Source organism: Ceratotherium simum, chromosome 10, assembly GCF_057802395.1.
Source record: "Ceratotherium simum simum isolate JZ-2026a chromosome 10, ASM5780239v1, whole genome shotgun sequence".
Taxonomy (NCBI): Eukaryota; Metazoa; Chordata; class Mammalia; order Perissodactyla; family Rhinocerotidae; genus Ceratotherium; species Ceratotherium simum.
The window spans coordinates 63,137,443-63,387,356 of record NC_141909.1 but is presented as its reverse complement, the minus strand read 5'-3'; the positions used below and the strand labels follow the sequence as shown (position 1 = coordinate 63,387,356).

The 249,914-nt window shown below is 41.5% G+C and overlaps 5 protein-coding genes and 1 pseudogene across 21 annotated transcripts; 4 read left to right on the top strand and 2 right to left on the bottom strand.

The window, feature by feature from the left end:
• The first annotated feature begins 11,535 nt into the window (after positions 1 to 11,535).
• On the top strand, positions 11,536 to 29,959 carry CKAP2 (cytoskeleton associated protein 2). Of its 4 annotated transcripts, none has more exons than XM_087436119.1 (9): positions 11,536 to 11,690; positions 12,642 to 12,726; positions 17,411 to 17,483; positions 17,590 to 18,458; positions 19,492 to 19,696; positions 21,213 to 21,383; positions 23,358 to 23,427; positions 27,568 to 27,823; positions 28,322 to 29,959. In XM_087436119.1, exons 1-9 carry the CDS (start codon positions 11,621 to 11,623, stop codon positions 28,575 to 28,577), a joined length of 2,055 nt encoding a protein of 684 aa, XP_087292245.1. In that variant the 5' UTR covers positions 11,536 to 11,620; the 3' UTR covers positions 28,578 to 29,959. The 4 variants fall into 4 exon arrangements, with proteins under 4 accessions (XP_087292245.1, XP_004433746.1, XP_087292247.1 ...); XM_004433689.3 differs by having other exon boundaries at positions 17,405 to 17,483; XM_087436121.1 differs by having other exon boundaries at positions 11,548 to 11,690; positions 12,626 to 12,731; positions 17,405 to 17,483.
• A 6,737-nt stretch (positions 29,960 to 36,696) lies between these two features.
• NEK3 (NIMA related kinase 3) lies at positions 36,697 to 58,379 on the top strand. Of its 3 annotated transcripts, XM_087436118.1 has the most exons (16): positions 36,698 to 36,841; positions 39,033 to 39,206; positions 40,763 to 40,856; positions 40,944 to 41,041; positions 42,246 to 42,329; positions 43,143 to 43,210; positions 43,304 to 43,390; positions 45,484 to 45,538; positions 49,017 to 49,217; positions 49,615 to 49,687; positions 52,191 to 52,237; positions 53,870 to 53,972; positions 55,015 to 55,158; positions 55,419 to 55,553; positions 57,235 to 57,361; positions 57,799 to 58,379. In XM_087436118.1, the coding sequence occupies exons 2-16, from the start codon at positions 39,090 to 39,092 to the stop codon at positions 57,872 to 57,874; spliced, it is 1,509 nt and encodes a 502-aa protein (XP_087292244.1). In that variant the 5' UTR covers positions 36,698 to 36,841; positions 39,033 to 39,089; the 3' UTR covers positions 57,875 to 58,379. The 3 variants fall into 3 exon arrangements, with proteins under 3 accessions (XP_087292243.1, XP_087292244.1, XP_087292242.1); XM_087436117.1 differs by having other exon boundaries at positions 36,697 to 36,841; positions 40,763 to 41,041; XM_087436116.1 differs by lacking the exon at positions 43,304 to 43,390 and having other exon boundaries at positions 36,722 to 36,841.
• Positions 58,380 to 61,917: 3,538 nt separating this feature from the next.
• NEK5 (NIMA related kinase 5) lies at positions 61,918 to 132,450 on the top strand. The gene is given in 25 exon segments (XM_087436111.1): positions 61,918 to 62,088; positions 63,611 to 63,749; positions 68,670 to 68,766; positions 77,047 to 77,144; positions 79,084 to 79,167; positions 79,256 to 79,326; positions 80,408 to 80,494; positions 82,820 to 82,874; positions 84,583 to 84,783; positions 84,861 to 84,942; positions 87,029 to 87,162; positions 90,078 to 90,262; positions 93,288 to 93,354; positions 94,459 to 94,575; positions 95,557 to 95,643; positions 97,140 to 97,232; positions 99,570 to 99,650; positions 99,874 to 99,942; positions 101,962 to 102,088; positions 106,847 to 106,972; positions 108,292 to 108,429; positions 121,275 to 121,386; positions 131,269 to 131,384; positions 131,387 to 131,428; positions 131,431 to 132,450. Coding segments are annotated over 24 exon segments (2,523 nt in total). The 5' UTR covers positions 61,918 to 62,088; positions 63,611 to 63,632; the 3' UTR covers positions 131,568 to 132,450.
• Positions 73,576 to 73,952, bottom strand: LOC147916136 (large ribosomal subunit protein P1-like; annotated as a pseudogene).
• ALG11 (ALG11 alpha-1,2-mannosyltransferase) lies at positions 114,132 to 148,209 on the bottom strand. 6 transcript variants are annotated; one of them, XR_015553438.1, is made up of 5 exons: positions 147,952 to 148,209; positions 143,863 to 144,093; positions 139,122 to 140,053; positions 136,885 to 138,407; positions 136,165 to 136,283 (listed from the first exon to the last, which is right to left on the bottom strand). XR_015553438.1 is itself a non-coding variant. In XM_087436115.1 (4 exons), exons 1-4 carry the CDS (start codon positions 147,993 to 147,995, stop codon positions 114,337 to 114,339), a joined length of 1,212 nt encoding a protein of 403 aa, XP_087292241.1. In that variant the 5' UTR covers positions 147,996 to 148,208; the 3' UTR covers positions 114,132 to 114,336. The 6 variants fall into 6 exon arrangements, 5 of the variants coding, with proteins under 5 accessions (XP_087292241.1, XP_004433745.1, XP_087292240.1 ...); XM_087436115.1 differs by lacking the exons at positions 136,165 to 136,283; positions 136,885 to 138,407 and adding an exon at positions 114,132 to 114,341 and having other exon boundaries at positions 147,952 to 148,208; XM_004433688.3 differs by lacking the exon at positions 136,885 to 138,407 and having other exon boundaries at positions 132,725 to 136,283; positions 147,952 to 148,202.
• An 84-nt stretch (positions 148,210 to 148,293) lies between these two features.
• On the top strand, positions 148,294 to 246,763 carry ATP7B (ATPase copper transporting beta). 7 transcript variants are annotated; one of them, XM_087436107.1, is made up of 22 exons: positions 148,295 to 148,578; positions 148,908 to 149,013; positions 202,099 to 203,329; positions 209,980 to 210,237; positions 211,784 to 211,947; positions 213,556 to 213,717; positions 215,806 to 215,882; positions 217,675 to 217,849; positions 219,652 to 219,885; positions 220,839 to 220,930; positions 228,786 to 228,913; positions 229,028 to 229,182; positions 229,663 to 229,797; positions 232,841 to 232,957; positions 235,104 to 235,286; positions 236,637 to 236,805; positions 238,042 to 238,185; positions 239,397 to 239,539; positions 241,067 to 241,270; positions 241,371 to 241,488; positions 242,765 to 242,867; positions 244,347 to 246,763. In XM_087436107.1, exons 2-22 carry the CDS (start codon positions 148,960 to 148,962, stop codon positions 244,618 to 244,620), a joined length of 4,320 nt encoding a protein of 1,439 aa, XP_087292233.1. In that variant the 5' UTR covers positions 148,295 to 148,578; positions 148,908 to 148,959; the 3' UTR covers positions 244,621 to 246,763. The 7 variants fall into 7 exon arrangements, with proteins under 7 accessions (XP_087292235.1, XP_087292233.1, XP_087292231.1 ...); XM_087436105.1 differs by having other exon boundaries at positions 232,841 to 233,035; XM_087436106.1 differs by lacking the exon at positions 148,295 to 148,578 and adding an exon at positions 148,592 to 148,668 and having other exon boundaries at positions 232,841 to 233,035.
• Positions 246,764 to 249,914: the final 3,151 nt, after the last annotated feature.

The following is a 249,914-nucleotide window of genomic DNA, read 5'->3' as shown; positions in this document are numbered from 1 at the left end:
AGGGTGAGGAGATGAGGCACAATGAGGGAAGCAGGTGCAAAATTTAAGGGGTGCCAAAAAACTCAGTGATCAAGATAAATAATATTTTAAAGTAATATGCTTAAAAAATCAAAATGAATTCAAAAATCCATGATGAACAAAATACCCATTTTAAATAAAGGCAGGATCCAACAGGCCGGGATTAGGGCAAGGAGAGCGAGGCCAGGCCAGGCAAGTGAGCCCACTTGCCTCACCCGAGTCCCAATCTTTCGAGTCCCAAAGCTGCCTGCCCACGTGGGCACAGGGGTGGAAGGCAGGCTCCCTCCCTGCTCCTGGGGCTCCACGTCTCCCCAATCGTGGTGTCAGGGGTCTGTAGCGCAGGCTTTATGAGGAAGACAACACTTTTTCCAATGAACGGAAGTAATCTTTTCTCCACTGAATTAAATTGCCACCTTTGTCATGTTCTAAGATCCTGTGTGTTCTTGTCTATTTCTGATCCTTCTCTTCTGTATTCCGTATTTTTCACTTTATACCATGGCCATAGCCCATATCACCAAAATTGTTTGACTAATATGCCATCATTGCACATCACAATTTACTGTCATTTCCTGATTTTTGAATTAGATTATAATTTTTTAGTCTTTTTTTCTATTAAAAGTAACATCTTGTGACCTAAGTGTCCTGGTCCCCTGTGGAACAGTGCAGATTTTTCCTGGGCTTTGCGATGATCAAAATGCTGGGCAGTGGGGTCATAAAAACAAGGTATGTGCCTTTCTGCCCCCGAGGGCATAGAGTCTGTAGTAAACAAATAAGAAGCCTGACATATGACAGCTGCTGGGATAGACAGGTGTATGAGGGTTTTCTGTTTCAGGTTGGAGCAAGGAGAAATGCCATGTGTCTCATCTATGCCACGGAGTATGCCAGAGCAGCTGCCTGGTGATCCATCCGGGCACGAGAACAGGGCGTCCGTATCAGTCAGAGTTCTCCAGAGAAACAGAACCAACAGGAGAGAGAGAGAGATCTATTATACAGAATTGCTTGTGCAGTTATGGAGGCTGGCAAGTCCAAAATCTGCAGGGTGGGCAGGCTGGAGACCCAGGAGAACTAAGGCTGCAGTTCAAGTCCAAAGGCCCTCAGGGCCATCAATCTGGAGAACTAAGAAGAGCAGAGGTTCTAGTTTGAGTCTGAAAGCCATCTGCTGCAGGATTCTTCTTAGCTGGGGTGGGAAGGGAGGGTCCACCTTTTGTTTTATTCAGGCCGTCAACTGATTAGATGAGGCCCACCCACATTATGGAAGGCAATCTACTTTACTCAGCGTCCACCAATTTAAATGTTAATCTCACCCAAAAACACCCTCACAGAAACACCCAGTATAATGTTTGACCAAGTATCTGGGCACCCTGTGGCCCCGCCAAGTTGACATATAAAATTAACCATCGCAGCATCTAACAAAGCAGAAAGACCTTGAAATCCAATGGACAGGGCTGTCAGGATTCCCATGGGTCATTCCTCAGATCCCTGACTTGGGAGAAATGTCCACAGATGAGAGCCAGGGAGAAGGAAAGCTGAGAGGCCAGCAGGGACAAGAAAAAGACCCTCTCTTCCTCAGGATGCCGTGATCAAGATTAAGTCTGTCCACCATGGTCAGATCCCTAAAGAGAAGAGAGATAATAAAAGTATCATGGCCCGTGGGTCAGTCCTCAGATCCCTGACTTGGGAGAAATGTCCACAGATGAAAGCCAGGGAGAAGGAAAGCTGAGAGGCCAGCAGGGACAAGAAAAAGACCCTCTCTTCCTCAGGATGCCGTGATCAAGATTAAGTCTGTCCACCATGGTCAGATCCCTAAAGAGAAGAGAGATAATAAAAGTATCATGGGGCCGGCCCCATGGCTTAGCGGTTAAGTGCGTGCGCTCCGATGCAGGCGGCCCGGGTTCGGATCCCGGGCGCGCACAGACGCACTGCTTCTCCGGCCATGCTGAGGCCTTGTCCCACATACAGCAACTAGAAGAATGTGCAACTATGACATACAACTATCGCCTGGGGCTTTAGGGGAAAAATAAATAAATAAAAAAAAATTAAAAAAAAAAAAAAAGTATCATGGGTGGGCTCTGTTATCTGAGCTTCCCACCACATATGGGGAAAATGGTACAGGATTCCCCATTTCCTGTGAAGGAACTCCTATGGGAGAGAAAGCCCTAAAATGCAATCCTATGACCAAAGCTATATATATGACCTATATATACCCATATAACCTATATATATATAAAAACTTATATAAAGCTATAGATATAGATATAGATATAAACCTTTCGAGCTAAGTATCTTATATATCACAGCTCATAAATTTTGAGACCAAAACCATAGCAGAGGTATGAAGAAATAAGCTAGAGATACTAGAAGTAAAGCTTAATTTTTGAGTATTGTTTTTTTGTAGGCATTTTATTCTCCTTCTAAAATATAATTTTTTTTTTTTTAAAGATTTTATTTATTTTATTTTTACCCCCCAAAGCCCCAGTGGATAGTCGTATGTCGTAGCTGCACATCCTTCTAGTTGCTGCATGCGGGACTCGGCCTCAGGATGAACGGAGAAGTGGTGCCTCGATGCGCACCCGGGATCCGAACCCGGGCCACCAGCATCGCAGCGCGAGCACTTAACCACCAAGCCACAGGGCCGGCCCTAAAATATAATTTTTAAAATTATGATATTCTTTTGTAAGAATAGTAAAATGTTTAAAACAAGTGGTACATATATTGCTATTATTGCTACTTAAAATTATTCCACAATATGACTTTTTTTTTTTTTTGGTGAGGACAATTGGCCCTGAGCTAACGTCTGTTGCCGATCTTCCTCTTTTTGCTGAGGAAGATTAGCCCTGAGCTAACATCTATGCTAATCTTCCTCTATTTTGTACGTGGCACAGTGCCACAGCATGGCCTGATGAGCAGTGCACACGTCTGTGCCAGGGGTTCGAACCTGCGAACCCCGGGCTGCAGAAGCGGAGCACACAAACTTAACCACTACACCACCAGGCCGGCCCCCCACATTATGACTTTTTAAAAGTATATACTGGGAATTTTTTCTTGTTATTATAAGACTGTATAGATCATCATGGTTTGTATATTATCTGGAACTCCAGTTCTCAACTGAGATCATGATGTGTTTTTGCCTCCAGGAAACACTGCCATTTTCATTCAAAAAGAAAGGAGTCTCAACATCACTAATCGTCAGGGAAGTGCAAATCAAAACCACAATGAGATATCAGCTCACACCTGTGATAATGGCTATTATCAAAATGACAAGAAATAACAAGTCTTTGTGAGGATGTAGAGAAAAGGGAACCCTGGTACACTGCTGGTGGGAATGTAAACTGGTGCAGCCACTATGGAAAACAGTATGGAGATTCCTCAAAAAATTAAAAATAGAACTACCATAAGATCCAGCAATTCCAGTTTTGTGTATTTATCTGAAGAAAATGAAAACACTAATTTGAAAAGATATATGCACCCCTATGCTCATTGCAGCATTATTTACAATAGTCAAGATATGGTAACAACCTAAGTGTCCATCAATAGATGAATGGATAAAGAGATGTGGTGTATATATATACATGGAATATTATTCAACCATAAAAAAAATGAAATCTTTCCATTTGCAAAAACATGAATGGAACTTGAGGGCATTATACTAAGTGAAATAAGTCAAAAAAAAGACAAATACTGTATGATCTCACTCATATGTGGAATTTAAAAAAAACAAGCTCATAGATACAGAGAACAGATTGGTGGTCGCCAGAGGAGTGGGAATGCGGGGGGAGGGTGAAGTGGGTGAAGGGGGTCAAAAGGTACAAACTTCCAGTTATAAAATAAGTCACAGGGATATAATGTACAGCACGGGGACTATAGTTGATAAAACTGTATTGTATATTTGAAAGTTGCTAGGAGAGTACATCTTAAAAGTCCTCATCACAAGAAAAAAAAAATTTTGTAACTATGTATGGTAACGGATGTTAACAGTCATTTTGGTGATTGTTTTGCAATATATACAAATATTGAATCTTAAGTTGACACCTGTAACTAATATAATGTTATATGTCAATTATACCTCATTTTTTTTAAATGTTAAAAAAAACACACAAAAAGAGGATCCAGTGCTTTGCTTTGTGCTTCCTTTTTGTTGACTTGTGTGCTACTGCTTGATGAACATGCTTTTCACTGCACCAGAAGTAAGGTCCATTTCTTAAAAGGCAAAAAAAATAAGTAATAATAGTACTGATATTGTATTTGAGTGGGTCAAAAACAAGTAGCATATTTCAAACTTGATTTTGAAAAGATACTTTCAATACTTGCAGGATAATGAATCTCTTCAAATCTTTACTCAGAAACAGCCTGAAGAGCACACTTATCAATGATTTCAGCATGGGAATACCAAGGCCTTTGCATGACGCAGTCTCCGCGTCTTATTTATAAAATTCCTTTGTCTTTTGTGGGTCTTTGAAAGAAATCCATCTGTGTGGAAATAAACCAAATCTAAGAGATCTTCCTTATTGAAATGGCAGTAGACTTTTCCTCTGTAACCTTCCAGTTTTCTAAAAGAAAAGATGAAACAAGTGAACATTAAAAATTGCTCATCTTGGTAGCTACAAAGTGAGACTAATTACACAAAGTACCCTCAGATAAAAGTTTTATTCAAAGAGTTTAGGGGATTAAAAATAATAACAACAATTTTCTCAAAATCACCATCTTCTTTAGTTCCAGTTGAGACGACATAACCCAGAGTAAAACAAATTTTTACTCTGATTTTGCTAACATTTTTCTCTCCTTTTCTCAGGTTCATGCCTGCTTCTCAAACTGGCAAAAATTAAGACCCTTCATTCAAGTTTAGCAACCTGGAGCTCCTTTTGTTTTTTTATTTGTAAAACTAAACTTTTGTCATTAAAAAAAAGGTAACATAAAGCGTTAGTATATGCACCTTATCTAGTTCAGTTAATTTCTTGATGCCTTTCCCAGTGATAAATTCTATAATCTGAGTTTCAGGAAGGTGAGTTTTTTTGTTTTTTTGTTTTTTTTGTGAGAAAGATCAGCCCTGAGCTAACATCCATGCTAATCCTCCTCTTTTTGCTGAGGAAGACCGGCTCTGAGCTAACATCTATTGCCAATCCTCCTCCTTTTCTTTCCCCAAAGCCCCAGTAGATAGTTGTATGTCATAGTTGCACATTCTTCTAGTTGCTGTATGTGGGACGTGGCCTCAGCATGGCTGGACAAGCGGTGCGTCGGTGCACACCTGGGATCCGAACCCAGGCTGCTAGTAGCAGAGCACGCGCACTTAACCACTAAACCACAGGGCCAGCCCAGAAAGGTGAGTTTTGACTCAATATAACAATATGCTTTATCATACTTGGAAATTCCAAGATGGGAAGGGGCTGCCTCTGAAAGTCCTCGATTCCTTTTCTAGGGTTATGTTGTCTCAACCTAAGTGTATTCAGCTGTGAAGGAACTAAAGCAAGATAGTGACTTTGACTCCTTCTCCCAGGCTGTGTGCAAGCACAGCCCACATAGTCACTTATGGAGACCCTGTAAGTGACACAAACTCAGACTGAGCGTCTGTGCTTCTCACAAAAGATGTCTCGCAAAGCCCTGTGCAAATGAATATGAAAACTTGATTGAAGTGGGTGTTTGGAGAATATGAACATTCAAATTAACCCCAGAAAAGAATTTTTAAAACCTAAAATTGAGAATGTTATCAAAGAGTTACCAAAAAAAAAAAAAAAAGCCACTTCCATACCAAACAATTTCACAGGCAAATTCTTTTAAACATTGACAGAACAAATAATTATATTACCACTTAAACTTTTCCAGAGCACAAAGAAAGAATGTTTCCAAATTCTTTTTATGAAGCCCGAAAAACACTGATTCCAAAACCCAACAAAAATACTATTAGAGAGTATATAGAAAAGGGTCACTCATTAATATGAAGGCAAAAGCTTATATAAAATATTAGCAAAAGCAAATAAACAGGATATTAAAAGAATAGTATAGCACAATCTAAGTGCAGTTTATCCAAGGAGTGCACATACAACTCAATATTAGGAAATCTATCATCCAAATTTAACCAATGAATGGATCAAAGAAGAAAAAAATAAATAATTAAATAGTAAAAGACATTTGGCAGAATTCAACATCTATCCCTAATTAAAAAAAAAATCTTAGGAATAAACAAATACTTTCTTAACACATTGAGAATCTCGTCCAGGGGGCCGGCCCCGTGGCTTAGTGGTTGAGTACGCGCGCTCCACTACTGGCGGCCCGGGTTCAGATCCCGGGCGCACCGACGCACCACTTGTCCGGCCATGCTGAGGCTGTGTCCCACATACAGCAACTAGAAGGATGTGCAACTATGACATACAACTATCTACTGGGGCTTTGGGGGAAAAAAAAAAGGAGGAGGACTGGCAACAGATGTTAGCTCAGAGCTGGTCTTCCACAGCAAAAAGAGGAGGATTGGCATGGATGTTAGCTCAGGGCTGATCTTCCTCACAAAAAAAAAAGAATCTTGTCCAAAAACTCAGTTGGGCACAATTCCCTTTCTTCCTTCTTTCCTTCCTTTCCTCTTTCCTTCCTTCCTTCCCTCCTCTCTTTTGGGTTCTTTTATTTATTTAGGGATAATTTACATACAATAAAACATACCAGCTTTTAAATATGCAATTTGATGAGGTTTCTCTACAGTCATATAAACACAGTCATTATATATAGAACATTTTCATCACCCCAAAAAGTTTCCTCAGCCCCTTTGCACTTAATTCCTCTCCCTACTTCCTGGTCTCCAAGAACCACTGATCTGCTTTCTATCACTATTGTATTGCCTTTTCTAGAATTTAATGCAAAAGAAACCATAAGGTATGTAGTCCTTTGTATCTGGCTTCTTAATTGTAAAGCCATGTTTTTGAGACTCATCCATCGTGAGATAATAGAAAATATATATTGGTCTCTACCGTCGGTTCCAGGCACAGAACTCCTAAAACACTTGTAAATTCCTAAGTGATAAGAGCACTGGGAGCCTCTTTTGTTCTGTTGAGGTGACTCTGGTTGGGCTCCTAGATGGCTCCTGGGTGGGGGCTGGTCACCAAAAAGACCAAGCCATGAATAGAAGTTTGGAATTTTCAGCTCCCCTCCCCCACTTCTCTAGAGAGTGGAGAGGGGCTGGAAATAGAGTTAATAATGGATCATGCCTACATGAGGAAGCCTCCATAAAATCCCAATAGCAGGGCGTTCAGAGAGCTTCCATGACAAACATATCTGCACCAGGAGGGTGATGCAGCCCAACTCCACAAGAACAGAAGCTCCTGCACTCGGGACCTTCCCAGACCTCGCCCTATGGATCTCTTCACCTGGTTCTTCATCTCTATCCTTGATAATACCCTTTAATAAACTGGTAAACGTAAGTAAGTGTTTCTCTGAGTTCTGTGAGCGGCTCTAGTGAATTAATTGAACCCAAGGAGGGGGTCTTTGGAACCTCCAAACTACAGCTGGTCAGACAGAAGCACAGGTGATAACCTGGGCTTGCCACTGGCATCTGAAGTGGGTGTGGTAGGATGACAGTCTTGTGGGACTGAGCCCTTAACCTGTGGGATCTGACACTATCTCCAAATAGATAGATGATTTTAGAATTGAGTTAAATTATAGGACATCCAGCTAGTGTCACAGAGAATTGCTTGCTGTGGGGAAAAAACCTCCACACACTTGTGAAGTGTCAGAAGTGAAGTGTTCTATGTAAAAGCAAAGGAGACACACAGGAAGGAAGCACAGTAGGAAAGAACTGGGTTTTTCCCTACTTTAGGAAGGAAAAAACTGAGGTTTTCTGTTTTATCCATGTTGTTGCATTTATCAGTAGTTTGTTCCTTTTTATTGCTGAGGAGTGGTCAGTTGTCTGGCTATGTCACAATTTGTTTATCCATTCATCAGCTGGTGGAGATTTAGGTTATTTTCTGCTTAGGGCTATGATGAGTAAAGCTGCTCTAAACATTCGCGTGCGTATGTTTTCATTTCTCTTGGTTAAGTACCCAGGAGAGTAATTGCTGGATCATATGGTAAGTGCATATTTAATTTTATAAGAAACTACCAAACCGTTTTCTTTAAGTAGCTATATCATTTTGTATTACTACCAGCAGTGTATGAGAGTCCCCGTTCCTCAGTGTGGAGTGGCAGTTCATTGTGAATTTAATTGCATTTTCCTGATGACTGATGATGTTAGGCATCTTTCCATGTGCTTATTTTTAGTTCCTATATCTTCTTCGGTGAAGTGAAATTTTTTTGCACATTTAAAAAATTGAATTGTAAGAGTTCTTTTATATTCTGGATGAAAGTCCTTCATGAAATATGTTTTGCAAATATTTTCTCCTACTCTGTAGCTTGCCTTGTAGTTTTCTAAAGTGCCTTTTGAAGAGCAAAAGGTTTAATGTTGATGAAATCCAGTGTTTTCTTTTACAGCTCGTGTTGTCTCCTACTTAAGAAATCTTTGCCTAACACAAAGTCTCCTATTTAAGAAATCTTTGCCTAACACAAAGTCTCCTATTTAAGAAATCTTTGCCTAACACTGAGATTTTCTCCTTTATTGTCTTCTAGAAGTCTTATAGTTTGGGTTCTTACATTTAGATTCTTTACATTCAGAAGCTAGGAGGTTTTGGCAAAAACATTCTGTGGAAAAGAGCATAACATTGCTGAGAGAAATTAAAGAAACCCTAACTAAATGGAGAGATATATTATGCTTATGGATTGGAAGACCTTATATAGTTCTATGTTCCATTTTGGGCTTTATTTTTTTGTGTTTTTTGAGTTTTGTTTTGTACAAGGGGTGAGGTGAGGCTTATGGTTAATATTTCATATGTGGATATCCAGTCATCTCAGCACAATTTGTTGGAAAGATTATCCTTGTCCTCCATTAAGTTGTCTTGGAAACTGTAGAAAATCAACTGGCCAGAGAGGCTTGAGTATATTTCTGGAATCTCTATTGTATTCCATTGATTTCTTTGTCTTTCTTTACACCAATACCACGCTATCTTGATTATTGTGCCTTTATAATACATCTTGAAATCAGGCAGTGCTAGTCCTCCAACTTTGTTCTGTTTCAAAATTGTTTTGCCTCTCTAGATCCTTGGCATTTTCATTTAAATTTTAGAATCCAATTGTCAATTTCTATAGAAAAGCCTTCTAGGATTTTGATTGGGATGGGACTGAATAGATCAACTTGGAGAGAATGGACATCTTAACAATATAGAATCTTCTGATCCATAAGCATATTATATCTCTTCATTTGGTTAAGGTTTCTTTAATTTCTCTCAGCAATATTTCATACTTTTCCACAGAATGTTTTTGCCAAAACCTCCTAGCTTCTGAATCCAATGGTCTCCTTCAGTTCCAATCCTACTAGACGTCTTCAGCGCCCAAGACTGGACCATTCCCTCTTTCTTGAGGCTTCCTCCTCCCTGGACTTTGTGTCCTCACCCTGTCTTTGCCTTCCTTCTATTCCTTAGATCGTCCCACTCTGTTCTCTCATAGGCCCTTCCCTGTTCCAGGTGACCACAGGAGAAACAACTGAAGCAGATCATCGATACGCCAGGTGGCTGCAATTTCATGGTCAGCTGTGTTAGCAAAGACAGCTGGAAGGAAGTATTCTCTTTGAATTTTCTAGAAAACAGTATGCCTTCCCTCCAACAATTGTGGGACGATGATATAAAAAAAGTATCTTAAAAAGATACCAGTCTTCAAGTGGGTGAGTCTGGAGATTAGGGGAGAATTGCCACGTTGGAAAACCTAGCAGTTTTGCAGGTTTTCCTGCTCACCACCTCAGTCTATTGAGATCTCCATGGTTTTCTTTGAGTCACTTTCTTTTTTTCACCATGCCCACTTATAAAAAAAATACTGAAATTCACATAACGTAAAATTAAGCATTTTAAAGTGAACAACTCCGTGGCATTAATATATTCACAATGTTGTACAACCACCACCTCAACCTAGTTCCAAAACATTTCCATCACTGCAAAGTAAAACCCCTAACCTGTTAAATGGTCTCTCCCCCTTCCCCCTACCCCCAGCCCCTGGCAACCACCAATCTGTCTTATGTCTCTATGGATTTATCTATTCTGGATATTTCATATAAATGGAATCATACCATATGTGTGACTTTTTGTGGCTGGCTTCTTTCACATAGCATAATGCTTTGGAGGTTCTTGAGTCACTTTTTAACTGTTCTATTTTGTTTAACTGTTCTCTGTCACTTAATGGGGATCCCTGGTTACCCAATCTGTCTGTTGAAACTTTAGTAAATAATTAACAATATTAACAGTACTATGTAAACAGCAGTGATGTCTTAGGGATGGTGATGGGTGCTGTTTGGCTGTTGGTTCTCCCAGAGTTGACCTTAAGTACAGGCAAAGATACACTAAGAATGGGACATTTCATTAAGAAAAAAAACTACAGAATATCTCAAACTAACTTCCTTATTAGCAAGATGCCACCATAAGATGTCCGAAGAAAAAAGCAGAGAAAGATGGGGAAAACTGACCACAGTTGACAGCCAGCTGTGAGGCCCTCTGACCTGGGCAGGGGAGACAGAAATTACATCCTCCCGTCTCTATCTCCATCCTTAACACCTGGCTGAAACAGTCCAGCCCAGCCTTACTCAGTGATCAGGCAAGACAGAGAAACGCTGGGAACCCACTGCTTAAAAACAGAAAGTCACTGCCCAGAACTCTCTCTAGCTTTCCCCCACCGCCACCCCCCAAAACCTTCTAGCTCTGAGCTGTTTCGTTTGTCTTGTGGATTGGGTGTTTGCTAGGGTTTTATGAAGGTGCTATTTTTAGATGAGGACTGAAAGATTATGGCAGCACACAAACTCACAAACACAAAATGTCTGCAACGAATGCTATTTTATCTTCACAAGAGGATTATAAGGGAACGGTCTAGCCTCATTTTATCCCTTTCTTTTCCTCTCCTCTTTTTTGCATCTGATAATTGTGTAGTACAAAGGAAAATAGACCCTCATTTCAGTTCCCATTTGCAAGCTGTGCAAATGTGGACAAATACCTTCTGAACCTGTCACCTCATCTGTGAAACAGGAGATGATAAAGTCCCACTTCAGAGCTGTGATGCGGCAGTGAAGTAATATTTGTGCAAGGGAAATACACATGCTCCCGGTACAGTAGTCAGCGATTATAGCTTCCTCCTCTTCAGTGACCACGCCCATTTTTAACAAGCGCAGCCAAACAACACTTTTCTCGTCCGCCTTCCTCAATGCACTGTGAGCGTCTAAAGACTAGTCTTATCTGCTCCATAGCAGGGACTCTGCAGGCCGACTCCTCCCTTGCATGCCCAGGACGAAGAGCGGTGTTTAAGTTTGAAAACCTAAGGACTCAGTCCAAAGGGCACTAACCGAATCCGGCAGACACAAGACCCGCCCGGGCAACCGCAGCCCAGGCTCCGCCCCCCTGCGCCCATTGGCCCATTCAATTCACGCTGGGCAAATGGGCGGAGGCGGCGGCCGCGCCGCCTAAAGGGCGCCCCGGGCTGTGAGCCGGGTGTGCGGCGGCCTCAGCTGGAGGGAGTCGGGGCGGCCGAGACGCAGACGCCTGCTGTGCGCCGAGCGGCGATGAGCACCCCAGCCGTGCCCTGCGATCTGCAGCTGCCCCCGAGTCAGAGGGCCCAGTCCGCGTTCAGAGGTGAGGCCGCGGTGGCGGGAGCGCGCGAGGCGGCGGGCGGGTGGTTGGCCTGAGGGCGGGGGGCGGGCGTGGGGGAGATGGCTGGGGCTCAGCGGTCAGGGGCTTGGGTCCGCAGACCAGCCTCAGCCCTCACCAGTTGTGCGAGCAGCCTGAACGGGTCTCTCGGCCTTTCGCAGCCACATTTTTGGCATTTGTGAAATGGAGAGTGGTGCTGGGTCGGTGGTGTTAGCGTGCGGGTTGAGCGCCAACGTGCGGTCGCTACTGGCGGGCGTAGCCCACTGGCGGCGGAGACGGGCCTACACTGGAGGAATCGGTTTAGGGAGGAGGCGTGTGCGGGACTCAGGCTGGGACCCGCGTTCGGGGTACGGCGCTCGCGGGGGCGGGGCCGCATCTGCGGCGAGAGCCCACTGCGCCTGCGCGAGGCGCTCCCCCCTCCTGAGACGCGAGTGAATTTCTGGAGGGATGGGATTGCCTCGTCGGATGCTTCAAATTTAACGTCTTCGCCTTTGACTTTACGGAAATCCAGGATTGGCTGGTCTTCAGAAGTAATGTTGTTATTTCTCTGTCCTACACATGGGAAAACAGAAGAAAGAAATTCTCACCCAACCCAATTCTCGTAAATTAGACAGAACTTGTAGTCTAGTGTCTCATCTCTACAGTTTAGTTTCTTAAAGCTTGGCTTTCAGTAACCGTATGTTGAAAATGATGTTCTCCAGATTTTTCACTTCCACACAGTAGAGAATGTGATTCTTGTGAGGACCCTTTATGGTAACAATCTCTTAAAAATGGGATTATTTCTCAAAGGCAATACTGAATTGGGAAATTTTCTGTTATATACAAGATGTGTGATCTCACGTAGAACATTTTTCGAAGTAAAATCTTCATTTAGTCAATATTAATTTGATACTATTGTTGTAATTAACGTTGACTTGTAGCTCTTTTGTTATTTAGAACAAAGAAGACAAAAACTCAAGGAGCATCTGTTAAAAAGAAAAACTTTTTTTGCATCCAAACAGGAAAATCGGATATTATTCAGGTAAGGTCAAATTTTTTCATTTCAGATCTGTAAAATTATATCAGAGCTGCCTAATAGAAATGTAATATGAGCCACACATGTAATTTAAAATTTTCCAGTAGCCACATCGAAAATGTTTTTTTGAAAGATGAAATGAATTTTAATGAAATTTTATTTAGTCCAGTATATCCCATGTTATCATTTCAACATGTAATACTTAAAAATTACTACTGAGATATTTTACATTTTTGGGTGGGTACTGAGTTTTCAAAATCTGGTGTATATTTTATACTTTTGGAAAATCTCAATTTAGACTAGCCACATTTCAAGTGCTTTATAGCCACATGTGGCTGGTGGCTGCCTTATTGGATGGCACAGCATTAGATCATTGTTTCTTGTGTAAATTAATTCACACTCTAAGAGGAAACAATTTTAAAGCATGGTGTGAGTATATACCAACAATTGGCTTATAGTTTATACGGTGCTACAAAACATCAGTCTTTCTATAATTTAGCAAGGTTTTTACTCAGTTGGGAGGAGGGGGCTTGTTTTTTGGGAGGTAGCCCTCCCAAATGTTTGGAGACCATTTGTTTTAGTCTCAACCCTCCATAGGAATATTTTTGTATTATTTTGTTAAAGTTTAAAAAATAGTACCTGGTTGTGGCTGAAACAAAAACCCATGAATGTACATAAAGCAGAAAATCAAAGGGTCCCCTCACTCTCTAGAGATAACTGCTAGTAACATCCTTCCAGGTGCTTCTTGTGCAGTCGAAGAGCGTGGGCTTCAGAGTGATAGGGACCTGAGCTGGAATCTGTAAGTCTGCTGCTACAACTATGTAACCTCAGGGGAGTTACTTGGCCTCTTTGAGTCTGTTTACTTATATTGAAATGGGATAGTAATACATGTTTCTTGGGGATTAAATGAGATAGTGAATGCATTGTGCCATGCCTGGTACATAGCAGGAGCCCAATAAGTGGTAGCTGTCATTTCCTGATCTCTCAAGTGGCTTTACACACAGTGGACGGTTTCTTGAAATACTTTATTCTCCCGGTTTCCCTGATTTCCTCCAAAGATCATTGCCATCCTCATGGGTTAAAAAAAAATCTTGTTTTAATTTGCATTTCTTTATGTTAGGTACTTTACTTATTGATATATTTTGTCTTTATGAGTGCTTCCTACCCTTCCTCATGGTAGAAAGTGTCAGATTTTACTTATATTTAGGAGATAGAGCTGACAGGACTTGGTGATGGGTTAGATATGGGATGTAAAAAAAAGAAGAGTTAAAGATGATCCTGAATATTCCAGATTAAAGGAGGCTAAAGAGATGTGACAACTAAATTCAATACCTGACCCCTTACACTGTATCCTAAAGTAGAAGGGGGAAGTGCTGTAAAAGACATTTTTAGGTCAGTTTTCTGAATAGAATGTGGACAATAGATTAAGATGGTGTATCAAGGTAAATTTATGAATTTGATAACTGTGCTGTGGTTATGTAAGAGAAAATCTCTATTTTTAGGAAATAAACACTGAAGTATTTAGGGGTAAAGGGCCATCATGTATATAACTTAACTTGAAAGGTTCAGGTAAAAAATTGTATATGCTCTACACACATGTTTAGAAAGAGTGCACATAATGCAGATGGGATAAAATGTTAACAAGAGGCAAATCTGGGGAAAGAGTATATGGATATTCTCTGAAATATTTATAATTTTGTAACTTTATATGTTAATTTTTAACTTTACATTAATAAGTTGCTTTACTTTGGAGTAAAGATTTTCTTTCACAGATGGCATATTTCTTTAAGACAAAAGGATGATCCTAGACTTTTGATTTGAATAACTGAGTGGATAGTGACACTGTGTATTGAAATGGGGAAGACTGAGAGAGGAGTAGGGGAATCAAGAGTTCTGTTTTGACCATGTTAAGTTTGAGGTACCAGTAAGACATCCAAATTGGAGATGCCAAATAGTTATGTATCTGAAGTTCGGGGGTGAGATTTAGACTGGAGGTATAAACTTGGGAATTGCCGATGTGTAGGTGATAATTATTTAAAACCTTAGGGTGTAATGAGATTACTAGAGAGTAAGCAGAGAATATTAATTTAAATAAGACAGTGACTCTTAACTACATATTTAAATAAGGAATCTAACTGGGTCATGAGGTTTGTAATACTCTTATACACAATGAGAAGAAAAAAATTTTTTTTAACTCTTTTCTGGCTTTACCAAGAAACCTCACAAGTACGGTATTTAATCCTTTTGAAAAACAGATGTCGGTTTAAATATTATTGCTTGAGCAACAAATTATTAAATAGACAACCAATCAGAGTTGCAGCTTCTCAAAATTAAACAGTAGTAGTTTACAATCGCTAGTGTATTTATTTATTTATTTATTTTTGGTGAGGAAGATTAGCCCTGAGCTAACATCTGTTGCCAATCCTCCTCTTTCTGCTGAGGAAGATTGACCCTGGGCAAACATCCATGCCCATCTTCCTCTGCTTTCTATGTGGGACGCCTGCCGCAGCATGGCTTGATAGCGGTGCATAGGTCTGCGCCTGGGATCCGAACTCACAAACCCCAGCCCAGGAAGCGAAGTGCCCGAACTTAACCACTATGCCACCGGGCCAGCCCCCTCTAGTGTATTTTAAGACTCCTTGTTCAGATAACCCTTGAGGGCAATTTTATCTTAACAAGACAGAATAGGATTATATATTTTCCTATAAGTCTTCACACTGAACAGGTGAATAAGTGGATTCTTCTTATCATCCTGAGATTTTTAGCTAGCGGTTAGAAAGGCCAGCAATTTCAAGACTAAGCACTAGAATTCTGTTAACACTGACAGAAAAAGAGGAGTCCCTGAGAAGTATAAAACTAAAAAGGCAGAAGAAAAGTTTAAAATTTGTATGCGGCTTTGAGCCGCAAGGTTAGGAAGAGAGAGAGACTTAAAAGAAGTGGACCACTGAGGTAGGAGGAAAAGTAGAAGAGTTGGTGATCCAATAGCAAAATGAAGAAAGTGTTTAAAGACAGAATGACTACCTGTATCAAGTGCTGTTGAAAGGTTCAGTAAGATGAAGACGAAATTGACCATGAGTTGTAGAAATGTGGAAGTGAATGGCGTTAGGAGTTTTAGTAGGGTGGTAGGGGCAAATTCTTGCTAGGCATAGGCTGAGGAGAGAATGGAATGTGACCACGTGGAGACTGTGTGTATAGATATCTCCTTTTGAGGAGTTTTTCTATAAAGAAAAGAAAAATGAGGCAGTAGCTGCAAGGGAATGTGAGGTTTAAAGCTTTTTAAGATGAGGTGTAATACATAGTGTTTGTATGCTGATGGGAATGACCTAGTAGAGAAACAAGTTAATGGTGGAAAAGAATGAGCAGATAATCACAGGGAAAAAGTCCCTGAGAAGGGAAGAGGGAGAGCACAAATGGTGAGTTTGACCCTAGATCAGCATGGTGTCAGTTTATCCATTAGACTAGGGGGAAGGCAAAATATATGGATACAGAGGCAGATAGGTTGGTAGTCTTTGGTGGAGGAAAGATAGGCTAATTCTTGTTAAGATTACTTCTGATTTTCTCAGTGAGATAACATCCTAGTCTACAGTAAGCCCAGAAGTAATAGAAGCTGAGATCAATAGGGAGCCTGATTAGTTGAGGTACCACATTGCGGGCAACCTGGCAGGTTGTGAGCATCATCTCCTCCCACGCAACAGCAGACAGGCCAGGGAATAACGAGACAAGTTTTCGCCGTCAGGTAGTGGATGCAGGAGCTTAAACTGGGGAGACACTGCTATACTCTGGGCGACTGGCAATGCCTGGGAGGAATAGGAAGCACCTACACTCAGAAGATAGCTTGTTAAGTGTCATGTTTTGACCTTCTCTGCCATCATTCAAAATGTGTAGTACAACCTGTGTCAAAGTTCTGCCCTTTCTCCAAGCAGACTGAGCAAATAGATGTTAAAGGCACCGTAACCAAAATTATCAACTACAGAGATATCAAATTTTGTTGACTCTAAAATGTCCGTTTTTTCACATTTTAACATCTTTGAACTTGGGATCTGTCTTAGAATCAATGGCATGTCTAATTGACCCTGTTGTTTCCTTTCTTCATGGAATGCAGAATCATCATAATCACTTGCCAAGAGATTCTCTCGGCCTGTACTAACCAGTCTATGTCTTTGAAAAAGAGTTTAGGTCAAATTCTTGAGGAAGCATTTGCTTTGGATATATATTCTAAATGCAATGCCATCTAGAAACTAAAGTCCATCTTCTTGATAAATTAAGCTGTGAGTGTACATATGGAAAATTTTGGATTTTTTTTTGGAAGATCTACTTTTAAATTTTTTTCAATGTAAATCTGTTACTAAGTACTTAAAACTAACCAAAGAAAGTGTCTTAATAAAAATTTATGAAGACTTTTTTGAATGACTAGAGAAGAATGGTTTGGAATGAGATTATCAAGTGTTTATATATCCTGTGGGGGGAGAGTGTTAAGACCTTTAAGAAAATATCTTGCAATTCCTCAGCCATCTTGTTTACATTATTAAATCACCCTATAATAGAGAAAAGTTTTGCTTAGGACAAATAAATCTCAGCACAGTTCTTGCCTCAATTTAAAATTACACAGTCAGGTAATTGTTAATAGCCTTCTCTCAAAAAAGAAACTTCCTTGGTACAGGGTTAATTTTTTTTTTTTTTTAAGTTATAGAGACCAGAAAGTGATGACATCTGAGGGCCAGGTCCGAGAAGGGACAACAGCTCTGAAACTTAAAACAAAAATGGTAAGACATGGGCATAGCCCTCATAAACTGTCCCTTTCCCTTTCCTAAACTCTTTCTGAAAGAAATCAGTTCTGAAATACTGATTTGTCTTCAATAATTCTTGTAGGCTGATAAAGAAAATGTCAGTGGACCCACAGGGAACAAAAATAATATAACAATGGAAAAAAATTGTACTCCTTTAAAACCTTCTAATGAATTAACCAATTCAACTATAGCAACTGATTCACATAATTTTGAGAGTAATAATCAAACTCTGCAGTTGTTACCAGTTAAAGATGATACCCAAAGTCAACATATGACATTAAGCCAAGCATTTCACTTCAAAAACAATAGTAAAAAGAAACAAATGACTACAGAAAAACCAAAGCAAGATGCTAACATGCCCAAGAAACATGTGCTTGGATCTTATCGTGGCCAAATTGTTCAGTCTAAGATTAATTCATTTAGAAAACCTCTACAAGCCAAAGATGTGAGTTCTGCAACAACAAAGGAACTTACAGCTACTGTCTCTAGAGCTGCTAAGCCTCAGCCTGTCAGCACCAGCAGTGTCCCAGTGGACAGTGATAAAGCCTCAAATCTGACGACTACCACTAAGTTTGTGAACACTACATCCCAGAACAGACAACTTGTGCGACCTCCTGTTAGAAGTCGCCATGATAATACCCAGAACACCATGAGACAGGGCATCAGTAGAACCTCTGCCAATGTTACCTTTCAGAAAGGGCCTCATGAGAAAGAATTATTAAAACCAAATACAGTTGTATCCAGTGTCAAAACCAGTTCTTCTCAGGATGTAAAAAGAAGTAAGACACTGCCAAGAAGCATGACTTCTGAAATTGTGGTCAGGCCTGCTTCATCTTCCAATATGAAACCGATAGAAAAGTCAAAAACCACTGACCAGCGCAGACATACTATAGCAAAAGCAGCTGTTGATAGTAGATCGACTCAGCCCAAAGAAACCGCAGAAGAGAGAAGGTAAGTAGATGTAATTTTATTTGCTTAATTTTCAATAGAGTACCATTTGTGAATTTGGCTTATAATTTTCTTGAATGTATTATTCGAATTTTGTGTGTGTGGATTTTCTTCTGTCATATGCAGACAGATTTAAGCAAATTTATAATTTGGAACACGATGATCTAAGTTACTGTGCTTGAGTGCGTTTTATTAGGTTGTTTTATATAATCTAAATTAAAATGCTTAATAAAAATGGGAAATATTGGAGCCAGCCCGGTGGCGCAAGCGGTTAAGTGTGCGCGCTCCGCTGCGGTGGCCCAGGGTTCGCCAGTTCGGATCCCAGGCGTGCACCGATGCACCGCTTGTCAAGCCATGCTGTGGTGGCGTCCCATGTAAAGTGGAGGAACATGGGCACGGATGTTGGCCCGGGGCCAGTCTTCTTTGGCAAAAAAAGAGGAGGATTGGCAGGTGTTAGCACAAGGCTGATCTCCTTACCAAAAAAAAAAAAGGAAATATTTTATAACCTCTCTATTTAAAATTGCATTCTTGGGGTCTTTGAGCATATAATTAACATTGATATGTTCAATATTTCTTTTTCTTTAATTAACTGTGAACTGCGTATGTGCCACTGGCATGGAGCTACTTAAAGACCTGAAATTTTTTTGTTTTTTTTTGTGAGGAAGATCAGCCCTGAGCTAACATCCATGCTAATCCTCCTCTTTTTGCTGAGGAAGACCAGTTCTGAGCTAACATCTATTGCCAATCCTCCTCCTTTTTTTTTTTCCCCCAAAGCCCCAGTAGATAGTTGTATGTCATAGTTGCACATCCTTCTAGTTGCTGTATGTGGGGGACGGCCTCAGCATGGCTGGAGAAGCGGTGCGTCGGTGCGCGCCCGGGATCCGACCGAACCTGGGCCACCAGTAGTGGAGCGCGTACACTTAACTGCTAAGCCACAGGGCCCGCCCAAGACCTGAAATTTTTTAACTTTTCCTCTATTTGACAGAATTCTATAATCAGTATCACAGTAATGTTTATATCCTGCTTCTAACTATAGAGCTCGTCTGAATGAGTGGAAAGCTAGTAAAGGAAAAGTGCTGAAAAGGCCTCCCAGCTCAGTAGTTACCCAGCCTGAGCCCAGAGAACAAAGTGAAAGACCAGTTGGGTCCTTTTGGACTACCATGGCAGAAGAAGATGAGCAACGGTTATTTACTGAGAAAGTAAACAAGACGTTTTCTGAATGCCTAAACCTGATTAATGAGGTAGAGTCTTTATCTTATATTTATGTACTAGTTTATAGTTTGCAAATTACCTTCATAAACATTATCTCATTAAATTATGTTGTCAGTTGTTTTTGACCAAGTGATGTGTCAGTGGTGTTATGTAGACTTAATGTTAATTGTGAGATTGTTTCTCTTGAGCCTTTTATGGACTGCATTTTCATTGTTCATGTAAATATATCAAAGGGATCATTAGATTTTTTACTTGAGTTATAAATATTGTATTCCTCTAAAGTTAATATATACAGTGGGCTAGGGGTGGAAATTCACTGATATTTCTGTTTCTTACATTCATTCAACATATTTACAAATTATTTTTTCCACTCATTACATATTTTACTAAAGACTAGCAACACAGATTAGTGAGTCATTGTTATCACAGATTACATTCAAGTTAACTAAAATATTTGCAAACAGAATCCCATTAATCTAAACCAACATCATTATGGTCTTGAACTTATTGTAGAGTTCTACTGTTTGGACCAAAATCCTATGGAGTATAATAATCAACTCCAGAATGTTTCCTTTATTTTCTGACTACTCTTTAATTTTCCTTTGGTCACCCACTAGTGTCTAAGATCCATAGCAAGACTGAATTATATAGACTATGATTTCAAACCTTACTCTAGTCTTCATGAGCATCTTTAAATTTTTGTGATTCTGATGACCAGTGAAAACTACAATCAGAGAAACTCTGGTTCTATTCTTATATCCTGCTCAACTGGAGTTTTTGTTGATGCTAGGGAATTTTCCTGCCCTACTGTTTAACTATATATATTTCTTACTTACATAAACCCTTCCAGATTCATTTTACCCTTAATATCAAATAATATCAAAACCTGACAAAGGCAATTTTTAAAAACCATTATTACCAATAATATCAAAACCTGAAAAAGACAATTTTTTTTTTTTAATTTTTATTTATTTATTTTTCCCCCAAAGCCCCAGTAGATAGTTGTATGTCATAGCTGCACATCCTTCTAGTTGCTGTATGTGGGACGTGGCCTCAGCATGGCCAGAGAAGCAGTGCATTGGTGCGTGCCTGGGATCCGAACCCAGGCTGCCAGTAGCGGAGCGCGCGCACTGAACCGCTAAGCCATGGGGCCGGCCCTGACAAAGACAATTTTTAAAAACCCCTGCAAGCTATTCTCACCCATTAAACATTTGGTAGATGCAAAAAGTCTAAATAAAGTATTAACAAACGGAATCCCACAATATATGAGGATAAACAACAAGACCAAGTAGAGTGTTAGTCATTTTTTGCTAATATTTTTCTGAGCTGGTATTTGATTTTTTTCTGCCTTATACTCATGATTGATGTGCTTCTTGCTAACCATTCAGAATAAGTTTGGAGTAAGAAGGATATTAGTGAATATTTTTATGAATAATTTTCTATCAACTTTTTCTCTATCATTGATCTTGATTATAGTAAGCTTACTTAATTGTTCGTAGTTTGTAGGCTAAAAGATATCACTCACTTGGTTTCTTGCTATTTTAGGGATGCCCAAGAGAGGAAATATTGGTCACACTGAATGACCTGATTAAAAATATTCCAGATGCCAAAAAACTTGTTAAATATTGGATATGCCTTGCACGTATTGAACCGCTCACAAGTCCTATTGAAAATATTATCGCAATCTATGAGGAGGCCATTCTGGCAGGAGCTCAGGTGAGATTAAAACTTACTGATCTCTATTATTACAGTGTAAGTGATTCAGCATAACTTGATAAAACTGTGGTTATATATGTAATAGTAATGAATGTTTAAAGGCCACAAGGATTGCATATGATAAAAGCTGCTTCTCAACCTCCTAAAACTTGCTCATGTACTAGGAATAATCAAACCTTAGAAAATGGATATAAGCTGAAATGTACTTTTAATGCAACCTGTCGTGAGAAATATTTTAGCACACCACATCATGTAGCACATTTCCTAGTTGAAAAATCTACTGGGAAACTGAATTTTTTGTGTGAGGAAGATCAGCCCTGAGCTAACATCCGTGCCAGTCTTCCTCTTTTTGCTGAGGAAGACTGGCCCTGGGCTAACATCCGTGCCCATCTTCCTCCACTTTATATGGGACTCCGCCGCAGCATGGCCTGACAAGCGGTGCATCGGTGTGCGCCCAGGATCTGAACCCGGGCCGCCAGCAGCGGAGCACGCGCGCTTAACCGCTACGCCACGGGGCTGGCCCAAGGGAAACTGAATTTTTAACGTTAAAATTTATTGAATATAAGCAAACGAAATCATATTAACTTTTAAATGTTAGCAAGCTCTGACGGCTTTGTGAGACAACTCTCCTTCACTTTAGGAGTGGATCTTAATGTACTCATATTTATATGCCCTATGTTTGGTCCTGCCCACATATAGAAAATGGCAATGAACCAGTTTCTTGGACATTGTTACCACCATGGGGTTTAATACCGTGCCTCTCACCTCTTCCTAGTCTGTTGCTACGAAAAGCCCTGGGTGTAAATAAATTGTATCTTGATGTTTTTTTGGTTTGGTTGGTTTTTATGGGCAAATGTTCCTAAAATGTGTTTCCTTTTGACCAAGTTTCTCAAAAATGCACTCTTGGAGATTCTTTATGAAGTGAGTTTTAAAAAAATTCTTCTTTTTAGCCTTTCCATAAGAATTGTCTGTTTACTTTATCCTCAGCAAAGCCAACAAATGCTATTTGGCCTTTCACCTGAATCAAAAAATCAAATATTCAGCAGATATTATCTCAGTGGCTATTATGTGTAAAACACTTTGCTGAGGAGTAATTGTGTTTGACAGAAGCACTCCTGGAAGGGAGTTTTAGGTCCCTACTGCGTTGAACCAGAGGAGAGGTTACTCAGGGAGGCTTGTGGCAGCGTAGCTAGGATGCGTAACTGGACCCAGGGCTCACACAGAAAGCAGTAGTGCAAAGAGAAAGATGTGACACCGGAGCGGAAATTGGAAAACAGATCAAAATTAGCCAAGAAAATGGAAGGCAGGATGTGTAAGTAGTCCAGGACTAAGTTCTAGAACTAAGACTATGAGCCAGGGCTTCTCCTTTATATAATATCTTGAATATGATACATTAGTAGGCATGGTAGTTTAAAGGAACATAGTAAGTGCGTCTGATCTGGAATATAATGGACACTTAGTGAACTGGTGAGTTTTTGAATGAGTGAAATATGTTAAGCTGATCAAGCTTGAGCTATTCAGAGATGCATTTAATAGCATGTGAAACCAAAGTACAACCATGGACTTAAATGTAAGAGAAAAGGAGTAAACTTAATATGAATTTAAAGTAAACTTAATATGATTAGCTCTTGAATAGATATTAATAATGTTAATTTGCTACTTGTTCATTAATTTTGTTCGTATCAAGCAAGCAGTAATAGTTACCAAAGGCTTAAGAAAAATTACAGGGAAAAAATTTAAACTGAGAAAGTCTATCCCTTAAGTTCAATTTTATTCTATAGATTAGAAGACAGCCATTTTTTCCATTTGAGTGGCAGAATAAGTGTTCTAAGAAACATGGTCTAAGAACCATTGCCTTGTCTTAAAATATGGAATTTAATCACTGGTTTTAATATTTTCAACTTGAACAACCTACTTAATGTCTGAGAATATAAAACTTATATGGGTCTGCTTTCTTCATTTAAAAAAATTAAGCCTATGGAAGAGATGCGACATGCAATTGCAGATATTCTAACAATGAAGAGTCAAGAAAAAGTTAAATTTGGTAAGTGAATTGTGATTTTATTAAATTTCTTTGCTGAATTATTTTTCTTTTATCTTTTTTGACTTTTTAAATACGTAGGTTATTTCTTTCCTCATACATCTGTTGATGTACCTCTGAGATTCGGTGGCTTTGTGTACTATAAAGAATTTTTAATTTGGAGGTCTGGTTCAAACCCAAATTTGTCATTGAGTGTCTGTGAAAGTTACCTTACCTCTCTAGGCCTTAATTTCCTGTCTTAAAAGTAAAGCAGTTTGACTACATAATCTCTAAAGACTTGCTACCTATTAAATTCTATCATCTGTTCTGTGCTCTAGCGAAGCTTATTCAGGAATTCTCTTTGCTAGGGATAGTAGATAAAAATGAGATAAGAGATTCGTTAACTATCAGGTATATAAAATGTAAACACTTTCTAGATTCAGATATAGGTTGTGCCAATTACTGTGACCTTTTGCAAGAAATTTAACCTCTTCCTTATCTGTAAAATGGGATAATGTTAAGATCTTCCTCAAGATCGTTGGGACCATTGAATGAAATAATGTATATTACTGTCACATCTGTGGCACATAGTAAGTTCGTTAACTTTAGCCATTATTAATTAGCTTAGATGAAAGGAGAAATCACTACTTATAAGTGTAAGCTAAATTGTTTCCTTGTCTAGAGTTATTTGCAATTTTTTACTATAACTCTATATATCACCCAATCACAAATATTTGAGCACCTGTTATATACCATCTATACTTGTATCTGCTTATTTTCTTTTGATTAGTTTTAAGAAGAGTCAAACAGTGTGAATTTTTTAAGGCTCATGATATATGCTGCCAAACTGCTTTCCAGAATAGTTAGAAGTATCCTTATTTTATTTAAGTACACGACATGAATTTAAAATATAGAGATCTAGGTCAAGGGCTAAACATTAAATAAAATCAAAGATCACACTGAAATTCTAAATGTGTTAAGTTTTGGTTACATGTTACCAATAAAAACTGTTCAGTGGGGTTAAAATGCTAACGGCTTATCTGTGTGCAAGGGGGTCGTGCTTCTATTGGCAGTATGTTTAGTTCAACAGAGAATATTTCAGTTTATGGTTGCTGTTAATATGCCCCAGGGGCACATAGAGAAGATCTATATGATCTGATCTTACTGGTTGTATTTAATGAAGGAGCTTGAGAAGGAATAGTCAAGGAGACAGGAGGAAGAACCAGGAAAGACTAGTATGCCACAAACAAAAGGAGGAGAAAGGTTTAAGAATAACCCCACCTGGGAAAATGGGTGAAGGGCATCCAAAGGTACAAACTTCCAGTTATAAAATAAATAAGTCATGGGGACATAAAGTACAGCATGGTGACTAGTTAGTAATACTGTATTGCATATTTGAAAGTTGCTGAGAGAGTAAATCGTAAAAGTCCTCATCACAAGAAAAAATTTTTTTTTCCTAACTGTGTGGGGACAGATGTTAACTAGGCTTATTGTGGTGATCATTTCTCAGTATATACAAATATCCAGTGATTATGTTGTACACCTGAAACTAATTAATGTTATGTCAATTATACCTAAATTTTTAAAAATTAAAAAAAAAAACCCCAATCCTGTGTCTTAGTGCTGAAGACAGCAAACTGGAAATAAGAATTTCGTAAAAAGAACCTTCTTCCTCATAATTCTCACTGGCTCTAGAGAGAGAGATCTAGAGATATGTGAAAAGAGAAAACCAATACAGTTATGTGCCAGATAACAACCGTTTTGGTCAGTGACAGAGCACATATATGATGGTGGTCCCACATGGTCTAGGTGTGTAGTGGGCTCTACCATCTGGGTTTGTGTAAGTACACTCTGTGATGTTCGCACAACGATGAAATCGCCTCACGATGCATTTCCCTGTCATTAAGAATGTATGACTGTATTTAAATCTGATTCAGTTATTCTATCTTATTTTTCCTTAGTAGAATAATATTAGTTAGTGGAATCTTTTCTAGCAGGTAGAATATTTGTCTTTAGATGGAAAAAGACATGCTATCTATAAACTCTTGGCCTTCTGAAATGTGTAATTATAAGTTCTAGACATAAAATCAATTTTATAAATTAAAATTATTTGTAAACAGCAAGAAAACATCATTGGGAAATATAAGACAAATAATAAGAGACAAGCATCACTTGGGTGTCTCTCAGATACCTCAATCCCACATATCCAAACTTGAGTACATCATTTGTCCCTAAACCTTATCCTTCTTTTGGTTCCTTATCTCAATGACTGACACTGTTGTGTTCTCCACACCAGAAATTTTGGGGTTCTATTTCACTTCCTCTCCCTTTCCCACCTCCCCGTCTGTGTTCCCCAGCCAATCAAATTCAGTTTAACTTCCTAAGCATCTCTTAAAATCCACCTGCTTCTCCCCATCCTTACTCTCATTACTATAGTCAGGATCACCCACAGCTCTTACCTAGACTACAGCAGTAGCCTCCTAACTGAGTTTCCTGCTTCTCTGCTCCCGCTTCAATCCGTCCTCAACACTGCAGCCCAAATGCCCCGTCACTCACCTGCTTAAATTCCTGACTCCAGCCTCTTCTTGTCACTCTCCCTCTCCTCCACATCCCTGAATTTCTTTCTTTACTTTTATTTCTTAGAAGGGGCTATATGATCTCTCTTGCCCCTGGGTCTCTCCAAGCCAGTCTTATATTTTTAACCTAATTCCTACTTATCCTTTAGACATCAATCCAAATGTCACTTCCTTGGGGTAGCTTTCGCTGGTGTCCACCTTTCTTCCTCACCCAGCTAGATCAGATGCACCTGCTTTGTGCTCCCTGTTTTTTCTCTGTGCAATACTTGATGCACTTGTTTGTCTTGTCTTAAACGACCAACTCGATGGACAAGCACTGTGTCTGATCTTCCTCACCATTATATCCCCAGTACTAATGCCATGCCGGGCATATATTAGGCACTTGAATATTTGTTGAATTAATGAATCGATATTCCCTCTCTCCCCACTTCAACTTGCCCTTACTAAAAGAACCACGTTCACATTTATCATGTAACTGAAACATCATTAAGTAAAAATCTAATAATTTCCTAATAATCAAATCTAGAGGTCTTTTCAGCTCAGTGGATTTACCAGGATGTCTCAAATATTTCACATCTAACATGTTTTATTTCAAACTCTTTGTCTTCCTTCACTGCTTCCCCATACCACCATCTCTTCCTCTCTCCCCCCACCAAAAAAGGAAAAAAATAACCTCCTCTGTTATTAAAGACTCCTCAGCAAGAAATTTTAGAAGGGATACCCCTAATACACATGCACACTCATTCAGACATACACATGCATCATTTATTTATGAAGTCCTAACTCAGAAATAACTCTTAAATATCGGGCCCTTCCTTACCGCCTGCCTCTGCCACCTTGCTGAGACTATTAAAACAGTTGTGTCTTCTTACCATCACAGATCATTACTTGTCATTCCCTGCCGTTCTAAACCATCCTTTATGGTAACCAAACCTAATTGTATCTCTGTCTCTCCAGTGAATTTTTTTTTTACCAAACTTCTTGCATATAAAGTTCATCGTAGTCCAGCCCCTTCTACCTGTCTGAACTCATCTCCTCCTCTCTGCATTTCCACTTCACTCCTTACCCTATATTCTAAACACACTAGCCCTTTAATGTTGTTTTACTAGGTCATTTTGTTTTAAGCTTCACACCAAGATTGTCTTCCTTGGTCTTGTCAAGTGCTTATTTTTCAAGACCCAGCATAACTGTACTTGTGAAGCCTTCCCTAGCCATCTCCCTGTCCCACAAGCAAAGTTAGTTATTCCTTTTTATGGGTTCCCATAACCCTTTGTTCTTACCTCAATTATAGCATTTTTCTCATTTTATAATTAATTATTTTCAAGCATGTCTGTTCTGTGGAATATAAACTTCTTAAAGGACAGGGATGATGTCATTCTTATATTTGTATCTGTAATCCCTGACACATAGGAGATAGTAAATATTTGTTAAATACTTGTCAGCAGTTGCTGAGGAAAAGTAGTGGCTAGGAGATGGCAGTTATGTTCTTTTATTTTGAAAATCTGGCCAACTATGAATAACTTGAATGTCTTCTAATTTTGTCCTTTAAATTTGACCAAAAACTTAATCTGTAAATGTTTTTCTATAGGAGAAAATATTGAAGAGGCTTGTGCAACCAAGGAACAAATCCAAGAAGTCAACATTGATGATATAGATGTTAATCTAGAGTCAGGAAAACTGGAAATGGAAAATAGACATCATAGAAATGTGGTGTTTCAAGATTGTGAAAAAAAGCAAGGTGACAAAACAAAAGATCCAACCAATGATGTTAAAACCCCCAATACAGAAACGAGGGCGAGTTGCTTAATTAAATATAATGTGTCTGCTACGCCATACTTGCAAAGGTAAACTTTTAAAATGTAATGTGTTGTGATTTGTTTTTGTGCTTAGGGATAATAAACATGGTATTGTAAAATCTTTAAGATAACTTGCAATTAGAACTATCATTTGTTAATAGAAAGGTTTCAAACAAATCAAATGTCATTGGGACATTTCACCTTTTAAATACTGTGTTTGCTCTACTTTTCCCTAAATATTGCCATTTTGGGGGAAAAAACTTTTATATCAATAATTTTAGTTTAATTTCTGTGTATTATTGGTAACAGTAGTTTTTGGAATTGAGCAATTAGCCAATTCTACAAATATTCAAGAATCTACTGTGTACAAATTGTAGCAACAAATAGAGAAAAAGAGTAAGTTCTTGACTTCCAAGGAGCTTGCATTCTCTAAGACAAGCAATCATGTGGTTGTAACATACAAGTTATAGTGTGATAAATAGCATAAAAGTCCAAAGTAAAAATGTTCACATTTTTAAACTCTGGGAATAATTTTCTTTTTTTTAGTATAAAAAAGAAGATACAGTTTGATGAAACAAATTCCATGTTTAAAGAGCTGAAGTTTCTAACACCAGTTAGACGTTCTCGACGTCTTCAAGAGAAGACTTCTAAATTGCCAGATATGTTAAAGGACCATTATCCGTGTGTGTCTTCATTGGAACAGTTAACAGAATTGGGACGTGAAACTGATGCTTTTGTATGTCGCCCTAACGCAGCACTGTGCCAGATGTACTCGGAGTCTGAAATAACAGAAGAGAAATAAAGCTACAATAAGGAATGGGGTTTTTGTTATTCCTGCGGTATTTTGTTTGTTTCTTGTGGCTTTGTGTGTCTCTTAGGTCAGGAGCTGGCCAAGTACCTAAGTATTCATGGCAGTGGGCTCTTACTAACATTCACGTTATAGCACGTGTTGCCTTCTGTGAGTCAGAAGGCTAATCCTGCCTTGTCCATCTCAACAAACTGAGTTTTTCTCTAAGATACGTAAATTTTGTCAACTAGTTTACCATGTTTCTTAAATATAAACAAGTTTCATCGTAATATTAGCTTATTTACTTTACTTTTAGTAGTCCTAAATTACAGAAAAATTATGTCATTAAATATAAGTACAATAATGCTGCATCATCAGAAAATGAGGGGTTCTAGATAAAATTTATATTTTTGCATGGCCATGTTTTTAAAATTTATAATATACATCCCTGGCTTTAAACAGAATACTGACTTGTTTGCCCTTCCTTGATTCTGGCTCAGTATGAAAGTCAACAATTGGAATGCATAGAGTAACTCCCTTTAAATATTGAGAGAGAGAATTTAGCTTGCTTTTTCACCTAATTCTTATTACCCAGACTGCTGTGGTCTGTTGTGTCCCTTGGACTGCCTGTGGTTCTTCTCTGTCACTTTCCATCTATGCTGGTGAGTCTGCATCTGTGGTTTCTTGGCCTCTTTCTTTTTGATTGTAGCTAGGTCACTAAGGAGGATAGTTTAACTAAATACCCCATTTCTAAGAGAAGATACTTTATGGTAAGAAAAAAAACGTGCCAAACTTAGTGGATATTCGAAACTTTAAATCTGAGTTCCTTTCTTTAGTTCCTTTTGTAACTTGACTAATCTAAAATGTTAAAATTTTAACTTCCATTGCTTCATTTGATATAGTTTATAGACTATTAGAATGGAGTTATAGAAAGAATATATAATTAATAAATGTCATTCTAGTTTAAGTAGTATTTCTAAAATAACTAACACTTAAAACTTCTTTCTTCCTTATAATATAAAAACTTACTGTTAAATCATGTCCCCTGAAACATGATAGTTATATACAGTAAACATTTCTCTTCTCCCCAGACATAAATACCACCAATAAAATTGTTGTATAAGTCTCTGAACTAATACTTAAATGGCATACATCCTCTATCAGCTCTACAGTTGCAAATAAGTAATTGGTCATTGTAAAGAATTTTAGATAGTTTTAAAACTGTGTAATATGAGTATCGTTGAAAGTCACATACTTAATCTTGTGTATATTCATTCATTCCATTTGTATAATAGCACCAATCTTTGTTCTATTTGTCTTCTCATGTTCTAGAGAATAGGATTTTTCTTTTTTAAGCTGTGTGCTTAATATGTATACAATAAATTAAAATATCTGCATTACGATGTTTCACTGACATTTATTTCAACAAATATGAATGCAATTTAAGCACAGTGGATAAATTTGAACTTTGCCTTTGAAATGCATTATAGTGCGATTTGACTTGAGGTTTTCAACACTTAATAAATGTATGATTAATGGTGTATTTCCTTTTGAAACATTATCAATCTACATATCTAAAAATTTACCTTAATTTTTACCTTAATTCTTTAGTTTGTTTTTTTCATACTTTATATGAGTGGTGCACAATATGCCATTTTTGAAATAAACTTCAGGTTGGCCTATACTCGCAGCTTTATAATAGCAGTACCATATGGTTCATTCAACCACATGGCATAGCTTGAAATACCTCAGTGAAAAAGAACTTGAGATAAACTGTGCTATGTTTAGACAAGTTTCAAAGAGTGTTTTTCTTTTTCCTCCTCCCTTAGCTGAGGGAAAATCTCTCTCTCTCTAAATAGTCCAAGATCTAACATTTACAGACATAGGTCTAACTCCTCTTCAAATGCTTAAGAACAGTTACCATGTGTCTGACCTAGGTTTGATGCAAGCTAAATAGTTCCAAGGATGTGATGTATGGTGCATGAGCTTTGAAGTCCAACAGACCTACATTCAAAATCTCAGCTCCTACCTTCACTTAAAAGTTATGTGACCAAGGAGAAGTTATTAGTTGAGCCTCGTCTTTTTGAAGGGTAAAGTGGAAATAATCCCCTCTAGTCATTTTGTCCCCTGTTATCTGCCTGTCCCCCTGACTGATTGGCCAGAATGGGCACCTGACCCAAGCTGGACTGTCAGAGTCCTTTCCATAGGCATTTGGAATCAGGATTGAGAGTCTTTTCTATGTAAGTTAGATCTGAAATATGTAAATATGAGGTGCTGGGTGACCATTTGAAGGTTGGGGAGCAAAGGTCACCAGTCAACAGAACAATGAGGTAACTACCCAGGGAAAAGCAGAGAGAGACTTCCGCCCCAGGTTTTCTATAGGCTATCAGTTGTGTATCCAAATTTATTCTTCTTAAATCTGGATACAGATAAAGCAAAATTCCTCCACTCCAATCCCACTACCCTTTTTAAATGTATTATTAGTATGGTAACCTTCCTAATTCTTTTCTGTATATTTAACATATATACACAGACGTAAATACATGCATATAAACGTGTGTGGGTATGTGGATTTTGTTTTGCTTGTTTGGATATAAATGGCACCATGCTTCATGTTTGGTTCTGCAACTTGCTTTTTTTTTAATTTACTGAGTCATAAGGAACTTTCATTGACATAGATCAATGTCACGTTAATTAAGACTACATGGGAGTTTAGTAAATGATAAATTATACGTTTCAAAATAGTAGAGAAAAGAATAGCTGTGAGTCAGCTCTCCATTTTGAGAACAAGAAATTTCAATCTCTACACTACTTGCAAACATAAATTCCAGGTAGAATAAATGGTTAAATTTAAATATATTAGAAGGAAACGTAAAATTTTTTCCTTAGAACAGGGAGGGCTTTCTTCAGCAAGATACTTTTTATAAAGGCATCTTTAACTCGGAAGAGTGTGGTGGAGGCAGACTGCAGGAGCTCTTAGTAGCAGCAGGACTGGTTCAACCTCTGTGGGTACAAGCGCAACACCAGTTAGCACATCTGAGAACTTCGAAATTCTGTAAGAAAATGGATGGTGAAGCTAGAATTCTAAATTCTATACCCAAGTTATTCAAGTTTGAGGGCGAAATAACATTTTCAAACATGCAAGGCTTCAGGTTATTGCTCATGAACTTATCTGAAAATATTTGTAAAGTATTCCAATGAAATAGAAAGTAAATCTAAGACTTAAAAGAATTGTTAGGGACACCGAATCAAAATAAAGTGAAGTCTACATAATTGTAGATTACAAAACATTAATTACATGAAATGAAAACAACGATTTCAACAGGAGAGGTGTTGAAGACAAAGTAGAGAATTAGCTTTAATTCTAGCTAATTTAATTAGCTAACAAGCACATCATGTTTGGGAGCAGGTTACAAAAATTCATGTTTATTCTTGGTCTATTAAGTACTAGGGGTTTAAATATCAAAGATATAAAATGTAAGAGTAAGACCCAGCAATTCCATTCCTAGGTATCCAGGAGAAATGAAAATATACCCCCAGAAAGATTGTACACAAAGACATTCATAATAGTCTGTTCATGTTAGCCAAAAACTGGAAACAACCTAAAAGTCCATCAACTAGTGAATGAAAAAACATTGTTATGCTTTATCCACACAGTGGAAATCAAGCAAAAAGAAACGGAAGTTAAGAAAAAGGAGCAAACTGATAAACACAACACTACAGATGAATCTCAAAAACACATCAAGTAAAAGAAGCCAGACAAAAAATTACATACATATAATTCCATTTATGTGAAACTCTGGAAAAGATAAAATTGTATTGACAAAACAGATCAGTGGTTACCTGGGGCCAGGGGTTGGGAGAAGGGACTGACTGCGAAAGGACATGACGGAACTTTTTGGGTAATGGAAATGTTCTATATCTTAATTGTGGCTACACAGCTATACATTTGCCAAAACTCACTGAGGTGTACACTTAAAATGGGTGAATTTTATTATGTGTAAATTATACTTCAAAACAGTATATACCCTTACCTTTAAAAACATAAGGATACCCACTAAAAAAATAAAAATATAATATGTAACTCCAACCACTGTGGGGATGTGGGGGGTGGGATGGGGTTTTCAGCTCCGAGGAGTTAACCACAGAAGCGTGAGGAGCCCCAGCTGTTCAGCCCCCAGCTGTTTGAGTCTTCCCAGCCCAAGTGCCAGACGTGAATGAGCGAGCTCTCAGATGACTGCAGCTCCCGGCCTCTAGGCTGCCCCAGCTGATGCAAAGTGGAGCAGATTCTCAGGACCAACTTATTCTCTTCCTTTTCATCAACGTTTCAGAGGCAGAGCAGTTTCATGCCTGCTTGAAACTGCCCTTATAGCATCCCTCATTTCTATATACATGGCTTCTAGTGAAACTATATTAAGACCTAACTCACTTGATACATAAGGGAAGGGGGAGCTCATAAAATTAAGACAATCTTTTTTTCTCTATCAACAAGACCTGGAATTTGAAACTATTATCTTATTAGGAACTCAGGAAAATTAACTTTGAGATTCAAAGATCATTGGGCATCACATCAGTTTAATATTTTAAAAATATTTGTTGTATCTACATGGCTTATCAGGACAGAAACCTGGCTCTCTAATCTGTTCCTACCTGCTCATCGTACACCATCTACTGCAAAGCTGAGAGGTGATGCCTGCAATTCCCTGCCATGTTATTATCACATAAAGACAGTTACTTTTCCACTTTGGTCTTTTAAGGCTCAGAGCATCCAGTTAGATTGGTGGTTCTCAACCAGGGGCAATTTTGCAATAACCCCCCACCCTTGGACCTTTTCAGTGTCTGGAGAGTGTTTTAGTTGTCATGACTGAGGGCGGGGGATACTGCTGGCATCTAGTGGGTAGAGGCCAGAGATACTGCTGAACAACCTACAAAGCACAGGACAACCTCGCCCCCCTCCCTTAACAAAGAATTATCCAGCCTAAACCGTCAACAGTGCTGAGGTTGAGAAACCCTAACCTAGATTACCATCTCCTCTCTCCGTGTTAATGCCATCCAAAGGCTTCTCAGTCACTCCCTCACCACTCACTCCAGTGAACTTGGTCTCCTACTTCAGCAACTGATTCCTAGGCCCCAGCGTAGACTTGGGCATTGCTAAGACCTGCTCCACTCCTGAAATCTTGACTTTGTGGTCCCGTTCTCTTCACAACTGCTCTCTGCCAACTTCCTTTCTCCCTTGCTCCCTCTGTTCTTGTTCTGTGACTTCATTCAGACCTCTAGTTCGTCAAATGCTCCCTTTCCCCCATGGTGACCTTCTAGACCAGCACTAGAAATAGAAATATATTGCAAGCTACATATGTAATTTAAAACATTCTAGTAGCTATGGTTTAAAAAAGTAAAAAGAAACAGTTACAATTAATTTTCATAATATATTTAACCCAATATAGTCAAAATATCAGTTCAGCAATATACAAAATTAGTAAGTTAATAATTTATTGTTAATTAAGTTAATAAATTAATCGACATACAAAATTATTAATGGAATATTTTACTTTTTTTTGTACAAAGTCTAAAATCCTGTGCGTATTTTATACAGCACATTTTTATTTGCACTAGCCACTTTTCAAGTGCTCAATAACCACACATTTCTAGTGGCTACATATGGGATAGCACCAGTCTAGGCTTCACTTCCTTCACAGGGATATTCAGCCTAGATGACAAGGTGTGTCACTTCAGCCGTCCTTACGTCAGCACCCTTTACTCACTCACCCCCGTGTACTTCTGCTTTGCTTACCTGCATAATCTCAATTCTAGATTAATCCAAACTTCTCACTACGAGAGACAATTACATAACTGGATTGGCATCACCTCTGAGCAGCTCGATAGCCTTTGTCCCCATTAGCTTCCTCTCGTATTCTAACAACAATAATCAAAACTTCACTACTCAGAATTTTACTGTATATAAGTAATAAACAAATATAGAAATCTTGATTAAAAAATAAACTTTCCTCTTCAAGATTTTTGTCCCAACACCCATACTCTACAGATGATTTAATTTTCTATTTTGTAGAGAAAATTGAGGCTCTCAAGATTCCCTCTCCTTCTCTAATATTGTCTACATCCATACACATCCTTATTTCCTCCTCTGGTCTCGGAGGCAAATCTGTCTGTTGCTAATCTAGCCAAGGCTAATCCTTTTACTGGGCACTAAAAGCCATCCCTTCAGTCTCAACTCGATCTTCCTGGTCCCCCTCTCTCTCTAGTACCTTCAGCCTTTCTTTCCTTCCATTGGTTTCTTATCCCTCATGGTATAACTATATCTACAATTTCACCATTAATAAAACACTCTCATCATCTTGTGCTTCCCTCTACCCATCCTTATCACCCTCTCTCCTTGCCTTCTTGGCTAAGATTCTTGAAAGTATCCTACACTTCTTGATTCTTCTGACCATCCCACCTCAACTACAGCAATCTGGTTTCTCACTCATCACATCATTGAAACTACTCTCTTCAAGATTGCCCATGACCTCCTGCTGCTAAATCCAACTGCCCTCATCAGACTTTGTAACTTGGTGAGCTTTGGACACTGTTTACCATTGCCACATCTCTAACATTATTGCAGTGTGGTGGTAAGAGTCAGACTCTGGAGCCATACTGCCTGGGTTCAAATTCTAGTTCTACCACTTATTAGCTGTGGGACCTGAGGCAAATAACTTAACCTCTCTGCGCCTCAGAGATAATAATTGTATTTACTTTAAGGGTTGTTTTGAAAATTAAATTAGTTAATAGCTAACACTTATCTAGTCCTATCTTAAGCACTTTACATCTATTAACTCACTTAAAACAGTGCCTAGCCCCTAGTAACTTGTATATGTTATCTATAATAATAGTATTTTATTATTTCCAATCACTACCCAGTTCAGAAGCTCCCCTGGCTGGGATCCACAGCTTGGCAACAGCTGTAGAGAAAAGGGGCCAGATCTGTTCTCACTATACCCTCTTCCCCATCCTCACCTGTCTATGCTTGCTGATTGTTATGGGTTGAATTGTGTCACCCCCAAAAAGATATGTTGGAAACTTAACGCCCAGTACCTCAGAATGTGACCTTATTAGGAAATAGGGTTTATTGTTGCAGTTGTGATTAATCAAGATGATGATCATTAATTAAGATGATCGGTTTAGGGTTGGCCTAATCCAATATGACAGGGAAAATGATGTGAAGAGACACAGGCAAAAGACGGCATTACACAGGGAAAAGACGGCATTCCACAGGGAAAAGACGGCATTCCACAAGCCAAAGAGAGAGGCGTGAACAGGTCCCTCCCTCCATCCTCAGAAAGAACCAATCCTGCTGACACCTTTATTTTGGACTCCTAGCCTCCAGAACTATGAGACAATAAATTCCTGTCGTTTAAGCCACCCAGTTTGTGGTACTTTGTTATGGCAGCCCTAGCAAGCTAATACAATGATGGAACAAGGGAAGGAGTCTCTTTCATGACTGTCCCTATTGGGGGGGAAAGAAAAGAGTCGGACACGTTTATCACCTTCTCCCGATGCTGTCATGAATATAAGGTGGCTGAGGTCTGCGCCTGGTGCTCAATCTGCGGGAGCAGTACTTCATGGAAACTGAAGCTGGAGCAGCATTCTGAGTATAGGCGTGTGAGGTAGTTCTGTTTTGTTTTTGTTTTTTAGATTGAAACCAGTCTTTTTTATTGCGAACAAAGAAAGCAAGCAGTGCAGATGTTGCAAATACTGACTATTTGGAACGTTATACTCCAGAGACCCTACTCTTATCACCCACAGGATAATCTAAAATAATCTTCATATCTTAAAGTTAGCTGGTTAGCACCTTAATTCTATCTGCAATCCTAATTCTCCTTTGCCACGTAACCTAACATATGCACAAATTCCAGGGAGTAGGATACGGACAAATCTGAGGGGCTATTGTTCTGCCCGCCACACTTGCCCAGTCACACAGCTAGTAAGCTGAGCGCTGTGCCTGTGAAATTAATCTACATGCGCTGTTCGCTTAAGCTGGAGGCAGAACTCATGTTACTGGGGGACACTTTCCCTCAATGTTATTGGCATTGTTCTAGAGCAACGTGGAACAACAGTTTTAAAACGCGCCCTTCGTAGGCCCGACTACTCCGAGAGCAGCGCCTCCCGCCAGACCCGGGAAGCTTTCTTCGCCGGCAACCAGAGAGACGACCAGCCGAGTCCGCCCCGCGGAAACGCGCCAGTCTCGGGGGCGGAGGAGCGGACTCCGGTCGCTGGGGACGCGGGTGAGCGGTCCCGCCAGGGGCAGGCGGCCACATGAGGCAGGAGCGCAGCGGGTGGTCGCAGCGAGGGCCGGGGGGCGGGCGGCGCCGACGCGGGGTGGGGGCGGGCGGGAGCCGCGCTCCGGGCGCTCGAGGACTCGCCCCAGCTCCGCCCCGGGCCTGCCTGGGCCGCTCGCCGCGCGCCCGCAGCCCCCTCCTCCCCCCGCGGCCCCCCGCAGCCCCGGGGCTCCGGGCGCGGCGCAGGTGCGGCGCCGGTGGGCGACTGGTCTCCATGGGGCGGTCACGGCGCGCACCTTCTAAACCTAGCCTGCATCTCACTGGTGATCCCGCTTCTGGACTTTTGCAAATCATTTTATCAGTTTTTGGTTGGTATAGGCATGAGAAGGGACACTTCTGCCACATTCAGAGCATGTACAGGTCTTTTAATGATCTTATGCGTGTAATATTGAGTAACGAGCAAATGTGGACAGAAAGGACCAAATGTGGTTTTCAGCTAAGAAAAGTCAGTGGTTACTCGAGCTTATCAGTTACTGTCCATTACATAGAATAAAGACCCTGAAGAAAAAAAGAATAAAGTGTGAGAAAACCTGGCCTCCTTATTAAATCGTGTAATGCCACGGATCAGTTAGAATAGTGGCAAAGAACTTTTTTCTTTCAGGTCCCTAAATATACTGAAAAACCTAACTGCACTTGAATTGTTTTTGAAGGCAATGCGTCTAATTTGGTTATATGGAGAAATTTTTTCTAGAATTGCCTGGTAATTCTATGGTAAACAGGAATACCAAGGAAGTTTTACAGGTCTCTATACTACAGGTTTTGTTTTGTGATTTTTGCTTTACCTGCCATGCTCTCGGTGCCTCATAATTCTTTGTGGTGTGATTTGTAAAAAATAAAACACTACAAGTAAGCTTTCTAAAAATCAAGTAAATTCATTCCAGTGTTTTTTTCTGTAATGAAAAAAATTGCATCACCTTTCTAAGGTTTTGATAATACATGATAATAGCTCCTGTTTATTCAGGGCCTCTTATGTACCAGGCAAAGTGTTAGGAACTTTATATTCATTCTCTCTCATTATTAAGCAGTCCAACTAGCTGCTTCATCCTGGAAGTATAAAAGCGGAGATTGAAGTTCAAAGACTGTGTAACATTTCTTCTTAGTCCCAGGCACCTCCGACTCATCATGTCCCAAAAGGAACTTGTCTCCTTTCTCCATGCCTTTCCCGACATTCCCGCTGCCAGAAAAATCAAAGAAACAAAAAACCACGCACACAGCCATTGTGCCTTTTCTTTCTCTCAAGGAATGGTATTACCATTCACCCAGTTTATGCCAGAAACCTGAGAGATTACCGTGCCCTCTTCTCCCTACTTGTCCCCTGTAAACCTGTCACCAAAAATCTTGGCAATTTTTTCCACGTATCTCCTTCCCATTTTCTTCATCCCCATTGCTACCACCCTATTCCATTCCATCATCATTTCCCTGCCTTTCCTGTTGATTCCATCATCATTTCCCTGCCTTTTCTATTGATTCCATCATCATTTCCCTGCCTTTTCTATTGGAGCCTCTGCTCTCACCCTGCTACCCGCTCCCTTGTCCGATCCATTCACTGTGCAGCCAGACTGCATGGTTTTTCTAATATGCAAATATAATCATATTGCTCTTTTGGTTAAAACCCTTCAGAGACAGCCCATTAATTACCCCAAGGATAAAATACAGCAACCTAAACTTGACTGAAAAAGGTTCAGATAGGGCCCTGTCTGCCTTACTAGCCTGCTACAGTCCTCTTGCAATTCCTTAAACTGAACACAATCATTTTGCTCTTAAATACGCGATTCCCTCTGCCTTGATCTCTCCCTCCTCTTTGCCTAGCCAACTTCCATTCATCCTTCAGGCTTCAGCTTAAATATTCCTAAATTTTCCTAACTTTCCCGGGTATTTCTGCTGTATGCCACTGCAGCTCTTTCTGTAAGCCTCGCTGCCCTACATTTGTTGGAGTCTGTGGTCCCGTTTGCATTGGGGCGTCCATGATGGAGGGACCGTGAGAAATTTGTTCAAGATTATAACCCCATGCGGGTGCTCAGTGCTCGGTGTCTAAGGCAATTGCTGGTGTCCTACCATGGTGATTAGAGCTACTTGGAATTAATTCTACCTTTTGAAAATAGATTTAATTCTCAAATGTTTCTGTTTTTGAATACAGTTTGGGAGAGCCGGTGGTGACCGCGTGAGTGGAGCCGGGCTGTGTGGGTGCCCCAGCATGGATGGCTACGAAGTCCTGAGAGTGATCGGGGAGGGCTCCTTCGGCAGAGCCCTTTTGGTTCAGCAGGAAAGCAGTAATCGGATGTTCGCCGTGAAGGAAATAAGGCTTCCCAAGGTCACTGCTAAAGCAGTTAACTCATGTTGAAAGTGTACATGCAATTTATATAGGAAAACAAGTTCCTGAAGTTTAATATGGAATTGCTCCTTCATGCAAAAGATGTAATGGGTTTATTCAGTAGCTTTACAAGGTGTTGATATATTTTATATGGTTTTTAGGATATTGTACTTAACAGGGGTCAGCCCGGTGGCGCAAGCGGTTAAGTGGGCACGCTGCGCTGCGGCAGCCCGGGGTTCGCCGGTTCGGATCCCGGGCGTGCACCGACACACTGCTTGTCAGGCCATGCTGTGGCAGCGTCCCATGTAAAGTGGTGGAAGATGGGCACGGATGTTAGCCCAGGGCCAGTCTTTCTCAGCAAAAAAAGAGGAGGATTGGCAGATGTTAGCACAGGGCTGATCTCCTCACACACACAAAAAGAGGATATTGTACTTAACAAAAAGAGAGAAAAGTAGTGAAAGTTTAGGTGGTGATTGCTGTTTATTTGATCTCAAAGTGAATAATTTGTGATGGTTTCCAATTTTGTACACTTAAGGGTATAGAGAATCTTTGCCAAAAGCAACTCAGGTGTGATATTAATGAAAAAAGAACATAATATAATGAAGAGCAAAGACCTAAAATGCTAACCTTTGGTATCAGGGAACCTATTCTGTGGATCAGTTTACAGGTTGAATTTCCTGTAAGATGAGGAAGGTGCTGACTTATCACTATTTATCATTGTCTATCATAGTTGTCCCCATATAAAAGAATCCATGCCTTGGAGGCTGCTTAATACTGTTTTGATCAATTTTTAAAAATACATTTTAATAAAATTCTCAGAGTGCTAAGTATTTTTTTCCCCACTGCATTTTTGACCTTGTGTAGTGATTCTCAAGTGGGCATCAGAATCACCTGGAGAGCTTGCTAAAACAGATTGCTGAGCCTCACCCCTGAGATTCTGGTTGAGTAGGTCTGGGCGGGCCTGGGAATTTGCATTTCTAGCAAGTTCCCAGTTGGTGCTGATGCTGCTGGTCTGAGAACCCTTGTGTTGGTACATAATCAATAGCAGTTGCTTAATTGTAAGATAAGTCATTCGAGATTTCATCCTCATAGCGTAAGTTAGGGGATGAACAGTTTGGAAACTTACTTTATAAATCGTCTTTGTCCATCCTTGCTATAGTAATACACCAGTCTGTTATTTCTCATCTGGGCCAGTGGACTGATAAAGTGATGCAGACAGTAAAAACATGAATTCCCTCATTTTTCTTTAAGGATACACTGTTGTTAATTGCATACTGGCTCTCTAAGTCAGGTTATGCTTAGGCGGATGTTTAGACTAGTTTACATTCTATACTTGTAATGGTATAAGGGATCAGCCTAGGCATGCAAAATATAGCCACAGTTGAAAAATCACCACATTTTCTCTTGGAGTTTGATAAACTTATGTTGGGTCAAAGTGCAGGGCTACAAAACTTCATCTGGCATTGAAGTATCCTACAAACCATACTATAATGTTGTAAAGCTATCTATTTTAAAACAAAATATTACATGTACGCTTATTTTAAATCTTTTTCTAGTCTTTCTCTGAGACACAGAATTCTAGGAAGGAGGCTGTTCTGTTAGCCAAAATGAAACACCCCAATATTGTTGCCTTCAAAGAATCATTTGAAGGTAAATACGAATTCCCCCAAATTCGTGCATTTCTGAATTTGATTTATGGCCACTACAGCTTTCCTAAAAGTCTTATATTTGCTTTAGCTGAAGGACACCTGTATATTGTGATGGAATATTGTGATGGAGGAGACCTAATGCAAAAGATTAAACATCAGAAAGGAAGGTTGTTTCCTGAAGATATGGTAAGAGACTGACTTATGTAGTTTCCTTAAGGGTTTAAAAGTAACTTTTCTCATAAAATTTGTGTAAGTTAAAATAAAAGCATTGGTATCTGTGATTATTTGACACACTGGTTAGAAATGACTTATTTCTATATCCAGGCTACTGCTTAATGTTGTCGGGATGTGGCTGCCTAAGATGTTTTTAGGAAGTAAAATAGATATAAGTTTATAAAATATCAAGGACTAAAACTTCCACGTTTAGAAGAATTTCAAAATTATATTACTCATCGTGTTTTATACTAGTTTAAATTTTTGATTTTGTTGTATTGAAATTTTAGAAGACAGGTGGATTTATTTTGTATTTCTGTATCATCAGAAGAATGAGGCCTGCATTTCTGTTTCTTGGGAAGACCTATTCTCAATCTTTTTCCCCCTAAAGTTTAGCATATTCCCTTAAATCTAGAACTTCCTGCCTTTTTAATGGAAAATTGCATACTAAATATTATTGGAATGAATTGACTAAGGAAAATATTTAAATAAACTGCTTTAATGGGGTTTAGTTTGATTTAGAGTATAACATGTTACGAAAGTGTGTTGGTATAAATATATTTCATTTAGAAGCTGTTATTAAAAATATGGGTTCTGTAGAAGGAGATCAACCTTGGCTTCAAATGAATGAATCTCCATAGCAAAAAGAAAAAAAAAATCAGTTTGACATTTAATTCTAGGCCCCTCTTGGCACCTGGAAATTCTAGGTACTATTGACTTGGGATTTATAAGCAGAAAATGCTGACCTCAAAGGATTGTTGACAATATAATGAAATCTTTTAATGTTAACGTGAATATTCTTAAAAAGTAAATGAAAATCTGATGTAATTATTACACTATAAAAAGTTATAGCATATTCATTTCTAAGTGGTGAACTACCTTTATATGTGTGTTTAAGAAGTATTCTTATTTGGTTGAATACAAGAAAAATGTAGTGGGAGTTTTATTAAAATGAATTGCTATTTGGATCATACATAAGATGATGAAACGGATTCACAGCTTTTCTGAATTTCTCTAGGCAACTCTGAATCTTAGTTGACCTATGTAGTTTTTAGGATTTCTGTACTTACATTATGTAAAACTCAGGTCAACTAAGGTCCAGAGATGATTTTTTGGAATTTTGGGTTAAATGAACCAGTTATTGCTTTCTGCAGATTTGCATGCTTTTTTCTTACAGATACTTAATTGGTTTACACAAATGTGCCTTGGGGTAAATCACATTCACAAAAAACGTGTGTTACACAGAGATATCAAATCCAAGGTAAGTGAAATACATTTTTGGGCGTTAAAAAAAACCAAAACGGGGCCCGCCCGGTGATGTAGCAGTTAAGTGTGCGCACTCCAGTGCAGCAGCCCGGGGATTGGAGCCCCGGGCGCGCACGGACAAACCGCTTGTCAAACCATGCTGTGGTGGCGTCCCACACAAAGTTGAGGAAGATGGGCACGGATGTTAGCCCAGGGCCAATCTTCCTCTGCAAAAAGAGGAGGATTGGCAGATGTTAGCTCAGGGCTGACCTCCCCCCACTCCCCCGCCAAAAAAAAAAAACCAAAACGATTTCATTTAGTCTTTTTTCTGTGTTATCCTATTTCCTCTTGGGATATTTTTATTTGATTTATAAATATTTGTCAACCTAATATTTATACTAGCCAAATAAGGTACTACCGGAGAAAAAGTCAATAAATCTCTTTAGTAGTATATATTAATATGTTCCAAGCTCTCTTAGTGACTGCTTACTAAGTCCACATGTTCTCAGATCAAAAATGGTTGAGACTTGGGCCTGCCACTTGGAGTTACCCTGAGACAGGTTCCCAGCTGGTTGGTCAGGCTCTGCTGATGTAATGTGAAGTTTGCTTGTTAGATTTCTAAGGAGTCATCCTGAATTCCCAAGCAGGGGAATGGGTAGCTCTCTAGAGGGTATCTTGTCTTTTTGTGTTCCACTCCGGGACTCGCCTGTCAGCATTTCTACCGTTAATCTCCATCATCAGCAGGCTTTGAAAGACAGCTTCTCTGGAGCCCTCTGCCTCATGTTTGAATGATGGAAGACGTAATCTGAGCTCTTCTTTTTTAATGCAGAATATCTTCCTCACCCAAAATGGAAAAGTGAAACTGGGAGATTTTGGATCTGCCCGTCTTCTCTCCAAGTATGTATGTCTGTTCTATGGTAGTGACAGTAATCAAAACATCCATTCTTCAGGAATGCTCTCTAATCATTCTTTGCATTTTTATGGTTTTAGTCCCATGGCGTTTGCTTGTACATATGTGGGAACACCTTATTATGTGCCCCCAGAAATTTGGGAAAATAGGCCTTATAACAATAAAAGGTAAGTAATGGACTTATTTGGTGCAAGGGTGACTGTTTGGTGACAGGCATTGTAGCCTATCAAGCGAAGTTTGGTTTTTAAAAAACTGTATCTGAAAGCAGTGTAGAATCTAACTTCTCAGGCTTCTAGATGAAAGTCAAAGTTTTCCAGCTGTTTTAATCAGAGCTGAGAGGGGCTAAAAGTAAATGCTGAAAGAAAGGCTAGTCATTTCTAGGGACAATATGAATGGTATCACTGGTTCTCAAACTTTGTTGCTCCCACTTTTAAAAATCCCAAAGTGCAGGTTGCAAGCATACCAATTAAATCAGAATGTCTGTGGGTGGGAAGCAGGCATCAGTAATTTTCCAGGATAGCCAAGTGGTTCTATGTGCAGCAAACTTTGGGAACCACTGGATCATGTCATTAACATTTACAGGACTTGATAAATAAGCACTTGACTGATAGGTTAATTGATTACAAGAAGATAATATGAAGACCTTATGTTTTAAAACATAATTTTTTTCTGAATATAAGTCATATGTGCTTTTTGATGGAGTGGGTGGGCAGGGGGAGGATTGGAAATATAGAGATGTACAAGAAAGGAAATGGCCATCACCCACTTTTTCACAACTATTAATAGCATTTTGGTGGTTTTTTCTATCCATTCATTTTTTCCCCCTAAACCTAGTTTATATACTCTATATACAACTTGGTATCCTGCTTTTTTCACTTTATGTTATATCGTGTTCATTTCACCCTATACTTAAACTCTTCATAAATATTGTTAACGGTTGCATAATATGGCTCTATTGGCTCTTCCAGAATTTACTTAACATTTCTCTGTCGTTGGCCTTATGATGTATTTCCATTTTTCAGTATCATAAACAGTGCTGTGATTATTATACCTCTGATGTCATTGTTTTGCATCATATTCTTGCCATGAATTCTTAGAAGTGGAAACACCTAAAGGCTCTTGTTACCTTCTGCCAAGGGTATGATAATCCATACTAAATAGGTTCTTTTAAGAGTAAAATTGACTGAATTGGGGACAAAACAGTTGTAAAGGGACTTACTGGGACAATTGGGGAGATTTCAGTTTGGACAAAATACTCGATAGTATTACTGAATTAGGGTTAAATTTCTTGGATGTGATAATGGTATTGTGTTCATGAGGGAGAGTGTCCTTGCTCTTAGGAGATACGTGCTGGCGTGTTTAGGGGTAAAGTGTGTGATGTCTGCAACCTTTTTTTCAAGAGATGCAGATATACGTGGAAGAGGGAAACAGCACACAAACGTGGCAAATGTTAACAATCGGGGACCCTAGGAAGAAGCATGTGGGCGTTTACAACTTTTTTGTAGGTTTCAAACTTTAAAAAATTAAAAGTTGGGGGAAACGGTTGATAAAAACCATTAATTATTAGTTAAAAAGAAAAGAATATCGTCTAAGTCTGGAGGATGACAACTAGGTGGTGAGAATGTTGGAGATGCTTAACATGAAGAACGATGGGCGTATGGGACAAACTATAGAACTCTTTTCTGATTTTTGAAGGACAATTTTTTGGAAGAATGAGTAGTCTTGTTCTCTTTGTTTTTGGAGGTAGAGCTAACACGGGGTGAAGAGAGTTCCCAGAAGACACATTTTGGCTTGTGATAAGGAAGAATGCTATCCCTTAGAGCCATCCAACAGGGGCACACACTGTGCCTGAGGTGGAGAGCTGTCCCTCAGGAGATGTGATCAAAGGTCTGGTATTGCGCAGAGAGGGTCTGGGTGAAAGTTGCGCTGAATGACTTCTAAAGTCCTTCTTCCAACTATGATTATCTGAGTCCACTAAGATTCCCTCTTGCACCAAATACTACCGAAGTGATACCTGAACCACCCTGATTTGGAGGAGTGAGGGTTGGGGAGCAGAGAGTTTTATTGTGAGCATTACTATTAGTAAGTATCTAAGTGTTAGACCAAAATTGCTGTATATTTTATTTTAATAACTAGGAATTACTTGTAATATCTAATTAAAAGTACAGTAATTTTTCATTTTTTTTGTATTAGAAAATACATATATTTTCATATGATTGCTCAACCCACTTGTCATTACCTTGCTTCTTTATGCTTCTAGTGACATCTGGTCCTTGGGATGCATTCTGTATGAACTCTGTACCCTTAAGCATCCAGTAAGTATGGCATGCAAAATAGAAAAAGAGCCTCTTGTCATATCTGATTAAGTCTTAAGTAATGTGCCAAATTCCATTTGGCATTTTGCTTCCCTAGGATGAATTCTTTATGAAAGTTTTCGTTTGTGTCCATTGCTGTCATCTGTGCCTTGAGCCACTTTGTAGCATATACTAACAGGAAATTTCCATTATTTAGTTCTTGTAGTTCTATATTTAGCTTGCCTGCCTGCCTGCCTTTCTTCCTTCCTTCCTTCTTTTCCTCCCTTCCTTTCTCTCCCTCCGTTTTTTTTTGCTATTCTTAATTTTTTTTATTTTGATAGAATACATATAACCTGAAATTTACCATTTTAACCATTTTTAAGTGTACAATTCAGTGGCATTAATTACTTTACAATATTGTGCAATCATCTCTAATATCTATTTGCAAAACTTTTCCATCACCCCAAACTGAAACTCTATACCCATTATTCAGTAACTTCCCCTCCTCCTCTCCCCACATCTCCTGGTAACCCCTGATCCACTTTCTGTCTCTATGAATTTACGTATTCTAGATATTTCATATAGGTGGAATTAATTATACAATATTTTTCTTTTGTGTCTGGCTTATTTCATGTATCTTAATATTTTCAAAGTTTGTCCATGTTGTAGCATGTGTCAGAATTTCATTCCTTTTTATGAGTGAATAGTATTCCATTGTATGTTTGTACCATGTTTTGTTTATGCATTCATCTGTTGATGGACATTTGGGTTTCCACCTTTTGGCTGTTATGAATAATGCTGCCCTGAATGTGGGTGTACAAGTTTCTGTTAGAATCCCTGTTTTCCATTTTTTTGAATATGTATGTAGGAATGGAATTGCTGGGTCATATGCTAATTGTATGTTTAGCTTTTTAAGGAACTGCCAAACTGTTTTCCAGAGTAGCTGCACCATTTTTAAATATATCTTTTTGCAGTTAGATTTCACTTATCATGTGAATTTCTTCTGTAACTGAAATATCGTGAGAAAATAGACTTTGTCCTATTATATTATGTATTTTTTCAGGGTATTTTAAGAAATAATTTAACAAAAAAGAGATTAAATAACTTGCCCTGCCTGCTCAGCAGTTGTTTTTTACACAGAACTAACAATCATAACACTGATCCCTATTAGGTCTTAGCTTTGCATAGAAATAAATTCTGTTCTTTGGGCACGAGTTGAAACTTGGCCTTAGCAAGCATTTTTACAGATGTGCTTGAGAGCATGTGGCGCTCACGAGAGTGATGCTTGAGAAAAATCCTTCACCACCGCTTGATGAAGGTAACTCAAACTGAAGGCGTGCACTGTTAATGACAGGTCTTCCTTAAAAATAGTGGCCTGTAACGCCAGCTGCATAATTAGAACAACTTGGGAAACTTTAAAAAATGCTGATGCCTAGGAACACTCCAGACAACACTTGAATTAAAATCTCTGAGGGGGTCCTGGGCATTAGTGTTTTTAAAACAGATAATTCTAATGTGCAGCCCAGGTGGAGAACCACTATTGTATACAAATAAAATTATCTTTAAAATTCTAATATCTTGGGCCGGCCCCATGGCTTAGCAGTTAAGTGCGTGCACTCCGCTGCTGGCGGCCCGGGTTCGGATCCCAGGCGCGCACTGACGCACCGCTTCTCTGGCCATGCTGAGGCCGTGTCCCACATACAGCAACTAGAAGGATGTGCAGCTATGACATACAACTATCTACTGGGGCTTTGGGGGAAAAATAAATTAATTAATTAAAATAAATAAATAAATAAAATTCTAATATCTTATTAATGTCCCTGATTTTTCTTTTTCATCAACTTACATATACATGTTGTATTTTTTCTAGTAAAAAACTTTTCTGGTAAGAAAAATTTCTAGTAAGAAAATTTTTTTTTTGTTTTGCGGGGAAGATTAGCCCTGAGCTAACATCCGATGCCAATCCTCCTCTTTTGTCTGAGGAAGATTGGCCGTGGGCTAACATCCGTGCCCATCTTCCTCTACTTTATATAGGACACCACCACAGCATGGCTTGACAAACGGTGTGTCGGTGTGCGCCCGGGATCTGAACCTGCGAAACCCGGGCCGCCGAAGCGGAGAGCACACACTTAACTACTGCGCCACTGGGCCGGCCCCAGAAAAATTTTTCTAGTAAGAAAAATATTTTTTCCTAGAGTAAGTATTAAGGAGTATAGTGTCCTAAATATTTGGCACACAATCTGTTGTCTCTTGTTTGCTTTAAGGAGAACCTTTAGGAAATGCAGAAACTTGGTATAATGGGTAAAAAGCCTGAGACAAAGCAGATTCAATCTTATTTTTTGTTACCTGAATTTTTCCTTTGTTATATATTGGTTTTTCCTTTTTCATAGCTTCACTTGTATATTTTATTAATAGGGTAATGCTCTTCCAAGGCTGAATGCCAACATGTTCTAAATACATATTACCAGGGCTGACATCTACTGTTAATGCCAGTGTGTTTATTATGCAGTGAAAACTTTTTAAATGTTATTCTGGTGTGTCATTTTGTATCCCACTCTGTTATTGTCAAATTTTAATGACTACCTTGATGACGTGAAAGGTAAAAAGGATTTTGCAGTGGAAGTTTAAAACTGGAAATGTCTAAAGTGCGCATTACCCGGGAGCAGGATTTCTGAGGAGGAGTGAAACAAAGGAGTGTTACATTTATTATAAGCCTGTTAGTATCATTTGACTGTTTAAAAAGCCATATGTATGTATTACTTTGATTTTTTTATTTTATTTTATTTATTTATTTTTCCCCCAAAGCCCCAGTACATAGTTGTATGTCATAGTTTGCACATCCTTCTAGTTGCTGTATGTAGGACGCAGCCTCAGCATGGCCGGAGAAGCAGTGCATTGGTGCGCGCCCAGGATCCGAACCCGGGTCGCCAGCAGTGGAGCGCGTGCACTTAACCGCTAAGCCACGGGGCCGGCCCTGATTTTTTAAATATATTAAAAATGTATCTGCCAAAACACTGACTATGACTTATAAAATACCTAAAGCAGGCATTGATGTGAGACTGTCTAGATGGTGAAGTTTTTCACTATTTATGTTTACCTTTCTCCTGAACCACCTTCAGATTTTAGGATAGTATCTGAAGGACACCACTAGGAAGAAAAATGACCAGGTAGCAGATCCATTTATAAAATTAAAATCATTCATATTGGGCCGGCCCCGTGGCTTGGCGGTTAAGTGCGTGCTCTCCGCTGCCGGCGGCCCGGGTTCGGATCCCGGGTGCGCACCGAGGCACCGCTCCTCCGGCCATGCTGAGGCCGCGTCCCACATGCAGCGGCTAGAAGGATGTGCAGTTATGACAGACAACTATGTACTGGGGCTTTGGGGGAAAAATAAATAAATAAAATCTTTAAAATCATTCATATCAATTCAATTCAGCTGGTATCTTCTTCTTTTCATTTTCTTTCCTCGTATCTGCTCTTACAGTTCAATTTTACTTTTTAGTTTCAGGCAAATAGTTGGAAAAGTCTTATCCTCAAAATATGTCAGGGGTCCATGAGCCCCCTGCCATCTCGTTATTCCTATGAGCTTCAGCATCTCATCAAGCAGATGTTTAAGAGGAATCCCTCACATCGTCCTTCAGCTACCACCCTTCTCTCTAGAGGCACTGTGTCCAGGCTCATCCAGAAGTGCTTACCCCCGGAGGTATGACACCTGCTGGGCTGACTGTGAACAGTTTTCCAGTGTGTGATAAAACGGTTATCTTTTAAACACAATTACATGCTTGTAAAAATTCAAATAATGCAGAACTATATACAAAAAATAAAAAGTTAGAACTTTCTCTCTCTCTTCTTCTCTCTTCCACGATGCTATTCCCCAAGTCTGATCACAGGTGTAGTTTGCCTATCCTTCCAGATCTTTTTCTAGACATACATAAAAATGTCTATTTGTCTATCTGTCTAAATTACATGTGTTTTTTAAATGGCATTTTTACCTTTCAACTTTAAATACTGTGGAGAAGAATATGGATAATTACATGACATGGCAGTGTCTAAAGAAAAATGTATTTCACATCTTTAAATTCTCTACTTAAAATTTTTAGATCATCACAGAATATGGTGAGCAGATATTAGAAGAAACCAAAGAATCTAAGCATAGTACACCAAGAAAAAGGGGTAAGAATTTTGGAAAGCTTATTTTTTGTTGTGTTCTTTTAAAACGTAATTTAAATTTAAATTAAAAAACAGAGAAAAATACAATTTCAAGTTATTAGAGATGATTTTCGGAGATATTCCTCAAATCATAATTTTCTTTTTGTTACTTCAGGCATGATTCTGTACTGAATCTTATCACATTTAGTTTGCCAGGGATCAAAAAAAGCCTACTTTGGAGATTTTAGTGATGTAAAGATTGTTCTTGGTTTCATTATTAGTTTGTGATGGGTCAGGTACAAGGCTCCTGTGGCCTGGCCTAGGAATCTAACCATGAAATTATAACGTTCATCTTATAGGAAATTGTATCCCCAAGTTTCTGGAGAACCGCCTTGTAAAAAAATTTTTAAAAATAGAGCCTTTTTGAAAGTTTGGAACTGTCCACATGATAGCTGCACAAAATTTCCATACATCTATAGTCTGTCCTGAGCAAATTCCAGATGTAATTTATTGTCTCTCTCTCTCTTTTTTTTTTTTTTGCGAGGAAGATCGGCCCTGAGCTAACATCTGCCAGTCCTCCTCTTTTTGCTGAGGAAGACTGGCCCTGGGCTAACATCCGTGCCCATCTTCCTCCACTTTATATGGGATGCCGCCACAGCATGGCCTGACAAGTGGTGCATCGGTGCGCACCTGGGATCCCAACCGGCGAACCCCAGGCCACCTCAGCAGAGCGTGCGCACTTAACCGATTGCGCCACGGGGCCGGCCCCTATTGTCTCTTTTGAGGTTGTCAGCTCTTCATTTTTTCAAAGCTATTTTTGTTCCTTTTTATCTGTCGTCAATGACAGATCTTCCATCTGAAGAGATCCAACAAAGATAGTAGATGTGAACAAAATAAGAGGGAAGAGTTAAGAAGTATAGATCATCCACTGTTGGGACATGTTGCTAAACCTCCACAGTTTGGTGCTCATTATCCTAGTATTATATTCTACAAAAGAAGCATTTCGAGGGGGCTGGCCCCGTGGCTTAGCAGTTAAGTGTACGTGTTCTGCTACTGGCGGCCCAGGTTTGGAACCCCGGCGCGCACTGACGCACTGCTTGTCTGGCGGTGCTGAGGCGGCGTCCCACATACAGCAACTGGAAGGATGTGCAATTATGACATACAACTATCTACTGGGGCTTTGGGGAGAAAAACGGAAAAAAAAAAAAAGGAGGAGGATTGGCAATAGATGTTAGCTCAGGGCAGGTCTTTTTTTTTTTTTTTTAATAATTTTTATTTATTTATTTTTCCCCCCAAAGCCTCAGTAGATATTTGTATGTCATAGTCACACATCCTTCTAGTTGCTGTACGTGGGACGTGGCCTCAGCATGGCCGGAGATGTGGTTCGTCGGTGCGCGCCCGGGATCCGAACCCGGGCCGCCAGCAGCGGAGCGCGCGCACTTAACCGCTAAGCCAGGGGGCCGGCCCAGGGCCGGTCTTCCTCAGCAAAAAGAGGGGGATTGGCATGGATGTTAGCTCAGGGCTGATCTTCCTCGCACACACACACAAAAAGAAACATTTTGAAAACAGTCCTGTTTTCTTAAAGTTAAATTTTAAATGTTATTTTTGTAAGAATGTAAACGCTTCTAGTGATGTAAACCTTTCAGTCTTATTATTCAGCCTTTTCTTTATTACGTAAGAGATAGCCAGTTCCCCTTGTTTCAGCAGTTTGTTTTAGTGTTAATTTTACTTTAGATACTGTTTTCTAGCTTTTGTTCATATCCCAGGGTAGTCGGAAATTAGTTTTAAAATGCTGGGCGCCAACAACACAAACAGACTAAGAAAAGTTTCAAGATAGTTTGGAAAAGTGGAGTTCTGCAATTTCTAAAAAGAGAGGAATAAAGCAGCGGAGAAGTGCCACCATATTGGGACCATGTGTTTGGTGGCATCTCCATCTAGTCTGTGGACAGTGAGATCAGAACAGTGAAAGCTATGTGAGGGCAGGGACCACATCTGATTTGCTCACCGTTGTATCCTTAGTGCCTGTCGTCATAGATACTCAATAGCAATTTTTTAAAAAATGTGGAACGAATGAGGAACATGGACTGCAGAGCTCTGCCACAGGAAAATCAGGCAGGAGCCGTCCTTACCAAAGGGGCGGGTTGTCAGAGTTCTCCCTAACTGCTGCTGGTCCCTTGTGAGGGAAACCTATTCCACCTGCGATAATAGTTGTCAGGAAAAGCACAGACTCAGTAGCTGGCTTGTACTCAAGTGATAATGACCTTCTGAGTATGGAGTGTCTTACCTCCTAGTGCCTAAATGGGCATAAGTGAATAGAGCTGTCTTAACTTTCAGATGTTAACGTTAGGAATAAAATAGCAGAAACAGCCTCTTTTAACAGCTGAGGTGTATTGCTAGGCGATTAAAGCTTAGTGTCATATTCAGGCTAATACTTTGCTTCTTTGACTTTAATTCATTTGTCTCTCAAGCTTTATGCAAATCACATTAGGAGACTTTCTCTTTCTGCCTTCTCTTTTCTCTTTAACAGACCCCAGCAGAAGCAGGGTAGCTTTGGAAAATGAAGCAAGCACAATGGTAAGTGCTTTAAAATTAAATTTATAAAACAACCATCTAGTGGGTACCCAGTACCATTAGATGCTGTGGGATATTTGGAAGACTGACCTGGTCCCTCCAGTCCAGTGGTTTTTCATCTGTTGGCACATGAAGTCCTGGGTGGGTAGCTGTCGTCCTGCACTGCCAGCTGAGCCACTTTAGATTGCCATTTCTTTTGTTTGTTTCTTCATTTTTAATTTAATTTTGGTAATTTTATACAGTCATATAACCACCACCACAATCCAGTTATAGAAATCTCATCGCCCTGAAAAGTGTCCTCGTGGCCCTTTGCAGACAATCACGACTCCTGTCCCAGGCAGCCACCACTACAACTTTAATACCACCTATAGTGGAAACGTCAGTGTTTCCACCGTAAAAAGGGTGTGAGTGTGATATGTAAACAGAATGGAGAAAGAACTAACAAGGAAGTCAGGTAACAGAAGAGTTGAGGTAGGAGAGAGTCGTGGGCAGGCCGGCAAGGTGTGACAGGCAAGAAGGCATCACGGAGTGGTGCTGAGCCAGGAGTAGTGTGGAGGCTGCTGCAGACCGGTGACTCTCAGTGGGGACGAGAGACCAGAATCCCCTGAGGGCTTTTAAACTGCTCATCACCACCATCCCTCCAAGATTCTGACGACTTTGTCCATGGGAGGACCTTTGAAATCACGGCCCCTAGATGTGTGCGGAGGGAAGTTTGAGAACCATTGTATAGAAATAAGAAAACAATGTGCCAGCTATGGCCTGCTGTTTAATATATGTATTCATTCAACATATCATTGAGAACCTATGTGCTGGAGACTGTCTAGGCCCTGGATGTGTATTTCTTCTCACAATATATGCAGATTTAGTAAAGACTAGATAGTGTTACTATACTGCATGAAATCAGGAGCTTAGATAATTTGGAAAAATGCCAAATTAAGTGGGAACATTTTGACTATATATAATAACTATAAAATATTTTGATATATCCAGCATGAAAAGCCCAGTATAGCAAACCATGTTGAAATGTTTTATTACTCCTTTCCTCTATAAAGACCTCTTAAATATCTCTGTCATTTTTATGTATCCTTTTCATATTTGCAATGATATTAATGGCTAGTAACGTATATGACTATTAATATACATATATGCATATTATGTGGCTTTTAATATACACAGACATCTATGGTGTATATGGCTATTAATATACATGTATGTATGGGGTTCTGTGGTTATTAAGTTTTTATTATTTTGTTTGTTTGTTTGTTTTTTGGGTTTTTTTGTGTGTGAGGAAGATCGGCCCTGAGCTAACATCTGCCAATCCTCCTCTTTTTGCTGAGGAAGACTGGCCCTGAGCTAACATCCATGCCCATCTTCCTCCACTTTATATGGGACGCCTGCCACAGCATGGGCTGACAAGTGGTGCATCCGTGTGCACCCGGGATCCGAACCAGCGAACCCCGGGCTGCCCCAGAGGAGTGCGTGCACTTAACCGCTTGCACCACTGGGGCGGCCCCTATTAAGTTTTTAAATTCATTAATCTTTATTTAAAATTAAAATAGCTGACTTTGCATACTTGTTTACCTTTTTTGCAGCAATTCAAGCATATTTAATCTGTATTTTTAATCTCTTTTATAGCAAGTGGAAGAACAAGGTAGAAAGTGTAGCCACACAGATTTAGAAAGCATTAATCAAAATTTGGTTGAAAGTGCATTGAGGAGAGTAAACAGAGAAGAGAAGGGTAAGTTATTCAAATTCTAACCATTGTATAGGTGGGGAGTTGGGGAGTATAGAAGGAATACCAATTTTCACCTTACTAGGTTGTAGGTGTCATAAGCAAGTGGGCAGGCAGATTTTTGTTTGCTTATCCAGTAATTTATTTAATGGTACAGGAATATTTTATTTACCCATAAAAAAAGAGAAAAGAGTGTTTATTAATAAGAGGCTTTAGAAAAAATAGTATTTGTTGTGCTGTCCACCATAAAAAGCATGGCATACAGTGTGTATCTAAGTCTTCTCGGGGCTTTATTCTTGTACATTGCATAATATGTAAGTATATACGTATTGTTCTTTATTTTATTTTATTTTATTTTTTTTTGTGAGGAAGATCAGCCCTGAGCTAACATCCATGCCAATCCTCCTCTTTTTGCTGAGGAAGACCAGCTGTGAGCTAACATCTATTGCTAGTCCTCCTCCTTTTTTTCCCCAAAGCCCCAGTAGATAGTTGTATCTTATAGTTGCACATCCTTCTAGTTGCTGTATGTGGGACGCGGCCTCAGCATGGCCGGAGAAGCGGTGTGTTGGTGTGCGCCAGGGATCCGAACCCGGGCCGTCAGTAGCAGAGCGCGTACGCTTAACCACTAAGCCACGGGGCCGGCCCCCGTATTGTTCTTAAATTTCACTTGAGTGATTAGTTTTACCTTTTCATTTGGATTTTTTTTTTCATTTCCTTTACTACTTAGACTTGAAAGGACATTGTTCTTATATCTAAATTTGAAAGAGAGGCCGGCCCCGTGGCTGAGGCCGCGTCCCACATACAGCAACTAGAAGGATGTGCAGCTATGACATACAACAATCTACCGGGGCTTTGGAGGGAAAAAATAAATAAATAAAATCTTTAAAAAAAAAAAAAAAGAAAGAAAGAGAAAAGAAATACTTCTGTATTTTGTTAGAGAAATACTTCTGTACTGTTCACCAACGATCAGCTGTCCTTAATATGTGTGGATATAGACGAATAAATAAGATAATACCCTTAGCAATCCTTTTTTACATTTTGAAATCAGATAATAGATCAGTCCAGCCGAGGACAGCCAGTTCACCAGGTCATCTCAGGCGACAGTGGGAGAAAAATGTCTCCAGTACAGCTCTGACAGCTTTGGAAAATGCGTCCTTACTCACCTCCAGTTTAACAGCAAAGGATGATAGAGGTTAGTAGTTAGATCGAATACTATTATTTTATTGTAGAACATTTTCTAATAGTTGTTTAATGGGCTAGAGATTTTTTTGGTTTTTTTAAACGTCACTCTGTGCAAGACATTTGGTGTCACACATCAGAGTGGTGCTCATACAGGTGAGTGAAATAGATTTTAGTAGAGAGTGAAATATAATTAACTTTGAAATATGATCTGGAAGATAGATGCTGAAAATCTTTTTTATTTGGCACTAATTTTTATCTTTTCACAACTAGGTGGTTCTGTAATAAAGTACAGTGAAAATAATCCCCGTAAGCAGTGGCTCAAAGAAACTCCAGAAACCTTGTTGAACATGCTTAAGAATGCTGATCTCAGCTTGGCCTTTCAAACTTATACAATCTATAGACCAGGTGATTTGTGTCTATTACATAACTGTGGAAACACTTTGATTTTTTAAAAATTGTGGTAAAAGATATATAACATAAAATTTACCATTTTAACCATGTTTAAGTGTACAGTTCAGAGGCATTAAGTACATTCACGTTGTGCAGCCATCACCACCATCCATCTCCAGAACTTTTTCCATCTTCCACATCTGAAACTCTGTACCTGTTAAATAATAACTCTCCATTTCTCCCTCCTGGAAACTCTTTGATTTTAAAGTTATAAAATAATTCATAGCATTATATTTTTAGGTTTTCTTGAATCTTTTCTAGCTAGTTTTAAGCTATAATTAAGTTTTCCCATATCACTTCATTACTTCTGTTTGCTCATTTGTTTGCTTATTTTAACAATCATGTGATGACTGTTTGAAGAGTAGCCCATTTTTACCATCAAATACACCATTGCTTCAGTGACTCTTTGGTTCAGACTTCATCATAATAAATTTAGACAAACTTCAAGATTTCTTTTGCAGTATAGTTGAATTCTCTTATATTGAAAAGAGCTCATAAAAGATGAACAATTAGGATTTTATGTTTTTTTACTGTTTCCACAGACATTTTCACTAAAATTGTACAAAGTAACCTTTTATAATACTATCCTTAGGAATCTAGGCCAAAGGACTGCATTAAGGGTGTGTACATTTGTGTGTGTGTGCATGTGTGTATAATTTTGATAATTCAGTTGGTTACTAAAGCCATCTTGCTAGGTTCAGATTTAAGATAAATTATATCGAGAAGAGCATACAATGAGATGGCAAGTCTCGACTGTATTTACTGGAACAGATTTAGCTGTATTTGTTTATTTGGTCAGAATTTATTGAGCCCCTAACATGTTAGGTTAAGATAAAAAAAAAAGAATAAAACACAATTTCTTCCCTGAAGGAGTTTTTCATCTGAGAAACCAGCACACAAGTAGAGAGTTTTAGCTGTGTACCATGTGTTCTGAAAGAGCTGTGCGCAGACTCTTATAGGAGCCCCGAGGATAAGGTGATGCACAGGAGGAAGGTCTGAGGAAGGTTAATGGCTGTGAATTTTGATTTAGCCATTTTAGGTCCTAGATTTTGTTTCTGGTCTAATGATGAAGTTTTCGACATTTCAGAAAAGTCACTGTTTAAAAAATATATCATAACTCTATTTTGAAAGGATTTTTGTAAAGCTTTAGCCCACATTGTTATGTTAGGTTATTGTTTTGTAAGCAAACATCCAAAAGTAATTACCATCTCGAAAGTTTTTAAAAGCCTGCATGTAATCTTTCTTTAATTTCCTAATTTTATTGTCCTCCATTGGGAAAACTTAGGGGTGGGAGAAGCTCAAAGGAAAAAAAAGAAAACTGTAATCCTACTATTCAAAGATAACTTTTAATGTTTTAATATAGGTTCTTATATTTGAGGGTTTTAATTGTAATTTTCTGAATTTTTTCTTTTGAAGAAAGTATTATTTTAAAATTTAAAACACATACTGATGCTTATTGGGCCTGTTTCGTGCCAGAAATCATGCTGGGTGGTACGGGGAGGCACTACAAAAGAAATCTAGAAGATGGCATTGTCCTCAATTAGACAGCAAACTTTTGAAGGGTTTTAGTCCAACATGCATGAAATAAGTAAATACTGTTTAAATTGGCATAATTTCTGTTAATATTCCTCTGAAGGGTCAGAAGGGTTCTTGAAAGGCCCCCTGTCTGAAGAAACAGAAACATCAGACAACGTTGATGGAGGTCACGATTCTGTCATTTTGGATCCAGAGAGACTCGAACCTAGGCTGGATGAGGAGGACACGTATGTTGTGATATACGTAGAAAGCTTTAGTTGGCGTGTGTGTGATTTAAATTATACCTTAATAAGTTCAGGTTTACTAGAAGCTGCTTATATTACTTTACATCATGAATGAATATTTATATATTGATCTTTTGTCTGGGGTGGGTAATGAGTTACAATATTATCACAGAATTCCTAACTGAGCCATGTGTTTATAATCTTTCAGCTTGGACATATTATTTTTTAGTATACTAGCTTTTATATTGAAAAAGTTATAGAAAGAGTGAAAGAAGTGATCTTTTGGAAGAGGAACATTTTTTTTCTCTGTTCAAATACCTTATGGAGCTCATTTTTCAAAAATGTAACGTTGTTATGTTGGCATTCTGCTTTGAATCCATCAACAGATACTTACTGTGCTCCTCATATGGAGGCTTAATATCCAAATTGTTTTTTCACAGGGACTTTGAGGAAGAAGATGACAACCTTGACTGGGTGTCAGAACTGAAGCAGCGAGCTGGCTGGCAAGGTGTCTGATGGATAATGCTGAAGGAAACGTTCTTAGTCACATTGAGTAGATGTTTCAAATGAGGAGTTAATGTTTGGATAATAATTAACTCACGAAATGTATATTTTCCTTTGGAAACAGTTTGAAGAGGGAGAAACTGTGAATATTTAAAATTGTTCCAGATTAGTATCACGAGGTTTAAAAAATCTAGAACTGTGAGTTTTTGAACTCAGAGGAGAAGGCATAGGATAATGGGAATGAGCTTTGGGCTTTGTGGTCAGATAGAACAGAAATGGGATGCTACCATGTACTGTTGGTGTGACTGTGGGAAATTATTTAACCTCCAAGAGCCCGAATTTCCTTAACTATAAAATGGAGATAATAATGCCTAGCTCACAGGGATGCTGACCATGGACCATTACAGCAGCCCATAATGTTCTTATTTGCATTGTTATGATTTGTGTTTATTACTATCTAACTCTTTTTACATTTCCTAAAGGTTTGAGGATCTGAATATATTTAATTAAAATAATGTGTGCGATTTTTCAGTAAGACCTATTTTTGGGTAGTGATCAATGATCTTCACCAGCTACCAGGCATCCTTAAATACAGCCCATCCCTCACAGGATGCACAGAGCCCAGCTTGGAGGATCAGTTGTGGGCAGGGTGGGTGGGCCACAGATCCTGTCAGAAGTTGGCAGTCCTGTACACAAGAAAGAAATAGAGCCAAAGATGAGTTGATATGGGAAGTATCAGAAACTAGAGAGTGTTGTGAAACTATTGCTAATGAGGGGGAGGGGGATCCCAACAGGTATGGGTCACCATGACACACCTGTGCTGAGTCCTGTCATTTAATACTGTGATGCTTTAGGGAGGTGAGAATATTTTACTAAAGAAGAAATAGCCTCCTCTCAGGGATCCCACAGGGGCAAGTATGGAAATAGCGCAAGCCTGACCTGATATAGGGAACAATACTCAAGTGAAGAATGGGTGAAATAGTTGTGAAACTGCAGTAGGATCATTACTAAGGATCTGCTGAAATATGGAATAACATACATCTTTTAAAGATTTAAACAATTCTTTTATCTTAACATGCAAAAACTGTGGTATAGATCCCTCACCCCTACACACTTTATTTACACTTAGACATTTGGTCATCTTTAGTCTCCTCTTGTCACTGACAGTCTCTCAGTCTTTTCTTATTTTTCAAGACCTTGATGTTTTGAAGAGTATTGGATAGGTATTTTGTGGAATGTCCCTCAATTGGAGTTTATCTGTTTTTCTCATGATGTGACTGAGCTTAAGGAGTTTGGGGAAGAATACTACAGAGGTGAAATGCCCTTCCCATCACCTTGTGTCAGGGGGTATATGATCTCAACATGGCGTGATCACTTGGTGAAGGCACTGTCTGCCAGGTTCCCCACTGTAAAGTCACTAATTTTCCATTTCCGTGCTCTCTTCACTCTAAGGGAGTAACTACGTCCAGCCTGTACTCAAATGGAGAGGAATTAAGCTCTACCTCCGGGGGGGTATAATCCAGTACTATGTCATTTGTTTTGTTGCTTAAATTGTTGTGGCTTTGGCCATTGGGAGTTGTTTCAGGTTGGCTCCTGTCCCTTTGACGTGCCCTCATCCTTTTGTGTTTTGAGCACGTCCTTACTCTCTGGCACTACAGGAAGATGGTCTAGGCTCATCTTTTACCATTTCTGCTCCAGCCGCAGAATCAGCCGGTTCTCCAAGGAGCCCTGGTTCCTTTCATTGGTTTAGAAACCAGGATTTGGGTGCTGGGTATGCTTATTATTACTGGGGTGTCACTGCTTGTAGCCCTCTCAGCAGGGCTGAGAGACAGACTAGGCTAGGATATATCTGTATACTACCATGTGTGTACACACACACATCTGTAGTCGTTTCTTTATGTCTCAATCTTTGTGTATATTAAGCTAAGCATGGGTTCATACTGACGTCTTGGACTCTACTCCAGTACCACAGAGTTTATTCTAGCTTCCCCTCTTGCTTTTCTGTAGCTTCTCTCTCTGATGGAGAAACTTGCCTTCCAGCATCCACCATCCACTTACTTAGTTGTTCAACTCCAGTATACGTGCCAAGTAGTTTCCAAATTATTAACCCATACTCCTATGTGAAACAAATTTCCCAACTACAGAGCTTATGGATTGTTCCTATTGTCTTTACTCTTACAGTTTCCAGTCAAAACACCATTTCTCAAAGTTACTTAGGTTAGCTCCTTTTCTTCCACCACTTTCTTGAAGACTTTTCAAGAGTTAAGGTAGGCAGGGATAGTTTTAAGGATATTTCTAGATACTCAGCTTCCATAAGTACTGTATTCTGTATCTCTTAGTCATCTCAAATCTTAGCATTGCCCCAGGGTGTAAACATTTCCAAACTGTCAAACAAAGGGAACTTGAAATTATGTATAGTTATTAAGAGACTGAATGAGTCTTGATTGGATGACGAATCCTTTTGAAAATCACAGGGTTTTGCTTTTAATGAAATTTCAAGAGACTGATGGATGTTTAGAAACCATTTTTAGGCCGGCCCCGTGGCTTAGCGGTTAAGTGCGCGCGCTCCGCTGCTGGCGGCCGGGGTTCAGATCCCGGGCATGCACCGACGCACAGCTTCTCCGGCCATGCTGAGGCCGCGTCCCACATACAGCAACTAGAAGGATGTGCAGCTATGACATACAACTATCTACTGGGGCTTTGGGGGAAAAAATAAATCAATAAAATTAAAAAAAAAACATTTTTAGTGATAGATTACTATATGATTCTTGACATACAACTAGGCAAGAATTGAGGGCACTTTTAACAAAACTTCCAGTTCCTATTTACTTCTATGAATGGGATTTCACAGCACTTACAGCTTTAAAAAAGAGAGAGAAAGGAAAACAGAAAAGAATCAGTGTTGAACCTTGTCTCTTCCAGCAAAAAGCATTCATCTATGGATACTAATTGGACTAATTGGGAGGGGGAAGAGGAAAGCTCATTAAGGTCTTTAAGAGATGAAAGGCCAATACCATTTTGCTTTTTATATTTAATAAGTATCAGTGTTGTGATATATTTTATTTTGATCAATTGTGTACTAGTAATTTTAATTGAATCGAGAAATAAAAGCCTGGGGCCTGCCCAGTGGCATAGTGGTTAAGTTTGCCCACTCTGCTTCCCTGGCCCAGGGTTTACAGGTTTGGATCCTAGGCGCACACCCATGCACTGCTTGTCAAGCCCTGCTGTGGTGGCGTCCCATATAAAGTAGAGGAAGATGGGCACTGATGTTGGCCCAGGGCCGATCTGCATCAGCAAAAAAGAGGAAGATTGGCATCGGATGTTAGCTCAGGGCTAATCTTCCTCACACACACACAATAAATAAATAAAAGCCTATGATTAGGAAATATAAATTAATTTCTATTTTTGTGGTAGGGTGATCAATAAGACTTTGAAGCATGAAAAACATTACCTATGGACATAGGAGTTCAGGGAGAGAAAGGAATGATGTAAACTTCCTGATTGTTAAAGAAGAGCTTAGTTTAAAAAAATAAAAGGATGGTGGTGGGTTTCAAATTGCCATGGTATTTAGATTTCTTTGGATATGTTGTGTGTCAATATTTATAATTGCTGAAAATTATCCTTTTCGGCTACTTAAACATGTAATGAAACGTTTTAGATAGCAGTTTGACGTGCAATGGAGAATGGGGAACGGAGGCCGGTGGCGGAAGGGGAGAGAAGCGTGTTTGCAGACCACTGGGCCGCAGCCAGTTTTGTAAGAGGATCCTATGGGAGGCCGCCAGCTTTGGTCAAAAGAGTAGGATTCCGTTCCAGTCTCCAACTCTCGAAATATTTGAGACCTTGCGCAAGAAACTTTCTGTCTTAGTTTAGCTCATTTGTAAAACTGGGAGACTACTACCTTGCTGGGTTGTTGCAAAAATAGAGATAACGTATGCAAAGCATCTGGTCCACCGTAAACAAGAACTAGGAGCCGTGTGATTGTTGAGTGTTATGCACAGGAGTCCCGAGCTAAGGCAACGGGAGGTGATCCGGCCTGGTCTGCAAACTCCCTGGCCTCTGACCCCTCTTCCGGGTGAACATTGTGAACCGGTCCTCTTGCCGCCCGGACGCCGTGCCCCGCCCAGTTCCCTCGCACGGCTCCGCCCCGGCCGCCTGGAGGCGCGGCAGCCCCGAGAACCCGGATCCACCCGGGACGCTTCTCTCGCCCCGCGGAGCCGGCGGAGCAGGTATGCTGCGGGCACGCACCCCTTAGTCCTTACCCCGAGCCGCCCCCACGACTCCAGGAGCCGCGGGGAAAGGGATGGAGTCCCCGCCGGGGGAGACTGGGGCTGCAGAGAACAGGTCTCGCTTCCCAGGCCGCGTCCGTCTCCATGGCAACGCGCAGCGCACCGAGCTCCCGGGCAGGAGCGAGCTCCGGCGCCCACCTGCCGGCCGCCTCCCAGAGTGGCCCTAAAGGAGAGGAATTTTTCCCGAAACCTGGGGACTCTACCTCCTGGTGCCACCTGGCCGGGAGAGTGGCAGTCCCGCAGTTCCCGCGCTGGTGCCCTCGAGTTCCGATTCCGCAACCGCCACCCTCAAAACCCGGTCCTCAGGTGTCCCCAGACTCCCCTGGCTGCGGAGCTGGTTCCAAGCCCCATTCCACCCAGTGGTACCCCCTTCCTACCCTGACGCAGATTACTCAAGAACAAAACCTGCCTGCTCACTCAATTTTTTAACATCATTATTATGCCCTAACTGTAGTATAAAGGAGAAATGCAAGGAAACAGTTTATAATCAAGTCTGTATTTCCATCTGTAAATGCTTGGTACTCCTACACTCAAAGAAACAGTGAAGTAGCCGGGGGCCCGCGCCAGGGTTGGAGTCACCTGACGGTGACCACCGCAAACTGTTAGGTCTCGGCTACCAGGAGCAGCGCGGCCAGTGGGGGCGTGATTTTCCAAAAACGGTCAGCAGTTCTTGGTAAAGTTCCAAACTAAAGTGCAGTCAAGTCTTGATTTACGTGTAGTTGCGTTCCTCGAAAATTCAGTGTTAATTAGAACTGTGCAAAAATTACTTCGTATTTAGATGTAAGATAAAGTTTGGTTCTAGCCGCAGATTATTATAAACGGATTTTTCCACGCACGTGAATGTGTGAAGAGACTTTCAAAGGTTGTAGGGCCGCGTATAATCCTTTATTGTGCGGGACTGTCGCTTGCATCGCAGAATCTTAGTATCTGAGGCCCCAACCGCTTCTAAATGCCGTAGTGCCTCTCCGTCTCTGCGAACAGAAGAAAACTCCATAATTTTCCAAAATGTCCCCTAGGGGGCAGCACCTTCCCACTGAGAAAGGCTGGACTGTAACACTACGTGAGCGTAAGTACATTCCTGCTTTACAGAGAGATGCCAAGCGCCGCGGGTATCATATCTTTCATTCTCAGAACAAATGTGCAAAACCAGGTATTGTTATTTGCATTTTAGAAATTAGGAAAGTGAGGTTTTTCGAGGTTAAGTGACTTGCCTAAGATCACAACACTACAGTGTATCAAAGCTGAGCTACAACCCAAGTCTGACCTCGGAGCTCCCCCCACCCCGAGAAGCTGTGTCTCACTTTGTTACTTCTGGCAACAAAAGAAAGTTATCTGACTGTCTTGGCGAGGTGGAAAGGAAAGTTTTAGCAAAATGAGTTCTTTTGCATTTTAGTGATCAATTTTCTGACTTCGTTAGTGTTTATGAAAAATGTGCGATAAAATTTCTTTACTCTAATTCCAGGAACCTCTGTGCATTGGAGACCATGGATAAATATGATGTGGTTAAGGCCATTGGGGAAGGTGCCTTCGGGAAAGCTTACTTGGCCAAAGGGAAATCAGATAGCAAGCCCTGTGTTATAAAAGAGATCAATTTTGGAAAGGTAAGTTAAGAAGTTCTAATTCCTGTTCATTTTCAGTGGTATATTCAGCAGGCTTTTAATCCAGTATAAAAGGAAACACATTTTTGTGTGTGTATGAACAAATATGAACTTTAGCCTCATTTGACTCTTGTTGTTAACCTCCTAAATCCATTGTCCTCACAATCTCCTAAGGTCCATTGTCCAAACAGCAACCAGTGATCTCATTTTTTTAAAAAAGAAAAGGAAATAAAGAAAAAAAAGAAAATCCCATCCGTCTGGCTCCTACGGCCTCTGTAGGGTGGCCTGCGAGGCCTATGAGGTTGCACCCTCCTCTGTTGCTCTGAGTTTTCTGTTTTGCTCTGGGGTGGTGCACTTCCTCTGACTCTCTCTTTATTTTCAGGTCGCCTCCACAAGTGGACCTTCCCCAAACATCCTAGCCAAGGCTCCCCAACCTCAACCACTCCTGGCACACCCCCCGGGTTTATTTTCTTAATAGCCTTTATAATGATCAGAAATGACTTTGCTCACTTATTTCTTCACTCGTTTATCATCTGTCTCCCTCAGCATGCAGAACAGTGCCTGGCACATAATAGGTCTCAAAAATATTATTGAATGTGTTGAGTGAATGGAGGAAAACCGTACATTATTGTTAGTCTAATGAGTTTGGAAAATAAGTATATTTAATTAAAAAGGAATTATTTTTGCTAAATTCCCCTTGGTTGGAGTTTATGTCACCCTCTCTAGTGATGTGTTTGTTTTAAGATATATTGGGACAACAGTGTCCATGGTATGCTAGAATTAATTTTAAGGCAAGTCTTGTTGGTTGCCTTCTAGAGGATTTATAAATGAGAGTAGCGGAAAAACTTCTGTGCAAAATGTGTACAAAATGGAATACTCAAATTGTACAATGTGAGTGTACATAATGCCACTGAACTGTACACTTAAAAATGGTAAAAATGGTATACATTTTATGTTATAAATATTTTATCACAATTTTTAGAATTGCAAAGAAAAAAGACTACCCAAACTTACATTAAAGCTCATGTGTAGATGATTAGCTTCTGCAAGAATGCTTTATTTACCAATATAGGTCCCTTTTCATGGATCCATGGTATACTTCTAATGACCTCTTATTCTAGTGGCCTGAAGAGCTTCCTTCCACACTATTCTGCTCTGTCTCTTTTGTTTATCTGACTGCTCTTTCTCAGGCCTCTCTGTCTGCTCACTCTCTCTATGTCCCCAGCCCTCTGTCCTTTGCTGACTCTCTTCTCTTTCTGGACATCGTCACCTGGCAGTTGTCTCACCTCAGTTGTCTTTACCACTAAGCAGATCACTCTTAAAACTCTCTTCAGCCCCGATATCTTTCAGCTCCCTAGTCCTGCGTTCCCTCTGCCAGCTAGGTATCTTCAACACAGCTAGCTATCTGTGTTAGTAATCTATTGCTGTGTAACATATTACCCCAAACTTAGTAGCTTATACAATAAACATTTATTATCTCGCAGTTTCTGTGTATCAAGAATTCAGGGTGAGGATCACGGAGGACCATCTTGGAAGCCGGCTACCACAAGTGTACCCCAAACAAAGCAAAAATTTCTCCTCTTTCTAAGCAGACCCATGCCACCTGCTGTGTGCGCTGTGTTCATGACATCAATGGCCTTATGATATCCAGACTCAAACCCTATGGGTCATCTGTGAATTTTTTCTCTCCCCACATCCAATTACTTGCTAAACACTCTTTCTCTCCCTTGAATTTGCTTCATTCCTTTTGTCAATACCCTGGGTTACTTGGATCACTTCAATAGCTTTCTCACAGCTCCAGCTTTCCTAGAGCACAATTTTGATAATGCTCCAGCTATGCCCCCAAACCTTCCCTGGGACAGAAGTCATAAAGGAAAAGATGGCTAGCTTTGACTACATAAAAATATAAAGCTTCTATATGTCAAAAACAGTATGAATCAATTGAACAAAAATTGACAAAATGCCAATTAGCAAGTATTGACTAAAAGGCCTTTTATAAATCAATAAAAAGACAAAACCCGTAACTGAAGTCATCATACAAAAATTTCAAACTCATTAAATGTAAAATAAATCAATAAATACCACGTTTTGCTTATATAAATGGGGAGGATTAAAAAGAATGTAAAATGGGGGAAAGTGGGCCCTCTCTTGCTCCGCTGATGGGAAGGTAAATTGGTACCACCCTGAGGGGATGTTTATGAGTATGTATCAAAGGCTTAGAAGGATCCATGCCCTGTTTGTATTATTGACAAGGAATAAAAATCACTTATAACCTCTCTCTTAATCACTATTAACATTATGGTGAATTTCTCTCCAGGCTATTTTTAATGCATAAATGTACTTTATAAGTTGTTAGAATGATTGGTGTCATGGTAGGTATACTCTTTTTTTTTTAATTTTTTTTTTTGTGAGTGTGAGGAAGATCAGCCCTGTGCTAACATCTGCCAATCCTCCTCTTTTTTTTTTTGCTGAGGAAGACTGGCCCTGGGCTAACATCCGTGCCCATCTTCCTCCACTTTATATGGGACGCCACCACAGCATGGCTTGCCAAGCAGTGCATCAGTGCAGTGCCGGGGATCCAAACCAGTGAACCCCGGGCCGCTGCAGCGGAGCACACGCACTTAACCGCTTGCGCCACTGGGCTGGCCCTGGTAGGTATACTCTTTTATAGCAGCTTTTTACACTTAGCAATATATTGTGAATATTTTTTCATGTCATTTAATTTTTTCATATCATAAAATATTCTCATATAATAATATTAAATGTTCACAATAATAATAATAATAGTTACCACTTACTTGGTGCCTGTTATATGTCATACCATCCAAGGTGTTTTACATATATCAACTTAATAAATCCTCACAATAACCCTAAAAGGTACATCTCATTGCCCTTATCGTCAGTGAAAGAGCCGAGGCTCAGAGAGGTTGAGTAACTTGCTCAATGATGCACAGGAACCAGCAGATCCTTTTAACTCTTCCCCTGATCTTTCTACAATAGCACATTGCCTCCCTTGATTTTTGATGACTGTATAGTATGACATCAGGTTAAAAATACCATAATTTATCCAACTCTTTTTCTATTTTCAGACAATTATGTTGTTTGATATTTTTTGCTATGATTAAATAACATCTAGTATGTAGAACATGAGTCATTTTTGTTAAACTATGTATATATGTTTACCGATATGTGCTTTAAATAAAAAGGTCTAATAATTAACAGCAGTTACCCCTAGGGAATAGGAATTCATGGAATGGGTGGGGAGGAAAAGGAGAAGTTTCACTTTTATTTTACTTCTAATCTGGCTTAAAATATTCCTTAAAATCACAAGTGTGTATTATTAGAGTCATTAAAAAACTAATAATAAAACAGTGTAATGAAGCCTTTGGTATGAGAATCCTTGGTACATTTCTGATTATTTTCTTTGGATAAATTTCTAGAAGAATTAATAAGTCAAAAATAGGAGCATTTTAAAGTTGCTTATTACATATTGTAAAATTGCCTTCCTAGAAAGATTTTACCAATGTATCTACTCACACCAGAAGTATCTGAGTGTCCGTCTTGCTGCTTTCTGGATAACACTGTGTATAACATTCTTTTTGTCTTTGCCAATTTCACAGATGAAACATTATATCAAATTTTGTTTTAGTCTGTGTTCTTTTGATTACTGAGTGAGGTTGATTTTTTTTTTCTGTCAGCCATTTTTCTTTCTTTTATTTTTTGTGAGTTGCCTATTCATGTATTTTTCCAAATTTCTATTAATGTGTTTGCCTTTTTTTCTTATTAATTTGTCAGAACTCCTTATGTATTATAAATATAAAAATCTTTATCATATATTATTCCAATATTTTTACCTAATTATAAAAATACAGTTACCTCTGTTTGCCTTTTAATTTTGTTTATAATATTCTTTTGAAAAATAGTAATTAAAGTAGTTAAGTAGCTAAGTCTATAAATCTGGTAGGAGTAATTCAGTTATTTTTGTTTTGAAACTCATGTGTACCAACTATGCAATTTAAATTGGGGCAGAAGATACAGAAAGCTTAGAAGATTTAAATAACTTACTGAAGGATACATAGCTAGGAGGCAGTAAAGCTGGGATTGAGAATGTTGATTTTTTTTAAATTCTCAAATCTAAATGAGGAAGAGAAATTTGGGAACTCACACATTATGTGTGGGCGAACGTTGAAGAACCTTGCAGAGAGAGCAGTGGAGAGGAACAGGTGACCCGTGGAGGCCAGAAGTGTAGGACAGGCAGGTGCCAGAAGTCAGGGTAGAAGTGACAAGTTGGCATAGTATCAAGAATGAGGAAGAAAGGGTAGATATGAGATGTGGCCACTAGCATTAGCACCAAAATATTTGAAAAGTATTGTCCATAGATGATAAATAGAATGGTAAGAAAATATAGCAAATCTAAAATGAAGTCACAAGAAACAATTTTTATTTGAAAATGAAAAATGTAATAGTCTTAACACAGAACTTTACTGGTCTGTTTTATGTGATCTATGACACATTTTCTTTTATTATATTTAATTTGTTTCTTCTCAGCAATGACTGCTGCTGGAACATTGCCTTTTTATAAAGAATTCCTTTACTGCTGAAAGATAAATATTAAAATAACTTTCTTCCAGATGCATAAATAATTGTAATGTGATACCACCAATCCATTTGAATTTTTGATACAGCAAAACTTCACAAGAAATATTTATTTTCTTGATTATGATTGTCATTGACAAACCATTGATCGGATATAGGACACTCTGCTAATTCTAGAAATGTCATTTCCTGCCGTTGAGAGATCAGTTTCAGAAGTGCCATTAAAAGCCAGTGAAATGCTGGGGAATTTTAGATGACAGTGAGCAGAAAGCATGTTCTTGAAAGCAGTTATCTTTATAGAATACTCTGTCTCTTAATATAATTTAGATGCCCATCCAAGAAAAAGAAGCTTCGAAGAAAGAAGTCATTCTCCTGGCAAAGATGAAGCATCCCAACATTGTCACTTTCTTCAGTTCATTTCAAGGTTTGACTTTCTAGTATTCTTATTAAAGTATTTTAATAAAGTATAGGCATGTAGACGTCTATAAAAGGTATGTTCCTGAGAACTGTGCATAAACTAATTTTTGCAAATGAACTCATTTTCTCATTTACTTAAATTGTAATTTGAGACACCATCTTTATTTCTTCTCTAGGGAGTTTTTGTCGACAGCTTTCCTAAGTTTTCTTACGTTTTCCCGTCTCTCCTTAATTCTTATTCCCTCAAATAGTTCATGATTGGAGGGTTAGCTTTGCTGCAGTAACGACCCCTACAATAATACACATCTATTTCTCACTCACATTACATGTTGGCTGTGGGTGGGTGAGGTCTTAAGTCTGTGATGTAGGCTGAAGGAGCAGCCCAGATATGCAGCATGCTGTTTTCGTGAGTGAGAGAAAAGAGCAAGACACAGAGCCCACCACACTGTCGCTCTCAGAGTTCTGCTAGGATGTGGCATGTTTCTCATGTTTCTTATGAGCTCGAGTTCCTGTTGCCAAAGCAGCCACTTGGCCAATCCTGATAACGGGGTGATGGAGGAGGTATACTCTGCCTGTGTGAGTCCTTGCATGTTCCCGGGTAACGGGTGGGGCTGTACAGTCCTCTTACAGAGAGGCAGCAAACAGCCACGCGCCATGGCCAAGCAAATGGCCAAAATAGAGGGGGAAATCTTTAAGGAAGCAATTCCCTTCCTCTCTACGCCTGAATACAACATCTCTTCTGTGTCCATCCGTCACTTGACTCCAAAGGTAAAAAAAATATGTGAAAGGAGCTTGGCTCGGAGACCATTCATTCACTTAACAAATATTTGTCAAGTGCTTACCAGCTGCCAGGCATTGTTCTAGGTACCAGGAATATGGCAGTGAACAAAACAGGCAAAAATTCCTGTCCTCATGGAGCTTACATTCTAGTGGGAGGAGACACACAATAAACACGTATACAGTATGTCAGGTGTTTATAAGGCTGTGACAGGGCTGTGTATGCCCATGGTTCTCCATGGAGCATCCCCCATCCCAGAACCCAGCATTGTGGGTGCTTGAATACACAGGTCATAAGTAGTTAATGGAGCGGGAATGTTACCTAGATATTTCCCAGCACCATCAGGGGTGTAAAAATCAGTAAATAAATAAACATAGCCACTATTTTTTGAGCTTTTACACTATGTTTCTTACCAATTAAAACCACTGCATTCAGGGCTGGCCTGGTGGCACAGCGGTTAAGTGCATGCACTCCGCTGCAGCGGCCTGGGGTTCAGATCCCAGGCGTACACCGACGCACCGCTTGTCAAGCCATGCTGTGGCAGAGTCCCATATAAAGTGGAGGAAGATGGGCACGATGTTAGCCCAGGGCCAGTCTTCCTCAGCCAAAAAAAAAAACAAAAAAAAAGGAGGAGGATTGGCAGATGTTAGCTCAGGGCTGATCTTCCTCACCAAAAAAAAAAACCCACTGCATTTAAAGTAACTCTCTGTGTATGGCCCTCTTTAACTACTAGGTATTGAAAGGAGCTCTCAGGACTCTTTGGAGGTCTTCCTGGGGGCTGAGCAGTCCACGGGAGCGGGGAGTTGATGGGGTAGCCACTGAATAAAGTGCCTACATTCCTCTTCACTGATTCCTAAGAATAATGCCTAAGATGACCGTTCTTTTCCTCATTCTTTGGGTTATTTGTGACTCCCTCTGTCTGCCTAACTCCTCATCCTCAGGCCTTCTCTGAGATCACAATTCAAATTATAACCCCCTTTACTGATCTTGCACAGCACTTTTGTACTTGTGTATTTGTCTATTTATACATATACAGTTATGAAATGATTTAATATTTGACTCCCTTTAAGATAGTAAACTTAATGAATTCTTTTGCTCACCACTTGATCCTCGGCATTTAGCATATACTAGGTCCTCAATACATAACTGCTGAGTAAGTGCACGGACTGGACCACCTTAATAGACTCAAGGGTGCCTTTACCCCATGCAAAATGGATATTTGAGGACAGTTGACACTAGATACCATTGTAAAATTAGAGGTCATTTTTACAGTGTAAATAACCTCCACTAAGTTTGTTTATGTTGTAAACTTAAACTTTCTTATGAAAGCCTTATTTATTTATTTTGTAAGTAGAACAGCCCTGTGTTTAGGAAAACTAGAGCTATTGTGATGCCTCCCAGTTTGCCTGGCAGATTGTTGGGAGTTGAAACACCAAGCTTATCTGAAAGCCTCAGGGGTCCTTGCAGCACCTGACTGTTGGAGAGTGTAGATGAAGCCTTTGTTTACCCTCACACAGCTTCTGTCTGAACAGAAGAACCATGGCTCTGGTTCATTAAATGTTTATCTATAGAAGGTATGACGTTTTTATAGGTTTGAAGCAACATACGAAAAATAAGGAGAATGTGAGATTTCCCTAAGACTAAATTAATTCCACTTAAATTCCTTCAATAAATATTTATCAAGTGCCTATTACATGCTAGGTATGTTCTAGGTCTTGGGGATATATCAGTGAACAAAATAGGCCAAAATCCCTGCACCATTGTTTTCTGTTGCTGCATCACAAATGACCACAAATTTAGTGGCGTAAACCATCACCGATTTATCATGTCCCAGTTTCTCTAGATCAGAAGCCTGGGCTTGGATTAGCTGGATTCTCTGCTCAGGGTGACACATAGTTGAAATGAAGATATCGCTTGATTGGGTCTGCTGTCTTATCTGAGGCTCATAGTTCTCTTCCAGCCTTATTCAGGTTGTTGGCAGAATTCATTTAATTGCAGTTGTAGGACTGAGGTGTCCACTTTCTTGCTAACTGTTAACTGGGGGTGGTTCTTGACTTCTAGAGGCTAACCTCCCTTCCCTGCTGTGTGGCCCCTTCAATAGGCCCTCTCCCACTTAGAATCTCTTACTTGCTCTTTCTCTGACCTCTAGACCCAGATTTAAATGGCTCCTGTGATTAAATCAAGGCCACCTGTATGATCTCCTTTTCTATCAACTCAAAGTTAGCTAATTAGTAACTTTAATTATATCAGCAAAATCTCCTTTGCTATGTAACATAACAATCATAGGAATGATAGCCCATCATATTTACGGGTTCAGCCCTCACTCAAGGGGAGGGAGTTTACAAGGTGTATGCACTAGGGCCATCCTGGAATTCTGCCTGCCATACAACTATGGAGTTTACACTCTAGGGAGAAAAAGTGGGGAGAGGCAGACAATAAATGTATACATAATTAATAAGTATGTTATATGGTATGTTACAAGGTGATAAGTGCTATGGGAAAATGAAATTGAGTGAGGCAGGAGTAGAGGGAACAACTTTAAATAGAGTGGTCAGATTGGCCTTATTCTGAAGGTGACATTTGAGCAAAGACTTGAAGACTCATGCTAATGTCTGAAGAAGAGCTTTCTAGGCAAGGAGAACAGCAAAGGCATGAGGCAAGAGCAGGCCTGATATGTTAAAGGACTAGTCAGAAGGCTTTTGGGAGAGGCAGTCTGCTATGGGCCCTGAGCATCTCTGCACATTTTTGCTGGGTATGCCAAGAATGCAAGTTCCTGAACCTCTGTCTACCTAGGCTATTTCTCTAGCTTCTGTTTGCAGCGAGCAGCTTTGAAGGATGAGGTAACATCTCTCCCAAGACAGAGAGCAGGCTTGTTTACTGCTCACCATAAAAGTGGTAGATTCCCCAAGCTCAGTGTTCCTCTCCTGTAATATAGCTCACTGTGTGTGCAGATGTCCATCTAGGCTCACCTGTTTTGCCTCCGTGGGATTTGGGGGACACAGAACTAGCACTAATGTGAAGCTCTGACTACTGCTTTTGCCAAGAGTAATAAAGTCCACTGACTCTGGCCCAGGAGTCTCATGTGTTCTGCCAGCATCCACAAAATAGTCACAGGCTTGTGAGTAGGGTAGAATCTCAGACCTGTCGCAGAGCCCTGCTAGAAGTCAGTGTGGGTAGAATGCAATGAGCAAGGGGAGATAGCAGAAGATATTTTTATTCTTCAGTCTGATTCTGTGTCCCTCCTAGATTTTTAGCTCTAAAATGCCTTTATTTTATGGAATGATGTGATAACGGATGATATCTCATTTTATCAAATCTAGATGCCGTTGAATGTAAGATGCACCATTATGTATAATTAAAAGGAAAAATGCTGCCAATTAGACTATGATACAATGCTTTATCACTTATAATTTTTATTCTATATGTATTAAAAGAGCTCTTTTAGACTTATTTAAACAGAGTTTCACTTTCTGTTACTCTTGTGCATACATAAAAAGGAAAATGTAAGCAAATTAAATTAGTTAAGGTATTCCAAAAGTTATGCAGGCAGTGATAACATCAAGACTGCTGGGCCTGTAGCAACCAATTGGAAGATGCCAATGTCTGTAAGATACAGTCCTGATTTTTAAAAAGTACATTTTAGAATGAATTAATTACAGTAATTGTCTTTTAAATGTTTGAATTTTCCAAATAAAAAGATTGTAACCCTGATGTTAGTGCCCTTCAATAGTTTGAAAGGTCAGTGACCCACGAGCTTTATAGTTCTAGAAACTACTGTCCTATGATGTGCCTTGCACTATCCTTTTCCTCCTTTCTGCATTCTCAAATATTATACGTGCTTTAAAACTAAACACAGATCCCACCCCCTAAACTTGAAGAGATCCCTGCTCTGCTCTGAGTACTTCCGGACTCTTGCTGACCTTATCCCTCGTGGCATTTATAATATGCTGTATTATAATGGTAGTGTATATTCTTTATTTCCCTCAATGAGATTGGAAGTTCTGTGAGGACTAGGATTGTTTCTTATACTTTCCCCCTTTTATAGTGCTTAATTAATTTAATTAACTTATTTTTAAGAGTTTAGCTTTTTGTTGAACATGTTACAAGAGATTTAGTCAAAAAGACCAAAGCCCATGTCATCATCTGATTCCTCAGATTCTACTTTCTTTGCTTCCACTTCCTTCTCCTCATCTGGGCAGCAGTGGTGGAGGGGCAGGTCCACCAGCCCCCACGTTGCTGATGAGGCTGCCAGTGTTGACATTGGCCAGGGCCTTTGCAAACAAGCCAGGCCAGAAAGGCTCAACATTTGCACCAGCTGCTTTAATGAGGGCATTGATCTTATCCTCCCTGACCGTCACCTCATCATCGTGCAGGATGAGGGCCAAGTAGATGCAGGCGAGCTCCAGAGACGGCGGTCATGGTGTGGGCCAGTGCTGGGCGGGTGCTGCTGGGTGTGGTGCTAGTTGCCGGATGAAGTGAGGGCCTCACTCCGGTGTGGCCTTAGCTTCCTTGGAAAGACCCAGTGCCTTAGTGGCAGCTGAGGAAAGGGGAGTGCTTAATTTTTTTACACCGACAGAAAATTTGAGAGCATAAGTGATCTTTCCAAACAGTTCTAACCCCATTAAATATGAAATTCACTGTGGCTAGTGGAAAAAATATGCATATTTGGAGCTGAATGATGCTCATTGACCTGAATAGTTTCTTCAGGTTGGCTCAGCCATGATTAATCCGTGATTAATCCATGTTTAATCCAATGATTAAACACAGAAAGCCAGTGTAAGGCTGAGTGAGTTGGAGGTTGGTGGAAAGGAAGTGAAACGGAACCCTTTCTCCTTAGTTTCCTTATTCCGATTCTCCCATGGTTTTGAAATTGCCATTCCTTTGTTGCTGGGGCAGCACTTTCAATAACTGAGCTATGAGAAATATCGATTCTCCTAAAAGTAACACATTCCTGAAAATAACTGATGTCTAGATAATTAGGGTATGTCAGGAAACATCTTCTTAAAACCCTTCCTGGAGTCTCCAGTCTGACTTTCATTCAGTGTCTCTTGTTCTCTTTGCCCTTGAGTGTGCAGACTTCTGCTGTAGCTCTTCTCACATGTGTTCACTGACTCCTCAACTAGGCTGTCACCTCCTTAAAGGCAGGAAGAATGGCTTATTTGTTTTTTATTCTTAGGACAGCGTTCCTTAGCATGTCCCCAGTAAGTCTGTTGATACATGAATGGATCTCTCCCCTTTAAGAAGGGAGGTGGAGGGCTGGCCCCATGGCTTAGTGGTTAAGTGCGCGCACTCCGCTGCTGGCAGCCCGGGTTTGGATCCGGGCTCGCACTGACATACCGCTTCTCCGGCCATGCTCAGGCCGCGTCCCACATACAGCAACTAGAAGGATGTGCATCTACGACATACAACTATCTACTGGGGCTTTGGGGGAAAAAAAATAAATAAAATTTAAAAAAAAAAAAAAAAGAAGGGAGGTGGAAAAATTGAAGTGCTCTGTGAAAGAAGCACTCAGTTTGTGAATTAGAAGCAACCAAAGGCAGATGCTGTTAGGTGACTGATAACCCACTTTAAAGTTGGTTTAAGCTTGAAAGAGGGAGGTAGCAAATGATGGATATTTGGCAAGAGATTCTGCCATTTAGTGAATCCTTAATAACAACAGGGAAAGATACTAGAAGGATTAACAGTTGCTTATAAGCCTGGTTTGTGAGATTATTTTGTGTTCCTTAGATGTTTTTATGAAACCACTCAACAAACCTTTATTAAGGCTCTTCCATGTGCCAGCTACTGTGCTAGGTGCAGGGAATACAGAAGAACAAAGTGTGGCCTCTGTCTTCAGGGAACCCACAAACTAGTGGGAGAAACAAACAAGTTAGTAGAAGCCCTTTTTCTAACAAGAGCCCAGCTGGTAGTTGGTTAAGGAAGAAAGCTGGTTAAGCAGGAAATCATGCAAACATGTTTTAATTTATGAATGTACAATCATTTGCCAAAGTTTTTTTCTTTTTGGTGAGGAAGATCGGCCCTGAGCTAACATCAGTCGCCAATCTTCCTCTTTTTGCTGGAGGAAGATTGTCCCTGAGCCAACATCTGTGCCAGTCTTCCTCTACTTTGTATGTGGGTTTCTGCCACAGCATGGTTTGACAAGCGATGCAGGTCCACATCCAGGGTCCGAACCTGCAAACCCCAGGCCACCGAAGCGGAGCACACGAACTCAACTACTACACCACAAGGCTGGGCCCCATTTGCCAAACTTTTGATATAAGACCAAAATCTCATCTTTGATTATGAGTCTAACTGATTGGAATTCTGAATATTCTTTCTTACATAGGCTACTCCTCTCATTTATAATTTCCAATTTCCTTTCTTTAGAGTGGAGTAAGAATTTACAGGTACTCTGTGTACACAATCTTTTTAAAGCTTTACTGATTATTTTCCACTTGTTCGATCCAACATTCAGGTCAATGACTTTTTTTTAGCTACTCAGTTTTACCGAGTATTCAACATAGCTTTTGTAGAAATAATCACATCTTTCTTTTGCCATTCATATTTCATCAGTTTATGTAATACATGCAAAAACAAGTATAATTGGCATAAATAGATTTGGGAATGAACACAGTGATCTTGGTAAGAATCAGTGGGAACAGAGGTCCCAGGGCATCCTAGAGAGTCTAGTAGCCACCAGAGGTAACCTTGAGTGGCCAGCTGTAATCTAGTGAGTAGGTCAGGCAGAGGGCAGTTAGAAGAGGGTCTATTGTACTTAACAATATGGTTGAATAAGTGCCATATAAATAAAAGTTTATGCCCAACTTCAGGAAGGGTCTATTAATTCTTCCTGGGGTGTTGGGAAAGATTCACAGCTGCCATTTTACAGCAGATTGCTAATCTCTTGCAGGAATGTATTCATAATAATAGCTAACATTTACTGAATTCTCATTATGCACAGGCATCGTTCTGAGCATCTGACATGAATTAACTAATTTTATAACAATTCTAAGAGGAGTTTCTATATTATTATCTCCATTTTACAGATGAGGTAATGAGGCACAGAGAAATTAAAATAACTTGCCCAGAGTCACAGAGCTAAGAAATGTAAGTGGTGAAGTGGGATTAGAACCTAGTTCATCGGGCTGGCCCCGTGGCTTAGTGGTTAAGTGCGCGCGCTCCACTGCTGGCGGCCCAGGTTCGGATCCCAGGCGCGCACCGACGCACTGCTTGTCTGGCCATGTGAGGCCGCGTCCCACATACAGCAACTAGAAGGATGTGCAGCTATGACATACAACTATCTACTGGGGCTTTGGGGGAAAAAAATAAAATAAATAAAAATTAAAAAAAAAAAAGGAACCTAGTTCATCTTCATTCTACAGCCAGTTTTGAACTATATATAAATATACACATATATATATATACACGCTGCATTTTTCTGTTATATTCTCCACCTTCTAGACCTTGAAAGGCAAATGATTTGTAAATACCTGAAACTCTTCCAGTGCCCAATGATGCCTTTTCTTACAGAGAACAACAGGCTGTTTATTGTGATGGAGTATTGTGATGGAGGGGATCTTATGAAAAGGATCACTAGACAACGAGGAGTGTTATTTAGTGAGGATCAGGTAAAAACACTTCTAATTTGCCTTTTAATTCATTTGGGGAGGGTGGTTAAATTTATAATACCATAAGTAGTAGACTGTGTTTATATGAAGGATGATTTCTGGTAGAGAAATTCAAACTGTAAAATAGTAGATCAATATTCTTGATAGATTTAGTCCACAGCATGTTTGCAATTGAACTTAAATTGAATCTCTTTGAGAGTGAAGTTTGCTTGAGAAAAGATAGTGTCTTATTTTTGGACAATCTCATGTAGGATGCTTCTGAGATAAATCTTCATGGCTAAAAAAAATCTGAATGTAGATGTTCTTTAGCCATTTTAAATGTGACATATTTATAGCTTCACTCTTCTTCCTTTTACCATTTGATACTCTGTTTTAAAATAGCTATCCCACTTTGCTAGGGAGCACAGAAGCTCTTCTTAGCAATGGCTGTTTAGTTTCATTGGTTATTAAGAGAGAAGAGAGAAAAAGTGAAGAATAATGGTCTTAATTCCCATTTTCTCTTTGCACAAACACGTTTTTCTTCTGTACTCTGAGCTTCCTTTGGAACCCTCTTGGGAGCTGTACTCATGGAGGAGACAGGTGCGTGTGTGTGGAGAGGAATCTGAATTAGGACCTGTGTGATGGATGGGCAAGGCCACTGCCTCAAGCAGTGCCCAGGAATGGCCCGCCATCTTTCTTTAGGCCATTTGTTTATTTGTTGTATTTTAGCATTTAAGGACATCATGCCCATGTAATTTCCTCCCAGAGTTAAAATGGAATATTTTGCTGAGGAAGATTCACCCTAAGTTAACATCTGTTGCCAGTCTGTCTCTTTTTTTGTTGTTTAGGAAGATTAGCCCTGAGCTAAATCTGTGCCAGTCTTCCTCTGTTTTTTATGTGCTGAGTCACCAGCACAGAATGGCTGACGAGTGGTATAGGTCTGTGCCCAGGATCTGAACCCACAAACCCCGGGCTGCAGATGTGGAACATGCCAAACTTAACAACTAGGCCATGGGGCCAGCCCCTAAAATGGAATATTTTGAATGTATGAATGATTAAAGAATCAATATCTCTAACCTCTGTAAATTTAATTAAGCATTCTTCCTATGCTCATTTATATTATATATTAAATTCTATTATTTGTAGAAACCTTCGTTTCTTCCTATCTAGGTATTATTTTGCCACATTTAACAAAACTGCTTTTCCCTATAGAACTTTGAATTACATTTCCCTTTGTTGGGAAAGAACTAAAATTACAACTGAATCTTAGTATCTGGAATATAGCTTTTTTTCCTATTGTTTTCCTCTTTCTGTATAACTCAACTGACAAAGAACCAATGAAATTTTAGAATAGTTTAAATCTCTATAGGCTAGAACACATTTTAATAAAGACGCTCATGGCCAGCTAAGATAAGATAAAATCATGACTAAGAAATAACATTAAGCTTTAAAAAGTTTAAAAGTAAACTATTTGTTGCTATTTGTTGTTTTTATGTTATATACATATATGCTGATATTTCATTAAAATTTTTAATAACCTCACAGATTTTCCACTTCTTCCTCTTTCTTTCTCTGCCCTTGGTACCTTCCTTCCACTGAAAAGGAAAAACCAGTGGTACTAGGGTTATCAGGAAACAGGGCTGCTTGTCTGCTATTCTGACATAGTTAGCAACTAGGTGTTAAATAAGAAAAAAGTCATGAACTGCCTCCTGCTCTTCCTTGCTGTATCTTTTTCTATATGTGGAGTTCCCTTTGATACCAACAAGTCTGGATTGCCTTTCTGTGCCTCCATTTTTCTAGCTGTGAAAAGAAAAGAATATGATAAGATGGTCTAGCTGTGAGCTTTATTCATATAAATACACACACAAATATATTATTTCTCTCTTTGTGCATGTTAATGTGAAGGCATTTCAGTGGCCATCAGATTATTCATGAGTTGTGTCTTATGTTCCCTCTACAGATTCTGAGTTGGTTTGTACAGATTTCTCTAGGACTAAAACATATCCATGACAGGAAGATCTTACACAGGGACATAAAAGCACAGGTAACAGCTCAGAGAGAAGACAAAGACAGAGCTGATCTCTTATTTTCTGGAAATCTCTCAAACAATGTAGCATTTTCTCCATTTATAGAACATATTTCTTAGCAAGAATGGAATGGTTGCAAAGCTTGGGGACTTTGGTATAGCAAGAGTCCTGAACAAGTAAGTACTTTTAAAAATCATTTTTTTTCCTATTCAGAACAACCAAAATATGTATTTTTAGGTATCCTGAATTAAGAAGATATTAAAAGCTTGGTTTCCAAATAATTTTAGATAACTATGTATATAAATGCATTAAATCATTCAGATGGTACTTCGTCTGAGATTAAAATTCCTGAGATATATCTTGGCCTAATAGAGTGATGGTGGCAATGTTCTATAGTGTGATATAAGCTTATCAAATGAGGTGTAGCTGTAATACGCATAAAGCTAGTGAGAATTTAGTGAAACAGGCAAATTCACACATGCTGGGGCCAGTTTATGGGTACAACTGTTTTGAAAGACAATTTGGTGCTAATAAATACCAAGAAATTTTAAAATATTCTATTTCTGGGAATTTGTTTTAAGGGAATAATTTGAAATTTGAATTTTAAATGCCTAATAATTGGGAAATGGTTAAATTTAATAAAACTTGTCACAGCCATGTACCTGAATATTATATAGCCACTAACATTTATGATATTGAAGGCTTTTTGATAATGTGAGGAAATATTTGTTATATTAAGTAAAACAAATGGAATCCTGAATTTTAAATACACCATGATCACAGCTATTTGAAAAAAGTGCATGGGAAAAGACAGGAAGGATATATATCAGAATTTTAATAATTATTGTTTTGAGGTGGTAAGATTCTAGGTAATTCTTTTCTTCTTTATTCATTTTCAGATTTTCCAAATTTTAAATCATGAGATTGTATTACTTTGATCATTGGAAAGAGGGGACTCTTTCTACATTTGAAAGATTTTGTAATATAACAATGGTACCTCCTTGTGGAGTCCTTAAGCCATAAAAAAATTTTAACATGTAGATTTTGGGGAGATGAATTATAGGTTTAAAAATCAACTAATTTTATTACTCTCTTATCATTGTACAATATGTTTTGTTTTATTTTAGTATGTGCATGCATCAAATTTTGTTATCCATTTTTATACTTTGCATGCACTTTACATGTCCACGTCTTAAGCCTTTTCTTACTCTAGTAATAAACCATGTTATTTTATTATTATTTAATATAACTTTCTAGTTCCATGGAACTTGCTCGAACTTGTGTTGGAACACCTTACTACTTGTCTCCAGAGATCTGTCAGAATAAACCCTACAATAATAAAACGTGAGTTGTTGACTATCAGTTTGAAAGCCTCAGTAAAATCTGATGGATTCTCTTTCTTTTGGTACTTTTGTAATTTCATTTTCTTCATGTGTGATATGGGGAATCCCAGTGACTGTTTCTGACCACTTCAGTGTTCCCTGAAGCTTTTGAATTTATTTAGAAGAAAGTCATAACTCTTCATTTAAAGATACAAGTGATAGGAAGAATAATGTTGAAAATGGCAGTCACTGCGACTCTATCTCTGTATTTGACTTTCATACCTTCTATGCACTGTTTAGTCTGTTGCAGGAAAGTGTTGTAGCTGGGTCAGGTGGAAGGCAGTGTGATCTGGTGACCGAGCACTGGATTAGGAGCTAGGAATCCTTGTCTTGGCTCTGTCACCAGCTTGACCAAGTCAGTTGACTTCCATGGACCTCAGTTCCCCTACCTATAACTGAGTGTTGGTTAGGTAATCATTAAGGTGTCTTTTCCAGCTTTAAAACCCAACTAGTGGGGGCCAGCCCTGTGGCTTCGCAGTTAAGTGCACACGCTCCACTGCTGGCGGCCTGGGTTCGGATCCCGGGTGTGCACTGACGCACCGCTTCTCCGGCCATCTTGAGGCGGCGTCCCACATACAGCAACTAGAAGGATGTGCAACTATGACATACAATTGTCTGCTGGGGCTTTGGGGAGAAACAGGGGAAAAAAAAAAAAACCAACTAGTTTTTATGTGTGTGCTACCAGAGCCTAGTTCTCAGGAGTAATATTAATATACACAGTGATAAAAGGTGAAGATGAAGTAGTTTTTACTTCCATGTAAGGAGAAGGAAAGAAATTTCATTTTTCAACGCTGGCTGCCATTTGAAGCAGTTGGCCTAGAAGGAAGACTGAGTTCCTTTTGGGAGTCAGTTGTCCATTTGTTTAGGAAAATACCCGAGGGATGTTTGACTGTTTACCTTTGAGAGAGATAAATGGAAGACGAAGTCCAGGTGGTAGAGATTTACAAAAAGAAGAATAAGCATTTCTCTGCATAATAAAAGAACAGGCATTTTTTGCATATGTCCTCTGGCACTGGGAAGGGGTTTGCCCTCCAGGTGAGCAGGAATGCGGCTGGTGTAGCGCTGTGTGGAAGGGCAGGCTGCCCACAGCAGAGCTTAGTGCTGCTGAGAGCTCTGGTCAGCAGCATTGTTTTGTTTCCTTGTACTGCTTTTTGAGAATTTGGGTCAAGATTTAAATATGCTGATTTGGTGCTTCAGATAATTGGAAGATCTTAGCAATAATCAGCTGAGTAGCTGCTGCCCTCTTTAGACCAGGAAACCGTCCCTGGTTCACCACAGTCCTCACCACGTGCAGGTTGCTGTAAGACATGCAGATGTTCCCACTCAGCCCCAGGCGGCTTCATTCCCTGACAGGACCCCTGTAGGCAATATGAGTTCACCATACTGGCTACAGAGGGCACTCTGGGACGGAGGAGGAGTCTGGGCCTATGGAAGACAAAATTCTGTGTGGTGGTGGGACGTGGTCAGTGAGTTGCTAGAAAGTCTAGAAAAACTCTAGAAACCAGTTGGAAGTTGTTTCCTACCTATTCTGTAATCGCCCTTCATTGTACTCAAACCTTGAGTAAGTCTCTTTCTGCTCCTCCTGTGCACACACTCAAAGGAAATGTTACTGAAGAGTGGAGCCATTTACCTCACCTTACTGAATCCTTGTTTGACTCTTTGACCTCCTTCTTACCTCCTTGACTTCTCGTTGTATTTTCTTTGGTCTTTTAGATTTAATTATCCTTTTTGTTCTATAAGGTAACTCTTTATTAAACCAATCACATATAAATACTAAGTACTAAGTACTAAAGAGCAAGTTTCTAGTCATATACTGTAAGCACATTTTTCAAGTTTATTGATTTCCAAATACTATGTTCATCGCTTAATATAGCTTTGGTTCTGTCAGTAGCCTTGAGTAGAATATACCTTTCTAAATCAACCAAATTTTACCTTTTGAATCAAAACAAATCCATGTTTGAGTCCTACCTCTCTCCTCCAAATAACTCAAAATACTATACATGCACACATTTTCTTTGAACACATGAAGTTGAAGTAAACACTGAGCCCTCTGATTGTAGCAAAGTTTGTGTGCCTTTTCTCTGCTAGGATTCTGACAGACTATAAATTATTTTTATCTTACTTCTTATCTTAGAATAAAAATTGATAATGTATCTGAAGGCATTTGTAAAAACTGGTCAACCTAAATAGAATTGTAAAGATATACAATTAAAAGGCACTGTAAGGATAAAGGCTTTTATTGAGAATTATGGATGTTTCTTGTCATGTAAACTCTTATCTTCCCCAGGGATATTTGGTCTCTTGGCTGTGTCTTATATGAGCTCTGCACACTCAGGCATCCTGTAAGTATGTTAATTGTCAGATTAATCTTGAATTATTGAAACTATATAAATGAAATTAACTTCTGAGAGAAAAAGGTTAATGTTTGGTTTTATTAGATTGTTAAAAATTATATGGTGGCCGGCCCGGTGGCACAGGTGGTTAAGTGCCCGCGCTCCGCTGCGGCGGCCCAGGGTTCGCCTGTTCGGATCCCGGGTGCGCACTGACGCACTGCTTGTCAAGCCATGCTGTGGCGGCGTCCCATATAAAGTAGAGGAAGATGGGCGTGGATGTTAGCCCAGGCCCAGTCTTCCTCAGCAAAAAAAGAGGAGGATTGGCAGATGTTAGTGCAGGGCTGATCTCCTCACACACACACACACACACAAAATATATATATATATATATACGGAAAAGCTATTAAGAAGAATGATAGATTTCTATATATTGACATGTAAAGATGCACAAGCTATATTATAAAGTAAAAAATCCAAGTTGGAGAATAGTATTAGGAATATAGCATATTTCCATTAAAAATAAATTGCGTGTGAATATACATAATCAGCAAAGGGAAAAGGTACATGGAGCGAAATCTATAGGAAACCAGGCATAAGCTTCCAAGAGCCTCTCCCAGTAGAGTCACACAGGATGCACTAATTCCTCCAGCAACAAGTTGTGACAACACGTGTGAAATGTTTCTACGGGGGGAAGCTCATTAGAAACCCAGAGCCCAAGGTTTTTACTAGGGACTAGTCATATAGACACCCTCTGCCTGGCATATACCAGGCTTCCCGACTCCCAGGAAGAATGCAGTTGTTCAGCATAAACCATATTGTTGGTGCAAAGAGTGTAGGCAAAGAGAGCCACTCTGAACATTTAGGGAATGGTGGGAACTCTCCTGAAATCTAAGTTTCCAGATGCCAGCCAATGGCCAATATTGTAAGCAGGCCTTTCTAAGGATGGCAGTCTTAGGCCTGCTGTGTTAACTCTTTTCTACAGAGTTGTCATCATCATCATCATCATCATCATTATTGTCAAAGGTCACAAGGCTAGTAAGTGTCTGACCCAAACCTGATCTTTCCTGCCACACCGTGCTGCTGAACATTATTTATTGTTATGTGTAAACAACTAATGGTTTCCTACAATGGAAGATTTTCTGGTTTATGAAGAATTTTTGAGGAATTATTTATGTCATGTTAATTAAAAAAGAAAAATGTAAAATTTCATATCATTATGACCTCAACTCTGTAAAGTAAACATTATTTTTAAAACGACTAGAAGGAAATATGCCTCTGGGTGGTGAAATTATTTGTATTTTTCCTGACTGTGTAACTTTCAGTTTTTTACAATGAGTAAATATTATTTTGATAATAAGAAAAAATTAAAACTAAAATAAACTTGTTTTAAATAAAATGGCATCTTGTTGAGTAACTGCAGCAATATCTACTCATAAAATATTAGTTGATGAAAAAAATGTAGGATGGACCATAGTGCTTCTAACTGAAGCTTAAAAACATTGTGTTGTTGTTAACATCTATCTACTTTATTTTTTCTTATTGCCACCTGTAGCTAATTTTTTTTTTCTGGTTTATTGTGGTATAATTGACAAAATCGTAAGCTATTAAAAAAAACAAAAACAAAAAACAAAAAACATTGTGTTGCTTCTTGATGTTACTTTAAATACTAGTATTGAATTTTCCTCTGATTTAGTATCATCATTCCTTGTCCTTTCAGTTTGAGGGTCGCAACTTACACCAGCTGGTTCTGAAGATTTGTCAAGCACATTTTGCCCCAATATCTCCACGGTTTTCCCGTGACCTACGGACCTTGATATCTCAGCTCTTTAAAGTGTCTCCCCGAGATCGGCCATCTATTAATTCCATTTTGAAAAGACCCTTTTTAGAGAATCTTATTTCCAAATACTTGGCTCCTGAGGTGAGTTTTGCAGTGATTCTATTTGGATTTTGACAGATTTTGGTTAGCAGGTCCTTGACACATGTGTTTGATTTTAGGTCATTCGGGAAGAATTTAATCACACACTCATACATAGAGAAAAGTTGTCAGCTTCTCGACCTGCTGCGAAGATGGTCCAGGGTAAGAGTGATTTAGCCTTGCAATCAAAAAACATTTATTACATGTGTCTCACACAGTGAGTTATAATATATGGCTGACAATATTAGTGGAGAAATTCCACCAAATATATTGAACATGGACATTTAAGAAATATGAGCAGTATAAACAGGAGAAAAATCATCTTGTCCCGTGGTGACTAGTGGGTGTGCCTGTAAATCTAGCTCAGGTATGACCTGCAGAATTTATCTCCTCTCTTCTCATTAGTCATGAAAACTTCATGAAGCAGTGAATTTGCTAATAAAGAGATGCTTGAAGAGGTAGCATCCAGGGGCTGGCCCGATGGTGTAGTGGTTAAGTTCATGCGCAGTACTTAGGTGGCCCAGGGTTCACAGGTTTGGATCCCAGGCACGGAGCTATGAACCGCTCATCAAGCCATGCTGTGGCTGCGTCCCATATACAAAACAGAGGAAGATTGGCACAGATGTTAGCTCTTGGCAGTGGATATTGGTTCAAGGCTGATCGTCCTCACCAAAAAAAAAAAGGTAGCATCCAAACAACTTTTGTGTAGGGAAGGGATGGAGAGTAAGACAAGGTTCACAGACAGACACGGGATGATGAGATGAAGCTTGTATGTATATATTTTTTTAATTTTATTTATTTATTTTTTTCCCCCCAAAGCCCCAGTAGATAGTTGTATGTCATAGCTGCACATCCTTCTAGTTGCTGTACGTGGGACGCGGCCTCAGCATGGCAGGAGAAGCGGTGCGTTGGTGCGCGCCTGGGATCCGAACCCGGGCCGCCAGCAGCGGCGTGTGCGCACTTAACCGCTAAGCCACAGGGCCGGCCCTGAAGCTTATATTTTTGAAATAGAAAAGATGGACTGGCAATTAAGAATTCCCTTGCAAAGGCCCATTGGAGCTGAAGTTAGGATCTTGGACCTAATCACTAACAATGGGAGAACCGTTACTATGTGACCCCAAAGAAAGCAGGTGATTCTTTATGGTAATGATAAATAGAGAAACAGTTTTAGTGGTGGTTGTCAGGAATCAGCTGATGAAGTGCTGTGTGTGTGTGTGTGTGTGTGTGTGTGTGTGTGAGAGAGAGAGAGAGACAGACAGACATTAAAGAAGACAAAATTAGTAATTCAACTGATATGAAATAAGAGCTGCAGGATTTAGCCATAACCAAATGTCTGAACTTGAAGGATGAGGAGGAGTAGAAAATCTCTCCAGGAATCAGTGATAGGGAAATGTTACCCACTGTGAGAGAGAAACTAAAATTGAGGAAAGTTATGAAGGAAAAACGAATGAGGAGCCTCTCTGCCATGTTGAATATATTTTGGCATTGTTATATATTGGTCTGGATTGAGAATCTTTAGAACGTAGATGAGTAGAAGATGAGAGAAAGTGCCTTGTCCACATTTCTGATATAGGAAAGATAGGAAAACAAGAACACACTTTGATGGCAACAGAGACAAACATATTAGAAGACCTACTCATACATTTCACACAACAGTGTGGTGTGAATGGTGTGGCCTGATAACCCATGCTCTGATGACTACATTTAATTGCTTGTGCCATTATCCTATGCATATTGTTTCTGTAAATGTTAACAGTAATTCCTAAATTTTTTTAAAAAGTAGTATTATAGGGCTGGCCCCGTGGCTTAGCGGTTGGGTGCGTGCGCTCCGCTGCTGGCGGCCCGGGTTCAGATCCCAGGTGCGCACCGGCGCACTGCTTCTCCGGCCATGCTGAGGCCACGTCCCACATACAGCAACTAGAAGGATGTGCAACTATGACATACAACTATCTACTGGGGCTTTGGGGGAAAAATAAATAAATACAATTATGAAAAAAAAAAAGTAGTATTATATATTGCTAGAAATATGTAAAGGAACTCTGGAAAAAATGGTTTTCCCCAATGATTTTCTCAAAGAAAATGCATAGTAATTTTTCATCAGCACTTCTCTTACTGGGTACGGATGTCTCTGGCTAAAGGAAACTTACTGTGCTATGAAATGTCCCTTATGTTTATACTCTCACAAGCATCAATATTAAAGGTGTGGAAATTTTTAAAAATTGAAGTTGTTTTATTTTGGTTACATAAGATTCTAAAATACAGAAAGTGAGATTCCAGGGAAGGTGCTCACCAAGATCTAGGATATCGGTGCCAAGTAAAATGAAGGATGTATTACATAGAAATGAATGGAGACCACCAGCTGGAGCCCAGAAGCCCATACCTGTAAGTCTAACTAAACCCTTCCTCTGGTTTTTTAGCCAATGATACATTCTACAGACCTACTTGCACATGTTCGTGGGTACAAGCTCATTACTTTGGAGTCTACTAGTTTGGTACTTATAATAAAATTATTCTGTAATGAGCATTAAAGTGGTACTTCATTGGACAACTTCTAGGTGTTGTATTTTTTAAAACAATGCTGTATTTTCTTAAAAGTATTCTATATATTAGTTTTAGTTTTCTTTTTATAACTCAAATTCTTCTGATTTCTTAAAGTTTTTCTTTATAGGACAAGTAAGTAGCATGGTGGCAGAAAACATTATGCATTTCATACTCTTGTGACGTGTTATATGTAATTGAGAAAGTTTTATTATATAATCATTGATCTTTTCCTAGAGATTCTTTATACTTAGTTATTTGAATCCACTTTAGCAGTGTTGAATCTTTTAGCTCATGCTAGTGAAATGCTTCTTGTATATAAATGATGAAATACTATTGTCTTTTAATTGAAGAATTGTATTTTTAAAGAAGGCTCATGGTATAATTAGAGGGCCATTTGGAAGTACATTTACTAAGTGTTTACTTGAAATATAGACATGTTAGAAAACTGTGTTGGTGTGCAGATAGATTCTTGAAACTATTGGTTAAATTATTACCCTGCATTTGATAGAATGTGGTTTAACTTTATTAAAGAAATTTAAAAAGTATGTTGTGATGTAGGATACTCTTTAGCAGACATATAGGACAGAAGCAACATCTAAAAGATTTCAGGATGGATTAAGTTAGGAGAACAAATTTTATGTTTCTAATCCTTTGAAGGCTTCTGCTAATGCATGGAAATGAATGGGTCTGAACAGGAACCACCTCTGATGTTCTCATTACCGTTTGAGATTTTAGAGGAAATCCTAAAGAAGCTGTTGATTTCCTTCCAATACTTTTTTCTGTTTCTAACCATTTTTCAAAAAGTAATTAGTGGTGGGGCCAGCCCGGTGGCACAGCAGTTAAGTGTGCACGCTCCGCTTTGGTGGCCCGGGGTTCGCAGGTTCTGATCCTGGTCGCACACCAACGCACCACTTGTCAAGCCGTGCTGTGGTGGCGTCCCATATAAAGTAGAGGAAGATGGGTACAGGTGTTAGCCCAGGGCCAATCTTCCTCAGCAAAAAAGAGAAAGATTGGCATTGGATGTTAGCTCAAGGCTAATCTTCCTCACCAAAAAAAAAAAAAAAAAGTAATTAGTGGTACCTTCTTTTATGTTGTATATAGGTAAAATTGTAAAACTAAGAAAACTACTTCAGGGCCGGCCCCCTGGCTTAGCGGTTAAGTCGCGTGCTCTGCTGCTGGTGCCCCGGGTTCAGATCCTGGGTACGCACTGACGCACCGCTTCTCCGGCCATGCTGAGGCTGCGTCCCACATACAGCAACTAGAAGGATGTGCATCTATGACATACAGCTATCTAATGGGGCTTTGGGGGAAAAAATAAAAAAATGAAATAAAAAAAAAAACTACTTCACACTTTAAAAGATGAAAAAAATAAATATATAATTTATGTTTAGACTAATAAACCAAATTTTATACGTTTACTTTAATATTTAAATAGAACTATATGAAAGTACCATTTTTGTAAGTTAAAGATGGTCAAATATCTACAATTCCATATGGCTCCATCTAACATGTATATGAACCACATAGCCTGAAAAGAACAAAGAATATAGCATGTTATTTCTTAACAGTGGGGAAATTTCTGTTCTAACCATTTGTTTGGTTATTCATATGTCAGACTACCAGTTCTAGGTCTTTCCAATGTTGTGACCTTCATTTTCTCTCGTTATCAACTGTAAGTAGGCAGCGTTGTCATGGATTAATGTTAAATTGACCCCACTTTGCTATTTTGCAACAGAGTCTTGCCTGGTTTTCATGTTAATTTGGTCTGATTCTTGTCTTCTGGCCCAGTGGACTACTACTTAACTCCAAGATAAACATTTGTTTCTGGTTCTCCTCCTCTCATTCTGTTCTGGTTGGCAAGGGTAGCTAGTGAGACGTAGCCTGGGATGGTAATATGCCTGTCACAGCTGTTACCTGACTTTCCTTGTGCTTCCTCGTGAAGAATGACTCTAAATGACTCAGATCTTCTTTTCTTCAAGTCATGATGCCATTTTGTGTTTAGTCAGTTTATCAGAACCTAAAAATGTTGCAAATCCCCAAATTTGTGAGTTTCACATTATTTATTCTCCCATAAAATACAGTAAATAAGTTTATGAAAAATAGAAAACAATAATACTGAATTTATTTATTTATTTATTTATTTTTTTTGTGAGGAAGGTCAGCCCTGAGCTAACATCCATGCTAATCCTCCTCTTTTTGCTGAGGAAGACCAGCTCTGAGCTAATATCTATTTTCAATCATCCTCCTTTTTTTTCCCCAATGCCCCAGTAGATAGTTGTATGTCGTAGTTGCACATCCTTCTAGTTGCTGTATGTGGGAGGCGGCCTCAGCATGGCCGGAGAAGTGGTGCGTCGGTGCGCGCCCAGGATCCGAACCCAGGCCGCCAGTAGCGGAGCGCGTGCATTTAACTGCTAAGCCACGGGGCCGGCCCCAACAATATTGAATTTAGTTTCAGATCTTGGGTTGGCTAGGAATCCTCACTAACCAAGTACTTTTGACACACTAGCCATGAATTCATAGCCACACCTTAGCAAAATTATAAACTACTGTACTATAGTACTTAGACTTCTAAGATCTTTTTCAATTCTAGGATTTGGGGAGTTGAAGATTATTTTACTCTGAAAACAAGTCTAGAGCAAAAACAAAAATATACCTTTAATGTCTCATCTTAGCTATGGTCACTATCAAACTGTCAATTACTATAGATTTGTATTATGTATTTTTAAAAATCTTCTCTCTTCTTTTTAATCCCTCAGATAAAAATGGTAGAAAGGCCCAAACTTGCTGCAGTATGTGGACATTATGATTACTATTATGCTCAACTTGACTTGTTGAGGAAGAGAGCCCACGAACCAAGTTACCACCATGTTACTCAAAACGATACTGGAGTTGAGGAGGATTATAGTCAGGAAGAAAGTTACAGCCCATCACCAGGTCAATGGTAATGTCACAGTCTAACTTAAGCTTTGGTCCTCTGAAAATATCTTCATATATCAATATTCTTTATTCTGAAATCCTTGCAAATTCTCCTAAAACAAATAATCCAGGAAGAACTCACAAACTTCATTTTAAATACTTGATTCACAGTTCCCATGACCCTTTTTCAGCTCAAGTCTGATGTAGCTCATCTTCTTTTTTTTTTTTTCAATTAATTAATTAATTTTTTGTGAGGCAGATGAGCCCTGAGGTAACATCCGATGTTGATCCTCCTCTTTTTTGCTGAGGAAGATTGGCCCTGAGCTTACATCCGTGCCCATCTTTCTCTACTTTATATGGGACGCTGCCACAGCATGGTGTGACAAGTGGTGCGTCAGTGCATGCCCGGGATCCAAACCCGCAAACCCCAGGCCGCCGAAGCGGAGCATGCGCACTTAACTGCTTGCAGGCCGGCCCCTAGCTCATTTTCTTTCTTTCTTTCTTTTTTTTTTTTTGTGAGGAAGATCAGCCCTGAGCTAACATCCGTGTTAATCCTCCTCTTTTTGCTGAGGAAGACCGGCTCTGAGCTAACATCTATTGCCAATCCTCCTCCTTTTTTACTTCTCCAAATCCCCAGTAGATAGTTGTATGTCATAGTTGCACATCCTTCTAGTTGCTGTATGTGGGACGTGGCCTCAGCATGGCCGGAGAAGCGGTGTGTCAGTGCGCCCCCAGGATCTGAACCCGGGCTGCCAGTAGCGGAGTGCGCGCACTTAACCAGTGCGGGCCAGCCCCACAGATTCATACTCTTGAATTTTTAATATTGGTTCTTCTAGTAAATTCCACTGTCTGGGACTAATGAAAATAGTTGTTTATGTATCACTTTCCAAAGAGGCTATTAATATTAATCAGTACTAATTGAATCACAATTAAATTATCATTTGAGACATCAAAAAGTAACATATATTTCATTCAGCATTTATATTGTTGGGAGTTTTCAGAATACAGATGTATTAGAAAGAAAATAATATACTTAAACTGCTCTTATGGCAGACTTGCAAGAAGTTTACTCCATAACAAACTTCTGCAGATCTATAATATTTTCCATTGTTTTTTTCACATCGATGTCAGGATTCCTGTGTCCAGAATAATTGACACCCATCCACAGGCCTGAAGACCTAAGGCTGAGAGACGTTTAAAAAAAAGGTTTTTACCGTAACATTTTTCTTTCAGGGTTGGGAATTTGCTAACTTTTGACTGTGGTTATTGTTGAAATTTTGGACAAATAATGAAAAATACGAGGGGCTGTGATGGTGATCTCAGATAGCTAATGAAAATTAGATAAGCAGGAGTGGTAAAGGATGAATTCTTCAGAAATGTATGATGGGAAAAGTAGACGTATTTTTAAAGATACTGGGTGCCATTATGGTTTTATCCATCTTCATAACACATTTTTAATTACCTCCATTGTCATTAAAAGTTATGTGTTCCATTAGTTCAAATTGTAATATTCATATAGGACTCAACTAATGAGTGACATATATTTTTCATATGAACTAAGTACAGCCGTTAAACTCCCTTTCCCTTTTCTCAGCCATGGGGAACAAGTGTCTTCCACTCTTTGTCTAGATATGAGAGCTGTCAAACTATCAATTATTTTGATTATATATGATTTTATCTCCCAAACTCTCACTTAAAATGGTAGAAAGTTCTTTCTTTTGTCTGTATGCTGCTGCCCATCATAGGCCCCATCCTACTGTATCCCAGGATGCCACTCTGATGACTGGTAACCCCCTTCTCATTGTTATACTTTTCTCTCTATCAGAACTCCAATTCCATGGGAACAAGTCTTGATATACTTGTCTGGAGGAAGAGGAATCTGTATATATGTGTATATATATATAGAGAGAGAGAGAGATCGGGGATGAGAGAGAGAGAGAGAGAGAGAGAATCTTTTGGACAACCGCTGGGAGCCTGAATAGTTTTTCTCATGGAGATATTGTTACACATGCCAGTTAGGTTTCTGAGAGAGATGAGTGCTACACCTTGGCCCTCATTTGACACGATATCTGTGTGTCAGACACTGGCTGGGCACCTGCACAGACCTAATCTCTTCTAATCCTCATATCAACCCCTGTGAGATGATATTGGGCTTATTTTACAGATGAGGAACTAAGGCCCAGAGACCTTAACTAGCTTGTTGTTTCATCATATTTCTAAGTGACTGACTTATTAACTTGACTCTTCATAACCTGGAGCCTGCTCATCATGATGCTCCAAGAGGAGTTATTCCTGAAATGATTGTTCTGGCTTTGGAGCCCTAGATGTTATTGGTATTCCAAAAAACTTTACCACATAATTCATACTATGATCTGAAATGTGGTAGTTTTTATTTAGCAATCTGTAATTACAGAAATTCTTTGCAGGAAATTCTGAGAAAAAGATAGACATATAGAACATAGGTATAAACCTGAAAACAGTTTGACCAGAATTGTGCTGGAAAAATATCTTAAGCATTGCATGAGACAGTTGAGTCCTCATCTCTTTATTCATGAAGCATTCCTGTGCCAGCATGAGGAGTAGAGGTAAGGGGATGGGGCACCGTCCTGCTGTCAAGGAGCTTGGTGAGTAGTGCAGGAAACAGACATGCAGCCGTCAGTCCCATCGGGGTGACAGGGCTGTGGGTGAGATACCTGCACAAAGCCTGAGAAGATCCTGGTGTGAAATTGTCTTTTCCCTCCAACATATCATGGACTATGGATTAACGGATTTCTGCCCTGAAGAAAAATCACTAGATCAGAACATTTTTCTGTTTTATCCTCACCTGTATCCCCAGTTGTTACTGTTCTCTTTACCTCCCTTTCCTCTTGATTCCAAAGATTTTCTTTTCCAATGTAAACCTTCTGTAACTTTGAATTACTTCTTGAAGTCAGAACCTCAAGCTACAAGTGAAATGTGAATCTCATTGCTAAGCTGAAAATCCGCTTGTCAAATCAGTACCTAAGACTAGTCAAAATTTCTACTCAAGCGGAACATTGTTATCTCCTAAGGCCTGCTGAATATCTTCAGAGGAAATTTGAAGCTCAACAATATAAATTGAAAGTGGAAAAGCAGTTGGTAAGTAAAATACCAAATATGAGAGGCAATCGGGAAATTCCTACTAGTTTCTCTGTTCACAGATATTCACGAATGCTTAAGTCAAAGTTCATTCCACATAAAAGATTGACTACCCTCCTCTTCCCTAATTTTTAATAGCTAAGGCAGAATAATGGGAATAGACCCTCAAATCAGGGTCTGGGAAGCCTGGTTTCTTCCCTGATGCTGTCACTTCCTGTGTGACCTTACGCAGGTCATGCAACCTCTCTGAGCTTCAATTTCCGTTTCTATAAATGACAGTTTTGGGGTAGATGAGCTTCAAGTTCCCCTTCAGTGTTGCAGTTCTTTGATTCTATTTTATTAAAATTCTACACATTTTTAAAAAGTGACTATTTTATATGAAATGAAAGTTAATCTTTACCATTAAGTATAGTGTCAAAATTCTGGGGCTGAGTGAGGCTGGATATGCATCCCGTTTGTATCACTCTTATTTTGAACCGCTCAATAGCTCTAGTTCAATTCCCCTATCTAATTGCATGATCCAGGGGGTTGCTAAACTTTTACAGAGCTTTAATTTCATAATTATAATACACCAGTTCAGAAAATGAATCTAGGGGCCGGCCTGGTGGCGCAAGCGGTTAAGTGTGCGTGCTCTGCTTCAGTGGCCCGGGGTTCGCCGGTTCGGATCCCAGGCGCACACCCACGAACCGCTTGTCAAGCCATGCTGTGGCGGCGTCCCATATAAAGTGGAGGAAGATGGGCACGGATGTTAGCCCAGGGCCAGTCTTCCTCAGCAAAAAACGAGGAAGATTGGCAGATGTTAGCACAAGGCTGATCTCCTCACAAAAAAAAAAAAAAAAGAAAAAGAAAATGAATCTAGGTGTCTCATATGGTAGCATAAAATTGATTGCTTAGGATAAACAACACAAATGGTTGTATGAATTTTCTTTAATTTTTTAATATTTCATCCTTAAATTAAAAAATTCTACAGCTCACTCTAAAAAACTCCCGAATACTGAGTTTGATTGGTGATATAATTCTTGTTTAAAGGAGAAGGTCAAGGTCATATCAGATGATGTTTCCAAAATGCAAGTATGCTTTATAATTATTTCATTCAAATAATAGGGCCTTCGTCCATCTTCTGCTGAGCCAAATCACAACCAGAGACAGAGGCTAAGAAGTAATGGAGAAGAGCCCAGATTCCAGGAGCTGCAGTGCAGGAGAAATGAAATGAAGGAACAGGTTAAAAGCAGTCTGATCCCAGGGCTACCATTGTATTAATATCATTGTCTATGTACCATAATAGGGGGTTACTCTTAGTGTCTACAGTGCGCCTGAGAGCCTGTTGCACAGACACTTGTTGGACACACTCTCGTGAAGCACCATCCTGGGGTTTAGGGGATATAGAGATAGGTATTTCACCTTCTCAGAGAATGCAACATTGCCATGTTCATAAGGTTTTTCACCTTAGATTGATAAGGTCACTGTCCATCATCAACATTGTTGAAATTTTTATTAGTTTCATAGGGCTGCCTTAACAAAATAAAACAACAAATTTATTGTCGTGATCACAGTTCTGGAGGCTGGAAGTCCAAAATCAAGGTGTTGGCAGGGCCACGCTCCCTCAGAAACCTATAGGAGAACCTTTGCCTCCTCTTAGCTTTGGTGGTTTGTCAGCAGTCTTTGGCATTTCTTAGCTTGCAGCTGCGTCACTCCGTTCTCTGCCATCGTCACATGACATTCTCCCCATGTGTCTCTGTCTTCACCTGGCCATCTTCTTAAAAGGACACCAGTCATATTGGATTAGGGGCTCACCTACTCTAGTGTGACCTCATCTTAGCTTAAATAATGACATCTGCAGTGACCCTATCTCCAAATAAGGTCACATTCTGAGATATTGGGGGTTAGGACTCCAACAGATCCTTTTTGGGAGAACAAAATCCACAACAGGATTGTATATAGAAGTGGGATATATAAAGTAATTGTACATCATTAATGCATTTGCGGTTATTTATAAAAGTGAGATCACCCCAAGCCACCGTATTGCTTGCAGGGAATGAAGTATCACAGCCAAACTGTAAGGCAGATCATTATCCCGAGGAGTGATGGGTTTTCTAATTCTTATTACATGTTACATGTTTTTAAAATCATAGGCTGTATAGAGACTATTTTTGTTAAGTTGTTCACAAATATTAAAATTTTTGTACTGGGATTGCTTTCCAGGAATATTGGAAGCAGTTAGAGGAAATACGCCAGCAGTACCACAATGACATGAAGGAAATTAGAAAGAAGATGGGGGGTGAACTGGAGGTAAATAGATTCATTCTCCTAAACGGAACGTTGTTCTGTTGATTTAGAGCTAACTAAATTGAGCAGACATTAAAAGTAATGATCTCCTCGTAGGAAAGAAAATTTTGTCAGGCAAACTTTTTTTTTTTAATAGGAAAGCTGTCAGATCTAATTGAAACTTCGCTTTCTTATGGTTTACTTGAGACTACACAAGATGTTGAGGATATCTGGGATTCTCAGTTAGGAATGGCTGTTATTAAAAATACTTGTTGATTGTCTTCCTCACGAATCAGTCAATAAGTATTGATTGAGTAGCTGCTAGATTACATGCAGATAATAAGTTCATGCCCATAAGGTAGGAAAAAGGACTAGCATTTATTGACTCCAACTGTATTGGAATAGTCTCATATGCAGGAGTAAGGTTCTAAAGTCTATATAAGGCAACATTTGAGTGCAGTTGAGATGATTCTTAAAAATCTCTTAAAGGTGCCACACTGGAAACTCATTCTTCCTTCTCTCAGATCACTGCTTTTTCAGTAGAGCTCCAGATGAAATATAGCTGGCCTGTGTTTGGAGACCATGTTATATGAAAAACACGTGGATATTTAAACACTAGAAACACCCTCGGCACCCTGGAATGCTCCTCCTGTGAGAGGCCTGTGGGCACTGAGACTGCCCGAGGACATGGCTGGCCTCCCACCTCCCACGGCACTTGAGCTACACACTCACTGAGCAGAACCACCCACGCTGCTGAAATTCATCTGCCTCTCCCCCTCCTCCTGCTCATCCTGCTCATCTTTACTCCTATGAACTTTATCTCATTTGCTCCCCATAACAGAGAAGTTAAATAACTCATCCCAAGTCACTTAAATATTACAAGGCAGACCCAATATTAGATTCTAAAACCTCTCCTCTTCCTAGCATATGCACTTCTACTCATAAATAATTGGAAAAAAAGACACACATGCCTGGAGCAATGATCGAATAAGGCTGAATATAGTTAAGTACGTGCGTAGGAGTAAAGATGAGAATGAGCAGGAGGAGGCTTTTATAGAAGAAGAGAGGTGGGGCCTAAACTGGGTCAGAGAAGAAGAGTGGAATTTGGAGAGGCAGAGCTGAGGAGGGCTTTCTGGAAGAACCACGAAGAGGTTCAGACAGAGGACCGGATGCACTGGGAGGGGGCAGGCTGGAGGTGGGTCTCTCCAGAGCAGAGGCTGGGTTAATGATGGGGGCCCCTGTGCCATCGTCAGCCTTATTTTTAAGGCAGGTCTGTGATGGGAAACCGGAGTCCAGGAAGGATAGACAGCAGACATTTCTAGAGAGACCACAGGAGAAGCCCTTGAGGAATACCAGAGCAGCCAGAGGGGAACGGAGTCGTAGAGGGAGCTCTATCCAGCCACTCCCACTGAGAAAGCATTTCCTTGCTAGATCCCGTTCAAACCCTGGGAGGTTCATAAAGTGGCCTTCAGAACTGATGTAGAACCAATCTTGTTGACTGTGTATAATTTACGTTAAAGGAGGACTCAGAAATAAATCATAAAACCTATTTGGTGAAGAAGAGTAACCTGCCCGTCCACCAAGAGGCACCTGAGGAAGAAGCACCTGTGCAGGTGATGGTTGTTAGAGAGTGAAATGTTTCCCAGTGAGTTTGCGCTGGCCTGGCGGCTCTTACCCCTCACTGTGCAGTAGAATTGTGTGGGAAACATTTAAAAAACTCAAATGCCTAGGCTCTGCCCGACCATCCTGTTTTGAGAAGCTGGCTGGGTGCTTTAGTGAGCAGCCACGTTTGAGAACTGCTCTCGTGGGTGTGTGCAAGTTCAGCTTTCTGGATGGTGTTTGAGTCAGGGTCTCAGACACGTTGGTCAGGAAACCTGATGGGTAACTTCTCTTCCGTTTCCACCTGACATTTTTGGCGGGAGTAGGGAACTGGGCGGAGCTGAATCATCAAATGGCTCTTAAGAGACTTGTTTTCCTTCTGGGAGATCTTCCACCTTTATCTTCAAGGTGCCACAAGGGCTTGATTAAGGGCAGGCGAGAGGAACCAATGTTGAGTGAAGGCGGAAAGGCCTCCCTAAATGTTTTGCCATGTGAAAGACCCCGGGACCTTCACATGACACGATGCCAGGGAGAACTAAAGTGGACTGAGGTTGAATTTTCTACCCGCTGGGGTGGATGGTGCTTAGGAGTCTAAGATAGTTGTATTTTTTTTTTTTTTTAAAGATTTTATTTATTTATTTTTTCCCCCCAAAGCCCCAGTAGATAGTTGTATGTCATAGCTGCACATCCTTCTAGTTGCTGTATGTGGGACTCGGCCTCAGGATGGACGGAGAAGTGGTGCCTCGGTGCACGCCCGGGATCCGAACCCGGGCCACCAGCATCGGAGCGCGCGCACTTAACCACCAAGCCACGGGGCCGGCCCTAAGATAGTTGTATTTTAAGGAAAATAAAGCAATATGATGCTTCTTGTAAGGTTGAGACAACGGGACTACACAATCAAATCAGAGAACCAACCTCACAAATATAAGTTAAGATACATAAGTCACAGTCCTGTTTCAGGGTTCACATTATTGCAGAGCAGAAAAACAGCCTTCCCAGGGTTGCAGGGCAAACAGCTAATGATGATTCAAACTGACACATGCAGTAAGTGAAGTACATACAAAGGCTGTGGTGATAGAGAAGAGGCAACAATTGATTCCAAGGGAGAGATGATAGAGACCTAATGTAAAATGGTGGAGAGAAGAGAGCCTAAAAATATGTATATATACCAAGGAGACTCAGAAGTTTCTGGCTTGAAAGGGGTAGTATCATTTAGTAAGATGGGGAAGAGTGGGGAGCCAGCTTGTGGTGGGGAGCAATCAGGAGTTCCCTCTGGACATGTTGAGTTAGAGAAGATCTGAGGGATTGCACACCTGCCTCGGGGCCTTTGCCCTGCTGCTCCATCTGCGCGGAGCATGCAAGGTCCAACATCGTTCCCAGGCTTAAATCGGGTGCCACCTAGGCTATTCCTGCATTATGCTCATCCCCTACTCATTTTCTATGCTATGCCCCTATTTTATTTCTTTCTAGCACTTAACACTGTCTGAAATTATGTTGTTAGTTTGTTAACTCATTTATTATCTATCTTACTCCAGTAAATGTAAGTTCTCTGTCAGCAGGGACCTTTCGATCGCGTTTGCTGCACTAACCTGTTGTGTAGGACAGTGTCTGGCCCACAGTGGGTGCTCGCTGTGAATTTGTGGAATGAGTATTAAAGTGAAGTGATCAAGTAGGCAGTTGAATATGTGCGTCTGGAGCACAGAGGAGAGAAAAGATCAGACCTGAAGATACACGTTTTAGAGTCATTGCCTAAAGATGGCATTTAAGTCCCTAGGGATTACTGAGACACCCCCCCCCCCTCAGGTATTGAGGAAGAGGGGGGCAGAGGGCCCAGGACCAAACCCTGAGAGAGCTCCGCATTTAAAGAGGTGACTCTTACCTGTTCCTTTGGAATTTTGTCATCTATCTTTATAATCCTCTTCCTCCTTGAAACTGCCCACCAATTTTTAGTGCCCTCTCCTTCCTTTCTACTGTCATGAGCTGTGCACTTTTCTTGTTTTCCTGATTGAGATCATAAGCCTCTTAAGGGAAGGATCCGTAGTCAAAATTACATTCTTGAATTAGATTAGGTTGTATTGGACTGGACTGGAGTGATAAGCATTGTCGCATTATAGAGTTGTACCCATTGCAATGCCAGTGTTATATGTATTAGTATTTCAAGTTAATGGACACTGTGCCCAAGTTTTAGTGAATTATTATTAAAGATATGTTTTCATTCTCAAGTCAATCATCAGATTCAATCCAGAAATCAAATAATGGAAACAGACCATGCTGTGAATTCAGGGGTTGTGAAAATATAATTGTTTGATCAATATACAATGCTAGATTTTAATTTTTCTCTAAACTTTCAGGATATTGAAAGAAACTTGAAACAAATTAGACTTCAGAACATACAGGAAAGTAAAATTCCAGAGCAAAAATATAAAGCTAAGGTAATAAACATTTTGCCTTTGGGTTTCATATTAAAAGCTGGCTGGGGGGCCACACCTTGTGATCTGGGTGGCCTGTAGGATTTTTCCCCCTACTATTTTATGGAATTGCCTTATTTTGTGATGTTAGACTAATGGTTTTAAGTGTCTGTAGTATCAAATAGGGAGTTGGAATTTTAGGGGTTTTTTTTGGATTGCTAAGATTTTTTTTCTTGCTTTCTTCCAGAGAGGGGTAAAGTTTGAAATTAATTTAGACAAATGTTTTTCTGATGAAAACACCCTCCAAGAGGAAGAGGTATGCCATTAAGTATATATTTACATTAGTAGATATGAGAAAGTGAGTGTCTTAATAGCATGTTTCATGCAATTTTTCTGTAGTGGGTAGGGAGAATTTTCTTAAATCTTCCTAGAGGGAGCTCTGGTCTTCAAATGAGTCTTCCAAAAATACTTTTTATCCTCCCATTCTTTTTGTTATGAGATTATTCCCTTAGATGGATTATTCCATTTTAATTTATTTCCCTTTTATAAAGGAACTGTTTTCCTCATCATATTAACTTTTATCATAGCCAAATTAAAATAGAATACATAGGGGCGTAGCAGTTAAGTGTGTGCATTCCGCTGTGGCGGCCCAGGGTTCAGATCCTGGGCATGCACTGACGCACCGCTTGTCAAGCCATGCTGTGGCAGTGTCCCATATAAAAGTGGAGGAAGATGGGCACAGATGTTAGCCCAGGGCCACTCTTTCTCAGCAAACAAAAAGAGGAGGATTGGTATGGATGTCAGCTCAGGGCTGATCTTCCTCATCAAAAAAAAAAAAAAAAATAGAATACACAATACATAGTCAACAACTAATATACTTACCTGGAACAATTTAGCAGGTACCCTAAAACCATGCACATTTATTTTAGGTCTTAGTTATTGATAACTTTATACTGGTGTTTGGGTAAATCTAATTATGCATTTGGGCTCTCATTGACACAGCAATAAACACACGAATACAGTAAACTCAAACCTCATTTTATTACCTGATTTCAAGATTTTTTAATCCCTCTTTTTACTAGACCTGGTAACAAATATCAAAATTAACTGATTTGTGTTTCCATTTTACTTTCTCTGAATTCACCTTTTAAATTAACAAAAGTTAAATCAGTTAAGTATATGTATCATATTTATTATATATTATATTTTCTATACTGTATTTTCTATGTCATACCTGATACTCAGTTTCTTTCATGTTCGTTATTAGCTTAAAACTTTTTTATGTTAACATTTCTTTCAGGGTTTTTTTGTATGTGTGGTCAAGGACCAGTTTTTTTTGAATAGACTTCATGTTTTAGAGCAGTTTTAGGTTCATGGCAAAACTGAGTGGAAGGTGCAGAGATTTCTCATATACCTCCTGCCCCCACACCCACAGCCTCCCCCATCATTAACATCCCCCCACCAGAGTGGAACATTTGTTACAACTGATGAACCTACATTGACACATCATTATCACCTGAAGTCCATAGTTTACATTAGGGTTCACTCTTGGTTGTGTATATTATATGGGTTTTGACAAATGTATAATAACATGTATCCATCATTACAGTATCATACAGAATATTTTCACTGCCCTAAAGATCCTCTGCTCCACCTATCTTTCAGATTTTTACTCACATTTTGCTACATAAGACTTCATTAGAGTGGTGATAGCTAGCGCTCACCTCTGCTTAACCATTAGGTCTCTGAGTGTCCCAGAGCTGTGAGTATCAGAGGGAAGCAGATCTGGGGACTTGTTTCTGGGTTGGAACCTGAGGAGTGGGACATCCACAGTGCTTCTGTGAAGTGAGGCACCGAAGTTGGCCTGCTAAAAGAATGGAGTCAAAAAAGTGTTATCTACCAGGGTGTTCATCCTTTGTTATTCTATGCTTCGATATGCTTGAAACAGAGTGATCATTTTAGTACTGATTAAGGAGTATTAGGAGCAGTTTTAGGGACCTGATTAGGAATGTTGTATACTTAACGCAGGGCAAGGATGAGATGACCTTGAGAGTCCTGCAGTAGAATGATACTGAAGGCAGGAAGTCTGGATAAAGTTAAGTTGCCATATGATCAGTGCTTGTCACTATTGACACAGAGAAGAAATGAAAACGTTCCTGTTTCTATCTTGTTCCAACATAGTTCCAGTTTTAAAACTCTACTGATTTGTTTAATAAACATATGTTGAATACTTACCATATATCTTGGTAAATTCCTGGGAACACAAAATAATTTTTAAACTTTTTTTTTTCAAAATATGGCTTATTTCTCATGAAACACCGTGGACTTGCTTTAGGCAGTGGATATACGAAATGAAACTTTGATCTTTGAGGACGGCATGAAGTTTAAGGAATATGAGTGTATAAAGGAGCATGAAGATTATACAGACAGAGCATTTGAAAAACTCTGTTGCCCAGAAGCAGGTACGTGTCCCTTGAAAGCTGTAGATGAGAAGGAACGGTTTTATTAGCAATCCTTCTCGACCTCTCTCCTTACTCATCTACTGCGACTCCGCTGTTGCCTGCGCTGCTCTGCTCTCCCTGAGCTGGGCGGAGACCTGCCTCCTCTGCCCCTGTCCAGCCCCACAGGGTGGGCATCCTTGCGACTCAGCCCTCCTCTCTAGCTCCACATTGTCTCCCCGGGCAGCTTCACCTGCTCCCTCAGCTTCAGCTGCTCCCGGCCAGCAGCTCCACACCCACCCATTTTCGTCATTATCTGCTGGAAAGCTCCGTGGACAAGTCTCACTAGCATCTCAAACTCAGCATGTGTACAGTTGAACTTCTGAGCCCCTGCTTCCCAGCCATCCTTTATTTTGGGTAACACCGTCGCCAGGCTGACAGCTCCCGCTGCGTGCCCAGCGTGGGTTCTACTCTGAGATGTCTCTGGAGTCTTCCTCCTCCTTCATTCCCTCTGCCACTGGTTTAGGGCCCTATCATCTGTCAGCCGTGTGTGTGGTAGGAAATGCATGGGCTTTGGAGACAGACAAGAGTTTGAATCTCAGCCGGTGCCGCCACTTTCTGATTGTGTGACCTTTCACAAGGTACTTAAACGCTCTGAATCTCATTTTCCTCTTAGAAACGGGGGATAATAGTACTCGCCACACAGGCTTATTATGAGGACTAAAGTGAAATTTGGTATATAAAGTACCAGGCATGTATTAGGTGCTTAGTAAATGCTATTCCTTTCCCTTCTCCTCTGAATTGCCTTATTCTCCTCTGTCCTCCTTTTCTCTAGTATTTCCCCTTCATTCTCTAAATGATTGGTTGCTAGAGTTATCTTGTCATATGATTATCCTTCTCAAATGTTTTTTGTTTTGATAATGCCTGCAGGATACAGTCCATTCCACATAGTGTCATCACGTTTGACACTGTGTGGCCTGATCCTGTAGTCACCCACCTTTCCTGCCCCAGCACCCCCTCTTTCCTTCCATGGATGATGGGATCCATACAGCCTGCTGGAGCACCCATCTTCCCTGTAGCTATGTGAGCACTTACACACCCTGGCTTGGCTCAGTTTCCCCTTCCTAGAATAATACACTTTGCCTCATTCCCCTCTGGAAAAATCTTTATTCAATTCAGCAGGCATCTTATTGAGAATCTCCCTTGTGCCACAGACTGTGCTGGGTGGTAGGGATCTCAAAGGCCGGCCCCGTGGCTAGTGGTTAATTTCAGCAAGCTCCACTTTGGTGGCACAGGTTTGGTTCCTGGGCGCAGACCTACACCACTCTTCGGCCATGCTGTGGCAGCGATATGAAGTAGAGGAAGATTGGCACAGATGTTAGCTCAGGGCAAATCTTCCTCAACAACAACAACAACAAAAACCATAGAAGTGTCATGAGCTAAAGAAAGGAGGCACAAAACATGTGTTCTGAGGCCGAAATGCTAATCATTGTTGGAGTGTGAGCTGGCTGGAGGGTCAGAGAGGTACCCGCTCCTACAGAGCTTGACGTGCCAAGGAGCTTAGGCTTTATCCTGTGTGATGGCTTTCAACCAAAGGGGATTAAATCCTGTTTGTGATGGGGGAAGATCATGCTGGCTGCAGTGTATGAGGATGGTGTGGAGGAGGGGACTGCAGGCAGGAGAATATCAGGTGAGAAAGGACAGGTACATAGGCCAGAACAGTGCAGTGGGAATAGACCCTGAGTGTGAACCGCTGATTGTGGCGGTTGAGGAAGAGAAGAGGGTCAAGGATCCTCCCAGTTTTCTGATTCAAATGGATGAAGCTGTCACCAACCAAATAGGCACGTACATCATGTAGAGCAAGGTCAGCAGAGATAATGTAATGACCTAATTTGGAACGTATTGAGGTTTAGGTCTTTATGAGCGTCAGCTGGAGATGTTCAGAAGGCACTAGCTGTGTAAGACAAGCCCTGGGGCCAATCAGGGCTTCCTTAGCAATACACAGTATTTCCACCTTGGTGATGGTCGAAAATACCTAGGCAGAGGGACTAGAGTGGGAAGGAAACAGAACCTAGGACAGACCCAGTAACGTTTAGACAAGTTTTGGGAGAATCAGGAGAGAGTAAAGCGAAAGAAGGAGAGAAAGTTCTAGAAGGAGGTGCAGGGGTTGGCAGCATCAACTGGAAGAGAAAGGCCAAGTGAGGTTGAATAACAGCTGTGGGATTTGGCCATCAGGAGCCCTTAGTGGCCTCAGTGAAAGCAGTTTCAGTGGAAAGGGTGAATTCAAAGGTTACTCTTTGCATAAATTTGCTGGGAAGAGGAGAGAGTGGATTGTAGGTCTCAAAAGACATAGCTGCCTTTTTTAGATAAAAAGGAAAAAACACCCTTCATTAGTTTGATACTGAAAATGGCCTCTTAATTTAAACTGCATTCCTGTAATTATTATTCAGGTTGAACAATTTTTCCATATGTTTACTGACCATCTGTATTTCTCTTGTGAAGATGTGCTCATGTCCCTTATACATTTTTCTGCTGAAAATGGCATGTTTGTTTTTTCTTTATAAGACTCACTTAAATTAAACCTTTGCCTGTAATAAGTATTGCAAATATTTTCCCCATTTGGTGCTCAGATCTCATTTACAGTATCAACAGCAAATGTGTGTGTGTGTGTGTATACATATAATTGGGAATAAATTTTACAAGAATTGTGCAGAATATATGAAGAAAGCTGTAAAACTTTACTGGGGTATTTAAAGACCACTGGAATAAATGGAGAGAAATAACACTTGTATATTGGAAATATTCTTTCCAAATAAATATATGGATTTTTGGCAATTCAAATCAAAACCACAATAGGATTGTTTTTCTGGTGTGAGGAGATCTTGGCAGATTGGAGAATCTTGGAGATTCTTAACTAGCCAAAAAATATAAGAGCAGTAAAGGGGGACTTACCCTTCCAAATAACAAAATATATAAATTATAGTCATTAAAACAATATGATATGAGCACCAGAAGAGATAAAACAGTGAAAAGAAAAGATAGATTAGAAAGAAACCCTAGGGGCCGGACCGGTGGCGCAAGTGGTTAAGTGCGTGCACTCCGCTGTGGCGGCCCCGGGGTTCGCCGGTTCGGATCCCGGGTATGCACGGATGCACCGCTTGTCAAGCCATGCTGTGGTGGCGTCCCATATAAAGTGGAGGAAGATGGGCACGGATGTTAGCCCAGGGCCAGTCTTCCTCGGCAAAAAAAGAGGAGGATTGGCAGATGTTAGCTCAGGGCTGATCTTCCTCACAAAAAAAAAGAAAGAAACAAACCCTAGTAGGTATCCTAACATAGCATATGCTAATAGTCACATCACAAGTCAATGGGAAAAGAAAGAATTATTCAAACAAATGCTCCTGGGCCAATTGGTTACCAATTTGGGAAAAATCGTGAAATGAGACCCTATATAACAGTACAACAAAGCAAATTAAAAAAAAGTTTATATGTAAAAAATGAAGTTATATACTAGAAAATGAAGTAAAAAAAATCTATTTTTTTGGAGAGGGAAGAACTAGCTATTCAAAATACATAAGAAAAAAATCATAGAATAAATAAGTAATAGATTCAACTTTAACAATGAAAAGCTTTGGTGAAGCAAATAATACTAGCTCCTAGAAAAGCCACTTTTAACGGTTTAGGGTAAATAACCATAAATGTCCACAAAAATCTAGTTACAAATGAGTTCATTATAATATTATAATAGTGAAAAATCTCTAGCAACCTAAAAATCCAGCAAAAAAGAATTAAATTGTAATACATGTACTACTATATTTGCTTTAAAATGGTTGTATAAGAAGAATATTTAATAATCTGGATATATGTTGCTAATTGAAAAAAGCAAGTTATGAAAGGGTGTGTAGTGTGTGGCCCATTTTTTTTCCAAAACAAAGCAAAAACTGTATGCAGGGGAAAACATTTGAAATTTTAATAGTCTCCAGACAGTGGGTTTATGGGTAACTTTTATTTTCTTCTACTTATCTGATTTTTAAATTTCCTATAGTGAAACGTAGTAATAAATAAAGAAAACGGTAACACAAGTTATGTTAAAAATTAAGATAATGGAACAGACTGCATTTCTGTGGAAACTGACTCAGAGTTCTCATAAATGTCTTAAGAAATTTCTCCACATGTATCACTAACGTTTCTTTAGCATTTAGATATATTGGCTAGTCAATCACGTGTTAATAATAAACGTGAAACAATTTTAAACCTGTTTATAATTCCTCTTATAAGTTATGATCCATGTCTTAGTCTGTTTGGGCTGCTATAACAAAATGCCATTAACGAGGTGGCTTGTAAACAACAAATATTTATTCCTCACAATTCTGGAGGCTGGAAAGTCCAAGATCATGGTGCTGGCAGATTTAGTGTCTGGTGAGGGCCTGATTCCATCTTTTTGCTGTGTCCTCACATAGCAGAAAGGGTGTGGGAGCTCTCTGGGGTCTCTTTCATAAGAGCACTAATCCCACTCATGAGGGCTCCACTCTCATGACCTAGGCACCTCCCAAAGACCCCAACACCTAATACCATCACATTGGGCATTAGGTTTCAACATAAAAATTTGGGGAGTGGGGCACAAACATTCTGTCCATAGCAGTCTATATTAGAATGAGGGTGATGATTTCTCTGTTTTTGAATGTACCAGCTGGTGGACTGCCTCCAGGTTTCCTGAGAACTTTTTGGCATGATTAGTCACACTTTAGCTGCTTTTAAATTAACGAGTCATTTTCTTATACCCAGAGTTGTTCATTCAGGATGCTACTGCTGCAGAAAACAGGAGACAGTGGGATGCTGGAGCTCCTCAGACTCTGCTGCAAATGATGGCAGTAGCTGACGTCACCTCCACCTGCTCCACCATGCCTGAAGGTGAATCTAAGATCGGTTGGCAAGAGGAGACCAAGGCCCAGAGGCAGTTGGGTTGCTTACCCTGACATGATAGTTCTCACTTTTCAGTATAGTCCCTATAGATTTGGTATCAAATGCTTTTTTTTTTTTTTTTTTTTGTGAGCAAGATCAGCCCTGAGCTAACATCCATGCCACTCCTCCTCTTTTTGCTGAGGAAGACTGGCCCTGGGCTAACATCCGTGCCCATCTTCCTCCACTTTATATGGGACGCCGCCACAGCATGGCCCGACAGGCAGTGCGTTGGTGCGTGTCTGGGATCTGAACCTGGGCCGCCAGCAGCAGAGCTCGAGCACTTAACAGCTACGCCACGGGGCGGCCCTCAAATGCCTTTTAAAGATGTTGTTTTGGTTCCTCCCCTACCTCCCCAGAAACTTGCTTGCTAATTATACTAGACAATTGACCACCCTAACTATGACTGTAAAGGAGGAAAGATCCAGAATCCCATCTTCCTCGCAGTAAGAGAGAATGTACAAGGAAGGGCAGTTGGCTTGATTTGCCTTCAAATGCTAGCCCAATAACTTCTTTGCAGTTTCTTGGAGGGTTGGTTTTTTCAGTCAATAAAATCAGAGTTAAAATAATAGCTCTCCTACCAGATTTAGAGTTAACAGTGCAAAGATACATATAAAATTGCTTTGTACAAGCAAATGTGCTATTTAAATCTTAAGAGTGTTCAGGATGTGATGAAATTTTCATCCTAAATTCCTTTGTTTACGGTTGAGCCTCTGGCATAGTCTCCTTAGGAGAGGTTTACAGCAACATCCAGGTGTTATCTTTACAGGTGGTGAAGATTTTTATTACTTATTTCCTGTGTTCCTCTTGATAACATGGGGCTGGGAGAGGGCTAAAAGTTGTGCCCATGTTATAAGTTGAAATATGTAAGTATATCACTGAAAGTAGTAATTATAAGAGTGTGAATTGACTTATCTTTGTACTATTACAAAATACTGAAGTCATCAAACTTGCAAGAAAGGGCTTGCAAATGAAATACGATTTAATCCATTCTAAGCCAATGAGTCAATAAGAGGGGAAACCTAATTTAAAATAAGCAAATAGAATAGAGATTTTAACACACTAAAATAGCCAGTTTGCAGAGCAAAAAATGACTCTCATACCCATCAGCTATGTGACAATAAGTCAGTAAACTTTTCTGTATCTAGGTTTCTTTACTAATAAAATGAGGGGTGGGATGAGGTTACCTCCAAGGTTCGAACATTCTGTGATTTTATAAAAACTCAAATGAAGAGGCATTTTTATTTTCACTAACACAGTCTCTTCTTCAGATGGCCAAATGATAGTGATGGAACGTGTTCCAGAAAATAGGAAACAGTGGCAGCATGAAGCGCCAGGAACTTTAATGAGTGTTTTGGCAGCAGCACATCTAACAAGTAGCTCATTTTCTGCCAGCGAAGGAGAATTTGGTACGTAGTTTATTTTTAAGAACATAACCAGTCCCCTGAGGAGTTTTGTCCAAGACTTGTAACTGCAGAGAGGGGCTAAAAATACCATCAGCCTGGAGAGACACTTGGGAGGGTGTCTGTGCCTTTTCAGAAGCTGATTTGCTTTGTCCAAGCCTGTTCCAAATACCGTTAACAAAAGACTTAAACTTCTGAGAAGAGTGGGGTAATTTTCGTGAATGTGATCAGTTGACAACCGATGAAAAGTGAAGTTAGTAGGACTAGTGGCTTTGTAGACGATGAGCTCCTATTGCTTAGCTCTGCCTGACGGAGTCAGTTGATTTCTCATAGCTACTTGGCAGACTCAAGTTACTATCCTATGGGCAATAAAAATACATTTTAATGTAGTTTTTGGCTTTGGGGTTTTTTTGCCTCCAATTTTGAGCAAAATTATGCTTGTGTTTACTTTAAGAGAAACCAACCATCATTTTCTAAAGGTTGAGGGAATTCATATCACAGTGGGGATTTGGTCCTCTATCAGGTGTGCAGGTGTGAACTGCTACTGTTATCGGCTCGGTCACATCAGTGCGGTGGGGTCTCAGGTTCTTGGTCCGCAGACAAAGAATTTGAGAGTGGACACAAAGCAGAAGTTTTAACAGAGGAAGATTTATTAGCAAAGTGAAAGTACAACCCCAAGGGGAGAGGCGGGCAGGCTCGAGGGAGCATCTGCACCAAAGTTGGAATGTGTGCCAATCCGGGCATTGTCTCCACCCTCACGTTGGGAGGGGGAGATTTTACCCTTACATAGGCATCTCTGGAAACTGTCGTGGGGGTGATCCCCCAAAGGGGGGGGTCAAAACCACAATGCAAATGAGGGTATAATGAGGCTTGGGGCTACTCTCTGTCAGGGTTGGGGGGAGTCCTGCGCGTCAGAAGAGCTGGACGCTGCACCTGGTGGAGTGACCTTGCTATCAGTCGGGGGCAGTGCTGCACATCGGAAGAGCTGCAGCCTGGCAATTAGGATGTTGCACCTGGTGGAGTAACCTTGCTGCCAGCTCATATCTAGCTTTCTGCCTATCTCACTACAAACCCTTGCAGGCAGGCAGGTATCAAACAAGGAGCATCTGCCCAGGTGCGAGGTTTGGGACCCGGTGTTGTGGAGATGCGAGGTTGAGGCGGCAAGGAGACATAGATACCAACTAGGTAGGAATCGTTGCTGATAAATGCTTACAAAGTTAAAGAACAATATAAAAATATATACAACACTTAGAATAATGCTAGAGAGGTACCTGACTGCTACTGAAGAGTGACTCTGCCAGTTTCTTTTTTTTTTTAAACATTTATTTTATTTTTTCTCCCCAAAGCCCCAGTAGATAGTTGTACGTCACAGTTGCACATCCTTTTAGTTGCTGTATGTGGGACGAGGGCTCAGCGTGGCCGGAGAAGCGGTGCCTCGGTGCACGCCCAGGATCCGAACCCGGGCCACCAGTAGCTGAGTGCGCACGCTTAACCGATAAGCCACGGGGCCGGCCCAAAGTCTTCTTTAAATAAGAGCATAAAATGTTTAAATGTATAAACAATCCAGTTTGATGTGTGAAAACTAATTTCACAGCTTTTAAGTTAGGATATAAAAGTTTCATACAATTAGTTGCTGTGTGAGAATATGGGATGAATTTATATTACACACTACTGGATGACATCCAATAGCACTGACCTGGCCCAAGCAGGTACTCTGTGGACAAAACATAGTTACAACATTGCCAAGTGCCTTCACCAGATTTACACTCCTCAAACCAGCCACATGGTCTGACCCTGCTCTAAACAGTCTCAGCCTCTGTCATTGGAGCTTTGTATGAAATTAAGTCAAAGCGTGGAGCTCCTTTTCCTCATTTTTTTTCCTTTAAAAAAGAAAAGAAGGGACTGGTCTGGTGGTGTAGTGGTTAAGTTCGGGCACTCCACTTGGGCACCCCAGGGTTCGCAGGTTTGGATCCCAGGGGTGACCGACACACCACTTATTAAGCCATGCTGTGGTGGCGTCCCACATAGAAAGTAGAGGAAGATGGGCATGGATGTTAGCCCAGGGCCAGTCTTCCTCAGCAAAAAGAGGAGGATTGGCATGGATGTTAGCTCAGGGCTGATCTTCCTCACAAAAAAAACAAAAAAGAAAGAAAGAAACAAACAAATTTCCAAGTAAAAACCAACATATCCCGGGCTGGCCCGTGGCTTAGCGGTTGTGTGTGTGAGCTCCGATACTGGCAGCTGGGTTTGGATCCTGGGCGCGCACCAACGCACGGCAGGTCCGGCCATGCTGAGGCGGTGTCCCACATACAGCAATTAGAAGGATGTGCAACTATGAGGTATAACTATCTACTGGGGCTTTGGGGAGAAAAAGGGGAAAAAAAAGGAGGATTGGCAATAGATGTTAGCTCAGAGCTGATCTCCCTCACCAAAAAAAAAAAAAAAAAAATCCCAAAGCATGTGTGCATTGAAAAGAAACATTACAACTTAATAAAAACTGACTTGAAAGAAAAAAACGTTTCCAAATCCTTCCGATTGGAATCATTTCTCTTATATAAAGAAGAGAGATTTTGATATGTAGTAGCGTCCTTTCTTTACAGAAATAGTCGTATTATGACACGTATGCCCAGGGATTAACGCTCGGACACACTGCACACGGCGGGCCTGGCGAGCTCGCCAGTCGTCCGCTGGGACCGTGTCGTTGGCGGTAGCGGTTCCACGACGATCCCAGCGGAGCCTGCAGCTCGCTAGTGAACTCTACGCCGCTGCGAGCTCACTGCTCTCAGGATTAAAGGCTTCCAGGTCTTTGGAGCAGGCCAACAAGAGACTTGCTGCAACTTGCCGGTACAACTCCGCCTCTGATGGGGACGATTTCCGCACTGGGGAAGTTGCCCTGGAACATGCGGGAGGACGTTTCAGTTTCTAAAGCACGTCCGAAAGCAACCGCCAGTTTCGAGGCCCCTGAGCAACGGACACTTGGACGTTAGAACGTGGTAGGAGGGCGCCTTTTGAAAATTCAAATTCAGGGGCCGGCCCGGTGGCACAAGTGGTTAAGTGCACACGTTCCGCTGTGGCGGCCCGGGGTTCGCCGGTTCGGATCCCGGGCGTGCACCGACGCACCGCTTGTTAAGCCATGCTGTGGCGGCGTCCCATATAAAGTGGAGGAAGATGGGCATGGATGTTAGCCCAGGGCCAGTCTTCCTCAGCAAAAAAAGAGGAGGATTGGCATTGGATGTTAGCTCAGGGCTGGTCCTCCTCACAAAAAAAAAAAAAAAAAAGAAAATTCAAATTCAAACGCTGTAGGGCTCCTCGTTATCATCCTGGTCCTCCGCCCCGGGGGTTTTAAAACCTCCATCCACTTTCATCAGACGGTTCCCGCACAGAGCTGCCATACGACTCCCGGGAGCCACTGGCTCATCGTCACCGCGCCCCTGTAGGCCGTTAAGTAATCCGTTAAAAACTTGCCTGTGAGTTCGCCGTGGGGTCATTTTCGTGATGGTTCTACGTGAGTACGTAGCCCAGGTGGGGTCAGCACCACAGGAGAGGGGCCAGCGGACAGTTTCCAAGCGAGCATGCTCCGCGGCATCTGGAGAGGCCTGGGTCCGCCCCGGGCACTGCCGGCCACCTGGGCGCCGCCTTCCGGGAGACGTCCTGCGACGCCGAGCCGCCCTCCAGCACAGGCCTCAGGCAAGCTGGGTGAGCCGCCGCGTCTCGGCGGTTCCGGCGCCACGAGACGGCGCCCGCACGGCCCCGCCTGGCGGCCCGGGGGCCTGTGGACAGCAAGTCTCCGTGCTTGGGCGGCATCGGGCGCCCCTGGATGGGCCCTGGAGCGGAGCTTGAGCGTGGGAAGCCGGTAGCAACTGTTGCAAACGGTCGAAGGGCTTCTCGTCCTGCTTGGCTGGTGACAGATCCTAGTCGGACCTGGGCTCGGGCCGCTTTCTGAATCTCCGGATGGTCACCTTGCCATCTCCGCGTAGTAGTCCCCTGTCAGCCACGAGCCCCCCTCCCCCCCCCCGGGCTCCGAGGGATCCATGCTTGGTTTTGCACTGTCTCTTCCAGCATGGTTTCTCGCTGTCGTCGGTGAATTTTTGCAGCAGAGAGGCAGCCTGGCAATCCTCTTCTTCGTCTGAACACAGCACATCCGTCTTCTGGCTTTCTTTAATTTTTTGCCGTTTGGCAGACGGCCTTGGGGCTGGCTTGCAGCTTGGCTGAGGCTGCTTTTTGGCGCTTGCATCAGTGGATGAAAGGCCCTTCGCGGGCGGAGAGCCAGAGAACACAGGCAAGCCTCTGGAATATAGTATTCTTAGTGTTTTTTGAATGAATGATTGAAAGAGCCTATAACTTGATTAACATGCTTCTCTTTAATCCAAAAAATTCTAATAAGCTTTCTGTGAGCCCTCAAGTTTGTCTACTGTCTCCCTGTCTTTTCTCTGTTACCTGCCTCTGACAATTTCACATTCATTCAGTGTCACACTCAAATTCATTCACACTCAAATATGTAAGTGCATGAAATTCCAGAATTTCATTATTATATTTGTTATTTAAATTCAAGTCAGGGGCCGGCCCCTGGCTTAGTGGTTAAGTGCTCGCACTCCGCTACTGGTGGCCCTTGTTCGGATCCGGGCGCGAACCAACGCACCGCTTCTCCGGCCATGCTGAGGTGGTGTCCCACATACAGCAACTAAAAGGATGTGCAACTATGACATACAACTATCTACTGGGGCTTTGGGGAGAAAAAGGGGAAAAAAAAAGCTGGAGGATTGGCAGTAAATGTTAGCTCAGGGCCAGTCTTCCTCAGCAAAAAGAGAAGGATCAGCATGGATGTTAGCTCAGGGCTGATCTTCCTCACACACAAAAAAAGAAAGTTCTTAAAAAAAAAATAAATAAATAAATTCAAGTCATAGAAAGATACAGTAGTGATTTTATTGTGGATTTTTAGTAATTGCTATGAAAAACCTAGATCTCAAACTACTACTGCCTGTGTACAGCTGGTAGGGAACCACTGTTTTCAATGATTGAGAAAACATCTGGTCATGCTTCCCTTGCATTCCTCTAGGTTTGGTTTCTCCATTTAATGTCCCTCAAGACACTAATTCTCTGATCATAAAAGTAAAATTCACTTTAATTTCTTGTTTAGTATCTTTCTTCCTCATTAAACTATTAGCTTATGAGAGCTTTGTCTTGATCACCACCCCACTTGGCCTTTCCATCCCCAGTGCTGTTAGAGCGCCTAGAAAGTAGGTGGCCATAGTCTTTGTGAATGAGCGTACAACCATAGCACATTTTTAGTATTACTTTATGCAAAGGCTTGTGATTGCTGACATTTGTATTGCTATCAAGTTGGGTAGGGAAATTACAACGTTAAAAATAATTCTTACGTCTGTATAGAGTCTTCATAAAGACTTTCTGCATGTGTAAATTTTAATAACTTTGGTTATAGGTGTAATAGACAATTTATAAAGGCTTTTAAGGATTAATTATTTGTCTTACATTTAAGCATTTTTCATATATCCTTCATCGAACAGTCTTTAGGTTAAACTTCCAACTCCTTGAAAATAAATTGCTTTGATGCTTCTAGCTCTAAATTCCATTAAAAAATGAGGCTTTAGCAAGTACATGTTTAATTTGTCCTAATATTAAAAGTTTAAAGTAGCAGGACTTTATAAAATCCCTTTAAATGAATCTTACTAGTAAAAGCTACACTCTTAAATAAGGGTATGTTTACATGTGCATAGTTAATTCAGGTCAGTAACTTTGTTTATAGTTTAACCACTCCAAGGGATCCTTGGTGGGAAGGTAACCTCCATTTTTCTTGTATAAGTTTTCAGGCCACATAGTTGCCTTGGTAACATCATAGTTGCACATCCTGATACCAGCTGATTTACATTTCTATATAGCCATTCATTCTTTCTTCTATCCTGTTAAACAAAAATAAGAGCCTCAGAAAATTGTCTTCTTAAAACAGGAAAACAAAAACTATCAGATTCCCACATCAAATGGAATACTCAGGCTGCTTCTAATTAGCCAGACTGCCTCATAGATGAGATATGTCAATCTACTTAGTTTATTTTATAATATACTTTAGGAAATAATATGGGCTATGATTTGGGATGAAAGATGTTGATTAAAAGTAGGTAAATACAGTGTGGTGAAATTTCTACCTGTGTGTACATAAATAGTCATGTAACAGTTTACCAAAAAAAAAGCCACACTTTGCTTTTAATCCCACCTTTGGAGGAAAATTTGCATTTCTAATCCCACTTGTTAAATAAATTTCTCATATATGCCTCATTACAGCCTAATGTAAAACTGTACATGTGAAAATATAGTAAGTTCATGAATTAATTTACTTGCAAAAATGGAGAGAGAGAGGATACACATAACCAAAATAGCACATAAATTGGGAGGTGGTAAATGTAGTTGGAATATTTTGCATCTATACATTGTTTGAGAAGTGGCAAAAGTATTAAATTATGTTACACTTTAAGATGTCAAGAATGCATTTGGTGATATCTAGGGTAAACACTATATTACAGTAAAATAATGTATAACATACAAACAGAAGAAAAAATTGAGATTATAGTTACTTAATCCAAGGAGTGGCAAGAAAGAGAAAAAGGGACATGGGACTGATGGGTCAAATAGAAAACAAATAGTAAAATGGTAGATTTAAACTCAAATATGTTAAAAAAATTTATATTAAATGTGTATATACTAAAAACTCCAATTAAAAGACAGAGTTTCAGACTGGGTTAAAGAAAACCCAACTATATGCTATTTTAAAAAGACTCTTTAAATATAAGTATGCAGAAAGGTAGAAGGTAAATAGATGTAAAAAAATATAAGCAAACACTAACTAAAAGAAAAACTCATTTTAAGGCAGGTAGCATAACTATAGATAAAGAAAGACTTTTCATAATGAAAAAAGTGTCAATCCATCAGAAAGATATAGTGATCTTTAATTTATGTGTACCTAATAACATAGTGTCAAACATATAAAGCAAAAGTTGACAGATCTAACAGGAGAATAGACAAGTCTTCCACGTAGTGGGAAAATGTACCTTTCTCAGTAATTGAACAGACAGAATCAGTAAGGATGTAGAAGATTTGAACAACAGAATTAATAAACTTGATGTGATTGACATATTTGGAACATGACACCCAATTGTGGCAGAAAATATCTTCTTTTCAAGTACACATGGAATATTTACCCGTATTTTTCACAAACTGGGCCATAAAGTCTTATTTCAGTAAATTTTCATCTCATTTAATACCCAGGCCACATCCTAATTTCCTCAGTTGTCCCCAAAATGTCCTTTACACCTGATAGTCCAAAGCAGTATCCTCTCAAGGACCAACATTTCATGTGGTTACTATTTCACTTAAGTCTCTTTTAAATTAGCACAGCTCTTTCTCCCCACCCTTTTTTCATGACAGTGATTTGTTGAAAGTACTATCATGTTGTCCTGCAGAATGTCCCATCTTCTGGATTTGTCTGATTGTTTTTTATTTTGTAAATAAAAATATATCCCTTATGTTTTGTTTTTTTTTGTGAGGGAGATCAGCCCTGAGCTAACATCCATGCCAGTCCTCTTCTTTTTGCTGAGGAAGACTGGCCCTGAGCTAACATCTGTGCCCATCTTCCTCCACTTTATATGGGACGCCACCACAGCATGGCCTGACAAGCTGTGCATCGGTGCACGCCCGGGATCCGAACCCCGGGCCGCCAACAGCAGAGCACCCACTTAACTGCTACGCCATGGGGCCGGCCCAAAATATATCCCTTATATATTTTTTGCAAACTGAAAGTGATATCTAAAAGTTTGATGGTTTGAAGTTGAAGTTTTTTTGTGTGTGAGGAAGATCAGCCCTGAGCTAATATCCATGCCAATCCTCCTCTTTTTGCTGAGGAAGACGGGCCCTGAACTAACATCTATTGCCAATCCTCCTCCTTTTTTTCCCTTTTTCTCCCCAAAGCCCCAGTAGATAGTTGTATGTCATAGTTGCACATCCTAGTTGCTGTATGTGGGACACCGCCTCAGCGTGGCTGGACAAGAAGTGCGTTGGTGCGCGCCCAGGATCTGAACCCGGGCTGCCAGTAGCGGAGCGAGCACACTTAACCACTAAACCACGGGGCCGGCCCTGAAGTTTTTTTTGCTAAAATATATTCGAGGTAATGTTGCATCAAAGCAGAAGACACATGTCTTGTTGATCCACCGTTAGTAGGTCCAACACTGACCACTGGTTGAAGGAGGTGGTAAGCTGATAACCTCCAGTTTAAGTTATGTTTTGACTCTTAACACTGGAATGGAATCTGTGCAGTGTTACTTTGGCACTGTAGAAATGTACAAATCCCTATCAACCATTCACTTAATGGTTTTAACATCAATTAATAATTCTTGCCTAAAGCAATTATTTCCATAGGATTTGTGAAACTATGTTTTTCTAATTCAATACTTCAAAGTATTAAATTTGTAGATAATCAAATATAGCAATGTTTTCCTTTGTGGATTCTTAGAATGCTTAGAACAGCTTTTCCCAGCTTAAAATCTGAAAAAAATTCACTCTTATTTTCTAGTTCTTTTTTCTGTTTTCTTCTTTCACAGTTTAATCTTTAATCCTTTGGTATTTATTTTAGTATATAGTATAATGTAGGTACTAACTTTAATTTTTTTCTCCAAATACCCAACTTTCCAAAACTATTTATTGAATAAGAGATTTTCTTTTTTTGTGTCTGTGTTTTTTTTTTTTTTGTGTGTGAGGAAGATGAGCCCTGAGCTAACATCTGTCAATCCTCCTCTTTTTGCTGAGGAAGACTTGCCCTGGGCTAACATCTGGCCGATCTTCCTCCACTCTATGTGGGACGCCACCACAGCATGGTCTGACGAGCGGTGCGTCGGTGCTCATGCCCGGATCCGAACCTGGGCCGCCAGCAGTGGAGCACGTGGACTTAACCGCTACACCATGGGACCGGCCCTGAATGAGAGATTTTCTTATTGGCTCAAAATTCATTTTACTTTATCCTTGTATATACTTGGATCCATTCCTAGGCTATTTCTTCTCTATTGATACATAAGTATAATTCCCTACACCTGTGTCATTCTTTGATTTTTTTTTTTGTTTGTTTGTTTCTTTTAGGATTTTTATACCATGATAGTATAAATTTCCTTTGGAAAAATGTTTAGAGTATATTTTGCTAATGAAGGGGAAACAATGCAGAAAATATACATATTTACATTTACATTTGTAATACATAAAGGTTGTTTTTAAATCAGATTCATTCTTTGCAGTATATTGCCAGGCAGCATTGAATAAATGGTTAAGAATGGGTTCTATACTTAAACAGATCTGGTATAACTTCTGGCTCTGATACTCCCAAATAAGATAACTATTCTTTCTTCAGTTTCCTCCTTTGTAAAATCAGAATTAAGATAGCACCAACCTCAAAGCATTGTTTTAAATATTAAGTGAGATATTATATTGTAAAGTGTCTAGCAAGTTGCCTGTCTGACTAGGTGCTTAGTAAGTTATAGCTTTTAAAATAGTGGCTAAGAATACCAGTTTTGATGCAGGTTCCAACTGATTACTGTATGATCTTAGGCTAGTCACTTAGCCCTTTTGTACCTCAGTTTCCTGAAATTCACTATTTCTGAGATGAACATTTATCCTCTTCCCCCTTTTAATGTTTCTGAAATTGGGACGCAGCATACAGTCAATGGTGTTTTACAGTCGCTGTAGACCAGGCAGTAGTCCTGACATATTATCATTGTCTGGGCCCCAATGAATGTTAAAACTTGTAGAATGGGTGCCTGTTGGTAGGGATTTTTTTCCTGGAGATTGAAGTGAAACATTCTTTTGACCCCTAGGAACCAGGTGGTTGTAGAGTGCGTGTGGAGAGGTAGATTCTGGTAGATTACAAAAATGAGCACAATCCTTCACTCTTCCCTGTATCCCTGCCCTTTGCAATATGATTTTGCAGCTCCTCCATCATTAAATGGTTTTTTCCCGTCTCTCCTTGAATCTTGACTGGCTTTGTGATACGCTTAGGCCAGTAGAATGCGGTGGCGGTGGTAGTGTGCCAAGTCTGAGTATTCAAGGAGCTTCTGCTCTTTCTTTTGGAGCCATGTCCAGCTCTCAACTAGATCCGGTCGGCATGCTGGAAAATGAGAGACCATGTGGGCCAGAGAGACAAGCCATCCCAAGTGAGGCCCTACTAGACCAGCCAGCCTCCAGCTGGCCTGACAAGTGACTGCAGATGCATGAATGGGCCCAGCTGAGAGCAGAAGAGGCAACCAGCTCAGCCCAGCCCAAGTTGCCTAACTGCAGAATTGTGATCTAAATAAATGGTTACTGTTGTAAGCCACTAAGTTATGTGGTGGTTTATTATTCTGCAAAAGCTAGCTAATATAGACATATTTAGCAAAATTCCCAAAGTGGGAGTTAAAAGTAGGCTCTCTCTACATAGTTGTAAAGCTGGGTTAAGAATCCAGCATTTTCAATTATTTTGTAAATTCTTTTAGTTCTTTTGTGGGTTCTTTTAAGAAAATCTGTCTCAGCAATGCTCTTGATTGTACCAAGGTTGAAATTATGTAAGAAAAAAACCAGACATCAATGACAAGCATATGAAAAGATGCTCAACATCACTAATCATCAGGGAAATTCAAATAAAAAGCACCAAGAGATATCATCTCACACCTCTTAGGATGGCTGCTATCAAAAAACGGAAAATAACAAGTGTTGGCAAGGATATGGAAAAATTGGAACCCTTATGCACTGTTGGTGGGATTGTAAAACAGTGTAGCCATTATAGAAAACAGTATGGAGGTTCCTCAAAAAATTTAAAGTAGAACCACCATATGATCCAGCAATCCCACTTCTGGTTATATATCCAAAAGAACTGAAGACAAGATCTTGAAGAGATATTTTTGTACACCCATGTTCATTGTAGCATTATTGACAATAGCCAAGATGTGAAAGCAATCTAAATGTCCATTGATGGATGAATGGATAAAGAAAAAAAAGAAATACACACACACGGACACATATACACACAATGGAATGCTATTCAGCCACAAAAAAGAAGGATATCCTGTCATATGCTACAATATGGATGAACCTTCAGGACATTATGCTAAGTGAAATAAGCCAATCACAAAAAGGTAATATTTATGCATGATTCCATTCATACAAGGTATCTAAAGTAGTCAAACTCTTAAAGATAGAAAGTAGAATAATGGTTTCCAGGAGCTAGGGGGAGGGGAAATGGGGAACTGTTCAATGGGGGTAGAGTTTCAGTAATGGAAGATGAAAAAATTCTAGAGATCTGTTGTACAACAATGTGCACTTAGTTAACAATACTGTACTGTACACTTAAAACTTGTCAAGAAGGTAAGTTTATGTTATGTGGTTTTTACCACAATAAAAAAACACAGAAATCAGTTACTCAAAAAGTAATTCAAGAGGCCGGGCCCTGTGGTGAAGCGGTTAAGTGAGTGCGCTCTGCTGCTGGCGGCCCCGGTTGGGATCCCAGGTGTGCACCAATGCACCGCTTGTCAGGCCATGCTGTGGCAGCATCCCATAGAAAGGAGAGGAAGATGGGCACAGACGTTAGCTCAGGGCCAGTCTTGCTCAGCAAAAAGAGGAGGATTGGAATGGATGTTAGCTCAGGGCTGATCTTCCTCACAAAAAACAAACAAAACAAAAAAAGTAATTCAAAATTCCTTAATTGCCTCATGAATTGTTTTATGATGATCTCTTTGAATCAGGATCTAACAAATTTGATTGACATGCAAAAAAATAAATAAATAAAAACAACTTTGGGGGCCAGCCCAGTGGCGCAAGCTGTTAAGTGTGCGTGCTCCGCTGCAGCAGCCCAGGGTTTGCCCGTTCAGATTCCCAGTGTGCACTGACACACTGCTTGTCAAGCCATGCTGTGGTGGCCTCCCATATAAAGTAGAGGAAGATGGGCATGGATGTTAGCCCAGGGCCAGTCTTCCTCAGCAAAAAAAAAAAAAAAAAAGAGGAGGATTGGCAGATGTTAGCTCAGGGCTGATCTTCCTCACACACACACACACAAAAACTTAGATGAGTAAGACTCTGAATGTGAGGAATTTTAGTTATACCTTATCCAATTTGTTTCACTTATATTTTCCTTTTTATGAATATACAACAGTGATATAGGATTAAAAATGTATGCTAAGAAAGGACTAAAAGAGTTCTTATAATAATTTATATGTATAAAATATAAATTCTAAGGGCTAAGAAAACTGTATCATTTTATTGGGAACATTTTCTTTGCTATCAGTGTGTAAAATAAAAGTGCATCTTATAATCAGTGGAATCTTAGAGTTGTTGAGAGGACACTGCATTGCTATAAAGAGACGAAATATTGTACTATTTTCAATCTGATCTTTTTCCCAAGAGAAAAACGTACATTTTAAATAACAATAAATCCACCCCCGCCACCGAAAAAGATAAAATTGTGTGTTTGTGTGTGCTTTGAGTTTTCTCTGCAGACATTAATGATTAAGCCTAACCATAACCAAATCTTAAGGTTTTATAATGCAAGATTTTCTATAAAATCAAAGCATTTACTGGCAAAGTGGGAGTGTTTTGTCTCTTCGTCTCTGATCCTTATTCCTCTCGCTTCTTCTTGTGTGTTGCCTACTACCTTCAGTACAGTGCAGAATAGTTGGGGTGTCAGTTGTCATCCCTGTCTCCTTCTGTTTTAATGGAAATGATTCAAAGGTTTTACCATTATGGTCGATGTTCACTAAATGATTTTTGGTATATACCCATCATCGGGTGGATAGGCTGGGATGCTTTAATCTCTCTGTCATTTTTTTTAACAGTGGGAACATTGAAACAATGGCTCCCTAAAGAAGATGAAGGGAAGGTGGAAATGGCCTCTGGCGCTGAGGTAGATGAGGAACAACTAGACCCAAGATCTGATGATGATGATACGTAAGTAGGTCATATCCAGATGCCTAAATGAAGCACTGGTGGAAAGTTCAAATGCTGTTCTTGAGACATAGAAGAGATCCTCCGAGACCTAGCTAAGGAGACCACGTTTTACTATATATGTGGGCTTGGTTCTGGGCTCTCCATTCTTTTCCAAAGGCACTGTTTTCTATCTCTGCATCAGTGATGCTCTGTCTTAATTACTGTGACTTTATCATACCTTTTGATATCTGGTAGGGCCAGTCACCAGACCTTGTTCTAGTCTCCACACCTTTTTCTTCAGAATTATCTTAGCTGTTGTTGCCCTTTACTCAACATAGACATCTTTGCATTCTCTTGTAAAGTGTCGTGAGAAACTTTGTTGGGATTTTGATGAGAATGACATAACATTCGTTGATTAATTTATGAGAATTGACATCTTTGTGATTATAAATCTAAATGTCCATGAGTATAGTATAGTTCTCCATCTATTTATGTTTTTTTAAATATTCTTCAGTATTTTTGTAGTTTTCTTCGTGGTATAGGTCCCACTTAATTTTTGTTGTTGTTTTAAATTTTATTTATTTATTTGTGAGGAAGATCAGCCCTGAGCTAACATCCATGCCAACCCTCCTCTTTTTGCTGAGGAACACTAGCTCAGAGCTAAAATCTATTGCCAATCCTCCTCCTTTTTTTCCCCCAAAGCCCCAGTAGATAGTTGTATGTCATAGTTGCACATCCTTCTAGTTGCTGTTTGTGGGACGCGGCCTCAGCATGGCAGGAGAAGCTGTGCGTCGGTGCGCGCCCGGATCCAAACCCGGGCCACCAGTAGCAGAGCTCGTGCACTTAACCGCTAAGGCACGGGGCGGCCCCTGTTGTTATTGTTGTTGCCATTATTAATGGGATCATTTTTCTCCTACTGTGTTTTCAACTTGACTACTATTAGTGTAGAACACTATTGACATTGTATCCTGTAACCTTACCGAACTGTCTTATTAGTTATAAAATTTGAAGTCCTTTGAATTTTTAAAATTTTATTATAATTTACTTTTAAAATAGGTAATATATTCACATGGTTCTAAATTCAAAAGGTATACTCTTGGGGCCGGCCCCCTGGCATAGTGGTTAAGTTCGGTGCGCTCCACTTCAGCAGCCAGGGTTTGCAGGTTCAGATCTCAGGTGCAGACTTATGCCACTCATCAGCCATGCTGTGGCGGCAACCTACATATAAAGTGGAGGAAGATTGGCATAGATGTTAGCTCAGGGCTAATCTTCCTCACGCAAAAAACGAGGGTGATTGGCAACAGATGTTAGCTCAAGACTAATCTTCCTCAGCAAAAAAAAAAAAAGGTATACTCTTTTCATAGTCTTCCCGCTATCTCTTTACCTCAGCCACACAATTCTCCTCCCCAGAGTCAACCAATCTAATCTGCTTCTGTGTGTACTTCTCCTGAGGAATTCCTTTAAAATTTAAGCAAATATGTATATCTTGTGTATGTGTGTATTCTTTTTTTTTAATAGAAACAGTTTCATAATGTACATACTATCCTGCAACTTCCTTTTATCACTTAACAGTGTATCTTTTTTTTTTTTTTTTTTTAAAGATTTTATTTATTTATTTTTCCCCCAAAGCCCCAGTACATAGTTGTCTGTCATAGCTGCACATCCTTCTAGTTGCTGTATGTGGGACGCGGCCTCAGCATGGCTGGAGGAGTGGTGCCTCGGTGCGCACCCGGGATCCGAACCCGGGCCGCCGGCAGCGGAGCGCACGCACTTAACCGCTAAGCCACGGGGCCGGCCCTACAGTGTATCTTGAATACATATCATAATATGCAAATAGTTGTGTGTGTGTGTGTGTGTGTGTGTGTGTATATATATATAGTTTAAGTTCCCAGAGCAGCAAATATATATATATATATACACATATATATAGTTTAAGTTCCCAGAGCAGCAAAGTATTGGGTCAAAGCATATATATATCTGTAATTGGATATTGTCAAATTGTCCTTCACGAAGTTTACACCTATGAGCACTTTCACGGACAATGTATGGAAGTGCCTATTTCCCTGCACATTTCCTTGCTCCAAACTTAACGGATCATTGCATGAGTGATAGGTTAAAAAATGACATTTCAGGTTAGATTTAATTAGCATTTCTTTTATGAGTGAGGTTGTCTCTCCATATGCTTAAGAGCCATCTTTATTTCCTCCTTTGGGAACAGTTTATTCATAGCCTTAGCCATTTAAAAAATTTAGGCTATTAACATTGTATTGATTTGGGGAACTTTTTGTATTTTAGGGAAATTAGTCTTTTATCAGTAATATGATTCAAGAATGTTTTCCCCAGTTTTTTGTTTGCCTTTTAATTATATTTATAGTGGCTTGTGCCATGTAGAAATTTCTTATTTTTATATCTATTTAGATTTATCAATTATTTCATAAAAAACGATAGGATTTTTTTAGTACTTTTATGATTGAATTTTCTATTTAGTTAAATATTCTATTCATCTTGAATTTTACTCATATTACACTGCAAAGTGTGGCTCCAACTTTTTTTTTTTCAAATAACTTCTTACTTATTCCAACACCATTTACTGAAAATCTTTATTTTTCCTACCAGTTTGAAATGCCACTTTTATAATATACTACATTTTTATATGTATTTGCATTAAATTCCTATTCTTTCTAGTCTAATTATTGTATTATTAACATATTTTTTATAATATAGATTATTTTGGGGAGTTGGTTCACCTAAATACTTTCCTTTTTCAGGATTTTTCTGTCTAGTCTTGTTTATTTTTCCATATGAACATTAGAATCAACCTGTCTAGCAAATAAAGGAGGGAGGGAAGGAAGGGAGGAGAGGAGGAAGGAAAGAGAGAATTTTCTCAGCCTGCTTCCTGCTAATAGAATTTTGGAGTCCAACAGTCTCTTCATTTAGTACTGTCTCTGTCCCTTTCAGTCCAACCTGGCTATGTTTCTGCAAATATAATTCGTTCAAAAATCTTGTAAGTATCTGCGAATCTTACTGGGATTCACTTCATTAGACAAAAGCCAGACCCACAAATCTTTGTGAGACAAGTGCTGCTCTGTCTTGAGCTTTTGCTTAGACTACTGACGGACAACACCCTTAAGTTTCCTGGAGACCCACCCGACCTTTTGAGAATAATTCTGAGATTTATCCACGTTGTCACATGTATCGATAGTTCACTCCCTTTTACTGCTAAGTAGTATTCCATTGTATGGATATACCACATTTATTTATACCTTCACCTGTTGATGGACATTTGGGTTGTTTCTAGTTTTTGGCTATTATAAATTAAGCTAAATAAATATTTATGTACGTGTCTTTGTGTGGACATAAACCTCATTTCTCATGAGTAAATATCTAGGAGTAGAATGACTAAGTTGTATGGTAGGTGAATGTTTAACTTTTTAAGAAATTGCCAAGCAGTTTTCCAAAGTGGTTGTGCCATTTTACATTCCCGTGAAGAGTGTATGAGCATTCTATTTGGTCTACATCTTCACCAACACTTGGTATGGTCAGTTTTTAAAATTTTAACCAATCTGAGTGTGTAGTAGTTTTTGAGTTATAGTCATTATTTATATATCCTTGCTACCAGTCCTTTGTTAGATATATATTTTGCCAAAATTTTATCACCATCTTGGCTTTCATATTCATTTTCATGATGGTATGATTCAAGTTTGAAGTTTATGACTAATGTACTTTTGTGTAACTTTTTTAAAAATCAAAATTTCTAATTTATTTGCATTTTGGATAGAGACTGTCATCTGAATTTTAGTGATTTAAAAAAATTTATTGGGATTCCCACTGCTATTTAGTACAGTATCAATTTTATGACTGTTACATATGTCCTTGAAAAATTCATATTCTTACTATTTTAGGGTTGTATATGTTCGATATAATTATCTATTACATCAAGCTTAAAATATTTTTTGTTAAAGTATTGTATAGCCTTTGTTCGTTTGTTTGTTTTGCTTTCTCATTTCCTGATAGAGGTACATTAAAATCTTCAACTATGTTTGTGGTTTTGATGATTTCTCCTCATAATTTTATCTATCTCCTTTTCAATATACTTTAAATACATAGAAGCCATATTCTAATTTATGATTGTTATATCAGTTTGGTAGAGTGTCCCTTTTTTTTACATTATGTATTGTCACCTTTTGTCACTATTAATGCTGTTTGCCTTAAATACTATTTTGTCTGGTGCTGGTATTCCTCTTCCAACTTTTAAAATTTTTTATTTTATTTTTTAGTATTTTTATGATGTCTATTTTTCTATTCTTTTATTTTCATGATTTCCATGTGGTTTCTTTATGATGTGCTTCTTATAAAGTTCATGTAGCTGGTTGATATGCTCCTTGTCATGTGATAACCTGTCTTTTAATTAGTTTAATCTAATAAAATTCAATATAATTGTTGACATATTTGGGCTTTACTCTGTTTCAAGCTTGATTTTGTGTTTTCTGTTTACCATTATTTCTCATTTCCTTTTCCCTCTTTCTTTTCTGGCCTTTTGTTAGATGGACAGACTTTTCTATATTACTTTTTTTTCTCTATATTAGTTTTGAAGATAGAGATTATATTTCTGTTTTTTTTAATAGTTCACTTTTATGCATTACCTACAAATTGATCTAACAAATTCAAAAGTTGCTCAGTATTCCCTTTTTCCTCCCAAATATGATAAGCATAATTTAAATAACCACTAAACCGTTCCATCCTGATATTGTTATATAGAGTTATAATTTTACTTTAAAAAACTTTTTTTATTGTGGAAAACTTCAAATATAGTAAAAGTAGAGAGAATAGCAAAATGAACCTTCATGTATCCATCATCTAGCTTTAACAATGATCAACATTGTTCTTTACTCCACCCACATCCCCTACACATTTTTTTTGGTAAGTTCAGAACATTGTCTCAGACATCAAATCCTTCCATCCAATTTTACCTTTTTTAAAATGAATATTTGTTGTTCTTAAACTTAATTCAATTTGCCAGTGTAGTTTATCGTTTTCTGAACTGGCCATGGTTTTTTCTAGCCCTTGCTTTCCCTCTGGTTTCAGTTTTCTTCTTGTTGATGTATATCCTTTAATAGTTCTTTAAGATAGGTCAGTGGGGGGCCGGCATGGTGGCAAAGCCATTAGTGTGTGCGCTCCGCTGCGGCAGCCCAGGGTTCAGATCCCAGGCACGCACCAACATACTGCTTGTCAAGCCATGATGTGGCGGTGTCCCATATAAAGTAGAGGAAGATGGGCACGGATGTTAGCTCAGGGCCAGTCTTCCTGAGCAAAAAGAGGAGGATTGGCAACAGATGTTAGCTCAGAGCTGATCTTCTTCCCCCCCCACCCCCCCCAAAAAAAAGGTCAGTGGGTGACAAACTTTTATTGTTTGCATATCCAAAATTGTTTTTATTTTACCATCAATCTTTAGTAGTCATTTATCTGGGCATACAATTTTATGTTGATTATCATTTTTCTCCTGGTCTCTATTATTGTTGATGAGAAATCTGCTATCAGCTAATTGTTTTTCTTGTATGGATATGCTAACTTTCTCCATAGTACTTTCATAATTTTCTTTTTATCTTTATGTTCTTATGTTTCACTGTGGTATGTCTAGGATTTGTCTTTTATCTGCTTGGTTCACTTTCTTCTGAGAACCCGTGACTTTCTTTAGTTCTGGAGAATTTTTACATATTATTTCTCCAAATATTCCTCTTCTTATTCCCTCCATTTTGATCTTCCAATTAGATGTATTTTGGAGCTTCTCAATCTGTCCCCAATAACTCCTAATGTTTTTTTTTTTTTTTTTTTTTTGCTGAGGAAGAGTCGCCCTGAGCTAACATGTGCTCCCAATCTTCCTCTTTTTGCTTGAGGAAGATGTGCCCTGAGCTACCATTTATGCCAGTCTTCCTCTATTTTGTATGTGGGTTGCCGCCACGGCATGGCCGCCACCGAATGGTATAGGTCCATGCCCGGGAACCAACCTGGGTGACTGAAGTGGAGCATGCCAAACTTAACCACTAGGTCATGGGGCTGGCCCCCTGATGTATTTTTATTCTGCTCTTTGTTTCATTCTAGGTGAATTCTTGAATTCTGTTTTTCAAACCTATCTGGGTATGATCTATTAGGTTTTTAATTTAAATGATTACATTTTTAATGTCTAAGATTTATAATTGTTTTTTCTCATATTTATATATTCCTGTTTCATTATTGCATAATTATTTCTCATAATTTAAAAACATTTTAAAATGGATCCTGTGGGTTGAGCATACTTACTTTGAGAGCTTTATCAAGATTTTCCTCCCTTGCTGCAATCTATTGAAAGTCAGCCCTTGGGGCCAGCCTGGTGGCACAGCGGTTAGGTGGGTGCACTCTGCTGTGGCAGCTGGGGGTTCGCAGTTTCGGATCCCGGGCATGCACTGATGCATTGCTTGTCAAGCCATGCTGTGGTGGCATCCCATATAAAGTAGAGGAAGATGGGCATGGATGTTAGCGCAAGGCCAATCTTCCTCAGCAAACAAAAAAAAAAAAAAGAGGAGGATTGGCATCGGATGTTAGCTCAGGGCTAATCTTCCTCACACACACACACAAAAAGTCAGCCCTTGACACAAGAGTTTGTAAGTAAATAAATAAATAAAAATGAAAAAAAATCCTCCATAGAAGTAATTTCATCTGGAGTTAGTTGATGGTCCAACTTTTTTATTGTTCTTGCCCATCTTTCTTACCATTAGATTTATTCACATTATGGAATTTTAGTTTGTGGGCTCATTTTGTTTTGGAGGGTTTTTTTTTTTTTTTAATGTTTTTCCTTCCCTTCCTGTCTCTGTGAACCTCCTACATATCTAATAGATTTTTGTTTTCTGCAGTGGGTTCCCCTCCATTCTTGCTAGCTGGAATCCTTGAAGAGCTACATACACCTCAGTACAAGAGTGGTCTTGAAAGAATTCCAGTAATGTGGCTTGTCTGTCTTTGCCCAACCCTAGGAGAAAAATTTTTCCTGAGAAATTTATAACCATGGATTTGCCTTCACTTGGGTTTGGAATTTTAATTTACAATACTTGGGTGATCCAGAAACATGTATGCTGAGAAATTAACATTAAAACTAATAGTAAGGGAGCATGATACACTGGGAGCTCTAGAAGAAGTAAATATAACACTCTGGAGAGACATAATTTCAACCCAGGCTACATCGAGTTTTCTCACTAAAGTACCACTGAAGAATAGCTCACCATTAAAATTTTTTTTTTTTTTTTTTTTTTAAGATTTTTATTTATTTTATTTTTTCCCCCCAAAGCCCCAGTAGATAGTTGTATGTCATAGCTCCACATCCTTCTAGTTGCTGTATGTGGGACTTGGCCTCAGGATGGACGGAGAAGTGGTGCCTCGATGCGCACCCGGGATCCGAACCCGGGCCACCAGCATTGCAGCGCGCGCACTTAACCACCAAGCCACAGGGCCAGCCCTCACCATTAAAATTTAAAAAACAGAATCCATTATGAGAGATAGCGAACACAGCAAATAGCTGAATTAGACCATAAAGAACTTCAGGCAATATAATTATCTTATGAATATTTAATATTTGTAAAATAATTAATATTGCATATTTAAAATTATTTTATTAAAATAAGGACTCAAACATGAGAAAAAAGCAGATCCATCAAAAAAGAGCAGGAAGATTTGATAATTAACCAAAGAGAACTTCTGGAAGTAAAAAAATCTGCTAATAGAAGTTAAAATTTGACTGACAGTTTAAAAAACAGAATAGGTACAGTTAATAAAGAAATTAGTAACCAGAAGATAGATCTGAGAAAAAAAATGATGGAAAATGTGAAAGAGGAATTAAGAGGCATGAAGGTTCAATATACATCTAAAAGGAGTTCCAGAAGAAGAGACTAGAGGAAAAGCAATATTCAAAGCCATTATAGCTGTGAACTTTTTATGATTATTGAAAGCCATGAATCAAATCTGGGAAACAGAATAATAATCAAGCAGGAAAATGAAAGGAAATTCACACATAGACATATTGCTTAAGCTGTAGAGGAAGGAAGACAAAGGGAAGATCTTGTGTAAGCACTTACCTCAATGATAGCTTAACAAATGGGAGCTGCAGTTACTGGTCCATCCTAAATTTATGATCTCCAATTTTAGTGGAGCCAGCCCTCGTGGTCTAGAGGTTAAGATTTGGTGCGCTCACAACTGAAGCCTGGATTTGTTTTCCAGTCAGGGAACCACACACCCCGTCTGTCAGTTGTCATAGTGTGGTGGCTGTGTGTTGTTGTGATGCTGGAAGCTATGCCACTGGGACTTCAAATACCAGCAGGGTCACCCATAGTGGACAGTTTTCAGCAGAGCTTCCTGAGACAGACTAGGAAGAAGGGCCTGACCATCCACTTCCAAAAAAAATTGGCCATGAAATCCCTGTGAATAGCAGCAGAGCCTTGTCCAATAAGCCCAGGAAGGTGAGAGGATGGCGCAAGACCGGGCAGGGTTCCGCCCTGCTCTACACAGGGTCACTAGGAGTCGTTGACTCAACGGTACTAACAATAAGATTTTAGTGAGGTTTTCTGTGATGTCTAAGAATCCTATGCCTGATCTGCTTCCTTTCAAAACCCTCAGACCTGGGCACTCACCCCTATCCACCTGGCTCTCATAATGTGACCCAGCTTCCTACTTCACAGAGAAAGTATGTGGTGTGTAGGTGAAATCATCTCGATTGTTACATAACTTCTTTATATTCACATGAATCCTTATCTCCTTTTCTCTCTATATCTTCCTTCTCAGAGGAAAAACTGCCTCCCTTCCTGCTAAAGCCCATCCTTGCAGATGTGCTCTAAATCCTAGCCTTTTCTCTGTGACCTAGCTCCTATCAGTTAATCTGCTTTTCTCCTTTATTTTCAATGTCTCTCTATTATCTACTTTCTCTCAGCGTATAAACATGCCCAAATCTCTCCCATCTTGAAAAATACCAAAAAACCATTGCCCCCAAGTTCTCGAGATAATGCTGTCCTTTCAGAGCTGGGCTCCCCTCAGAGGAGTTTAAGCTCATTGTCACCACTTTCTTACCTCACACTTCTTTCTTGATCTACTGTATGGTGGCTCCTGCCACACAGACTCTGAAATATTCTTGCAAAGGTCATCTATTACCTTGAAATTGCCAAGTCCAATTGTCATTTCTCAGTCCTCATCTTATTTGCCTGCTCCCTCTTTCTGGAAATTCCTTGCTTCCTTGGCTTCCATGGTGAACATTCTTGGCTCTTACCAGTTCTTCCTCAGTCTCTTTCACTTGCCACTTAAATATCAGTGGTTTTTGAGATGGTTTTCTTGGTCTCCTGCCTTCTTCCTTCTAAAAGTATCAGTGTTGCGGTTTTAGACACAAGTTCAATTCCTAGTCCTACTAATTAGTAGCTGTGGGATCTTAGGCGCGTTTCTTTAACCTCTTTGAGCCCAGCCTCTTTATAAACTGATGATGATAGGATCTACCTCAAGTGTTGTTAGTATTAGATGAAATATAGTGTGTGTAAAGTGCTCTAGGGCAGTGACTGGCATACAGTCAGGGCTCAATATATGGTAGCCCATTTTATTATTTTTTCTTTTTTTTCATCTATCTTCTTTGAAACTTAAGAGTAGATGGGTACTAATAAATATAACGAAGGGTTGTTGAACACAAGTCCAACTAAACAGAATACTGATTCTCTCAACATTGGTTATTTATCATCCTTAGAAAAATCAGACTGATATGATAAATAATTTATTACCTGGAAAGTGAAAATGTAACTTTCATATTGCTCAAGTGGGGGTGGGGAATGAGAAGAGAAACTAATCTTCGTTATGTATTCTTCAGTGTTTTGATATCATCAAGTTGATTTTTACTGTTTATTTCAGAACTTTTGAAGAATCTGAAGATGAGTTGAGAAATGAAGTAGTAGAATCCCTAGAAAAACTCGCTATTTCCAAAGAGGAAGAAAAAAGAGAAGAGGCTTCTGGTTCCTCTAAGGACTCTGAAAGTTAGGAGAAAGAGAGGGGATAAGCGCACAGAAATATGCAGATTAAATGAAGGTTTGGAGAACATTTCTACTCCATCTAATGACAAAATTTGTATTGTTGATGAACACCAAGGAACATCAACAACCAGTCAAAATATACAAGTGTGTTTATTGTGTTTTTTCTTAAGCAGTAAGTGAATATCAACTATAGTATCTATTTGGGTACAAGTCATAAATATTTTTATAGTAAGGGTTTTCTAGTGATCCCAAGAACTTATTAATTTTTCTATTGATTTAGACAACAGGACTAACCTTTAATATATTTTTACTTTAAAATTTCCATTAAGAAATCCTTAAAATGATATATATGGTAGGCAGGGTAATGTTGCTCCCACCTCCCCAAGAGGTGAATATACTGTTACATGGCAAAGGGGAATTAAGGTTGCAGATGGAATTAAGGTTGCTAATCAACTGACCTTAAAATAGAGAGGGTATCTTGGTTTATCCAGGCAGGCCCAATGTAATTATAAGAATCTTTACAAGTGGAAGAGGGAGGCAGAAGAATCAGAGATGAGAACTTTTTTTTTTTTGGTAAGGAGATCAGCCCTGTGCTACCATCTGCCAATCTTCCTCTTTTTTTTTTTTTTCCTGAGGAAGACTGGCCCTGGGCTAACATTCGTGCCCATCTTCCTCCACTTTATATGGGATGCCTCCACAGCATGGCTCGACAAGCAGTGCGTTGGTGTGCACCCAGGATCCAAACCGGTGAACCCCGGGCCACCAAAGCGGAGCGCATGCACTTAACCGCTTGTGCCACGGGGCTGCCCTAGAAGAATCAGAGAGATGGCAGTGTGAGGGGGAGGTGGTGTGATGCTTCTGGCTTGGAAGATGGAGGAAGGGGCCAAAAGCCAAGGCATGCAAGCACCCTCCAGAAGCTGGGCAAGTCAAGGAAATGGATGTTTCCCCCAAAGCCTACCGAAGGAACACAGCCCCACCGACAACTTGATTTTAGCCTAATGAAATCCACCTTAGATTTCTGACCTACAGAACTGTAACGTAATAAATGTGTTGTTTTAACTTAGTTTGTGGTAATTTGTTAAGACTGATAGAAAACTTGAAATAAAAAAACGTTAAAAATAATGAAGGCCATTTTACAAAACTGTGATTTTGAAATTTCTTTAGTTATATTGAATACACTTTTTTGAAGATGGGTGGGGAAAGAAGAAAGTTAGCCAAGGAACAGTGGAAGAGGTAGGGTAAATTACAGGGGAATATTATTCTAGTAAGCACTACAATTTTTTGTGGTTTAACAAAAGCAACTTTTTTGTCATACCCAATGACAGATTTAGCACAGACACACTCTCATTTGTTTATTTATTCATATCATAGCCTTGGAGTCTAGGGTACATTTACATAATTAAACACAATTCTGAAAGCACTGATGACCACACTGGCCGCTATCTCATAATTTTGTCTATGACTTCATAAAATACCCTGAGAATTATTAAAATAAAATATATAGGGCCGGCCCCGTGGCTTAGCAGTTAAGTGCGCACGCTCCGCTGCTGGCGGCCCTGGTTCAGATCCCGGGCGTGCACCGATGCACCGCTTCTTTGGCCATGCTGAGGCAGCGTCCCACGTACAGCAACTAGAAGGATGCGCATCTATGACATACAACTACCTACTGGGGCTTTGGGGGGAAAAAAAAAATGTATGAAGCTCTGCAGTTTTTTGTTAGTCTGAAACCTTCATTTAAAAAAAGTCAATTAAACCTGACAACCTATTCTTCTTGGGTACCAGAGGCAAGAAAGTTTTGTCTTTTAAAAAAATTTCTTTCTTCTTCTTCAAAAAAAATTTCTTGGCATGTGGAGCTTGGAAATAGTAGTAGTAGATACTAATTCAGAATTGGGAGACTACATGAGGGGTATAAAAGGCACCACACTGGGAAAAGTATCCAAGATAATGAAAATCACATCTTTAGATTATATTTAGATACAAATAGATTTTGCATCTACAAGATCTAAATCATATTTAGATACAAATAGTTTATTATACAAAGAACATGTAACATGTACTTTATTGTGCACAACTGGAAGTAAGAATATGAATCACCACTGCTGTGGGTTCAAAACATAGCATGCTTGGACCACTCAAAAGCAACATTTTATAGGCATCTACTGTCACCCAGAGATTCTCCAGACAGACAGGAGCTAACATATTGCTTTGACACTTTTCATGGTATCAGTCATTCAGGAAAAAACCAAACAGATAATACCACATTAGGAACGTTGAAAGTGAACATATATGCGAATTATATTTTCCAATGATATATCTGTGATAAATGAAAATCATTTTGAAGAAACAAGCTTAAAAAATGTTTTATGGAGTTCCAGAATCATTTTTTCCTTTACTACATCCTCTACTTTTGCTCTATGTCAATTTTTTATCTTTAACCCCATGATTTTCTTTGGGTAGATGGTAGGCTGAGTGGGCAATGGTATGAATCTTATCCCAAAGACGAACTATAAGATAAGAAAAAGCATGGGGCTGGGAGTCAGAACCTTCAGGTTATAATCCTGATTTTGTCATGAAACAGCTTTGTGATACTGAAGGAATCTAAGTTCTTTAAATTGTTCTTGTCTGTAAAGTTGAAAATAAGAAAACTAGACTCGAGAATCTGTAGGATTCCTTCCAGCCTCAATTTCCACCAGTCTTTCTTTCCCAAATTGAGTAACCTCCAACACAAAACTACGTTGGTGTGTCACAACATCCTGGGACCCTGTTTTGCTGCTTTTTCATCTGATGACAGAAGATGGCCTGCAGACGAGTCAACAGTGTAGTGGGGAGCAGATAATGAAGCTGGCTGGCTGGATAAATGGATGAGAGGAGACTGGAAAGGAAAAATATACCTCTTTTACATGCCCCTAACACAACGATGTATCGACTGTGAAGGAGGTCACTTCACTGAACCAGAAGGAATTGATTATGTATACAGAAAATGCCAAAAGTTATAGGTCTCTATTGCCATATCTGCACATGCTTACTTTCCCTTTTCCATGCTAGTTATTCAGGATAGAAGTCCTGTTAAATTTATACTGATTCCTAGCTATTGGTTTAGTAACCAAGAATCTATATAGAGTCCCAATGCACTGATAAAGAGAGGATTACAGAAAATATTTACTATATATTGTCACCTTTAATTAAAGTAACTTTTAGCGCCGGCCCCGTGGCTTACTGGTTAAGTGCGTGTGCTCCGCTACTGGTGGCCCGGGTTCGGATCCCGGGCGCACACCAACGCACCGCTTCTCCGGCCATGCTGAGGCCGCGTCCCACATACAGCAACTAGAAGGATGTTCAACTATGACATACAACTATCTACTGGGGCTTTGGGGAAAAAAAGGAGGAGGATTGGCAATAGATGTTAGCTCAGAGCCGGTCTTCCTCAGCAAAAAAAAGAGGAGGATTAGCACGGATGTTAGCTCAGGGCTGATCTTCCTCACACACACACACACACACACACACAAAAAAAGTAACTTTTATAATTTTTGAAGTACTTTCAAATACTTTCCATCTCAGTATCACAACTCTAAAAGGTAGTGAGGACAGGTATTACCATGTGCAGATTATGGATGAAGAATCTGCGTTTCTGAAAGATTAAGAAGCCAACTTTAGTGTCAAAAGGACAGATGTTTGTAAACAATGATGCTGAGGTCAGGCCCAGGTATTCTAACACTAGGCAGGTGCTCTTTTCTAAATGCCACCTTGTCATCTTACAATGCGTGATGCTGATAACAGAGACCCGTGTGGATGGATCCTGATATTACATCATCACTATCAGAAAAACAACTTGTCACAACGTTCTCACTCAGACCTCTTGAATGACTGTAAGCTGACTTCCAGCCTCTGAGATGTGGAAGTGTTAAGGGATCCTGAGGGTGTCCCTTTGTATCAGTACAGAGGTTCTGACAGCACTAAACAAAAACCTATTTTCACAGATACCTAGTTATGGAAAGGACTGCTGGCAGTACCCTGGCCTCAACGTGCCTCCACATCCCCAGACAGCAATTAGTCAGTCCGTCTTTTGACTGTATGCCTTTAGAACATGATTAAGCCTGCTTAAAGTCTCTTTTTTCTAAGAAAATCGTTAGATATATTCAAAAAAGGTCATCCACGATATTGCTTAGAATGTAAACGTACCAGAATTTTTGTGTTCCATGTCAGAACAATGCTAAAGTACTAATCAATTATCACTCATCCATTTTCCTTTCAATATTTCCGTTTTTCTAAAAGAAAGTTCTCTCTCCTGGTTTCTAAAGTAAAGTGATTTGACAAATAGGATTTTAAAAATCTGGATTATAACAAAATTAAGATTGTTCATTTTTTTCTTTCAGATCCATAATTTTCAGAATTTGAGACCAAATACTAATCTAAAATTTTTACACTTAAGCTATATAGGGTTACCTTTTCCATTCAGGAAAAGTAGCCTTCCTTGATTGAAATAAATACCTTGGCTTTACAGATACTGCTGAGAGCACTGCTTAGGCTGACTTGATTACAATAGGGAGTGAGTTTAGAAAAACATTAACATATGAAGGTGTTTAACCATTTTATATAAAAATCTTTAATTTGTACAGATATCGCATTATTTAAATAACTTTTCCACAGATGATAGGAATGTCACTTCAAACTCCTGATCAGAGAATCTGCTTACAGATGCACGAGCGTTCTTTCTGATTTGGAGTCTCTTTTCCACAGACATGGAAAGAATATGAGCCATAGTTTCAGCATAGCCTTCTTCACTTTCAGCCAGAAATCCAGTTAGCTCTCCTTCATGAGGAATGACAATGTCAAGCTTCGGGCCCCCTGATTTGTGTGCAAGGATAATTGTGCCAGCTGCCATACACTCGACAACTCCTGAGAAAGAGATAAAAATCACGTAGTCTTTTAAGTTTTTGAATGTGTTCGTAAGAACAAGGATGAGCAGAATCCTTTAAAAATCTTAAGAGCCGGGGCTGGCCCCATGGCGTAGCGGTTAAGTGTGCACACTCCGCTGCGGCGGCCTGGGATTCGCAGGTTCAGATCCCGGGTGCGCACGGACGCACCACTTGTCAAGCCATGCTGTGGCGGCGTCCCACATAGAGTGGAGGAAGATGGGCATGGATGTTAGCTCAGGGCTAATCTTCCTCAAAAAAAATAAATAAATAAAAATAAAAATCTTAAGAGCCTCATGAGAAACTTAATTAAATGTCTGTATGTCTATAAATTTGCTCATTTAACTTCCATGGTGCAAAATAAAATAACTAAGTTCTTTAGTTTTCAAAGCTTCACAATAATTCTGCTTTGTTCTTAATTAAAATAGTTAAGTAGATAGAAGAATAGTTTATAAAAAACAGATATACTCGAGATAATTAAACAAGGTAGAAGACTAGAGAATGTTAGCAAGGTGGTAGATAATTAATGGATTTTGAAAGATAAAAGGAGTAAAAAGACATCAAAAGCACCATGACTTCCTCACCTTGCCCAGCATGGGCGCAGCACAGGAATCTGCTGCCTTTTCCCTTCTTCCCTAAAGGCTCTCTTCCCCTGGTTTCCACGACACCGCACTCTGCTGGTTCTCCTCCTCCCTCTAGTTCTTCTTTTCTCCTTTGCTGGCTCCTCCTCTTCTGCCCACTCCTGAACTGTTACTGTTCTCAGCATCTTGTGCGACAGGCCTCTTTTCGCTCTACACGCTTTCCTGGGCAGTCTTATCCTTCACCAGGGGGTACTGTAACTACCTGGGTACTGTAACGACCTGGACAATGACAACTCTCGCTCTGTATTTCCAGATCAGGTCCCTCTCTAGACTTCAGACTCATGTATACAACTGCCTGCTGGACACACACACTTACGTGTCCCCCAGACAATTCAAACTCTACATGCTCGAAACTTGGCTCATCACCTGCCTCTCCTCTTGGATCCCCTCTCTAGGTGAAAGCCATCACCATTCACACAGTTGTCCAAACTGAAAACCTAGGCGGTCCTCTCGGATTGCTCTTTCTCCCTCATTTAACACATCCAATTAATCACTGAGTCCTGTTCAGTACTACTTCAGAATCTCTCTCAAGCGTGTTCACCTACCAAGTTCAGCACCAGCACCTCTCCTCTAGGCCGCTGCAGTCTTTCTTGCTCTCCCTGCTCCCTGCAGTCTTGCTCTCCCTGCTCCTCACTGATCCACTCCCCACATAGCAGCCAGAGTGAACTTTAGGGAACAGAAAGCTTTCAAATCCAATACTTCAAAATCTTTCTAGCTTTTCCCACCAGCTTAACATGACCGTGTGATCTGGGTGCAGATCACTTCTCCATTGTCTTGCTGTTCCTCCCTATGCTTCAGCCATACTGAACTCAGTTCCTTGCATGTGCCTGCCAATGCTCCTTTTGTGCTACCCATCACAGTGCTGTTCCCTCCGCTGGATACTCTGCCCTCTTTTGCATGAGGCAGAGCTTACAGGTCACCTCATTTCCTTGGGCAATTGTTCTCTGATCCCACAAGTCTGTGTTAGGTGTTTCTCTTAGGTGCTTTCCTATCACCCTGCACTTTCCCAGCACAGCACCTGGCACACTGTACAGTAAACGCCTGGGTAACTTGTCTACATCACTCTGAGCTGTAAGCCTCTGAGGGGAGGAACAGCTCCTAATTCAGTCATACTCCCAGCACTCACCCCCGTGCCTGGCACAGTAAATGCTCAATAAGTATCCGAGGAAGGAAGCACAGCATGTCAGGCTCTGTGCAGAAGGTTTGGATCAACAAGTCTTGCCAAATGTCTGGGCTTAGTACTGTGCTACTAATGAGGGATACAAAGAGGATAAGGGAAACTGTAGCCTTCGTGTAGGAAACTTCACTTTTATGTTTTTCTACAGCTTTTATGTTTTTCTACAGCATGAGGCACAAAGCAGGCACTTGAGAAATATATATTGAACCAAATTAGATACAAAACCGTACTTGATTTTATACCCAAATGTGTGGACAACAGGAGGTCAGAGTAGAGAGAGCAATTTGTGCTGGAATGAACAAGAAAGGCTAAATTAAAGGACAAGCAGATTTAAGTTGAACACTTATGATGGGATTTGGCAGAAAGGAGACGCCATTTCAATGATGAGTGTAGAATCAATAAAAGAACTAAAGGAATTGCTGTGACAAGCCCACCTAGAGATAGTGGTTCTCAGCTTTTGGTGCACAAGAGAATCACCCGAGGAGCTTTACCAAAATACCTCTACCCGGGCCCCACCCAGAGATTCTGATGCGGTCCTTCCATGGGATTAGGGTAGGGCCCAGGAATCTGTGCCAGTACGTGGGTGGGGTTAGGTAGGGAGAGAAAATGTGGGAGTTAAGAGCAGAGGCTCTCTGGGTTGGAATCTGGGCTCCACCTCTTACTGTGTGATTGAACTTGGGCAAATTCTAAACCTTTCTGTGTCTGAGTTTACTTACAAAATGAAAATAATAATAATACCTATCAAAGAGAGTTTTAGAGAGGATTAAATCAGATAATACTTGTAAAGACCTCAACAGTGACCCACGCAGAGTAAGTGGTCAATAAATATTAGCTATTATTATCGACTACATATTATTATGTCTTACAGGGTCTCCAAAGCACACTTGGTGGACTTGGGGAAGAGAATTAGGACTTGATGAAAACTTCCAGAGTATTTTTTATCAAAACAACCTAAAACATATATCTCATGGCACAAAATAAGTAGTTTAAAGGACAAACTCACCAATCCCAAAATGCTCATTCCACATGGTATGCAGACCAATTGTTGCTTCAGATAAGTAATTCTTTAATTCATCAAATGGAATGTTTATTTTAAATTCCACATCTTCCTGAACTCCTAGATCCTCAGAAAGCCTTCTCAGTTGGTTTACCCTAAGTTCATCATCTTGGTTACGACAACCTCCAATGAGGACTAATTTAAGTGAAGGAAGTGACTCAGCCTCCTTCTTATTTAGCAATTTAGCAAAGGCTCTGATCTGCAAAGGATGATTCTTTTCAGGCCTGAACTGGCCAACAGAAACGAGTAAATGTCCTGGGGTCATCTTTTTCTCATGTAAGGGAATGTCCAGAAATGTCTGCACATCACAAGGTGGATAAACAATGCTAGTGCAATTCCCAACCTTCCACAGTGAGAGAATGTGATCTAGTGTCCAAGAAGAATTGACCATGACTACATCACTGCAAGAACCAACAAGTCCATACATAAAAGCAAATAAATAGTAGTAGATGAGCTTTACTTTGCTGAGAAAAGGATTCCTGGTAATGAAGGCTGCATTATTAAATCCAACATTTTGATTCTTCACTACAGAGAGCATGTCAGTGCTGATAGTGGGATAATGAACATAGCTTCCAACTCGACAACCACCTAAGTACTTAAACAGAGGAAGTGTGAAAGCATATCCCATTGAATCGATGTAAACATCAGGAACACACTGCATCAGAGCTTCCCAGCCAAGGAGAATGGATCCTAGACTTTGGCCCAGCAGTGTGAAGTGAGGATAGAGTGAATCTTCCACAAGGTAGCGTTTCCTTAAGAAAACAAACTTCACTGGGCGAATCAATCTGATGTTAAATCTTGTGAAAGCACCATCTAGTATCTGTTGACCGTTGACATTAACATCACCAGTATAAACAACATAAACTGCTTCAGGATACCTAAAATAGAATACAATAGTTAAGAATTTCATTAGTTTAAGTTAAAATCAAGCAAAAAGTTGTAGATAATTTTCTCACAATCATTAAGAAGCTTATTTTTAGACTAAAAAAAATGTTTTCCACTGTTTTTCCTTCATTGCATTTGGACTACTGACCTTAGTCTTTACTGAGTCTTCCACTGCCCTACAACTAAAATGTTCGTTCTCCAAATGAGACTTCTAGTTCTTTGCAATCTCTTCCACTAAGAGTCTTGCACAGAGCAGACATCAACAAAAATTGCTGATTTATGAATGAGACGTTTTTGTTTTTAAGACATATCAAAATTTTTATTTTGACAACTTTCTCAGTATATAAATGGTAATGAAATATTACTCATAAATAATAATTAAAATTCACAAAAGTTATCTTTAGATAGGATCATAAATGCTAAAGCATCACTCAGTGTTTTTATCTGAGAAATGCAAAAAGGTTTTAAAAGCTAGATCCTGTGCCTAGATCACAGTTAGATATGATATAATTACAATGGAAATATGTAAAAGTATAATGCTTTGGTCTCCCTCTGATTGTGTTTATAATTATTCTTTGAGTCATAAAACACTTGTTCTCTAGTATGAGCTACTAGATTCTGGGGATTCAGGCATGAGAGTCTTTATCCTCAAAGAACTCAGTCCAGTGGAGAACACAGATAATATATCCAAATAACTGCAGAATTGCATTACCTATATTGATAAAGATAGTCATGGGATGCTGTGGAAGTCTAATGGATGAGCATCTAACAACTCCTTCCCAGCCCCACTCGCAGCAGCCAGAATCACCCTTATAAAATGTAAAAAGGAGGGGGCCGGCCCCGTGGTGCAGCGGTTCAGTGCGCGCGCACTGCTGCTGGCGGCCGGGGTTCAGATCCCAGGCGCGCACCAACGCACTACTTGTCAGGCCATGCTGTGTGGCATCTCACATAAAGTGGAGGAACATCAGCACGGATGTTAGCTCAGGGCCAGTCTTCTTCAGGAAAAAGAGGAGGACTGGCATGGATGTTAGCTCAGGGCTGATGTTCCACACACACACACACAAATGTAGAAAGGATTATCTCAAGTAGCTTAAAGACGGCCCCAAATGCTTTGACACTTTACTCATCGGAAGGTGGGATCTATCTATGGCCCCTCCCCTGGAATAACAGTAGCTCTGTGACTGCTTTTACCAACAGAATATGGCAAAGGTGACACTGTGCCAGTTTCTGGACCCAGGCTCTAAGACACTGGTAGCTTCTACTTCACTGTGGGGGCGGACAGCTGTCATGTAAGAAGTCTGCCTATCCTGAGATGGCCATGTTGTGTGCAAGCCCAAGCTAGTCAAGTGGAGAGGCTGTCTGGTGACAGAGAGGCCTGACCAGTCCCAGCACTCCCTCCTACCCATACCCTCCCCACCCCCCCGCCCCCACCGAGTTGTTCCAGTCATCTCAGCCCAGGAAGCAGATGCGAGTGAAAAAGCCTTCAGCTGACTCCAGCCCCGGCTGCCATCTAACCGCAACAGTTTGAGTATGAAGGATTCCAAACAGGGCCCATCAACCCCAAGCTGTGAGAAATAATAATAAATTCTTGTTTTAGGCCATTAAATTTTGGGGTGGTTTGTTATGCAGCAATAAATAAGCAGAATATCATCCCTCTGCTTAAAACACTCATTAACTTTTCTATAACACTTAGAATAAAATTTAAACTCCTTCCCCTGCTCATTCAAGCTCTGTGTAACTGGCCTCCCTTGGTCACCTCCCCTTCCACTCTCTCTTGCCTGCCAGGGTTCAGCCAAACTGGCTTCCTTCCTTTGAACAAGCCCAGCTCCTTCCAGTCTTAGGGGACTGGCAGTAGCTGTTCCCTCTGCTGTGAATTCTCTTTTCTCATTTTCACTCTCTTTCCATAAGGCTGCCAGTAAAGCATGTGGTTTAGAACTCAGGATCTAGTAACTCAGCCTCCTGTTTGGCAACTGATGGTAATAGTAACAACCTGAGAAGGCTGTTGTAAGGATTGAGTGAGCCAACAAATGTAAAACACTTCAAACGATGCCCGGCATGTAGTCAAAGCTCAGGAAACGGCAGCTACTTTTGTCATTCAGATTTCAGTTAAGTGTTATCTCCTTGGGAATTTTCCCTAATTATTCAATCTAAAGTATCCAGTTATTCATACTATCCTATTTTAATTTCTTATCTAGCACTTCTCACCATTTGATATTTTGCTTCTTTACTTATTACCTTGTCTCTCTCTTAATTAAAATCTAAGGTCCATGAGATGGACTTGATCTATCTTGTTCACCATTTAATCTCAACTCCTAAAACAGTGCTTGACACATAGTAGGTCCCCAATAAATATTGCTAGATCGAATGAAATGTGTACTGTAGCTCATCTTGAGTCAGGAAAGACTGTGGGAATTAACTGAGGAGAAAAAGGTTATGTCACAAAAAAGGAACATGATATGGAAAGGCAAGGAATCTAGAGAGCATGATGCTCCTGGTTCAGTATGTTGGAGCAAAGTACATATGAAGGAACGAGGAGGGATGAGAAACAAAATGCGGCAAGAGCAAGATGAAAAAGTATTTTCTATGTCATACTAATTATTAGGATTTTTTTCTTGTGAGTTAAGAGTAACAGAGGTTGCTGGAGAGCATGCGTACAGACATTACGAAACTTGACCACCACCCTTAAGAGTAGGATACACCCTTAAGAGTAGGATAATCTAATTAGAGAGAGAAAGCCAATGCACAGAGTTATGAGAAGGACAGAAGAGTAGGATTAGAGTAGGGAGGGCTTCAAGGAGGTAGGAATTAAACTGGGATTTAAGAAAATTCTTTAGATTTAGGCAGTTACGGAAGATGGCAGAGGAAATATAGGGGTGGTGGCTAGAAGCCAGGACAGGCCAAGAATACAGAAATGTAGAGCTAAGGGAATTACGTGTGAAGGCTATGGAACTGAATGAAGGGCGTGTGCCAGGAAGCAGGGTAACCACGCAAGGAAAATAGTTTTCAACAATAATGGAACCTATATTTTACTGTGCTCTTTCCCTTCTAAAATGGAATCACAAATATTTTTTGGAAAGGGGTTGAGAAGGAAGACTAAAACATTAAATGATGTGTAATACCATATTCTTTCTTTTTTTTTAAAGATTTTTATTTATTTATTTTTTTCCCCCCAAAGCCCCAGTAGATAGTTGTATGTCATAGTTGCACATCCTTCTAGTTGCTGTATGTGGGATGTGGCCTCAGCATGGCCGGAGAAGCGATGCGTCGGTGCGCGCCCAGGATCCGAACCCAGGCCGCCAGTAGCGGAGTGCGCGCACTTAACCGCTAAGCCATGGAGCTGGCCCACCATATTCTTTCTAACATAATAACTTACTTAAGACTATCCAACTGGTAATGATATCAAAATGAGAATCAAATAGATGCTTTGGACAGAGATTATTTCCTGTGCTCCACGACTGACTAAAAGTATTCAGGTTTAAAGTGCTCCACAGTACGTGGTTTATTTCTGTTTATTATTCAATCTCTTCTCCACAAGCTCTCCCAAGGTGACTAGTTATCCCCACTAGATTATACTATAAAAGGGCAGATACTTTCCCTTTCCATATCTTTATCATATCAACTAAAATTCAATAGGATCTTGTAAGGCAGGTTGCCATATGAGAGAAGTATTTCCTTATTGGAGAATAGTTAAAAAAGAAATTCCTGGACATGAATAAGGTACTAGAGAAAGATGAATTCTGGGTAACAATTTTTTTAAAATGGTAACAATATAGCAAATTAGCTAATAAAGATGCATACCTACTTTTTCTGCAGGGCCCTTAAGGCACACCATAAAACTCTTTCTCCTCCTCCACCAGCATTGCAGTATGGATGAAAAAACGCAATCACCATTTCATTATTCCCATTTTTGCTAGTTGATGCTGACTTTTTCTTTCTCCGTAGCAGCAGTCTGATTCCCCAAAGGATAATGACCAAACACACACACAGAGTTCCACATACAATTAGCCCAGGGAACAATAATGAATAAAAAAACCTGAAACAAGAAGGGAAAGGTGGAAATTGATATAACGTCCCTTAAACAAAAATAAGACTACAAATTAAAGTCTACTTTTACATATCAACTTTATATATTAGTAGCAAATTTTTATAGCTTGTGAGTCTGTTCACAAAATACTCGATTATTAAAATTCTAATGCTGCAAAATCTCCAATGACAAAAGTGCAAGTCCCCTATAATTCCCATCCCCACAGCATGCTAGCAATCTAATACACTTTTTCTTTTTTTTTTGTGAGGAAGATCAGCCCTGAGCTAACATCCATGCTAATGCTCCTCTTTTTGCTGAGGAAGACTGGCTCTGAGCTAACATCTATTGCCAATCCTCCTCATTTTTTCCCCTAAAGCCCCAGTAAATAGTTGTATGTCATAGTTGCACATCCTTCTAGGTGCTGTATGTGGGATGCGGCCTCAGCATGGCCGGAGAAGCAGTGCGTTGGTGCGTGCCTGGGATCTGAACCCAGGTGCCAGTAGCGGAGCGCGCGCACTTAACCGCTAAGCCACGGGGCTGGCCCTACTTTTTCTTTTTAATCAGCAGTAGAAATCAATGTTGAGCCACCTTTCTCTTAACTCAGTGTATGTGTTAAGGGATTTAAAAAAATTTAACTATTAACCTAAATAAGACATGATTAGGAATGGTGTCCTGCCCTCAAAACGACAATACGTAACCCAAAGAAATATGTCCTGTGGAAGGATCAATATTCCATTAGTAAGTTTGGTGAGATAGTAAATCATTTGTATTCTCTCACTTCACTTCAAGTAGAACAATTTCTGTGGTAAGAGGAACGGAATTTAAATTTCTCCAGTTCTATTCTGAGTTCTGTATTTGATGTGTTTACGTGACCCTAAAATCACTGCCTTCCCTTATCTGCCTCACAATGAGCTGCCAAAAATCCACTAATGCTCTACTTCACGCACATTGGTAAACTTCCCCCAACACTGACTGCTAAAAGGTTCTCTATTACTGCCCAGTCGACTGAAGCTCTTCGAGGGCAAGGACCCAGGCTGGTTCACCACTGTATCCCAATGCCCAGCACAATACCTGACACAGAGAAGGCAGCCGATAAGTATTTGATGACTGAATGCAAAATGTTATTACCTCCTCAGATGTCTCTTAAATTATGTTGAAATATTTTCTCAAGGTATGTTTTTCTCTTACGGTTGGTCAATACAGTTGGTACCTAACAATATTTTTTATACCCTGCCTACCCTTTATAAAGGATTTGAAGGGCTTATAAGACATAAAAACAATAAAATACTAAAACTTAAATAATCAAAAGTCAGGGCCAGGAAAAATATAGAGTTAAAGTGTGTTGGGGGGGTGGGAAGGCAGATGAGGGGACATAGGCTCTAAGTTTGTACGTAGAGGTGAACAGCAGATTGGACTCTGGGCTGCTTAACGACCAAAGCAAATATGGGGATAATTTGTGTAGTTACATCGTTTTCATTGTCCATAAGTAGAAATTTTTCAGAGAAATAAACATCTTATTGATATTTAGTTCTGAAATAAATTTCTCGTGTGCGATTTCCTATTGTGAACAAGTCCATTCATTACCTGGAGAGGTATTTGACTTGTTAAAATGGTTTGGTCTCAGGACACCCTTATATTCTTAAAAATTACTGAGGACCCCATACAGCTTTTGTTTACATCAGGGTTTCCCAACCTCAGCACTACTGACCTTCTGGACCAGATAATTCTTTGTTCTGGGGGTGTCCTGTGCATTAAAGGATGTTTAGCTGCATCCTTGGTCTCAACCAGTGGATGCTGGTAGCACCCTGCCAATCATGACAATCAACATTATCTCCAGACACTGCTAAATGTCCTGTGGGGGCAAAATCACCCCTTGTTGAGAACCACTAGTTTACAATGATTACACCTACCAATATTTAGCATATTAGAAACAAAATCTGAGGAATTAAAAAAAATATTTATGAATTCATTTAGCTTTCCCACGACAAGTCAAAAGCCCATTTAATTTATAACGTAGCTGACTCATAGAATCCAAAGATTTTTATGACATTTCCTTCAAATGATTTAAGTGGGAAAATTCATGTGATAGGATTTTCAAATTGAACAATTTAACTTACGATCAGAAAAAAAATCATATTAATGACTAAAGTTGAACCAGTCCTTTGAGTCTGTTAGTTTCAAAGATATACTTACAGGTTCTATAAATAAATTTTTTAAACATCCTACAGTACTTGCACATCAAAATTACCCATTTTAGAATTTGTTTAAATATAACTAAATTGGGCCGGCCCTGTGGCTTAGCGGTTAAGTGTGCTGCGCTCTGCTGCTGGCCGCGGGCGGGGCGCACACCCACGCACCACTTCTCCTGCCATGCTGAGGACGCGTCCCACATACAGCAACTAGAAGGATGTGCAGCTACGACATACAACTATCTACTGGGGCTTTGGGGGAAAAAATTAAAGAAAAAAAAATTTTAAAAAGTTAAAAACAAAAGATAATTAAAAAAATATATATATAACTTAAATATGTGCCATTAAATAATGTTCACCCATATTTAAATATAAGGCTTTAAAAAGACAACTGTAATCAACAGTGAGTCATTCATTCAGCAAACATTTATTTAGCTATTATTATGTGCAAAGCACTGAGTTAGGGATATTTCAAATGGCAGGGAAGAATATGAAGGCTCTGAAAAAAGACTTTCCCTTTCAAAATGTTTTAAATAATCATTATAGAATTTGAAGTAGGAGGGACAAAAATGAAGAAACAACATCTGAATTTTGGAGAGAATACGTATATACTACTATTCAGGATGCTATCGTGTTAATTATAAATTTTCAACCTGAACAAAAATATGTAGGTGTTTAAAAAGCTGTGTAGGTCTTCTGTTTTATTCGTGTAGGGCAAGGCACGTAAAATACTGTAGTATTACAGCAACAAATGCAGGAAAAAAGTCTGGGAGTTTTTCACCAAAATGTTAACGGTCGTAATCTTCAGATGGCAGCATTCCCGGCGAATTTTCTTTTTTGCTCATCTGTTTTCTAACTTTTCTACAAGAAACAATGTATTACTTATGTAATAAAGATAGAAGTAATAATATTTTACATAACTATTTTTACATCAATCAGAAATAAAAATCAGAGCCGGCCCCGTGGCTTAGCGGTTATGTGCGGGTGCTCCGCTGCTGGCAGCCTGGGTTCGGATCCCGGGTGCGCTCCTACGTGCTGCTTCTCCAGCCATGCTGAGGCCACGTCCCACATACAGCAACTAGAAGGATGTGCAGCTATGACATACAGCTATCTACTGGGGCTTTGGGGGGGGGGAATAAATAAATAAAACCTTAAAAAAAAAAGAAATAAAAATCAATGAGTAATCAAGAAGCAGAGGAGTCAACATAAACTTTACATTTAAGTGACATATTAACAAGACAGTTTTGGTGAAAGAGGAGAAACTAAGACGTGGGAAGGAAGATCTGGTTTCTTCTTTACCAGAAAGAGAGACACAACAGGTTGGAAAATGATTTGTGGCTCAATCACAAAGAAAAATGAGAAATGAATATAAGTAATTTATGACAGACTAATTGGAGTCCAAACAAGAGAAAGACCAGCTGAAGCAGGGAGGGGAGCTCGATTCCTCCGCCAGCAGTGGCGCAGACGAAGAAAACGGGGTAAACTGAGTCCTGAACCCAGTCTGCTCTGGTCTAGCTAGAAGACCCCAAAGTGAGAGGAAAAGCGCTCACTGGCCTTGAGAAAACAGCCTAGGTTCGTGGCAAGGAACGCCCTTCCTCGAAAACTTGAGTTGCACTGGGCGGACAAGTACCACCGCGATTCACAACACGCCTGCGAGCCCACACCACCGGCTCCTCACCTCAGTAACTCGCACAAACACCAACCGCCTTCGGCCGCCGCCATCTTCCGCCGACCCCCGAACTCAGGAAACTCTTCCCTGTTCCTCTTCTCTATTGGCTCCTGAGAAAGCGAGCGGTGCTAATTGTGCGTTCCAATTGGTTGCTGGTAGTAGCTTCCCACGGCCTTCCAGCCAATAGAATCTTCCAAGGAGTAGACAAGTTTTCGGCGTGGCTTCACGGGTCCCGCCCCCGTGGGCGGGACAGTAGTGGGAGTTGGGACGGGGAGGGCGTGGCCTGTGATGGACAGCCAGCGCTCCGGCCCCCTGCCCCCTCGACTACTGGAAGCCCTCAGTCCAGAGCCCGCTGCCCGTTGGAGACCAATGGGAAGCTCTTGCGCGTCTCGGATCGATTTTCCAGGTGCGGCGTGTCGGACCCGCGGCGCCCCGGAGCCAGGAGCCGAGCCGGAGAGGGAGCTGCGCAGAGCGGACCCGACGCCGGCTCCCGCCACGCCGCACCTTCCCCGCCGGCTGTGGGCGAGCTCTGGGATCTGCATCTCCGGCCGGGGTCTACGCGGCTCGCCCGCCCTTCTTTTCCTGCCCGGCACACGCCGGAGGCTGAAGACCGAGTCCAGAGCGCACCGGTCCAAGGTATCGGAGACCCAGGAGGGAGGACGAGTCCCCGCCAAAGGTCCCGGCTGAGCCAAGGACACTGAGGCAGCGGCGGGCCGGCCTCCGGGTGTGAGTGAGGGTGCGAGGCCCACCCTCCCCTCTCATCTCCGGGACCCCAAGGGCCAGGGGCGCGGTGGAGCGCAACTTTGAATTAGCCCGTGGGGTGAGGGCTGCCAATTCCTGGTCCGAAATGCAGGAGCCGGTTCTCAGACCCCTCTTTGGGTTCAAGCTGAAACGCAAAGATGCCATCCACACCCCGCTCCTCTTTTCCCTGGATTTTAACACCGCGCTTCTCCTCCACTAACCAGGCGACCTTTGGGCTCTCGGCCAGATCACAGAAGAAATTGGTTTCTCCGGGAGATGATGCCTGAGCAGGAGAGACAGATTACTGCCAGAGAAGGGGCCAGTCGGAAGGTAAGTTTCCTTCCCCGGGCACTGTGTGCACACACCTACCTGGAGCACTTTCCACGCCCTCCTGCTGTCCTTACTCTGCTCCTGGGCGCGCGCCGGGAAGTGCGAGCGCGGGAGCCCGGCCCCAGGGGACTCGTGGTTTGTAAGAAGAGCACTGTTTAGAAAGGGCATGCCATTATCTGCTTTTCAGGAACAGTTCCAAACCCAGCACTTTTCTGTTCCTCTTTATGCCGTTAAAGGGTCTGATGCTGGAGAGGTAAAGTGAGCGTTGAGTTGCTGTGTAAGAGCCCTAATTGCTCAAGACAATTAGTTACCTGGAGAAGTTATTCAGAGTTGGTGCCTGGACCCCTTTATGGTCTATCCAGGTCCTGCAACTTTTTTTTTTTTAAGAACTCTTTTGAATTCATTTTAATTATACAGGTAATACATTAATGTGGTCTCTTAAGAATGCAAACAGTACAGGAATATTTAGCGTGAAAAGCAGATGTATTTTCCAATCCGTTTCTACTCGGTGTCCTAACTTATATGTCTTAATTCATACAGCATATATTTATTGAAAATTTAACATGTTTCAGGCACAGTGTTCAAGAGCTGAAAATACAATGCTTAACAAGATACATATCTGTAACTCCAGAGAAATCTTTAGATTTTGTTGAATGAGATCACATAGTGTGTATTCTCCAACCTTTTTTTTTTTTTCGGTTTAACAATATATTCTGGAGGTTGTTGCACGTTAGTACATAAGCATCTGTCTTATTCAGTTTAACCTCTGCACAGTATGGACTCACTATAGTGTGTTTACTGTTTCTCTTTGGGTGGACGTTCTGGTTGCTTCTGTTGTGTTTTTTTTGCCTTCAGGAGCCACACTGTAGTGGACATCCTGGTACATGATTTTTAATGCTGACACTTGAGTATTTCTTAAGGATAGACATCTAGGCCTGGATTGCTGTTCCGAAGAGTAGGCTCTGCCTTTTATACAGATTTCTTAAATTGATTCAACAACATTATTGCGTGCCCTTTTGTAGTGAAATTCATCCAATTTTGCTATTCATCTAATATTCACTATTTATCTACTTCTGTACTCTGCTGGTATAGAAATGCAAGATAAGTGGATTAATGGGTGGCAGAAGGAGGCTGGTCAATAGATGATTCTTAGTGTGATGACTCTGCATTTAATGGAGGTATGAAGAGAGCATGTGGGGGAGGGGTAGCTTGTAGGAGGAGAACTTCCACACCCCTGCAGTGGCCCCACCTCTCTACTCATCTGAAAAATCCTTATCCTTCCAGATCAGGCTCAAGACCTGCCTTCTCCTTGAGACTTTCTGGAACTGCCTGTGTCCTTGGTGATCTCATCCTCTCTTGGATTCCTTTGATTATAGTATTAGCCAACATTATTGAGCTTACTATGAGCTAGGCACTGTATTAAGCACTGTATATTTCTCTGTGTTCAGTCCCCATTTAATCCTCACAAAGCCTTTTGATGCAGGTATTATTTTCTTCTTATCACCATTTATTCAACAAATATTTTTTTAGTTATCTACTTTGTGCCAGGCATTCTAGGCCCTGGGGATCTAGCTAAGACCAAGACCCCTGCCCTCGAGTAATTTATATCCTAGTAGGTACAGGGGAAAAAAAGAGTAAACAAATAGTGTTATTTCTGGTACCGATAAGTTCTATGAAGAAAATAAATCAGCATAGGGGCATTAGGAATGATATGGGAGGGGGAGATACTATTTTAAGCAGGTAGTCAGGGATTTCTTCTCTGGGGAGGTAGCATTTGAGTAGAAGCCTGAATGATTCAGATTTGGGGGAAGTGTTCTAGGTTGAAGAACCAGAGGTATCAAGGTCCTAAGTCAGAAGTGGCCTGAAGGTTTGAGAAATAGTAAGAAAGCCAGAATGGCTGGAGCAGAGGGAAGGAGGGGAAGTGGCAGAACATGAGGTCAGAGTTCATCATCTTTACATATGGGGAAACTGAGGCAGAGAGAACTTAAGTAACTTGCCTAAGGTTCTACAGCTAGTAAGAGGCAGATCTGGGATTGAGTCCTAGCCAGGCCTGTCTGGCTTTCTCAGATATAGATTTTCTTCCAAACTTAATTTGACACTTGGTCACACGGCTTGGTATGATTATTTAAACTTTTCTGAATGTACCTTTTCTTTGCAACTCTGTGCTTCTCGAAAGTGGGGACCAGATTTTTTTTAAAAAATGTTCTCTGCAGTGCATAATCGGTGCACCGCCGTTGTTCTTGAAAGAGTGAATTATAGCACGATCCCTCCACATTGTTTTCTCTTCAGAGGCCTCTCTGTGGGGCAGCAGTGGCCCTGACCTGGGGTCCATGACCTGGGTCATTCAGCCTTCAGTCCACAAACACATGGAGCACCTTCTGTTTGCCTGTGTGCTGGGCCAAGCAGGGGAACACAAAGATGAGTAGAGGTCAGCCCCCGTGCTCTTGGAGCTGACAGTCATAGGTGCTGGAGCAGAGGTATCTATACGATACAGCACTCACAGGCAAGAATGGTTGGCCTTTCCTGGGAGGAAGGGATGCAAAAAGAACTTCAAGAGGAGGTGGTGTGTGAGAGAGGTCTTGAAGGAGGAGCAGTCTTTGGCTGGGTGCACAGAATGGAAGGAGGGATGTTGCAGGAAGAGACCAGTATGTGCAAAGGTCCTGAGGATGGGAATGGAAGGATGCATTTAGGGGGCTATGAGTGGCTTGAGCAGTCTAGAAAAGTGATTGCGAAGGCCCTGTTTTTCAGGCCAGAAGTTTAGGCTTTTTTCCACATACTGGAGAGTTTGATCATGGGAAAACAGTCTGAGGTACTCTTCCAAAGAAGAGGGTGAACTGGAGCTGCTGGAGACTAGCTAGAGGCCTTTTACAGTGATCAACCCTGTCCAGACTAAAGGTGGCTGAAAAGCCTGAAAAAGAACTGGGACTTGGCTCTGTTCTGCCCCATTCCCTGTGGAGTTGTCCTCTCTGTAGAGAAAGTAGGCCCTTTAGACTCGTGAGTGTGTGGAGTGTCAGAGGCCAATGGTAGTCCCAACAGCAACAACACAGAGCATTGCAGGTGCATGAGTAACTGAGTAATAAGCTATGGGAGTGAGAAAGCTGGATTTTAAATGCTGCTTTATCTGAGAAGCATTTTCTTCTCCATTGCAAGGATAGAGATGGCCCAGGGGCATGATTTCCTTCACTGCTACCATAGCTTAAGTATCAAGGAAGTATCCATGTTCAAGTATGTGCAATATTGTTTTGACCTATAGGATTGGAATCATTGCCAAGTGAAATTCTGGAATGTCTGTTACTTTTGTTGTTGTTGAGACTTTTTTTTTTTAACTAGTTAAAGGAGAAAATCTGAGCAGATCAGAGGTCAATCAGATAAAGTAGAGAGCAAAGCAGAGAGTGACTTTTTATTGTGATGTAACTAATATAGCAAATAAGACTTCAAAAACACCAGTAATTGTGAAATCTGTAGTTTCAGAATGTAGCAGTTTTGTTGAAGCCTCAATTCCTCCAGAGACTAAAAATCACTCTGCACTGGGCATTAGAAATGTTTTAAATTCAAAAAAAAAAAAAAAAAAGATTATAAAAGTAATTTAACTCCATAACATAAGTTTGGAAAATAAAGACCAAAAGGGGAAAATTTACTTTTATTCCTGTTGCTCTTAGGATCATCATTGTTAGCATATTTGGAAACTTCCTTCATTGTTTGCTTTTGCTGCATCTAGTTATTAATGTTTAGAAATAAAAAATATATTCTTGCAATTCAAAGATGATCGATATTAACATCTTTGGCATATTTCATTCCAATCTTTCTTTTCTGCATTTTTTTCTCTTTTTCTAAACCCAGTGATGCTAACATTATAGATGTCCTTTTTTCAACAGCTTCAGAAGCTGTCCATCAGTGAGTCTATCATTACTATTGAGTCTGTGGCCTCTCTCCCTATCCTGACAGACTGCTTGGTTTTCACCCACGCTCTGGGCTCTCGTCCTCCATCCTGCTGCCCCAGCATCAGTGCTACAAACTGCCTTCTCTGCTCCTACACCAGAGTGGCAGAATCACTATGGAAATTCAGGCAGCCACATGGTTGATGCTGCTAGCGATTTCTTGTTTCTAATCTCAATTGTACCTGCAAATGCTTTTCATCTGTTCTTTGTCAACTTCGTGTGGCTCTTATAAGCCTTCACCACTTGCAGCGAGCCCTGTGCTCACTCTGCCTTCCCTTATTCTCAGCAAATGACCTCACTTCATACCTCGAGAAAATCGACACCATTGTATATGATTTTCTTCAACTTTCTGCCTACCTCTGTGCACCTTCTGCCAACATTTTATTTAGATCTACAATTTATTTTTACTCCTGTATCTCTAGTCTCAGAACAGGCCTGCCTTCTTTTCAAGGTCGTCTCTTCTACCAGTGCCCTTGACCCCTACCCCTTCCTCTCTACCTGTTCTGGAGCCCTTACTGGTCATCTCTTCTCTTCACTTCTTGTTGCCTCTAGTCTTTCCCTCTCTCTGTGGACTCCTCCTCTTTGGCCTATACGTTCTTCCGATTAGCTTTCATTCTAAAATGTCCTCCATTGCCTTGAGTCTCCCACCAGCTGTTGTGCTATTTGTCCCCTCCCCTTCCTCAGTCTTCCAGAAAGAACCATCTGCATTTGCTTGTTTCCACTCCCTCATTCACTTTAAGATTTTTCCTTCATTATTTTATCAGTTTATTGGATATAACAGAAATATATATATACACACACACACATATATATAGTAATAAAGCATAAGAAAATAGAGAACGCTTGTGAATCCACTGCCTGACCCAAGAACGAGAGTATTATCAATGCCACGGCATCTTCCCAACTGTTCCTCATCTTCTTGTGTCACCCGTAGAAGTACCCACTAAAGAGAGACCACCAAGTTCAATTTTGTGTTTGTTGTAACTCAGCTTTTTTTTTGGTAAAGTTTTATCACATATATATGAATGCATGAACAATACATTATCTAGTTTTGCTTGTTTCTAAGCTTTATAAAAATGATACCTTAGTATGTTTAGTCTTCTGGACTAGCTTTTCTTACTAGGGGTTACATTTCTAAGATTCATTGCTATGCCACGTATGTTGTGGGAACGTAGCACAGTTTATCCATTCTCCTTGAAGGATAGTGGGTGGTTGGTGGGTTTTTGCAGTTTTGCAGACTATACACCAGCAGTCTCCTGGTGTACACCTGCAGTCTATCCACTTCTGTTCCTATTCTTTCACCACTTTCCTGAAACCTGTTTTATTTAGGTTTCTGTGAATACCAAAGGCATGTCCTCCCTAATTCTTATTTTAATGGCCTCTCTACTACATTTAAAAAAAAAATAGCTTTATTGAGATTTAATTCACATACCATACAATTCACAGACATGTGCAGTCATCACAATCAATTTTAGAACATTTTCATTACCTCAAAAAGAAACCCTGTACCTTTTAGCTACTGCTCCCCATCTCCCCATGACCCCTATACCTATGCAACCACTAATCTGCTTTCTATCTTTATAGATTTGCCTGTTGTGAACATTTCATGTGAATGGAATCTGTCTTGTTCCTGATCTTACGGGGAAAGCTTCCAGTCTTCCACCATTAAGTATGATGTCAGCTGTGGGTTTTTCATAGATGCCCTTTATCAGGTTGAGAATGTTCCTTTCAATTCCTAGTATGTTGAGTATTTTTATCGTGAAGGGATTTTGGATTTTGTTAAATGCTTTTTCTGTGTCAATTGAGATGACCATGTGTCTTTTGTTTTTTATTCTATTGATATGGTGTATTACATTAATTGATTTTTGGATGTTAAACCAAACTTGCATTCCTGGAACAAATCCCACTTGGTCATGGCGTATAACCTTTTTATATGTTGCTGGATTTGGTTTCCTCCTATTTTTTTGAGGAATTTTGTGTCCATGTTCATAAAAGATATTGATCTGTGGTGTTCTTGTGATGTCTTTGCCTGGTTTTGGTGTCAGGGTAATACTGGCATCATAGAATGAGTTGAGAAGTGTTCCCTTTGCCTACTTTTTGAAAGACTTTATTAAAAATTGGTATTAATTCTTCTTAATAATTGTTTGATAGAATTCAGTATTGAAGCCATCTGAGCTTGGGTTTTTCTTTTTGAGAAAGTTTTTGATTACTAATTCAGTATCCTTTACTTGTTATAGGTTGATTCAGATTGTCTATTTCTTCTTGAGTCCATTTCGGTTGTTAGTGTCATTCTAGGAATTTTGTCTGTTTCATCTAAGTTATCTAATTTGTTGGCATACAGTTGTTCATAGTATTCCTTTATAATCCTTCTTATTTCTATAAGATCAGTAATAATTAATCTCTCTTTCATTTCTGATTCTGATAATTTGAGTCTTCTCTCTTTTTTTTCTTGGTCATTCTAGCTAAAGTTTTGTCAATTATGTTGATCTTTTCCAAGAATCAGCTTTTGGTTTTGATGACTTTCTCTGTTTTTCTATTGTCTATTTCATTAATTTCCACTCTAATCTTTATTTTCTTCTGTCATGTGTTGAATTGTGTCCCCTAAAAGAGATGTTGAAGTCCTAACTAAGCCATGGTACCTGTGAATGTGATCTGATATGGAAATAGGGTCTTTGCAGATCTAATTAGTTAAATTAAGATGAGGTCATACTGGATTATGGTGGGCCCTAAATCCGATCACTGATATTCTTATAAAAACATCATGTGAAGACATAGAGAAGAGAAAGCCACGTGATTACAGAGACAGATTATAGAGTGATGCTTCTATAAACCAAGAAATGCTAAGGATTGCCACCAACCACCAGGAGGTAGGAGAGTGGCATGGAACTGATTCTCTTTCAGAGCCCAAAAAAGGAAAACGTTGACTTCTAGCCTCCAGAACTGTGAAAAAATTAATTTCTAATACTCAATTTGTGATATTTTGTTATGGTAGTCCTAGGATACTAATGCACCTTCCTTCTACTTGCTTTAGGTTTAGTTTAGTCTTTTTCCAGTGTCTTAGCTGCCTCCAGTGTTAGGCAGAAGATTAGGTTTTGATTTGAGATCCTTCTTTTTTACTATAGGCATTTATAACTATAAATGTCTTATAAACTTCTTTGGCTGCATCCCATAAGTTTTGGTATGTTGTATCTTCATTTTCATTCATCTAAAAGTATTTTCTAATCTCCCTTTTGATTTCTTCTTTGATCCATTGGTTATTTTAGGAGTATGGTATTTAATTTCCACATATTTGTCAGTTTCTCAAATTTCTTTCTGTTACTGATTTCTGATTCCGTTGTGGTCAGAGAGTGTACTTTACGTTATTCTTATTTTTTTTAATTTATTAAGGTTTGTTTTATGGCTTAACATATTATATCCTGGAGAATGTTCTTTTTTTTTTTTTTTTTTAATAATTTTATTTATTTATTTTTCCCCCAAAGCCCCAGTAGATAGTTGTATGTCATAGCTACACATCCTTCTACTTGCTGTACGTGGGACGTGGCCTCAGCATGGCTGGAGAAGCGGTGCATCAGTGAGCGCCTGGGATCCGAACCTGGGCCGCCAGTAGCGGAGTGTGCGCACTTAACCGCTAAGCCACGGGGCAGGCCTTGGAGAATGTTCTATGTGCACTTGAAAAGAATGTATATTATGCTGTTATTGGGTTGAGGGTTCTATAGATGTCAGTTAGGTCTAGTTGGTTTATACTGTTGTTCATGTCTTCTATTTTGTGATTCTGATACCAATTCCAATGCATGGGTTTTCTTCCCCACAGCAAGCAATTCTTGGACACCAGCTTGGTGTCCTGTAATTTAACTCAATTGTGATACTATCTCTCTGGAGATAGCATCAGATCCCACAGGTTAAGGGCTCAGTCCTACAAGACTGCTCCCCCCCCGCCCTTCAGATGCCAGTTGGGAGTCCACATTGTCACCTGTGCTTCTGATTGACTGGCTGTAGATTGGAGGTTCCAACAACCCCTCCTTGGGTTTGATTGATTTGCTAGAGTGTCTTACAGAACTCAGAGAAAGATTTATTTACTAGATTACTAGTGTATTATAAAAGGATATAACTCAGGAATAGCCAGGTGGAAGAGATGCATTGGGCAACGTATGTGGGAAGGGGCGTGGATCTTCTATGCTGTCTCTGGGCCCACCACTCTCCCGGAATCTCCACGAGTTCACCTACCTGGAAGCTCTACAATCCCAGTCCTTTTGGGTTTTTATGGAGGCTTCATTACAAAGGCATGGCTGATTAAATCATTGGCCATTGGTGATTGATTTGACCTCTAGCCCGTTTCCCTTCCCTTGAGGTCAGGGTGTGGGACTGAAAATTCCAACCATCTAATCTCACGGTTGGTTCCCCTGGCAACCAGCCCCCATCCATAGATTACTTAGGGGCTTTCACCAAGTCATCTTTTAACGTAGCAAAAGACACCATTATTGCTCTCATTACTTAGGATATTCCAAGGGTTTTAGGAGCTCTGTGCCAGAAACAGGGATGAAGACCAAATCAATATTTCTTATTTAATCACAATATCACATATTTCCTTGTTGATCTTCTGCCTAGTTTTCGTCCATTATTGAAAGTGGGTAATGAAGTGTACAACTGTTACTGTTGAATTGTCTTTTTGTTTTTCATTTCTGTCAGTTTTTGCTTCATGTATTTTTGTGTTGTTATTAGATGCATATGTTTATAATTTTTATATCTTCTTGATGGATTGACTTTTATCATTATAAATTTACCTCTTTGTTTCTAGTAACATTTTTTTTGTTTTAAAGTCTATTTTGTTTGATAGTAACACAGCCACACTAGCTTTCTTATGGTTGCTGTTTGCATGCTATATCTTTTTCATCCTTTTATTTTCAGTCGGTTTGTGTCTTTAAATCTAGAGTTTATTTGAGCTTTCTGGATGTGTAGGTTATTATTTTTTTATCACTAAATTTTGGGAGTTTTCAGTCAGTATTTCTTTGAGTATTTTTCTTGCTGCTTTCTCTCTTTCCTCTCCTGATATCCCCATTACACATATGTTGGTGTGGGTAATGGTGTCCCACATTTCTTTGAGATTCTGTTCATTTTTCTTCCTTCTTTTTTTCTCTCTGTCCTTAGATTCCATAATCTCTTTGATCTCTCGTCATGTTTGATAATTCTTCTGTCAGTTCAAATCTGCTGTTGAACCCTACTGGCAAATTTTTCATCTCAATTATTGTACTTTTTCACTCCAGAATTTCCATTTGGTTCTTTCTTATGATTTCTTTTTTTAATTTTTAATCTTGTTGAGGTCATCTTGACTTATAACATTGTGTAATTTCAGGTGTACATTATTATCTATCAGTTTCTTTTTTTTTTTCCTTAAAGATTTTATTTATTTATTTTTTTCCCCCCAAAGCCCCAATAGGTAGTTGTATGTCATAGTTGCACATCCTTCTAGTTGCTGTATGTGGGACATGGCCTCAGCATGGCCGGAGAAGCAGTGTGTCGGTGCCTGCCCGGGATCCGAACCCGGGCTGCCAGCAGCGGAGCGTGCACACTTAACTGCTAAGCCATGGAGCCGGCCCTATCAGTTTCTATATAGACTGCATGGTGCTCACCACGGATAGTCTAGTTTTTATCCATCACCATACAAACGTGCCCTTTTACCCCTTTTGCCCACCCCCTGCCCTGTTTCCCTCTGGTGACCACTAATCTGTTCTCTTTATCCATGTGTTTATCTTCCACATATAAATGAAATCATGCAGTGTTTGTCTTTCTCTGTCAGGCTTATTTTGCTTAACATAATACCCTCAAGGTCCATCCCTGTTGTTGCAAATGGGACAATTTTGTCTTTTTTTATGGCTGGGTAGTATTCCATTGTATATATATACCCCTTCTTCTTTATCCATTCATCAGTTGATGGGTGCTTAGGTTGCTTCCACGTCTTGGCTATTGTGAATAATGCTGCAATGAACATAGGAGTGCATAGATCTCTTTGTATGGTTGATCTCATGTTCTTTGGATAAATACCCAGTAGTGGGATAGCTGGATCGTATGGTGTTTCTATTTTTAATTTTTTGAGAAATCTCCATACTGTTTTCCATAGTGGCTGCACCAGTTTGCATTCCTACCAGCAGTGTATGAGGGTTCCCTTTTCTCCACATCCTCTCCAACACTTATTACTTCTTGTCTTGTTAATTATAGCCATTCTGATGGATGTGAGGTGATAGCTCATTGTAATTTTTTTTTTTTTTTTTTTTTTTTTGGTGAGGAAGATTAGCCCTGAGCTAACATCTATTGCCAGTCCTCCTCTTTTTTCTGATGAACATTGGCCCTGGGCTGACATCTGTGCCCATCTTCCACTACTTTATATGTGGGACTCCTGCTACAGCATGGCTTGATAAGTGGTGTATAGGTCTGCGCCCAGGATCTGAACCTGCAAGCCCTGGGCCACCAAAGTGGAGTGCACAAACTTAACCGCTACGCCACCAGGCTGGCCCCTCCTTGTAGTTTTTATTTGCATTTCCCTAGTAATTAGTGACGTTGAACATCTTTTCATATGCCTGTTAGCCATCTGTATATGTTCTTTGGAAATATGTCTGTTCATATCTTCTGCACAGTTTTTGATCGGGTTGTTTGTCTTTTTGTTGTTGAGTTTTATGAGTTCTTTATATATTTTGGAAATTAACCCCTTATTGGATATATGATTTGTAAATATTTTCTGCCAGTTGGTGGGTTGACTTTTTGTTTTGTTCATGATTTCCTTTGCTTGCAGAAGCTTTTTAGTCTGATGTAGTCCTGTTTGTTTATTTTTTATTTGTTTCACTTGCCTGAGTAGAGATGGTATTCGAAAAGATGCTGCTAAGACCGATGTCAAAGAATGTACTGCCTGTGTTATCTTCTAGGTGTTTTATGGTTTCAGGTCTTACATTCAAGTCTTTAATCCATTTTGAGTTAATTTTTGTGTATGGTGTAAGATAATGGTCTGCTTTCATTTTTTTGCGTGTGGCTGTCCAGTTTTCCCAGCACCATTCATTGAAGAGACTTTCCTTTCTCCATTGTATGTTCTTGGCTCCTTCGTCGAAGATTAGCGGTCCATAGATGTGTGGGTTTATTTCTGGGCTTTCAATTCTATTCCATTGATCTGTGTGTCTGTTTTTGTGCCAGTACCATGCTGTTTTGATTACTATAGCTTTGTAGTATATTTTGAAGTCAGAGATTGTGATCCTTCAGCTTTGTTCTTTTCTGTCAGGATTGCTTTGACTATTTGAGGTCGTTTGCTGTTCCATATAAACTTTAGGATTCTTTGTTCTATTTCTGGAAAGAATGCCATTGGGATTCTGATTGGGATTGCAGTGAATCTGTAGATTGCTTTAGATAATATAGCCATTTTAGCTATGTTTATTCTTCTAATCCATGAACATGGAATATCTTTCCATGTCTTTATGTCGTCTTCAGTTTCTTTCAATAATGTCTTATAGTTTTCAGTGTATAGGTCTTTCATCTCCTTGGTTAAATTTATTCCTAGATATTTTATTCTTTTTGTTGTGAATATAAATGGGATTGTATTTTTGACTTCTCTTTCTACTAGTTCATTATTAGTGTATAGAAATGCAACTGATTTTTTTCTTCAAATTCTTTTTTTTTCTTTTTGTGAGGAAGCTCAGCCCTGAGCTAACATCCATGAAAATCCTCCTCTTTTTTTGCTGAGGAAGACTGGCCCTGGGCTAACATCTGTACCCATCTTCCTCCACTTTGTATGGGACCCTGCCACAGCATGGCCTGACAAGCGGTGCATGGGTGCACGCCCGGCATCTGAACCTGGGCCGCCAGCAGCACAGCATGCGCACTTAACTGCTATGCCCCGGGGCCGGCCCTGCAACTGATTTTTGTAAGTTGATTTTCTACCTTGCAACTTTGCTGTAGTTGTTGACTATTTCTAATAGCTTTCTGGTGAATTCTTTAGGGTTTTCTATATATAGAGTCATGATACCCACCAACAGCAAGAGTTTTACTTCTTCCTTTCCAATTTGGAAAAAGACAAAATCGTCCCATTTGCAACAACAGGGATGGACCTTGAGGGTATTATGTTAAGCAAAATAAGCCAGACAGAGAAATAAAAATTGGAAATTTTTTTTTCATATTACTAAGATCTTTTTAATGATAGAAATATTGCATAGGAAGGCATCTTTATATTTTCTACAAGGCAGAAATATATCTACTTTGTTTTCTTTAAAAAAATAGTGATTCATTTATATGGAGATGGATGGAAACTAGACTTTTGGTGGTGTATAGACATGATGCAGTCTATACAGAAGCTGAAATATAATAATGTACACCTGAAATTTATAAAATGTCACCTCAATAAAATAATTTTTAAAAAATAGTGTTTGTTTTTCCAATTATATACTAAACACACTCATTACAGAAAATTTAGAAAAACATTATTCATAATTCCACCTCTTCATCCAGAGACAACCACTGTTAAAACTGTATGGTGCTTTCAAATATATTTATAAGCATATATATTTTTTTACAAAATTATATTATGGCACATTAAACATACTTAAACATTATGCTTTTAACACTTACATTACATTTGCCTCTGCAATCCTATATATAATTAAATATTATTTTAAAACATGGCTTTAACAGCCACATTTATGCAATCCTAACTTATTTTCTGTTTTTTTTATTATTATTATTTTTTATTTTTTATTGATGTTTTAATGGTTTTTAACATTGTGAGATTTTGGGTTGTACATTTTTGTTTGTCCATCACCATATATATGACTCCCTTCACCCCTTGTGCCCACCCCCCACCCCCACTGCCCCTGGTAAGCACAGTACAGTTTTCTCTGTCCATGTGTTGGTTTATATTCCACATAGGAGTGAGATCATACAGTGTTTGTCTTTCTCTTTCTGGCTTATTTCACTTAACATAATACGCTCCAGGCCCATCCATGTTGTTGCAAATGGGACGATTTTGTCTTTTTTTATGGCTGAGTAGTATTCCACTGTATATATATAACACATTTTCTTAATCCAGTCGTCAGTCAAGGGACACTTAGGTTGCTTCCACTTCTTGGCTATGGTGAATAATGCTGCAATGAACATAGGGCTGCATAAGCCTCTTTGGATTGTTGATTTCAGGTTCGTTGGATAGATTCCCAGTAGTGGGATGGCTGGGTCATAGGGCATCTCTATTTTTAATTCTTTGAGGAATCTCCATACCGTTTTCCATAGAGGCTTCACCAGTTTGCATTCCCACCAGCTATGTATGAGGGTTCCTGTTTCTCCACATCCTCTCCAACACTTGTTGTTTTTTGTCTTGGTGATTATAGCCATTCTAACGGGCGTGAGGTGATATCTTAGTGTTGTTTTGATTTGCATTTCCCTGATGATTAGTGATGTTGCACATCTTTTCATGTGCCTATTGGCCATCTGTATATCTTCTTTGGAGAAGTGTCCGTTCATTTCCTCTGCCCATTTTTTGATCGGATTGTTTGTTTTTTTGTTGTTCAGTTGTGTGAGTTCTTTATATATTATGAAGATCAACCCCTTGTCAGATGTATGTTTTGCAAATATTCTCTCCCAGCTGGTGGGTTGTCTGTTCATCTTGATTCTGGTTTCGTTTGTCTTATAGAAGCTCTTTAATCTGATAAAGTCCCACTTGTTTATTTTTTCTTTAGTTTCCCTAGTCTGGGTAGGCATGTCATCTGAAAAGATTTCTTTATGACCAGTGTGAAATAGTGTGTTGCCTATATTTTCTTCTATGAGTTTTATAGTTTCAGGTCTCACCTTCAGGTCTTTGATCCATTTTGAGTTCATTTTTGTGAATGGCGATAGCAGATGGTCCACTTTCATTCTTTTGCATGTGGCTGTCCAGTTTTCCCAGCACCATTTATTGAACAGACTTTCCTTTCTCCATTGTATGTTCTTAGCTCCTTTGTCGAAAATTAGCTTTCCGTGTATGTGTGGTTTTATTTCTGGGCTTTCAATTCTGTTCCATTGATCTGTGTGTCTGTTTTTGTACCAGTACCATGCTGTTTTGATTACTATTGCTTTGTAGTATGTTTTGAAGTCAGGGATTGTGATGCCTCCTGCTTTGTTCTTTTTTCTTAGGACTGCTTTAGCTATTCGGGGTCTTTTGTTGTCCCATATAAATTTTAGTATTCCTTTTTCTATTTCTGTGAAGAATGTCATTGGGATTCTGGTTGGGATTGCATTGTATCTGTAGATTGCTTTAGGTAATATAGAAATTTTAACGATGTTTATTCTTCCAATCCACATGCATGGAATATCTTTCCATTTCTTTATGTCATCATGGATTTCTTTCAATAATGTCTTGTAGTTCTCATTGTATAGGTCCTTCACCTCCTTGGTAAGATTTATTCCTAGGTATTTTATTCTTTTTGATGCAATTGTAAATGGTATTATCTTTTTGAGCTCTCTTTCTGTTAGTTCATTATTAGCATACAGAAATGCAACTGCTTTTTGTAGATTGATTTTGTACCCTGCAACTTTGCTGTAGTTGTTGATTATTTCTAATAGTTTTCCAACAGATTCTTTAGGATTTTCTATATATAAAATCATGTCATCTGCAAATAGGGAGAGTTTCACTTCTTCATTACCTATTTGGATTCCTTTTATTCCTTTTTCCTGCCTAATTGCTCTGGCCAAAACCTCCAGAACTACCTTGAACAGGAGTGGTGAGAGTGGGCAGCCCTGCCTTGTTCCTGTTCTCAGAGGAATGGCTTTCAGTCTTTCCGAATTGAGTATGATGTTGGCTGTGGGTTTGTCATAAATAGCCTTTATTATGTTGAGGTACTTTCCTTCTATTCCCATTTTGTTGAGAGTTTTTATCATAAATGGATGTTGTATCTTGTCAAATGCCTTCTCTGCGTCTATTGAGATGACCATGTGGTTTTTATTCTTTGTTTTGTTGATGTGATGTATCGTGTTGATTGATTTGCAGATGTTGAACCATCCCTTTGTCCCTGGTATAAATCCTGCTTGATCATGGTGTATGATCTTTTTAATGTATTGTTGTATTCGGTTTGCCAATATTTTGTTGAGGATTTTTGCATCTATGTTCATCAGCGATATTGGCCTGTAATTTTCTTTCTTTGTATTGTCTTTGTCTGGCTTTGGTATCAGGGTGATGTTGGCCTCGTAGACTGATTTAGGAAGTGTTCCATCTTCCTCTATTTTTTGGAATAGTTTGAGAAGGATGGGTATTAAATCTTCTTTGAATGTTTGATAAAATTCACTGGAGAAGCCATCTGGTCCTGGACTTTTATTTTTTGGGAGGTTTTTGATTACTGTTTCAATGTCTTTACTTGTGATTGGTCTATTCAGATTCTCCATTTCTTCTTGATTCAGTTTTGGGAGGTTGTATGAGTCTAAGAATTTATCCATTTCTTCTAGATTGTCCAATTTGTTGGCATATAATTTCTCATAGTATTCTCTTATAATCCTCTGTATTTCCGTGGTATCCGTTGTAATTTCTCCTCTTTCATTTCTAATTTTATTTACTTGAGCCTTTTCTCTTTTTTTCTTAGTAAGCCTGGCTTAGGGTTTGTCGATTTTGTTTATCTTCTCAAAGAACCAACCCCTTGTTTCATTAATCCTCTCTACTGTTTTTTTGGTCTCAATTTCATTTATTTCTGCTCTGATTTTTATTATTTCTCTCCTGCTGACTTTGGGCTTTGTGTTCTTCTTTTTCTAGTTCTGTTAGGTGTAATTTAAGGTTGCCTATTTGGGCTTTTTCTTGTTTGTTAAGGTGGGCTTGTATCACTATGAGTTTCCCTCTCAGGACCGCTTTTGCTGCATCCCATATGGTTTGGTATGGCATATTTTCATTTTCGCTTGTTTCCAGATAGTTTTTGATTTCTCCTTTAATTTCATCAACGATCCATTGGTTGTTTGGTAGCATGTTGTTTAATCTCCACGTTTTTGTCACTTTCCCAGTGTTTTTTTCATGGTTCATTTCCAGTTTCATAGCATTATGGTCTGAAAAGATGCTTGTTATGATTTCAATCTTCTTAAATTTATTGAGGCTTGCTTTGTTTCCCAACATATGGTCTATCCTTGAGAATGTTCCATGAGTGCTTGAGAAGAATGTGTAGTCAGCTGTTTTTGGATGGAGTGCTCTGTATATGTCTACTAGGTCCATCCCGTCCAGTTTTTCATTTAAGTCTACTATTTCTTTATTGACTTTTTGTCTGGATGATCTATCCATTGATGTAAGTGGGGTATTAAGATCCCCTACTATTATTGTGTTGTTGTTACTGTCTCCTTTTAGGTTTGTTAATAGTTGCTTTATGTACATTGGTGCTCCTATGTTGGGTGCATACATATTTATAAGTGATATGTCTTCTTGGTGGAGTGTCCCTTTTATCATTATATATTTCCCTTCTTTGTCTCTCTTAACCTGTTTTATCTTGAAGTCTACTTTGTCTGATATGAGTATGGCAACACCTGCTTTCTTTTGTTTGCCATTAGCTTGGAGTATTGTCTTGCATCCTTTCACTCTGAGCCTGTGCTTGTCTTTAGTGCTGAGATGTGTTTCCTGGAGGCAGCATATTGTTGGGTCTTGCTTTTTAATCCATCCTGCCACTCTGTATCTTTTGATTGGAGAGTTCAATCCATTTACATTTAGGGTAATTATTGATATATGAGGGCTTAATGTTGCTGTTTTGTCACTTATTTTCTGGTTCTTTTGTGTTTCCTTTGTTTCTTGTCCCATTTGTTTCAGACTGCCAATTCAGTTTGGTTGTTCTGTCTTATGACTCTTCTAGTTTTCTCTTTGTTTATCATATGTGGTTTTGTTTTGATTATTTGTTTAGTGATTACCTTGAGGTTTGTGTAAAAAATCTTGTGTATGAGATATTCCATTATCTGATGGCCTCCTATTTCCTTATACTAAGTCAATTCAGTCACTTTCCTCTTCCCCTTCTAAGTCGTTCTTGTTATACCTTATTCTGTCTTGTGTTGTGGCTGTGTGTTTACAGTGATGAGGTTAAATTTATTTTTGGTGAATTCCTTCCTTTGGTCTTTGATTTTAGTATTTAAGTGGTTGCTAACCTATTCCAGTAAAGATCTACTATTTTTCTGAGTTTATCTACCTATTTTTCTCCTTGCTCCAAGCTTTGTATTCCCTTTCTCTTCTTTTTTTCAGGGCTGAGGGCCTTCTTGAGTATTTCTTATAGTGGGGGTCTCATGGCCATGAACTCCCTTAGCTTTTGTTTATCTGGGAGAGTTACTATTTCTCCATCAAATTTGAAGGATATTTTTGCTGGATAGAGTATTCTTGGCCGAAAGTTTTTGTCTTTCAGTATTTTGAATATATCATTCCAGTCTCTCCTAGCCTGTGAAGTTTCTATTGAGAAATCTACTGAGAGCCTGATGGGAGTTCCTTTGTACGTTATTTTTTGTTTTTGTCTAGCTGCCCTTAATATTATTTCTTTGTCATTGACTCTGGCTAGCCTTACCACTAGGTGTTGTGGTGAAGGCCTTTGTCTGTTAATATATTTAGGTGTCCTGTTGGCTTCGCTTACTGGTATTTCCTGCTCCTTCCCCAGATTTGGGAAATTCTCAGCTATTACTTCCTTGAATAGGCTCTCTGTTCCTCTTTCCCTCTCTTCTGCCTCAGGAATACCTGTAATTCTTATGGTACATTTCCTAATAGAGTCAGATATTTCTCGGAGACTTTCTTCATTTCTTTTTAGTCTTAGTTCTCTCTCCTCTTCCATCTGGAGCATATCTGTATTCCTATCCTCTAAAATGCTAATTCTTTACTCCATATTGTCAGCTCTGTTCTTTAAAGATTCCAGATTCTCCTTTATCTCCTCCATTGTGTTCTTCATCTCCATTAGCACTGATTGGTTTTTCTTTATGATTTCAATCTCTTTTGTGAAGAAACTCCTAATCTCATTGAATTGTTTGTCTGTGTTGTCTCGTATTTCATTGAGTGCTTTTATGATAGCTATTTTGAAATCTCTGTCGTTTAGATTATGGATTTCTGTGTCTTCAGGGTTGGTTTCTGGGTGCTTGTCATTTTCCTTCTGGTCTGTTGATTTCATATATCTTTGCATTGTGGTTCCTGTGTTGGCTTTGTTTTTCCTCATCCTGGAAATCTCTGGTTGCAATTTCCACCCGCCGCCACTGTGTGGTGGTAAAGGGCTGTGTAATCTAAGCTCCCTGCACTCTGCCTCGGTTTTTCCGCTGCAATCCTCGGTTTTTCCACTGTGATCCATGGGTCGGATCGCTTGATCTGGTCTGCCGTGGATCGCTTGGTCTGGTCTGGTCAGCTGAGCTGCAGGGTCCGGTTGGTGGGGAGGGGGGGCTCTCTCTTTTGCCCTCTGGGTCCCTGGTGTGGGGGGCTTTTCTTCGCCCCTTCTTATCCGCTCTCTGGGGTGCTCAGATGTTGATGGTAGCCCTGTGGCTCTTCTGAGTTCTCTGTGCGGGAGTTTCCCATTGGCTGAGAGAGCCTGAAGAGCTACGGTTTCCCCGCCGAGGGCTGCCCCTCCCCCCTCTCTGGGAGCTGCGAGGCCCCGGATCACTGATCCGATGGGGAGGGAGAGGAGTTCTCTTTACCTCTCCCCACTTCCTCCGGGGGCCCAGCACGTTCCACTCTCAGATGTGCGGCAGTGTGGATCCTTCCGATCTAGCTTTTCACTGTCTGGGATTCCGTTGTTGGTCTGTGACTGTTCCTTTTGTTGTATCTTATCAGGGGAAGAGTTCACGGGAAAGCTCACTCCGCCATGACGCTGACGTCACTAAAAATTGGAAATTTTTATGTCTTTTTCTTGCCTAATTGCTCTGGCCAAAACCTCCAGTACTGTGTTGAATAGGAGTGGCGAGAGTGGACAGCCTTGTCTTGTTGCTGTTCTCAGAGAGATGGCTTTTAATTTTTCACTGTTAAGTATGATGTTGGTGGTGGGTTTGTCATATATGGCCTTTATTATATTGAGGTACTTTCCTTCTGTACCCATTTTATTGAAAGCTTTTATCATAAATGGATGTTGGATCTTGTCAAATGCTTTCTCTTCATCTGTTGAGATGATCATGTGATTTTTATTCCTCATTTTGTTAATGTGGTATATCACATTGATTGATTTGTGGAAGTTGAACCATCCCTGCATCCCTGGTATAAATCTCACTTGATGATAGTCTGTGATCCTTTTGGTGCATTGCTGTATGCGGTGTGCCAATATTTGTTGAGGATTTTTTCATCTATGTTCATCAGTGATATTGGCCTGTAATTTTCCTTCTTTGTGTTATCCTTGTCTGGTTTTGGTAACAGGGTATTAATGTTGGCCCTTAGAATGAATTAGGAAGTGTTCCATCTTCAGTGTTTTGGAATAGTTTGAGAAAGATAGGTGTTAAATCTTCTTTGAAAGTTTGGTAGAATTCTTCAGAAAAGACATCTGGTCCTGGACTTTTGTTTTTTGGGAGGTTTTTGATTCCTGTTTCAATCTCTTTACTTGTGATTGGTCTATTCAGATTCCCTATTCCTTCTTGATTCAGTTTTGGGAGGTTGTATGAGTCTAAGAATTTATCCATTTCTTCTATGTTGTCCAATTTGTTGGAGTATAGTTTTTCATAGTATTCCCTTATAATCCTTTGTATTTCTGTGGTATCTGTTGTAATTTCTCCTCTTTCATTTCTAAATTTTATTTATTTGAGCCTTCTCTCTCTTTTTCTTAGTGAGTCTGGCTAAGAGTTTGTCAATTTTGTTTATCTTCTCAAAAAACCAGCTCTTAGTTTCATTGATCCTTTCTATTGCTTTTTTAGTCTCTATTTCATTTATTTCTGCTCTAATTTTTATTTTCCTCCTGCAGACTTTGGCCTTTGTTCTTTTTTTTTAGTTCTGCTATGTGGTTTAAGATTACTTGTTTGACATTTTTCTTCTTTGTTGATGTAGGCCTTTATTGCTATTAATTTCTCTCTTAGGACCCCTTTTGCTGCATCCCATAAGAGTTGGTGTGTTGTGTTTTCATTTTCATTTGTCTCCAGGTATTTTTTGATTTCTCCTTTGATTTCTTCATTGATCCAGTGGTTATTCAGTAGCATGTTGTTTAGTCTCCCCATATTTGTGACTTTCCCAGCCTTTTTCTTGTAGTTGATTTCTAGTTTCATAGCATTGTGGTTGGAAGAAATGCTTGATATGATTTCAGTTTTCTTAAATTTATTGAGGCTTGCGTTGTTTTCCAACACATGGTGTATCTTTGAGAATTTTCCATGTAAACTTGAGAGTAATGTGTATTCTTCTGTTTTTAGATGGGATGTTTTGTATATATCTGTTAAGTCCATCTGGCCTAGTATTTAGTTTAAGTCCACTGTTTCCTTGTTGACTTTCTGTCTGGATGATCTATCCATTGATGTAAGTGGGGTGTTGAGATGCCCTACTATTATTGTGTTGCTGTTAATTTCTCCCTTTAGGTCTGTTAATAGTTGCTTTATATACTTCGGTGCTCCTTTGTTAGGTGCATATATATTCATAAGTGTTAAGTCCTTTTGGTGGAATGTCCCTTTTATCATTATGTACGGTCCCTCTTTGTCTCTCATAGTCTTTTTTATTGTGAAGTCTGCTTTGTTGGATATAACTGTGGTAATACCTGCTTGCCTTTTGCTCGGAGTATCATCTTCCATGCCTTCACTCTGAGCCTATATTTGTCTTTAGAGCTGAGATGTGTTTCCTGAAGGCAGCATATTATTGGGTCTTGTTTTTTAATCCATCCAGCCACTCTGTGTCTTTCGATTGGAGAATTCAATCCTTTTACATTTAGAGTGATTATTGATATATGAGGGCTTAGTACTGCCATTTTATCTCTTGTTTTCTGGTTGTTCTATATTTCCATTGTTTCTTTTCTCTTGTATTTCTGACTACCATTTGAGTTTGGTAGTTTTCTGTGATGGTTTTCTCAGTTTTCTCTTTATGATTTGTGTCTCTGCCCTGATTTTTTGTTTAGTGGTTACTGAGATTTGCATAAAAGATCTCATAGATGAGATAGTCCATTTTCTGATAGCGTCTTATCGCCATTAGTCTAAGCAGGTTCCATTCCTTTCCTTTCTCTTTTGAGTTATTGTTGTCACAAATTGTTCTTTTCTGTGTCGTGAGTTTGTAACTAAATTGAAGTGTTTATAGTTATTTTTGATGCTTTCCTTCCATTTGTCTTTTATGTTATAATTGTTTGCTGACTTGTTCTGATGTAGAGCTGCAATTTTGTGATTCTATCTGTTTGTTTATCTCCTTGCTCACTGTTTTGTAAACATTTACCGTTTTTGTTACGGGTAGGAGGGCTTCTTTCATCATTTCTTGTAAAGGAGATCTAGTGGCAATGAACTCCCTCAGCTTTTGTTTATCTGGAAAAGCTCTTATTTTTCCATTGTACGTGAAGGATAGTTTCACTGGATAGAGTATTCTTGGCTGAAAGTTTTTGTCTTTCAGTGTTTTGAATATATCATTCCATTCTCTCCTAGCCTATAAGGTTTCTGCTGAGAAATCTGCTGAATTCCTGATAGGGGTTCCTTTTTAGATTATTTTCTTCTGCCTTGCTGCCCTTTATGTATATTTTTTGTCATTGACTTTTGCCAGTTTTAATAGTATATTCTTGGTGAAGGTCTTTTTGCATTGATGTAATTAAGAGTTCTGTTGGCTTCATGTACGTGTAAGTCCAGTTCCTTCCCCAGGTTTGGGAAGTTCTCAGCTGTTATTTCTTTGAACAAGCTCTCTGCTCCTTTGTCCCTCTCTTCTCCCTTTGGAATACCTGTAATCCTTATGTTGCTTTTCCTAATTGAGTCACATATTTCTTGAAGAATTCCTTCACTTTTTAAACAATCTTTGTCCTCTCTCCTCCTCCACCTAAAGCATTTCTATATTTGTATCCTCTAAATCCCTAATTCTGTCCTCAATAACATCAGCTCTATTTTTTATTGATTCTAGATTATTATTATTTTTGGGGGCAGGACGATTGGCCCTGAGCTAACATCCATTGCCAATCTTACTCTTTTTGCGTGAGGAATATTGTCCCTGAGCTAACATCTGTGCCAGTGTACCTCTATTTTTTGTATGTGGGATGCTGCCACAGCATGGCTTGATGAGTGGTGTGTAGGTACGTGCCTGGGATCTGAATCCGTGAACCCTGGAACACTGAAGCAGAGTGTGCAAACTTAAACAGTATGCCACTGGGCTGGCTCCTAGATTATTATTATTTTTTTTATTTTTATTTATTTATTTTTTTCCCCCAAAGCCCCAGTAGATAGTTGTATGTCATAGTTGCACAGCCTTCTAGTTGCTGTATGTGGGACACGGCCTCAGCATGGCCAGAGAAGCGGTGCGTCGGGGCGCACCCGGGATCCGAACCCGGGCCGCCAGCAGCGGAGCACACGCACTTAACTGTTAAGCCACGGGGCCGGCCCCCTAGATTATTTTTTATCTCAATAATTGTGTGCTTCATATCCAGAATTTGTTTTTTTTTCCCCAAACTTTTTATTTCTTTCTTTTAGTTTAGTTTTATTTTTTTGCTGAGGAAGCTTAGCCCTGAGGTAACATTTGTTGTCAATCTTCCCCCTATTTTTTTGCTTATGGAAGATTAGTCCTGAGCTAACAGCTATGCCAGTCTTCCTCTGCTTTATATGTGGGTTTGCTGCCACAGCATGGCTGACAAGTGGTGCAGGTCTCCTGGGATCCGAACCCGTGAACCCAGGCTGCTGAAGCAGAGTGTGCTGAACTTAACCACTACGCTATGGGGCCGGCCCCTGTTTAGTTTCTTTTTTAGAGTGGCGATCTCTTTGGTGAAGTATTCCTTCTGCTCATTAATTTTATTCCTGAGCTTGTTGAATTGTCTTTCTCAGTTTTCTTGTAACTTGTTGAGTTTCTTTTCCTTTTTTTTTTTTTTTTGAGGAGATCAGCCCTGTGCTAACATCTGCCCGTCCTCCTCTTTTATGCTGAGGAAGACTGGCCCTGGGCTAACATCTGTGCCCATCTTCCTCTTTTTTGCTTGAGAAAGATTATCCCTGAGATAACGTCTGTGCCAGTCTTCCTCCACTTTGTATAAGGAGTGCCGCCTCTGAATGGCTTGATGAGCAGCGTGTAGGTCTGCGCCCGGGATCCGAACCTTCGAACCCCAGGCTGCGGAAGTGGAGTGCGCGAACATAACCACTACGCCACCAGGCTGGCACTGCCTTTATTTATTTACAATGGTTTCAATGGTTTCTGTCTTTGTATTGTTAAAAAACAAAATTTAACTGAGTAAATGTAAAGATGTAATTGGTTTATTAAATGATTTGTGAATCATGAATTGGGGAGCATTCCATCTAGCAAGTTGAAAGGAGCTCCAAGGAGTTGTACCAAATGTAAAAGCTTTTAAAGGCAAGGGAGGAGGTGGGACAAGTAAGTCAAAAACAAGAGAAAGGATTATTTCAGGCAAGGTCACCTTCCTTTGGAGTTCTCCCTCCAAAGGGGATCTACCATGCAGATTACTTCATCAGTGCAGATTGACTGGTTAAAGGTCACATTTTGAGAGAGGTTGAAACTACAGACTTTTTGTTCTCAGTGGGGGCAAGTGACTCTGTTTTGGGCATGTTTCTTTTTTCTTTTTTTAAACAGTATATTAAATCCTTTAAGTGGTTGCAATCACAGGCAGTTTCTGCTAGCTGCTTTTTTGTTCTGGTCATGGGTCATACTTTACTACTTTTTTGCGTGTCTCATAATTTTTTGTTAGAAACTGGGCATTTAGACAATTCTAGGTACTGCCACTACCTCACCCCCGCCCACCCAACAGACTTTTTATTGTTATTTGTTTTTTAATCATTTAGTGCCTTTCTAGATTATTTTAGTGGAGTCTTTTTCACTCCTTGCAGTGTTACGCCTCTAATATTGCTCCCTTAGGGGGCACAGCCCTGGGTGTTCACAGTGACCTTGTGATGACAATTATTTTGTCTTTGTGTTTTTTCCTGACCATACACAGCTTTTAAGCTCCACTAATTGCTGGCTAAAGATCTGTTGTTTTCAACAATGCCCTGGGGCATTAATTACACCACAGACTGGTCCATTCAAATTCAGGCTCTTTTGATGGGATAGTTATTGAGATCACTGTTTTGAGATTTTTTTCTGACCCCAGTCAGGCTTTCCCTAGCTGTCTCTTTTCACCCTGGTTCACTCCAGCAAAGCAGCCGGCCTACAGTTTAGCCTATATGTCCAATCCATCTATCAGTCTCCTCCCAGTTGCCTTTCACTCAGGCAAAATTTCTGAGCCAAGGCTCTGGAGCTGGGGGTGGGGACAGTAGCACACTGCTCTCTGAGTGACTCCCCCACTTTAGGAGCTGAGTGATTTGGGTGGGCAGAGTTTGGGGGAGGGCAGTAGCCTCAGTTCTGCTCAGCTTTCCTCTCTTTGTGTGGAACCACCACCTTCTGAGCCAGAGCAAGAGCAACTGGGGCCTCGTGTTGTGGGTGTTCTGTGCCCAAGGTAGAGCCTTCATTCCACCAGGGGCGGCGGGATGGAAGAAGGGAGCCCCTCCATGGCTGCATTTGCCTGCAGTGTAGCCTCAGCATCAGGATAAGAAATGCTGATGTCCTGCCCCTCCTGGGCAGAAAGCTCTCTGACTGGAAGCTGGGGGAGAGGCAGCCCTGTGTTCTTGGCTGCAGCAGCATGGAGTGGAGTTTCCATCTCACTGAGTTCAGAGCCGGGGAGAACGGGGTCGCAGTGCAAATACCACAGATTCTTGCTGTTCTTACCAAATTTTAGTAGAGTTTCTTGAATAAATGTTTCTTCATTTGCTGTATCTGAATACTAGGAGGTACTTGACATTCCCAGAGGCTCACTGCATCACAGTAAAGTCCACTTGCCAGTCCTCACAGGGGACTGCTCCTTGATGTTGAGCCCCCTTGTTCAAGGAGGGCGGCCCCATCCGGGGATTGTTTTTGGCACAGATAACACATTGTTGGGTAAATTTCTGAATGGTCCGTTGCAAATTCAGACCAATTAAATACCTTGGATCCGCTGCAAGGTGGCCTCCCTCGCATAGTGAGTACTCTGATGGATTTAATAATTAACAGTTTCTCCCAGAAGGGCCTCAGGTGCCGGGATGAGACCTTCTGAGTTACATTTCAGATGCTTTGCTCAGGTCTGGTAAGGCCAGTGCAGGTGCTTCCATTAGCTTATTGAAAGCTTGGTCACATAGCTTCCCACTCAAAGAGGTCCATTTCTGGCTTATAGTTTATCATAGAGAGTCTTAGCAATCAACCCAAGTTTAGGGATCCAAATGTGGGAAAAGCTAGCTATCTCCAAGAATCCTTGTAGCTGCCTACCAGTTTTATTACCAATTCTCTCTCTTGGGGAAGGCTGCATTGCCCTTTTGAAATGATGAATCCCAAATACTTTACAGCAACATTTTTAACTCAATTCTGACACTATTTACCTGGAGATAGCTTCAGATCCCACAGGATTACCCTTTGCCTCCCATTTTAGATGCCAATTGCAAGTCCAGGTTGTCACCTGTGCTGACCAACCAGCTACAGACCAGAGGTTCCCACGACCCCCTCCCTTGGGTTTGATTAATTTGATAGAGTGAATCGCAGAACTCAGGAAAACATTTTACTTAACAGCCAGATGGAAGAGATTCATAAAGGAAGATATGTGGGGAAGGGATGTGGAGCTCCCAGGCTGTCTCTCTGGGCACGTGACTCTCACCGAATCTCCACGTGTTCACCAACCCGGAAGCTTTCTGAACCCCATATTGAACTCAATCTTCAGCCCCTCTCCCCACACCAGAGGTATGGGGAGTGTCATGGGGCTGAAAGTTCCAACCCTCTAATCACACAGTTGGTTCCCCTGGTAATCAGGGGCTTTCCAAAAGTCACCTGATTAACATAAATTCAGGTGTGGTTGAAAGGGGCTTGTTATGAATAACAAAAGACACCCATTTCACCTTTATTGCTCTGGAGTTATTTCAGGAACTGAAGACAAAAGTAATTATTATAACAAAAGATGCCCCTATGGCTCTTATATCAGAAATTACAAGGGTCTTAGGAGCTCTATACCAGAAACAAAATGAGGATATTTCTTATTATAAATCACAATATGACACCGACCTAACAGGATTCCTGCTGAAGGCAGGGCAGGGTGATAAGACATCACCCAGTGGAGAGGTGAGGGATGAGGATCCAAAAGCATCTTTTAAATCCAGCACTGTATAGCGTTGACAGCCTTCAGGTCTTGAACAAATCTATATTCCCCTGTTTCCAGCCTTTTAATGGGTAAAATGGGAGTGTTCCATGGGAATCTCCATGGCCTAATCAATCCCTGTTCTAAAAACCTATTGATTGCGGGAAGGATTCCTCTTACGGCTTCTAGCTTCGAGGGGTGTTGTTTCACCCGGGGCCAGTGATCTCTCTGCTTCAATTTTGCCTTTACTGGCATGGCACTGGCTGCTCGCCCCACCTGTCCTTGTGCCCATACTTCCCAGTTAATTCAGCTGAGTACACTTAGGGGGCATCTCTTCCTTCTCAGGTGCTGGTGTGTCTTGCAATAGGGCCGTGAGGTCAACTCCTCAACTTTTAGGAACTTGGATCTCTATTTTATCTTGTTCCCAGCTCATTGAAGCCCCTAACTTAGACAGCATGTCCCTCCCTAGAGGGGGAACAGGGCCTTCTGGTATATACAGAAAGGAATGCTTCAGCATTTTTGATCCTATTTCACAGGTCAAGGGCTCCAGAAATCTTTTGGTCTCTCCTTTTCCTGATACCTCTTTTATGTTAGTGTTAGGACCTAGAGACAACTTTTGGAGTTTCCTATGGTTGTCTGGAGCACTTTGAGATATGAAGTAGGTATTAAGAACCACTGTATCGCCCTCGACCTCAGGGTCCCAGTTTGTATATCACCTGAGGCAGTCCTGTAACCTCTGAAAAAAAAAGGTGGAGGGGTTTTCCTCAGGGCCTTGTTGGACCTCTGTCAATTTAGACCAGTTAATGGGTGGCTGGGTTACTATTTGCATGGCTTTCAAAAGCAGACCCCAAAAATGTCCTAGCTTTTCTTGATCATCAGGGTCATTGGGATTCCACCCAGGGTCAGTCCCTGGCACAGCCTTCCCGCTAGGCCTTCGAATTTCTGACCCGGGGACATATCCACCATCTGCTTGTTTCCTGGCTTTTAACAGAATGGCTGACTTTACCTTGACTTGTGAGGAGGGTGGTTCCTCTGGGGCAGCCCTCAATCTTCTGGGGTGTGCTCTCCAATTGTAAATGAAAGGGCTGGCACCATCCCTGGCTTAGAAGTCTGTATGTACTGGCGTAATGCCAATACTCTTCTGGCTCCAGCCCAGTCTCAGTGTCCAGCCTGCACCGAAGCGACTGGGCATTGAGCCTCTTCTGCTGCCACCGCTGCTGCTCATTGCCCCTGGGCTGAGCTGAGGTGGGCTGAGTGCAGGGCCCCTGCACCCAGGCGCCTGCCCGCCCACCCTCACGTCACCCCTCCTGCCACCATCACCGCTACTGCGTCTGGGGCCTCTGCTGCTGCCGTGACAGGGCAGGGTATACTGGGTCACCCTGTGCCGCATCCCAGAGGCCTTCCTCTCCACGCCATCTCAGCACCGCCGCTGCTACCAATAACTCTGAGGACATGCCCGTTTCAGTCAAACCAACAAACTTAAACAAGCTTCTGACTCACACACAAGACAAACACATCCGCACAAAGACAAAATCCAGCTCCTGCAGGACAAAAACAGAAGGTAAAGTCCAACAATCCCCTGGATCTCTCCCAAACGAGGGGCCCTCCTTTCAACAACACAAAAGGCAAATGGAGAGACAGGGACTTCATGACCGCACGTGTCATGGCAACTCACCCGGCAAAAGCAAAACTGAAAGTACTCACATATGAGACAAACACATCCACACAAGGACAAAAAGTAGACCGAGGTCCAGTGCCTTTCTCCACTCCATGTGAGCATTGCGCCGAGGGCGGCCAATGCCAGTGGGAAGGGGGAGCAGCAGGGGAAGTCCCCCAGGCAGAGACACCTAGACAGCTGCTGGGGACCACCAACCGTTTGAACCCTCACTGGGGCTGTCCAGCCATGGGCACAAGACACCTGGCTGGCTCACCTGAATTGATACCGAATTGCTTAATCTCAGGTTCATGTGCTGGATGCTCAGTAAGCCGAACACTGAGACATGGGTGCTTGGAGGTGGAGAAAGGTTTATTCAAGTTGGCCAAAACGAGAAGATGGGAGCACAGGTTCTCTCAAACCTGCCTCAGCAAGAGTGGAAAGCAGGGGGTTTTATAGAGCTAAGAGGCTTAGCAGGAGGAGTTTCAAAGAAACAAAGGGGTAATCTTTCACTCCAGAGAAGCCCTTGGGCATTCTGACTTCTGGGCTTGAATGGCAGCTGTGAGCCAGCCATCCAGTGATCACAACCTCCCTGAAATCATTCTCTTCCTTCTGCAAAACAAGCTCACAAATCCTCATGACCCCTGAGTCACCCCCTCAAGTTAAACAGGAAAACACCTTAAAGGCAATCATGTTCTTATTGAATATCTACAGTAACCCTCAGGTACCTGTTTCAAGAGGACTAGGGAGATATAGTTGGACTGCTGGTGGCACCAAGGGCCTTCTCCAGGTTAATGGTCATGAATCAGACCATGGCCAGCTAGCCTGGGTGTGTTTTGTCTCATCCTTGTTCAGCTTCGAGGAGACAGACCTGGAGTCTGTTGGAGCTTAAAGGTAACCAGTGTTGGAGTTGTGCCAGGTGAGCACCAGAGGAGAGCAGCCAAGGAAGCTTATAAGGTGTCCAGTCTCTTTATAATTTAGAACTATTGTAATTTTTTTCACTCTAAGCTATTCAGTGAGGTGCAGCTTTATTTAAGAGCACTCCCTCCAGTGAGCTTGCCTAGGTGTTTGTTTTTTGTCTCCTGTTCATAAGCTAGTGTAAAAGTCATGCCAAGCTAACTGTTTCAGTCCTGGAAATCACTAGTTCCCAGGGATGTGAGGAGCAGCCCAGCAGACCTCTAGTTGCCCCAGTCCTTCCCCTGGCAAGTCTTCTAGAGCAACTCTGGCCTGCAGCAACCCCTCCCTCACCCCCAGCACCTAATGTTTGAATGATTTTTTGATCCTTTTTTTTTTTTTTTTTTTTTTGGTGAGGAAGATTGTCCCTGAGCTAACATCTGTGTCAGTCTTCCTCTATTTTGTATGTGGGATGCTGCCACAGCATGGCTTGATCAGTGGTGTGTAGGTCTGTGCCTGGGATCTGAACCCTCGAACCCTGAGTTGCCGAAGTATGAACTTAACCACTATGCCTCCAGGCTGGCCCCGATTTTTGATTCTTTAATATTCTCCTCTACTTTTTTTTTTTTTTTAAAGATTTTATTTATTTATTTATTTTCCCCCCAAAGCCCCAGTAGATAGTTGTATGTCATAGCTGCACATCCCTCTAGTTGCTGTATGTGGGACGCGGCCTCAGCATGGCCGGAGAAGCAGTGCGTCGGTGCGCGCCCGGGATCCGAACCCGGGCCGCCAGCAGCGGAGCGCGTGCACTTAACCGCTAAGCCACGGGGCCGGCCCTCTCCTCTACTTTTTTTCTCTCTTAACTTGCTAATAAATTCTTGAGAGCAGAAAATATCTCTTGTATCTTCTGTTGCACATAGCACTTAAATATTTGGTTCTCAGGCTCAAATTGTATTCATTTATTAACTTTGCACCTCTGTTGTGTAGGATGAACTATTTGTACTGCTCACATTCTCTGTATGGGAACCTTCCAGGCCACTGCTGCCCAGCATGCAGCTTAGTGTCAGGTTCTAGCATCCTGTTCTGTTACAGGGTTTGGAGCTCCTCTGCCTGTCCTGGGAGGACTGGCCTAGTGTTTTTTCTGTGAAGCCCCACCCAGTGTGAGCCTCTAGATGGGTTGAGCAGGAATCTTTGTAAGTGCTGAAATATTTGAACCAGATGCCCCTCCTCCAAATAGAGTCCTTTGTCTCGGAGATTCATGGAAACATGAGCTGCCCATCTGCCTTTGGGCCCAGGCTTCTCAGGTTGCAACAGGATTGTTTAGGACACCAAAGGGATTTTTATTTTTGTACAGAAGAGATCCACAGAGACTGAGAAGGTGAGTAGGAGATAAACAAGATGAATTTTATTCTGGAAAATAGCTGATAAAATTTGCACATCTTGGAGGCAAAATAACTTAGTGCAAGGAGACACTTGGAGATCTGTAGTTCTAAAAGGGATATGTGAGATACTAATGGAGTTTGCCGTTGAGTGTGATAAGGGGGACAAAAACCACCATGAAATTCTAGGTGGAAAGCTGTAGTTCAACTCAGTGAGTATTTATTTAACATCTGATATTTGTTCGTCTCCATGTTAGGTCACTGGACAGGTGAGACGTACGAACCTTGTCTTCCAAGAGCTTACAATGTTTCCTGGTGCTAACCTCGTGCGGGGCATCAGTCACAAGTATGGACTGACCTGAGTGCAGCCTCAGTGGAGGGAGAAGACTTGTCCTCCGATAATGATACAGCCTGTGGTACTGACATTAGTGATACTGGAATTCAGATAGAGGAGAGAGCCCTGCTAGGGTGGGTGGAGGTGACTCCACAGAGAGGCAGGACTTAAAGGATAAGGAGGATTAGATGGGGCTGGGGTGGAAACCTAGGGGTCAGGTGTGAGGAAAGAGGAGGGTAGCAGAAAGAGGAGTTTGGACTTGATTCTCTAGCCTGGGAAAGTGGCTCGTGCCCTGGCTGTTTCTCGGGTCCTTAGATTCTATGGGAACGAAGGAGAACCCACTGTTTTTATCCAGACGCGCTCCCCCCACCCCCACCATTCCTCCTCATCTGTGCCAAACTGGAAATGGCAGTGATCCTCAGGTCCTCTCTGCCTCGCCTGGATCACTTGATCGCTGAGCCTGGAGGGCCTCCTCCTTTGTTTAATCTCACTCAGCAATTCTCTATTCCTTGTAACCCTATAATCCCTCTTTCTCTGAGTCTTCCTTCTCCTGCCTCCCCTAACTGTATTTCTAAATCACAAATATAATCATGTAAGTCCTCTGCTTAAAAACTCCTACTGATTCTCCACTGTCCACAGGACAAAGTCTAAGCTTCGTGACCTTTATAACCTGGCTCCAGCCTCCTTCTTCTGGCAATGTTCTGGGTCTGAGTGACCATTTAGGAGAAGTCGAAGTATTTTATAGTAAAGTATTTCAATTTTCCGTAGTTCATGGTGCTAAAAGGATAGACTATTCAGGTATGGTGACAACATACTTTTCTTATTAATCATGCAGAGCTACGGCACAGAAGAAGCATTTATATTTATAATGACCCCGGATCTCCAAGGAAAAGCTGAAATATGGATAGTAACTTATATTTTAAAAAGGCAGCAGAAAGATAAGTGATACCTTTGGGAGGGATTTCCACTTAAAATAGCAATTAAAAAAAATCTGGTGCTTAAAGAGATAAGCTTCAGGTATCTGGAAAACCCCCTTATGATGCCCAATACAAGAAATGTGAGGTGGTCAGCAGGCATACATGGATCTTGACAGATCTTATAAGGAAACATGAATGCCATAGATAAGACAGCAAGAGCTGAGTGATCATGAGAAAGCAGTCAGAGATACCCAGGCTCATCTGCTGGCTCCTGCGTGGAGTAGGGTCCCTAGGCCCTTAGCATCAAACATGCCTTTCCTTTTTGGGTCACTGGTTTGAATGGCATTTCTTGGAAATGGAAGCAGGTTCTTTTTTGACTGAGCACATAGAAGGTAAGAAATCAACTGAGACATATTTTGGAATTGGCTGCCCTGAGCATGTTTCAGAAGTAGGAGCAAACAAGTGGTCAGATCCCCACAGAGTAATGAGAGGCGGCAGAAGAGTAACAAAGAGTCTTGAAGGACCTGTGGTGAATGGACCAGTGGCGAGGTCGCCTTCCCTCAAAAAGAACAGATCTCTTGGTTAGGAGTTCTTGGGGGCAGCGATGGCGGTTTTAATGGAGCAGGAAGGGTCATTGTAGGCAACCCATAAAGAGGCAGAATCCTCCGTGACCTTGAGCAGAAGGGGATGTGTTCTAAAAGCCCTCATTGGGTGCATGCCCCTGTCACTTCCTCTCCCACCCCCCAGCAGCATATAAAGCCTGGGGGAGTAATGCAGAAGGACACAGACTGACTGTCTTCCCAACCCACTCAATTCAGTCAGCAGTGTGGACACTACACACACACTTGCAGGTGTGGAGGTGCTGCCAGGATTAGTGGCTGGCAGAGCTGTTCCTCCCATGGGGGATGAGGTTGCCTCTTTCCTCCTCTGTGAGCCAGTGGGGGAGGGTGGGAAGGGAGGCAGTGCTGCCCGACAGAGCAGGAGGCTGCCCGGATTACCGCACTGTCGTGTGTCTCCGTCTCTTAATCCTCCTGTGGAACAGTGGGTAGCCTGAGAAGCCTGAGTTGTGCTTTAGTTCCTGGCTATTCTGCCACATATAAAAAACGGATGAGCCTTGTTATCCAGTGAGTTTCCACAGTCAGTTCTTACTGAAGTCAAGCCATTGGTCCAAGGGAAAACAAAGCTGCAGGAAACATGGAACTTTCCTACACCTTCTTGAAAATGCAAGTCATGTTGCCTAGGAAGTACTTCTCTCCCCTTGTGTTCTGCACACCGCCAGCGTTGGAGCTATGGAAGAGGCAGCTGAAGTTATTCCAAGAAGGTGCTGGAAGTTTGGTAATAAAAGGAAGTGGCATTTCTCCCTTGCCTCTAGGCTGGGTTTCTGGGAGTGCACGTGGTCAAAAGGAGACCGTCCTAAGCTTTGAGAGATGATTATGTGCTGGGCTCCTGTACATGCTGGCCGGCTGTCCCGGCAGCGCTGGGTGAGGGCGTGCATGGGCCGTGTGCAAAGATTCCCAGTGTTAAATGCAGTGTGTTGAGTGAGAGGGTGCCAATTGGTTGCAAGAGTGTAGATAAACAAGAGCAAATATATATACAGCGGTGTGCAGCCTGCTCAAGTTCCCAAAGCTTGCTGCTAGACTGAAGACTTGTCTGGTCGCCACTCCCGGGCTGGCTCAGGAGCAGAGGGGAACCTGCGTGACTGAGCACAGAAAGTGCCTTCTCCCTGCTCGTTAGGAGGACGCTTTTAAAGCATTTCCTTCTAACATAACCAAATAGTCTACTGAAGGTGAATTGCTTTTGTGGGGGTGAAGGTGTGGCTGTGGACGGGGCGATGGAGAAAGCTGGGGGTGAGACACCTGGGAGCCCTGACCAGTCCTTCCTGGCGACTCTGAGTGACCCACAGGTGGCCTTGCTGTCCGTTCACAAGTGGCAGTCCATCAGGAGGAGCCCTGGGGCCAGGGGCTCCACCAGGCAGGGGACTTCAGAGGAGGAAGGCTCTCTTCCATCAGAGGAGGGAGAATTTTCACGGAAGGTTTTGAATGGAACACGAGAACTCAGTTCCAGTCAGGTCAGTGCGATTGCAGATGGGCCAAAAAGCCAAGAGGAGGTTGAATGCAGTTTATAGATGGAGGTATCTCCCATATCTTATGTTTGAGGGGTCAGGGGAGCGGGTCTGGGGTGGGGAGTGAGAGTATGAATATAGCACGGAGCCGGGAGTCAAGGTGGATTCTCCCGAGATTAAGTCCATGGTGGATACGTCTTGGGTTTTGTTGCTTCATATTTTCAGAACATTTTGTAAGCCTCTGTGGAGCAAAAGTTTTCCAAAATGCAGGTCAGACAAAAATGGATCTTTCCCCTCTTTTCGTTTTTTAAAATGTGTACCTAATTTTGTTACTCTCCACATTTTGACTAAATAAACATTTTGAAAATGTTGCTGCAAAACGAAGCTGCTCGTAGTAAGCAAATGAGTTTTGTTAACCCAAAGGTCAGGTCACGCTCAAAAGTAGGGCAGTGTAACATTTTGTAAAAATGGTGCCTTTTAGTAGCATTTCCGGGTGGGATTTGTGGTCTCTATGGGGTCTTTTCCATTGACATAAGTAGAAGGAAAAAAATATTAGTTAGATACAAAGGAAAGTTTTCATAAGTACTTTGCCCCTTTAAGAGTTATTTTTGTTTCTTCTGGTGTTAATTGTTTAAGAAGTCCCCAATAGTAAAGGAAATTTTATGAAAAGAGATTTTTGAAATGTGCAAGAGATGTTGAAGGAGATTTATGAATGTCTGTTTTTGCAGTGCGTGGTCAACTTTTATATTTTTAGCTGAGTGTCTAAGATAGCCAAATATTAAATATTTTTGGGGGGAATGCTGAGAGCATTTCTTTAAAATGTTTAAACCACTACTTTACAAAATCCAGTCTGTGTCTGAGATATTTGAATGTGAAATATTCTAATGATTTTTAATGGCCAGTTCTAATCTCACATGACTTAGGGAAGCAACCTGAACTTGGCTGGGGGAGCCCTTCAGAAAGGAGGGCCGGGGTAGAGGCCGCGGTAGAGGCCGCGGCAGCCGTGGTCTCACGGGTCTGGTGCTCGTCTGTATACTCTGCCGTTGTGGGGCTGTGAGACCTGGCAGGACTCTTGGACTTGTTGAGCTTCAGATTCCTCTTTACAAAGTGGAATGAAAAGTGCTGCCTCATAGGATTGTGAAAGCACTTTGTAGAGTAATGTATAAACGCAGAATGGTATTGTTTTTGACAAAATTATGATTTTCAGTGCAATTCCCAACTTGGAGATGTGTTTCGTGCTCTCTGAATGTAGCAATGAACATTCTCGTGTAATTGTATATCTAGTTGAGGAAATTCCCAGAAGTGGAATTACTGGGTCATATGCAATGGTCATTTAATACTATGATGGATATTGCTTAATTGCTCTCCAAAAAGGTTGTATAAAGTTAGTTTTCTACAAACAGTGGTGAGAATTACTTTTTCCTATGTGCTTGCTCTGTATCATCAAACTTTTAAGTTTTTGCCAGCCTATTGGGTAAAAACTGATATCTTGTTTACATTTATATTTTATTATTATTATTATTCCTTCTCATTCTTTTTCCCCCCCAGTTTTTTTTTTTTTTAAGTAGGAGGCTTTATTTATTTATTTATTTATATTTTTTTGGTGAGAAAGATTAGCCCTGAGCTAACAGCTGTTTCCAATCCTCTTCTTTTTGCTGAAGAAGATTGGCCCTGGGCCACATCCTCCTCCACTTTATATGTGGGATGCCTGCCACAGCATGGCTTGATAAGCAGCGTGCAGGTCTGCGCCCGGGATCCAGACCTGCGAACCCTGGCCTGCCGAAGTGGAGCATGCAAACTTAACCGCTACGCCACCGGCCCCTCTCCCACCCAGTTTTATTGAGATATAATTGGCATGTAGCGCTGTATAAATTTAAGGTGTACAGCATAATAATTTGACTTACATATATTGTGAAATGATTACCACAGTAAGTTTAGTGAATCGCCATCATCACATATAGATAGAAAAAGAAAAAGAAAAAGACAATTTTCTTTCCTTGTGATGAGAACTCTTAGGATTTACTCTCTTAATAACTTCCATATATACCATACAGCAATGTTAGCTATAGTCATCATGTTGTACCTTACATCCCTAGTACTTATTTATCTTATAACTGGAAGTTTGTATCTTTGACCACCTTCATCCAATTCCTCCTACCCCCACTCCCTGCCTCTAGTAACCACAAATTTGATTTCTTTTTCTGTGAGTTTGGTTTTTCTTTTTGTTTTAGATCCCACATATAAGTGAGATCATACAGTATTTGTCTTTCTCTGTCTGATTTATTTCACTTAGCATAATGCTGTTAATCTGAAAATTAAGCAAAAATGAGAGGCAGAGAGGTGTGTTTATTTTGTGATGGAAGAATTGAGAAATTCGAGGTATATAGATTTGGGTGGCAATCCAAATAGTGTCCTGCTAGGGAGTCAGAGGTAGGGGCTTTTAAAGGCAAAAGAGGAAGGTTTGCATTACAAAGAATTTAATTGGGGTTGGCAGCAGAAAGTAATCTTGGCTAAACATAATTGATTGCTAAGACTATGGTCAAAAGGAGGTAAGTCCATCATGGTGACTGAGTTGCAAGTTTCTTGCAGTGTTCTCAGAATATCTGTGTCTTGACTCAGTTTAGAAGTTCATGTTCTGCTCAATGAGGACGAGGCATAAGACCCATTTCCTTAATGGCCTCCTGGCTCCATTTTAAAGCCCTCAGACATTAGTGGCTCTGTTTTGTTTCACGTTTCACATTTCACATTTTCCCATTTTGATTGAGATCTTTCTCTGAAAGCATTGCTGATCAACATAGGTTTGTTTAGTCCCATGTCACTAGAATGGACCTGTCCCAGAAAGTCATGTCCCATGTTGGGGGGAATTTTTTTTTTTCTTTTTTCCCATGCTTATTCCAAGGAGTCAGTGTCATAAGGGTTAGGCCACATTTGAGCATCAAGGAGGCAGTCAAGAAATGACTCTTAGGCAGTTTCCTTGCCTGGGAATTTTCATCCAGTTACCTGAGGGTTCAGGTGAATAAGCCTTATCTATCATTTCAGTACTTTGAGCAACCATAATCTTGGTGTTTGTAGAAGGTCTGGAGCAGATCTGAGTGAGTTGTAGCATAAGAGGTTTAAATACAAGTGCACATAGCAAAATTCCAATAATAATCATAAACAATATTTGAAGTTCTGGTATTGTTCAAGCACCTATACCTGAAGGAAGCCAGCTGAAAACATCGATAGGGAACCAGAGGGTGTCGTTAAAAGACTTTGGACCAGAGAGGTCCTTGTGCTATTTTCCTAGTTTTTCTGAGTTCTAACTCATCTTCACCAGAGAGTTGACCCAGGTATAGCAAGAAGTGTTGGCTACACACAGATGCCACCCTGTTCTGCAAGGAGACAATCGAGCCCTATTCGATTATCTAATATAACCCTTGCTAGGGAATCCAGGGATTGTTGTTGAGCCAAGGCTCGACTGGTAGAATTTGCCAGTTTAGCTATGGTTAGGGATAAATTATCAACAGGTCATGATGGACTACACCAATCCAAGGGACAAATCCTTTGGCAATGATAATCAATGGAGAGTAGATGGGGTGTAAAAAGGGGATTGCCAAGTCTCGTCTAGACCTATGAGACTGAAGTTGGGTTTTTTCTTTTGCAAGAACTTGAAATGGAATGGTTTCCTAAAACCATTCCTTGAAATGGAATCCTAAAATGCCTTGTCCTGCCATACGCCAGTCATCTAGACATTCATAAGCCGGTGGTTCCCTGTTGTAATCACACACAAAGGTGTACCCAGAAGGGGCACGTAGTATGCTGCCAAGAGTGCGGTTGTTTATGTTCTTGTTGGCGCGGATGAGTTTAGGGATATGTTCTAGCCAAGGATCATTGTGGCCACTACAGCCCATGAAGGGGCTAGCTAACAACCATCTGGCCCTGTTGCAACAAAATTCTTGATATAGATGAATGAGATTACATTTCTTACAAATTTTGGTCAGCCATTTGCTTGATGCTGGAGGCGAAGGAAAAAGCATGAGGGTCTGGGTTTTTGGACTGGTAGAGGAATAGGGCTTTAGGGAGATATTTTGTGGAGGGCTCAACCAAAAACAAGGTGGAGATACTTGATCAAATAGTTTTACTCTGTAGGCAGTTTTAAGGGCTGGGCGCTTAAAATCTACTGTAGCATTGGGGACCAAGGACAAATTGGTGACGGGTATAATCAGGGTCCGTAGTTCCCGATGACTTTGGCCTTTGGAGACATATCCAGCACTCAGAGAGATATCCCCCAGTTGCTCTAGTTTGGGAAGAGTTCGCTAGAGTATTATCCTCCCATTTGCCAATAGACATACCCTCAGAGAAGGTAAAAACTTCAGCTAAGATTAAACAGATTCTAACAAAGTGCTGACTATTCACCATCTTGGACATAATAAAGGAAGTCATTAAGTGGTATTCTGAAACCACCAGCTGAATAAGTGAGTCTTTCTTAGCAAAAATGTTGAATTATTATCATCAGGCTCAATAAATTTATGCGTGTGATAGAGTATGTTTATTATGAAGAGGATCGGTTGTAAGTTTAGAGTGATGTGTATGTATATAGTGGCCTGATCCTGAATCTTGGGAAAGCTATCAAAATCAGATGCTGTGTGCCTCACTTCCTAGTTAACGTTATTCTTAATTCTCCAGTCGGTTCGGAAGTCTGAGTGGGCGTTGGAACCTTCTTTAAATGAGAAACATGAATCCAAGAATCAACACCTTTAAGTTTGGCAGTACAAGGATTAGTTAAGAGTACCTGATATGGGTCCTTTCAATCTAGGTTGTGAAGAATCTTTTTGAAGGTGTTGTTTCTAGTACACAAAGTCACTTGGCTGTAGGTTCTGAAGTTTGTTGTCTTCATCTCCCGGGAACGCACTGTGGAAAGATTGTTCTACCAGGGCTTGAATTTTATCTAAGGCTATGATTATTCCTTTGCAATGCTCAAGCATGTCTCCTTTAATTAACTGAATATCAGGAGCAGAGAGTGCGAAGTGCATAGGTCAGCTGTAATTATTTCAAATGGTGACAGCTTGTGTTTCCCAAAGAGGGTAGCTCTCCAATGCAAAAGGACCAGAGGAAGTGCTTTAGGCCAAGCCAATTTTGAAGATTTCCATAAATTTTGCCAATTGAATCTTAGTAATGCCATTTGTTCTTTCCACCAGTCCAGAGGTCTTAGGGTGATAAACACAATGAAAATGCTGTAAAATAGGCCAGACTTCACATATCTGTTGTATAACATGGCCAGTAAAATGCATTCTTTGGTCACTATGTAGTTTTGAGGGGACACCCTGGGTGGGTGTAATCTTTTGTAATAATATTTTTGCAACTGCCGAAGTGGTAGCCTGTCGGCAAGAGAATGCTTCGACCCAATGAGAAAACATGCAAACCATAACAAGAACAAATTTATAGCCTTGGTAAGGAGGCAACTGGATAAAATCCATTTGCCATACCTCGAAAGGCCCTCTAGACAATTCAAAATGTCTGGGAGCTGTCTGGATAGTCTTCCCTGGGTTGTATTTGGGACATACAGCATGAGTTAATTGTGCCTCCTTGGCGGCTTTAGAAATATTTTCCCACCAGTGTGGTTTCATGAAACTTGTAAGTTTATCTGCTGCTCAGTGGGTCATCTGATGGGTCGTTTCCATCAGAGGTCTTTTCATGGACTCTGGCAAGACAGGTTTTTTGTTTGGGCCATACCATAAGTTGGTTAATGGGCTTCAGATATAACCATTACCTATCTGGTAAAGGCTTTCATTAGGTGGTGCCTTAGATTGGGCATCTTTGATCATTTTCATTAGTTCCTCTTTTGGAAGATAGTCAAAATTTGCTATAGTCGCTTCAGGTTTGGTAGCTCTGGGCATAGGGCAGCCAAATTATTGATCAGCCACATTATTTCCTTTAGCTTCATCTGAAATTGACTTTGAATGCCCAGGCACCTTAATGATGACTAGGACAGATGGAAGTTGGATCAATTCTAGTAATTCATTAACAAATGATCCATTTTTAATTTGGGGTCCTCCAGAGTTTCAAAATCCTCTCATACTGAAATCATGAATGACCCCAAAGTGATAACGATCATCTGTATAAATGTTTGCAATTTTTCCTTTTGCTAGAGTGCAGCTCTAGTCAAGGCATATAGTTCAGCTTGCTGAGCTGAAGTGACTGTTGGCAGTGGAGCTGCTTCGATCACCTCGAAAGGAGTTGTAATAGTGTATCCAGCACAATATTTTCCTTTATCATTTGACCCATCAGTAAACCATGAGAGCTTGGCATTTGTAATAGGAGTTTCCTGTAAATGAACCCTAGGTGCCAGTAGTTGGCCAAAGTTAAATTGTCATGAGGTGTCTGGTCAGAAGTCAGAGGAAGGAGTGTTGCAGGGTTAAGATTGTTACAGCGAGAGAGCATAATGTGGGGAGGAGTTAACAACAAGATCTCATAAGAGGTGAGTTGATTTGCAGAAAGATATTGAGTGTGATGAGAACTGAGTAAGGCTGCCACAGCATGAGGAACAGAGATAGTGAGGGGCGGGCCAATGGTAATTTCTTCTGTTGATTTTGTAAGGGCTGTTCTAGCTGATATTGCTCTCCTGCGAGGAGGGAGACCATTGGCTACTGGATCCAATTGTTGACTGTAGTAACCAAATGGTCTATGTTGTCCTTCATGTTTCTGAGTAAAGACACCCAAGGCATTTCCTTCCTTCACAGGTGTGAAAAGGAAAAAAGGGAGCTGATAATTTGGATGTCCTAGCGCAGATGGGCTGAGAAGTCCTTCCTCTAGTTGGCAAAAGGCCTTACGAGCAGTTTCATTCCCTTCTATGGCGTTGGGCTCATTAGACTTTAATAAGGCAAAAAAATTGGGCTATTAGGGAAAAGTTTGGTGTCCAGTTTCTACAATATCCTGCAAGGCCTAGAAATCCTCTCAGTTGTCTCTTAGTCTTTGGTTGGGGAAAACTCAAAATGCTCTGAAGCCTGTCAGGGTCTAGGAGCAATCCCTGATCTGAGATTAAATGTCCAAGTATTTAACTTGGGTTTGGACAAATTGGAGTTTTTCCTCAGGTACCTTGTGCTCTTTAGTTGCTGGTAAAGAGGGGGAGGCTATTGTGCTCACGTGCTTCTTTAGAAGGGGAGCAAGGGAGATCATTTACATACTGCTGGAGAGTTGACCCCTCAGGACAGATGATATCTGCCAAATCTGCCTGTAAAATCCATGAAGAATAGGTGGGACTTTCTGTGCAACCCTGTGGCGTAACTTCCAGGTAAATTGTTGCTCATCCCAAGTGAAGGCAAATAGAAATCGCCTTTCAGGATCTACAGGTATGCTCAAGAAGGCACTACAAAGATCAGTCACAGTTGAAGAACCTGCTTTTTGTGGGAATGGAGGTTAGGAGAGTATGAGGATTGGGAACAACAGGGTATTGAGGAATGACAATATTATTAATAGCCCTGAGATCTTGTATGAACCTCCATCCTCATCCATGAAGTTTTTTTACAGGAAGGATGGGCATGTTACAAGGGCTGGTTCAGGGGACTTTGAGGCCCTGAACTCTGTATTCCTCTATGAGTAGTTTAATTCCTACAAGGGCTTCAGGATTTAAAGGGTATTGTCTAATGTTTGGGAGAGGTTTATTAGGATCAACCTGAATTTTTATTGGGGGAGCAGAGTGAATCCTCCCAATATCTGTTGTGGATTTTGCCCAAAGGTTTTTAGGGGCTTCCTCAAAAGGGCTAGGTTCTCCGAGTTGTTATTCTCTGTTTGAAGATGAAAAACTGTTAGAGGTACTGAGGAGTCTTGAACATTGCCATCTGAAGCAGTGGGGGTTGAATCAGTTTCAAGAATTATTAATCCCTTTTGAGAAAAAGAGATGGCAGCATGATATTTTTCTAAAAAGTCTCATCCTAGTAAGTTGGCAGGAGCAGCATTGAGCAATAGGAAGGAATGGCTGTCCTGAAGAGGGTCCGATTACAAAGGGAAGGGAAAGGATTTGTCAGCTGTAAGGGGTTTATTAGGTACTCCCACCATTTAAATTTTCTCAGTGCTCTGAGGAAGGGGTGATTTGAGGCTGGTGGGGTTGAGCATGGAAAGTGTGGCTCCAGTATCAGTTAAGACAGGAATGAACTCATTTCCGATCATAAAGGAACTTTCACCCAGGTGATTAAGGGGGAGGATTGGAAAAACCTCCCTTGTCCTCAGAGCAACTTCAGTCCGTAGGAGGAGCTGAAGGCTTAACATTGGAGGATTGTTTAGAGTGTTTTAGTTTAAGACTGTCCTTTTTCCAGTGGCCAGATTTCTTGCAAAAATGGCAAACATTTTTAGAGTTTAAAGACTTTGATTTAGTTTGTTGAGGCCTCTGGGGTGAGGCTGATAGTTGTTGAAGTTGTAAATTCATGATTTTAGTGTCCTTTCCTTTATTTGATTTTTGGATAGTCTGGGCTAATTGGTTTGCCTAATTAACCAAATCAGGAGTTGCCATGGTTTCCCAATTAAGTTGTGCTCACTTCACCAGAAGTGCAAGATCTTCATCTAAGCCGTTTATGAACATGAAATTAAAGGCCACCTTGGTGGACTCTGTCTAAAGGGAGTCCAGAGTTTTCCTTAGAAATAATTTCAAGCCTGTTGTAATAGTCATGCACAGGTTCGTCAGTCCTTTGTGTGCATGCTTGAATTTTATTCCAATCAACAGGTTTTGGAAGGCCTGAGGGATGGCCTCATATAAGGTTTTTGCTCTTTCTTGGGCTTTAGATCTGTCAGCTGGCATGGTCGGTGGAAAGTCGTCTAAAGGATGGTTGCAGCCAGCGTTGGCCGTCCAGCGTTGGGCCTGACCTTCTTCCACTAGCATGTGAATTAATTGATAAAGCTCAGAAAACCCAGGCTCATAGAATTTAACAATGTTAAATTCTTCTGCAAAATGGTGAGGGTCCTCAGTAACCTTGGGAAATTCCTTGGCTATAGTCCTCAATTGTGGTTTAGTCCAATGCATGTAAGTTATATTTAAGTGGGTACCCTCATGATTGAGTCTTAGTTTAAAGGGATGCATTTGAATGGGTTGAGTAGGAGAAGTTGGGGCTGGAGGACTGAGGGAAGCATCGGGGTCTTGGGGATAAAAAGGGAGTTCAGCAAGGGAAGAGAAAGGGAAGAGGGGAGGCAGAGGGTTCAGGACAGGTTTGAGAAGCAGGAGGGGAAGAAGGAGCAGGAGTGGGTGACAGGGAAGAGTGATGAATCTTTTGTAATGGAGAAATCTTTTTAGCAAGCTTAGGATCTGTGTCTTGGAGGGAAGCGATTTTGGAGTCCTGGACTAGTTTAGAAGCTTCTAAATACCACATAAAGTAAGTGTCCCATTCAACTTGTTCCACGGTTTTCAAGTTTATTGCACAGAAAAATAAGGTTAGGGACTTCAAAAGAGCCCCATTGTGGCCATCATAATTTTAAATCATCTTTGGTGTTCAGTCCACCGAGATGGACCGTAGTTCTTAAACATAAAACAGCCGGAGTTCCTGAGAAAGGAAGTTCTCAGAAAAACTTTAAAGTGCAAGTCCGGTGGTAAAGAAAAGCGTGTAAACAAGAATGACAATAGAGAAATGCCTCAATTTAGTTAGAGTACTCACTGTACTCACCACCCAAGGAAAAACCCCCACCAGGAAGCCCCTCCTGTGGCCATGCCTGTGAGCTGAGAAAGCTGGGCAGGCACTGACGCAGGCACTGAGGCAGTCGTCTCCCGGGCAGTCTCTCCTGGGCACTTGACCCTGATCCCAAAAAAGGCACTAAGCTCCACCAAGTGGAGGGAGATCCGAACCTGAGAGGACTCATGATGGGGAGAGTCGGCGATCTGTGGAAACGGTGAGCACCAGGGGCTCGTGTAGGTACCATCTCCGGTTCCAGGGGACACTGGTCCACGAAGGGGAGATCGCTGCAGATCCCACTTCTGACATCATGTATGTTAACCTGCATATAAAGAACCAAAATGAGAGACAGGGATATGTTTATTTGGGATCAAAGAATTGCAATTCCGGGTACACAGATTCGGGTAGCAATCCAAATAGTGTCCCTCTAGGGAGTAAGAGGTGGGGGCTTTTAAAGGCAAAAGAGAGGGGTTTGCATTATGAAGAATGTTAATTGGGATTGGTGGCAGAAAGCTAATCTTGGCTAAACATAATTGATTGCTAAGACTATGACTAAAGGGAGGTAAAAGTCCTTCAAGGTGAGGAGTTGCAGTTTTCTCATAGCATTCTGGGAGTATTTGTGTCTTGACTCAGTTCAGAAGTTCCTGTTTTCACTGATGAGGACACGTGTAAAACCCATTACTTTAATGGCCTCCTGGCTCCATTTTATCTTATTAAAAAATTTTTTTTAATTATTATTTTTTTTTGCTGAGGAAGATCGCCCTGAGCTAACATCTGTTGCCAATCTTCCTCTTTTTGTATGTGAGCTGCTGCCACAGCATAGCCACGAGAGGGGAGTGGTGTCGGTCTGTGCCTGGGGACCAAACCCAGGGCCACCGAAGCGGAGCTCACCGAACTTAACCACTAGGCTGCTGGGGCTGGCTCTTGTCTCCATTTTAAAGCCCTTAGACGTAAGTGACCCCATTTTGTTTCACATTTCACAATGCCCTAAAGGTCCATCCATGTTGTTGCAAATGGCAGGATTTCTTTCCTCTTTTATGGCTGAATAATATTCCATTGTGTATATATACCTCATTTTGTTTATCCATTCATCCTTTGATGGTCACTTAGGTTGTTTCCATGTCTTGGCTATTGTAAATAATACTGCTATGAACATGGAGGTGCAGATATCTCTTTGATAATAGTATTTTCATTTCCTTCAGATAAAAACTGAGAAGTGGAATTGCTGGATCATATGGTAGTTCTATTTTTAATTTTTTGAGGAACGTCCATACTATTTTTCATAGTGACTATACCAATTTACATTCCCACCAATAGTGCACAAGGGTTCCCTTTTCTCCACATCCTCACTAGCATTTGTTATCTCTTGTCTTTTTGAGGATAGTCATTCTAACAGGCATGACTCATGATATCTCATTGTGGTTTTGATTTGTATTTCCGTGATGATTAGTGATGTTGAACACCTTTACAATACCTGCTGGCCATTTGTACATCTTCTTTGGAAAAATGTCGATTCAGTTCCTCTTCCCATTTTTCGATTGGCTTATTTGTGGGTTTTTTGCTATTAAGTTATATGAATTCTTTATGTATTTTAGATAATAACCCCTTATCAGATATATGGTTTGCAAATATTTTTTCCCATTGCATAGGTTGTCTTTTCTTCTTCTTTTTTTTTTTTTTGTGAGGAAGATCAGCCCTGCGCTAGCATCTGCCAATCCTCTTTTTTTTTTGCTGAGGAAGACTGGCCCTGGGCTAACATCCGTGCCCATCCTCCTCCACTTTATATGCCACAGCATGGCTTGTCAAGTGGTGCGTCAGTGTGCACCCGGGATCTGAACTGGCGAACCCCGGGCCGCCACGGCGGAGCGCGCGCACTTAACCACTTGCGCCACCAGGCCGGCCCCAATAGGTTGTCTTTTCATTTTGTTGATCATTTCTTTTGCTGTGCAGAGGCTTTTTAATTTGATGTAGTCCCACTTGTTTATTTTTGAATTTGTTACTTGTGCTTTAGGCGTATCCAAAAAATCATTGCCAAGACCCATGTCAAGGAGTTTTTCTTCCTGTGTTTATGATACCAAACCTCTTAATCTCAGGTTCCTGTGCCCAATGCCCAGCAAGCCAAACGCTGAGACGTCAGTGCTTGGAGATGAGAAAGGTTTATTCGAATTGGCCAAAACAAGTAGGTGGGAGCCTGGGTTCACTCAAATCCACCTCCCCTAGAACAGAAAGCAGGGGGTTTTATAGAGCTAAGGAGCTTGGCAGGAGAGACTTCAGGGAAACTAAGGCGTCACTCCCAGTAAGCCTCTGGGCAATCTGACTTCTGGGCTTCAACAGCTGCTGAGGGCTGGCCATCCGTCCAGTGATCCGCCATCCGGTGATCACAACCTCCCCGAAGGCATTCTCTTTCTCTGGCAAAACAGGCTCACAAATCCTCGAGACCCTTGAGTCACCCCTCATGTTAAACAGGAAAAATAGCAAATTGGTTTAATATCTACAGTACCCCTCAGATACCTGGCTTCATTTACTTCTAGGAGTTTTGTTGGTTTTTGGTCTTACATTTAAGTCTTTAATCCATTTCAAGTTAATTTTCGTGAGTGGTATAAGATAGGGATCTAGTTTCATTCTTTTGCATGTGAATATCCAATTTTCCCGGCACCATTTATTGAAGAGACTGTGTTTTCTCCATTGAGTATTCTTGGCTCCCTTGTAAAATATTAGTTGACCATATATTATTACTGTTTTTAAAAAGATTTATTAACCAGTTGCATTTCTTTTTCTGAGGATTTTTTAAAATAGCAAGTTCCTGTCATGCATGTATAGAGTAACATAAGTTATAAACGTTAGGTTTATACCTAAGTCTTTCAAAGGAATATATATTTGTATAGCCGGTCATACCTATAATTCCAGGCAAAAACCACTACATTCATTAGCCATTATAGTATACATTTTTGTGTGATAAAATACTGAGTGCATGATTTCATCAAATTAGACAACTATGTGTAATTTATCAATAATGATAGTAATTAACAACAAAAATAACCCCAAGTTCATTGACTTCTGTCATATAATATAAATATCTGAATTAACTTAATATTGTAGGTGTGACATTTCTTCTAGCCAGTGGTAATATTGCACATATCTAATGTAAGTCTTTTACATGATCCTATCATAATTCTGGGAAATGATATAAGGGAGTTATGACCTTATGGTTCTGACTTAGATTATTTCATTCAAATGTAAAAAAATATTCTAAGATATTGACAGTTGCTTGATAGTGACTGTCATTTAAAATTTCTTTGAGAGAGGCTTGAAATATAGAGTGTTATCAGAGAAGATTCTGAAGCAGAAAAAAATGCTGTTGATTGATAAAAGTCTAATGGAATAATTGTTACAATAGACATAAATTGAAAGCAACGAAATTCTGTGAAACGGTTGGTGGTAAAGCTGTGTGGAATGACATTGCAAATGGGTTTTCTGAGATAATGTTGGGAAGTGCCTCTTGGAGAGGTCTTATAGTTTGTGAATTTCTAAATATTATTTTGTTGTATGTAGAAAACAACATGTGTTGTATGTATGTATTGGGGTTTGTTAATTTTATTTGTTGTTCATTTTATTCACTTGTGCTCCTGGACAGATAATGGATATATTGCGTCCAGCTTCTTAGTAAGGTTTAATATTTTTCCCTGCTGTGGTCAAGAGAGGGAAACAGGCAATAAATGGTCATTTGTACAGAATTTCCCAGAAAGTGCACAGTCAGTACCAGGGCTGGGGTGGCTCTGGAGGGCAGAGATTGGATTGTCACACACACAGCCCGGGCACATATGGGCTGTCATCAGTGTTTGAAGTTTTGGTTAGTTTGTTTTTTCAGTAGATAAAATTTAGATAATTATCATTGGGAGCTCTTTCTGGACCTTTGTGAAACAATGTTAAAGGACAGTTTGAAGGGGTTGGAGTGAGGGTTGGGGGAATATGTACACTAGTTTTAACGATTAGTTTTCCTTCTAAGTAAAGTGGTAGAAAATAATGAGTTCCCTGCTTGCCTCCCAGGGCCGGTGAAATGAGGCCATGTTTGTCCTCATAGTTATTCATTTTCAAGTATTTATGATGTTAACCTCTCAAGTCCCCTTTGCTTTCACCCTCCCTGCAAAACTGTAGTGGTGGGCATTATTCTTACCCCATTTTACACCTGAGAAGACTGAGGCTCAGATTTGCCCAGAGAAGGCTGGAATTCATACGAAGGCTGTCAGAAATACCCTCAAGAAATTCACAGTAAGTAGGAAAGACAGATATTTACACAAAGATATGTGGAGATGTTTTTAGGTATAAAGCTAGTACAAGTATAGCATCAGTTCATCATTGTGGTCATCTTTACCACAATGATTCATATTATTGTTGCTTATGTTAGTCTGTTAAAACTTTCTTCCTTGCCTTAGATAATCTGAAAAACCACATTTGTTTTCTGGTATAAAAGAATTGGTATATAATATCTGGTATATAATAATTGTTTTTTTATTTTAAATTTTAAAAATTGGAAAATATATACAGATAGTCAAAAATCAGAATTTCATAACTCACCCACAGATAACCTCAATTTTATGTATTAACATGCGAGTATACACTCCTGTAAATATGTATACACATAGGTTTAACATGGGGACATTGATTTTTCCTCAGTGGGGGTTTTGGGGACTGACGCTTATCTGCCTGGGGTGGTTTGGTTGGGATCTTTTCTTGAGTCAAGCAGCCTCTTCTGACCCTCCCTCCCCTGTGAATCTCTGACATCCAGAGAATTCTCAGATAAGAGTAGAGCCGGGCAGTGACTCATTCACAGTGATTCAGGTGGATGTACATGGTCTTGGAACCATTGCCGCCTCTGTTTGTGTCCTGCCTCCTCTTGTAAGTGTGGTCGCCTCAGGTGTGTTTGTAATTAGGAATATTGAAGAAAGCAGAGCGAGTGCTAATATTCTGCTGTCGTTTTCTGAAGTGCCAGAGACTGCTAGAGGTGACAGACAGTAAGGAATGAAGGCCAGGCTCAGACTCAGGCAGCCGGGCTCCTGGCCCTGGCTGCCCCCTTGCCTCCCTACCTCACTCGCTCGCCTAGGTGTTAGCCTGCTTGTTATGTGGCAAGTGGGATGTGGCTGTTCTTCTGTGTTTTCTTCATTTTGCTTTTCTGCATTGTCATCTCTTCCCGTAATTAACATGGCTAAAAAGAAAAAATAACCTTAAAAGTTGTTTTAAAATGATAGAAAGCCTGCTGGACTTTTGAACTGGATTTAAATCCCAGCTCATGTTATTTAAATTGATGTATGGCCTTGGATAAACCTCTGAGTCTGTTTCAACAGTAAAGGGTGATAAGAATACCTACTTATAGAATTATCTTGGGCACTAGGGATATAAAATGCCATCCTCATAAAATAATACTGAGAATCATTAACTATTTGTTATTATTGGGTCTGTGTACATATGAAAAAATCAAGACTTCTCTGTATTTGGAATTCCATGAAAATTCAGGTGTATAGAGTTGTATGGGGTAGGGGTTATATACTGGAAAAGTTGCATACATGTATAACATTTTGCCTTATAAGTTGTTAAGGGTGTTGCACACCCTTCAAAGTGAAAGAAGTTTCAAGGATAAGTGGGTGAGTGGTATCCTATTTGAGGATGATCTCCAGGTGTAACTAGGAGATCTCAGAAGTGGCCAGTGGTCCTTCCATTGTGCACAGGCTGGTATTGCTCTTTGATATGTGATCACAGCCACTTTCTACAAGACATGTTGTTTCTGGGCGTTTCAGTTTCAGTCTGGTTTTGAAACTTTTCATCAAAACACGCCACCCCATTTCCAATTTCCGGTACCAGACTGGCCTGTCTGAAGATCTTGTTTTCTCTTCCTGGCTCCATCGTGGTGAATCAACAGCTTGTATTCTTTTACTGATCTTTTCTTTTAAAAGCCCTGGACTCTCAGCAAATTCCATGTGACCTGGGTGCCTAGAGAGGTAGCAAAGAATTGAAATTCATTTTTGGATTCCCCTCTGTGGAATTGCCCTCTCCTCTTGTGTTTCCAGTCCCTTCTAATCCGGATGCCTACCATACAAATAGTTTGTTAAAAATTGAAAAGCTTGCACAAGTTCTTCCCCAGCCTGGCGTTGGGCCTGCCTGCAGAAAAAGTCCCAGATGTTTGTCCCCAAAGAGTATATAATTAAGTGGGAATTATACAAAACTAGAGCTTCTACAGAGTTTTCCCTGGATACCCAGTTTGTGCCCTGGGCCCATTCTCCAGTGTCCGTGATTGCTTGATGAGCAATCAAGCAATCGTGCAACTTTTCCAGTATATAACCCCCCACCCCTTAAACCTAAACATATATATATTTTTTTAACTCATTAGGAGGATTTCCCCCCCAAAGATTGTCTTAATGGAAGAACGGAATTAAAAGCACGTGCGCACGTGCGCACGCGCGCGCACACACACACACACACACACACACACACAGCATGTGTGTACACGTAAAAACTATCCAGACACCTGACAACTGTTATGAGGTTTCTCCTAAACCAGCAGATACTCTGGTGTTTCATGAAGTTGTGTTATTTACAGAGCTTCGTCTTCCGTAACTGCTTGTGCTTAGAAACCTACCTGTCTAGAAGGGGGCCTCTGAGTATTGTTTGCTACAAATAGTTTCTAATACTTCTGCAAGCCCTTTTGGCAGGAGGATAGAATCAACAATCCAGGGATTAAGAGCCAGCATTATGGCTTGAGGTTTGGTGAGTTGTGGCTAAAGCTAGAACCAAGGAAAATAAGTTCGGTAGTAAATCATTAGGGATTTATTTTTCCAACAGACTACGTGATTGATGGTTGCGGCTTATTATAAGGAAGCAGTTTCTGCTTACTAAGATGTTATAAGGTGAATGTCCTTGAATATCTTAGTTTTTCCTTCATTCTTTTCAATTAAAAAAGTATTTAATTAATACCAATTACAATCAAGTCACTGTTCTGGATCTCCTTTCTGCTCGTGTTATTTCAATTTTCAAATTGTTTTCAGAATTTGGTAATGCATGGGCATTGTACAATAAGTTTTACAGTGAAAGGTAACTCTTTTTTCCCACTCCTGTACCCCAGCTACCTGATCCCTTCAACTGCCCAGTCCTCCTCAAACTCTACACTGGTTTCTTATGCATTCTTCTGGAGGTAATCTATGCATATACAAGCATCTGTGTGTATAATATTATTTTTCTCCTGCAAATAATCTAGCATACTGCTATAGACTTATTTTGGTGGCCCTTCCAAATGAACTATACCCTTGTGTTGAAGCCTGTATGTAATTCCCACCCATATTGACTGAACTTGGCCATGTGACTAGCTTTGGCCAATGATGAATTAGCAGATATGATGCAAGTGAAGGCTTGAGAAATGCTTGCACAATGAGACTTGTTCTCTGGGAATGCTCACTATTGTGACACGCACTTTCAGAACCCAGAAACTGCCAACTGTCAGGTGCCCAAACTAGCCATGTGGAGAGGCTACATGGAAGAAAACCAAGGTCTAACAGCCTCCAGATAGCAGCCAGTGTCAACTTGCCAACCATGTGATGAATGAACCATCTTCTTGGAAGTGGCACCTCCAGCCCTGTTCAGGCCACTCCAGATGATGCCATGAGGAGCAGAGACGAGGTTTCCCTGCCGAGCCCTGTCCAAATTGAAAAACTGTGAGCTGTCGTTGTAAGCCACTAGATTTGGTTTGTCATACAGGAATAGATAACTGAAATACTACATACACTATATATTCTGTGCCTTACTTTTTTCACTGAACGATGTATTGGATATCAGTCTATTTTAGTACATACTGTAGAGTTGTCTCATTGTTTTTAAGAGCTGGATAGTACTCTATTGTGTGGCTGTGCAATAATTTAGTTAACCAACATCTTATTGATGGACATTTATGTCATTTCCAATCCGTTGCAGCATTTAATATTTTTGTTGCGTGCTTCCTTTTGCACACAAACAAATGTACTTATTGGCTAAATTCTTAGAAACAGAGTTGCTGGGTCTAAGAGTATATGAATTTGTAATTTTAATAGGTATTGCCAAGTTGCCCCCTAGAGAGGTTACACTGCTGCTAGTTCTGGAGAACAAGGTAATGGATGTCAACCTGACTGGTGAAAACTGCCCCGTAGTGTGGTTGGAATGTTACATTTCTTCTTTAATATTGTTTTTTCATATATTGAAAGCCATTTGCATTTCCTTTTTGATGAACTGTCTTCTTTTTTCTATTGGATTGTTGGCCTTGTTCTTCTTTGAAGGAGCTCTTTATACATTAAAGAAATTGGCTCTTAATTTGTTTAATGTGAAGCAAATCTTTTTTCCCCTCAGTTTTTTATTTGTCTTTTGCCTTGGTTTAAGCAATTTTTTTTCTTATTATGGTTAGATATGTTAGTCTTTTATGTTATAGCTTCTGGATTTTCTTGTTTTTGTTTTGTCGTATTGAAGCTTTCCTCACTCGACATTATTATGGATATTCTCCTATGTTTTATTCTAGTATTTTTATTATTTCATTTTTTTCATCTTCATCTTTGATCTATCTGAAATGTCTTTTGATACATAGGTTCCAAATTTATATGTTTCCAAATGGATTTCCCAGGTGGCTACCCAATTGTCCATTAATACTGTTATACCACGTCATCATTATCATGTACTACATTTCCGTATTTGTACCATAGATAATTTCAGCATATTCATTGGATTCGACAAACTCTTTTGAGTTGCTGCCCAAAATTATTTAATTATTCCTTTTTTTCTCTGCTATTTTAGGAATGCTACAGTGAATACTTAAAAAAAGTTATTTATAATGATTAATCCCAAACTAGCTTATGATTTCCTTTGTGGATATACAAATGAACATTTATGGTCTTAAATAAATAAAAATTATTTAAACTTTCATCTTGTTATGCTGCTCAACAGCTGAAGTTGGAAAGATATGCGTTTTATGCACAAGGATACAGAGAAAGTCAATCTGTGTCATTGAGATTCATCTGAGGACAAGTAGGTTGTGTAGGTGTAGAGAGTGATATGCTTTTTTATCATGTACCATATATAAAGGCCTGTTCCCAAATTTCTGAAGCATGTAATAGCACTGGTCTAAAAACTATATCTAAATTGAGAGAGTGGTGAGGCTGGGACCCTGTGAAAAGGAAATTTTCTTGTTGATAGAGTGACTGAGGCCACATTATTATGAGAAGAAATGAGGAAATTACGCTCGTACTGTGGTACATCAAGAAAATGGTCCATTTGATTTGGGGAAGCGCTTGTAATTTTAGGTAATAACTGCAACTGTCCTAACACCCAGGAGGGCAGTGACACTCAGCAGAGGCAGAACTGAGAAGTCTTGTTAAATTCAACTTGCTGTTTTTCCACCTTTTCCCTTCGTGCCCCTCTTGACCCAGCTCTTTGTGCTCATTTCCCCTGGCTCAGGGGGCATACTTCCAGACTTTTTTCACAGGCGTTGTGGTCTGACCCCCCGGAGCCTGGGAGGTCTGCAGTTGGAGCACGTGCCCTGTGGTTGTTAACCATAGTTAACCCCTGCTAGGAGAATGAGACGGACACCACCTATTAAGGTGGTGCCTATTCTGTATTTTGCATTGCAGCAGGACCCCCAAAGTTTGAGCTGAAAGGACCAAGTTCTGTGGGGAGGTTTCAGGTATCAGCCAGCCGTGAGGGAGGGTCTCTTGGGACACCTGTGCTTCTGCCTCTGTCATAGGCCTGCTGTGCTCATTCTGTGCTTGTAAGCCACATCACGTTCTCCTCCTTTCCTACAGAAACCTCCATGTCTTTGGGATAAGAAAAACATTTCATTAAGGTGGGCAGTTGACTTCTAGGTTCAGAATCACAGAATGTCAGAGCTAAAAGGAACCGATCTAAACCCTTTCGTTTGATAAATAATGTCTTTATAGCTTTCTTTCCCTGCATTTTATGCTCTTTTACTCTTTGGATGTTTCGACACTAGTGGCATTGTTTTCCATTTTCTCAGTGCCAGAGAAGCTGGGATATTTTAGAAAATATTTAGTTTTAAGGATAAAAAATGTTATTTCTTTTCCTTTTAGATCCTATCTAAACTTTCTGTGCCTGCTCATGGCTGGGAACCAGCGATGAAGCAGAGTTTCGCCTTTGACAATATTGGCTACGAAGATAGTCTGGACGGTGTATGCCCTTCTCAGACGACCGCCGGCACCATCAGCATTTGGGGCATGACTTGCCAGTCGTGTGTAAAGTCTGTCGAGGGCAGGATTTCCAGTTTGAAAGGCATCATGAGCATTACGGTTTCCCTGGAACAAGGCAGTGCTACTGTGAAATATATGCCATCGGTCGTGAGCCTGCCAGAGGTTTGCTGTCAAATTAAAGACATGGGCTTCGAGGCCAGCATCGCAGAAGGAAAGTCCGTCTCCTGGCCCTCAGGGGCCTCGACTGCCCTGGAGGCCGTGGTCAAGCTGCGGGTGGAGGGCATGACCTGCCAGTCCTGTGTCAGCTCCATAGAAGGCAAGATTGGGAAACTGCAAGGAGTAGTGAGAGTCAGAGTCTCACTCAGCAACCAGGAGGCAGTCATCACTTATCAGCCTTATCTTATTCAACCCCAAGAGCTCAGGGACCATGTAAACGACATGGGGTTTGAAGCTGTCATCAAGAGCAAAGTGCCTCCGTTAAGCCTGGGACCAATCGATATTGGGCGGTTACAGAGCACTAACCCAAAGAAACCTTCAGCTTCTGCTAACCAGAATTTCAGTAACTCTGAGACCTTGGGGCACCAAGGGAGCCACATAGTCACTCTGCAACTAAGAGTGGATGGAATGCATTGTAAGTCTTGTGTCCTGAATATTGAAGAAAATATAGGCCAACTCTTGGGGATTCAAAATATTCAAGTGTCCTTGGAGAACAGAACTGCCCAAGTACAGTATGACCCTTCTCGTGTCTCCCCGGGGGCCCTGCGGAGGGCCATTGAGGCTCTTCCGCCTGGAAACTTTAAAGTTTCACTTCCTGATGGCACAGAAGGGAGTGGGACAGATAACAGGTCTTCCACACGTCGCTCCCCCAGCCCCCTGCAGAAGACCCAGGTGCAAGGCACATGCTGTACTGTGGTGCTTGCCATTGCTGGCATGGCCTGTGCATCCTGTGTCCAGTCCATCGAAGGCCTGATCTCCCAAAGGGAAGGCGTACAGCGAGTATCAGTCTCTTTGGCTAAAGGGACGGGGACAGTTCTCTATGATCCTTCTGTAACTAACCCAGAGGAACTCCGCACTGCTGTAGAGGACATGGGATTTGAGGCGTCAGTCATCTCTGGTACGTAGTCGATGTGTTTGAAGCACACCCTGGGGTCGTCTCCTTTTCCCTTTGTGTCTTACTACGCGGTACCTGCCTGATTAGACAGGTAAGCCACACTCACTGCTTCACATGTTGACTGTGGTGATGAAATTCTGCATCTTTTCCTCGTTCAGTAAGTTTGTCAGGATAGAAGAAACAGAATTTCCAAGTGTTTAGATTTTGCCTCTCATGTAGCTGGGGATAAAATGCTGATAAGTTCCTTGGATTTTTGGCTCTTTTCTGAAGAGAACTCTGATTTTACATTCTTTTTTAAAAAGAGTACTGTGGGAACGTCAGGCCCTTCTCTCTCCACAGGAACCATCATCCGTTTCTCTGAAGATTTCTTTGCTAAACAAAATAAAATAAACACAGCAGAACCTTAGTCTCATTACCCGGAGCTCATTCTGAAAGTGGGAATTAAGGAAAGGATTTAATGATGATTTCCCTTGCCCCCTTGGTGGCTGTGAGAAGAGGGGTAGGGGTCCAAAGCAAGGTGCCTACATACCTTGATGTCACATCACTAGACGGAGTTTCCAGGGTAGTGGCAGCAGGTTCCTGCTCCCCCTCCCCTCATTGACCCGCTAGCCAGTGGCCATTCACTTGCCGATTTCCTCTTTCATTTCCCTTACATGGGAGCCCTGCAAATGCAGCATCATTTTACCACCTTTTGCATTCTGCCATGCACCAGGACTATGTGAGTTGTGGGCCACTGAATGAGTGAGACAGGTCTCTCCTGAGACCTTATGTTGTAGCGAGGGGGAGACCGAGGAGGAGGAAACCACTGCAGAGCAGCGGGACTAGTCCGGATGAGCCTTGGCCAGGGGCACCTGAGCCAAGCTTGAGGGTTTAGGAAGCTCTCCTCTGGGAGGCTGAAGGGGAGGGAACCAGTGAGGGGCAGGGCAGGGGGAGGTGACTGGGGCCATCAGAGGCCCAGGCAGCAGCCTGAAGGCCTGAGAGGCAGTGCAGTGTGCTAGGGAAGCTGTAGAGGAGTGCAGAGTGGCCCAAGTGTGAGGACTTGGAGGTGGCGGGACTGAGACTGGACACTCGGTGGGCCACCTTGAATGGGGCCTGCGTGTCACGCTGAATTTGGACTTTTCTTGTAAAGGTGAGGGCAGTGACCAGTGGATTGTAATCAGGAAGCACAGATCAGATTATATTTTAGAACACCATTCGGTGTCAGGGTGCAGTGTGCATTGAGGTGCTGAGACCACCTAGGAGGCTGGGTGAGAAATGCCGTGGGGCTGGAGAGAAAGAGATGGATTTAAAAGACATTCAGGAGGTCGGGTCCACCAAGCTGGGTCAGATTAAGGAGTGTGTGTGTGATGGGGGTGGGCCATGGAGGAAGGGGAAAGCCTGGGATGAGCCCTGGCTGAGGTGGATGCTGGAGGACAGCTGGCTTATGAGTCTTAAATTCTGGGGAGAGTAGGGCTGGAAATGCAGATTTGAGTGGTGGGAGCCATGGGAGATGACAGAAGACCCAGGAAGAGTGAGTGTGAGAAGGGAAAGGAGCAGAGGGAGGAACGTGATGGCCCTGGTGTGGAAGGAAGGGGCGCCTTGAGGAGGCTCTCAAAGACGAGTGACCCAGGAAAAGAGTGGAGTCCTGGAAGTAAAGGACGACAGCTGCAGAGGCTAAAGTTTAACGAGGAGGAGGCCATCGGCAGACTTGGCAGGAGCTGCTTCAGGGCCCAGGGAAGGTGGGAGCCCCACCTGCACTGGGATGAGGAGGTGCAGACCTCGCCACCACCGCCCCCCTCTCCGGGTAGCTTAGGCTGGGGAGGGACCTTAGGAGGGAGAGGGCGATAGATAGGCAGGGAGTGGTAGAGAGAGAGGCTGAAGATAAGGAGGGACGTTTTGTGAGGGACAGCTATGTGGGTAGTAATGTTTTAACTGTTTAGATCCCAGGATACAGGCCCTGTACATCAGTGCGAATTGCAGGCTGGACTAGGACGGGGACATCAGCCTCTGGCTGGAGCTCAGTGCTGCAGGGGAGTGGCTGGTGCAGCACTAAGAAGAGCTCGTGGGCAGTGCACACTGGCCATGCGTGCTCAGGGCCAGCTGGATTTGAGTTTCCTACATCAGCTTTCCTGAGCCACTGAGATAAAGTGTGTCTCCTGGAAAAGTTCACTCAATTGTGATCCTTCCCTGCACACACACCCTTAAAGGGAGTGGGTGAGTCATGTGCAGGGACTTGGCCCCATTCTGTACTTTGTTTTTTGTACTAAGTTTCAAGAAGGAGTTTTTTTAAAAACAAATCTTGGAAAACATAATAGAACAGTTAAGTCCTGTACTTAAAAGGTAAGAAATGTTGTATGGAGTTATCATCTGCTGTATTTGTGTGAGGTTTAAAATCTTTCAACAGTGGAATAAGGTTATTGGCAGTAAAAAGAAATTTGCATTGAACTACATGATCCAGAATAACGAGATTTGACTAATTAAACCTGGAAAGAAAAGAACAGTGATTTTTATTGGCCGGAATTATGTTTAGCCCAAGAGGTATTTAGTGTACCAGATTTAGAAAATAAAAATATTAAGATACCTAGTCAAATTTGAATTTCAGGTAATGAATAATGTTTTAGTATACGTCCCATGCAATATTTGGAAGATACTTATACTAAAAAATTATTTGTTGTTTATCTGAAATTCAAATTTAGCTGAACGTCCTGTATGTTACCTGGCAGTCTTAATTTAGGATAAACTATCAGTGTGTTGGTGACTCTCTTTTATAGCCACTTAAATGCTAAAAAGGCATTATTTGTGTTTTATTGGTCATTCTGGGTTGATCAGGAGCTCCTTGAGGACAGTCTTCAAACCATGTGATTTGTTTCTCCTTTGACTCAGTAGCACCCAGCACATATTAGGTATTTGTGAAGGAAATAAAGAGAAAGAAAATAATGACTGTGACAGCAGGGTCACAGGGTAGCTCAGTGGAGGGATTTAATCCAGGGAACTACTTACAAAGGTGTTAAGAGAGCTGAAACACCAAACAGGGAGTGGGAGGGAAACCCAAGAGATTAAGAATAGCAGAAGCCACACCCCAGGCAGGAGGGTCTGAGGGAAGAGGGGTGTTTCTCGAGCCCAGGGGCTGAGGTAGCCTGGTGGGAGCCGGTACCACTGCACCACCAGGGGAGAGGCTGTGGCTGAGACCTGGGGGCCAAGGAGACACATGGGGACATTTTGGGTTTTCCCTCTTTCTCTCCTATCGTCTCCCACTTGTCACCTTCCATGTGCCAAATTTAATCACTAACCAGTTGACAGGGGAGCCTGTGAAAAGTGGTTTGCAGGGGTCAGCCCACTGTGACAAAGGGGCAGAGGAGGGAAGGGAATCATCTGCGAGCACATAGGCAAGTGACAGGCATTGAATTTCAGTCAACTTATTTGACAGTTAAAAATACATTTAGACCTGGTTTTTATCTAGAAGGCAGCTTTGCATTTCTTCACTCGTTTGCATGGTAAGTATTTCTTGAATGAATGAATGATAAATGGATATATGAATATAGTGTGAGGAAAAGTCATCTGTCATGTATAACATGTTCCTCTCACCCTTGTACATGGGTCATGTCACTTTTGGGACATGTTCCCTCATCCCAGCACTTCTGGGTCCCAGGCACTGTGCTCAGAGGCAGTCCATCACCTGCCTCTTGGACCCATCGTCCAAGGCAGGTTAGAACAAATGCAACAAGGAAGGTGTAGGTGAAGTGCCTTTGGGATTTAGAAGATAAGGAGCATCCGTTTGTGGGGCTCTCAAAGACTTGATGGTGGAGGTTGTGTTGGAGCTGGTCTTGGGTGGGATTTCAGAATGGATAGGATTTCAACAGGCAGAAAAGGGCAGGACTGCACACCAGACAGAGGAGGCAGAAGCACAGGCCCAAAGGTGGGAGTCCTCCAGGTGTGTTTTGGGAGCAGTCTGGCTTAGATGGAGCTTGGGTATAAGTAATGGGAGATAAGGTCAGACAGGCCAGCACCCTGGTCGAAGCCACCATCATCTGTCTCCTGGATCCTGGAAGAGCTTCTGAACTGGTCTCCCTGCTTCCTGCCTTTCAACCTTACAGTCTGTTAGCCCAGCATTCATAGAGATCCTGTTAACTCTACTGACACTCCAAAACGCTCCCATCTTGTAAGAGGAAGAGTTCTCATGGTGGTCTAGAAGCCCCCTCACCCCCATTACCTTTCTGACCCCTTTTGATTCCTGTGTCAGGCTTGCTGTCCCCTCTGTCTGGAATGCTTTTCCCCCAAATCCACATGGCGCACTTCATTTCGTATATGGTCTTCCAGACTTTTCCCAAAGCATGTATAATTAATATTTAGAAATATATAGGTTTGTATTATACATAGTTTTGTAATTTTCTTTTTCACCCAACAGTTTATCATAAACATACTTTTAGGTCCGTCCATATGTCTGCAACACCATGTTCAATGGATGCACCGTAACTTAGTTTCCTATTGGACTGTTCCCATCTATTTTTGTGCGTGTGATTGTAAATAACACTGATGGGCATCTTTGAGGCTTATCTCTGTGCACACACTTATTTCCTTATGATAAATATCTGAAAGCATAATTGTTGCGTCATAGGGTATAAACATTATTTCATTCCATCACAAATATTTATTGTGCCTCTACTAAGTGCCAAGCAGTTAGAGGTACTGTTTTGGATAATATTGTCAAGAAGACTTCCAGAAAGCTGAGTCAATGTATACGCCCACATGTAGTATTAGCATAGATTGATAAAGGACCCAGTAGCATAGGCTTGTTTGGGTTTTCGTTAATTTACTTCAATTTTCTTTAGCAATCTCTGGAAGTCTAGAGTTTAGTTGAATCACACCTCAATGTTGGAGAATGGCAATATATAAATTGTAGGTTATTTAGGGGATATGAAATTCTCTGTAATAGCACAAATATTACTGAAATTGTTGACCACAGTATTTGGTTAGAAAGGCAGGTGAATCTAGAAAACAGGTGGTGGACTGGGAAAATAGGGAGGGATTGGACAGGTGCAGGAGGGTCGATGGGGGCGGGAGGTAGAATGTTAAGAGATTGTGGCCGCAGAACAGATTTTGTGAGTTTGAGATCAAAGGGGTGAAGTCATTTTGAACAGTGACACAGTCTAAGAGAGTAAACCTGTGCTGGTGGGTGGGGTGGTAGTCTCTGCATCAAGAAGGTGGAGGTCCTGTAAGGCCAGAGTACTGGAGTATCTCGATGAAGGTGCTAAAAGTGTTGATCAACTGAACTCTTAGAGTGAGTGGAAGTAGTTTTAGCACTTTTCAGAAAATGAGCAAAACATCCCAATATGTGGGATTTATTCAGAAGAGAAACTTAAAAGTCATGGGCTGTTGTCAATGCGGGCTAATACCAACTTCTGTCTTCTGCAGCTGTGGATTTTCAAATAACGAGAGTTCATCATTAAATGATGTAATTATCTTTTCTGTATACTCTTAAAAGTGTTTTGTGTCATCAAAATAGTGTGACTTTCTGCAGTGGTGAAAATGTTCTATATCTTGATCTGGTTGATGCTCAGTTATATAGGTGTATAGTATGTGATAGGCAGAATAATGGCCCCCAAAGCTGTCCACACCCTTATCCCCAGAACTTGTGAATATGTTCACACTTTAATCCCCGGAACTCAATGGGGAAAGAGTAGTCTTTTTAGTATATGGAACTGGGTCAATTGGATATCCAAATGGAAAGAAATTAACCTTGACTGTCACCTCATACTCTACACAAAAGTTAATTTGAAGTATTTCATAGACCTGAGTGTGGAAGTTTATTAAAATAATAGAGCTTCTAGAAGAACACATCACGAATGTTTTCACCGTGTTGAGGTAGGGCACAAAATGCACTAACCATTTAAGTTGGTTTGGTTGATACATATGCCTATCACATATGTATACACCTGTATAACTAAGCATAAATTGGACTTCGTTACCATTAAGGATTTCTTTTATCAAAGGGGACGCCATTAGATGAGAGTGAAATGCAAATTGCAGACTGGCAGCAGATACATATCTGCAGTGTGTACAACTAACAAAGGATTCATGTCCAGAATATGTATAGGACTTCTACAAACAGTAAGAAAAAAGCAGACCACTCGATAAAGGTGTTTGGGGTCATTTTGATTCTCATGGGGCGGGAGCGAACCTCTGCTAACCAGAATGGAGACAGCGGTTAAAGGGACCGATCCTGGAGGTTAAACTGACCTGGTTTAGAAGCTAGCTTCCCTACTTACTACCTGAGGGGTTTGGGGCAGATTATTTAATATCTGGTAACTCACACCTTCATCTATAAAATGAAGATGATAGCATTTACCACTTAGAGCTATTTTAAGGATTAAAGGAACTCATACTTGTGCTGAGCAGAATGCCTGGTGAGTTCTTATTGTTATCATCATCATTTAATTAGAACATTCATCTAACCAGAACATTCCATTCTTGAAGTATCGGCATATTTTCATATGTCTGTAATTGTGTGCCTCTGTCTCTGGTTGTGGGGAGGGAGAGACACACCTGTAGAAACACCAACCTCCCTGTAGCCTCCCCAAGAGCTTTCATCTGAATATTGTTAGGCTTGAACCTACTGTTCTGGAAAAAAAAAATTTGTTCTTTTAATTTGAATAATTTCTGACATTTCATTTTAGAAAACTGTTCTAGCAACCATGTTGGAAACCACACTGCGGAGAATTCCATGGTGCAAACTGCGGCTGACTCACCTGTGTCTGTGCAGGAAGTGGCTCCTGACGCTAGGGGGCTCCCTAAAAACCACAGCTCTGGCTGCTCGTCAAAGTCCCCGCAAGCCCCTGCAACAGTGGCACCACAAAAGTGCTTTCTACAGGTCACAGGCATGACCTGTGCGTCCTGTGTGTCTGTCATAGAGAGAAACCTGCAGAAAGAAGCTGGTAAGAGGTCTATACCCACGGGAAACTGGGAACGCTGTGTGTAGACTGTTGGACACTGCAGTCAGCAAAATGGGGCACCGTCTTCTCACTTCAGAATCTTCACTGACTGCGTTTATCAGTGGCCCCCACAACCTGGTAGCAAATTCATTATATAAAGGTATAGATGTTCAGTGTTGTCCAATGTTCTCCAGCAGTTGGCATCTGTTCTTTAACCAGTATTTAGTTTGTTTGAGATAAAATGTATCTCTGAGTAAGGTAACCGTGGGAAATCCAAGGTCATGCTACATTTTATGGGTAGCCTCCTCAATTAGCTTGTCCTGGCAGTAGTCTTTATTTTTCCCGTCCAATCCCATCAGTCTCTTACTATCAAATGAGTAAATAGCCTGCATTTTGTGGAGAAGTTCCAATTTCAAATATTCTGTCCTGTTGTCCCTGTAAACCACAGAATGTTGTGTAAATGCCCGTTTTGTCCTCCAGACTACATTTCCAATACTGTCTCTTAAACCTGAAAGTGCTACAAAAATCCTGTCCCAATTTTTTTTTTGAAAAATATCTTAACCATGACTACCTTGCCACCAGAATCACTTTTTCTCTTTCCTCACCCCAGTGGCCCCATGCATCTTTCTGCTCGGTCTCCTTGCCCCTTAGAATCAACCCTAAATTAGGATGATACTTTCTCCAGCCTCTTGTTCACTATGCTTTATAGCTTCCTGGAGCTCTAGAATGACCGTTCTCAAATTGAGGTGTTATAGGAGTTCCTTTGTCATCCATAGGCTGGCTGCTCATAAAATTAACAATCCCTCATTTTTATCCCTTATGGCATCCTTTCTAAAGCACGTCATTCCTTTCATTTATTTGAATGAGCCTTTTCCCCTCCTTAAACTAACACAATAATGTTAGCAAGATAGTCTGTGGGGTTTCCTTTTCACTCCTAAAAGAGGTTAGAAACTGACAAAGAGTAAGGAAAACTACTTTTGAAAAATATTTTTTCTTTATATGAAAGTGTCTGGAGAAAAAAGTATATCCTTTATGTAACAGTGGTTGCTAGCTGCAGACTACATGCCTTGCTTTTAGGTGCATGCACCCATCAGTGTCTTCTAGAGCCTGACTGAAAGTGGCCCCTTAGCTAGCAGCATGGGCATCGCCTGGGAGCTGGGTCGACCTGCAGAACTTCAGACCCTACCCCAGACTGACTGAACCAGAATCTGTATTTAACAAGGTCCCCAGGTGATTCATATGCCCATTAAAGTGTGAGAAGCATGTTCTAGTGGTTCTCACAGTTGGCTATACATTAAATCCCCCAGGGCGCTTTAAAAAAAAAGAAGCCTGGCACCCATCCGGAGAGATTCTGATTTAATTGACCTGGGTTGAAGGCCAGGCATGGCGATTGTTAAAAGCTCTCCAAGTGATCCTAATGTGCTGCCAAGTTTGAGAACCACTGTTCTAGAGGCTTCTGGGGCAGACGTTTTTCTTTGTTAGGTTATGTTGAACGTGTCATCCCAGAGGGCTTGCCTAGAGTGTTATAGCTGTGGCCTGATGGTTTCAGGTATTCTCTCCGTGCTGGTTGCCTTGATGGCCGGAAAGGCAGAGGTTAAGTATAATCCGGAAGTCATCCAGCCACTTGAGATAGCTCAGCTCATCCAGGACTTGGGCTTTGAGGCAGCAGTAATGGAAGACTACGCAGGCTCAGATGGCGACGTTGAGCTGATCGTAAGTACGGTAACTGGGCTAGAGCTGGGGGCTAGAGGGTGCAGGCCTCTGATAACCCGCAGACGCGTTCTGACAGCAGCCATGGCTGTGATCAATAAACTCCCCCTATCTTGCGTATATCTTTCCTATATTCTGTTTGCCGTTGTCATTGGGCCATGTGTTCATTTCGTGAAGGAAAGTCAGTTATGTCAGCAAATCATAGTTGTGGATCACACTGGGTGCGTTCAGGGTACTAGGAGGAGAAGAAGGTGGTGAGTCACCGGAGTGTTGGAGGGAGAGGAATTGAAAACAGTAGCTGTCCTGAGCTGGTTTGAGGGAGTTGAATATGAACACACTCCATAAAGCCTAGAGGGAAGCTAGAATGCCGGAGGTGTCTCAAGGCTAGAGGAGATGAGTCAGTGTGGTAGCCAGTGCCATCAAAGATGGAGAGGGCTTGTGTGTAGGCACAGGGGTGTCTAGAAGGTAGTTGGTGACCAGTGTCTTGAAGCACTCAGTCTGAGATGAACGCCGAGGGTGGTTGCTGCTCGCAGTATGGTTGGGTGGGGGGTGTATTGTTTCCTGTCTGTCCACTGTCACCAGCTGTACGTGTCAACAAGTCATCAAAAACCACAGTTACGTCTAGTATTTCGAATATGTGTGTTCAAAAACACTTCTACACAAAGCTCTTTTTGTGTAATAAAGGGAGACTTAGAAGAAACCCACAAAGAAATGAGTAATGCTGTTTTTCCACAGTAAAAGAGTCTTTTACTTCCTTACTGTGTTTAATCACTGCTGTTAGTAGTAAGTAAATGTTTGAAGAAAAAGTACTGAGGACGTGAGTGGCACTTTGAGCTCCTCATAAGTGGTGTTCTTTGTGGAGCAAACCATTTGCCCTGGTCGGGTCTCCATGGGTGTTGAGGAGCAAAGTGTAATACTCATTGGATTACAGCTTGAATCAGGCCCTGCAGGTGTGGACATCTGTGCCTGCTCAGACTACTACTTTGTGGAAAATCTGGATCCAAGAATATTATTGGAAAAGGTGAAAACCTTGTTTTGAACAATGTTTTTTTATTACATTTTTCTTTTTTAACTAGGCAGGATCAATAGTTATATCATCACATGTTCAGACGTTTTCTGTAGATGTTTTAAGTCTGTATTCAGTTAGTATTCTGGGAAATGCTGACCACCGGTACTTGGAAGAGTCAGTTGTTTGGTTTGCCTAATACGTATCACAGGGATGGCAGCTCTCGCTTCATACTCCCTCTTCTCGCATCAAGACACACAGCGTGGCGTGGCAGAAGGGGCATGACTGAGACAGTGTGTAGACTGGCTTACAAAAGCCTGTCATTATCAGAGCTAGAAGTCAGGCCTCGGTCTGTTGACATCTGTTTAGTGATTGGCTACGTCTTCTGTACCTGAGTTGGGAAGAACCACTGTTTATATCCCCAAAGCCCCTGGGGGAATGTTTGGGGTGAAAATCGTGCACATGTCATTTGGAGGTGCGAGTCCAGAGTCTTGGGAAGGTGCTGTGGAAGGAGGAAAAGGCTCGTGGCTGCCCATTAACCCAGCTCCCTTTGAGAGGGTCCTCTCGATCCTGGGTGAGTGGGATTTTGTCATCCTGTGCTGCAGGTCACGGGGATGACCTGTGCTTCCTGCGTTCACAACATCGAGTCCAAACTCATGAGGACCAACGGCATCACCTACGCCTCCGTGGCCCTCACCACCAGCAAAGCCCACGTGAAGTTTGATCTTGAAATTATAGGTGCGCGGGATATTGTCAAAATTATTGAGGTAAGTCATTCATTAAAAAATATTATACCCACCTTTTTAAAAACAGTGATTTATAATCATTGCTGAAAAATGAGAACATATAAGCAAAAAAAAAAAAAAGAAAGTCACCTAACCTAAAATCCTTCAAGTTTTGCCATGGAAATAGGATGAATCATTTAAAAATAAACTGAGGTTAGATAAATATCAGATGATAAAAATCAATGAATGGGTAGAAAGAGATGGGGGAAAAAGACATTAGTATTGTTTTAATCTCAGATATTCCATGAGAAACATCAGTATCTCCAAGATAACTGGTACATGGGGTTAAGTTGCCTAATTATAATTTTTAAGTATTATGTATGTCTGTACCAAGTATCTGTAGGCCAAAGGAATGTTGGTATTGGGAAGAATTATACCGCATTTCACCACTATGCGAGGTCTGCTTTATAGTGGGAGAGTTTAGTAATTTCTCCTTTGGAAAATCAATTAGAAGAGTTTTCATGCACTCATTACCTCTATTCCCTCCCTTGGTTTGTCCACAGACATTCCATTTCCTTTTTAAGGTCTATATTGTTCCACTCCATAAGAGGGTGAGCATTAGTGGTGATCTGAATGGGTTAAGACAGTCAAAACTGAACAAGATTAAGTCGTAACAACCAATGGTAAGGATAAGTGAAGTTTGGCGGGACCTACTAGTTATGAAATTGCTTATGAAATGAGACATCTTGTAGCAGGCCAATGTTGTCTTCAATTTTCTCTTCATTGCGTGTGTGTGTGTATGTGTTTCTGTGTGTTTTAAGAGAGATGTCTGTTGTGTGGCCTAGCAGAGCTCTTTGACGTGCAAACATTGCTGCTGCTGTTGATTCACTGCCTCAGTCTTAGAGGCAGACAATGCAGCTTCTTTACCAGGTGAGGAAAGATCCCCAGAGAAGTGACTGCTCTCTGGCACCCAGTTAAAGGTTTCGTAACTGCCACTCAAACCCAGATCTCACAGTTCCAAGCTCAGTGGGCTTTCTTTTTCTACCACACCACAGATCTTACAGAGCGGTAGTGACATGGCATTGATGAGGCTAAGAAGTCAGACTGATGCGCTATTAGGGAGAGTCCCGGGTGGTACTTTGAACACGTCTTAGTTACCCTTCTTATTTATAATGCCCTTGCTGGCCTTTATCCAGCCCGCCAAGCTCTTCATCCTTATTTGAGGAGCATTGCCAATGTCTGGGCTCCATTGTTGCATCTCTGGGGCATCTTTTCCCTTATTAATTAGGCCGGTATTAGCTGTAAAAGGATTTGTCTTTAGACAGTCTTTGATGCTCTTTCTCGCATCATAACTTTTAATTTCTGTGTAAAATCCCAGCATCAGAGTTCTGGGGTCACTCTTTATATTGTGCTGGCTGACAGGACATTTCCTGTCAACTTTTCCTGTGTAATTTCATAAGGGGTATCAGAGATTTAGTCATGAAGTCAAATAAGGCAGCGAGGGAGGAGGAGTGAGGCGGGAAAGGAAATGCTTGAGTTGATCCCTGAAAACAACCCAGGATGGAGGCGCGTTCTCTCTGGCCTCGGTGAAGGCCCCAGCTTGTAGAACTGAAGGAACTAAGGGCTGCCCAGTGGGAAGAGGCCTGGGCTGGGAGCCTGGAGACCTGAGTGCTGGCTCTAGCTCTTCCAATAACACTGTGGCTTTGGGCAAGGAATTTAACCTCTCTGACCTTAGTGTTCCTCACGCAGAGAATGAAAGCACCTGATCTCTCGATAGTTTGGATTCCTTCACTCAAAAATTCTGAGTTTATAACTCAACTCTGATCAGCTTTGGGGCCTGTGAAGTTATCCGCAGAACCTGCTGCCTCTTCCGACAGACGGAACAGGAATCGCCGTTTGAAGCCACCTCCTTGGGGCTGACACAGTTTCTAAGCATAGATGGTGCTGAACCTCTGACAGGGTTTGTAGGGTGATTCGTGTACAGAAGTTGTGAGCAGAAAGACCAGCACAGTCTTCTGAGGCAGTTTTGGGTTAACTTTAGTTTCAAAAGATGTAAAATGCTTTCCACCAATGTGTGTTTAACCAAGTGCCTTCCTCCCTGTTTCCCGCCCCTCTCTTTTTAATAACAAGGAATTGGGCTTTCGTGCTTCTCCAGCCCAGAGAAACCCCAACGCTCATCACTTGGACCACAAGGCGGAAATAAAGCAGTAGGTAGAACAGACAAGATGAACTGAAGCTCTTGTCTAAGTGTCTCTCTTGTGGGCCTGACAGCCCCGTTTTGTGCTCATTGGTGTCCCTGCCACCCCTGGCTTCCCACCTGGCCTTCCACCTGGATTGGTTGTCTTCACCTTTGTAGTGTGAACCCTCTAAAACGGTGCTGTCCAGTAGAACTTTCTGCACTGCCCAGTGTGGTAGTCACTAGCTACTGAGCGCTTGAAATGCGGGTACTGTCACTGAGGCACTGAATTTTTAATTTCACTTAATTTTAACTAATTCAAATAGCCACCTATGACTGGTGGCTAATAGATTGGACAGCCCTTAGGTTGGGAGGAAGGGAGTGTGGATTTTTATCTTTTCCAATATTTTAAGATTTTACTTGAAGAGGTTCTAGAACTAGGATCCCAGGACAGGAATCATCGCCCAGTGGAAAGAAAATGGCCTGGGAAGCAGGAGGCCTGGGTTTATTTATTGTTGCATATGTTCCCTTATTCACTCAGCAAACACAGCGCCACTGTTGTATGCAGGGCACTGTGCCAGGTGCTGGAGATGCATAGAATGTCATCCCTCCCATAGAGGGGCCCATACTCTGGCTGGGAGAGAGTGGGTGAGCAGTGATTCAAGGGGATTCTGGGAGGTCTGGGAAGCCGACAAGCAGGGGACACATGATCTGAACCGCAAAGAATGAGAAGTTTGTCGGGCTGAGGGAGTGGGAGTAGGAGTGGAAGTGAGGGTCTTCTAGGGGCCCGGAGGCAGGGGGCCTTCAGGGCCTTGTGTGGTTTGCTCTGGTTGGCATACCTGGAGCATAGGGACGGTCAGGAGAGGCATCTGTAAACCTAGTGAGGGGCCTATTCTCAGGGCCTTGGGAGGCAGCCTGAGAATGTGAGACCTCAGTCCTGCAGGCCAGTGGTCTTCAGACTGTGGTTAAAGTGTCTTGGGCTTCCACAACCTCTTGGTTGGGATTTCATGAATGCTGAAGCTAACGTGAGACCACAGCTGTCATCCATGAGCCCCAATTTCAAACTTGTGTGTTCATCGAGATAGCTTAACTCTATTTTAAGTTAGTTTAAAAATTGAATGTATAATTGTTTATACTAATAAAATATTGCTTTTATCAATTTTTGTGTGTGAAAGGAAGATTAGCCCTGAGCTAATATCTGTTGCCATTCCTTCTCTTTTTTTTTTTTTTTTTTTTTTTTGCTGAGGAAGATTGGCCCTGGTCTAACATCTGTGCCCATCTTCCTTACTTTATATGGGATGCTGCCACAGCATGGCTTCACAAGTGGTGTGTTGGTGTGCGCCCGGGATCCAAACCTGCGAACCCTGGGCTGCCACAGCGGAGCGCGCAAAGTTAACCGCTACACCACCGGGCCGGCCCCAGCTTTTATCAATTTTTTCTTGGGAGTCTACTTAAGATTGCATTTTGAAAAAAGAGCTGTAGGCAGCCATAGACTGAGATGTTGAACCTCTTTGGGGCTGGATTCTCAGTGTCCGGGCCTCAGCTGCCTCACCTGTAGATTGGAGGTAACACGTCAGCCACAGGCGGGCAGAAGCTGGGTCTCCACACCTCTGGAACGTCCTTGCAGCAATGATTAGACCTTTAGATGTTCCCTCTGATGGCTGGTGTCAGGGAGAGAGGCTTACTTTCATTTAAGCCTTTGGCGGTCTGTCCCAGACGTGTGACAAAGGCAAGTCTTAGTACTGAGTCCTTAGGAGGGGATCAGCCAGAATCCAAGTGACAGGCAGTACCTCATATGTCGATGTTGCTGCGTTGCTTTCCAGGTGGAAGAAGTCTTTCCTGTGCAGCCTGTTGTTTGGCATCCCTGTTATGGGTTTAATGATCTATATGTTGATACCCAGCAATGAGCCCCATGAGTCTATGGTCCTGGACCACAACATCATTCCAGGACTGTCCATTCTAAATCTCATCTTCTTTATCTTGTGTACCTTTGTCCAGGTGCGTATCAGAAAGAGGGGCAACCCTCTGCCCTCTTATGCCAGACACAGCCCCTCAGCTTAGTTTAAGTGGTGCTTTTTCTTGCAGCCTTCCTGACCCACACCAGCCAGTTGCTGCTTTTTTCCCTCTTATGACTAGCTGTGGGGGTGTCCTCTAACACAAGGGACTAAGAGGACCTGGTTTCACGGTCAGTTTCACAGTTGACTGCAGGTGGTTGAATTCTCTCTGGAATAGCAACCACCTTGCTACAGGGATTGAAGAACAGTTTGTCTCCAGTTTGCTTGTTGTTTAGCTTAATTTACCTTCGTTGTTAGAAGCAGCAGCTGGACCGCCCTGGAGCTCATGCTTCTCTTTAACGTCCTGTCTTAAATGGCAGAAATGTGGTCCTGAGGAAATTAAAATTTAAAAGAGACAACAGGCAGGGCCGGCCCTGTGGCTTAGCGGTTAAGTGCGTGCGCTCCGCTGCTGGCGGCCCGGGTTCGGATCTCGGGCGCGCACCCATGCACCGCTTCTCCGGCCATGCCGAGGCCGTGTCCCACATACAGCAACTAAGAAGGATGTGCAGCTATGACATACAACTATCTACTGGGGCTTTGGGGGAAAAAATAAATAAATAAAAATTATAAAAACAAAACAAAACAAAACAAAAGACAGCAGGCCTCATGGAATTTCCACTCTGGGTGTGATATTAAGGAACTGGCTGTGTTTCTGGTGGGAAGTGTGCCCCCCATATATTTTGAAATATAAAATTAAACTCCTGACTTAATATTAGAATGTTTAGAACTACTGAAGGGCAAGTATCTGTAGGCTGAATTTGTTTTTTCCTGTATTTTCTTTTTCTTTTTCTTTTGGTGAGGAAGATCGGCCTTGAGCTAACATCTGTTGCCAATCCTCCTCTTTTTGCTTGAGGAAGATTCTCCCTGAGCTAACATCCGTGCCAATTCTCCTCTACTTTGTATGTGGGACGCTGCCACAGCATGGCTTAATGAGCGGTGTGTAGGTCCACACCTGGGATCTGAACCCGCGAATCCTGGGCCACCAAAGCAGAGCACGTGAACTCAACCACTATGCCACCGGGCCAGCCCCGGTATTTTCTTTTTAATTACAAATGTAATGTACATTTATTATCAACAATTTATGCCATACTGAAGTCTTAAGAAGAAAAGAGGTTATTTCACTAACCAGACCCTGCTTGCAGCCCAATCCCATTACCCAGGGTGACTTTATTACTAGTATTACTATTTATTCTAGTAGTATTATGCGTTGGGCATGTATCTTTCCAGACTTTCATCTATATAGAGAAAACACACATTTACATGTGTATGTACATGTTCACGTAAGACAGACACAGACTTTTTTTTTTTTTAACTGAAATAGGATCATACTAGATGTACTGATTTATTGCTGGCTTTTTCATTCATCTATTATTATGGACGTCTTTTACGCCAGCGGTTTGTAGATCCAGCACATCCTCTTTAGGGACTGCCTAACACTGCCCACAGTATAAATGAAGCATGATGTATTTCACCGTTTTCCTCTTGATGGATGTTTAGGTTGTGTACTCTGGGTTTTAAAGGCCTCCCATGCCCTTAGTCATCCGTTTTGTGGCCAGTAGTCTTATAAATCAGGAAATATATTTCATAAACGTCAATGACAGAGGAAAAAGTAATGTCAAAATTGTGGGTGGGCCTAGAGTATTTGTAATGCTGAGGGGCTTCTGGGTCTCCGGTTGCTCCCTGAACTCTGTGCCCTGCTTGTTGCAGCTGTCACTCTCCTTTCCTCTCCTCTCCTTTGTCTTTCAGTTCCTCGGTGGGTGGTACTTCTACGTTCAGGCCTACAAATCTCTGAGGCACAGGTCGGCCAACATGGATGTGCTCATCGTGCTGGCCACGAGCATCGCCTATGTCTACTCCGTCGCCATCCTGGTGGTGGCCATTGCCGAGAAGGCTGAGAGGAGCCCTGTGACCTTCTTTGACACGCCTCCCATGCTCTTCGTGTTCATTGCCCTGGGGCGGTGGCTGGAACACGTGGCAAAGGTAACTACAGCTGCAGGTGAAAAAAAGAGCTGTTCCTTTGGTAACACAAACCTTAATTCATCCGAAAACCATGTTTAGAATTACTAATTATACCCAGTCTAGAGAAAGACTTAAAGAAATGTGAAACCTACATATAATTAGGCGCTCTGATCACTAATCTCCAAATTGGTGCTACTTCTGAAATCCCAGCTAATCTGGTTAATTATTAAAACCTTTGTTCAGGTGCATCATGTAATGGAAAGAACCCTGGATTTCAGGTCAGAGCTCACACCATCTCTTAGTACATAACTGAGTATATAGCTTATTGGTCTAGAAGGTCTTTCCACCTTAGGGTCATGCCTTTTTTTTTTTTTTATTTTGTGAGGAGATCAGCCCTGTGCTAACATCTGCCAATCTTCCTTTTTTTTTTGCTGAGGAAGACTGGCCCTGGGCTAACATCTGTGCCCATCTTCCTCCACTTTATATGGGATGCCGCCACAGCATGGCTTGCCAAGCAGTGCGTCGGTGTGCGCCCGGGATCCGAACCGGCGAACCCCGGGCCACCGCAGCGGAGCGCGCGCACTTAACTGCTTACGCGACTGGGCCGGCCCCAGGGTCATGCCGTTTTTAACACCCTGCACTGTACCCAGTGTTTTAATGTATTGTATAAAAGAGTGGGACTCAGGCCCTAAAAGAAAACAGTCAGTGGCAGATTAGTATTGTTTTTCAACCTGAAATGTAATTCGTAGAACTTAGTGGCATTGTACGTTCCGTGTGGTGATGACATGGTCGCGTGCCGATGGGCAGTGAGTAACACTCATCCTGGGAGAGCCTTTTGGTGTGTGGTGTGGCTGTGTTAAGGGGCAGCGTTTTTCTGCAGGGGTTTTCTCCAACCCCAGTCTTGTGGGTGTCAGTCTGGGTTTGCACGGGTCAGCTTATTGTAGCTCTCATTTTATCTTCTGGTTATTTCTTAGAGCAAAACCTCAGAAGCCCTTGCCAAACTCATGTCTCTCCAAGCCACAGAAGCCACTGTCGTGACCCTTGGCGAGGACAATTTAATCATCAGGTGGGTTATCTTCATCAATCGTCGTTGATCAGTTTATATCAATCTGTGTAATAAGCATGGAACACCCATTGTGTATGTGTGACATTACACTAGACGTGTGAGGGTGGCAAAGACATTTACAGTGAGGTCCCTCCTCTTAATCCAGTTAAGTAAACAAGGCTTTTAAATACTAAAAGATAAGTAGAAGTTCAGGGTGGTGAATATGTGCTAAGTGACAGATGAGAGGTACAGACGACTAGTATTCAAGAATTTAGGAGAGGAAGGCTAGTGGTGGTCAGGAAAGGCCTCACAGGGAACGTGGAATTGATAGCTGCACCCTCCTTGCAAGATTGGGAGGACTCACACAGGCTGAGAGAGAAGGGCTTCAACTTGCCAAGGAATAAAAATGGGAGTAGTATTGTTCTTCATAAGGTTGGCAGATTTTAAAAATAGTCATAATAATAATAATTATTATAATAATTAATTATATACATATTATATTATACATATAATATTATTATTATTATTATTATTATTATTATTATTATTATTATTATTATTGCTGGAACCCACATAGCATTTACTGTTTGCCAGACACTATTCTAATCTCTTAGTATTTAACCAAAAAAAAAAAAATTCATGAAGAAAGGACTGTTATTACCCTTATTTTACAGATGAGAAAAATGAGGTTCAGAGAGGCTAAGCAACTGGCCCAAGGTCACACAGGTATTATTAAGTAGTGGAATTGGGATATAACGCATGCTCTTGGTTCCAAAGTCTATGTTCTTTACCTTTCCATATACTGACTCTTAAAGCATATTTAAAGATATGGACACTTTTACAAATTAAGGCGTCTGTATTTCCCTGGTCAGCCTCTCTTTCATATTCTAGGCAGTGGTTATTTCAGGCTTTATTCCTGAAATCTCTCTCCAGCCCCACCACTTTCCCCTTTAGCCTGTGCTCTCACTTCTAACTGCTGAATATAGAAGCCCTGGCGCCGGAATGGAAATCCATCAGTTTCCTGTCATTCGACTACAAAGCTAGCCTTCCCCCACTGCACCCTCCCTCCCTTCTGCCCTGGTGGAAGAAGAGTCGTCTCTGCCCCTAGACTTCTGCTCAGGAACTCCCTCTGTTGATTTCTCCTTGATCTTCAGTGTCTTTGTTTTCACTGATTCTCACCATCCAGTATGAGGTATATTCCAAACTCTCCCATTGTTAAAACCACTGTCCTGTGCCCCACTCCCATTGTGCGCCTGCCCGCCATCACACTGTTGCCAGTGCCAATTCACTAAATGTGTCATGCAAGAGACTGGGCCCTCTGAGGGCTGGGGCAGGTCCCTTGCTTCCCAGTGGGGCACTCAGCAAGCCTCTGTTCAGCACATGAACCAACGACTGAGATGTGAATGAATGAAAGTTAGTGAGGCACAGGCTCACCACAGCACAGCAGCACTGGGGTTGCCTGGATGCTGGCTTTTGAGTAATAATCAGAATTATGGTAGTGATAGCTGAGATTTGAGAACTTACTGTGTACAAGGTACACTACTCAGAACTTTGCATAAATTATCTGATTTAACCTTGATAACTACCCTGTGAGGTAGGTGCCATCGTGATCCCCCATTTCATTAGGAAGAACCTAAAGCTCAGTGAACTAACTAACCCAAAGTCCATGACAGGTGAGTGGCAGAGCTGGGACTGGAGCCCTGGAGACACAGAGCCACTCTCTCTCATCCGCTAAACTGTCTCCCAGACAGGAGGACCCCGTGTGACAAAGCAGTTGGCACTTGTGGACTTCCACACGAGCTTGACTGCTTCAGTGGCTCTACACTAGTTACACACCTTGGCTGCTTTATTTTCTTGTAAATGAATGACATGAGAGTTTCTGAGATGTGAAAACATTCAGATGGAGAGTAAAGCCGTGGGTGCCTACATTTACTCTCTGCCTTTCATGCGGAAGTGCTTCTGATAGCCCTAGTGACAATCGCGTGGACTGCTCCCTTGATTTGAATGCAAGGAGACATGCGTCTTTGCCAGAAGATGCAAGCCAGGTGAAATGCTGAAGGAGTGTGGGGCTACGCCTCTCATAACTCAGTTCTTTTCCAAACATAGTGATTAATTTTTGGTTGTGGACACACTATGGGCCCGACTACTGACGTCATAACGTTTTTTAAGCTACGGACCAGAGTTCATTCTAGTTTGCCCCTGTGGGCTGTGTGCTTGGAGTGTGTCAGATAACGCCTGTGTTGCACAGTTCATGTCTGTCAAACAGGAGTGGTCATTCCTAGCTCGCCTTCCTGACAGGGTGCTCTGGACTGCTAGGAGGAGATGCGGCCCAGGGTCATAGCCTGCTCTCCCATGGCCAAAGCTGTTCACTCTGCCCCTCCTGAGGAGCTTGACATCCTATAACATGAGGTGTGCTGGGTGCTAGGGCCCCCTAGTCAACCTCTGCCTCCTGCAGAGCCCTCCCAAGTCTGGGCCTCTGCAGGTGTGGACAGGTCTGTGGCACCTTCTGAAGGCCACTGGAGTTTCCCACCTCAGCTGGCTCCTTTGAGAGAGACCTGGGCCTGTCCCTCTGCTGGGGACACGTGTCCTTTCTCTCCACCCCAAGTCTTGGGTGCTGGGAGCGTCTGCGTGGATGGTCAGTCAGGCATGTGATAATTTCTTCCCAGCTGCTGCTTGCTGTCTCCTTCGTGGACTTGCTGCGCTCTCCTCATTCCTTAAGTATCAATGATTCTTGGGGTCTCAGTGTTGGCCCTGTTGTCCTGGTGTGTTATAGACTGTTGCTGGGACATCTCATCTCCCCCATGTCTTCTTCTCAAACCTGCCTCACATCTCAGGATTCACCTGCCTATTGGAATCTTTCTCTTGGTTAGCTCACGAAGACTCCAAGTCAACCTGTCTGAGTTCTTGTCATCTCCCCTCCGTGCCTCCCCATCCCCCGGATTCTTCCTCTCTTCCCTGCTGCCCATCTGTCTCAGTGGATGGCGCCATCACACACCGGCCCCCGAGGCAGAGGCCTGGGTGTTCTCTCTGGCTCCTTCCCTTCCTTCATCCACACATCCGGTCTCCATCCTCTGGAATCTTGCTCTACAACCTCTGTGGCCTCATCTATTGCCCCCTCCCACTGCCACCACACTTGTTCAGGCTACCACTGTCTCTCCCCTGAAGCATGGCAACAGTCTCCTCATTGGCCTCTGGCTTCCAGCCTTGTCTCCTTCCAAATATTTTTCCACGTTTAAACCAGTGATGTCTTGGAGCACAGATCTGATTGTATTACTCTGTAGCTGAAAATCCTCCAGCAATTCTCTGGTGTCCTTAGGGTAAAGTCTGCATTCCTTAACACATGAGCCTTGGTGTCTGCCCCTGTGTGCCTCTCAACCTGCAGTTCCTCCATCTCATTCCAGCCCCACTTCCCCTAGCAGTTCCCAGAAAGAGGCTCTCTCCTTCCTCCAGGGCCCTGCACACGTTGTCCTCCCCCCGAACGCCTTTCTATCTCCCCCTTCGCCTGGCTCCTTGTCCTTCAGGTCTCAGCCTGGGAATCACATCCTCCAGAAGCCTTTCCTGTCCCCCAGGGCTGGCTCACTTGTCACTCTTCAGTGCTCTCAGAGCACGAGATGCCTCCAGTCCCCCGGGACATAAACGTGGCAGGTGCTCAGATACTTACTAGTTGAATGAATGAAACGACTGTCAAATGTTAAAGAAATAAATTACACACATGCCTATGCTTGACATTAAAAGGCCTGCACAGCTTGGTCCCCAGTCTCCCCCATTGAAGTCTTCTGTTTCTTATAATTGGGAAAACAGAATTACAGGTTTTATCTAGGCCAGTTGCCATGCCGTTACAAGTTTTTTCTTTTTCTTTTTTTTTTTTTAACTTTGTGTTAGATGAGGAAGGAGAGTAGAGAAGCGGGGACAGGTGAGGTAAACAGACTGCCTGCAGAGACTCAAAGCTGAAGAAATGCTGGGGAAAAAAACCGTCTTTCAATTAAGTGTGCTCCCACAGCTCAGCTTTTTTTGGCAGTCATTAGCTTCTGAAGAAGAAGTGCTACTGGGAATTCACCAGAAGGAGCGACCTTAACCCCCATAAAGGGCTGTTCACCTTAAATTAAGCAGTTTAGAGTTAGAAAGATGTGGTTAATTCAGATCAAAGGGGAAAGTCCAAGTTAGATTAAGCAGAGATTAGCATTACTAAAGATTTCTTAGAAAGGCACCCAATTGGACGTTTGTGCCAATTTCTGTAAGTATCACCATATGAGCGGACATTTTAAAGCTTGGTAGTTAGGTTCTGGGGAAGGAGACAGTTCTGCCTATTCGCCCTGTAAGCCTCCTTTCTAGGGTGAGCAGGTGTCCTCCCCCTGACCCGGGCTTCTCGTGCCAAGTGGAGCCTCTGTGGGATGAAGAAGTCCTCCTCAGAAGGGCAGGGCCGGGATATCTCTGTCACCGGAAGCCTTTAAAGAGAAGCAGAGAATAGTCTTGCATTGTAGAGTTCCTCCGCTTTTCCTTGTTTACCACCACACAGATTCACACGTGACTGTTCAGCAGTCAGGACTTTAGTCTGCCACCCTTCTTGCCTGTAAAGGTTCTCCTTTTCAGCACTCCTTTTATGTTATTATGCTTGTTTTGAACTTCTATACATGTGTCTGTTTTTAGCTACTAGGCTGTAGACCCCCTGAGGGGAAGGCTCCCCTTTGTCCTGTTCTTACCCCAGCCCCACAGTGCTTGTTACACTGAGGCCAGTCGGTAGTGACAGCGTCTGTTGGGTGACAGTGACAGTCGCCAGCATTCCCTGGGTGCTTACTACACGTCAGGCACTGTGCTAAGCACTTTACACGCACCGTCTCAGTGAATCCTGGGAACAAATCGCCGTTGTAGAAAGGAGGAGGCTGTGGCTTTGAACAGGATTTGACCCAGATCACACCACTGCCCTGTGACTCTTGCCAGCACCCTAACAAGGACTCTGAGCCCCCCGTCAGGGCCATGTCTGCCTGGCTCTCCACTGTGTCCCCAGCGCCTGGTGCACACAGCGGCACATGGGGCACTTGGGCAATCTCAGGGTGGGCTTCGTCTGCTCGGGCAGCCTGCGTTCATCGGCACGGCCAGAGCAGTGTGTGCTCACAGCCTCGCAGGGGGTGGCGGCGTGGTGGGTGGAGCTGGCCTTTGTACACAACAGGCCATTGAGTCCTCACTGCGCAGAAGATGCCCCTGAACAGATTTTTATCTAGAAAATAGTGATGTAAATGTGTTTATCTAGAAAATAGAGATGTACAGACATCTCTGTCTGTACATGCTGCTTCCTAAGTTTTATACATTTACACATAGCAACATTGAAAGAAATAGGCATGGATGTTCAATTTTGTGCCTTTCTAAAAAATCTTCAGGCTTTTGCTCAAGTGGGAGTGAGTATAACTCACCTCATTTGGTTTTGGGGAGATTCACTGAGATAAAACATGTAAAAATCTAGCACAGTGCCTATACTCAGTAAATGTCTATTTTTCCATCTCACATAAATAAGGTGACTTTTTGTACATTCCTCTCTGTGGTAGTTTAAATGCGGTCTTTGTAGAATGAGAGGAATGTATAATATAACCTCAGAGCCCTGTGTGTTCTACGTGCCTGCCTTTCTGACTTTTTCACCGTTTGTTCATGAGCCAGTGTTACGGATACAGTTAAGTACACTCGGCCCATGTAATGCTGTTAGAGCGATGCTGCCAGAGCCGGCTGTGGTTCCCTGGAGCTCCCTCTGGCTTTCTCGCTCTGCTCTGCCGTGCCCTCCTCTCTCCCCGCCCTCTGTCTGTCTCTCTGCGGGACCATTCCCACCAGCATGCAATTCACACATATGTACAGTTCACAATTTCCTATCTTAATCCACTCCCTCTTCTCCTGCCCTGGTTTTCTCTTTCCCTTCACAGCAGAACTTCTTTTAAAAGTTTTCTTTAGCTGCTTTCTTTGTGTCATTTCACATTTATTCCTCAGCCCATTCCAGCTGAGCCTCTGCCCCCACCAGTTTCTAAAATTGCTTTTGCCAAAGACATCATGTAATTTCCATGTACCCCATTCCAACCATTGCTTTTTTTCAATCCTCATTGCATCCTTTCACCAGCATTTTTACCCTTTAACGTCCCTTTAAAATTTTTTTCTTTTTTATTAAGGTGTAACTAACATTCACTGAAGTGCACAAATCCTGAGTGTGGAGCGTGGTGACTTTTGCATCTCTGTAACTACGCCTGCAGTATTTGACGTGATTGGATGGGTACCTCCTCCTTCGGATCCTCACTCTCTCTCCTCTTCCGCCTATGTCACTGGCTGACCCTTTGCATTCTCCCTTGCTGGCCCTTCTGCTCCTGCTCAACTTCCAAATATTGGCGTGTCCCAGGGCTTAGTTCTAAGACTCTCTTTTCCAGTTACACTCCTAGGTAATGTCATCCCATTTCATGGCTTTCAATACATCTGTATTTTGTCAGCTCCCAGATTTGTACCTCTAGCTCGAACCTCTTCTCTCAGCCTGAATCGTATTTTTGACTCCCTATTTGACATTTCTATGTGAAAGTCAAATAGGCATCTCGGACCTGACATGTTAAAATAAAGATCTTTGTTTCATCCCGTCTCCTTCTCTTCCTCCTCCCTCCCTCAGCTGCTTCTCCATAGTTGTCTCCACTCATTAAATGATTTCTCATCCACCCAGTTGCTCACACTAAAAACTTAGAGCTCATCTTGGATTCTTGTCTTCTGCATTCAGTGTGTCTGCACCTCTCCTTGATGCATGCCCCAAAATATCCTGGGTATTTCTTCACTCCATCTCCCGTGCACACCATCGTGGTCTTTTGCTTGGGCTGCTGCAACAGCCTAACTCTTCACTCAGCTTCTATTGTTGTCCCTACAGCCTGTTCTTTTTTTTTTTTTGGTGAGGAAGATCAGCCCGGAGCTAGCATCCATGCCAATCCTCCTCTCTTTGCTGAGGAAGACTGGCCCTGAGCTAACATCTATTGCCAATCCTCCTCCTTTTTTTCCCCAGAGCCCCAGTAGATAGTTGTATGTCATAGTTGCACATCCTTCTAGTTGCTGTATGTGTGACGCGGCCACAGCATGGCCGGACAAGCGGTGCGTTGGTGTGTGCCCGAGATCCAAACCCGGGCCGCCAGTAGCGGAGCACGCGCACTTAACCACTAAGCCACGGGGCCGGCCCTCTTACAGCCTGTTCTCATGCAACAGCCAGAGAGAGGACTTGCAAGTGTGAATCCGATTATGTCATTTTCCCACTAAAAGCCTTCCCTCGGAAGCCGATACTCTGAAAGACCCATGATGATCTGGACTCTGCCTGCTCCTCTTACTTCCCTCCAGCCGTGCTTGCTGTCTTCCTGTTTCTCAAAGGTACCCTTCCTGTCTGCTGTAGGACCTTTGCATTAGCTGTTTTTTTCTCCCTTGAATTTCCTTTCCCCCCTGTGTTGACCCCTCTTGTCATCCAGGTGTCAGCTCAAATGTCATCTTCCAAGTGAGGCCTTGCTATTTCTCTCCTCCTCCCCCCACAACCTAAAGAAGCCCTCCAGTCACACTATTTTCATCACAGCACTTATTTAATACCTGGGATGATCTTGTTTGTTGTCTGTTTCCTCCACAGAATTTGTCTTCGTGAGAGTAGGGACTTTGCTGTCCCGTTCACAGCTATATTCCCTGGGCCTCATACAGTGCCTGGCGCTTAGTAGCTGCACAGTAAATATTGACTCAATCTGTAAATGGCAGATAAAATGAATACTGCTGCTTGGTATAAAGCAAGTATAGTGTGACCAGTCCAATAGTGTGTCTAGAAGCCAACCTGGTGACAGCCAGCAGGGTGAGCTCCTGTGAGTTGCCAGGTGTGTAACTTGAGTGACGTTTGTTGCAGAGAGGAGCAAGTACCAATGGAGCTGGTGCAGCGGGGTGATGTCATCAAGGTTGTCCCTGGGGGAAAGTTCCCAGTGGATGGGAAAGTCCTGGAAGGCAATACTATGGCTGACGAGTCCCTCATCACAGGTGAGGTGACTTGTTTCACCTTCCCTTCGGGTGGGTGTTGGTGCAGTTGCTGGGTCACGTGACTGCTGAATGGGGCTTAGCACATGACGGTTAGTCTCTCTTCTCCACTTCTAGGAGAAGCCATGCCAGTCACTAAGAAACCCGGAAGCACAGTGATTGCTGGGTCTATAAATGCACATGGCTCTGTGCTTGTTACTGCCACCCATGTGGGCAACGACACCACTTTGGCTCAGATTGTGAAATTGGTGGAAGAGGCTCAGATGTCAAAGGTAATGATGACATTTAAAAAACAACATAGGGCCAGCTTGGTGGCATAGTGGTTAAGTTTGTGCACTCCGCTTCGGCAGCCCGGGGTTCACGGGTTCAGATCTGGGGCGCAGACCTATGCACTGCTTATCAAGCTGTGCTGTGGCGGCGTCCCATATAAAGTAGAGGAAGACAAGCACGGATGTTAGCCCAGGGCCAGTCTTCCTCAGCAAAAAGAGGAGGATTGGCAACAGATGTTAGTTCAGGGCTGATCTTCCTCACACACACACACAAATAATAAATAAAAAACAATATAACTGAGCTTCTTCATTTTAGAAATTATTCCAAGAGTTCTATAGAATCAGGCAGATTTTACTGAGTAGAGATTGATTAGTAAACATAGTTAATGAGGGAGCTAAGAATTCAGTCCTTGTCCACACTTGTGGTGTTTTATTTCTTTATAGATTGTGGTTTCTCATGGTCTCGGTGTTTTATTTTCATAGGCACCCATTCAGCAACTGGCTGACCGCTTTAGTGGATATTTTGTCCCATTTATCATCATCATTTCCACTTTGACGTTGGTGGTATGGATTATAATCGGTTTTATCGATTTTGGTGTTGTTCAGAAATACTTTCCCGTAAGTTGAATGCTTTGGGTGGTGTGGTTGTTGTGTTTTAAGTAATCTATTGCCGTTGCTATTCTTTCATGTCATAGATTCGTTGGGCTTTAATTACCCATTACATTTTATTTGCTTGCTTCACTATTGGCAGCAAAATCTTAGCAAGGGTAGAACTCTGCTTCTGCAAGTTTTTATTAAAAATGCTCTTTTCTTTCTAGTTAGATAATTTCACAGACACCAATTGGCTCTCAGTTGTAATGCATAAAACATTTACATTATGCAGTATTGTCCTTTTTTGGGGTTATGAGGCACACATCATAGAAGAGAGGTCACAGCAATTTTGATGGCATGATGATATTATTTAACAAATTTTAAGAAAAATATATTTTTTGCTATGTCCATAAATACCATCTTTAACCTTGCAGCTTCCCAAGCAATGCTAATAGCTTTTTAATAATTAAATATTTATTAAACATTATGTATGAGGCAATATACACATTTTGAGTTTAAAAAGCGGATAAAGAATACTATCTTAGGAAATACAGTTTTATCAAACTTCAAAAAAAAAGTGGGAAATACAAAAAAAGTTTTCTGCTTCAGAAATAAGAACTATATACATCAGTGATTCGCGGTTGAGAGTGATTTTGTTGCCTCATGGACATTTGGCAGTGTCTGTAGAAATTTTTGCTGGTTATGACTGAGGAGGGGGTGCTGCCGGCATCTAGTGGAGGAGGTCAGGGATGCTGCTAAACGTCCTACAATGCACAGGACAGACCCCACAACGAAGTATTTGGCCCAAATGTCAGTGACACTGACGTTGAGAAACCTCGACATACATAAAAAGCTAATGGCCCACTTAGAGTGTATTTGATAACTTCCCAGTGAGTGGAACAATGTTTTTACTTTATTTTAAAAAATATACTGGGGGCCGGCCCCGTGGCGTAGTGGTTAAGTGCATGCACTCTGCTGCTGGGGGCCTGGGTTCGGATCCCAGGGGCACACTGCACCGCTTGTCAGGCCATGCTGTGGCGGCATCCCGTATAAAGTGGAGGAAGATGGGCATGGATGTTAGCCCAGGCCAGTCTTCCTCAGCAAAAAGAGGAGGATTGGCATGGATGTTAGCTCAGGGCTGATCTTCCTCACACACACACACAAAAAAGTATACTTAGCCCAGTTTAATGTATATTTTACCTTAGAGTGATAAAATAAGAAACTACAAATATGGAAAGGATAATTTTTTTCTTTTAAAAAAATTTCTACCCATAATTAAAGGCCTGTTCATTGGGGTACACATCATTCACTCAGATGTCATTTTCTCCCTCAAATTTTCTACCTTAAATTGAAAACTGTCCACATTAAACACTTTCCGACATCTAAGGAGACCTCAGTGCTTTTAAGAGTAACCCATGACTGTTATGGCACCTGACTGCCTAAAATTTCTGCTTTTGCGGGAGAGCAGCTCATTGGCATGTGGCTGTGGGAGGACTCAGTCCTAAACAAGTTGAATATGTGGCTTTCTTCTGTTCCCTGCCTTTCCGTCTTACTTTGGCTTCTTTTGTTTTTATCTGCAATATCAGGGAGGATGCTGGCAAATGAGGTACTGCATGTTCCTTTAAGATGTTGTTGTCGCTCTGCTGTATCAAAATCATTTGTAGGGACAGTGTTCATGTTAAGTTCTAGAAGTCTACCCTATCCTATTAGAATGCCAGATGTTATTTTGACAAGAATTACTGTTTTTTTTTTAAATCACATCATCTTTATCTCTAAAAAATAGCATTATGTCTTAAACATGTCCTTCTACCTAAATCCAACTGTTTCTATGAAAATTAAGTGACCCTCATAATATATCTTATTTTAGAATCCTGTCTTTCAAAATCAAAGAATAAAGTGTAGATGGAAGCTAAAGAGATTGTGGTCTGTATCCTCGATTTAGAACACATGCTTATTACTGTAATTAAGTGAATATGGTATCTCTTGATTGCACTCCAGAAACACCAGCCATTTCGAAAAGTAAACCAAGATAACTCAAGATGTCAGAATGCAAAATAATCATACCAATAGATGCCACCAGGTAACTGGAAAGGAGACCCATACTTTGTTTTGAATTTACAAAGAAAACAATAGTGAAAAACAGAAGAAAATAAAGATGGCCCCAAGTCCCATCCCTAGAAGTAACCGTTTTTTGCACTTTGGTAAACATCTTTCAGTATTGTTGAAAGGCCATAGATAGGCGGATCATTTTGCACTAATTAAATCACAACACATGCCATTTTGTGCTTGCTTTTTTTATTCAACAGTGTTACTGATATCTTTCCACGTCAATAAGTATAGATATACATCATCATTTCAACAGTTGCGTAATACTCCATTTTGCACACCACACCCACAATTTAATTAACCAGTGGAACAATGAACTGACCAGTTGGTTGTTTCCAGTTTTTTGCCATTACAAAAAAGCACTGTGGTAAATATCCTGGTATCTTTTTACACTTGTATGATTATTACCTTAGGGTAGATTCCTTGGAGACCTATAATTTTTTAAAGCTTTCATAATGATGATAAAAATAGTAGTGATGATGTGATAGTTATAGTTTCTTAGACGCCTCTCCTATGCCAGGTGTTGTACTCTGTATATTTATAGGTTTATATGTAGATTATCTCATTTAGTCCTTACAACAACCTATGAGCTGGGTATTGTTCTCTCCATTTTGTATGTGAGGAAGCTGAGACACAGAGAGGTTAAACTAGTGCCAGAGCCAGGATATGGGCCTATGCAGTGCGATTCTAGAGTCTGCTCTTTCGCCTATCAGGGATTTTTATATGACTCTCTCCTCTCATAAGCCTTTCTCTGAGGGAAGCCTGTAGGATCAGGTTGGAAAACTGGCATGCAGAACAATGAAGTGAAGCACCAAAGCAGAGCAGAATACCACGTGTTTCCTAAAGCCCAGCTCGTCACGCCGTCTCAGGTCCCACTGCCTGGACTGAAATGTTCTGATGTGATTTGAGCTCTGTGTGACTCCTCATTTAACTCTCGACCTGCCTGTCTCTTTCCTCTTTTCAGACCCCCAACAAGCATATGTCTCAGGCAGAGGTGGTCATCCGGTTTGCGTTCCAGACGTCCATCACGGTGCTGTGCATCGCCTGCCCCTGCTCTCTGGGCTTGGCCACGCCCACGGCGGTAATGGTGGGCACCGGGGTGGCCGCCCAGAACGGCATCCTCATCAAGGGAGGCAAGCCTCTGGAGATGGCCCACAAGGTTGGCCCTACGCTGCGGTGCTCCTGGCCGTCCTCTGGGGACTTGATTTTGTAGCTGTATACTATGTGATTTATTTTGAACTTAGAAAGTCCTAGTGAAAATAGTATCTGTTTAAAATTCATGTTAAGAGGAAAACCTGAAAGAGGCCTGAGGGTCACACTGTTAATTAAATAAAACAGGAAGCCAGCACTGACTGGGAATGACAATAGCAATAGCTAACAGTTACAGAATTAAACACTTTATAAATATTAGTTGATTTAATCTTATCAACAGCTCTGAGGTGGGTGCTTATTATTCCCATTTTACACATGAGGGAACTGCAGCAGGAGGGGGCTGGGTAACTTGCCCCAAGGCCTTGCAGCTAATAAGGGGCAGAGCCAGGATTCACACCCAGGTAGTTGGGCTCCAGAGAAAAGTACCAACTCTGCGTCTGTGTGATTAGTGGAGGGGTCCTGATGGTGGGGAGTGGAGTAGTGAGCAACAGTGTTTATGCAGCATCTTCCTTTGGCCCAACATACCAATTCCTAACCTTCCATCCTTCCTTTTATTTATTTGGTATTTGTTAAGCATTTCCTATGTGTGGGTCCTGTGTCAGGCCCTGGCAGTGGTCATGGTCCTCAGCTCTCAAGGAGCTTAGAATTGAGTGGGGAGGACAGATGTGGAGTAAGTAAACCACAAGTGCTGAGAGAGAGCGTAGGATGCCATGAGGACAGTTTAACAGGGGCCCAGCTTAGACTTGTGTGTGCTAGACTGGGGGTGAGAGTGATGCGGGTGGTCAGGGAAGGAAATGTCAAGGTTCACCTGAGACCTAACAGTTGAGCAAGAGTTAGCCAGACCACAGAGGCTGGGAACAGCCTGTTCTGGCAGTGGGAACGGCCTGGGGAGGCTGTGCTGCCGTAAGATCGGAGACCATAAGCTTTTTCCCCACCATTTTATCCCCAGCTTCTTGTCCAGTGCCTGGCACGTTGAAAGCACTCATCAGTTATTCACTGAATAAATAAATGAGGAACTGAAAGAAAATCATTGAGAGAGAGAGAGAAACTGACAGGAGATGAGGCTTTTGAGGGAGAAAAGGAGGGAGAGAGGGGCCTTGAAGGGCTTTGAAGGTTTGGTAAAAGATTCAGAACTTAACCCAAAGAATGACAGGGAGCCATGGAGGAGTATGAAGCACCTGTGTGACTGGATTACACGTTGGGAAGATCATTCTGGCTGCAAAGTGAAGGATGGACTAAAAGGAAGCAAGAATTGTTGGAGGAAGACCAGTTAATAGTGTTGAGAGGCCACCACTCAGCATCAGAAACCAAAAGCTGAATCTAACCATACTTGTGGGACACAGTCTGAACAAAGCAAGCAGCTGGCCTTATATAGGGTTTGGGGGAGTGCGGACTTCAGGGGTTGATGGACTTTCAGAAGTGGGTGTGGGGGAGTGTTAGTGGTCAGCTGGCCTCTGGCCGTGAAAGCACAGGTACTGGAGTGTGGTTGCTGCCGACTGGCTGAGCCCAGACCCATGGGGAGTGGTGCAAAGCTGCCGTTGACCAAGCGGGGTGGGTCTAAAAACTGGCTCTGGTGGTTACTTGTCAAGGCCAAGGAACACTCCCTTCCTTTCTTGAACTTGAGTGTGAGAACTTTCTTCTCAGTGGGCTTTTGCACTGTGCAGGCCAGAGAAAACAATTGTTGGCTTGGCAGAGAGCAGTAGGCAGGGAGATAGGCCAACTCCCAGGGTCCTGGCTCCTGACCTAACAGGAGGAGAAGTCTGCATGGTGTTTCTGTCCAGGAAACGGTACCATGCCATCTCCCCTTACATTGGACTGAGAGTGTCTGGCTCAACCTGGTCAAGGTTAAGCCACAGTGTGGATTTTTTTTGACTGGGCAGAGAGGGAACCTATGTCTTTGCAGTGGGAGTGGTAGAACCCCAGGACTGATTGCAGAGGATTGTATTATGAAGTTATGAAGGAGCATTGTTATCTGCTTGAGGTAGTTTGAGTGAAGTTCTGCCTCAAGATTGTGTGGACTCTGAAAGTCCGTACCTTCTCTGTTTGTGGTCACTGAGATGTCGTTGTTTTGGCAGATAAAGACTGTGATGTTTGACAAAACTGGCACCATTACCCATGGGGTCCCAAAAGTCATGCGGGTCCTCCTGCTTGTGGACATGGCCACGCTGCCCCTCAGGAAGGTTCTTGCTGTGGTGGGGACTGCAGAGGCCAGCAGCGAGCACCCCTTGGGTGTGGCAGTCACCAAATACTGTAAAGAGGTATGTAGACCTTGGCTTTGCTTGTCCCTCACTCCTTCAGCCTCCTTCTCCACTCTCGCCAGCTGGGCTGGAAGCCTCCCACCTCCTGCCTCCTCACATGCCTTTTCTCCCAGCTGCCACTGGCACCTGAGTCAGCTGCCTTTGAGGAGGCCTTGGCTTGTGTGGTCTGGAAAACCACTTGGCCAGCTCCTCTGGAGCAGGTGGAGATACGGCTCACAGTAGTAGGTCCCCTGTCACATTTCCAGATCGTCAAAAAGCTGTTCAGTATTCACAGTCATTTACTGAGCATTTACTGAGCATCTGTGCTTGGGACAACGAAAACTGGTAAGATGTGAACTCTGCCCTTTGGGAGTTCAGTCCTTTGTGAGTGCTTAGTGCAAAGGGATACAAAAATGAATGGGGTATCGGGATGAGAGAGGGAGAAAGCCACTCCACTGGCACGTCTGAAATGGAGAGGAACCAGCAGAAGTGAGCCGAATGCCTGATGGGTTTGTGGCACAGTTAATGGGCAAGACTTCATCCTTTGGTCTCTCCAGATGAAAGGTCCCATTTAAGCGTTTTCTGTTTTCAATCTGAATATAGAAGCAGCAGGGTGTGCCAGAATATTGCCCTGAAAAAATTTAAACAGTCTGAGCAAATATGATCATCAGTAAACGTAGGAAGGTGACATGGATGCCTTGAAAAAAAGTTGACAACTCTTCCTGGACAGGGAATCTTCCAGAAATTTCCTTTCGTGTTTTGACTTGCGTGTAGGACCAGACAGTCCGCCATTTCTCCTCTCACCCTTCTGATGTTTCAGGAAGAACTCTGCTCACCTCAGTCAGCCTTCCTGTGCTGCTTTGTCAACCCAAATAAGAACAGCTCCTCACTTCTTTCCCCTGCCACGTCGCCCCTCCACCCCCACCCCAGGGTCTGTCGATGGGCACTTATCTCTTCTTCAAAATGGCTTTGTTACCATTTACCTATTCCATCATTTTTATGAAATTATTTGCAGCATAAAAATAATGTTTTTCCTCTCTTTGGCACCTTCAGTCTCCCCCCTTCATTTGGGGTGTTTGATGTGAATTGCCTTTCTCCTTTCTAGCCTGCAGCCTCTCCAGTATCATGAGGCAGCCACCTAAGGAGAGAGTTTAGGCTGTTTAATTTTGTTCAGTTTAATAATTACAACGTCTGTGTCAGATAAGAGAAAAAGGATTGCTGAGTCGACAGTTGATCTCTTCACCTTTCCCTGCGGTTCTGCTTCTCGTCCCTCCCTTCCCTCTTCATTCCTGGTTGCTGCTGCTCTCTCCCCTGCCCTCACCCCCGTCTTTGTCGGCCTCTCTCTCAGCTCACCTCTCCCCTCCTTCACAGGTGCTTGGAACAGAGACCCTCGGGTACTGCACGGACTTCCAGGCGGTGCCGGGCTGTGGAATCGGCTGTAAAGTCAGCAGCGTGGAAGGCATCCTGGCCCACAGCGAGCACCCGCCGAGAGAGGGGACGGCTCACCTGAACGGGGTTGGCAGCGTTCCCACAGACACAGGTATCCCTGCCCTTTGTCTCTGCTGCTCCGCCTGCCGGGGTTGGGTCGGCTGGGTCAGGTGGCCTTGAGCCAAACCACAGAGAGCACCTCGCCAGGCACGCCCCTCAGGTTCCCGACTGTGGAGAAAGGCGTCTCACAGCTGCTGTGCTGCACGCCTGCCTCCCCCAGGAAAGCCTACAGTTTCTCTCTTGTTTCTCTCTTTGGTACATCTGAATCTTGATGCTGATGGCAGACAAAGTAGTGTAGTACTTAAATTTGTAGAGATCGCTTATCTGCTCTGTAATCTTGAGTCTCCTCTTCCTTCTCCCAAGTTAGTCCTGCTTCTCATAAGCTACAAAGTAGACAGATGGGAATTTTACTTTTGTTCTTCCTAAACTGGAAACCTCGCACGTGGTAGAACTCTGATGGAATGTGTCGTATTTACAGAGCTGGCAGCAGTCAGGGAAAGCAGATGGAAATGGTCTGCCCAAGCCAAGAAGGGACACTGTGTGGAGTGACAGCTGCTTTTGAATAATGGCCTTTCTTGTTCTAAGGATACCTTGCTAGCCATCAGCGTGAGAATGTGGAAAACCCCCCAAACCAAAAAAAACCTGTCTCTAGTGTTTTCTCTTAAGTATGTTGGTAGTTAAATCTTGATTTAGATTTTATTGTTAAAAGCTGTCTACCACCTTCTAGCAATTTAAAGTCCCAGGATGACCTTTCCATTTAGCTTCCAGGGACTGGTCCATGGACACCTAACTTAGTGGCACACATAGTTAAAAGGTGACAGGTGAAAGACTCACTGGCCTTTTAGGAGGTGTAGCTTTAAAACATTTCATAGAAGTAGACTGTCCATTTGCTGATTCACTGTGGGTCATCTCTACCAGGCAGTGATGAATCTAGGCAACACTTGCTTTTGGTGCTGGACAGATAACTGTTTCTAGTCCCTGTAGAAGCAGCCCCAGCAGATAGCTCTAAACGCAAATAAGGACACTACATAATGTTTATGTTTATAACATTTTCACACATATAACTTGCACCTTTTAACACCCCATTTTAAGTAATTCCCATGTGTTCTGCACATTATACTTTTTCCCTGGTCCTTTAAGAATAGTGTTCCAAGAGGCATTTACTATAGTTATAGTTTTCCAGAACAGTTAAATGGATATTTTGCTGTTAAAAGGATTCCACAGTTTTTAGTACATTCTCACAGTGAAATTGGACTCTTTGGGAATAACCACAAACTCTTTTGAACAGATGCGGCCCCCCAGACCTTCTCTGTGCTGATTGGGAACCGCGAATGGATGAGGCGCAATGGCTTAACCATCTCCAGCGACATCAGTGACTCTATGACAGATCATGAGATGAAAGGCCAGACGGCCATCTTGGTGGCTATTGATGGTATCGCTCTGCTCACACCTTCATCTTGCTGTCTCAGAAATGAAGTTTCTTGGAGATATCAGACAAAAATAGATTGCTAGTTTTTTTTTAATCTTCCTCTCTGTTAATTTTAGTTCTGTTTTCCAGAAGGTTGTCTTGTCATTTTTTTCACTTCAGTCTCAGTCCTGAGGCCCTTTTTTACTATCTCCGTCTTCACCCCCAGAGCCAGCTCTGCTCTGGCGTCTTCTAAACTGTCTTCACCATCAGTGTTTGCTTCTGTCTTCTCATTCATCACTGCAGACAGAACAGCAATTCACTTTGCAAGAGGTATAACCACAGGGTGCCTTTAAATACTGAGATCCCTGTAACTTTTCACAGAGCTTCTCAAGAGTGCATGTATCTTAGTACTCAGATTATATCTTGGTCTTTACATCTCTTACTTTGTTAATGTTAGTTTCTGCCCGTGGAAGCAAAACTATATGCAAATAAGAAACAATAATTTATGTTGCTGTATTTTGAATGCTTCAGCCAAATATGTCCTCTTCTCCTATTCTCTCTTTTTTTTTTCCTGCTCCCACCACCGTGCCTTCTCCTAATGCCTTCTCCTAAGTCCTTGTAAACCACAGTCCCCTCAGCTCATCAAACCAGAGTGAACTCAGCTGAAGGAGCCATGCCCCTCACATACCGTTCATCCTCACTCTGCCCCATCACACCACAGTCCTAGAAGGCCTTCCTTCAGTATCTGAAGATTCACTCCAAAAAAAAAAATTCTACAGAAATGTTTTCTATAGGAAGAGACTAAAAGGAAGGATTGATTTTCTAGCTATTAGGATACTTGTGAGTTTTTAAGTAACATTTGTTCTATTTCTCATATTTTAATAGCTAATATATATTGAGTTATGAGCCAGGCATTCTGTAAAGTAATAGAAGCTCCTTGCAGAAAATTTGGAAAATTCTGAGCTATAAATAAGAAAAGGAAATCACTCATTATGCTACCCTTCAGAGAGAACCACTATTAACATTTTGATAGTCCTTCCAGACTTGTGTATGCATCTGTAAATGTATGTAATTTTTTAAAAAACAAGTCAAAACCATATGACGTTATATAATTTGGTGTTTTGTTTTGTGCATGTAACATTATATCATGAAAGCTGTTTCCAGTCCTGAAATCTTATTTGCCCTGGCGCTGCCCAGTGCTCTGCAGTATGCTGAACTGTGGGTGTCTCCTGCAGGTGTGCTCTGCGGGATGATCGCCATCGCCGATGCTGTCAAGCAGGAGGCCGCCCTGGCTGTGCACACCCTGAAGAGCATGGGTGTGGATGTGGTTCTGATCACGGGGGACAATCGGAAGACAGCCAGAGCCATTGCCACCCAGGTATGGGCCTGCGGCCAGGGGTGGGAACATCCTTCCCCTTTAAAATTATAAGTGATTTTAGACTCAGAAGCAATTTGAGGAAAAAAGTAAGCGCCAGTGCCTCTAGTGCTTAGCTTTGCTTCTGGTCTTTCCTCCTTGCTGGGTGCTTTTCTCTCCATGTGTCTGTTCTGCTCCAAGCGGAGCAGCATCCCACAGGAGACCACTGTGCTGCCACCGCAGAGATCACGTCCCTGGGACCTGGGTCCTGTAACTCATGTGGGACCGGCTGCAGCCCTGGGAAAGCAATCCCAACGATCTCTATTTCCTAGTCTTTGCAAGGGAAAAATAAACGATCATGGCTTGAGGGCTGAAATAGACAACTTTCTAGCCTTTATATTACGGGAATGTTTTGCCAGCTCAGCTCTTCTCACTCGTGTGCACCAGGCAGGTGCCTGGATCCCGGGCGTTCTCCAGCAGCGCTTGGTTCTGAGTTTGGGCCGTGAGGACAACACTGCTGTATGCCTGCCTGACTCCCCACATGGCGACGGCTCCAGTGTGAATTCCTGAAAATTACATACCCCGCCCCCCCAAATGTGTGTAAAGCTGTATGCTTTTGGAAACAAATTACTTCTTATGAGGGAAGCAGCAGTACCTCTCTGTAGGTATACCTTCCTTGCTGGACTTGTTGAGCACCCCCTTCCTGGTTCAAACTTGCTCATCCATTCAGCAAGCACTTATTAAGCACCACCCATGTGACAGACAGGCTACAGAGAGGAGTGAAGAGGGCATCTGCCCTCGTGCTCACGGTCCTATGGGGGGTGGACCAGTGACCAAGCATAAATCGAGTGCTTGGTGCTTTAGCAGAAGAGTACACGGGACACGTGGGAGCCGCTGACTTACTCCCCTGACCTGGTAGGGGCCAGGGACAGCTTCCCAGAGAGACGATGTTTGAGCCAGGAGTGGTCAGATGAAGAAGAGGGGGAGGGAGAGGGAACGGAAAGCTGACCTTTCCAGGACAGAGCAGGCAGCGTGAGCACCACCTGGGAGGTCCAGAGTGGCACTGACTTGCAGAGCACAGGGAGCTGAATGGTGCAGAGTCTAGAGGGGCCCACTGGGGCCGCGAGGTAGGGAGCCAGGGACGGGCAGAGGCCAGATGTCGGGGTCCTTGGGAGGCTGACTGAGGAGTTGAGATGTTGTCCTGAGGGAAGTGGGATCCATTGGAAGACTTTAAGTAGGAGAGTAACGTGACCAAATGGTGATTATTTTGGAGAGACCACTAGGACAGCATGTGGAGAGGAGAGGCGGGAGGCCAGGATGTGGGCAGGGCCTAAACCACTGCAGGGCCTTGGCATGGGAGCAGGGGATGCATTTGCCACGTGACCTGGGATCTGTAGGGATTGTTGGCTGGCATTATTGACTGGACTTAGGGGCTGAGTGAGGTCGGGGGAAGGATGACTCGCAGGTCACTGCTACTGTTCACTGTCCTTTGCCAACACTGGGTGTTGTATATTTATGTACATTTTGACTGCTGTTTTCCTTTCCTTTTAGGTTGGCATCAACAAAGTCTTTGCGGAGGTGCTGCCTTCTCACAAGGTGGCCAAGGTCCAGGAGCTCCAGAACAAAGGGAAGAGAGTCGCCATGGTGGGAGACGGGGTCAACGACTCCCCGGCCTTGGCGCAGGCTGACATGGGCATTGCCATCGGGACAGGCACAGATGTGGCCATTGAGGCGGCTGACGTTGTCCTCATCAGGGTGAGCGCGGCTGTCTTCTCCTCCCCTGTTGCCCAGGTTCTGGGAGCGGTGGGGGCTGTGGGACAGAGCTCCTGATTCACCACGTGTTCCTCTCCTACAGAATGATTTGCTCGACGTGGTGGCTAGCATTCACCTCTCCAAGAAGACTATCCGGAGAATACGACTCAATCTGGTGCTGGCGCTGATTTATAACCTGGTTGGGATTCCCATTGCAGCAGGTAGGGCGGCTCTCAGCGGCTCTGCCACCCTAGACTCCAGCTGCCGGTCAGAAAGGCTTCTCTCTGCCGGCCGATCCCCGCTGAACTTAGTGAGTAGCCACCTCGCTGGCTGGCTGGCCAGAGCATTGTCGAAAGAGTTGATTTTATTATGTTCTCTGCCTTATAAGTCTATAAAGGTAAACGAGGAACTGCAGAGCAGACCCAAACTGTCGTTCAGTCTGGTCCTCTCTGAAAAGCTGGCCAAGATGCTTGACTGTTTCCTTACTGTGGCCTTATCTTCTGAACCATTTATTAAGACAACAGTCTGAAAAATAATCCTTATTAACAGTTACGGGGCACCTGCTACATGCTACGCACAGGGTATGATGTTTCTGAACCTTATCTTAAAAGTTAATCCTGCCCAGGTTTTACCCTGACTCACAGGAATCATGGAAAGAGATGGATCTTTTCTGTTTTATAACTGCTCCCTCCCCCCTTGACTCTTGTGTTGCCAGAGAGGGAGAAGTTCCAGACACTTCTGCAAGGGAAGGTTCCCACATGGGCTGAGACCTGTTTTTCAACACGACTTTCCCACCTCAGGGTACCCTGTTATGCTCAGGCGGGTAGGGTGACTCACATAATGCATTAGCATGTCCACCTCAGCGTCCTGAGCCAGTCCAGCCAGGCAGGCGTACTTCCTGCCCCAGAGCTGGCTCAGGCGCTGATTCCCTCCATGTTTGTGCCTCTTCCACAGAAGGAGACGTTTGCCCCTAGGTGGACAGGGTCTCCTGGCTCTGCCCTGGGGCCTGGCTCTCATTGCCCTTTATAAAGGTGTTTTGAAGCCCTTGAGGGAAGAAAGAATGTGTAGACAGGGACTGTGGTCACCAGCAGTGTGTTGTCCAAGCACTCACACAGTCCCTGTGGTGCCGCAGGACGGCTGGCTCTCTGTACCGTCTGCTTCTTTCCCTCTGGCTCCCTGCTGTCCTGCCATTGCCCCTCTGGGTCCTTGGGATTCCCTGCTCCCCTGGAGCTCCCCCTAAAACAGGTGATGCCAACTGTGGACAGTTCTAGGAAGGTCAGGGCGGGTGGGAGACCCCAGTCCCCTTGACAGCCCCCCCACTGCTCAGGTCTGAGACAGCCTACCTCAGAGGCCTGTGGGCATGTGGTCACGACACGGCAGCAGGGGTTTCTGAGCCACCCTGAGGAGAAGAACTTCACGGTGGGCGGTAAGGGTGGGGGCCCGCTCCTTGCTGTCTCCTCTGGGCGGCAGTGTGAGTGTTGTCCTCCCCTCGGCCAGGTGTCTTCATGCCTATCGGCATCGTGCTGCAGCCATGGATGGGCTCAGCGGCCATGGCGGCCTCCTCTGTGTCTGTGGTTCTCTCGTCGCTGCAGCTCAAGTGGTGAGTCCCAGCGTGGCGGGGGCACAGCACAGGCCGTGTTTATGAGAGCCTCCTCAGGAGACCCTTTCGCTCTGCATGCACAAGGCAGATTTGGCTCACCAGTGCATCTCCTGCGCTGGGAATGGGTGTGTGCTGTGCTCAGGTTCCCAATTCGTTCACCTGAGGCTTGGACGGAAGAGACAGCCGTGAGTGGAGCCAACTGTGTGTGTAATGATTTATCAGCACCATAAGCAAATACAGTAGACCCTGGGGGTTACGTTCCAAGACCCCCAAAGGATGCCTGAAGCCTCACATAGTACTGAGCCCTATACATACTGTGTTTTTTCCTATGCGTACCTATGATTCAGTTTAACGTATAAATCAGGCACAGTAAGAGATTAACAACAACTAATGATAAAACAAAACAATTGTAACAATATACTATAATAAAAGTTACTGTAGATCTTAGCAACCTCGGCATACAATTTTTTTTCTGCTTAAGTTGAGAACTTTCATCTTTTCACCCGAAGGAAACACATTATGGCTTCCCTTTGGCATATCCAAATTGCCAGCATCTCTACTGTTGCGCTTTGGGGCCATTATTAAGTAAAATAAGAGTTACTTGAACACAAGCACTGTGATACCTTGACAGTCGATCTAATAACCAAGACGGCTACTAAGTGACTAATGGACAGGTAGCATCTACAGCATGGATGCCCTGGACAAAGGGATGATTCATATCCCGGGTGGGCTGGAGCAGGACGACTCGAGATTTCGTCATGCTACTCAGAACAGTGCGCAATTTAAAACTTCTGAATTGTTTATTTCTGGATTTTTCTATTTAACATTTTTGGACTACTATTGACTATAGGTAACAGAAATCGTGGAAAGCGAAACTGTGGATAAGGGAGGACTACAGTCACACACCACATAATGGTGTTTCAGTCAACTACAGACTGTATATACAATGGTGGTCCTATAAGATTAGTATCATATAGCCTAGGTGTGTGGTAAACTATACCTTCTAGGTTTGTGTAAGTACACTCTATGATGTTTGCACAACGATGAAATGCATTTGTCAGAAAGTATCCCCGTCATTAAGCGATGCATGGCTGTGCCATAATTTACCTCTTAACAGTCATTACATGCTGGGCCGTTCTAGTTATTCTGCTCAAGGGCTGTTTATGTAAATATATAGACATGGGATCTCTGTATATAATTTGTCCTTTTTCAAAAAAGATGTTTATTTATTCATGCTTTCATGTAACAAAGGTTAATGATAGACTACTATGTGCCAGGCATTTGGATAGGAAGTTTCTAAATCAGGCAAACTTTACCTGAACTCTAGGAGTTTAATATCCTTTCTTTTAAAAACCATGAGGTTTTGATACTACGTGTTATTGAAAGACTTGGGTGAGAGGCCTTCACTAGGCTTAAAAAAAAAAAAGACAGCTTGTGTGACCAGAATGGCTCAAATGCTGTTGAATTCTTGCTTTCCAGCTATAAGAAGCCCGATATGGAGAGGTACGAGGCCCAGGCCCAGGGCCGCATGAAGCCCCTGACCGCATCTCAGGTCAGTGTGCACATCGGCATGGATGACCGGCGGCGGGACCCCCCCAGAGCCACACTCTGGGACCAGGTCAGCTACGTCAGCCAGGTGTCTCTGTCCTCCCTGAAGTCCGACAAGCTGTCTCGGCACAACACTTCGGCCAACAATGGTGGAGACAAGTGGTCTCTGCTCCTGAATGACAGGGATGAGGAGCAATACATCTGAAAGCTCCAGGCAGGTGCAGACCCAGGGGCCCATCTCCTGGTTGAGCAGCCGGCCTGGCCCTCCCTGTGGATGAGGCTTGAACCGAACAAGTGCAGCACCAGCCGCCAGGTGGACAAAGCCCCCCTCCAGCCTTGGGGACTTCCACTCCCTGGACATTCCTGGTCATTCCTCCCTGCAACACATGGCCTTGTCCAGATGTGGCTCCTGGGCAGGACCACTTCACCTGAATCCCACTGGCCCAGGGACCAGGCATCCTGGCCTCAGCATGCTACTGGCGTGGGCTTATCGGAAGCCTTGCTGGATTCCAGAAGAGGAAAGGACAGTTAGCCTCCCTTACAGACCTCTGCTTTAGTATTTGGGATGACTACTTGTGAAATGAGGAAAATCTCATCAGGACCAAAAAGTCAGCTGGGCCTTTCCATAGAACTCATTAAAAACCTCAGTGTTGGGCTCTTTTTGACGATGCCCATGAGCATCACGTGGCTGAGACTGCAGTTTACCTCAAGTGCACCTGTTGTTTTCTGCTGGCACAATTTCTTTTCTGTTCTTGACACTGGGGATCCCCCCGCATCACCTCTGAGGGCAGGACTGGCGTCCTGGTGGTCCTGCTGCTGCTGCTGTCTGGCGCTTCTCCAAGCACCCTCGTGTGTGCCCTTCTGCCTGAATCTGCTCCCTCGCACGCCCAGCCAGAGAGCTTGCCAGGCTTCTCTTTAAGTCGAGGAGAGTTCTTTCTTGCTCACGAGCCCCTTCTCTGTGGAGCCGTGGCTCCTCCCTCCACAGAGTAGAGTGATGTTGCTGGCTGTCACTGCTGCCCAACTGGAGTGAAGGTCTCAGAGCCTGAGACCTGCCAGTCCAAAATCCGATTTCCTGTGGGGTCCAGGTGCTGGGGACTTAGGGGGCCCCTGGTGCTTGGCACAGGTGTCTCTTGAGGGAGGCGTGTGCATGCAGGAACCACCTCCCCAGCTCCAAGAGCTTCGACTACATGGTCTGCTGTGTGACTGTCACCTCATGGAGTCCAATAAGAATTCATGTCAGTGGTGCCCCTGGGGTTGTGCAGCTCTGAGGAAACAGTGGTACCTGAATAAGAGGAAATCACAGTTCTCCTCCACAAACTTCTTCCGCACGCTGAGTTGGCACCTTAGGAAAAGGGTGCCCACAGCCTGCCAAAGGGACAGTCTATTTCTCACTCTCAGTGGCTCTTTGTGATCACGTGACATCGGAGGGGCAGGAATGGGGCTGGTTTAGGCACTGAAGTGGGTGGTGATTGACAGAACCATGTGGGAGTAGACTGGTAGAGTCAGAGTAAATTCTAAGGTGGAGCCCTCATCACACACACAAAATAATTTTAGTTATTTATTGAGTGTCAGTTATTTTCCAGGGACAGTGTAAGCACTTTTTATAGTTTACCTCTAATCTTCCCACCAAACCAGCAAAGTAGGTATTCTTGTCTACATTTTACAGGTGGGGAAACAGGCTCAGAGAGGCAAAGTATCCTGCCTAGGATCACACAGCCGGTACACATGCCAGAACAGGGATCCAAATCCATGTGTGTTGGCTCTGAAGTCTCCTCTCTGCTGCCTCCTTGACTATCAGTTTGCTTGATAAGAATAACCAAGAAGCAGGCCCTTGCTCCTGGAAGAACAAATCTGCCAGGTGATGTATTCATTGTATCAGCTCGGGCGGGAGGCATGATCACAAATCATCTCACCTGCCCCTTGGGTGGTTCATTTCCAATTTTGCTTATAATTTAGTTTTTGCTGGGTCTTATCCTCTAAAATCCAAGTGCAGGGTTTTGTTGTGTTTTTATTGTTTTCAGTCTTCCTTCCCCTCCCTAGCCCCTCCTGCTGTGTGTCCTCAATTGTGTCTTCTCTGTTCTTGGCTGTGCTCGGGGAATGTTCCTTGTTTTCTGACTAGGCTAATCATTGTCTAAAGAATCTAATTGTATTGATTTTTCAAAAAGCTTTTAAGACCATAAACATCATGTCTATATGGACATGAAAATATTTATATAATTGTACAGAAAATAACCTTTTAGATGTTGAAAGTGTAAGAAATTATTTAGGGGGGTTAGATAAGAACAATTCCTACTTCAAAAACTTTCCATGCTGTATTAGAATAAAGTTTCTTTTCAATCATCTAACAATCTGCCTGTGGCTGGCTCTGTCTGTGAGGGAGAAGTGTGATCAGGGCCAGTGCAGCGAGGTCTTCAGTGAGAACTTCCAGGCGCTGGCTTTGCTCTGTCTTTTTGGGGGGCGGAGAAGGATGGGGTTTTAACAGCGGAGGCTGTGAGGGTGGCCAGAGCCCTTTGATCTGCCGTCCCCAGCACCGTGTGAGCCTCTTTCCCGAATGCCTGCCTCAGAGGTATGTGGGGTGAACTCCGAAGGGCAGCCCCTGTCGAGGCAGCCGTCCCACTGGGCCAGACACGTGCCTGGATTACCCCTTACATGCACTTCTCTGGTTGATGCCCTTCTGTGATTGTCTGCTAAAGGCTGTTCTCAAACACACACATTTTAATCGGGAAGACTTGTTTTGTGTTCCTTGACCCTGAGGGAGTGGGGCAGGGAGAGTAGTGGAAAAGTCTGGACCGAGAGGCTCTGTGGGAAAGGCTCTGTGGGCATCCTGGGGTGAGGGGGGCCCTAAGTGAGCTACACATGAAGGTGAGGTGACAGAGTAATGTATCATCCAAACCAGGGCACTTTGAAGAGTGAGAGGAGGTGCTGTTAATAATTATGCCAGGACAACTGGCCTAAACCGGGACCACCCAGGCAAGCTGGGACCTCTGGTCGCCTCCCTTAAAAGGGAAATGGATGGGGCTGGCCCGGTGGCAAAGTGGTTAAGTTCGCACACTTCACTTCGGCTGCCTGGGGTTCATAAGTTCGAATCCAGGGTGCAGTCCTATGCACCTCTCATCAAACCATGCTGTGGCGGCATCCCACATGCAAAATAGAGGAAGAGTGGCAACAGATGTTAGCTTAGGGCCGCTCTTCCTCACCAGAAAAGCAAAAGGGAAATGGACGTTGTGAAGTCGTCACTGACACAACTGTCTCTGTAGAACTTGGCCCTAATTGTAGGTTCCACAGGCATGCTGGTGACACGCTCCTGTATCACATTTCGAGGTTTTTTCCCCCTGTCACATCCTGATACAAACGCTTCCCTGTAGAATTATCTTGTGGTGCAGTGTGAGCACATAGCTGGAGGTCAGTCCCGGGTTTGTAGCATGTGCTGGCGCACTGTGGTGCCCTCCCACCCACCCTGTAGGACTTCACACCAGGCGTGCCTGACTACTTTCTGGATGCCCATGTATGGGAATTTCGTGTTGTATGCGTGTCCCATTGTGGAAAGGGAGGGTTGATACCACTTCAGGAAAGGATTCCATTTCATTAGAAAATAGATGCTTTCTAAAACTTGAGCAAAATTCCCTGATATGATTCCACATGCACCAGAATAAATCATAACATCTGTCCATTCCTGGTAAGTTTTCAGTCTTTAACACCTTAGCGAAGAATTGTGATGGTATCACCTTTTCCATAAATAAATGTAATAATTCTAGTTTTTTTTAAAAAATGGCATCTGGAAATTTACGTGTCAAAAAATAGATTCCCCAAATTGTTCTACTAGTTTACTAAGGAACCAAGAATAATAAAAGTGATCTTTATTTTAAGAAATCAAGTATAGTCCAAAATCAGTCAATCAAACAGGTTAATTAGAAAAAGATTATTTCAAATACAGAAGGATTTTTTTTTTGCTTTAAAAAATTCGTCAATATTTCAATAGATAGTTTCCCTAATGCATATAAGATTCCTCTTGAGTTAGAAGAGTTTTATTTGCATACAACTTTTTCTTAGCTACATCTTTTGTTAAAGAAAAAAAAAAAAAGACAGGAAATGCATATACAAAGAAATGCTTTACCCAGCCGCTCGGGCTGGCTCTCAGTTTCCCTTTTCATGTTACCCTGCTGTGTGGGAAAGCTGATTTGTGTTGGAAAGTAGTGTGGAGCTGGTAGGAATGAAAACACTCTGCTTTCTTCATTTTCAAACCCAACTTGGTCAGGGGCATGAACACCATTGTTCGGGTTCGTTCCAGAGGGAGCTGTCTACTTGTCTGCTCTTTTCCTTTGTGTGAAGACAATGACAAGGGTTGAAATTACAGGATAGAATATGAGAATGTTTTAAATAATGCTGTGAAATCCCAGACTCTCCTTTATTCTATTCAAAAAGATGAATAAACATGTAAAAGCATCCAAGGGCTAAGATGAAAACAAGAATTGATGGAAATTTGACATTTTTTTCCTTTGAAAAGGAAATGGCTGTTATTTCTTCTTAATAGAAACATAGTAATTACTTATAGCAGAAATTAAGCATATAGAAATATATAAGGGGAGAAGGCTGCCATAATACCCCTAACCCAGCCCCCCAAAGTAAGCCCCACAAACATGATTTCATGGAGGGGTGGCCTTTGTAGGTGGATTGCATTGGGACCCTGAGGGAGCAAAGCTTGCCTGCCCATGGGTAACGCAACTCCCTGACCAAATTGAGAGGTGCTGTAGTGGACCCCGCGATGGACCTGTTGTAAACTAACAGATGCCCAGGTCCTGGAAAGGTCAAGTGACAGACGATGTTGAAGTACAATGAGGCTGCCATGTGCTGGGTGCCAAGGTAGGTGCTGTCACTCTTGTTTGGCTGGTCCTCACATTGGCCTCAAGAGCTATTTGCATCACTGTCCTGTGTGCACAGATGGGGGAACCCAGCTCAGGGGAATTGAGCTGACTGTCCAGGAGACAGAGCAGGGGGCAGGTGTTCAAGCCCACCTGGCTCTGGCCGCAAAGCCCCCGCTCCATTGTGCCCCTCTGGGCTTGCCCCTCCTCCCTGCAGAGGTGATGCCAGGCACTCCTGAGCAGGAGAAACGGGGCTTCCTCTGCACCCCTTGGTACCGTGCTTGGGGCAAAAGAAGTGTCCTTTGGCAGGACACTGTGATTTATCTCAAGAGCTACCAGATGTCTCTCTGACCAAAACAACCTCCCAGTCTGTAGCTAGAACCCAGATTCTCTTGATCATTTTTTGATGCATCTGGAAATTTAAATAAACATCATCACGAAAATGTGTGAGATGGGGCAGAATGTGAGGCTGGAATTCAGCCCTGGCACTGGGGCACCTCTAAGCTATGAGGTATTTATATTTGTACTTGGCAGCCCAGGGTTTGGGAGCCTCCTTGAGTTTGCATTTAGCCATGCAGAGTACATTGTTGGGATGACTCAGCAGTGAATTTCCTATATCATCATGTGCGTCTGTGCTTCA

Coding starts and splice junctions, on each gene's coding strand:
- CKAP2 (XM_087436121.1), top strand. CDS start 11,621: ATGAGCACCCCAGCCGTGCCCTGCGATCTGCAGCTGCCCCCGAGTCAG. Junction 19,697..21,212: donor GCCTAAACCTGATTAATGAG/GTAGAGTCTTTA, acceptor TTGCTATTTTAG/GGATGCCCAAGAGAGGAAAT. Junction 23,428..27,567: donor TCAAGAAAAAGTTAAATTTG/GTAAGTGAATTG, acceptor GTTTTTCTATAG/GAGAAAATATTGAAGAGGCT.
- ATP7B (XM_004433683.3), top strand. CDS start 182,145: ATGGAGAAAGCTGGGGGTGAGACACCTGGGAGCCCTGACCAGTCCTTC. Junction 203,330..209,979: donor TGAGGCGTCAGTCATCTCTG/GTACGTAGTCGA, acceptor ATTTCATTTTAG/AAAACTGTTCTAGCAACCAT. Junction 219,886..220,838: donor GGCTGGAACACGTGGCAAAG/GTAACTACAGCT, acceptor GTTATTTCTTAG/AGCAAAACCTCAGAAGCCCT.
- NEK3 (XM_087436117.1), top strand. CDS start 39,090: ATGGATGGCTACGAAGTCCTGAGAGTGATCGGGGAGGGCTCCTTCGGC. Junction 52,238..53,869: donor AAAATGAAGCAAGCACAATG/GTAAGTGCTTTA, acceptor TCTCTTTTATAG/CAAGTGGAAGAACAAGGTAG. Junction 55,554..57,234: donor TTATACAATCTATAGACCAG/GTGATTTGTGTC, acceptor ATTCCTCTGAAG/GGTCAGAAGGGTTCTTGAAA.
- ALG11 (XM_004433688.3), bottom strand. CDS start 147,995: ATGGCGGCGGCCGAAGGCGGTTGGTGTTTGTGCGAGTTACTGAG. Junction 144,094..147,951: donor TGTTTGTGCGAGTTACTGAG/GTGAGGAGCCGG, acceptor TTCTTGTTTCAG/GTTTTTTTATTCATTATTGT. Junction 136,284..139,121: donor GAATGAGCATTTTGGGATTG/GTGAGTTTGTCC, acceptor TCTCTTTCTCAG/GAGTTGTCGAGTGTATGGCA.